This window comes from Balaenoptera musculus, chromosome 3 (assembly GCF_009873245.2).
Source record: "Balaenoptera musculus isolate JJ_BM4_2016_0621 chromosome 3, mBalMus1.pri.v3, whole genome shotgun sequence".
Taxonomy (NCBI): domain Eukaryota; kingdom Metazoa; phylum Chordata; class Mammalia; order Artiodactyla; family Balaenopteridae; genus Balaenoptera; species Balaenoptera musculus.
Window position 1 is genome coordinate 103,982,432 of NC_045787.1, and position 288,358 is coordinate 104,270,789.

The following is a 288,358-nucleotide window of genomic DNA, read 5'->3' on the forward strand; positions in this document are numbered from 1 at the left end:
AGGGGCTGGAGCACCAGAGCCAAGGTTATGGGGGCTCTTTCCATGCCCTGTCCCCCGCAGCAACTCAGGGCTCCAAGAAGGGCTTTTTGAAAAGTGCTCATGGCAGATACTATGGCAAACTTATCCTGAGTCTTGGCTCCCCTCACTTCCCCCCACAATCAACCCTGGAAGTGAGAAAAGAAAATAAAACCCAAGGAACACTTGGGCTACAGAAGATGTGTGAGGAGGAGGGATGGATGCTTGGTGACATACCCAGGGGACAGGAAATGGGGGGGAAGGGGGAGGCGGTCATGTCCTTTTCTCTCTCCTGTATAGTACCTTTGGACGGATCATCACCTGCTTCATCACATCCCAGGAAACAGAAGATGGCAGTGCCAGCCCAGTGCCACCAGGTCAGTGGGGTAACATTAGGGCTGCATTCATCAATGCAGGGGTAGGTGCATATAGCAGATGTGTAGGGAGATCTGCCAGCCATATGGAGTTAACACGTGCCCCCCCCCGCCCCCCATTCCCCCACCCCTCCGGGCCCCCAACTATCCCCCTATGCTTCAAAGGAAAGCTGATTGCAATCCAGGCAGATGGAACTTAGAAAATTTGATGGGGATAGAGATATGAGGATTTTCCCTGAGGGGCAGGGTCACTTGCTGGGGTGTGGCAAGTGGAGAGTGGTTCAGTCCAAACGGCAGCACAGAGTATCGCCCACCCTCTCTGCTGACCCACCAGGGGTTTAGCTCCCCTGTCGTAGGTACACATCACTAACCAAGGGAGTCAAGATCCCCAGGAGAGTATGCGATCACAGGAAAAAAACTAGACATGAATTAAGATGGTAGAATTAAGACCCAACATAATAGTAAAACAAATGTAAATGGATTAAACTCACCAATCCAAAGATAGAGATTTTCAGATTAAATTGTAAAAAGAATATTTTAGCAGTATGCTGTCTACAGGAGACATAAAAGGATACAGAAATGTTTAATATTAATTCAGACAAAAAAGTTTTTTAAAACATCAAAATGGACAAGCAGAATATTAGAATGTTATATTTGGAGAAGAGGAGCAATATATCAAGAAGATATAATCATAAAGATAAATCTATTTATATTGCCTCAAATACATAAAGCAGCTACCAACAGGGCTAAAGGGAAAAATAAATAAATCAACAAATGTAATCAGAAATTGTATATGTCCCTCTCAGAAACTGACAGATCAAGCATGAAAAAAAGCAAAGATAGGAAGATATGAACTACACAATTGATAAGCTGTAGCTTATTTATTCATATATATTTGTAAAAATCAACCATGTATCTTTTTAAAAAATAAATTTATTTATTTATTTTATTTATTTATCTTTGGCTGTGTCAGGTCTTCGTCTCTGCGCACGGGCTTTCTCTAGTTGCAGCGAGTGGGGGCTGCTCTTCCTTGCGGTGCGTGGGCTTCTCATTGCGGTGGCTTCTCTTGTTGCGGAGCACAGGTTCTAGGTGTGCGGGCTTCAGAAGTTGTGGCATGAGGGCTCAGTAGTTGTGGCTCATGGGCTCTAGAGCACAGGCTCAGTAGTTGTGGTGCACGGGCTTAGTTGCTCTGCAGCATGTGGGATCTTCCCATACCAGGGCTCGAACCTGTGTCCCGTGCATTGGCAGGCGGATTCTTAACCACTATGCCGCCAGGGAAGTCCCTCTACCATGTATGAAGCCACAAAAAAATGCCAGCATTTCAAAGAATCAAATCATCAAGACCATAGTTCTTTGACCATAATGTAATAATAACTGAAATACAAAAAAAAGAATAACACTCCCTACCTCCTGCTCATTTGCTGAAAGGTAAATAACTTGCTCCTAAATGACGTTTAAAAAAATTTTTTTACTGGAGTATAGTTGATTTATAATGTTGTGTTAGTTTTAGGTGTACAGCAAACTGCTAAATGACTTTTGAGTTAAAGAAAGAAACAAAAGGGAAATTTAAAGTACTTAGAACTAAAATTTAAACATTAAAATTTTCAACAATTGTGGGAGATAAAGTAGTACTTAGAGGAAAATTTATAGCTTTAAATCATTTATCCAAAAACAAACAGGAAGACTGAAACAAGAGTGATTTTTTTTTTTTTTCTGGCCATGCTGCACCAGAACTAAGAGGTCCCTGACCAGGAGTCGAACCCAGGCCCCCTGCAGTGGAAGCTCAGAGTCCTAACCACTGGACAACCAGGGAATTCCCACAAGAGTGAATTAAAACAAACAAACAAACAAACAAAAAACCCCAAGAAGTAAGGCAATAAGAAAAATAAGGCTAAAAATCAGTAAAATAGAGGACAAAAGAGGATGAGAGAAAGAGAAAATTAAGAAAGTTTTGAACTTACTCTTCAAAAAGGTTAATGAAATAAACCATTAATGCAGATTGGCTAGACAAAAGAATAAAAGACAGGATGAAAATAAGACACCAATGAATAAGGAAATAAGTACAGATTGAATGAAGGTGAAGAACGTCCACTGGCTGCACCAGAGTTTGGCTGGGATGTGACGGGTGGCCCGGCATGGGGTGTCAGAGACGGAGATAGATGGTGAGGGGGCCATCTACATGGGGGAGGGGATGACTGTGGAGACAAGAGACTGGCTACATGCAGAGAGGTTAATTAAATATAAGTAAATAAATAAAGACAATGAAAGCCAGATTTCTCATGGTTGGAAAGGGAGCTATAAATGTGAAAATGGAAAAAACAAGATTGAGCTCTGGTATTGGATTGGAAATGGTGGTGTTGGTGTGAACTCTTAATTTTTAATATATATAGAGAGAGAACAGAAAATATTACATAAGGTTTATCTACGAGTGAAAGGATAATTCAACGATAGTGTATCTTACTACACAGATTATAAAGTAGAAAGTCACACAAATTTCTCAATATTATATCGTTAATTATATTTAATTACTATCACTAATTAATTATGATATTTAAAATGATGATGTAAAAGCTCACCGAGTACTAGAAATTGAAGGGAAACACAATAACTCAACAAAATTATATAAGAAAAGTGTGTAGCAAATATCGATGGTGGGGACACTGAACACTCTTTAAGATGGGAAACCAGCAAATAAGCTTGCTGGCACGATTGCAACAGACCAGTCCTGGAGGGCCTGGCCACTGCACTAAGACAGGAAAGAGCTGGCTTAGAAGGGTATCTACAAACTGCAAGAACTAATACAGAGCTCAGCAAAGGTGCAAGTGCCGGATGACAAGAGTTCCTCTACACCAGCACTAACCAACGAGAAAAATAGAATAGAAAATAAGATATCACTTATTTTACCATAGCAACACAACTATAAACTAGAAATTAAACTAACAAAGGACGCAGAAGAATTTTACTGACAATGTTTAGAACTCTTATTTCAGGATGCAAAGAATGACTGAATAAATGGCGTTATGCTATGATCATCATAGGAGATTGGCTAAAAATTGTGAAGATCTGTAAAGATTGTAATTTTCATGAAATTAATATGTAAATTCACTACAATTCCAATCAAAAGTCCATCAAGCCTTTTAAAATGACTTAACAAAACTATTCTAAAATTTATACACAGGGATAAAAAGCCTGTCCACAAATAACTAAGTCAATTTTGAAGAATAGAGGGAAGTTGGTGGGGGACTGGGGAGGAGTTGCTCATTCCACTAGATAAAGAGGCACATTATGAAGCCATATTAAGAAAAACAGTGAGGTAACTCAGGAACGGACAAATGGGTTAAAGCCATAGACTGAGTATGGAAAACCAGATCGTGTTTATATTGAATGGGGTACACGATCCAGGTGACACCACAAGTGAATGAAGAAAGGGGAGACTGTTTAGTAGATGGTGATGGCAAACTGCCTACCTTAGGGAGATAAAGTTGGATCCTTATATCAGATACAGAGGTGAACTCTAGAGAGACTGAAGGCCTAAAGGTGATACATAAAACCATAAAGGAAGAAAATGTGAGAGACTATCTTTGTGATTTTGGAATGAGAAAGGACTTCTAAAATTTAAATAAGACGACCTATAGTACAAAACACATGACAGAAACTAGATTTGACTGTGTCAAAGTTAAGGATTGCTATTCAACAAAGTATACCGTAGAAAAGTTAAGAGAGAGTTGAACAAATGAGAGAATTTGCGGCACATCAAACTGACGAGGGAGACTAAAAAGGAAAAGGTAGTCAGCCCAACAGGAAACATAGAGAAGTGTAAATGTGGACAGATTTAAGCAATAAGACCTAGGTTTATATTGTCAGATTGGCTAAAAATGAATAAATAAATAATAGCTAGTACAGGAAAGGATGTGGAGAAATGGGAAAACTCAGCCACTACTGGGGGCTGTCTAAAGTGGTATAGTTGTCCTGGAGAACCATACAAAAATAGTGCAATTAAACATGTCAACATCCTATAGCCCAGCATTCCCACCGACCAGAGCAGAGGAACCCTCCAACAGGACTTTAAAGGAGACAGGGAAGAGGATGTCCATCACAGCACTGTTGGATGCGGCAGGGAGTTGGAGGTAACATGAAGGGAATGGAAAAGGAAATGGAATTCCAAGCAGTCATTGGAAGCAATAAACTAGATGCACATGCAGACAAATCTTAAAAACATAGTGCTAAGGTGGGAGGGGGGTGGGGGAGAAGAACGAGATTTACAGCATAATCACTTTTATGTAAATTAAGACATATACTCACAAAACAATATGTTTTGTAAAGATATGTCCATAGTCAGTTTATATGTCAAACGTATTAGAATGAGTAACTAATGAAGGAAGGAGATAAAAGTGGAGATTAGGAATGAAGAGGAAATTATAAAACTAGAAGTCGAGAGGCATCAGAGTACAGTGGTTAAGAGCAGGGACTCCGGAGCCTGGGTCTGAACTCCAGCTCTCCCCGTTACTAGCGCTGTTTCCTTGGGCAAATAACTTAACCTCTTTGGTTAAGTTTCTCCATCTGAAACAAGGGTCTGGTAACTAATCTCCAAAGATGGCCCCAAACAATTCTGCCCCTCCCTGCACGTGCAAGCAGCTCCTCGCATCAAGAGGAGAGGCCTGTGACTGCTTTGACCAGTAGGATCAGAGGAAGTGATCCTCAGGGACTTCCAAGCCCAGGCAGGAAGCAGGAGAGAAGCGTCTTCCCTCTTGGAGCCCTGAGTCGCCGTGGAAAGAGGGGCCCTTTAACTGAGATGCCATGTGGAGAGAAACCACAGGAGAAGCACCTGGGCCGTCTGACCGTCTGAGACATACAAGTGCGACCAGAAAAGGCACTGCCCACAGACTGCCTTGCTGAGCCCTAGCCGTCCCATGGAACAGTGAGGTGCCATACAACGGTTGTTTGAGACCACTAAATTTGGGGGTGTTCTGTTAGGCGACAATGGATGAGGTCATTGTAAGGATTAAAGGAGGTCGTTTTCAAAGTGCTGAATAGCGCATGGCTCATGGGAAGTGCTTGGCTCCACGTACACATTTGTGGAATAAAACAGAACAGGGACCTATAGAGGCTGACGGTGACAGAAACTGTGTCCTGGACTAAAGTATAGGAGTAACTCAATTCTTCGCACCTGGTGCCCACAAATAAGATAAACTAAAACCTACGATAGGTCCATCTGTTCATTTCCTTGATAGGGTAACTGTGGCCCAGGAGGTAAAAGTGTGTCCAAAAAAAAAGTTTTTCAAAACGAAGCAGGCCTCCCTGAGCCCATCTCTTCTGCTGCCTTTGTGTCTGGAATTCAGAGCCTCCAAGAAGGCACTAGATATATGAGCTCAGTGACTCACGAGTCCCTCATTTCTGGGAATACAGACAACTGATGGACTATATTTGTTTTCCTCTGTAGTGCTAGAGCCAGAACGAGCACATTTTTTATCTGTGATGAATTCTCAATTAGCCATAGGCTCCAGTATAAGGAAATGCAAGGATAAATGAAATCCAAGCATAATTCAAAGATCTCAATCAAGTCAGTCATTTCAACCTCCAGAAGGATCTCTTACGATTCTTTTTACTCCCAAACACAGTGTGCTCAATAAATATGTGTTATTTAAAATTAATCCCTCTTCTTTTTGAAAAGGATTTAAAACTGTTTATGGTCCTTCAAATCATTGATCAAAGTTGTTTGTCAAAACCCAGGCAATCGCCCAGACGTTAGCAACAGCGAGTGGAAGGAAGGGGTGGGAAGGGTTCTGATGTTCATGCATGAACTGCTTACTGGGCACCTTACAAACCTTACAGGGAATGTCTGAGGTAGGTATTGTCCCCATTTTACAGAGGCAGAAACTGAGGCTTACATAGGTGGGACACCGCCAACTGGGACACTGCAGAGCCCGATTCAAACTCAGGTAGCCTGACTCACAGCTGGTCCTCTCCCACTCTGTCCCACTGGGAAGCAAAGACCCAGACTCACCCCAGAGCAACTCAACAGCAAGGGGAAGGCAGTATGTCCCAAAGCCAACTCCTAGACACTAAGACTTTTGTAAAGTCAGAAAAGGTGGACTGTGGAACCTAATAGCCCGTGTATTTCTGCAGAGCTGACACATTTTGGAGAGGGTCTGCAGTTCCCTGGGCAGCGCTGTTTAGAGCCGATTTCTCATGACTGTAGCCTCCGTGGCAAGAAGCCTCTGGCTGGCAGCCTGCAAAATCCTGCATGTGCGTGGCTGGGAGGGATGGCGTCCAACCAGGTCCAATCCTGGTCCCAACCTCTCTACCTAAAATAATCCCGAACCCCGTCCCCACCCACTGACCCACTTCCCATCCCACTTGAGCCTTCAGAATCACAACCTGTAATTCTGATCCAGCACGAGGGCTGCCTGCTCTGTGGCTGGTCTGCAGGGAGCTTCTGGGAAGACATTGGATGAAAGCGGAGAGGAAGCATGTGCCGATTCCCTTCCCCAGGTTGCTTCCTCCTCTGGGCCTTTCGGCCTGAGGACACCCCCTGGGAGGGCAGGTTGAGGACAGAGGTTTTGTGCGCACCAGGCCTCTCTGTAAGCTGCGTGAAGCTTTGGGGCGAGGCAGACCCGGGCCGGGCCCAGGCCAGTGCCAAGAGGGGAATGAGAGGCCCCGGGGTAGGGAGCCTCCAGCCGCCTGGGGCCCCAATGCAGGTAGCCAGCCTGCTGGTTCACTTCCATCTTCTCCTTTGGCTTCTCCACGTCCTCAGATGAGTTACTTTCACTGAAAATAAAATGACTGTGGCTACAGCCCAGCCGCACGCAAGTGGCCACCCTGGGTGCTCAGGGCACAGGGAGGGAGACCTGGACACGAAAGACAAATACACGCAACTTCCAAGTCATGCCATTTATTTTTCCTTAATTGGGTTTTACAGCTCGTCTGAGCTTCTGCTCAGTTCTCTGAGGAGCTGGAGAATTCGTGTGAACGCTCTGTGTTCCTGTCCTTCCCCAGAAGAGAAACAGGCAGGCACGTGAGTACACACAGGGGCCAGTGAGAGTGCCCTGCACTTGATCCTGTTGTTACTTTCCTCTCTGGCTTCACTGTGACACACGTTTGTCTCCATCTAATATTCTCAAGAAAAATGGTCCAGACAGGATACGGCGAGGGACGCGGGGAGAGGACTGTGTAAAGGGGTCGGTGGAGGGAAGCAGTGAACCCGTAGGATCATTTACCTGCCCGTCCTCGTTCCTTTTCCTGTTTCATTCTGGATCTTTCAAAGAGAAAGAAGCAGAGAGAGCGAGAGAGAACAAGCCTAGCAGGACCACCGGTAACTCGTGCAGCACCCCGGTTAGCAAATGCACCCACCTTCGGACAGGTGCTGCGTGGCTTGTTGACATACGCAGAGCCTGGACCGAAGCTCCCGCTGCCTCTGTCCTCTTGGCTGGTGTCTTGTGCTTATGCTGCAGTTCCCGGACTCTCCCACCTTGAATGACCTCAGGGTTAAAGGGCCAAGAGGGGATGAAGTGTCCTCCAAGAGCTTTCAGAACCCCAGATGGGCCCTGGTGCTGTGGAGATCAGAGTCTCTCACTGGGCAGGGAGGCACTGATGCCTCCCTTGGCTGCCAGGGTGTCCTGCCCACCACCCCACATGCAACCCACTCCTTGCGCGTGGACTCTGCTTAATTTCCCAGGGTGGGAGTGTGCTCTGGGGGGAGAGAGGCGTGGCCCAGGCACAGCACTACCGTGCCAACCTTCCCAGCCCGGAAGCCCCAGCGAGCTGCCGGGGAGGGACCTGCCTGCTTTTTTTTTTTTTTTTTTAATTTAATTTAATTTAATTTAATTTTATTATTTTATGGCTGTGTTGGGTCTTCGTTTCTGTGCGAGGGCTTTCTCTAGTTGTGGCAAGTGGGGGCCACTCTTCATCGCGGTGCGCGGGCCTCTCACTATCGTGGCCTCTCTTGTTGCGGAGCACAGGCTCCAGACGCGCAGGCTCAGTAATTATGGCTCACGGTCCCAGTTGCTCCGCGGCATGCGGGATCTTCCCAGACCAGGGCTCGAACCCGTGTCCCCTGCATTGGCAGGCAGACTCTCAACCACTGCGCCACCAGGGAAGCCCCCTGCCTGCTTTTGATATTTTGCTTCATTACATCTCATCTCATGAACCAAGACAGCAGGGTTTTTCTGCAGCCAACCTCAGCAGGAAATGATCCTGGGAATCTACTGCTTCCTTAATTCATGGAAAAAACAGGGAGCAGAAAGGGCATGGTTCTCTCATGAATGTTTGCACCACTCCGTTGAGAGGCTGGTTGACCTGACAGCTCGGGGACCAAGGCTGGGTGGGCATCGTTTGTCAACTATATTACTGGGTTGCAATTCACACGCGACCAAGCTGGACTCTTGGCTCTGGAAATTTAATGTGTGACAGCTGCGTGCAGCCAGTGGTGTCCGGCATTTTAGAAAGGTCAATTAAGAAACGGTTGATGGTGGTGCAGCTAATGACAGCCCAGAGGGGTGAGCAGGCCGAGCAAACGGAAGGGCTGAGACGTATATTAGTGGAATTGAAGTGTCGAAGTGAAGCGTGGGGGGGGGAAACCTATTGTCACAGGCCATAAAGCGCATCTGAGTTTTGCAGCGGAGAGCAGTACAGCTGTTTCTCTCCCCCGGGGAAGCGCGGGGAGCGGTCTGTGAACGGAGGGCTCGCCAGACAAAGGCGACACCTGCATCAGCTTGATCAATCTGCAGACAAAAATCGTGACCGTCCTCACTGCCTGTTCCTTTGCACCTCCTGGAGCATGAGGCAGATGCTGGAGTGATAGCTGCAATGTGGGTCATGTTCTAGAAATCCATATTTTAAGCATTCCCCGAAGCTGGGCTCCGCCTTCTCTTCTGGGCTGTGGGCAGGTGGGCGGATGGGAGCCTGAGTGCCAATCTGAGCGAGTGCTCTCCTCAGACAGCATGTCTGCTCCCTGGCTTCAGTGGACACACAAAGGCAAGGAGCAGTCTAGACCCTTTACACTGCGATGGATAAACGAGGGACATGGAGCCCTTGGAAAAAGCCTATTTCAGCCTGTGACAGAATTGGCTCATGGTTGGGGGAAGGCACTGCGTGGGCCTTTTTTTTTTTTTGAAAATCAGACAAAGGGGTCTTAGACTACTCGGACAGGCTTTTTTTGGCCATATCTACCTGTCGAGCCGGAAATTTGGCAGAGCAATGGGAATGCTAATTGATATGCAAAACAGGTCCAGGGTTCCTAGAAATGTCTAATGATCCTCCAGTTCAATGTGAATGAAGAATTAAGACATGCGCTAAATGAAATGGGAATAGGAGCACCAACCTTCTTGCTTTTGCTTTTTTTTTCCTGTTTCAAATCTACTTTGGGAAACTTCACAGGTTTTGTGATTAAAAAAAAATAGTATTGCAATCAGTGGGGGTTTGTCTTTCACACACTGGATATTTATTATTAGAAAATAGCTTCTATCAGCTGTCATTACCAAACAAGTTGAAAGGAGCGTGCTTCTCACCATAAATTGTTTTTCTCCTTAATGAAATTTAAATAAACAGTTCACTGTGGGGAGAGTTGCCACGCTTGTTTTTCCTTTAAAAACTGAATAATTAAATGAAGTTTAGTACAAAACATCCTTCAAATATGACTTGTCCTGCAGCTGTTATGGTGTCCCCTTGAGTAAGGGACATGGAAGAGATGGAAAAGACCACTCAAGCTATCAAATTACCCCAAAGAATCTACAGTAGAAACTGGGAAACAAACCAACGAACCCAAACAAAACCCATCCAAACCAACCATGAGATCAGTTTTAACATTGGCTTTTCAACTTCGATTATCATCTAAGTTTAATATATATATATATCTATATATATATATATTTGAAATAGTAATAAAAAAGGAAGAATTGAGTTGCATCCTTAGCAGGACAACCTTCCTCATATGTTAAAGAGGTGTTCAGAAAATTCCATACAGTATCTGCTAAATAAACATGTTTGGCAGCTTAGCAAATATCATATGATTGCAGCATCCATGATTTGAAGTCAGAGAGCGATTTGCTTTCTTCAGGCAGAGTCTGTTGCTCAGGGTGACGTGATAACATGGCTCTAGATGTTCTTCGACCCACGGGCTCGAGGAAGGGTCTCGGGGTGGCTCAGTGCATGGCCCCAGTGCAGAAACTTCCAAACCCCAAACAACAAAGCAACCAACCAAACACACGAACATCAAACAATCGTCTCCTTTGAGTTCCTCTTGACAGAGTGGAGGCCCAGCAAGGACTTCTGGTTAGAAGGGACGTTGACAGACTTTGGAATGAGGAGAATCACCCTCTGATTGGTCCGACGCCATTCATTGTACAATCGACAGTGGTACCTAAATGACACCTGGGGTCAGGAGAGGAAAAATAAGGGAAGGTTTCAGGTAAGCGGAAGCTGATTATCAATCCAAACAACATACACGCCATTTAAAACAGCTCCAAACAGCAGTACAGCGGGGCAGGAGCCGGGGGGGAAACTGCTGTAGCAGGCAGCTGAGTGCTGGGAGACTGGCCCCAGCCATAGAGCACCCACGTGTGAACAAGGGGCAGGTCTCCCTCGTGCCTCTTCAAACTGGGTAAAATCAGAGTATTAATAGGAAATGAGGTTCCCCCCGAGTTTGGATTTATTTTCAGGATAGTGGTCTGGGCCCCAAAGTATCAGTGGGGAAGAAAGTTGGCTGGGGGCAGTGGGCAGAGTAGGTACGGCGCCAGCCCTTGCCCAGCTGTGGGACTAGGCAATGTGCCTTTCTGGTCGTCAAGTTTCTCTCTGTTAAATGAGAGGGATGCTGGGGCTTCACGCACCCTTCTGTAGGTTGGACACTGCACAACTCGAAGGACCCCATTCACAGTATGATAGGAAGGGCACCCTTCGTACTGTGCTGTGGACAAACTGAACCACTGTACTTGGTGGCCCCTGCGGGTGATCCCCATTGCCTCCAGCTCAGTCCTTCCATGGCGTCCAGTGGGGAAGCTTCGGCATGGGCACCAACTCTGCTGATGAGTTCTTCCTGAGCCAGTGCCTGTGCCCACCTCAGCGTGGCATCAGTGCCCTGTACACCACGGCACTTGTTTCTCTCTCACCCTGCACTAGAAGCATGTTGAGGGCAGGTCTTGTGTTGTATTCCTCTTTGCATGCTGTGTACCTATCATAGTGTCTGGCGCTTAGGAAGCTGCTTAGTTAAGTTTACCGAGTGAATGGATGAGTGACTAAGTATCCCGTACCTTCTAACTGCAACACTGCTTTAGATTTAGGCCTCTCTTACATGATACAGGACAGCACGAGCAGTAAACTCATCATCAATTGTGACATAACTTGCCCCCAAAGTGCTTGCTTCTTGTGTAAATATACTGGAATGAGATGCTTACATCTGTGGTTTGCTTTGGAGAAGGCTGGCACAAAGCACTGATGAACCACCCAGGAAATTCAAATAATCTGTTCTTCTGAAGATGTACAAACTGCCTTTAAAAGTGGAAGCAGGGCTTCCCTGGTGGCGCAGTGGTTGAGAATCTGCCTGCCAATGCAGGGGACACGGGTTCGAGCCCTGGTCTGGGAAGATCCCACATGCCACGGAGCAACTAGGCCCGTGAGCCACAGTTACTGAGCCTGCGCATCTGGAGCCTGTGCTCCGCAACAAGAGAGGCTGCCATAGTGAGAGGTCTGCGCACCGCGATGAAGAGTGGCCCCCACTTGCCGCAACTAGAGAAAGCCCTCGCACAGAAACGAAGACCCAACACAACCATAAATAAAATTTAAAAAAAAAAAAAAAAAAGTGGAAGCAGGTTCTAGTTTGAGAATATCCAGATAACTAGGTAAGCGTTGGGGAGGAAGGTGCCCATGACCTGAGAGTGACAAACTATCCAGGTATGGGCTGTTTAACCACCTGGGTTGTGTGGGTCATGCTGACACTGGTACAGGGTCTCCATTGGTCAAAGAGCGGGCTGACCCTGTGGTTTGAGCTCGGTGTTGCTGGAAGTGGAGGAGAATGCAGGCCCTTGATCAGAAAGCGCTTGTTTGTCTTCATGGCAGGATCGTGAAATCCAAGGCCACTCACTTAGATTTCTGAGGCTGGAAAGCAGATGCCACAGGCTGAATGCCAGAGACATTTGAGTATGAAAATAAAAGCTTTTAAACTCACACAGATGTGCTTTTCTCCAAGAGGCTCTGAACATGCCAAAGTGGAACAGAGGTTTTTTTCTCTTTTTTTTTTTTTTTCTTTAAGCTTGATTCTCTTATATCTGTTCTGTTCTGTCCTGCTGCTGCTTGGTGCTACTCATGAATGTAAGAGGCAGGCTGGAAAGCGTGCTGTTCAGGGCCAAGGGCAGGGAAGGGGTAGGAAACAGACAAGTACTAATGAAGAGCTGAGGCAGTACAAGAAGTCTGGAATCTGGAAATATTACAGGAAAGCTGGATTTGAAATCAAGAGTCCCTTCGCCCGGGATGCGCATGCTTGGCGTCTTCAATAAGCAGCAGAAGCAGCTGCAGCTGTGCGCAGTAGGGAGCAGCCCGAGGGCTGCGGGCGGGCGCACCGGGCTGAAGCCCCATCCTCTACTGATGTCTCCGCGACTTTGGGAGGGTTGTTTGCTGCCTCCAAGTCCCGGTGTCCTCGTTTGTAAAATGTGAATAATGATATCAGAGATAATGCATAAGAAGCACTTAGCACAGTGCCACTGCCACACGTTAGTGTTCTTGGCCTGTTATTTCTGATGGGTTAAATCTGGAAAAGAAGATAACTTTGTGACACTCCTTCTTGGATACAGGAAACTGGGGGCAAAAAGAAAAAGAGAGGCTGGGCTGTTTCCTCGAAAGCCCTGCTCTCAGTGTGCCCGTGGAGGCCGTACCACCTGGGAGCTTGTTAGAATGTCGCACCTGTGGGATCCGCCCAGACTTAAGGAATCAGAGCGTGCATTTTACCAAGATCCCCTGGTGATTCGCATGTACGTTCAAGCCTGTGAAGCACAGGGGAACGTGGGGAGTCCATGACTTAGCAGGTCTCCTGGTTCCTTGGCCGGGAAGTACAAACATCAGCCTGCTCGTTCGGACAAACGAACGAGATCTTATTACGCATTAATCTATCTTGATTGCTGTTCACCACCATGTCTGCAGGCAAATTCAACCAATAAGAAGAAAGCATCATGAAGATGACGCTGCATCGGGGAAAACAAAGGAAGGTAGGTGCAGGGCAGAGGGACCACGGGTTTGCAGTCGCCCTGGGTAGTCCTGGCTTTGGTCTCTAGGAGGACCAAGACACTCCCTCCCCTTGGTGGAACAGAAGAGGAATAAAGCAGGTTTGATTTAGAGCAATAAAGAGGCAGTGAGGAAAAAATAAACAACATGAAGGAAGAAGAAGCTATGGCAATAGTAACGCTGGGAACTTCATTTAGATATTTCTTAAATTTCTGAGGTTTTAAAGAAAGAGGGTGAAGAAAGAGCACAGGGCCACTATTCTAAAAACACTACTCTTCATGGGATGGGTTTCTTGAAGTGTCTTCATGTCTTCATCCAAAGGCTATTTATTAACCTCCTGTCACGGGCAAGGTCTGCACAGAGATTTGCGGTCATGTGCATGGCACACAGAGGGCTGGGGCACATTAGCATCACCTCTCCCTGAGGGAGGTGATGGGCTGCACTGAAGCTTTGCTGTAAAGTCACAGCAGGCTTTGGGAAATCTCCTTTCGAATTTTGATTCTGCCCTCTCGGGAGTTTATGGTGCGACCGAAGCATATTGATGCGGCCAGGGCTTTGGAAGCTGCCTTCCCAGAACTGGGCCAGCTCACTGACCTGTGATGGCACCGTGGAAGAGAAGAGGGCGGGCGCGGGTGTGAATCAGCCACACCAGGTCGTGCTGGACACCCTCGGGGTGTGTCTAGACCCGCCCCGCAGTGAGCCTTGCCGGGACAGTGTTCTGTGGGAGCTTCCCCCTTCGTAAAGAGATTTTAAATGATTAACCCGTGGGACTGGGAGTCAGCCAGAGGAGCCGGATCATCATTCATTTCATCCTGTGATTTAACTGGTTTCTGGGCTGGGCACTGGTTGCATCAGCGACGTGGTGGATGGTGGTACCTCCTGGGGCTCACTGCACGTGGGCATCGCTACACTGGGCTAATGCAGATCCTATGTGGACACTTTCTAAATGCTTCATGTGGACTCAGTTCTTGCCTACTCTTCTCGGGTCTGTCCACGGGCTTCAAATGGTTTGTGACATGCACAGTGATGTTTCTGGGGCACCTTTCCCCTCCCCCCCCAGCTCTCAGGGAGGAGGTGGTCGAGGTCTTGGCCTCCTGGGTCTCAGACACCTGTGTTTCCGCACAGTAGGTTCCAGAAGGCAGAACTCCCCAAGTCTGCGTCAAGCCTGGGCCCCGGTGGAGGTAAGGAGCTCCAAAGGCACCCGTAGGCGAGCAGCACGGGTGCGGGTCCCTCCTGACGGCGCCCGGCGAGGCCCTTCCAGGAGGGCTCCTCCGAGAAGCCGGGCTGGGACTGACACTGTGTTTGTTTATCTAAGACATTTTCACAGCATATTCTCCTTAAGCGTGACAGCTTGTTTACAGTGGGTTTCTGCTGGAGGGCAGTTTCCAAGTGCTGTCGGCTTCTGAATTACGGCTCTTGCTAGGGCCGCTCAGTACTGCATTTATCTGGGAAGGAGTTAGTCTAGATTCGATAACCTGCTGCTGAGCTATGGCCGCGCGTTTTTCACACCAAAGGGGAGAAGCGCCTTTCTTTCCCTCCAGCTGCTCGGCATTTTACAGGGAGCCGGGGGGCAGTGCAGGATGAGCAGGAGCACAGCAGTCAGAGGAAGAAAACCCGTCCTCTGCCAGGTGCTCTGATGGATGTTCCCGAAGTTATCCCACCTCATCCTCACAATAGCACATTGGCCCAGGGGTTAGCAGTCGTTTCCCCAAGTTTTTGCATTAGGAGAAGGATGATCAGAAAGGTTAGGGACCTGTTTGAAGTTACACAGCTATCAGGATGCTAAATCTTGGGTTTAAACACAGAGCCTTAGGATTCTGAAGGGATGTGCTTTTTACCACGCAGCACTGCCTTTTGGAAGCATTTCTGGAACGACGTATGTTATCAGTCTTCTGAAAGAGCCACTCCGGGGACATCTCCCTCCCAAATTTTCCTTTCACCTGGGATGAGAGATGAAATAGGATCACATCCATTTTTTCTCTAGGTAATCTCTTTTTTTCTTTCCCTCTTTTGCCTACCCTCCTCTTTTTTTCTTTCTTGTTAGGTAAGTGTGTGCTTTACAAAGCAGATTTTCAAAAAGGCCTTAAGTTGGTTTGAACACCCAGCATTTAAGTCTTCATCCGTCCTTCATCTTAGGCACTTGTATAAGAAAAATCAGAGACTAGCAAACCTCTAAACATGGTAAAAACTTACACTTAATTATTTTCCAAAGCGCTTTCCCATGGACACTTTCACTTCAATCTCGTAAGACCAGGGGAAGTTGGCAGGATGGGTATTAATCTCATCCCCACTTTACAGATGAGGACATTGAGGCTCAGCGAAGTGAAATGACTTCCCAAGGTGGTTCAGTAGTTAGACAGTAGTAGACAGACAATTTCTTTCTTTCTTTTCTTTTCTTTTTGTTGGCCATGCCACACAGCTTGTGGGATCTTAGTTCCCCGACCAGGGATTGAATGTGGGCCCTCAGCAGTGAAAGCTCTGAGTCCTAACCACTGGACAGCCAGGGTATTCCCTAATTTCTTATTTTTAACCCTCTTCCCATCACCGTGTCCTTGTGGCTTCTGAGTCAGCCTGGTTGCTTGATTCACAATGAATCAGGACACACTTTGGAAGCACAGACATTTAAAGGAGACAGTAATAGTTTTGCTTGGGGGCTTCATTAGGCTGGGAACCGAATGCCTACCTTAACCAGAGGACTCTGATAAAGCTCCAAGCATTGGAACACTACCTGTTTACCAAGGCTCCTGTCATGCCCCTCTCACTGAGACTGAAATGTGTCCCCCATTTATTGTCTGAAATTCCCCCCTGAGAGGAGGCAAAGAGCTGGACAAGAGGGAAACGCGATGAGCAGGGGGTTGCGGTTGGTCAGTGTGGCAGGAATGGCAGCTGATGGCGCAGGACTCGGGAGACAGAGCAAGGCAGCAAGTGTGAGCACTAGAAGCTTCTACCTGCGACACTGTGCTGCGGGTGTGGGAATGGGACAGTCTAGACAGGAAATACATATTGAATAACAATGGAGTGTGCTCGGATTAGAGATGAGCAGGCACAGGAGAGTCATGCCAGGAAGCAGGGGGCCCGGTTTCTGAAAACCTTCTAGAGGATCGTGACATTCTTCCCTGCAGGTCTCAGAGGGAAGCATCGAGAGACGGCAGATGCTGTGCTTTGTGGGCTCTGCCAACTGGTACCCGAGCAATCACGGGGATAAAACAATAAAGAACCAGAGAGGGTTAAAGATTTTCCCCTCATATACAGCAGGAACACTTATTGGGAAATGGTTTTTCTTTAGTGACAGCTTCTCAGCTAGATGAATTAGTGTTTTTATGGGCAGCAGAGTCAATATCCCAACCCAGAATAATCATCAGACGAAGTGAAGCTCCACGTCCAACAAGGACTTTAGGCCGCGTCAGGACATAAAAAGAAAATAACCAGCAGGAGGATTCATGATCTGTGCAGGCAGCGACAGCAACGGTGGCCAAGTGCATCATTCACCATACATCACAATCCCGGCAAGAGTGAGGAGCATAAACGAGAGAAAGAAAACGCCAGGCCTCCTCACAGATGGAGTCCTTGGCTACGAGAGGAGAGGGATGTCTGGGGTGCATGTCTTTGAGGAACTCTCAGAAGCTGGGGCTTTTTCTTTACTTCATCTCCTCTTCCCAGCAGTGCACATACACGTACACACACACACACACACACACACACACACACACATTCACGTGCGGTAGTAGACCGAATCACACACTCTCGCCAGCATTTGAAGGTCTGTCTGCTCCCGGGTGGGGGAGATGAGCTACAGACAAGAGGGAAGGCTGTGCCAGCTGGGGGGCTGCCAGCTCTCGCCGACCTAACTCCCGGGCCCTGGGCCATACTTACTAGTGTCCAAAAGAGGTAAATAGTGAAGAGTGCGACAGTGAGTGCAATTAGTCCGACGGCTTCGAGCCGACTGCTAAAGTGCAGGTGGTCCACGGCGCCCCGTAGGCAGAGCCAGCCCGAGATGGTGGCCAGAGGAGTGATGAACAAGAAGCACACCATGTCTCCAAACAGAGTCCGCTTCTCGTGCTGGGGGCCTGGATTTCTGAGCCACTGTCAAGGGAAGGGAGACAGAGAAAAGCAAGGACAGGGTTAAATGCCAGGGAGGAGTGAAGACACACTACTCTGAGGTTGTCCTTGTCTTCAGCATCTGGAAAAGGCACTTCTGACCTGTTCTGAGATCACACAGAAGCATTAAGGGCTCATTCCCATGCCCTGTCCCATGAACAGTAGTGATTATGATGTGAGTATAATATGACAATAGTGATTATGATGATAGAAATAGTAATAATAATAATAAAAGCATCCTTGCTGTAGATGTCCTGCTGGTTTTGAAAAGAGTTCAATGATTATTATTTTGATATCACAGTGACCCTCTGTGGAAGGCAGAGAGGACCTTATCTTTGGAAGGTCACTGAGGTGCAGGAGGTACTGTCATGTGCCAGAGCCTTCCTGTGTCTTGACCCTGGGAATGTGTGCAGGAAAGGGTTAACTCAGCAGGCCCAGGTTGCTCAAATCCTGCACGTTCCCAAGAAAGACCTGTTTTTTAAGACTGGCTCCTAAGAGAAGAGCTCTGAGTCCTTGTAATAATGTGCCTCATAAGAGCGTTTTTGTATGCCTGAGGCCTCGGGCCACATGGTGCCAGTGTAAGCAGATAGTTTATGCCAACAGTGTGATTTATGCTGAACACCTATTTTTGTTGTAGGGGCTGGAGTCTGAGTGGCTTGAGGTCTTTCGTGCAGGTGCCGCATGTCTTCTGTGACTGACCCCAGTAAACACCCTGGACACTGAGGCTGGGGTGAGCATCCCTGACAGATAACGCTTTGCATACGTTGTTACAAATTGTTGCTAGAAAAATTAAGCACATCTGTGTGATATTACTTGGAGGGGACATCTGGGAGCTTGTGCCTTGTTTCTCTCGGACGTTGCCCCATGCACTTTCTCCCTTTGCTGGTTTTAACTGGTATCCCTCTGTTGTAATTAACTGTAACCATGAGTCTAAGAGCTTTTCTAAGAGCTTTGTGGGTCCTTCTAGTCAATCACTGAGTCTGAGGGTGGTCTTGGGGAATGACACTCATCTGACTCCATGAGTCTTGTAATGCCCCTGCCTTATGTTTTAGGACCCTGAACCTCCTACGTAGGACCATCTCTGACATCTTAATTGTGCTACCATCTTGACTGAACCAACTCCAGAAAGGGTGGGGAAAACGTCAGCTTGTTGAAAGACTAGAGATGAGCATTCCTGCAGGACGGGAAAGAGGGTTGTTGTCCTCCCACTTGGGGGACTGCTAAATGTCTGTTGAGATGTTTTCCATAATCCATTCTAGGAAATGGCATGCTTACCTATTGGTGTCAGAGCATAGTGGTAATGAAGCCAGGTGGCTTTCCTTTGGATTAGCATGGAAATGTGCCCAAGTAATTTGACATTCCCATCTCACTATCCCTTGTAGTAATGACAGAGGCCAAGGAGTCCAGGGAAGGAGTGAGGTCACACACAGATGATAGGGTGAGGTGGGAGAGACACTGGCTGGCTGGCTTCCATCTCATCTCGGGGTCTAGCAGTGCTGTGGGCTGCTGAGCAGGTACCCCGAGGGGCCAGCACAGCGTCTCCTACAAAACCGCTGGTGGGAGGGAAAGGACCATGACAGGGGAGGCAAGAGTGGATGGAACTGACTGGAGAGAGGGGGAAGGCCAAACTCAGGGCAGAGACAAGAGACATACGAGCTGCGAAGAAGGCGAGCAAGTTGAGGCAAGAGCTGTGTAAGGGCCAACAAAGGCCTCAAGGAGTGAGCACAAGAGATGGGAGGTCAAAGGCACAGAAGACAGTTTTCTGGAACGTTCCCTCCCTTGAATGTTTGCCTGAGGCGAATAGTAAATGACCCCGAATGCCTAAATTACCCCTTTCCAGTGACAATCCACTTTAAAAATGGGCTGAGATGCTGAAAGAAGTCACCTCAGCTCAAAAATGGAGCTGAATACATATTAAAACACAGATTATGGGGAGTTGACTGGTCTGTGAATATAAACACAGTGTTATAAAAATTTAATACAGTACCAAAATGATCAAGTGCAAACAGTATTAACCCTGCTACGTGTTGTCGTGCTACCTCATCTGGGCAGCTTCAAAGAAATTCAAAGAGCTCTTAGTTATTAACGTTTTCTTATCTAAATACTGGCACTATCTCTGTGAAGTGGAGAGTAGAAATGAGGCCTTGTTATCCCAACTTTACAGAGGCTCAGCGAGGGAGAATGACTGCTCCAGGTGATACTGAGAAGGGTATCAGAATCTCTCCACTCTTATTCAGATGTCCTGTCAGTAAAATATTTGAAAATTGAAATTGCAGGACATTAAGAAGTCCAGATTCTTTAACAACAGTGCCGACCTAGCAGCAGCCCGACCCCCCGTGCTCTCTCCCTCACCCCCTGACAGCTTAGATTTTCCCTGGAAGCAGATCTGGGAGCCTGGCCTACTTTTCTCTGTGTCCCCACTTGTTGCAACATAGTAGGTTCTCAATAACTACGTGACAGATGTGCACAGACAAGCTTACCTCATTGGCTAAGACTCCCCTCAGTTTCTGTTCCTTGGGAATTCTGAGTACGTTTTATTAAAACTAACTTAGCACTTTATGTGGCCCTTGACATTGCTCAATGAAATGACTCAGGAATGCAAGGAGGTAATTGTGGATGACTACTGAGCTCTGTTTGATGTTAAATAAATTGCAAAGGCAAACTAGAAATTGCTATTGCTTGTTCCCAGTTTCCTATTTTCTAATTGTTCTTTGATCTTCTATATTCCTGAAAAATTTCCAGGCCACTTTTTATGTCCATGACCACCAGTACCTGGATTCTGCACCTTATTAACACTATACATGTTCTTCTTTGGCTCAGTTTACTCTTTGTATGGTTTGCTGCTGGGTCACACTTAGGTATGAGGTTCTTCAAACAGGTACTGCTATGTTAAAATCTGTGACTTCTTCAGGACCCTAAGTATAATTTATCTCCTACACAAATGCAGGCCCCATGAATAAGACCACTGGTAACGTCTGTTGTTGAGGAAAAATTTGCCCTGTGCCATGGTAAGAACCTCTGCCGAAGTATCCAAATAGGCTGATACAGGATGTTTATACAAACAGAGTTTATAACAGAGAAAATGGGATTTTGCCTCAAGTTTCCAGCAATAGGGGATTGTCTAACTACGATATGGAATTTACTTAAAACAGACTACTATAAAGTAATCTGAAATGGTAATGTATATTTTATATTTACTGACATGATATATTGCTGAACAGGAAAAGAATTCTATTAGACAGAATGTAGAGTATGATCCTGTATATGTAGTGATGTATTTACATACACGTGGACATTTACATAGATGTAGTGAATTTACATAGACAAAGACCAGAGGGATACTAGCAAAATAGTTGCTACTCTTGGTGGTGGAATCAGAATGGTCTTTAATTTTTTCCTTTTTGTATGTATATTCTTGTTTTTCTAAAATGAACATGGATTACTTGTGTAAATATATATATATACATCCAGAGGGAGAGAGGGAGGGAGGGAGAGAGACAGGGAGAGAGGAGGGAGTCAGGGGAGGGAGGTGTCTAGTGCACAGCAAACTATAGCAATAAAATAAACTATTACTGAGCCAAGGCTGGGGCAAGCCACTGCTAGCTATTTGGAGTGTCTTATGCAATGTCTCATTGAGTCTTCACAATAACCCTGTGAGGCAGGTGCTAACATTATCCCCATTTTACAGATGCAAACACTGGGGAGCAGAGTTTAGTAACTCACCTAAGGATAGATTGCAAGTGGGTATTAGAGGTGAGATTGAAACCAGCCTCACTTCTGTTCCTTGCTATCCATATTTATGTTTTCTTTCTGCACCAAATGGCATTTGCATGTGTGCGTGCGTGTGTGTGTGTGTGTGTATATGCCTGCACATGCACACACTAGATGTTTTGCAGATTTTCAGCTTGGTGGAATACGTTAAGTCCTGCTGTTTTATCGGTACATCAGATAACTGAATGGTTGGCTGGCCAGGATGTTATCATGGTAACTTTATAAAATATTTTTAGGCTGCTGTTCTGTTCTATGTTAATTCTTTTACTAAACCACAATAAGGTCCAATTTCTGGGCGTTTAATCTCAGCTACATTGTCATGCATTTTAGCTTAATTCTTTTTTTTTTGTTTTTAATGGTGGGTTCCAGAAACTGAAAGTTTTTTTTTTAGTGTTGATCGTGGCAAGTAAGAGGGGGAGACCTAAAGCACAGTTAGCAAGGTAGGTAGAGGCCATTTCTTTTTTTTTTTTAAATTTATTTATTTTTATTTATTTATGGCTGTGTTGGGTCTTCGTTTCTGTGCGAGGGCTTTCTCTAGTTGTGGCGAGCGGGGGCCACTCCTCATCGCGGTGCGCGGGCCTCTCACTATTGTGGCCTCTCTTGCTGCGGAGCACAGGCTCCAGACACGCAGGCTCAGTAATTGTGGCTCACGGGCCTAGTTGCTCCGCAGCATGTGGGATCTTCCCAGACCAGGGCTCGAACCCGTGTTCCCTGCATTGGCAGGCAGATTCTCAACCACTGCACCACCAGGGAAGCCCTTAGCTTAATTCTTAATAGGCAAAAGTTTGATCTCAATTATTGTTCAATTACATTTCTTGCTTTTCTATGTCTTCTGCCTCTCTTACCAGTTATACTTATTATATAGAGAGTATTATACCTATTCTTTAGTAGCATCTTCATCTCCCACACATTCAGTAAAGAGCCTGCTGAGGCAGAATGGCAGGTTTGTTGGTGTGTCCGTCTTCCCACTGACATGAGGTGGGCCCTTACCTTTATGTCACTGGCATCTATAGCACATTCAACGTTCACAAGGTTGAATGAATGACAGTAGCTTAAGTTTCCATGTTTACTCAGACCTTACAATACGCCAAGCACTCTCTTATCTGCTACATGTAGTAACTGATCTACTCTTCAATAATTTTTGAAAGAGGTATCATTATTATCATCACCATTTTATAGATAGGGAAACTGAGGCTCGGAGAAGTTAAAAAACTTGTAGAAGTTTGGCCTTGGCTTTGATCTATGTGGTCTAGCTCCAAGGACTGTGCTCCTATTATATCAACATTATCAATAAAAAAAAGGGGGGGGGGGAGAAGAGCGGGTGGAAGAAGAGGGGAGGAGGAGGAAGATTGCATCTTAACTGGTGTTATCAGTGCAAGAAGGAATATTTACTTATCATGGTTCCCCTGGTGCAAAATACTCATTAATTTATCCTGTTGCTTGTGGACAGCTTTTGCAGCTAAAATATCATTCTTGAAGAGTCTTTAGTTTGACCTTAGTCCTCAGCTTGTACTTGGTGGTTAGCTGTATTTTAAGAGCAGAGGTCTGTGATCGAGAATGCTAATTTGCATGGCATCTTTCACTTGGCAGGTCCACCCATATGGCTGCCAGGGGATCTGTGGGCAGCCCAGGGCACCTTCCTGCCTTTTGTTCTCTGATTCCATCAAAAACATAAAGCAGACAGAGATTGTGCTACTGAAAGCCCTGGCAGCGAGCTGCCCTTTTTTGTGGCGACCTCATACCAATCACCTGACTTGTTTCCGAACCATGAGATTGATCTACTCTTGGAAATAGGTACAAAAACCAACCAACCAACCAACCAACCAATGAAACAAAACAGAAACCTCCACCGTAATCAGCAGTATAGGGCCTGAGACAGCAAAGGGAATTAAAGCAGCATTCCATTGCCAGGGACACAGCATCATTCACTGACTGTAAATGTACATCCAAGGTGAGCCAGGCACTAGTGGTTACTTTCAAGGTGGGTTAACTGTGGGTTCAGTTCTAATTACAGTGTCAATTTGTTAAATCCCTTACGCGTGGGTAGGGGTGAGAGGGTGCAGTGCTACAGGACATTAGATCCTGCCTCCCAGACTCTAAGTTAATCGGCTTAAATCTCCAAGGCAGACAGGACATCGGGCAGGTCAGTTTGTACTGGAACCAGATTACACTCTGGTGGCTAATAGCTCTGATCGATTACAACCTTCCCCATGAATCTCCTTAATGAGAAACCATCATGAGAATGAAAGAAACTGATAGAAGGGATAAAAGTGATAGAACCATAACAAATTTATGGAGTAGAAAAAAAAAGAAAAAAAAATAGGCAAGATCTCAGAATGTTTACTCAGAATGTTTATCTGCCTGAGCGTCTCCTGTTAATCTGACACTTGGCAGAGTTATTTACCAAGCGCTTGCCTTTCTTGGGACAGGGCTTATTCTTGAAGTCCAGCACAGCCTGCACTGAGCTGTCTTGCTTTCCTGGAGAGCCGCAATGTGAAAGGGGCAGTGCGACGATCAGAAGACACGTGACAGGTCCTCTGCAGGATTTAAAACTGAAGGTGAAACCTGAAAATCATGCATTTCAGTTAACTTGAAACAGCAGAGAACAAAACCAAACAAACTCCCGCCAGTGTTTTAAATCCCCCCAACTCCGCAGTCTGTCAGTGAATTTCCAGGACAGCTGAAGCTGCTCAGAAGGAGATTCTGATTCCGGGGGAGCTAAGGAGATGCTCGCTCCAGACATCCATCAACCCCAACTGGAAACAACCCACTTCAAATGAAAACTTCACAGATGATTTGCTCATGACGCTAAATGCCAATCTCCAGCCTCGGCCTCTTTCCAAAGCCCCAGATGTGCATATTCAGCAGCCCACTCAACAGCTCCACTTACGTGACTAACAGACAACTCAAACTTAATCTGTCCACGACCAAACTCTTGATTTAGCACGGACCTCACGACCTTTCTTTTCTGCAGCCCGTATCAGTAAATGACACCACCAAACACCCAGTCACTCTGTCATCCTGTTTCCTTTCTGTGTCTTATCCTGCACATCCAGCCCTTCTGTAAGTCTGGTCGGCACTCTTTCGACATACATCTGGAATCTGTGCACCTCTCTCCATGTCCACTGCTGCCATCCCAGGGCTACCATCACCTCTTACTTGGGAGGCAACAGCCTCCCTGCTTCCACTCTGGTCACCTCCTAGTCCAGTTCCAAAACAGCAGTCACAGTGACCTTGTAAATATATAAATCAGATCATGTAGCTCCTTCGCTTAAAATTCTCCAGTGGTTAGAATATAGTTCAAACTGTTTACCTGGGACTACAAGAAAACCTGACCTCACCTCTGCCTTCCTCTGTGTCTCTCCTACTACCTCTCCCCCTTCATTTTCAACTTTACACGTGGCTGTTCTCACATGGGGAACGGGCTCTGCCCATATTCTTGCACGGTTGGCTCCTTCTCATCATTTGGGTCTCAGCTCCAATGGCACCTTCTTATTGAAAATGCTCTCTGCACCTGTGAGCACTACCTGGCTACATTTCCTTTTTTTTTCTTTTTACCTGGCTATATTTTCTGTAGAGCGCATGACACTCTCTGAAATGATGCTGCTTATCTATTTGCCTGATTGCTTGTTTATTTTTTGCTCCCCACTTCAGTGAGAGCTCCATGATGGCAGAACTTCATTTTTGTTCATTCTTGGATGCCTCGATCCAAGAACAGTGCTGGAACATTGTAGATGCTTCATGAAAATGAATGAATAAACATCTGAGATGCCAGTAACCCTGACCAGAAATGATCTTACAATATTAGTTACACTAATCAAATCAATTGGTGAGGAGAAACTTTGTTGGCAGGTGAACATTAAGTCCTGAAGTTCACTGCTTTTAGCCCTCTAGGTTAGAGATAGCATTCCTTATGTATCACTCCTTTTAGGTTCCCAAGAGAAATATCTACATAGTATTCTTTTAAAATTTTTTAAAAAATTTTGTTTATTTTATTTATTTATTTTTGGCTGTGTTGGGTCTTCATTGCTGCACGTGGGCTTTCTCTAGTTGCAGCGAGCGGGGGCTACTCTTTGATGCGGTGCGTGGGCTTCTCACTGTGGTGTCTTCTCTTGTTGCGGAGCACGGGCTATAGGCGCGTGGGCTTCAGTAGTTGTGGCTCGTGGGCTCTAGAGCACAGGCTCAGTAGTTGTGGTGCACGAGCTTAGTTGCTTCGTGGCATGTGGGATCTTCCCGGACCAGGGCTCGAACCTGTGTCCCCTGCATTGGCAGATGGATTCTTAACCACTGCGCCACCAGGGAAGCCCCTACATAGTGTTTTGTTGCTACAAGGTGAAAAACCTGTAGTTTCTGTTCAAGCTTTTTTTTCCTAAGATGTAAATAACCGTGGAATACCATCTATTTTTCCATAGGTCATGAAATAGCATGAGAAATCCAGTAAATTATTCAAGGTCCTTTGTACTGTTTTCGTCACAATTACTATCTTTTTTTTTTTCTAGAAAAAAACTACCTTGAAATATATGAGAAAAAGACAATACCAAGTGTCCACTTAAAAATTATACAACTTGGGACTTCCCTGGTGGTGCAGTGGTTAAGAATCTGCCTGCCAACGCAGGGAACGTGGGTTCGAGCCCTGGTCCAGGAAGATCCCACATGCCGCGGAGCAACTAAGCCCGTGCGCCACAACTACTGAGCCTGCGCTCTAGAGCCCGCAAGCCACAACTACCGAAGCCCACGCGCCCTAGGGCTCGTGCTCCGCAACAAGAGAGGCCACCGCAATGAGAAGCCTGTGCACCACAACGAAGAGTAGCCCCTGCTCGCCGCAACTAGAGGAAGCCCGCACACAGCAACGAAGACCCAATGCAGCCAAAAATAAATTAATTAATTAATTTAAAAAAATATATACAACTCGAGTTCAACCAAAAATATGTACTGAGTGCCTATTATGTGCCAGATATTTTTACTGAATTTAATCACACCAGGTGGTGGTGTTATTCCCATTTTGAATTAGGGTATTAAGCCTCAGTGAGGTTACGTGACTTGTTCAAGGTTACATGGTGGAGGAGCCAGTATTTGAAATCTGCAGCCTACTGTCCTTTCACATCTTCCCTTCAGCTTACTTTTGTGCTACGTAAAACCTTGATCCTAATTTTTGTTTGCTCTCACAATGGATAAGGTTGGAGAAGTAGCACTGAGCAGAGATAAAACACATGCTTGGAAGCAGGAGACGGGACACTGCTTCCAGGTGCCCCCTCTTGGTTCCCCCTTATGCTGTGTGACCTTTATCAAGTTCCGTCACCTCTCTGGGGGGAGTGACAAATGGGGGGGGTCTCCCTCAAAGGAGTGGGAAGGTGCAGCTTTGAGGGGAGTGGTGAAAGCCCCTCTCAGGTTGTCTTAACTTCCCACTTTTGTTCAAAACGTCAGGTTCAACTGTAGAGTGGATATGTCATCTTTCGGCCCTACTCTCTTCCGAGCTCCAGGCTTGTGGATCCTGCTGCGTACTAGATCTCTCTCCACTTGTGTAATAAACATCTCACACTTCACCAAGTCCACAATGCTACACTGGATTCACCGCCACCACCCTAACTCTCCCACAAACCAGTTCCGCTCCCAGGTGGTTCCACACCAGTACATGGCAACACCAACACCCAAAGGCTCTTGTAAGCAACCTCCGTGAAGTCCGTATCTCCCTTTCCTCATTCTCCGCCTCCTCTACCCAATCCATCAGCAGGTCCTGGCAGTTCTGGAACACATCTTGAACACGTTCACATCTCACTCTCTAGGGCCACTACTCTTTTCCAAGCCACCCTTGTCTTTCACCTGAACCATGTAATAGTCGCCCCACTCTTCTACTCCTGTTATCCTAGAATCCAGGTTCTATATATAAAGCAGCAATATCACACCACTTCTCTTGCTTAGATTTCCCCAGCGGCTCCCCATAGCGCTTAGTCTAATGCCTTGCCGTGGCCCACGAAACCTGCGTGGTGTAGCCCCGCTGTTTGTACCCAGGGCTCCACAGACCCCAAGGGGTCCAAGGAGAGGATTCACGGGATCTGTGATTTTACAATGGGGGGGGGAAAAATCACACCTTTATTTTCACAGCCTCTAATTGAAATTTAGTATTTCATTGAGTAATGCAGAAAATCTTAGTGGTATGAGCAGTACCTGTGACTTTGTCACCTAGAGAAACCACAGACATTTCATATCACATTACAACTGTTTCAGACAAATTGTTCTTCATAGTTAGTTATTAGATCTGCTACAAAACGTGTTAAAGCAGCACTTACATTTTATGTCACAGCTTTGTCTTTTAAATATTTTGATAGCTGTATTATAATGTAATTGGTCTTCTTTGCATTCCTATGTATTTTTGTCTTATGTAATGAAAAACACGATTATGAGAAGAGATCTATCCGTAGGCTTCAACAGTCTGCCAAGGAGTCCACGACAGAAAAGTTGAAGCACCTTCAAATCTAGCTCCTTTGACCCCTCAAACAGTGCTCCTTTGCAGTGTTTTTTCCTGTTTCAGAAATACCGAACTGGCCTGGCTCAGAGCCTTTGCAGTGGCTGTTGCTTCTGCCTGCTACTCTTCCCACATCTGGTTCCTTCTCACGGGTCATGGGTTCACATGTCACCTCTTCAGAGGGGCCTTCACAAACCCCTACCTTCTCTCTCTCCAGTCATCCTTTACCACAAGAGCTTGTTTCTTCCTTTATAACTTGTATCACCATCACAGATAATCTTTTTATTTATTTACTTGCTTATTCTGTCTTTCTTCCTAGCAGGTAAACTCTATTAGTACACAGCGTTCTTCTGGCCTATTCACAGTTATATCCCCATTTCCTAAAATATTTAGTTTGTGCTTGATAAATACTAGCCGAAGAAATACACAAATCCTTCTTAACCTGGGGATCGCTTTGAGTAGAAATCAGATGGGTTTAACTGAAATGTATACACACATATATAAAATCACTTCCCCGACTCTTCTGATCAAATCCAGTAAAGTAATTCCTGTCACAGACACATGCTTAGCAGTTGCTCTGGGCCTTCACAGCTGTGATCTGGCTGAAGTGTACATCATATTCAAGGACACCCTAGAGATCTGTGACGCTCCCTGGAGTCCTCAGGCCGGTAAGCCAGTTAATGGAATATAATGCTCCATAATTATTATATTTGTGTCTGGAACATTATAATTTGGCTTCAGCATTATTTAAACAAATGCTACACACACTCACACCAATGGTTTGAAATTTTCCAACGATAAGATTAGCAGCATAGCAGGATTAGATGGCAAAATAATTTTATATATTCACTTGCAATTTCAGATATAAGTAAAATGCGAATCATTTGGCTCTAATTAGTTTAGATCATCACTGTGTGATCACAGCCAAATGGAGATTGCTTATCCAAAATATGAGAAGCGGGACTTCCCTGGCGGTCCAGTGGTTAAGACTTCGTCTTCCAATGCAGGGGGTGCAGGTTCCATCTCTGGTCGGGGAGCTAAGATCCCACATGCCTCGCGGCCAAAAAACCAAAACATAAAACAGAAGCAGTATTGTAACAAATTCAATAAAGACTTTAAAAATGGTCCACATCAAAAAAATCTTAAAAAAACAAAAACAAAATATGAGAAGGCACTGCAGAATTATGTGGCATATGTGATCCATGTAAAGCCGGAAACATAAGAAGATGAGATAAACAACCAAGAGAGGATGAAGAGAAAGAAAACAGAAATTTGCAGAAGAAATTAATCAATAAAACGCATAGTGCCAACAATAAAAATGATTACTCTGGGAGCCAATGGAATCACACCGTGCAGTCTACTATAAACAGGACACATACAGCAGCTCCCAGTTCCCGGAGCTCTGCTTCCTCTTGGCTCTTATGGGGCCCCTGGCCCTCCAGCTGGTAAAGCTGCTGGCATCTAACACCCTTTCTGCTGGTCTGTGGTTGGAGCCCAGGTTTCTGGAGCTTCGAATAATTACTTCCAGCAGAAAGACAGGATCATGGGGTGAAAGGTGCCAGGACAGGGTACCAAGTACGAACCCCAGTTGGAACACTGTACAGAAGATGAGAATATGATGAATAACATGAATAAGGATAATACATCCCTATTTTAAGAATTGGGGATATTTAAAGGAATAGAGAGGGAGAAATCAAATTCACAACCAGGTCCTCAAAATGGGACCACATTAAAAAATCTGTGTCCCTCAGATGTAGTGAGAATGTGAGTATGAAAGCTATCCAAGCAGAGTGTGGTGGAGGGATTTCAATGAAATATGATGCACGCGTAAAATATAGGACAGACGAGACATTCTCACCAGGGCCATATATTCCCAAAGTCAGCAAGGATGGGAATACTGTGAAAAGAGGAACTTTCTGCTAGATGGACGACTGTGAGAACAGAGGAACTTTTACGTTCACAGTGCTTACAGGCCAATGTTTTGCTGCCAAAAAGTTACCCAAATATTTAGGGCCTGTCTGACCTTGTTGACGTTAGACACATCTTAGCAACGAATGGATCTGGAATCTCTCAAGGCTCCACCGGAGGCAATGGCTTAAGATCATGAGTTGCAGTATTTGGCGGAACCTCTTTATTTTTGTTTGACACTCCTGCCCTCAAATTTCAAGGGGAGCCCACCAGCATTCATGTAATTTGGATCGTGCTACGAACGTCATGCTCACGTTATCTAAGTTGTTCATGATTTGTAAGATTTCAGACATGCCCTTCCTTAGCCTCCTCACATCCAGGTGAAAGAGTCTCCCCCAGCCACCTGTTTTTTGTTTTTATAATTTTAGCAGTTTTTAAAAAAAAATTTAATTTATTTATTTATTTTATTTTTGGCTGTGTTGGGTCTTCGTTTCCGTGCGAGGGCTTTCTCTAGTTGCGGCAAGTGGGGGCCACTCTTCATCGCGGTGCACGGGCCTCTCACTGTCGCGGCCTCTCGTTGCAGAGCACAGGCTCCAGACGCGCAGGCTCAGTAATTGTGGCTCACGGGCCTAGTTGCTCCGTGGCATGTGGGATCTTCCCAGACCAGTGCTTGAACCCGTGTCCCCTGCATTGGCAGGCAGATTCTCAACCACTGCGCCACCAGGGAAGCCCCCAGCCACCTGTTTTTACTGCTCCCCTGGACTCTTCAGATACCCTCCATTAGGTATGGGGCCCGGAATATCAGACCACCAGGTAAAAATACGCTGCGGTGTCACGTGAGGGGAGGGTGATGGTTTCCATTTCGCTGGCATTACTTCTTTTGATTATGTTCAATGTTAGTAGACCATTTTGCTACAAATCTCCCAGAGCTGCCTTCAGGGAAGACATTCTTAAGGGGTAGAGGCAACGGCTCCATGACAGGGGTCATGACGTCAGGGACTGGCATTTACAGACAGGCAAGCAGAAGACTGGCTGGATGAACACAGCTGCTGCCTGTGGGAAAGCTCGACTCCAATCGGGAGACACACATGCATTTTTAGCTTGAGCGATCCTGAGACATGTGCCCTCATGGCAGAACCAAGCCAACCATGGAAGAACCCAAGTTAATAACTAGCCCAGTCCTGTATATGTGCAGAACTGAATCAGCAACCCTCCCATCAAGACTAGCAAGTCATATCCGCTGTTGTGGCGCCCCAGAATTATAATGTGGCCTCCTCACAGAAGAAGGAATTTACAGTGAAGGGTTGATAAGTTTCCCTTACTTTTCATGCTTAAAACATTTTAAGGGTGCAAGAGACACTTTTGGAAAATCTACATGTTCCCTTGCAGCTTATATAACTATCCTTCTAGGTCAGGGGTCTTTGACCCTGGGCATAGGGCTTCAGAAAACCTTTGTGACTTTATTTGAACACTGGTTGTCTGTGCATTTCAGGGGAGAGAGTTCAAGCTTTGATCTGATTCTCAAACATATCTGCAGAGAAGAAGCACTGTTCCAGAGTATCTTCCTAAACTGTCTTAAGACACTCTTTGGTCTAATCCAACTCTCTGAGCTTTGATGAATATAAGAATATGGGCAGTAGGATTTGACTGCCTTCTGAGAATCCATAATCTCTCCTTAGACCCTGGTTTAAGAAAAAAATCAACCTAGGGCACAAACTATAATATTTAAAAAATTAATTGTGCAGTTGTAGGGCAGCAGAATCATGAAAGCAGCCATATTAAATTAAAGGGCTTCAAGAATAAAAGGACTTTTACTGGACAAAGATGGCAAAACTTCAGACCACATAAAAAAATCAATGCACAGATGATTTCCACACAATAAAAGAGTAAAAAAAGCAAACAGGGTTTCATCACATAAATTGTGATAGGGAAAAGACAAAACTTTAAAAGGGAAATAAACCATCCATACCTCTGTGCTAGTTTCCTCCTTTCTAAAATGGAGAAGGTTGTACATACAAATAGAAGAACACGAAAGTCCCTAGAACAGTGGCACAGGGTAAGGACTCAGTAAATGGTAGTATATTAAGGTAAATAGGATGTTGAGAAGGAGTCAAATAAAAATGATAGCAAGGAAGGTTAAGATACGTTTTCTATAAAATCTGACACTGAACCTTGCAAACCTTATGCTATGTGAAGGAAAGTAGTCACAAAGGACCACACACTGCAGGGCTCCATTTATAGGAAATGTCCAGAATAGGCAAATCATAGAGGTATAAAATAGATTCTTGGTTGCACTGGGCTGGGGGGAGGGGGCGGGGGCAGGGACGTGAGGACTGGAAAGTGAAGGCTGAAGTGTGTAAGGTTTCTTTTTAGGGTGATGAAAAAGTTCTAAAATTGACTGTGGTCTCCTCCTCCTGGGGCTCATCTCATCTTGAAGTCGCTGGTATATATTGTCACTTCTAAGTAGGGGAATTCTTTTTTCAATTTTATTTTTGTAATACTTCTCTTTTTCCCACACATTTTAAAAATTGAATTATAGACACTTCCCTGGTGGCGCAGTGGTTAAGAAGTCTCCTGCCAAGGCAGGGGCCGCGGGTTCGAGCCCTGGTCCGGGAGGATCCCACATGCCGTGGAGCAGCTAGGCCTGTGTGCCGCAGATGCTGGGCCTGCGCTCTGGAGCCCGCGGGCCAGGGCTGCTGAGCCCGCGTGCCTGGAGCCCGTGCTCCGCAGCGGGAGAGGCCACCGCGGTGAGAGGCCCGTGCACCGCGGCGAGGAGTGGACCCTGCTCGCCGCAACTAGAGAAAGCCCGCACAGCGGCCAAGACCCAACGCAGCCATAAAAAAAAAAAAAAAAAAAAATTGGATTGTAGATGATTTACAATGTTTCAGGTGTACAGCAAAGTGATTCAGTTATACATATATGTGAGTGTGTGTGTGTATATATATATATATATATATATATATATATACACATATATGTATATCTATATTCTTTTTCAGATTCTTTTCCATTATCACTTATTACAAGATATTGAATACAGTTCCCTGTGCTACACAGGCGGTCCTCGTTGTTTATCTATTTTATCTGTAATAGTATGTATCTGTTAATTCCAAATATAGTAGTGTGTATAAATTAATCTCACACTCCTAATTTATCTCTCCCCCCTGTTTACCCTTTGGTAACCCTAAGTTTGTTTTCTATGTCTGTGAGTCTGCTTCTGTTTTGTAAATAAGTTCATTTGTATCATTTTTTAAGATTTCACATGTAAGTGATATCATATGATATTTGTCTTTGACTTACTTTACTTAGTATGATAATCTCTAGGTCTAGAGTAAGACAACTCCTAAAATTTTTTTAGCACATATAAAAAGTACACAAATCATAAATAAGCTGGTTGATGGATTCTCCCAAAGTTTAAAACCCATGGAATATACAGATCAAGAGATAGAATATTCCTAGAGTTACAGAACCCTCCTCCCCCTCCCATGCCCCCTTCCAAGGGAAATCACTATCCTGATTTTTAATATCCTAGATTAGTTTCACCTACTTTTGAACAAGAACTTTGCCTGTTTTTGAGTCACCAGTGAATACACTTTAGTGTCTGGCTCGTTTTGCTTAACATTATATCTGTGAGATTCATCTATGCTATTGCTGTAGTTGTAGTTCATTTATTCTCACTGTGTATAGCATAATTTATTTGTCCGTTCTACTGTCATTTCTGTGCCAAGCCATCCTGGAGCCTGAGGAAAAATCAGTAATACTGATCCTGCTTTTATTTAAAAATTTGATATTTTGTTCATCGTGGAGTTTTTGCATTACTTTTGATTGAAAAAAGCCATTGCATTAAAATATTATTTATCTTGAGTATTAGATTTTTGGGCACCATTTAAATTTTGCTCCTGAGGTGAGTGCTTCACTTACCTCACTCTGGTTCCAGCCCTGTCTGCTAGAGATGGACACATGAATTTTATAGTTTTTGGCAAGTATAGGTAGTGTTGCTCTGAACACTGCTGTACATGTTTCATGGTGAACATAGGTATGTATTTCTGTAAGTATATACCTAGGAGTGAAATTTCTGTAGACAAATTAAAAAAAATCTTTTTATTAAAAAAAAAATTGACTGTGGTGATGGTTACTGAACTCTGTGAATACACTGAATGTCACTGAATTGTATGCTTCAAATCCGTGAACTATGTGGTAAATGAATTGTGTCTGAATAAACCGTGTTTTAAAAATCTGAGACTGAAAAACAGCCTTGGTAAAAGTGACTTGAAGTGTCTTGTAGATTTCCCTACAGACCCCCCCCCGCCAACTCTTGCATGAACCCTGTTTTGTAGATATTTCTTTCCGCCTTGCCATAGCTTCATCCAACAGGATCATTCTTCAGACATATGCATCTGTCAGGTATATCTTACAAGCAGCTGAAAATGTGTGTATTTTGATGAACGAATGACTTCTGGGTTTCAACATTAAACTCATAGCTTTTAAGCAGAGGAGCCAGTCTTTAGCAAAATATTAGAGCCTTTTTCTTAGTTTCATCTCTCAGGCCTTGTCTCCCATCATTTGCCAGCTTTAATGCAAAGATCTAGCCTTTGGAAGTAAGAAAAGTGTTAGGAGGGGCTGCATAATTTTCTAGGATGGTGAATGTTTTCTCTTCATCTGCTGATTTCTGCTTTTATAGATTCTACACAGGTATGTCCTTAATGCCTATAAACTCTATTTTACAACTTTCCTGCTATTCCTACCTGCCAGCAGCATTTCACGTATACTACACTAGCCATTTTCCCTCAGAGCCCTAAAAGATTTTGAACTTCACTATTCCAACTTTCTGTCTCTAATAGGATCGCTGGAGGTGAAGTGATGATAAAATAATGAGTAGAAAATATTTCATTTTCTTTTAATCTGACCTCAGTCTTCACAGATGTTTTACGCATTTTAATAGGTGGCACACCGAAGAATTAAGCCTGCTTTTCAGTATTCTAAACTAAAAGCTTCAAAAGACTTTTTTTTTTCTCTTTCATGTTAGACACACAAAAACATAACTTTGCTCTCATGTATCCATCACAGCATAAACCTATCCCTCTAGCTCTGTAATAATGGATGGCAAAGAAACAGTTTTATCCCAGACAATCTCACGGGGTCCCTGTCTCTTCACAAATGAAGTCAGGCAGCCATGAGGCACCGCACAGGAATGTAAGTTTAGTGAACAATATGGAGGAGGAAAGCAAAGCGACAAGACCTGACAGGGTCTTTCTTATCTTTCCCCAAATCTGCGGCACCTGTCAAGAAAGGGAAGCGAAGAACCGAGGCAATTACATACATAATTCAAGAGAAAAACCAGGGTTCTCCTTCATGAGCTGCAGAACCAGTGTCACCAATCCGAGTTATGTAGATGACAGTCTTTAAAGAAATTTACCTCGTGTGTGTGTACAACCATATTATGACCGATTAACCTTCACAACCTGTTCCTGAAAGGAGGGAAAAGGCTCAAACATTTTGAGTTCACCAGGCTTTCTAATAACATCTCTCCCTTAGGAGAGATCTCAGAAGAAGTGGGTGACATAATGACTCTCGGAAATGAAGACGCAAGTGCAGAGAAAAAGTAACTAGATAAAAAGGGAAAAAGACAGGGTGTGTAAAGTCCCTTGGAAATGAAGAATGAGTTTTCTGGCTTCTAACAGGGTGGTGTACCTAAGAGCTTTGTTTCCCCAAGACCAGGGTATCAGGAGCACAGAGAAGAACTGCCATTCCACTGTCCCAGCACACAGTCTGGCACAGCTCATTGTGGTTGTGTTGTTTTAATGCACTTCATTTTTTAGAGGTAGTTTTAGATTCACAGCAAAATTGAGTGGAAAGTACAGAGGCCCAGTATACCCAGTGCCTCCCCACATGTACAGCCTCCCCCATTATCAACATCCTCCCCCCAAGACTGGTACATTTGTTACAATCGATGGCCCTAGATTGACACGTCATCATCATCCCAAGTCCACAGTTTACATTAGGGTTCACTCCCGGTGTACATTCTATGGGTTTGGACACATGCATAACGACAGGCAGCCGCCATTGCGGTGGTGTACACTGCCCTAAAAATTCTCTCTGCTCTGCCTCTTCATCCTTCCCTCCCCGCTAACAGCTCTGGATTTCATGGACGAAGCCAACGTCAAGAGGAAATCAGGGCTTTAATCATCACTTTTTGCATTCTCCCCCTTTTAAGGGACATTTAGTCCCTTAGAAAGGCTGGCTGTTGGTGAAGAAGCCCTCGCTTCTGTGTGTGCTTGCACCTGTGTGTGTCAATAAGCAAGTGAAAGAAAGTAGTCTTGAGCCAGGAAGGAAGAAGCCAGGTATGGTGGCAAGTGCGTGGACTCTGGAGCCAGAGGAACCTGCATTCTTCTTCTGCCTTCTCTGCTTACTAGCCCTGTGGCTGAAAGTCTTTAAGATCTCTGAAGGGTGACAACATTTCAGAATCTCAGCTTCCTTATCTACAAAATGGGATAATATCCATTCTAGGGATACCCGAGACATTGAAATAAGATGACTATATAAAGTGTACAGCATATAATATTTCCCCTCTGCCTAGGAAATGGTTAAATAATTTAAGAAGAGAAAACTCTGGGGTGTGAACATCTTAAGGATAAAAATAGATGGAGTCACAGCGAAATTAATGAATGCCACTGGGTTGGAGTGTCATGTCAAGATCTGTGCCTGTGCTAGAAAACGAAGATCTTAGCATAAATGGGCAAAGCAGGGTGTTATTCAGTGAATAAATGACCACTGAGCTTCCACTGCCTAACTGAGGATACTTCTCCACTTGGCTCATTCGAATATAATTGCCCATTAGGCAGCATTTAACCATAATCATGTGCTGCTCACAATATTTCACACCATTATGTGTTTAGAAGTGTGTATTCTTTCTCTGGCGTTAAAAGTGTCAGGTGTTGGCACTTAAAACTGAAAAGGCAAGAGGAGGGCAGGCAGAAGTCCTCAGCGGGGAGTTTCATGCATATTTGGTAACTCTGCACCTGAAATCTGCACCAGGCCTGAGGCAACTTATGTCTCACTTCAGTTCAACCTGGTGCCTTCTACCTGCACAGGGCAGCTCCTGTGAGCTAATTGTGCCTTGTTATTTCGGCAGGACTTAGGAGACAGATGATTACTGGATGTAGTCATTCAGTGACATTGCACTGCTCCTGGATCACACTCGCCTTTACAAAGCTCTCCCGCCAGCTGCCCAGGGACACTTTCCCCTCCACCCGCTGCCCCCCCGAACTCCCATATAGTAACTTCGAATTGTCTGCCTTTCCAAGAAGTGGTCCCCTTGGTGGCCAGCACTACCTGTACTATTTGTTCTTACATTTGGAGGTAGCTCAAAGGGGCTGGAATCCTTCGGGATTCTCTCTCTCATTCTGTTTACTTCTTGTTCTTGGCCCAGATGTGCTTCAGGGAAACCTGGCTGAATTTTCTCCTATCTTTGAGACTACCTGAGGATGAATTAGTGACGACTCTAGACATTTCCTCCCTGCCACCTCAAGAGGCTGTTCTTTGAAAGGTATGTCACTCACAAAATGGTGACATTTATTAATTCTAGGTGGTAGATACAAACCTGTTTATATATTGTTCTTTGCCCTCCTCTGCATGTGTTAAAGCACAGAATAATTAAAATTAAAAAGTTGTGTGAAACAATTCTTGGTGTTTCGCATCTTTGTGCCTTGCTGCAGGAAACCCTCAGATGGGGAGGGGTTGAGGGCAGCTACTAGGACCAAGAAAGGTCCTCTTGAAAACGTGAATTCTAATTTGTATTTCAACCCAAGCTTACTGTAAGTATCAATACAATTTAAAATACTAGAATTGGTCATGTAATTCTTTTTGTGCAAGGAACAGGATTTCCCCCCCCCCCCCAAATTAGTCCTTTCCCAGCGGTGGATGGGCTGAAAACCCAGGCACCAGGCAGTTAGCTCCCTTCCATCTGGCATGGCCATGTGAACACTTCAGTTGGCTTACTTTTTTAATGAAGTGATTTTTAATGAAGCAAGCTGCGAATTTAATAGGTACCTTAAAACAGCTTCTTTGTAACTAAGCTTTAAGTAATGAAGCAACTGCCAAATTAATCACCAGAACCAAGAGAAAAATCCAAGACTGAACAACTGCAGGATCAAGCATTGCTGGACTTCGGTCATCAGGCAGGTCATCTCAACTGCTGGACAAAGGATGGGGAGGCTGGTGTCTTGCTCAGCAACCTGATCAGAGGTCAAGGAAATGCTTGGCCAACACTAAGGGATACTGCAGTGCAACGTACTTCTCACCACTGTTGGTGCTGGTACCCTGTCTCTTAGTGGTTCATTTATCGTGTGATGTTGAACCAGCCATTTCAGCTCATGAATAACGTGGGGACAATAGGAGGGAGATCATTAAGTTCAGTCTGTATTACCCTGGAAGAAAGATGTTGGTAGAAAGAAATCACACAGCATTAGTGAACTCTTTTAAACTGTTTGAAAGACATCACCCAATTCTGGAATCTCAAATGTAAATGGTAGGCACATAATGCAAGAGGGTGAAGAGGGCTGGGTGTGCGTAAGCAAAAGGCAAGGCCTGGGGGAACTGGAAAGCGCATGCATGTCCCACCTGAAGGCAGTCACACTAAAAAAGTGTTAATTCAATAAAGCACACCTGTGTGCGTGAACGAGGTCGCCAGTTGGCTAGTTCTGCTCTGTTTCACTGGTGAGGAAGCTGACGCATTAAGAGGAGAAATGACTTGTTCAGGTTCTCACTGAGGTGGTGGGCAGCCAGCTGGCTGTCTCACGGTTCTAGAACAGCAGCCCCAGCCAGGATGTTAAGCCCTGCTAGGAAAAGTCACCGGCACAGATGTCACTCAGTGGGTCTTTGCTGTGTTGTCCAAAAAACAGACACAAAGTCCCTCCACACGCTCCCCTTTCTGGTACATAATCTTTCCTTTGTCCTTCATGCTACGAGCCCTGACTCTGCTTTGGGAGGCCTTAGCCCGGCCTGGAGCGGCTGGAAGAGCTGCCTCTGGGAGACGGAGCCAGAGAGGAGGGGCCTGATCAGCGCCAGGGGAGCTGAGGACCTGTGCTCAGTGCACGGGAAGGTGGGAAGTGGGAACTCCTGGTGGGTTCAGGTAAATCCCTCCCCCATCCCACTGCGCAAATGCTGCCACGGTGCTTCTCTTCCATTCGTCCCTCCAGAACACAGGAGGAGAGAGCGAGGCCTGAGTGCAGCTCCTGAGACCTTCCTTCCTCCTCGTTGGGATCCTGACCTCACATAACCACCGGAAACCTGTGTCTTCATCTACCAAATGGGTAAGACGATCGTTTCCCCCCAATACTATGGTGAAGCCTTTGCTTGCCCAGAGTTTGGATTCAGAAAAGCTTGACAAATGCCAGCTGGGCCTGAATCTTTCCGAACGGCCTGATCCTCCCCATCCCCCAAAACCCTCCTCTAACTCGGGCCAGCGTCTCCCTGCCAAGCCCTGAAGCACATGTTTTCTCCCCATTGGCTACCAGTGGTACAGGGCTCCTGCCACCTGCCATTCTTGAAAACCTGATGGAGGACTGATGACCGAACGGAAGCCAGAATTTGTGAGAATCATCACATTTGTTGTGTGGCTCAAAGCAGTGGTGCTAGTTTGTGTTATATAAGCCCTTGTCCAACTGTGTCTGTCCTGAACTGTAAGGGCAAAAGGTCATTTTCTTTGATTTACAACCACAGGCCCCAAATAAGATACAGGGTTTGCAACTGGGGGAGGAAGGTTCTCCATTCATCCGTTTATTCAACGAACAGAGGCTTCATGATTGCCTATCACATGCTGTGATTATGGTCCAGCCACCTTTCTCACTGGCCTGCCCTTCGCTCGCGGGTTGGAATGAAGAGGGGAGCCTGCCTGCCTTCCTTCGAGGAAGTAGGTGGTCCTCATGCCTGGGAAGCTTTCTCAATCAGTTTATATCCCCTCTGGTGTCATTCCCTAATTATCCCAATGCTACAAGGGTTTGCTGATGAAAATGAATACTCTGAAACACAAAGCTCATGTTTTTACTTACAAGAATACATTAAAAATCAAAACCAGGGACTTCCCTGGTGGTCCAGTGGTAAAGAATCTGCCTTCCAAGGCAGGGGACGTGGGTTCGATCCCTAGTCGGGGAACTAAGATCCCACATGCCGTGGGGCAACTAAGCCCGCACGCCTCAACTAGAGAGCCTGCGTGCTGCAAACTACAGAGCCCACGCGCTCTGGAGCCCGTGCGCCACAACGAAAGAGAAAACCCACATGTCACAACTAGAGAGAAAACCGTGCGCTACAGCTAGAGAGAAGCCCGTGTGCCGCAAGGAAAGATCCCACACGCCGCAATGAAGATCCCACATGCTGCGACTAAGACCTGACGCAGCCAAAAATAAAATAGAATAAATAAATATTAAAAGGAAATCAAAACCAAACCAAACCCACTACAACGAAGCGAGCAACGTCCTCACCTAAGTCTGAAAGAAACACAGTAGGAGGGTTTCAGTGAAGTCTCAAATCTATTAAATAGTGAAGCGCCAAGGTACAAAGGCATTTCTTCACAGCAGTTCAACTCTGCTCCCTGTTGTATAGCTGGAGATGACAGTGAATCCAGGGCACACTTTAAAACCATTTTCCTCCAGTGACTTAAAAAAAAATTATAAATAAAAAGTTTGAAAAAAAATCCTTAATCCTCAGCTCCCTTTATATCCCATTATTCTGAGTAACTGATATGTGTGAAAACAGTCTGTTTCAATTTAGCTCAACCTCTGACTCACAGGGAAGAGCTTTTAAATTGTTCATACAATTCTTATCAGTCAGCTGGGGTTGGGTAAAGGAAATAGGAATACGGAAACCTAATCACTCCTTCTGTGAAAAATCACCATGTCTCCCTGATTGTAGGAAGATCAGATCCTAGGAAGCCTTTCCTGCAGATTTCCACCATTTCCTGGCTGTTTCACTTTAATCACGACATTGTTGAGCTGACCTATTACTTCATGAGTTTCCCGGGCAAGGGTGGGTGTTACTGATACACGTCTTAGGAAAGCCCACTGGCAGATATTCTCATCACTAGAAGCTGATGTTGCAAGCACGCTACTTGCACATAGCAACCTGGGCTTCCTTGGCAAACTGCTCAATCAGATATGCAATCACGGCAACAGGCTGAAGTCAAGGCACACATTTCTGGGAACAAACTGTGATATTTTTATTGGTTTGCTGTATTTCACCCTTATAAAAGAATGGTATTAGAGTTCAACTTACACAGAGAAATGAGGAAAACTGAAAATGAGCAGGGAGGAGACCATAAAACTACCCAGGCTGGTCATTCCGTGAATCCTTTTATGGTCAGTTGATGTCTATTTACTGCCAATACCAGGTCAATATTTTGGAGCTAATTCATCTGACAAATCGCCACTGGGTACATTTTCCATCATCAACAAAAAATATGTAGCTTTCATGAGAGAAGTGCTGGCTGTGTAGGTATGAAATGTATGTGGGTTATATCTGCTCCTCCTTTTTGCTATGGACGGTTCGAATGCTTTCCTTTCAAGCTTTGCCCAAGTAGGCACAGATCTTAGGAGATTTACCTTAGCTGGACAGTAGAGGAAATTCATCCACAATTGAATAAACCGGATGATCGCAATGTAGCTCTCTTGGGTTGAAACTAACTCTTGTTATACTTGCTTACTTAGCACCAAGAAAATATTTAGGGTATAAAACTGGCAATGAACTTAAAAGACTAAAAGATTTAGTTCCGCCATGTAGGTAGGTCGGTAAGTAGACACACACAAGCAACTTACTGAAGTATAATTTACTTACCATACAATGTACTCATTTTAAGTGTAGAATGTATTTTTTTTGCCCAAGAATTTGAGCCTTATAGAGGCCAAAGAGATCACAGAGAGCCTGTAGCTCACCTTCCACACTGCAGCTCAGAGAAACTGCCACGCCACCCAGATGGTCAGTGGTAAGTGGAGAGGTGATGCCCTATTTGGAGATGCTAATAGTAACCAGCCTATTGATTTGGCCATTTTGAGTAGAAACTCACCCTTTTGCAGGGAAAGGGAGGAAAGACTTTATGTAGCAGCCTGTGTAGAAGATGGCTCTGGGTTCCTGATATGTTAAAAATGAACATCCAACTGCTGGCTGCAGAGAGCGTAGGAAAGGATGGAAGGGGAAGTGTCTTCCCAACAGGAATACTGAGGAAGACGAAGGCTTACGGTGAATGAAGGACTGAGAGTTTACTAAAGAATGGGAGGCTGAGGTGTTACAACAATTCCGACTGATGTAACGTCCGGATGCTGACAAATAAAATTTATAAATGACCTTTTCAACCACTTCCTCTAGCAATGGAGTTGTTATTATCCCATTGATTTTGAAATGAAATGTTACGGAATTTTCTTGCTTTAATGAGAAGGCAGATCCAACTGGTAAATAAAGTAATGATTAAAGCAATTAAAAGAGTGAAAATGAGAAATAAAGTAACAGTACCCCTAATGCTTAACCCAAATAGGCAGGTTTTGCTGATTTACTAAAAAGACTCATGTTCATCTAGAGGTAAACATATTGAGAAGCAATGCTCACTGTGAATAAACCCACCCTTTGGTAAGAGGATAAAAGTCAATTAGTAATGTCATTTGTTTAAAAATCTGCCTGCACCTGGTTCTCATTTGTCCTCCAGCTGAGAAACCAAAGACAATTTCTTTTTATTGCTTGTGGTCAAACAGCAAGTTCATTTCGCCATGGGATGATCAAATGGCCAGCCTCCCCGGCTTGAGAAGGTCTGCCTTTCACTTTCAACTTGTTCAATCATCATTAACTCTGAAAAATGTCACATTCCATTTGTGCAATGAAAATTTCACCACCAGTGACCGTTTGGGTGAAGTTTTTGTAGGCGAGGCCCTAAATCTTGCAGAGCACCTCACACATTCTCAAGGTCATTTGCCTCGTTTCCTTGTTTAATGACAGTTGCCTAAGATGCTGGAGTCCGTCCATAGCCTGACATCAGCAGCTCTGAAGAAACCTCTGTGTTGGGGTACGTGTCCCTCTCTGAGACTGAAAGGGTTCACACGTGTGTGTTATCTGACACGCACGCACATGCACCCCCTCCTTTGTTATCTATTGTATTATGCATACACACACTGGGGTTTTTACCAAGCAAAAGTCTTCTTTACTGGGGAGAGACGGGTAAAAAAAAGACCACTGGATGCAGCCCATTCAAAGCAGGGTTTCCTTACTCTGGGAAGTCGGCTTCCCTGGAAGAAGCTGCAATATCAACTTGGGAAGGTTCCAAAAAGTTTCTGGTAAGGAGAAATAGGCTTCTTTTTAACGTTTGCCATTGGGCTTGGAAATCTTCACCTCCTTTGTTTATTATTTAATTATATTTCCCCTTCTGCAGAGAAGTTCTGAAATGCAAATCCCAATGAATGCGGCATTGGGCCAAATCCCTCACAGCACTCAACAAAAACGAATTTCTGGAAGTCGATGTCAAGCAGCAAGATGCCTAACTTAAGAGGTCACTTGATCCAGAATCTTAAAAAGAAGCATACTGGGGCAAGTCAAATAAATTTTGTGCCATTTGGCAAGCAAGTCATAGTTAAAACAGGCCCCAGTTACAGGTCGTGATTAAAATTTCAAGGTCAAAACCAAAAGAATGTTTAAGCAGAGCTCCCTAGAGTCTTAGTGCCAGGGCGCTAATACACCATTTAAAATAGCCTCCAAGAAGGGCTTCTTGATCTCTAGCTCTAGTTTACTGTCAAAGTTCCACTGGGTCAGCTGCTGAAATAAGGAGGAGGTTATCAGCCTGACTGGGTTATAGGCACAATGTGTTGGTCCCTTTCAACTAGCTGTGCTTCATAATGTATTAGAATATTTATTGTTGCCAATATCCAAGTTTTGATTGACTAGAAGTTGGGGGTAGGAGAGAAGGCAAAAATAATCTAATAATTTTTTCCAATTCCCCCAGTTAATACAAGACCAGACCCTGGGTCTAAAGAAGCATCATATGGCCCCTAAAATAGGAAAAGGAATGTCCTGACATTTTAATGGCTGAGTTGACAGCATCACTTTTAAGAAAAGAGATTCCAATCCTAAGAATCTCTTTAGGAAAAGAGATTCAGGTTATTAGCTGAAAAAAGCTTGCATGTAATTTCCTAGGAGAGACTGAGACTTTTCTTATTCAAACACGTGACTATGTACCTGGTATTATAAGTGTATAATAAATATTAACTCATTTAACCCTCATAGTAATTCCAATAGGTGAAGTCACTTACCTAAGGTCGTAGAACTATTCAGACCCAGAAGTCTAGGTCTATAGCATTATACAATGCAGCTATTTTTTTTCACAAAGACTTCTCAGACTAGGCAACCCAAATGCCCATTTATCTGTTGCTTCAAGGTGAGAGATGGTGTGCAAAGAGAACAGTGTGTTTGACCTGTTTGCTCCACGTCACAGGAATGGGAAATGGAGATCAAGTCTCTAAACCTCCCTTCTCCTCACACTGATTTCTCCCACTCTCTCGACTCCACCTCGTGGAGGTCACCTTTCTACTGTTGGCTCCTGAGTGCTGGCTCTGTCTGTCTGTCTCTCTCTCTCTCACACACACAGAGCTATTACTGTGCTTCAGTGAAGCTGCACAGGGTTTGTGATCTGGGCATAAAAGCAGACATCATTTGCTCATTAGAGTTAAGTTTTCAAGACGTGTCCCAATTACTGACCTCCACTAACGGCCTCGGTTTGCGCTCGACTGCAAACCTGAAGTGGCAGAGTTCACAGTAGTTGGTGTTTGAGGATGACAGCCAGTGCTCCAGGCAGCTCCGATGAATTGTCCCCAGGGTCCCTGTACATTCACATGGAGAGAGCAAGTCCTCTTGGCTGCTGCCCTCGTGGCAGATCCTGCACATTGGCCGGTCATTGAAGGGGCTGCAAGAGAGGAAGGGGCACCTGCTGGTCACGGGCTGGAAACCACCGCCATGCCGTGGTCCTCTGGCTCTGTGTCCTTCGGACCCTCCCCCAAGGCAGCTGCTCAGAACAGACACCTGGTTTACAACCCGAGATCTACACTGGCACTCGGTAGTGGGCATCTACTTCTGTCAATACAAAGAAATAGGGGGTGACCAATACCAGAGCAGGTGGGCCCAGGGCCATAAGTGAGTGAAAAGGAGCAACGTGTTAATTTTACCTTAGACATCGATGTAGTTCAGGCAAACTACCAATCAAAAAATAAAAATCATCCCTAGCTATTAAGAAGTTGTTTTGAAACGACACCAATTGTAGTTTCTAGACAAACTGCATCTTTTGAACCAGGCTGGGACACTTTTGAATACCCAGAGGTTCCTTTCCTTTCTTCTTTCAGTGGGATGGGCGAGTGAGAGGAGGGAAACGGACTGGTGGCCAACCCTGAAGCTGCCACACAGAACTGCAGTCTGAGCCAGAGCACGATGCTGTGGCAGCTTGGTCCTTGGAGCTTTCCTAGGATGCACTTTGGGACGCTGAGGACAGTAAGCTGAAAGCGAGTAAAGGTACGTGCTACCAAGGTGGCCTCAGTCCAGAGCTTGGCCTTTAACTTGGAAACACCACCCCTGCACATTCTGTGAGGACACACAGGGTAGTGGTTTGTGAGGCAGGCTCTGGAGTACAGCTGCCTGGGCTCGAACCCCAGCTCTGCTGCTCACGAGTTGGCTAACTTTGGGTGAGTTACGTCACCTCTCTGGACTTTAGTTTCCTCATCTGTAAAATGGGCACAAAGCATGGTGCCTTCCTCATATGACTGTGAGGATGAGAAAAGATAGTCCAGATTACAAGCTTAGAAGAGGGACCAGCATGTGGTAAGTGCCTAGTTAATGGTAACTATTTTCACTTGTAGAAAAACTCAGGTCGGGGAAAATCAAAAAACATGGCCCTTATCACATAAGTCAGAGGCCAATGGAAGGCTCAAACCAAGATGGCCTCACTTCTCAATGGATACTGGAGGACTATCCCTCTCTGATTAATGTCTTCTTATATTGCTAGAGGTCCTTACTGGGTATTAGATTTTAAAATGTCATCATTGTATGCGCCAACCCAAGGACCATACCCTTTACCCACCCTCTCCCGCCTCTTCCTGTCCCCCAAAGATGACAGTGTTCCAGGCTTATGCCCACCACTCTCTTTGACTCCATCTTTGTGGAAAGGCCTTTCTGGGGATGATCCTGGGAATGAGTGAAGGCTAAAAGGGGATTAAAAGAGGAAAGGATCTCCTTCCCACTTGCCAAAAGACCCCCTCATGCTCAGGGGTGGGAAAAGAAAGTTTAAAGAGTTGACTTTTTTCTCTCATTATTACTGGTCTCCGTCATTCACACTGAGCCAAATGTGTGTAAAACTGTAAAAGCTCTGGTTTACATTTCTACGTGGTAGGAGAACACACACGTACACGCACATTGGCTCACAGGTCTCAGTCGTTTCAGCTCTGCAGACTGTTCTTCCTGATCAAATGAGGTGATTGATGGCTCAAGGGTGATGGGGGCATATGCAGACAGATAACTGTCTGTCTCAGTTCACAGCTGAGCAATGATGCTCACTGCCTCATCGTATACTGAGTTCTACCCAACTGATTGTTACAAGTTTTCCCAGAGGCGGAAAAATATATATTGACCTTTTTTTTTTCCTATTTCTTCCCTTTGCAATAGCCGCACGGATTGAAAGTAGATGGCACATGGATAATGTTTACAACACGTGGCGGTGTGTGAGTCCATGTCTGGTGGCCGCCACGTCCGGGGCTAGGAGCGGGGGGACAGAGAATGTTGTGGTGTCACTAGGAGTCCTGCTGCAGGGGCACGTAGGTGGGCCTGTATCTGCACCGGAGGGGTTGGCTGAATTGCTCAGACCAAGGTAAGCAGTCGAGGTCTGAGTGACTGACCCAAAGTCTCAGGGCCAGAAGTGTCAGCACTGAAACCAACGGGCAAGTCCAGTATTTTACAGTCGTAAGTCACAGTCTCACTTACCCGTTCTGAAACTAATGGAGAAGCCAAGGAGGACCTAGAGGCCAGGCAGCCTGTGGCTCTCAACCTGCCAGTGGGCAGCAAGAGCACCAGAGGAGACCTCCAGGGACAAAGTGCCGGCCTGGATAAGCCGTCTCCGGGCTGCTCAGAGCCTTCTTTCTGGCTCCGGTTTATCACTTGGGGGAGACAACAGTACTTCACGGGGCACAGTGTATATGAAGGATCATGGCTGGGACGCCGGGAGAGTGAAGGAGGAAGCAGCCGAAGAGGCCCCCACGTGGGGATGTGCCAGAGGTGACTCCCCCAGGAAGTAGCTGTGGACAGCCCCCATCATGGCATGCTGATTAGCATGCACATCAGAATGTCACTTCAAAAGTTTTGCCCACATATCCAATCACTTTGGCTCAGTCATCTGAAACCAGGTGCCTCCTTCATTCTATTCTAACAAAGGGCTACCTTTGTTAGCACCTGGAGACAACGAGAATGTAATTACTGTAGTAAGGTCAACGTAACAAATGTTAAGCAAGCTACCCTGTGCCTTGTGGGATACTCCCCTGCCTGGGTCTCTGCAAGTGTGACTTTAAGCGGAAAAGTCCACAACGTGAGTTTTATCTTTTTGCCCCATTGCTATAGAAACGGCAATGACAGAACATGTGTAGTTTTTTGTTTTTTTTTTCTCCCAGTACCGCCTCTCACCTGACACAAAGACCTGAGCACTAATTACATTCCCTTTAGCATTTCCCATCTGACAGCCCTCCGGATTGATTACTGATTCATTGATTTTAACTGTGGTACTACCTCTGGGTGGCAAGGGTCCGCACTACTGTTGACAGCAGCTGCCCGTCCTTGGCTGAAACTTGCATGACATACTGCGGCTGCCCATTCACTAGGCTGCCACAGTCCTCCACGGTCTTCACCACGGGTGCAGCTGAACTGGTGCAGTCTGGCAGCACTTCGGGCAGGTGACTGCAGCGGCTGGTTGTCATGGTAACGGACGGCAATTACTCTGCTAATGGCTTCCACATTCATACAGGATTTCCATCTAAGAGAGATCAGAAAACAGTTTACTTGGTCAGGGTGGTTAATAGAAAATGCACAATTACAGGCCACCATCATCATGTCATTATTTAATAGAAATAACAGCGGTGGCCTAGACGCGGCACATTATCTTGCTACCATTTAAAGCGCGTGCGCACACTCAGCCCACAAGAAACAGTGGACGTGGTTATGAACAGGAAGGTGAGCGTGTCGGTGTCCGTAAACATCGGGGATCAGAGAGGGGAGGGCACGATGGCCCTGCAGCCAGATCTGAAGAGAAGATAAGCACTTCCCCCACTCTGGGCCAGAGAAGCAGTAAGTCTTTGTTAACACTCTCTCAAAGTTACTAGAACCATTATTAAAACCATTTGGGGGGACTTCCCTGGTGGTCCAGTGGTTAAGACTCCACGCTTCCAACGCAGAGGGCCTGGGTTTGATACCTGGTTGGGGAACTAGATCCCACATGCTGCAACTAAGACCCGGCGCAGCCAAAATAAATAAATATTAAAAAAAAAAATGCACCACCTTTCTGACTTTTCCCATATCTGTGTTCCATAACACAATTATCTGCTCAATGTGTCTTGAAAATTACTTTCCTTTAAAAAGTTAACCTATGTTAGCCTTGTCTTAAATTTATTCATGAAATGATAAGTTTGACGAGCTTGTTATATATATTTGTAAAGGACATTACAATAAATACATTAGTACTAAGTTTTTGGTTTTTTGTGTACCACTTAAAATCCAGGGACACTGCCTTATCATAGGGGAACACAGAGGCAAATGCAAGAAACTGATGAATGAGATCTCTACCACCTATTAAGAATAATCCATTCTTAATAAGGGCCTTACCTCGCTGACATATAGTCTACCACATAGAGTGCAAGAAATTCTGTTCCCAATCTGTGTGCTGTGGGCTTCAACTTGACCTCAAGTTTAAAGCATTCATATCCAGTGGAGTAAGGAACCCCACTGCATCCAATAATAGAGCTGCATGTGATGTGTAAGAAATAGAGGACTTCAGAGAAACTTGCAGGAGGAATTCTTTATGTCTAAAGGTGAGAGGACACAGTTTCACGGTCCGTACGGACCATCTCTGCACGGTCTGCTCACCTGGAGCTCCTGAGCCTGGGACAGCCTGGACTCAGTGGACAGTGGCAGGCTTGATGGATAGACTGAGTTCCCGTCAATAACCAGTCTGGGTGGTCAAGGCCCCAAGTCTAAATAAATTTGCTTCCCAACCCTAAGAGCATGTTTGGAATTCCTCAAAGGGTTATTTTCTCCCACGTATTTGTTACATTTTACTCGACTCTTACAGGTTTGGAAAATAGGATCTGCCCAACTTCCAGAACAATGTGCATCAACTGGACGTTCTCAGGAGAAGAATGCAGTGTTTCCAGATGAACTTGAGCTGACACTGTCCCTGCTGACAAGCGCATATCCCACAGGCCTGACCATTGGATGGGAACGGAATCCCCTCCTTCCTGCCGAGGTGTCTGGCTGGCTCCCTTTCCTGTTCTCCTAGGCTGCCTCTAGCCCTCTCAGGTCTGCGGTCTGGCCTCTTCCAGGAGCCCTTTGGAACCTGGCAATGGGGCGAGGGCTGTGGACACCAGCCCAGGTCTTAGGCCTGATGTGGGGCAGAGGCAGGGCTGCCCCTTCCATGTCATTGTCACGGCTCCGGTGGGCTTCTCAACCCCCGGGTACCAAGCATTCAAGAAACACAGTGAGATGATTAGCTAGTATACTTTTCCTTGTTAAATAGGATTTGTTGCTTTTTTTTTTTCCACATTGCAAAAACAAGAATATACGTTACAGAAAGTACAGAACAGCACAAAGAAAATAAAAATCACTCAAAACCCCACCACTTGAATAACCACAGTAAACTTTTTAATTTTTGGCAGGGTTGGCAGGGTGGAGTTGATTTGTAGCTGGGGCCACAGAACAAAAAGGATGTTCAAAGGTCGGCTTCGAAATCTATGTCTAACCCCTCTCCCCTGGCCTGCCCTTATAAATCCCCATTGACATGATTTTAAGTTCTCATAATGCCTCACAGTCACAAAGTGTAACTTCCTGGCACAGCTCTCTTGCTTCACAAGGCAACCACAGATTAAGAGCCAGGGGTGTGTTGGCAGGAAAAGCAGACATAGTGACCTTCTTGCCGCACGGAATCATTATGTCTGGGTGCAGTCTGAGAGTTTATTTTCGGGTTTTGCATTAACTCCAGCTCAGAGGGCCAAGCATTCCCTCCCTCCACTCCACAGAGCTGGAAGGAGGCAGAGAAGGGATGCAGAGTGAGAAAAGGAGGCCAGGCTGGTCAACGGTGAGGCTGCCCTTAGTGAGGGGAATGCCACTCAGACACACAAGGTTCCCAAGTTCATTCACTTACAACTAGACTAGATTAAGTCCTCACCAAAGGAAGTAGTTCTAAATGTCTGACCTAAATCTGCAATAAAATGCCCTTAAAACAGTTGTGGAAGTAGAGTTTCCTTAAAAGTGTAGTTTCACTTCTGGATGATATTCTTCATTTCACTTGTCTTCTCAAAGGTGAAAGGGATATTACCCACCATCTGATCAGTTTATTCCATTCACAGAGATTGCCAGGCACTGAGTTGGGCATAAAGAAATAAAAGGCTCCTCTACCTTGCCTTCTTCTGCAAGCAAGCCCTGGCTCTTTCCCTCGTGCCATCTCCACAGAACCCTGAACCCAACTTAGGATTGAAATGATACTCGAGTCCAGCACTTCACTGAAGAACACGCCAGCACATCCACTGACCAGCACACACCAGAATAACCCTGAGATACTAAGTCCTGCACGCCACGGTGAGTCCGCACACTCCTCAAAGACCATGTCTTGAATTGAAAGTGGGGTGGGAGGGACTACACAGAGGATGGGCACCTCGATCCTGGTGGGAAGCACTGAGTTGGTTCCAGCCCTAGAGAGGGAATCAAGTCAGGTGGAGGAGGAGAGAAGGAAGCACACCTCCCCAACCTCAGTCAAAAGAAGCCCAGGGGGACTTCCCTGGCGATCCAGTGGTTAAGACTCCGTGGTGCTTCCAATGCAGGGGGCACAGGTTGGATCCCTGGTCAGGGAACTAAGATCCCACATGCTGCGTGGTACGACTGGGAAAAAAAAAAAAAAAAAAAAAGAAGAAGCCCAGGGGCTGAGATCAAGGTGTGGGGCAGGAGTGGGCCTTGCAGGCTGCGGGCACCAATTGGCATGCATATGTTGCACCTCAGGCAGTGACAAATGGCCCACTGCATTTCCCTGTCTCTTTCAGAGCCACCTGGGAAAACAGCAGGCTGTTGCCATGGATGCTAGAAAGAGCTGAGCTGTGGGTTTGTAGCCTAGCACTGGTCTTCCACTAATCTTTCCGCGAAATTTCAAGTGCCATTTGACCGCTTTCTTATCAATACCGCTCCTAGGAAGTCCACCCAAGAGTTCTGCTCTCTGGGATTTCTCAGGACAAAAAACACGTTGCTGGGAGGGAGGGGTGTCCATATAAACTTGAAACCTCAAATTACACTGGGAGGAGTTCTTTGTTGGCCAGGCTTGACACCTTATATAATTCCTCAGGCTGAGAATAAAGCATGATTTGGCACTGGCCAAATTCAGCTGCACTCAGTGGGAGGACTGGGAATAGGTGGACGAGAGGGAGACAAATAGAAAAGGAAGGAGTGGCTACAGAATGAAAGCCTGATTAGACAATTGTGAAGATAAAAAGGCCTGTCTGTGAAACTCTGACCCCTTTAAAGGACAGAGTACAGTTTCATAAAAGCAAGGACCCAACCAGGCTGCAGCTAATCGTGGCTGCGTTTCTGCTGTCAGTAAGTGATTTCCATGGGAACATGGCTGGCATCATGAGGATGCGTCCAGAGGATGAGGGGGAAGGGCAGGGGAGAGAGCCCTGCTCACCTGTGCAGCCCTCTTGCCTCACAACCCCCGAACCTCCATAAGGACCACAGAGTTATGGGAAAGGCTCTGTTCTTAGAGGCAGGACACCCAAGCTTGCGCCCTGGCTCACCACACACCAGCGTAAACCATTCCGTCTCTCAGACTTTGCTGAGATTACTTGCATTTGAAATGAGGGTATTGATACTTCCTGAGCCACCACATCTGGTTGTTTGTGAGGCCTCAAATAAGATGAGACATGTGAACGTGCTCTGGAAGTTGGAATGAGCCGTGCACAGGGAGCCATGCACATGCGCATTTTATTACTATATTAACCTTTCCTGCTCTTTTTCTGGCCTGGGTTGCATCTCGTTTCCGTCTTCTATAACTGCTCTCCTCCATGGCTGGTCAGTTTGTACCCACTGCTCCCTCTGGATCACACTTGAGCCCTGACATTGTGCCACTCCATCTCTCCCCGCGGGGAGCACAAAGGGAGTCTTCCTCACACCCTGTGTCTCCTCACTCTCCCGAGACCTGTCACCTTCATATCCCCCAACACAGGTTGCACTTTTCCATGAAAATGTTTAGTATAGATACCCGATGAAAAACTGCTATTATGTTTGATATTCGTGTCTATTTGTTCCAGCAGCTACCATTATCTTAGCTAATCTAAATACACTGGAAAAGAAAACACAAGCCGCACCCAGCTGCCTTTTTAAGCCTGCTTCTATCAGAACTGTATTTTCAGTGCCAAGTCAACTTTAATCTCTCAGATGTAGGATAAGAAGGCTATTTTGGGGAGGTACCTGGTGCGCTGGCATCTCTATTTGGGTATAAAAATTACCCACAGGATTTAAAGGTGAAAACAAGAGCATAAGGGTGTGTGCGCCCTGGCGCTAATCTGGCCGTGTGGGCTGCCTGGGCAGTGGTCTGAGCAGGCCCAAGCTCCGCGGGGCAGTCTAGAGCCAGACTGGACCTCCAAGTTCAACCCTAATGCTAATCCCAGAGATTTTAAAAAGTAGGCTCCTCAGGTGCTCAATATGTCCTGGAAGGGTCCTGTATGACCTCCAAAGCCAGAGTTGGCCAACAAAGCAAATCAAAGGATTCGTTCATTATTTTATCCGTTCAAACAAGCATGTTTTGAGAACTTACTAGGTATTCCTAGGAAGTTTCTGGTGGTGCAGGGTCTAACCATTTCAAGTCCTGCTTTACATTTCCCAAGCACAGGCCACCAAACAGTATGGAGTGTTCCCCGGACCCTCTCCAGGGCTGCAGAGCCATGAGGACATGGCACCTTCCCCCTAGCAATCATGCCCTTGCCAATTCGGGGGATACCGCCCAATGCCCTAAATTTGAGGGAATGAAAGTGCAGAACTATGGAATGGCTAGATGGTTTTCTGCTCCCACAGAGCTGTGCATCATTAATGCTGTTCCAGGATTCAGAAAACTGACCTTAGTTTTACATGAGCAAATCTGCCTCAAAAAGGACCTCAAAAATGTCCTTTAGTCTCCTTTGAGGAGTTGCATACTCAGGGAGCAAGGCCTCCTCTAATGAGGCCAAGGAATGGATGATACAAGTCGGTCAGTGATTGAAAGGGGAAAAAATAGCAATAATGGCCTGTCCAGGAACTTTCCCCTCTGAGTTGGATTTTTAGACTTTGAATTCTAAGAACAGTCTCTGAGAATAGGATCACTCTTTGATAGAATATTTCCCTGGCTTTTCAGGCATGTTATAAACAGACAGTGCACTGCATGGCTGATGAACTGACTTAAGAGTATCCTGAATGTTCAGAAAAAACGAAGGCAGGCAGGAAATCACACACTGACCTTCCTTTCCAATGGAAATGGAGCACATGACTAATTTCAAAACCATTAACATGTAAAAGCAGCATATTTCTTCTGAGAACATGGCACAAAGGCTCTCCAAGGAGATTGCTGGGACATGATTACCAGCAACATTTAAGTTTTCAAAAACGCACCAAGGAGGCTATTCACTAAGAGTGTGTTAGCGGCAAAGTAGCTGCTTCATTAAACTTAAATAGCCGCAGCAGGGCTGTGCCTACAGACCCAAGCTACCAAATTATACATTTCTTTTCTGGATGCTTCACTGACCTCATTATGTAGAGTGGAGAGTTTGTCATTCCAAATAAAGTGACCATCCAAGTCTTTATAAACATGTCCATCAGGTGCTTGATGAGTCTGCAGAGTGAAACACTGGGAGCCCAGTGAATTAAAAAAACAAACAAACAAAAAAACGACTTCTCTTTTTGTCGGTTCATTCTTCCCTGCTACGTGCTCATTGTCACACTCACAGAGCAGAGTAAGCAGGTGAAATGCCTGCTTCCGAGCATGAAGGAATTTTTGATTTGGGGGTTATGGCATTTTATTGAGAAACGTGTAAACACCAACGATGAACCATGGGAAGAAAAAAACCCAGACCAGCATAAGGCAAGTTGGATCCAGAGAGAGTTACAGCTTGTTCCCAATGTTCTTTTTGAAACTTACATCCAGAGTTATTTATCATTTCCCATCCACGTTATTAATTCTGATTCTCAGCCACAAGAAGTATCAGGCTAATTTTTCTTCCATTTAAGATTACTATATTTTATTTTCAGCCAGGTAAAATCCTCTAGTTCTGCTGAAGGCAAATCAAGTAACAATTATCATATTTATACATATTTTTTCCCCTCAAGAAGTACTCATGAAATTAATTCAGATTTTGGAGGCTATCCCATTTTTTTCCGCTTCATTTTAATTATATAGAGGAAAATGGCAATTAAAATCCCACAACAACCCTGTGTGTTCAGAGACAGCGACAGCTGAATCACACTTGTAAATAACAACTGGTCCTGCACAAGGAGCCCTGCTGAGCTAGGGGAGCCCTGGGGAAACAGAGCTGCCCGGTTGAGTTCCAGGGGCTCGGGAACAATCAGGGCACATAAGAAACGCTGAAACGTCAAGTTTAAAAAATAGAGGGGAGTAGGCAAAGCAGAATGAGATATTCACGGGACGTTACTCAGAGATGAGAAAAGTGTATGCTTCAAACGATATTCAGCGTGCCCAGTGCCAAACGGCTACCTGTTCAGCATAAGGAAGGTATGGAGGGTACGGCACACTGACCAGGATATCTGATGATACGGAAGGAAAATATTTTGGCTCCAAATGAGGGCTGAATACGCTCTAAGGACTACAAGTTCTGGATTTGTGGATAGGTTCATACACATCTTCCACCAGCCTCCAAGTGAATGCTCGCCATTAAAGGAAGTTGATTTGGGGTTCATTCCAAGTCGTATCTCACCCTCCTCCACACAAACAACTCCGTACTAGCTACACAGATGTGCTCCATCTTGACAACAGCCTCCCAGAGCCTGGAATAAAGCCAGCTGTGGCTTATTTTAAGCCCCAGGGTTCCTCGGGGCTTTCCCCAGCTGCATTTCACCAAGACCACGGGGAGGTTGCAGTCTTGCTTTCTCACGGGGTAGGGTCCAAGCTCTGCATTCTGCCAGGCTCGGGGGCCCAGGTCTCCTTGCAGTGTTTGCTGGAGCCCCAAGAGACGTTTGGCTGGTGGACCTCCATTTACACACGAGGATATCCGAAGTTACTCAGCTTGCCAAGGAATAGTAAGGCAAGTGCAGAGCAAAGACCAAAACTCTTTGGATTTTGCTTTTTAGCTCTGTCTTTGGCATTGTGGGTGGGCTCCCTATCATATGCTTCGTATTACTGAAAGTCCCCCAAACGCCACTTGTTCTTTCCCATGTGGTCACAGTCTCCGGGTGTTTCTGTGTTGCCTTTGTACGTACTTGGCTTTGGATTCAGGGGAACCTCTGGGAGCCTTTGTGGGGGAGGGGACAGAGACCTAGTTTTGGATCAAGGAGTCCTGACTTTGAACTGCTACTCAGGATTTACTTGGCACTCAGCCTCAGTTTCCTCCCTGACACGCTGGACCTGGGGTAGGTATGTGCCTGGCCTGTGGTGGTCACTCGGTAACTGGCAGTGCTTAAGACTGCAGTGCAGCAGGGTCAGCTCATATCAGCCGAGGACCAGGGTGGGGAAGAGAGGTCCCTTCCAGACCCTACCTCTAATCCCCTTGCCTAGCCCACCCCTCTGTAGTCATCCTTACCACCCTACCATCTTCCCAAGCGAATGTCTTGTGGGGGCAGAACTGCTGACAGCTCTGTTTTGACAGTCTTGTATGAACATAGGTACAAAACACAGAAATGCTCCCTGGAATTACTCTACTCAGCTCTTGGACACTGCTCCCCTTTCCCTCCACTACACACACACTCACACATACACACAAAAACTATAGTTTCTTTTTATTGGTTCCCTAAAATGTGTCCAGTCTTTTAAACCATCAAGATATAAACAAGCACAAGAAAAAACTAATACTTAGACAAGGACCAGGTTATCTGAGATCACTTTATCACTTAATTTCTTGACAGTTGTATACTCTGGATTCTTGTGGACCATGAAATTGGTGGCAAATGGGGCCTCATTCGTATTGATACTTCCTATTTACCTCAATGCAAAGCACTTCCAAACCCCTTCAAAGGGGGCTCTCAGGCCTTCTGTTTTCTAAGTAGAGCACATGCCCCCTCCCGCACTTGCTCCTCTGGCCGTCTGTCCCATCTTGCCCTGCATCTTGACATTGGTGGTTGCATTGGTCCCGCATCTTACACAGCCCACACCCATTGGAGTGTCAGCTTCATCGGGACATTTTTTAGTGTGAGAACCAGCCCACTCTCTCCCCAAGCCTCCAGGGGAGCTGAGTGTTTAGTCTGCTAGAAATGCTCCAGGGCATCCAGCTTACGTGGAGGGCTGTCTTCCCTTAGGCCACTCAACCACTCAGGAGGAAGGTCCTAAATCAAATATCTGGTCTGTTCATTTCTTTGTATATTCGTCCTTGCAAAAATAATGAGTGCGGTTCCTTAACGTGATCCCGCTTGTTTGACAGAAACAAAAACCACCTTACATGGACACTGAATTAACTTATTATCCAAGACCAAACAACCAAATATTAAACCAGAGGTCTACCTTTACTTTACAATTTTCATCTGATGGTAGTTTTCCTTCAGAACAGACAAAAAATTACACTATTAATAGCAATTGTGAGAGCCTATTTTTCTATTTTCATAGCACTATTCATTTTCTATTCTCTAATTACTTAATAAATACAGTGGGTCTTTACTGCCTTCGAGGGTGAAAATAACAGTTATACCCCTACGGAGCTCGTTCATTTGCTTTATGGGCTAAAAAATCTCTAGTGTGTCACAAATTAACACAATGTTCCCGAGGACTGTGTTTTACTCTTGAATCTCCAATTTCACTAATAAATGTGAAAAACACATGTAGCCAGATAAGTCCCTGGAGACCAGCCACTGCAGATGCTGAAGAAAGCAAGTTATTCCAGCGAAGATCAGCATTCACTTTCACATTGGAGACTATTTGTCTCCCAAATTCTCCTCCAATTGCTTGACATGAAGCAATGAAATTGGTTTCCAGTGACTACCCCCAAAATCTTAGAAAACTAGTTTTTTTTAAAAATAAAAGATATCTTCAAAAAAAAAAAAAAACATAAAAATTTTGATCATCAGATAATGTTCTTTTTCTAATCACATCTCCAGTGGATTCCCCACCACCTTCCGAGAGAGCTGTTACTCTTTTAAAAAAATATTTTTATCAAGAAAAATTTCAAACAAATAGGGAGAAAACTACAGTAACCCCACATATTCTTCATCATCCCAATCTAACAATTAAGATTTTGCTACACTTGTTTCACCCTTGCTTCCTTCCTTCCACCCTATTAAGATTTTTATGCAAGTCTCAGAAATTGTCATTTTACCCCTACATACTTCAGCATGAATTTCTAAAAATATGAACATTTCTTATAGAACCACAAAACCATTATCATACCTAACAAACTTAATAATTCCTTGGTATCATCTGTTACCCAAACTGTATTCAAATTTCTCCAACTGTCTTGAAAAATCTTTTATGGTTGCTTTGTTTAAATGATCCAGACAAGGTGTAACACTTGGATACATCTAAGTCCCTCTCACCTGCACACAGCCACCTCCCTTTTTCCCCCTTGCCATTGTCTTGCTAAAGAAACTCGCACAGGGCTCCTCTAAAGCCCCATCCCAATAGCTACGTTCTTAATTTTTCTTGTAGTATCATTTAACTTGTTCTTCTATCCCTTGTATTTTCTGGAACCTTACTGATTGGTTCAAGTTCAACTCTTCTGCAACAATAGCTCATGCTGTGTACTTACGTATTGCATCATAGCGGGCAGGCTCCTAAGATAACAATGAACCACTTTTAGTGGGTTCAGGTGAGGGCAGCCTGATTCCTCCATTGTGGAGTTCCCCATAACGTACCTAATGGTCTAATGATTGCATCCATTGATGACAGGTGCTTGAATCAATGATTTCATTTGGGGGCTACAAAATTATGCTTTTCCAATTCTAACTTTCCTTCCACATTTAGTGGCTAGAGTTCTCATGTGAAAAAGAATTTTCCTTCATCAACACTTGCAATCCGGTCATTCTGAAATACAATTTGCACAGAGAAGGCATAATAACTGCTTAATTCTTTCCTTTGACTGCCAATTTTCAGAGTAAGGAATTGGTGCTTTAGGTACATCCTATAGTAACTGAGTTGTTTTTGTTGCTTTCTATGTTATTCTTAAAGGTCCATCTGTCTTTATTGAAATTAAAAAAAAAATCAAATCACCACCCAGTAACTAATCCTTCTGCTTGAGTATAGAGAACTGGATTTGCAATGAAAAAGGACACAAAATATGTCTGAGCCCAAGTCCCTGCCATTGTGTATCTCTCTTCTCACTGGAAGGCCAGGCACTGTTTCCCTTGCCTACTTTGGTATATGACTCTTGTCTTTAGGGTTGATAGAGTCTTTCTCTAGGCTGAACACTCTCTGAAGACAGAGGTCTTCTGCATTTACTGATCCCTTAGGAAAACAAGAACAATCTTAAAATCTACCCTTTTCAGCTTACTGCGGCACAGTTGACTTGGTGTCACTTGCTCCTGTGGATTTCCACTGTCTTATCATTCACTGAATATATCTGAAGGTGCCACCAGTGTAGAAGCCAGTCAGCGGAACTACACCACTTCAGACTGACTAGCTAAGGTCATCAAGTCTGTATTAGATTTTTGGGCTTCGTCTGTGACCCATCAGGAAACCATTCCTGTCCAATGAAGCCTGCAGGTGCCATCTGGCATGGCCACACCCAGCTCCAGGCTGCAATGGTGGCACATTAACACGATGGGCAAGCTTCCACTAGGGGAAGAAAGAAACTGCATGTGGGTGAAACTTGCACATGTATAAGAAACAGCTCCTTTTTCACCTTCTCACTAATAAGGGTGAAAACATTTAGGCCATTCAGAGGTATTCGCCACAGAGGCATTTATAAGTCTTCCTTAATAACGGCTGACAAGTGTCTCTGAGATGACAGGAATCCAGGGTCTTTCTTCTTTGCTCTCTAAGAGCAGAGATATTTTCTGCCCATTATTGCCTTGTTTTACTGACAGGCATCTGTCAGTTAGACATTAAAACAGAGTGATAACGGGAAGATAATATGCTGGCTTTGTCCACACACTCCAAGAGGGAAGCACTCATGAAAAATGTGTATTTTGGTAAACCTAGATGCTCATGTGCCCATCTGCATTTCTATTAAGTTGGAAACTGAGTATAGAATAGCAAAGCAGTGAGAAGAGGAATAACAGAGGGATGGGATCAGAGGAGATTCCTAAATGGCCCTGTAGACACCAGTGTGGGGATCCACTGCTCTGCGCAGCAGGGGGATGGGTTAGGAAATGCTCGCCAAAGAGGATGAGCAGGATGGCAGCAGTTTTTTTCTGGCTTCACTGGAACTCACGGAGAGCTGCTGAACCAGGGAACTGGCAGAAAACATCTTCCATGGCTCTGTAAATGGAGGATGTTCACACATTCTGAAATAGCTTAAATACTCCCTTTGGAAACAGAGGTAAAAAGGGAAATGCACACTTTAAATAAACTAATAAAAGCAATTCAATTCCTACTGAGAATCTTCTAGTAAATAGTTCTCTGTCAGAAAGTAATATTGCTACTCAGATATTTGAATCTCCAGTCATACGTTCAGGTTCTGACTTCTTGGGTAATGCAAGTAAAAGCATATCCTACACACACACACACACACACACACACACACGCATGCCCCGTATAATGCCATCTTTTTTTTCAATCGAATAAAACTTTAATTTATTCAATTAATGATTATAATAGAATGCCATGTTTATGCTGACAGTTCACCATAAAATCTTACCATTCTGTACTGAGCCATGGAGTCTAGAGACTACTCAAGTATAATCCCTACTGTAAAGTTCTAATATGTGTACAGTGGGAGGAAAATAGGTGCCATCGTGTTCAGTGGCAGTAGTCAACTTGAATAGGACAGAAGCCAGAAATCACTAGCCTCACCGGCAAAAAGTGTTACAATTTTCTTTTTAAATTAAAAAATATTTTTTAAACATCTTTACTGGAGTATAATTGCTTTACAATGGTGTGTTAGTTTCTGCTGTATAACAAAGTGAATCAGCTATATTTATACATATATCCCCATATCGCCTCCCTATCCCACCCCTCCAGGGGGACACAAAGCACTGAGCTGATCTCCCTGTGCTATGCAGCTGCTTCCCACTAGCTTTATTTTACATTTGGTAGTGTATATATGTCAATGTTACTCTCTCATTTCGTCCCAGCTTACACTTCCCCCTCCCTGTGTCCTTAAGTCCATTCCCTACGTCTGTGTCTTTATTCCTGTCCTGCCCTTAGGTTCTTCAGAACCATTTTTTTTTTCTGACTTACTTCACTCTGTATGACAGTCTCTAGGTCCATCCACCTCACCACAAATAACTCAATTTCATTTCTTTTTATGGCTTAGTAATATTCCATTGTATATATCTGCCACACCTTCTTTAGCCATTCATCTGTTGATGGACACTTAGGTTGCTTCCATGTCCTGGCTATTGTAAATAGTGCTGCAATGCACATTGTGGTACATGACTCTTTTTGAATTATGGTTTTCTCAGGGTATATACCCAGTAGTGGGATTGCTGGGTCATATGGTAGTTCTATTTTTAGTTTTTTAAGGAACCTCCATACTATTCCCCATAGTGGCTGTATCAGTTTACATTCCCACCAACAGTGCAAATGGGTTCCCTTTTCTCCACACCCTCTCCAGCATTTATTGTTTCTAGATTTTTTGATGATGGCCATTCTGACTGGTGTGAGGTGATACCTCATTGTAGTTTTCATTTGCATTTCTCTAATGATTAGTGATGTTGAGCATCCCTTCACGTGTTTGTTGGCAATCTGTATATCGCCTTTGGAGAAATGTCTATTTAGGTCTTCTGCCCATTTTTGGATTGGGTTGTTTGTTTTTTTGATATTGAGCTGCATGAGCTGCTTGTAAATTTTGGAGATTAATCCTTTGTCAGTTGCTTTGTTTGCAAATATTTTCTCCCATTCTGAGGGTTGTCTTTGTCTTGTTTATGGTTTCCTTTGCTTTGCAAAAGCTTTTAAATTTCATTAGGTCCCATTTGTTTATTTTTGTTTTTATTCCCATTTCTCTAGGAGGTGGGTCAAAAAGGATCTTGCTGTGATTTATGTCATAGAGTGTTCTGCCTATGTTTTCCTCTAAGAGTTTTATAGTGTCTGGCCTTACATTTAGGTCTTTAATCCATTTTGAGTTTATTTTTTGTGTATGGTGTTAGGGAGTGTTCTAATTTCATTCTTTTACATGTAGCTGTCGAGTTATCCCAGCACCATTTATTGAAGAGTCTGTCTTTTCTCCATTGTATATTCTTGCATCTTTTATCAAAGATAAGGTAACCATATGTGTGTGGGTTTATCTCTGGGCTTTCTATCCTGTTCCATTGATCTATATTTCTGATTTTGTGCCAGTACCATACTGTCTTGATTACTGTAGCTTTGTAATATAGTCTGAAGTCAGGGAGCCTGATTCCTCCAGCTCCATTTTCCTTTCTCAAGATTGGCTTGGCTATTCGGGGTCTTTTGTGTTTCCATACAAATTGTGAAATTTGTGTTCTAGTTCTGTGAAAAATGCCAGTGGTAGTTTGATAGGGATTGCGTTGAATCTGTAGATTGCTTTGGGTAGTATAGTCGTTTTCACAGTGTTGATTCTTCCAATCCAAGAACATGGTATACCTCTCCATCTGTTTGTATCATCTTTAATTTCTTTCATCAGTGTCTTATAGTTTTCTGCATGCAGGTCTTTTGTCTCCTTAGGTAGGTTTATTCCTAGGTATTTTATTCTTTTTGTTGCAATGGTAAATGGGAGTGTTTCTTTAATTTCTCTTTCAGATTTTTCATCATTAGTGTATAGGAATGCAAGAGATTTCTGTGCATTAATTTTGTGTCTGCTACTTTACCAAATTCATTGATTAGCTCTAGTAGTTTTCTGGTAGCGTCTTTAGGATTCTTCTGTATGTATAGTATCATGTCATCTGCAAACAGTGACAGTTTTCCTTCTTTTCTGATTTGGATTCCTTTTATTTCTTTTTCTTCTCTGATTGCTGTGGGTAAAACTTCCAGAAGTATGTTGAATAATAGTGGTGAGAGTGGGCAACCTTGTCTTGTTCCTGATCTTAGTGGAAATGGTTTCAGTTTTTCACCATTGAGAACGATGCTGGCTGTGGGTTTCTCATATATGGCCTTTATTATGTTGAGGTAGGTTCCCTCTATGCCCACTTTCTGAAGGGTTTTTATCATAAATGGATGTTGAATGTTGTCAAAAGCTTTTTCTGCATCTATTGAGATGATCGTATGGTTTTTCTCCTTCAATTTGTTAATATGGTGTATCACATTGACTGATGTGCGTATATTGAAGAATCCTTGCATTCCTGGGATAAACCCCACTTGGTCATGGCACGTAAACCCTTTAATGTGCTGTTGGATTCTGTTTGCTAGTATTTTGTTGAGCATTTTTGCATCTATGTTCATCAGTGATATTGGCCTGTAGTTTTCTTTTTTTGTGACATCTTTGTCTGGTTTTGGTATCAGGGTGATGGTGGCCTTGTAGAATGAGTTTGGGAGTGCTCCTCCCTCTGCTATATTTTGGAAGAGTTTGAGAAGGATAGTTGTTAGCTCTTCTCTAAATGTCTGATAGAATTCGCCTGTGAAGCCATCTGGTCCTGGGCTTTTGTTTGTTGGAAGATTTTTAATCACAGTCTCAATTTCAGTGCTTGTGATTGGTCTGTTTATATTTTTTATTTCTTCCTGGTTCAGTCTCAGAAGGTTGTGCATTTCTAAGAATTTGTCCATTTCTTCCAGGTTGTCCATTTTATTGGCATATAGTTGCTTGTAGTAATCTATCATGATCCTTTGTATTTCTGCAGTGTCATTTGTTACTTCTCCTTTTCCATTTCTAATTCTATTGATTTGAGTCTCCTCCCTTTTTTTCTTGATGAGTTTGGCTAATGGTTTATCAATTTTGTTTATCTTCTCAAAGAACCAGCTTTTAGTTTTATTGATCTTTGCTATTGTGTCCTTCATTTCTTTTTCATTTATTTCTGATCTGATCTTTATGATTTCTTTCCTTCTGCTAACTTTGGGGTTTTTTTGGTTCTTCTTTCTCTAATTGCTTTAGGTGTAAGGTTAGGTTGTTTATTTGAGATGTTTCTTGGTTCTTGAGGTAGGATTGTATTGCTATAAACTTCCCTCTTAGAACTGCTTTTGCTGCATCCCATAGGGTTTGTTTGGGTGGTCGTGTTTTCATTGTCATTTGTTTCTGGGTATTTTTTGATTTCCTGTTTGATTTCTTCAGTGTATCTTGGTTATTTAGGAGTGTATTGTTTAGCCTCCATGTGTTTGTATTTTTTACAGATTTTTTCCTGTAATTGATATCTAGTCTCATAGCATTGTGGTCGGAAAAGATACTTGATACGATTTCAATTTTCTTAAATTTACCAAGGCTTGATTTGTGACCCAAGATATGATGTATCCTGGAGAACGTTCCATGAGCACTTGAGAAGAAAGTGTTTTCTGTTGTTTTTGGATGGCTTGTCCTATAAATATCAGTTAAGTCCATCTTGTTTAATGTATCATTTAAAGCTTGTGTTTCCTTATTTATTTTCATTTTGGATGATCTGTCCATTGGTAAAAGTGGGGTGTTAAAGTCCCCTACTCTTATTGTGTTACTGTCAGTTTCCCCTTTCATGGTTGTTAGCATTTGCCTTTTGTATTGAGGTTCTCCTATGTTGGGTGCATAAATATTTACAATTGTTACATCTTCTTCTTGGATTGATCCCTTGATCATTATGTAGTGTTCTCCTTTGTCTCTTGTAATAGTCTCTGTTTTAAAGTCTATTTTGTCTGATATGAGAATTGCTATACCAGCTTTCTTTTGATATCCATTTACATGGAATATCTTTTTCTATCCCCTCACTTTCAGTCTGTATGTGTCCCAGGTCTGAAGTGGGTCTCTTGTAGACAGCATATATACGGGTCTTGTTTTTGTATCCATTCAGCTAGTCTATGTCTTTTCGTTGGAGCATTGAATCCATTTACATTTAAGATAGTTATCGATATGTATGTTCCTATTGCCATTTTCTTGTTTTGGGTTTGTTATTGTAGGTTTTTTCCTTCCCTGTGTTTTCTACCTAGAGAAGTTCCTTTGGCATCTGTTGTTAAGCTGGTTTGGTGGTGCTGAATTCTCTTAGCTTTTGCTTGTCTGTAAAGGTTTTCATTTCTCTGTCGAATCTGAATGAGATCCTTGCTGGGTAGAGTAATCTTGGTTGTAGGTTTTTCCCTTTCATCACTTTAAATATGTCCTTCCACTCCCTTCTGGGTTGCAGAGTTTCTGCTGAAAGATCAGCTGTTAACCTTATGGGGATTCCCTTGTATGTTATTTGTTGCTTTTCCCTCGCTGCTTTTAATATTTTTCCTTTGTATGTAATTTTTGATAGTTTGATTAATATGTGTCTTGGCGTGTTTCTCCTTGGATTTATCCTGTATGAGACTCTCTGTGCTTCCTGGACTTGATTGACTATTTTCTTTCCCATATCAGGGAAGTTTTCAACTATAATCTCTTCAAATATTTTCTCAGTCCCTTTTTTTCTCTTCTTTTTCTGGGACCCCTATAATTTGAATGTTGGTGCGTTTAATATTGTCCCAGAGGTCTCTGAGACTGTCCTCAATTCTTTTCATTCTTTTTTCTTTATTCTGCTCTGTGGTAGTTATTTCCACTATTTTATCTTCCAGGTCACTTATCCATTCTTCTGCCTCAGTTATTCTGCTATTGATCCCTTCTAGAGAATTTTTAATTTCATTTATTGTGTTGTTCATCATTGTTTGTTTGCTCTTTAATTCTTCTAGGTCCTTGTTACACATTTCTTTCATTTTCTCCATTGTATTTCCAATATTTTGGATCATCTTTACTATCATTACCCTGAATTCTTTTTCAGGTAGGCTGCGTATTTCCTCTTCATTTGTTTGGTCTGGTGGGTTTTTACCTTGCTCCTTCATCTGCTGTGTATTTCTCTGTCTTCTCATTTTGCTGAATTTACTGTGTTTGGGGTCGCCTTCTCGCAGGCTGCAGGTTCGTTGTTCCAGTTGTTTTAGGGTCTGCCCCCCAGTGGCTAAGGTTGGTTCAGTGGGTTGTGTAGGCTTCCTGGTGGAGGGGACTGGTGCCTGTGTTCTGGTGGATGAGACTGGATCTTGTCTTTCTTGTGGGCAGGACCACGTCCGGTGGTGTGTTTTGGGGTGTCTGTGAACTTATTATGATTTTAGGCAGCCTCTCTGCTAATGGGTGGGGCTGTGTTCCTGTCTTGCTAGTTGTTTGGCATAGGATGTCCAGCACTGTAGCTTGCTGGTTGTTGAGTGTAGTTGGGTCTTAGGGTTGAGATGGAGATCTCTGTGAGAGCTTTCGCCATTTGATATTACGTGGGGCTGGGAGGGCTCTGGTGGACCAATGTCCTGAACTCGGCTCTCCCACTTCAGAGGCACAGGCCTGAGACCCAGCCAGAGCACCAAGACCCTGTCAGCCACTCAGCTCAGAAGAAAAGGGTGAAAAAAAAAGAAAGACAGAAAAAAAATAAAGTAAAATAAAATAAAGTTATTAAAAAAATTATTAAAATGTAATAAAAAAAAGGAAAGAAAGAACAACCAAACCAGAAGACAAATCCACCAATGATAACAAGCACTAAAAACTGTACAAAAAAACAAAAACAAAACCAAAAATGGATAGGCAGAACCCTAGGACAAATGGTAAAAGCAGAGCTATACAAACAAAATCACACAAAGAAGCATACACATACACACTTACAAAAAGAGAAAAAGGAGAACATATATATATTAAAAAAAAAAAAAGAAGAGAGCAACCAAATCAATAAACAAATCTACCAATGATAATAAGGTCTAAATACTAAACTAAAATAAACATAAAACCAGAAACAAATTAGATGCAGAAAGCAAACCCCAAGTCTACAGTTGCTCCCAAAGTCCACGGCCTCTATTTTGGGATGATTCGTTGTCTATTCAGGTATTCCACAGATGCAGGGTACATCAAGGTGATTGTGGAGATTTAATCCACTGCTCCTGAGGCTGCGTGGAGAGATTTCCCTTTCTCTTCTTTGTTTGCACAGCTCCTGGGGTTCAGCTTTGGACTTGGCCCTGCCTCTGCGTGTATGTTGCCTGAGGGTGTCAGTTCCCTGCTCAGACAGGATGGGGTTAAAGTAGCAGCTGATTAGAGGGCTCTGGTTCACTCAAGCTGGGGGGAGGGAGGGGTACGGAATGCACAGCGAGCCTGCGGTGGCAGAGGCCAGCGTGACGTTGCAACAGCTTGAGGCGCACTGTGTGTTCTCCTGGGGAAGTTGTCCATGGATCATGGGACCCTGGCAGTGGTGGGCTGCACAAGCTCCCAGGAGGGGAAGTGTGGATAGTGAGCTGTGCTTGCACACAGGCTTCTTGGTGGCTACAGCAGCAGCCTTAGCGTTTCATGCCTGTCTCTGGTGTCCATGCTGATAGCCGCGGCTCGCGCCCATCTCTGGAGCTCGTATAGGTGGTGCTCTGAATCCACTCTCCTTGCGCACCCCGAAACATTGGTCTCTTGCCTCTTAGACAGTTCCAGACTTTTTCCCAGACTCCCTCCTGGCTAGCTGTGGCGCACTAGCCCCCTTCAGGCTGTGTTCACGCAGTCGACCCCAGTCCTCTCCCTGGGATCTGACCTCCGAAGCCTGAACCTCAGCTCCCAGCCCCCATCTGCCCCGGCGGGTGAGCAGACAATCCTCTCAGGCTGGTGAGTGCTGGTCAGCAGTGATCCTCTGTGCAGGAATCTCTCCACTTTGCCCTCTGCACCCCTGTTGCTGCGCTCTCCTCCATGGCTCTGAAGCTTCCCCCCCCCCCCACCGCCCACCCACTGTTTCCAACAATGAAGGGGCTTCCTAGTGTCTGGAAACTTTTCCTCTTTCACAGCTCCCTCCCAGAGGTGCAGGTCCTGTCCCTATTCTTTTGTCTCTGTTTTTTCTGTTATCTTTTGCCCTACCCAGGTACGTGGGGAGTTTCTTGCCTTTTGGGAAGTCTGAGGTCTTCTGCCAGCATTCAGTAGGTGTTCTGTAAGAGTTGTACCACATGTAGATGTATTTTTGATGTATTTGTGGGAAGGAGGGTGATCTCCACGTCTCACTCCTCTGCTGTCTTGAAGGTCCCCCAATTTTTTTTTAAAAACAAAGTTGGGGAAGGTTATTTTCTGCAGTGATTCAGCACGTGAGCCTTGGAACTGGACACCTTTGGTTTGAGTTCCAGATTTTCCATCTATCAGTTTTGTCTTCTCAAATGGTGGGATAAAATGGTGCCCATCTCACATTTGAGGATTCAATGGGATAATGTATATAAAGTGCCTAGCATAGAGCTTGGCACACAGCAAACACTGCTACTTTCAATACTGTGCTAGGGCCACAGCAACTTCAGATGTCTCTAGGGTAAACTATTGTTTGCGATATTTCTGCTCAAGCCAACAGACGTTGATCACGTTTATCACAATACTGATACTAATATGGGAAGAAACACAGTACTTTGAGAGGCACAGTGGAGGATCAGAAAAAAACATGAGCTTAGGAATCAGGCACATGGCTTTGAATACTGGCTTTTGCCACCAGCTCCCAGGGTTCAATCTTGGATAAGCTGCTTCTCTGCATGTCAAGTTGCCCACGTGTGAAAAAGTAGAGGATGGCTGACTTCCTTACAGAGTAATTGGGCAGTTAGCCCACAGGGTATGTAAAATGCTCTGCCCAGTGGGGGACCCGCTCAGTGGTAGCTCCCATTATTATTAGAATGTTATATAAGGCTCTGGAGACTGACAGAGGTGGGCCTCATGAATGCTGCCACTAGATAGTGTGATCCTGGACTGGGGCGGACAGGTCAGAACTTGCCAGGGGAACTTTTGGGTGGGACTGAACACACATATCCAGGCACATCAGGAATCTAAAGAAATTAAGTGCTACTGGAAGGTGAAGTGTGCAGAGTCTGTTATCTTAAAACACAGCATCAATACAATACAGAATAGAAGATTATCTCCCTTTGTCTAGAGGGCATATATGAGGCTCTGGGGAGCCAGGTGGGCCACTATAGCTCTTGGAACTTTCCCTTTATCCTCCCTGGGTTTACTCAAGAGCTAGGTACCATTTGGCCCCAGAATGAGATAACTACTCTGAGGCATTTAGCATTGGGGACGATGTGTCTTTGCTCTTTCCTAACAATAAAGGGAGAATCAAATTGAGTTTGTAATTCCACTTCCATCTGTTGATGCCAACATTCCTAGAACCAGGCACTCTCTTTATCTTGTTTACACAGTACTCAGCACAGGGCCCACTTAGATGTTTACTAGGTACATTAGGGAGAAATGGATGTTCTTTTAATAAAACAGGGATATGTGGACAGAGAAATTTACAACGTTTTGGATATCTGGGTCATAAGGATCTGCACACTTGAAAGAGGCTGGAATAAACTGCGTCATGATTTTTATTAAGTTCTACTTTCAAGGTGACATAAAATATGTGTCCTGTCTGCTAGGGGAGAAAATGCAACCAAAGCTAATCCATGATGACAGTGTGTATGGATGCAAATGAGGCATGCTGATTTCTCCTGCTTCATCTGTTCATAAATTGGACTCACTTCTTAGATTTACAAACGATGATCACTATGGTAAATTCAGTAATAAAATTTTCTGCTCTAAACATGGCATTCTCCTCAGTATCTTTTTAGAGCCCTTAAGTGGTTTTGATGTACATGAAAGTAAAAGCTAGGGGAATTAAAAATTACACAAATAATGAAGATGAGTTCCTAGGTGAATTACCCATTACTGTGGAGGTTTTTGAATATTTTCATTAAAAAGAGTAAAAAGGCCATTTAAAGATACTTGTGTATCTACAAATGATTGTGAAGTCATTGTCTTTATTTCTTTCCAACTCCCATAAGCCTCTTTTATTAGTTTCAAGGAATAAAGCTCCAATCTGCTTCAGTAAGCTGCATTATTTTTTAAAGTACAAAACATACATGGTTTCTTTACATGAGAAATCTTCTTTAATGGCAATGCAGTCACTGGGAAGACTGCATTAAAAGGTATGTTTTATAGATCCTCCCTCCACCTTCTATACCTCTCTACTTTCTTTTTAAAAAGAATATTAACACAAAAATAAACTCAAAATGGATTAAAAACCTAAATGTAAGGCCAGACACTATAAAACTCTTAGAGGAAAACATAGGCAGAACACTCTGTGACATAAATCACAGCAAGATCCTTTTTGACCCACCTGCTAGAGAAATGGAAATAAAAACAAAAATAAACAAATGGGACCTAATGAAACTTAAAACCTTTTGCACAGCAAACGGAACCATAAACAAGATGAAAAGACAACCCTCAGAATGGGAGAAAATATTTGCAAACAAAGCAACTGACAAAGGATTAATCTCCAAAATATACAGGCAGCTCATGCAGCTCAATCCGAAAAAAACAAACAACCCAATCCAAAAATGGGCAGAAGATATAAATAGACATTTCTCCAAAGGCGATATACAGATTGCCAACAAACACGTGAAAGGACGCTCAACATCACTAATCATTAGAGAAATGCAAATCAAAACTACAATGAGGTCTCACCTCACACTGGTCAGAATGGCCATCATCAAAAAATCTAGAAACAATAAATGCTGGAGAGGGTGTGGAGAAAAGGGAACCCTCTTGCACTGTTGGTGGGAATATAAATTGATACAGCCACTATGGAGAACAGTATGGAGGTTCCTTAAAAAACTAAAAATAGAACTACCATATGACCCAGCCATCTGACTACTGGGCATATACCCTGAGAAAACCATAATTCAAAAAGAGTCATGTACCACAATGTGCATTGCAGCACTATTTACAATAGCCAGGGCATGGAAGCAACCTAAGTGTCCATCGACAGATGAATGGATAAAGAAGATGTGCATATATAGAATGGAATATTACTGAGCCATAAAAAGAAACGAAATTGAGTTATTTGTGGTGAGGTGGATGGACCTAGAGACTGTCATACAGAGTGAAGTAAGTCAGAAAGAGAAAAACAAATACCGTATGCTAACACATATATATGGAATCTGAAAAAAAAAAAAAAGGTTCTGAAGAACCTAGGGGCAGGACAGGAATAAAGACGCAGACGTAGAGAATGGACTTGAGGACACGGGGAAGGGGGAAGGGTAAGCTGGGATGAAGTGAGAGAGTGGCATGGACATATATACACTACCAAATGTAAAATAGATAGCTAGTGGGAAGCAGCCGCATAGCACAGGGAGATGAGCTCAGTGCTTTGTGACCACCTAGAGGGGTGGGTTAGGGAGGGTGGGAGGGAGACGCAAGAGGGAGGGGATACGGGGATATATGTATATGTATAGCTGATTCACTTTGTTATACAGCAGAAACTAACACACCATTGTAAAGCAATTATACTCCAATAAAGATGTTTAAAAAAAAAGTATTAAGATCCGCTTCTGGGGCTTCCCTGGTGGCGCAGTGGTTGAGAATCTGCCTGCCAATGCAGGGGACACGGGTTCGAGCCCTGGTCTGGGAAGATCCCACATGCCACGGAGCAACTAAGCCCGTGCGCCACAACTACTGAGCCTGCGCGTCTGGAGCTGTGCTCCGCAACGAGAGGCCGCGACAGTGAGAGGCCCGCGCACCGCGATGAAGAGTGGCCCCAACTCGCCACAACTGGAGAAAGCCCTCGCACAGAAACGAAGACCCAACACAGTCAAAAATAAATAAATTAATTAATTAATTTAAAAAAAAAAAAAAAAAAAAGATCCGCTTCTTTTTCACAAGTATCTGGCATAATATTTGCTGACTCATTCAATGAATAAATGAATTCACTATCTTGATATCAAATTCTGGATCCAGGTTATCAAGTCACACAATCAGGGCTGATATAGACCTCCACTTTAGAAATACAATACACTCTATCTGGCTTAACTTCTAAGTAGTCTAGTATCCCCTCTACTATTTGATAGTTACCTATATTTTAATCTTTTTCTTGAATTTTGAATAATCCTTACGTTCATCCCCAAACTTGAAACCAGGCACTCCTATCTATCTAATAGATAGTCTAATGACTATCTACAGGTCATTTGGAATGGTAACCAGCAGACCATGAATTTGAACTCTTAACTTGGAAATGACTTGCAAGCATCTCTAAAACAAAGAATTTCTAATTCCCTTCCTCACTTGTCCCTATGCATGTAGTCTTCTTAAGTTGGCATGGAGGATACTGTTGAAAAATGAAATGAAAAATGAAAATAAAAATTGAATGAATGTAATGAATAAATGACTGAATGAGTAGACAAAGATACATAATACTTCAGAAGTAAAGCAATTCCCATTTTCCTATCAAGTCAGGACACTTTGAAAGTATAGAAAAGGAGGCTCTTGGGTCGAAGATCTTATCCTGTCTACCCAGGCCCAGGTTCCTGATTTGCTGTTATGAGGCAGAAGCATGGTGCAAGCTGCATGTTTCTGGCATCCTGATTTGGGACTCAAGGGTATATTTTTCCCAGTGGGGATAAAATGGCTGGCTAGAGTTGAAATGGTACCCTTACTTCCACATTCAGAAACACTATTATGTGAGTGGGCTCTTAAGAGCTGGTGTTGGAATCTAACCATCACATCATCAGGTTTCTATATGTCACAACATACCATGTTCGCAAGTTAAGGGAAGCCTGCCCATTCTGTTTCTGAATGATGTGAAGTAGCAAAACCACCAGAAAAAGCTCCTGTCCTAAAGAAAAAAAAAATTGCTATTTCAGTCCCCTGAAGCTGTTGGTTTGGGTAGACAGGCAGGCAAAGGTGGCACAAGAGTGTAAGTGTGATGGTTAATTTTATGTGTCAACTTGACTGGGCCACAGGGTGCCCAGATATTTGGTCAAATAGTATTCTGGGTGTTTCTGTGAGGGTATTTTTGGATGAGTTTACATTTAAATTGATAGATTGAGCAAAGCAGATTGCCTTCCCTAATGTGGGTGGGCCTTGTCCAACCAGTGGAAGATCTAAATAAAACTAAATGTTGATTCTCCCCTAAATAGGAGGGAATTCCTCCTGCCTAACTGCCTTTGAGCTGGGATATTGGTTTTTTTCCTACCTTCAGCTTTGAAATAAAACACTGGCTCTACCTAGGTCTCAAACCTGCCAGCCTTTGGAAGGGAGCTTATGCCATTGACTCTCCTGGGTCTCCAGCTTGCCAACTCACCCTGCAGATCTTGGTATTTGTCAGCCTCCATAATTGCGTGAGCCAATTCCTTATAATAAATCCCTGTCTATCTATCTATCTATCAAATCTATCATCTCCCTCCTATCCTATTGGTTTTGTTTCTCTGGAGAGTACTGACTAACATAGCAGGAAGCACCAAAGAGCTGATAACCTAAAAAATATATATGTATATACATGTATATATGGCTTTAAAATCCATGAAGTAAAATTTAAGCAAATTCCCAATTACCTTCTTGTTGATGCTCAGGCTATTGTAAAAAGTAATGCACGATCCCGGATCACACACTAAGAGAGTGGATGACAGGGTTCTGCCAGGCAGAAAAGTCACAGGTTCTTCTCAGCACGTGAGGAGCCCTCACACACACCGAAAAGTAATTCGGAAGTGTGTATCAATGGCCTTAAAATGGTTGTGCCTTCCCTTTTAGGAATATCTTTTTAAGACATAATGTTTGAACCTCTTCTTAGGGAATCTATTTTAGGGACATAATCAGAAATGCAAACAAGGACTTAGGCACAACCTGCAGTGCTCTTTTATAAAGTGCAGTATTCCTTTTAGTAGCACAAGACAACTGTCCAACAGTTGGGGAAAGGTTAAATAAATGGAGTACCTCCAAAAATGTATTGTTAGTGGGACCATCAACATTAGTTTTATAATCAACATTTAATGGCACTGAAAATACAATACAAGGCTATGTGGGGAAAAAAAAAGTAGACTATACAAGTATTTATACCTATAATTTCAACTACCAAAGACAGAAAGATGGTTTATCAATGTGTGAACAGTGGTTCTCTCCAGGTAGTAAGTGATTCTTATTTTATTTTTAATGTTTATGCTTTTCGTATTTTCTAAAATTAAAAAAAAAATTTTTATTGTATTTAGAAAAAAAGGATGAGCAAATAACATTTTAGACCCCTCAAGAGGGGAAGCATATTAAACCACTTCCTGAGAAAACAAACAATAAACACAAAGACCAAACCAGCCAAACCCAAACTCAAAAAAAGCACATGCCCTCATCATAAATAATCCAAAAAGCAGCCAAAAGGATTTCCTTTATTCTGTAGGTGCAGACATGACATTACAGATCTTCAGAGAAGGAAATTCGACAGCCCCCATCCACAGCAGCCTGCCCCAGGAAATGGCTAGTCTAGTGGGACGATCCCTGGGTCGGGTCCCAGAGGCCCCAGTCTCTTTGCTGCTGACTGGTTGGGGCCACCAGGGTGTTGTTTACTCTCCCTCAGCTTTGGTTCTTTCATCAGGAGTACATGAGAACTAAATCCACCTCTATGAGCTACACTGGGGGTTGTCAGAATAAAATGAAGTGGTAAATTCACAAATACCCCCAAGTGCAAAGTACTGTAGCAGTGTGACCAACGGTCATCAAGGTCCCCACCACCAGGTTCATGACTGAATCCTCCGGTGGCCCCTCCTACTCCCCTGGTGCCAGCCACAGATGTCAACAGTGGAGAGACAAAATGACCCAGACAGGATGCTCTCTCTCTCTTTTTCCCCCATATAAATACAATGTGCCCTAAATTAACATCTGGTTGACTTTTTTCTTTTTAACCAGAAACATGTCAATTTAGATTAAAACCCCATACTTAATGTGAGTCATATCCTTGCTAGAGAAGACAAATGTATAAACAGAAGCTGTAATAACCAGCCAAGCTTTTCTAAAGCATCATTTACCATTCCTGTTTGGAATTGTTATAATTGCCTGGCCATCAACTGTATATTTAAACCACGTGGTCTTATGAGAATTGATGAGCATTTTCACCTCTGTTTCATAAATGAGGAAACCAAAGCAAAGGGATTTTATGATTTTCTCCACATCCTAGTGGAAGAATCTGATAACTCCATCTCTGACCCCAATTTCTGTGCCTTGTTACCACTATTATTATTTAATACGGATCAAATGCATATATGATGCAAGGTACCCTTAGTCATTCTGGCTGGGGTGAGAGGGGGTGAGAAGGAGAAGTAGGGAAAGGGAAATTAAAAAAGTGAAAACTCTTTTCCCCAAATTTAAGGTTAACACAGTAGGTGATTTCTCCAGTTATGACAAATCTTTGATATTCCACAAAAGAATTCCTGAGTGTCCTAATAACACTGAGTAGGATTGAATGCTTAAAGGGAAAGTACATGTTCTTTTGATTAGACTCAAATTTGGAAACAGGAAGAATTCTTGGTATTTAATGGTTGGGCAAGACAGTGTGTAATGGTTGCAAGATTTCATGATTGAATCTTACAATATACATTTGTAGTGGCTATCACATTGATGTGTACCTCAGATTTTTTTCAGTATACGTTTTACTTAGAGGTGAGTAGAACATAATTCTCAGTTGATCATAATTCTCATAATTCTCTGTTGATCTGATTCTATACAACTTTTTTTTTAATGAGTAGGGCACAAAAGTAGAAAATAATTTTAAAAACCTTGAAGCCAAATCACCTTCCTTAGTATTCCCAAAGGCTCACACTGTGGATGAAACTTATCTGTGAATCATCACACGTTTTTATAAGCATCACAATTCATCCACTTCCCATCTTGTGCAATGATTTAATTTTCTCCACAGCACTTTAGAACTGTGGGCTAGAAAGTTCTGTGAGCTGTCCTACTGAATTACAGAAAATTAGAATCCGGTTTGAAGGAAATAATGTCACATGTGCATTACAATGAAGAAAATGTAACATTTCCTCGGTTTCACAGAAGCCAAAATAAGTAATTTTTCTTATTTCTTACAGACAACAAGAAAAACCCACCTTGATCTCCTTTGCTATTAAAATCAGGTATTTTGGGAGTGGGGTTGGAAATCAAAGATTGTTCTCCCATTGAATGAAAGTGAATTCTGTGGATACAGCAGTCACTGAAGTTGCAAATGGCTTTTTTTCTTAGAAAAACCTTATAAAGATTGCCAGAGGTTTCCCCCTTTTTGGATATTGTGTAATAATAGCTCATGTACAAATTCCTGTTAACATCCATCTACAAACATAACCTTATGCTACGGTTGATTTTAACAGGTGACCCTCAACTTAAATACCATTAGTATTATTTATTCATTGACAACTCCATCCTCTTGGCTATACTTTCCCTATATGAAAAGGCTGGATCAACATCTCATCCATATAATCCCACCTTTCATGCCCTTTCCTGAAAGGAAGGCTTCCCTAGTGGTATAAACTTTTTGGCCAGGGTGAGCAAAAGGTCTCAGAAGTGGCTGGGATGGGAGAACACTTACTAATACTTCCCTGGCTGCCACCCATTTCTTCATTCCCTTCTTATCCCCGACCCCTTCCTATATCATCTGTGCTGGGTGTTCAGCCTTCAGTATGATTCCTTTTTGAACATGGTACAGTATTAATAAAATAGAGAATTGTAATTCTCTTAGAAGGACTGGAAGAAATTCCTGTTAGCGCTTTGAGAATAATTGTTGTAATTATAAAACATAGTTGTAATTTTAACAGCCAGAGACTCTTCTGGACTAACAGTACATAAGCCCCAAATCTAAGACTTGAATAGAAAGGAAATCCAAATGCAGCTGATTCTTTTTATTTGAGGTAGTTATGCTTAATAAATTGTCGAGAACACTGAATTAGGGAATACTGGACCTTTGCTCCTAGGGGAAATACAGGGTCAGCTTCCTGTGAGCCTCTGGTCACATTTTCATCAATTGATCAATATATAGCCTTGCTTCATGTATGTTTCTGTTTAAAGATATCTTATTTAATATATATTGTTGATTCATTAACATTGACCTCAGGGCTAACAATACTATAACTCATGCCTGAATGAGATTTATCTAACTTACATTTTCTGCATAAGGCACATCAGAGCCTTCTTGTGCATAGGAACAGGTAGACAGCACTTCAGCACTATGCTTGGGCCATTTTAAAGAGCAAAATTAGCAACAAAAAACACAGAAGTAGAATGTGAAGAAGACACTTGTTCACAGTATGAGAGTTGAAACAAGAAGGCAGAGCAGAGCGCTGCCTTGTTTGACCTCGGCTGGGAATGTGTGCATAGGGTGACTCAAAATTTTCACTGCACTGTGCATGTCTGTATATTGCAGTGAAAACACTACAATTATTGATTTTGGGTTACCAATAAATTTCAGCAAGTAGGTGTAAATTGTCAAATATGGAATCCACGAATAATAAGGATCAAATGTAGAAATTCTGCCTTTTATCCAACAGCAGATCATGCTTTGTTTATCTCCTTTTCTCCTAAGCACTGATAGTCTCAATTAGTGATCTCTCATGCTGAACACTGAGAAATATCTTTATGCTAGATGGCCATTACAATTGTAGTGCAACTGTATATTATTTATTTGCTTGCTTGTTTTTGTTTTATTTTTTCAAGTAGATGAGTGTTAGAAGCTTTGATTTTCAGAAACTAGTGAACGTTACTCTGAGTGGTAGAAAATATAAAACGACAAGTTCACAAAATTTCCTCCAATTCCCTGTTATAGAAAAAGATAAAGTGTTGAGTCTGAGTTCTGATTTGAAAAGATACAGAAGTTAATTTTTATAATTCAGGTAAAACTACCAGTACTGCATTATAACTTATTCTGGTTTGGAAATGGTATGCTCAGAATTTGGTAGAAGAATGATGACTAATTCCTAAATGCTCTAGAGAGGGAGAGATTCTGAACTGAACATGTGAAAATGAGGCTTCTGTCTTCTTAAGCCCTTTTGTCCTGAGTTGCATTTCAGGAACTAACACTCCAGATAAGATTAGAAGTTCAAACCTATTTTTAAAAAGTTGTCATCTTCTCTAAACTGTGGAGAAAATTTTTGACACCATCCACCCAATAAGCAGGTGTAATAAATAGAAAAAAAAAAAAAACAGCAACAGGTGGGAAAATTCACACTTGTTAGAAACAGTTTCAGACTTGTGCTTGGGTTTTCAAAACTTAAGCCAAAGCATGTGTGGTATGTGATAATAGTGTCCCATGGAGTAGAATCTGAATAAGGCAAGACTGACTTGCATCTAGGTCTAGGGCAGCATTAAAGTAAGATTCTGGCAGACTCACTGTTTGCATTTGGGTCAGGACCCCAGGAAAGCACATTCATTCGTTCATTTGTTGGTTCCTTGGAGGAAGTGCCATGGAAGTGTCTGGGGGCCCTTCTGTTGGTGGAGCTGCCGACAGTCACCCTGACCACACCACCACTATTGTTTCATCCCAGACAGGTTCCCAGGCACTCCACTTGTGGAAGACATCCAGGACGGAAATGAAAGTTAAGTGCTATAAGGTATAAGCACGCAATGAGGGTATCTTATAATAACAACAAACAGATCATCCCAGCTAATCTTCTAAACAGCCCTGTGCAGTATCAGTTATTATTGCTGGTTTATAGAATACTGGTGTTGTCTGAGACTCAAGGTTGCAGTCTTCCTGTCTTGTGCCTCTTACCTAAAATGAACTTCATAGCTATCTTAGAGTCCGAAAGTAAGCCTTCTTGAGCATCTTGAGCTATTTAAACGCACTGTAGCTTTAAAAAAAACGGCATCGCATCACAGTTTCTCCCATTCTCCATGTTGTTTAAGAAGCAATGAAAATCTTGAAAGCCATTTCAAGACATTGAAAATACAGTGACAATATGGCCATTGTCGTATTTACTGATGAAACCTTAACTTTTAAGGGGATCTACTAGTTATCCTAGGCCAGGAGTCCGCAAATCTTTTCTTTACAGGGCCAAAGTGTAAATATCTTAGGCTTTGCAGGCCATTTGATCTCTGTCACAACTCTTCAACTCTGCCACTGTAACATCAAAACAGCCATAGACAATAGTAAACGAATAAGCATGGCTATAAAAAACTTTAAATAAAATGTTATTTATGGACACTGAATTTCATATAATTTTCCCAAGTCATAAAGCATTAGTCTTTGTTTTTGTTTTGTTAAAAACCATTTAAGAATGTAAAGACCATTCTCTTGGTTCAAAAAAGCAAACGTAGTCCCTGCCTGAATGGAGTTTACCATCTAAAGTGATGACTGTGGACACAGATATAAAAACAAAACACAGAGAAATAAGTATAACCAGACATGGAAAGAAAACAGGAGAGGATAAGTCATTTACATTAGATGGAGTTTAATGTCTCTGTATGTTTTACTCAAGATGGTACTTTGCAAAGTATATCTTACGCTTTGTAAAGCCACCGGTAAATTTACGTGGAGAAGGAAAATCATCAGAGCTCTCTGCGAGACAAGTCCAAGTGGTCACTGGCTTCCACTTTAACTCTGTGACTGTCTCAGGACAGTTTTTTTACATGTTTTAGAACTTCCTCAGAAACAGTAAAATATTCCTGAGCTCAAAGGCTGGATGGCATTGTAGCCCTACTAATGGCACTTGCACTATCGGCAAGGCTTTCTTTTCCTATGATTTACATCAATAAAAGATGCTTAATCACCTCAGTGTCATAAAAAAAAACACTGATAAAATGATAGAAGGTAATAAAAGGTACAAAAACAATACTGAGTGTTCACTCCATGACAAGCACTGCTCTAAGCATTTAACATGAATTATCTTATTTAATCCTCAATCAATTATCTGAGGGACTATGCAAAAAAAGTTGTTAGTAGTAGGAAATGATGGCATTAAAAATATTACAGGCTCAAGGTCACACAGCGAAGAGGTGGAATAGGATTTGAACCCAGGTGTCAAATTCCTGGACCTCTGCTCTTAACCACTCACAATCCCACCTCCCAATACCAGGAGATCTTGCATTAACAGCTGTCACTCCCTTGGTATTCCTTTCCCAAGATACGGTGTCGTGTGTGCTGGCCCCCATGCGTGCGCGCGCAAACACACAAACATCATACCCGGACACTCTTCCCTGCACCATTACCCTCCCCAATTCTACCTGTGCATGTGTCCAAATATCTGCTTTCACACTGTGAGCAGGTATGTTGATACGGGAAGTCACCCTGAATAATAAAGGAATGTGGGGCTAGAACTCAGGGGACCTTGGTTCTAGCTCAGGTATGAACTGTGTGACCCCCTATGTAGATCACTTCACCTCTGGGAGACAGTTTCTTCATCTACTGAATAACACCTGTCCTTTTAACATTTCTGTGAAAATGATCAAATGACACAAAGCATGTGGAAGCATTTTACAATCTACAAGGAAGGGGTGGGTGATTGTTGGTTGTTATTTTTATCACACACAGCCTTTATTCTTTCCTCTCCCACTCCTTCTCTACTCCTTGTGACTGTCTTAGTATTTCTCAGAACACCAGTCCCTTTTCCTGCCTGCCCCTTCCTCCCCTCCTTTTTATCCACTGAGGAGTTATATAATGGTCAGTAAAGCAAAGACGATCTCTCCCCTCTGCCAGGTCAGAGAAGACAAGACAGACGTTCAGTGGTGTGCTGGAGCCAGTTTCTTTCCAACCAGTTCTCACCAGTTTCTTTCCAACTCCATGTACAGTGAAGCCATGCTGATGGCTTGAAATGGGCAACAGTGGAAGTATTTACACTATGGAAACTGGCAAACGCTACATACCCCTCCTTCCTCCCCCTTTTCCCGGAGAGCTGGATGTTGAACTTTTACCAGCACACCACTGGACAGAGAAGCAAAATAATAAAATGGCCCAGGTGCTAGGATGGAGAAAGCACAAGAGTGGTCTGGGAGCATACAAGGAGGCACTTGTCATTGCTGCTGGGGTGGGCAGAGGCATTCGGAGAAGGTGTCCTGGAGGAAATGAGGTTTAAGCTGAGGCCTAAATAATGAGAGGAGCCAGGCAGGCAAAGGGGAGGGAGAAGTAACAACTTGTGCAAAGGCCCGGCACGTTAGAGCAGCTGACGGAAGTCCCTTAAGGCTACAGTGCAAAGCAGGAGGGAGGCGAGAAGAACGAAGCTGGAGAGGTAAGAGGTTCAACTTGACCCCGAGGGCAACGGGCAGCTACCAGTGGGCTTTGGGCAGGCAGGGTCAAGGTTAGGAGTGTGGGGTTCAATCAGAGCCATGGCATTTGAATTCTGGCTCCCCCAGTGGGGGGACCTTAGGCAAGCTTCTAACCCCACCTGAGCCTCATCTGGGAGTGAGAGTAATTATAGTACTCAGACCTCCTGGCGTTGCTTGCGAAGCTGCAGGTCACGTGCTCAGCACAGGCCTGGCCCCTCAGAGCGGCTTGGTAGGCGTCCCAGCACACAGCAGCTAACTGAGGAGTAGATGCACACGTTCTCTGCGAGAAGCGCTGTCTCCGCAGCCTCTTTCCACCTTAAAATACTGCTCTTCTGCTAGTCTAGGGCAGTGTTTTTCATACTCTGGATGGTGACCCACTAGTGGGTTGTGAACTCATTTTAGTGAGCCTTGAGCAGCACGAAAAGAAAAAAAAAAAAGGAAAAAGAAATAGAATTAAATGGAATTAGAAAGAAAAAAAAGCAAGCACCAGAGACCATTGTACGTTGCAAGGTAAGTTTTGTGTTTGTGTGTACTGGGTTGCTGTGTAAAATTTATTTCTGAGGGCTACAGTTAAAAGGTGAGAAAGCCCTGGCTTCCACAGGAAACATCCTGTGAGCTTTGGGGGTTGGGGAGGCAGGATGAGAAAAGCAGGGCCACCCTGGTTTTCTCCTGCTTCCCGAGCTGGAAATGTCTCAGGAATTTACTCCCCTGAGTTTCCAAGGCTTTTCAGCTTCCAATAAGAATTGATGCTCCTTGGGCCAGGTAGGATCCTAGCTCTAGTCTCTCTGTTGTCTAGTGGCCCATGAAAGTGACCAAAAGCCAAAGACCAGGTAAGGAAAGTGTTTCTTCTAAGTCGGGGTGGGTGTGTGAATGGGGGGAAGGGGTACTAAGGACCTCCAACTGCCCTGTGGTCACTAAGCCCAGCCCTGACTAAGTCAAACTCACTAAAACCATCCAAGGCAGATCACTGCCCAAAGGCTTGGTGCATGAAGGAACTGAGAGGTGAAACAGACATTTAGTTTGGAAAGATAATTCTGTATGTGAATAGGTTTTAGGGTAATTTATTTTCACCATTTGTCAAAACATATCCAATTTGCCCTTTGGAGCTGCAAGAACCGCTTGGCATTTCTTTTTCCTCTGCAATTAAAAAAATGGAAAGTAATGGCAGGTGCCTGGTAAGCATTTCAGAGAGAATACAAGCGCCGCTTGTTTTAAACTACACGATGATTTAGTTTCCTTGAGTTTCCACAGGGCTCATTCCCCAGGCATATGCAATTGGCACTAGATTAGCTGCCGGCCTTTATTGACAGAGGAATTAATCTTCACCAATGATGTTTTTTAAAGCCCATTCTTTACAGTAAGTTGCCACAGAACATCGGGGCTTCTTCACTTTCCCTTTTCCTCCTTTCCCTTCTGACAAAAGTGGCTAAAAATAACTTCCTAAACCCTTGATTCCATTGAGGAAGGTGAGGGAGCAAAAGTACAGAAGAACATCTTTGCCTTCGTGCAGGCCATCGCATGTCCAGTTCAGGCAGTCACTGAAATCACAGCCATCAGGAGACCACTTCTCACCCGGGATTAGGAGGGTGTATGCGCGTATGTGGGTGTGGGGTGCAGGCAATGTGATAACAGATACCCTAAACATGATAGCTGTGTATTTGGTCAGAGAAGAAATTTCCATCAGTGATCAGCAGGTACCCACTTCTTGGCTTAACTGCGTTTTCCTACTTGCTTTTCACTCACCAAGATCATCTTTTGGTGGAGGGAGAAAGCAATATATAGTTCCTACAACAGTAAAACAGTGCCAGGCCAGGAACTGCCCACTTGAGTTCCCCAAACACCACTGAGAGCCCCTCCCACCCCAACCCTGGGCGGCCATTGCAAGGCTTTGCGGGCTCTCTTCAATGGGGCTGCCCAGTTTCTCACCTGTCTGTTAATAATTGAGCATCCACTGTGTGCACCAGGCCTGGGCTTGTGCAGAAACACACAAAGACATAGAGAAAACGTTGTCCCTGATAATCTCCATGCTCCTTGGAGAAACAATGCATTGAATGAAAGAATGTGTGAGAGTTGAAAGTAGCCTAAAATTGTGGTACTGGAGTGTCTCTGTTATGTGGCATTCTGCATAATGACCTTTGGGCCAGTTTCAACGGGGGTTATTTCTTAAGTGCTCATGGATTTCATCATGTCTATGTTATCTGTGACACAGGCCAGCAGCCTGGAACTTGGTGACACTTATGAAAAGACTCTAGTGTGTAGAGGGGACACTGAGACGACAGAGAACTAATAAAGGTGGATGGGCCCTCCCTAAGTCGGTCCCGACATGGTCTTAAATATCTGTGCCTGGTGGGGCAGGCTGAGGAAGTTGCCATGGTGAGGGCAGACTTCTTGGTTTGAAAGCATCTGTTGTACGTGTTCTGTGGGGGTGTGTCTTTGCTGGTGTGCAGCTGTGGAGGTACGCAGCCACACCTGGCCACGTGGGCATGTAGAGGGCAGAGAGGAGTTCTCCCACCATGAAGGGAAATCTTCCTTGGCAATCAACGAGCCTTATAATACCAGCATAAAGGAATTCTTTCTTTTGAAGTGAACTTTAGCTTTATTAAAGGAAATCCCAGTGGAGGAAATACCTTAAAAGACAAGGCTTAAGAGGCAAACACAGGTTTAAATACACACAAATCTAAATTCCAACTCTTTCATGTACATATGTTAAAACAAGGTATTAGCCAACTAGTGAATGACACAGAATTTCAAATTCATCCTCCCTAAAGAATTATTTAATTTTCCTGTTGAACTGATTTCCCATTAAAGATCATAACACACGGGACATTTAAACCAAGAAAAATATGGTGACACCACAATGATTGGAGTATCTCCTAATACTATTTATAGTGGTTCCGATGGAACAGGAAATAGAGAATATCTTCTAGGGCAGAGTGACAGATCACACTCCACTCAGCGAGAGACCTAGAAAGGTGGAGCTATACCCTGCAAAACTTAAACTCCCTTTTCTTTGCTGTTCTGGACCAGGGAGCTAGAATTCAGCTGTAAAAGGGAAACACTCCACCTGTGTCCATTCTAATGCTTCATCCAAGACTCAGTTCTTGACAAGGTGGGTTGCCCCCGAGGAGACCCTGGAGGGACAGGCATACTGCAAGTGGACTGGTTTCCCCTTGCTTTCCTTCTGGTTCTCAAAGGAATCACAGAATTCCCAGCATAATTCAAGGACAGATGTTAGAGAGAGTTGACATCACAGAGGCAAAGGTCCTTAAATAGAATAGTTAGATTGGGGTTAAGTGATCTGAGAACGATGGGAATGAACATGGCAGAAATTCCTGGGCTCTCAGGGAGAAACAGCAATGACCAAGAAATAAGAGGTGGCGGAAGTAAAGAAGACAGCTTTCATGATCCTATAGACTTACCTAAGAAAATGGTCCTAACTGGCTAAACAAGCTCTGTACACACATATAATGGAACACTGTGCCATGTGAATACTCTCCGACCACCACCCTTACCTTTCCAGCTCCCTCCTTCCAGTATCCCAACCCCAACAATCTTTTGACTCCCCCAGGACCTCCAATCCATTGAGTCTACCATCTTTTCACCCTCCCTCTCCCCTTGGATGTCCTTTCTTCCCTCCTGATCCAGTTTAAACAAATGGTCCATCATTATAACTAATCTCTTGCATGCACTCACAAGTCTTTGGCCTCTCTTGCTTGTCTATTCTCTTGGAAAAATCATGATCCAATTCTTTGCCAACTCTATGCCTGCATCCTTGCTGTTGAACACGGCAAGAGGAAAACGTACAATTGCATCGAATGGAAATTCATGACCACAAGACTCATCAAGCCCTAAATGCTGCCCAGCAATCATTCCTCGCTCCATTCCTTTATACCTTGTCAATTCCCTTGACAATGATTTTACTATGACCTTTCTCTCCTCAAACTTCCAATGCCTTCTTCCCTATCCTCATTCCCAGTTCATGACCTTGCTTCCCACTTCATGGAGAAAAGTGAAGTTATCCAAAGAGAATTTCCACAGACACTCACCACCCCATCTCCTCCCCTACTGATACCTGTACACGTAGACTTGGCTTCTCTGTCACCATAAATGAGCCACCTGTGTTCCTCTTTCTTCATTTGTGCACTAGATCCCATCCCCCTGCAGCCCTATCTACTCTACAGGATTCACTCTCCCAACCCTCCCCTCTTTAACAGCATCAGTTTCTCTCTTACTGAACCATTCCCAACAGCATACACATATGTGGTTACTTCTCCCACATCAAAAAATTCCTTTTACCCCACTTCTTCTGTAGCTATCACCTTACTTCTCTGATCCCCTTGCAGCTAATCTCCTCAAAAGAGGTTTATTCATTTCTTTACTCCCACTGTCTCTATTTTTCAGCTTTATTAAGGTATAACTGAAGTACCCTAAAGTGCAAAACTTTAAAGTGTATAGTTTAATCAATGTATGTACTGTGAGACCATTACCAGAATCAAGATAATGAACCTATGCATCATCCTCAAGAGTTTCCTTTTCTACCTTTCCTTCTCTCTTACACCCACTCCAATCAGACTTTGGCCACCACCACTCCAAAGAAACGGCTCATCAAGTTACCTCCTTATTGCTAAATCCAATAGTCAATCTTCAGTCCTCATCTTATTTGACTTCTCTGTAGCATGTGACCTAATTGTTTTCTCCTTCCATCTTGATACATTCTCTTCACTTGGCTTCCAGGGCATCGAACTTGATTGGTTTTCTTCCTACCTCATCGACACTCTTTATTAGCTCCTCTCCTCCTCACTAGCATCTTATGCTAGTGAGCACCAGGGTTCAGTCCATGGTTCTCTTTTCCTCTCTCTCTACACTCAATCCCTTCATAAGTCTCAACCAGTAACACAGTTAACCCCAAATTTATATTTCCAGCCCAGACTGCTCTCCTCTAGTCTATTCTTGTATATCCAGCTGCCTATTTGACATCTCCATGTGGCTGAGTAGCGACTTCTCAAATTTAACATGCCAAAGCTGAACTCCTTAATCCTCCACCACCAACAAAAACCATTCTATGTGTAGTCATCTCCATCTCATTCAATGGCATCTCCATCCTTCCAGATGCTCAGGCTGCCAAAAGACTTGTAGTTATTCTTTTCTTTTCTTTTCTTTTCTTTTTTTTTTTACTATAGCCACCAAATCCATCAGAAAATCTAGTTGGCTCTACTTTCAAAACATATCCAGAATTTAACCACCTTCACTGCCTCCACTGCCTAAACCCTGGTCTGAGACACTGTCATTTCTTGCTTGGATCATGACAATGGCCTCTTAATCTTCTCTCCTCTACAGTTTATTCTCTGCATGGCAGCCATATTAATTCTTGTAAAAATGATGCCAGGTCACATCATCCCTCTGCTCAAAGCCCTCCAATTCTCTCAGAATAAAAGCCAAAGTCCTTACAATGGCCTAAAGGGTCCTGTATGTTCTAGTCCTCCCCCCATTATCTCTCTGACCCCATCTTTGGCTCACTCACTCCACTCCAGCCACAGTGGCCTCCCTCCTGTGCTATAGACATGCTTTTGCATTGGCTGTTCCTTCTGCTTTAAACACTTTCTCCCTGGCCCAGCCACTTTGTAAAACAGTCTGGCAGTTACCATGTGATCCAGCAATTCCACCCCTAGGTGTATATCCAGCAGAACTGAAAATACATGTTCCCACCAAAACTTGTACATGAATATTCAATGCAGCATTGTTCATCATAGTCAAAAAGTGGAAATAATCCAAATGTCCATCAAGTGATGAATGGGTAAATAAAATGTGGTATATCCACACAATCAAATATTATTCAGCCATAAAAAAATATTCATCCACGCTATGACCTGGATGAACTTTGGAGACATTTGCTCAGTGAAAGAAGCCAGACGCAAGAGGTCACACATTGTATGATTCCATTTACATGAAATGTCCAGAATAGGCAAAGCCATAGAGATAGAAAGTTGTTTAGTGGATGCCAGGGACTGTGGGGAGGGGGCAATGGTGACTGCTAATGGGTACAGGGTTTTTTGGGGGGTGATTATAATGTTACAGAATTGGATGACGGTTGCACAACTTTGTGAATATACTAAAAGCCATTGAACTATATATTTTAAGAGATTGAATTTTATCATACGTGAGGTATATCTCAATTTTATAAGAGCTTTCTCCCCAGATATCTGCCTGGATTACTCCTCTACCTCCATCAAGGCTTTGCTCAAATGTCATTTTCTCAGTGAAAACTTCAATCACCTTACCACCCTCCTAGCTCTCCTGATCCCTCTTACCTTGTTATATCTTTTAATCCATGTTGTATGCTTCAGCTTCCAACATAATATACACATCACTTACTCTGTTACTGTCATTTCCCCACACTTAAATGTAAACTCCATAAATTCATAATTCAGGGGTTTTTGTGTGCTTGTTGACTTGTGTAGTACAAGTGTCTAGAATAGTGCCTCACTCATTAATAAATATTGATTGAGTAAATGAATAAATACCAAGCAGACTTTAAAACTGATATTGCAGAGGACTATGGAATCATATGGAATAATATCCAATTATTCTTAAATGAAAAAAGTTGATTATCAAGCAATATATTGTGTGTGTATATATATACATATACACACGTACACTCTATATAGTATAGATAGAGATTCATGATCCCCAAATTGGTAAGGAATAGAAAATGTGTCACATGTGGAAAGTACGTTGGGAAAGTATGTGAGACACATTAAAGTACATAAAAATCACAGGGTGTTGAGATTATAGTATTAATTTATTTCTTAAAAAATATATTCATATTTTCTAAACTCAGAGGTTTTGGAATTGGGCAGATTTGGGACCTATGCACCATTTCTTACTGGCTATGTAATTCTGAGCAAGTTATTCAACCCTCAGTGACTCAGTTTCCTCATCTGTAACTGGGGACAGTAACAGTACTAACCTCATTGGAATCTCTTGAAGATTAAATGAAATAATACACATAAAGCACTCAGCACAGTGCTTGGCATAAAACAGGCATTTGGTAAAATGTTAGCTATTATTATTTATTATTATTATCTTTAATAGAGTTCAAAATGTACTACTTGCAGAATTTTTTTGTGGTATATTTTGAGTCATACTTTGACTTTCTTTGAGTGAACAATGAATTTGAGTCTAGAGTCTCACCTTTGTTGTTATATCTCTGTATATTCTCTCGAATCATTTTGAGCCCATACGCTTGTTTGCTGACTGGGTTCATGAGACACATCTTTTTCCTGCTCATTTTGGGTAATGTTTGATTCATCTGGATAAGAGTAGCAGATTAGATGTACACTAACAGCATTGTCTGTAAGGCACTGACCTTAAATATTTCCATTTGATTTCTTTGGACATTTTTGTCCATTGTTCAGTGTTTGCTCTATAGGTTTTTGAGTTTTGGCCAAACTGTAATCTAGGCTCTTTACTCTCTAAGAAGACTACAGAAATTACAACACAAAGAACTTTGACAGCAAGCTCTCGCCCTTTTCTCTGGCTCAACTCTTTTCACGGAGTGGTGTTGGAGGAATCAGCAAGGCAGAGGGAAGCTTACGATTTTTTATCTCCTTTTTAAAATTTATTATAGAAGTAATGAATTCTCATGGTAATACAAATTCACTCACTAAAGTAGGATATAAATGGAGGCATAACACCTCCAGATCATATACTACCCCTAGTCCCAGTAACCATTTGCTAGAATTCCTGGTTTTAGTTCTTCTTGCAGTACTTATGCCTCCTCTCTTGATTTATCAAATTTTAGCAGCATCAATTAACTTTCTGTTTTAAAAAAATTAGAAATTTAGCTCACTACCTTTTCTTCCCTTCTTCCTCCTTTCCCCAAATTTTGCTATATTATTTACTTCTAAGTTCTTTGTTAGCTTTAGAACTTTAGATAACATGCCTAAACATTTATTTCTTAATCCATCAGTTTAAACCATATCTCTTAATTGTGTAAGGTGAGGAACCTGGCACCATTTAATCTCCCTCCATTGCTCCTCTCTTCCATCACCTAAATTCTCTCAGCCATAGCATATATTTTGAATTTTAGGGTTTATAATTTAAATTGTCTGTAATCTCAGTTGCCTTCCACAAAGTCTCTAGAAATAACCTGCAAAAAATGAGAACCAAGAAAGAGCATTTCAATATTATGATTCTATAGATATCACTCACTTCAGACCCTGACAGAAAGAGATACTGGGTTGCTTAACTCATGTTGCTTGAAAGAGAATCCTCCAAGCCTCAAGGTCAAAACTTTTAAAAATTGTATTCTATTCCACCAGTTGCTGAAAATCAAAACACGTTTTCATTGTTTCATAGTTAGACAATGTATGTTATTTCTTGTGAAGCTTTTTGTTTTTCCTGACAGTTTCAATTGCCTTTGTTATTGTTTTGTTTCTATCTTGTTGACAGTAGCAGCTTATTTTTTTGGCTTAATACTAATTTCATACAGCTGGTTAATCAAATCAATACAGAAAATCCACATTCTTCTTGAATATTTCCTGTTGCTTTCTTACTTCATGCTGTAATTCAGACATACTGTTATATAAACATATGTCTAAACATATGTTTCTGGAGCTCTTATTAATCAGATGTTTGACTTCTAGGATTGAGTGTCCATGCCCATTAAATTTTCTCTTGAATATTCTATCTTCTTGTCTTTTTGGTCTAAGGTCTAGGAGATTTACTTGACTTTATTTTAAATCCAGTAAATGAATTAATTTCATCCACTATATTTTGAATATCCACTGTTGTTTATTCCTTACTCCCACTTATATAGTTACCTTTTCTTATTTTATGGATAAAAAGTATTCTTTTTATTTAAAAAGTTTTTTTTTGGGGGGCCACATTGGGTCTTTGTTGCTGTGCGCGGGCTTTCTCTAGTTGCAGCGAGCAGGGGCTACTCTTCGCTACGGTGCGTGGGCTTCTCATTGCAGTGGCTTCTCTTGTTGCGGAGCACGGGCCCTAGAGTGTGTGGGCTTCAGTAGTTGCAGCGTGTGGGATCAGTAGTTTTGGCGCACGGGCTTAGTTGCTCCGCGGCATGTGGGATCTTCCCGGACCAGGGCTCGAACCTGTGTTCCCTGCATTGGCAGGCAGATTCTTAACCACTGTGCCACCAGGGAAGTCCCTAAAAAGTTTTATAAACAGAGAAAATAAACATGTATTTACAAGTCAGATTTTTTAAAAAAGTCTACACTTTGTCATTTGTGCTTCAGATGAGTTTTTCTTATTAGAAGAAATAAGACCATAGAGGTAAACTGAAGTCTCCTTTTGTTTCCCAACTCCTACTCTCATTTTCCTTCTTCTCCCTTTCTCTTTCCTACCATCCTTCCCTTCTCTCCCAGAGGCAACTACTATTAAAATTTTGTGTGTTTTCTTCTAGACTATGTTTTAATATTTTTTACTGCATATACAGGTGTCTATGAACAATATGTAGTATTGTTTCCTGTGCATTAAATTTGTTCCATAGTGTACAAATTCCAAAATCATTTTGTTCACCCAACACTTTCTGAAATCTACTGATGTTGATACATATGGATCTAGTTGATTCATTTTTAATGCTGTAAGTTGTCCTCCATATTCATTCATTCATTCAACAAATATTTATGCGCACCAACAGTGTTCCTGGTACTGTTCTTCTGGTGGCTAGGGACATAGCAGCCAAGGAAACAAAATATGAACATAGCATAATTTATTTTATCTTTGCTCCATTAACAGATATTAGGTTTTGCCATGACAAAGAATGCTTTGGTGAATGTCCTTGTACAGGGCTTCTGTTGCAAGTGCTTCTCTAGGGAATATTTCTAGGGGTAAAACTGCTGCTTAATAGACCACATTTTCAACTTTACCAGGTATTGCCAACTTGCTTTCCAAAAAGTTATATCAGACTGCATACCTAGCAAGCTGGGAAAATGCTCTGTTCCATTCATACTGCCCAACATTTGAACAGTCATACTTTATCTTTTGTCATTCTGATGGATGAGGAATGGTGGTACCTCTTTGTTTTAGTGAGCATTTCTCCTAATTGTTAGTAAGGCTCAGCATCTCTTCTTATATTTATTTGTCCTCTAACTCTCCCCCTTTGTGCATTGCCTGATGGTATCCTTTGCTACTCATTTTTGTAGTCAGTTGTTTGTCTTTTTAATGCTGTTTTGTAACGATTCTCCATCTATATAGTCTGGAAGCCAACATATTTTCTGTTTTATGTGTTGAAATTATATTTTTCCACTCCAGGGTTTGTGTCTTAAGTTTATTTATAGTGGCTCTTGCATAAAAGAGTTTTACTCCTTAATGTAATGTTTCCTTTATGAACTGTCCTTTCTGTGTACTGACTGAGAAATAATATCTCCCCAGCAGTCATAAAGATATTCTTTTGTATTTCCTTCTAAAACATTTAAAGGTTTATTTTACACAGGCCCTTAATCCATCTAAAATTATACATCTGTATGAGGAGGCATCTACCTTCCTTTTATCATAATGAGAGCTAAATAATTTATCAAATAATCCTTCCTTTTCCCACTTTTTTTTTTTTTTTTAGTATTTGTTTTTATTTATTTATGGCTGTGTTGGGTCTTCGTTTCTGCGCGAGGGCTTTCTCTAGTTGTGGCAAGCGGGGGCCACTCTTCATCGCGGTGCGTGGGCCTCTCACTGTCGAGGCCTCTCTTGTTGCGGAGCACAGGCTCCAGACGCGCAGGCTCAGTAGTTGTGGCTCACGGGCCTAGCTGCTCCGCGGCACGTGGGATCTTCCCAGACCAGGGCTCGAACCCGTGTCCCCTGCATTGGCAGGCAGATTCTCAACCACTGCGCCACCAGGGAAGCCCTCCCACTTATTTTTAATGCTTTAATTTACCCTCTGCCAAATTCCCACATAGATTTGGGGGATTGTTTCTGGGGTTTCTATGCTATTACAATGAATAGATCTGAGATTTTAGTCAGATTCTCTCTCAAAACAGTTCTCTTCTGGTCCCTAAATTTCCCGTCTTTCTCCCAGTCTCAGGGCTCCTCTTGTCTTCACTTAAACTGACCATATTTTTAAATCCACCTCTTTGTTCACAGATGAAAAAACAAAGATGCAGAGTTCTTACACTTCCTGTTCAGGTTCACACTGCAAGACAGAAAGCTTGGAGTAGCTCTTAGCCTGCATTCCATGCCTCTTTCCACTTATGCTCCTTCCCCTACAAGTTTCCATTTTCTGTCAAATGTTTACTTCCACTGCTAGTGAATGAAACTACTCATCTCACTGAATCTTTCTCAAGACTGGGTTTTCATTGTTTTAAAACATCTCTTCAAATTGGCATATTAAGGATTGTATTTCGTTATTAGTTTCTTGATATAGATAAATATTTAAATACACAAATATCAAGTAAATAAATACTCCTTAAAAACTTTATCATGGAGACTTCCCTGGTGGTCCAGTGGTTAAGACTCCACACTCTCAATGTAGGGGGCCTGGGTTCGATCCCTGGTCAGGGAACTAGATCCCACATGCCGCAACTAAGACCCGGTGTGGTCAAATAAATAAATATGTAAAAACAAAAACAAACAAAAAACTTTATCATGTTTTTCTTGGCCCATAGTATTCTGTCTTTCTGATTTATCTATTCATGCCTTTTCCCTAGTGTTTTGTTGTTGTTGTTGTTGTTTTGGGTTTTTTTATTAGTGGCGTTTAGAAATTCTATGCATATGTTAAAGACAGTAACTCTTTGCCATATATGTTTAACTTAAAAAAAAATCCTGTCATTTAGCTTCTAATCTTGTTTATAGTCTATTTGACTCAGAGGTTTTAGAATTTAAACCTATCAATCATTTTCTCTGTGGTCTCCTCTACTAATCCTCTACTTAGAAGGGTCTTCTCGGGACTTCCCTGGTGGCACAGTGGTTAAGAATCCGCCTGCCAATGCAGGGGACACAGGTTTGAGCCTTGGTCCGGGAAGATCCCACATGCCGCAGAGCAGCTAAGCCCGTGTGCCACAACTACTGAGCCGGTGCTCTAGAGCCCGTGAGTCACTACTACTGAGCCCGCGTACCACAACTACTGAAGCCCACGCACCTAGAGCCCATGCTCCACAACAAGAGAAGTCACCACAATGAGAAGCCCACGCACTGCAATGAAGAGTAGCCCCCGCTTGCTGCAACTAGAGAAAGCCCACGCGCAGCAACGAAGACCCAATGCAGCCAAAAATAAATAAATAAAAACAAATAAATAAATTAATTAAAAAAAAGGGTCTTCTCATTCCAAGTGCACAAATATTCAACCTAGATTTGCTATGACTTTTACGATTTCATAAACTCTTCAATCCATTCATAATTTACTTTGGTGTATGGTGTGATGTCAAAGCTAACTTCATTTTCTCCAAATTGTTTATCACTTGGTTCAATCCTATTTATTGATAACTTCTTCATTTATGTATCACCTTTATCGATAGTAACTTCTTACACATACTAGAATCTCTTCCTAGGTTCTGCTTCACTAATCTGTCCATTCTTGTAAAACATCACATTTTAAAGTTATTATAGATTTACAATTCATTTTAATGACTGGTAGAGGAAGATGTCCAACATTATTGTCTGCCAGATTTTACTGATCATTTCTGTTTATTACTCCCTATTTTTCTTTTGAGTCACCATTTAAAGATGAGATTTAGTCTTCCCATCTAGAAACACAGCATTTATGCTAATTTTCTTTTTTTCTCTCAGTAAAGTATTTAAATTTCCCAGATATTATTTATTACTATTTAGTATTTTGTATTCTAGTAAATGGTATCTTTCCCATTATATTTTGTAGCTACTTATTGTCCATACACAGAAAAGCTATTGATTTGGGTTTATTTTGTATACAGATTTTAATTTTTTAATAAATATTTATTTATTATATTACTTTTTGTTGGTTCTATTATGTTTCGAGGTAAATAGGAATATAACATACAAATAATGATTATCTTTTTTCTCCTTTCCACTGACTTTTATTTCTTGGAGGGGTTGTAGCTTCCAGAAGAATATGGAATGATCATGGTGAAAAGCAAGTCTCACTCCGGATTTTAATGCAGTGTCTCCAGTTTGCCATTCAGTATGCTCTAAGTTGTTTCTCTGGCTGAGAAACTCTTGATCATATTAAGATGGATGTTCGTTTAATAAATGCTCTAGTGTACTTATCTTGAATTTTAAGCCTATTTTTTTACACAGCTCCTTTTTTTTATTTCTAAAAGTGCACTGTTTTTGTATTCTGTATTTTTTTGTTTTCATTATCTAATTCTTCGTATTCCAGTCTTTGTCCCTATTCTGATCTAATCTGTTTATCACTGCTTTTAAAAGAATTAATCTTTGAATCCAAAAAGGGTCTCATGACTGGGTAGTATATACAAGGAGAAGAAAGATCAGGGGTACTGAATAATCTTCTAGTTAATAATCAAATGTGACTCATTTAAAAAAATATCCTACTTGTTCACTTGAATAGAAATTTATTGATTACTGAAATCCAGGAGAAAAGTTGATAACTACCAATTTGTCTGATTTTTATGTGCAAGAAACAGTTAACTTGAAAACAAATAATCAATAAAACCCCACAAAAAACAAAAACCCACAGTGGTGAGGGGTTATGTCAAAGAGATATAGGATCCAAGTGTTAAGAACTCCAGTGGCCAAAGGTGGAACAATCTGAGAAACAAAATTAAGTAGTACTGCATTATAACCAAAAGTATAAGAGTCCATACTGATATAAATAATTGATTGAATAAATAATGGAAGAGGGGGCAAGAGAAGAGACAAATCTCCTGTGCAGAAGAAATCCAAATAATTTATGTAGACACTCTGACCTGCAGGACACAGAGGATACCTCCCCATTCCTTAAGTGTGGGCTGTGCATAGCGACTTCCTTCCAGAGAGTACAGTACGGAAAGGGGAAAAAAAAGGAGTAACTTTACACTGGAGAAACCTGACAAATACTACTTCAGACAGGTAATCAAGATCAGCATCAACAATAAGTCATGGTAGTATGTACCCTTCATATGTGATGACACTAGCACTTTATTTTGGTCTTCTCCAAAACTCATAACCCCAGTCCATTTATGAGAAAAAAACCAGACAAATCTCACTTGAGAAACATTCTACAAAATACCTAACCAGTGCTTTTTAAAACTGTCAAAGTTGTCAAAAACAAGGAAAAGTCTGAGAAACTGTCACAACCAAGAAGAGCCTAAGGAGATGTGACAACTAAATGTAAGGTGGGATCCTGGATGGAATCCTGGAACAGAAAAAATGGATATTAGGTAGAAACTAAGGAATCTGAATGAAGTATGGACTTTAGTTAATAATAATGTATCAATATTGGTTAATAGTTGTAACAGATATACCCAACTAATGTAAGATTTTTTTTTTACTGTCTTAGCTACTTTCAAATACACAATACAGTATTATTAACCATAGTCACCATGCTGTACTTTACATCCCATGACTTATTTTATAACTGTACCTTTTGACCCCTTTTACCCATTTCATCCACTGCACCTTTCTCCCCTCTGGCAATGACTAATCTGTTCGCTGTATCTATGGGCTTGGGTTTTTTTTGTTTATTTATTTTGTTTTTTTAGATTCCACAAATAAGTGAAATCATACAGTATTTGTCTTTCTCCATCTGCCTTATTTCACGTAGCATAATGCCCTCAGGGTCTATCTATGTTGTCATAAATGGAAAGGGGCCATTCTTTTTTTATGGCTGAATAGTATTCCAATACAGAGATATCATATCTTCTTTATCCATTCATCCATCAATGGACACTTACAGTGTTTCCATATCTTGGCTATTATAAAATATTGCTAGAGTGAACATGAGGTTGCATATATCTTTTCAAATTAGTGCTTTCATTTTCTTGAAATAAATACCCAGAAGTAGAATTGCTGGATCATATGGTAGTCCTATTTTGAATTTTTTGAGGAATCTCCACACTGTTTTCCATAGTGGCTGCACCAATTTTCATTTCTACCAACAGTGCACAAGGGTTCCTTTTTCTCCATCCTTACCAACACTTGTTATTTCTTATCTTTTTGATAACAGCCGTTCTAACAGGTATGAGGTGATATCTCATTGTGGTTTTGATTTGCATTTCTCTGATGATTAGAGATGTTGAGCATATTTTCATGTGCCTGTTGGCCACCTGTATGTCTTTCTTGGAAAAATGTCTATTCAGATCCTCTGCCCATTTTTTAACCAGATTGTTATTTTGCTATTGAGTTGTATGAGGTATTTATATATTTTGGGTATTAGCCCCTTATAAGATATATGATTTGCAAATATTTTTTCCCATTCCACAGTTTGCCTTTTCATTTTGCTGACAGTTTCTTTTGCTGTGCAGAAGCTTTTTGGTTTGATTAAGTCTTACTTGTTTATTTTTGCTTTTATTACCTTCACTTTTGGTGTCAAATCCAAAAATCATCGCCAAGACTGATGTCAAGGAGATTACTGCTTATGTTTTCTTCTAGGAGTTCTATGGTTTCACGTCTTACACCCAAGTCTTTAAGCCACTTCGAGTTAATTTTTGAGTATGGTGTAAGAGAGTGGTCCAGTTTCATTCTTTTGCATGTGGCTGCCCAGTTTTCTCATTACCACTTATTGAAAAGACTGGCCTTTCCCCATTATATATTCTTGGCTCCTTTGTCATAAATTAATTGACCATATATGCATGGGTTTATTCTTGGACTCTCTATTCTGTTCCATTGATCTATGTGTTTTTATGCCAATATCATACTGTTTTGATTATGATAGCTTTATAATGTAGTTTGAAACCAGGGAGCATGATGCCTCCTGTTTTGTCCTTCTTTCTCAAGATTTATTTGGCTATTCAGGGGTCTTTTGCAGTTCCATAGAAATTTTAAGGTTGTTCTATTTTTGTGAAAAATGGCAAATTGGAATCTTGATAGGGATTGCACTCAATCTGTAGATTGCTTTGGGTAGTATGGACATTTTAACAATATTAATTCTTCCAATCCAGGAGCATAGAGTATCTCTCCATTTATTTGTGTCTTCAATTACTTTCATCAATGTCTTATAGTTTTCACTGTACAGGTATTTCACCTCTTTGGTTAAATTTCTTTCCAGGTATTTTACTCTTTTTGATGCAGTCATACATGGGATTATGTTCTTAATTTATCTATATAAGTTTATTCTTAGTGTTCAGAAACACAACAGATTTTTGTATATTGATTTTGTATCCTGCAACTAAATTCATTTATCAGTTCTAACATTTTTTGGTGGAGTCTTTAGGGGTTTTTTATATATAAAATTATGTCATCCTCAAATGGTCTCAGTTTTACTTTTTCCTTTCCAATTTGGATGCCTCTTATTTATGTTGCCTAATTGCCATGGCTAAGCCTTCCAATACTACGTTAAATAAAAGTAGCAAGAGTGAGCATCCTTGTTTTGTTCCTGATCTTAAAGGAAATGCTTTCAGCTTTTACCATTGAGTATGATGTTAGCTGTGGGCTTGTCATATATGACTTTTATTATGTTGAGGTACGTTCCCTCTATACTCACTTTATTGAGAGTTTTTTCATAAATCGATGTTGAATTTTGCCAGATGCTTTCTCTGCACATACTGAGATAATCATATGATTTTTATACCTCATTTTGTTAGTGTGGTATATCACACTGGTTGATTTGCAGATGTTGACCCCATCCTTGCATCCCTGGAATAAATCCCACTTGATCATGGTGTATAGTCATTTTAATATATTGTTGAATTCAGTTTGTTGGTTTTTGTTGAGGATTTTTGCATCTATGGTCATCAGGGATATTGGCCTACAATTTTTGTGTGTGTGTGTGTGCTGTATTTCTCTGGTTTTGTTATCAGGGTAATGCTGGCCTTGTAAAATGAGTTTGGAAGTATTCTCCCCTCTGCAATTTTTTGGAAGAATTGTGAAGGATTGGTATTAATTCTCTGAATGTTTGGTAGAATTCACTGATGAAGCTCTCTGGTCCTGGACTTTTGCTTCTGGGGAGGTTTTTGATTACTGGTCAATCTCCTTACTAGTAATCAATCTATTTCAGATTCTCTATTTCTTCATGATGCAGTCTTGGAAAGTTGTATGTTTCTAAGGATGCATCCATTTCTTTCAGGTTGTCCAATTCGGTAAGATGTTAATAATAGGGGAAACCAGGTGTGAAGTGTATGGGAACTCTGTACTATCTTTGCAATTTTTCTGTAAATATAAAACTGTTCTAAAAAAAAGTTTATTAAAAAAAAATCACTCCTTCAGTAATAATATCCAATAATTCCTAGGTGTTCTTAAAGGTGCAATTATTATACCACCATGAAAAACAACCCAGTAACTAGCAGACAGCTAGCTCTGCTTGGTATTCCAACCAGCATCACTTCCTGGGCTAATTACCAATGTACTTTTTCTCCTAGGTTATCGCTTAGTTATAGTTCCACAGAGGGTACTCAGTTATACTCTAAGAGCTCCTTTGAGAAAACAGCAAGAACAAATGGACATAAATTGCACCAGGAGGGTTTTGAGTTAAGAGTTTTGGAATGCTATGAATTCAAATTATGTGATATTCCTTGCTAATTAATCTTTTTTTAAAAAATAAATTTATTTATTTATTTATTTTTGGCTGTGTCAGGTCTTTGTTGCTGTGTGCGGGCTTTCTCTAGTTGCGGCGAGCAGGGGCTACTCTTCGTTGCGGTGTGCGGGCTTCTCATTGTGGTGGCTTCTCTTGTTGTGGAGCAAGGGCTCTAGGAGCGTGGGCTTCAGTAGTTGTGGTATTCAGGCTCAGTAGTTGTAGCTCGCGGGCTCTAGAGCACAGGCTCAGTAGTTGTGGTGCATGGGCTTAGTTGCTCCGTAGCATGTGGGATCTTCCCGGACTAGGGATCGAACCCGTGACCCCTGCATTGGCAGGCGGATTCTTAACCACTGTGCCACCAGGGAAGTCCCGCTAGTTAATCTTTTAAAGGGTGAGTTGACAATACATCGGTGTGGTCCTGAATTTCTACACTTTCCAGAAGGTTTTTATATCTTAAGTACAAAATTTACGTAAACTAAAAGTTGGCATAAGTGGTACTGAACACATAGAAATTGTTCATCAAATTATCTATGGTCTCTGCCATTCTCTCCATCAACACATGATATAATAATTTTGTTCCACAGATTTGAGTTCAGTCTGCATAAATCATGAATAAAGATTAGTTTAACAGTCATAATGCCCCCTGGGACAATGCTTCAAGTGAAGAAAACTCAAAATGAAAATAATACGACAGTCGTACCAATATTGGCAAGTTGAAATGATATTCAACACCCTTACAGAGGCAGAACATAAAGCTTATTTCTGCTTGTTTTATGCAAACTCTACAGCTTTTCCTTTTAATGTTTTATTAATATTTGCCCTTGTGAAAATGTTTTGAAAACAAATCTAAGACCATCCTGATCTGCCTCTAGCTATTAAGCAACACTATGAGACACTGACCTCCTGCTGCCTCTTTGATGACTTAAATCCTTTAGAAAAACAAGACTTTACCAGGCCCCCAAGCCATTTACAGCAATGATATTTTGCCACCATTTGTGATTAAAGAGAGAAGTGTCTGGCAGTGTGGCAAATACCACAGTTTTAATGTTCAGAATTATATCACCTTGTGTCCGTTGGCTTATTCCACCTGACTCCTTAACCTTTACAAAACTCGAATTTTTTGTATACTCAAATATGTTGTAGTGATTTAGAAAAATGATCAGATAATAAATACTCTGGTTAGAGGTTACATACTCACCAGAATAAATGAGAAGTGGCCAGGAATAAGGGAAAATGGCTCATGGAATAGATAAGTGAATTTTCTGTTATTTACATGATTCTCATGGAGCTGATGGTGTGGTTAGTACTGACAATACGATAATGTGTTAGAGGCAATTCCAGCTATGACTTCATTCATTCAGTGGCATCTCTTGTTTATAAACACTTACTCCAAATGAATGAATTCTGGGTGTGCTGGATGAAGAAAAGAGAGAAAAGAGCAAGCAGAATGGAGCAAACCAAAGTCCACCACATAAATTCCGTCTCCACTTCACTAATGATATGTTGTTGGAAAGGTTTCAACACATTCTCTTTGACAGAAATAAGAAACATTGATCTGCATGCAGGGTTTGCATAGAGGTTATCAAAATAAAATTTTAGAGAATCATTAAAGGGCTGAGTACAGCATGTTAAATCCTTAATCAGAGATGCCAAAACCCAGAGTCAGACAGCTGTCTTTCAGAAGCGACCACCATAAGGCTGATGAAAGAGGGTTCATGGAAAGGTCAGGAAAAAAATGCCAACAGTTATGCTTACTGTTATAAAAAATATTTATGGTAAGCAATGTAATTTGTTCTTTTTTTTGTCCTATGTTGTCCCCTATTAATTTGTATAAACTACAGTATTGAAGTTATTTCATTAGCTAGTATTGGGGAATGAACAAAGCTTAATTAAAATTCAAATTATAATTCTATCATGATGTATTCTGCTCTGGTATTCTCTGGATCTAATAAGAAATTATGCCTCATCAAACATATATAATTTGGCTTGAAACGGTAATAGTAGGAAACCAAAATTATAGTCATAATAAAGTTGTCTATGCTGGATATTTTCATTTCAGAGTGCAATATGCGCTGGGTAACCTGAGTCCCCAGGCAATCATTTAGTCATCCAGGCTCACTCTGGGTGGAGCTTGTTTACATCCTATAATCACACCATTAACACTCACTGCTAAATATAAACACAAGGAATGGATATTAATGTTTGTTTCACAACTCCAGCGATACTACCACACAATTATATTGACAGGCTCGATAGTGAATACACTGAAACTACCATGGTTACTCTTTGAGAGTGTAAACGAACAGGCATCTGCAATACTGGACAGCAATATACAGTATATTTCTTGGTCCACAGAGGTAGGGAGGTGGCATCATGTGAAGAAACAAGGATGGGTCTATGCCATGAGCACGGTGGTTTTGCAATGTGAGAACTCAGGGAAGGAAGGAAATTTTGGACAAACTACCAGCCTTTGAGGAACTCATGTTCACAGGAGGCACACAATATACATCTGCTGATTGAGTCTGGAATTCACATAGCTGGCTGTGTCCCTGGGGGCTAGTCATTTCACTTCCATGAACCTTAATTTCTTCATCTGGAAAATGAGGGCATTAGATGTTCCATGGGAATTCCTTTCCAGTGTAAGGTTATATAACAGTGATCATATATATGTGAGTGTTTATGCATATATATGATAACTACATGCTTTCAACAATAGCAACAATGATTAAACTAAATATGAACTTGTGATTCTGTAATTTGTTACTGAGTCTATTTTATTATTTTTTAATAACAAAAGATTTTTTCAGTCCATGTGACTGTGGGCAAGTTAATGTTCTCCAAGTTTTCGTTTCCTTTTATATAAATTAAGCTGATAATAGCACCTATCGATGTTTATAGCATGTTGTGAGCATTACCCAGATAATGTATATAAAGTTTAGCCCAGTGTGGGGCACACAGTAGGTACTTGATACATTTTTTTCTATTCTTTTCTAGCCCTCTTTATTTGGTTTATAAAACAAGTGAGCAAAGAATGAATAGACTTATGATTGTCCACTTAGAAGGGAAACTATTTTTATGAATTGTTACAAAAAGACTTTTTAATGAATTACAGTTATTTAGAGAAGAAGCATCTGAGTTTTGGAAATACATTTTTTCAACAGAAAGAAGGGATCCGAAAACAATGCGATCCTCCTTTAAAAGATAAACTAGAGTAATTATACATTGGTTTTACTATTCTGTAGATAAACCTAGACAGTATTAACTGTAATACCCATATAAACCGAAATAGAAGATGTCACCGATCTTAGGTAACATGTCAAAGTTATCAAGGAAAAAAAAAATCCTTAGACTGTTATTGCTAACAATTGAAAAAAAAGGGAGGTGGGGGGAATGCTACATATGAAAAGAAAATTAAACCAAGCACCCACATTTTCTGCCTGAGTAAATGGCATAAAAGATGTTTGCTACAGAGATTGACTTATTAGTTAGAACTAATATAAGATAAATTTGATCTAAGACACTAAACATTTTTAGAACTAGAAGCTCATAAAAATTTAGTTTTAAAATTAGTAAATCTTTCAAGAAAAAATCTGGTGAGTTTCTGAGGAGCTGAAGAAAAGCTAGCAGAGAATCCTGATTCTTCCTCAATTGTTATATATACTCTTCTGTCAGGAAAACCAAAGAAAAATAGACTAGGATGTCAAAATGTCAAGGGTATTGATTATAAACTATTGAAGCTCATCAAAATAATTCACCAACATTTTCTGTCATTCTCTCTTTTCTGTGTAACAGAGAACTGACCTGAGGGGCAGCATCAGGGGCCTAAAAGCCTCTCTAAAGAGCATTCCTACTTTGGGGCCTCCTTTCAATATTTAGTACAAAATTTGACTGTCTCACACCTTCACCAATTCTGGTTGAGGAGACTCAGTGAGTGAGCTAGATGCTAGCTTGGACCAAGTGGTCAGAGATGCAGGCCTATCCTTCAGTTGGTGCTTCGTAGGGAGGGTATTTGACAGAAAGATCTTGACCTAAGGTTAGCATGACTTCACCCCAATACTGCCAGACCATAACCTCTGCCTTCCACCCCTCTTCCTCTGTGCTATGCCTCATCAGTCCTTGGCATGAGGTGGAAATAACACCATAGGGCAAAGGGCACAACACACACAAAGGCGGGGATAACAAGATTTGCCTCAATGTGATGTTCAAAACAGTAGTTGATGCCATAATGCTGGTTCAACCTGAGTTTCCCTGGTTGCTCTATTTGCCAGATATGTATAAACACATTACAGTTCTTAATTAACTTACTTCTTGGTATGATTCATTTACCTCCTGACAGATTTCAGTTTTCCCAGATTCAGGAGCTAGGGAAGATGCAATACTGGCTACTCTATAAAGGCCCTATGTACAGATGTGAAGAGAAACATTTACCAAATGGTCTTTAAATTGAAAGCCTGAGACAGGGGAGTTTTCCTTCCTTATGGTCCATGTCTTTGAAAAATTAAACTTAAAAAAATGATTTTCTGGAATTTTAAGATGTGAGTCCAGTGAGTTTTTTTTTTTTTCCTATTGTCCTATTATGGTTGTTTGAGGCTGGGGTCCACATAGCAGCTGCATCTTAATCCCTCAGCCCACAGGTCTTGTAATTCTCCTGAGCATGTGGGATGTTCATTAAGGTTAAATTCTGGAGGGAAGCAGGTTGTTTCAGTGTGAGATTAGTTGAAACAGCTGAGGCAGAGGGCAACATGGTAAGCTAGTTTTGAGTCCAGGCTTCTGAGCAGGTGAGCTTGACTGGAACTGGTGAGAGAAGGGTCACACACCACCCCCCCTTAGACTAGGCAGCCCCAGGAGGAGTGGAAGGTGGGGAGGGAAAGACCTCGAGGAGGCTGGGGCTTGTGGGAAGCTAATGGAATGGGAGTCTCCCTGATGTCCAAGGGGAGAGAGGGAACATGATCCTGGTCAAAGCAAGGAAGAGAGAGAATTCACGTTCTAGAACACACCTTGGGTGTCCTGTGATGAGTTTTTTCTTCAGTGATATTGGAACACATCTTTTTTAAAGCTTCCATTTGTTGAGCAATAAATATGGACTGGGAATACTGCCAAAGACTTTATATACATGAGCTCACTGTCCTCAGAACAATCATATGAGATGTGTATAATTATGACACCCCCAGATTGCAGATGAGGAAGCCAAGACTCTGTATGTTAAAGAATGTGCCCGTGGAAAGAAGCCAAGATTCTCACACTGGTCTGACTACCTCTTCAAGGCAGAGCTCTTTATCTTTAAACTTTCATGAACAGAGGCCCTGAATTCCACAGAAAGTTGATTTTCAAAAGGGTAAACAACAAAAATTGCCAAGATGTTGAATGGTCAAGGATTCATTCATTGTTATTGCCTACTAATTAGAAAGGAGCATAAATAAATGCTGTCTCAGAAACAGTTTTTAGCTACCAGTGCTGGGAAAAAATATTCTGTGTTTAAAATTTTAGTTTAATTAATAGTATATTAATTATATACACTGTTATTTATATATATATAAATTACATATGTAATTAATTAGCAGTATTTCAATATTAATGCTGGTTGAAGCCTAAAAAGGGATTGGAACTGTATGGAGAATGTTTACATGAGTAAAAGGTGAAGCTTCTAAAGCAGCAGACAAACTAATGAGCCAATGAGAGATGAAAACCATTGAAAGAGAGAGGGAATTTTCTCTCTACTAATTCATAAGCCAAGGTTATGGGCTTTAACTGTCACTCTCACGCATTGCCAGTGGGAGTATAAAATGGTGAAGCTACTTGGGAAAAGAGTTTGGCAGTTTCTTATAAAGTTAAACATACATTTAACACATGGCCCAGCATTGGGTATCTACCCAAGAGAAATGAAAATATATGTCCATAAAAAGACTTACATATTTTTATTCATAATAGCCTCAAATAGAAAACTACAGGTGAATGGATAAATAATTTTGGGTATATTCATATAATGAATACTACTTAGCAGTAAAATGAAATGAACTAATAGCATGCAGCAGTATACACGTATCTCATAGTTACCATGCTGAAAGAAGCTGGACACTAGAACATATACAGTATAAGTCTAGAGGCAAAATTAATCAACGGTCACAGAGATCACACTCAGTGGTTTCCCGAGGCAAGGCAGGTATTGGGGTGGGGAACTGACTGCAAAGGGGCACAGAATTCTGCAGAGGTGAAAGTGCTCTGAGTTTTGAAGGGACGGTGGTTACATGAGTGTGTATACGTTTTGCCAAAGGCATTCAGATGATATGCTTAAAATGTGTAAACTATACCTCCAAAAGTTGACTTAAAAAAAAAAAAAGACTACTGGCTTAGAAGAGAGTATGCATTAAAAACCAAAAATTCCTCCATCTCAGTTTCTCTCCTCCACAATGTTTTCTGTAACCAATGCTTGTTTCAGGAAGTTATATCCTGTTATTTTTCCTTAGTTGCAAGGTAGATTTTGTTTGTAAAAGCCAAGGAGAAAAAAAATTATTAGACTTTAAAATATAGCGATTAAGAATTTTTAAACAATCTTACCCAGATAATCAGATTTCCTCTATATATAAGGTTTTACCACTCAGAACATTCTTAAAATGCTCTTTTCTAAAATGAATATTTACCTCCATATGCCTTAAATAACATTTACTGAATACAATTTAATCCTCTCTGAATGCCTCCAGGTCATCATTATGAATATCAAAAGTTGTGCTATTCTGTAATACAGTGATGATTTCAGTTTGTTATGGCACATAGGACTGTTTGCTTCTATGCTAAATGGCCTCAGGGTACTGAGCTTTTAAAATTTTTGCACTTGTATCTTATTCTTTCCTATTTTTCTCTTGTTGGGCTGTCAGCAATCTTTTCTTTTTGCTATTGCCTATTTGTCTCTCTGTAGGAGTTGCTTTCCTCTCTTCTAACTTCTAAGATAATCAAATTATCAGGAACATAGGTATAGAGCAGTTGTTCCCACATATTGATTTTCAAACCAGCAATTGATTGGTTTCAAACATATCACCTGGAAACCTGTCAAAACTACAGATGTCCAGGCCCCATACTTGGTGATTCGAATATCTAATTCAGGATGCATCACACATTATTTTTTTATTATGGAAATACGTTTGTGTATGTCTGAACACAAAAGTAGAAAAAATAGTGTAATGAACTACTACATCATTCAGTTCAACAATTATTAGCATTCTGTCAATCTTTTTCGTGTATCTGCTCCCCCCCGCCCCCCGTTTCTTACACTAGAACTAGGATTGGCAAACTATGGTCCCACAGGCCAAATCCAGCTTGCTGCCTGTTTTTTAAAAATTGAGATATAATTTACTCACAGTAAAATACACCCTTTTATTCAGTGGTTTAACAGTTTACCAAGTTGTGCAATCATCACCACTATCTAATTCCACAACATCATCATCAGCCCCAAAGAAACCCCATACTCCATCACTCACTCTCCACTTCCCTCAGGCCCTGACAACCACTAATCAACTTTCTACCTCTATGGCGTTATCCGTTTTGGACATTTCATACAAAGGGAATCATACAATATGCGGCTTTTTCACTTAATGTTTACAAGGCTCATCCATGTTGTAGCATGTATCAATACTTCATTCCTTTTTATGGGTGAATAATATCTCATTGTATAAATACACTACATTTTGGGGGTAAGGGAGTGGTAGAGATAAGTTGGAAGTTTGGGATTGACATATACACACTACTGTATATAAAATAGATAACTAATAAGGACCTACTGTATAGCACAGGGAACTCTACTCAATACTCTGTAATGACCCATTATATGGGAAAGGAATCTAAAAAAGAGTGGACATATGTATATGTATAACTGATTCACTTTGCTGTACACCTGAAACTAACACAAAATTGTAAATCAACTATATGCCAATAAAAATTTTTAAAAAAGCTCCCTCTAATTGTATATTCCCATTAAATACAAAATGAGTCCCAAAAGGTTTACTGTAAAGCATAACAAATACGAAGAGTGCAGAAATGTTCATTTTTATGTTTTTTAAAAGTATCAATGTTTATAATTTGTTATTTTAAATAAAATCAATAGGAAAGAGGAAAAAATTAATATACCACATTTTATTTATTCATTCATCAGTTGATGGACATGTGGGTTGCTTCCAGTTTTTAGCTATTATAAACAAGCCTGCTGTGAAACATTCATGTAAGTGTTTTGTCTTCAGTTCTATTGGGTATACACCTAGAAGTGGAATTGCTGGGTCAGATGATAACTCTATGTATAACTTTCTGAAGAACTGTTAGACTGTTCCCAAAGTGGCTGCACCATTTTATTCCCACCAACAATGTATGAGGCTGCCAATTTCTCCAAATTCTTCCCAGTATTTGTTGTCTTCTTGATTCTGACCATTCCTAGTGTGAAGTGGCATCTCATTGTGGTTTTGACTTGCATTTCCCTGGTGATGAATGATGCTGAGCATCTTTTTGTGTGCTTATCAGCCATTTGCATATCTTCTTTGGAGAAATATCTATTCAGATTTTTTGCCCATTTTTAAATCGGGTTATTTGTTTTTTGTTTACTGTTGATTTCTAAGTTTTAAAAAATATATTCTAGGTACTGGACTCTTTTCAGTTATGTCATTTCAAATATTTTCTATTCTGTGGGCTATCTTTTCACTATCTTGATAGTGTCCTTTGAAGCATAAAAGTCTTAAATCTTAATTATCTAATTTTTCTTAGTTTGCCTGTGCTTTAGGTGTCATATCTAAGAAACCGTTGCCTAATCCAAGCTCACAAAGATTTACACCTAAGTTTCTTCTAAGAGTTTTATACTTTAACTCTTACATTTAGGTTTCACGCATCTGAATTTTTAAAAAGCTTCTCATATGATCAGTTTTGGAAAGTAAGAGTAAGTAGATTCTGGCAGCCTCCAAGAATTTTTTTTTAAGTATGAACTTTGGTGCACAGTTTTCTTAATAAGTTGAATGATGAGAGGTCTTTTTAATCTACTTTTTGGTTTTTTGCTATATTGCAGAATGCTGAGATGTTCAGAGAGCTGATTCAGGCAAAGTGTGTACCACTATTTAGGTGTATGGTTACCTCTTAGTACCAAAAAACTAAAACGGTCCAAACATATTTAGGAGGAGCTCCTTAGAGTTCCAAGTTTAAAAACACAGACTATCGTCTTAAGTCACTTTCAATGTACGGTGCCCCTTGTTCTGATCCATGTAGTGGGAAATGTTGGGGAGAAAAGAAAGCAAAAATCAGCAGCTGGGACGTAGCTTCTAACCAAAAGAGGACAGCATGACGGCCACACTTTTCATCTGCAGAAGGACAGACGTCCAGATACATCCACAAACCTTCAATTGTTAGTTGACAGTTTGTTCCAGACCCTGAGGCCAGTGGTTCTCAAACTTGAGTGAACATCAGAATCACCAGGAGAGCTTGTAAAAACCCAGATTCCTGGGCCCCATCCCCGGAAATGCTGTACAATAGGCTGGGTAGGGCCCATAAATTTGCCTTTCTAATAGGCTAGGCGATTATGCTGATGATTCTGGCCCTAAGACCAGAGGATAAATGGGCTGCCCATCCCACCCTGTTGCTTACTGAATCTTGAGCAAGCAAGCTTTAAGCCAGGAGACTCATCTGGTGCTCCACCTTGGTCAGGAACATGCTAATAGTATACTAAGGAAGTCACAAGGCCATGAGTATAGCTTCCAAGTTTGTTTTAAATTCTTAGTCACTGACAGTCTCATTTCAGGTTCCAAGAATATGATCATTTTTCCAAACGCTATTTGGTCACTTGGGAATGTATCCTGATTTCAATAAAATTAGCAGGGATTATCTAAATTATTTTGTTTTTCTGATATTTTTTGGTATTTGACTTGCTTGATGCATGTGGATGTTAGCTGTGGTTAGGAATGCTATTCAGGAACATCCACTGTGTTTGTGATAATGGATTTGACCTACAGCCAAATGGTACTCTTGAAATGTGGTTGTGACTTTGACAGATTGAGCCAAAGTTAAATTCTGATGAACTGCAAAGGAATTTTATCAGGCCCAGGATGTTTGCTAGCTGAGTTGGGCAAAAGAGTGAGATTCCCAAACATCCTGAGCAATCCACATTTATTCTGTCACCTATACTTCCTATTTTCTCAAGGGTCAGCTAAAAACTTCATTTTCCTACTTTCTGCCATTTCCAGGACCACAGGCTTAAACCTGAGAACCAAATATTAAGCTGTGTTCCCGTCTCTTACAAATCAGCAAGGGCAGAGTTCAGCAAGCAGAAGGGAGTTTACAGTTTTGCTGATATCACAGAGGCAGAATGAGACCTCAGCTTATTTGGCTATTCAGTAGAGAAGGTAAGTAGAAAGTGTTTCTGTTGGTAAATTGAGGAGATCTAGGAACAGAGAGAAATCTGACAGGCTGGACACAAGAAGACATTTTGCATTTAGGTTCTTATAGCAATGCCTGAAGTCAGCTAATCATTTTTTGAGAGAAATGGGACATTGGCTTTGAGAAGAAGAAACAAAAGTTCTATGCTAACGCTGTCTGCAACAACCCTGAAGCAGGCCCAGCTCTGCTCTAAGCTTCATCTGCAGACTCTCAAGCCCTCTGTCTCCCAGACCACCCACAGGAGGGACTCAGCATCCACCCCACAGCAGCCTTCCAAAAGGAGGAAGAAAGCTTTTTATTTTAAACAGACTGCAACCCAACCCAAAGGAAAGCCAGTTATCCATACAACCACGAGAGGGAAACATACACGTGTAGCATTTTAATCCCAGTGAGAGATATTAGTCACCAGGCTTCTAAGAAGTTTGATTGTGTTATTCCTCTCCCTCTTTTCTAAATTACAATGGCAAATAAGTGCATTTGCACAGAAATCACCCTAACTGTCTAGCTATTACATTAAATGATCACACGATTCCTATTTTACGGGTACAAAAAAGTTGATCTCATTGAACTGGAAACTTAGAAACTTGAGGCAAATTAGAGCAATTACTAATAAATTATACATGTGGTAACTAACAATTTGTCTATCATCACCTAGAAATATGAGGAAAAACTGCCAGACTCCCTGGCCCTGCAATTCTGAACAGGTCTTTTCATTTTCTCCTTTCCAAGACCAAAAGCTTTTGTTATCCACGCCAGTTCCACCATTACTGTTGCTGCTTTAACATTTATAATACAAAGTTAAGAATACAAGGGATGGGATTTGCACTCAGTTTGGAACAGAGGGTGTGGCCGCTTAAAATTAAAAGATTAAAAAAAATATGCAACAAAAAACACCCCACCCTAAAAAAACAAGTGAGCTTCATTTCAGCTTTCCCTAAAAGAGTTAGTTCATGGAGGAAATAATGGCAAGAGATAGTAGCAAAATATCTTCTTGTTTGTAATCACTCTTCCTAATCACTACTGTGTCTCATTTCTGGGTGAGGCGGTTTGATGAAATTAAAGGAAGTTCTGTGTTATAAGTCATCTGTAGTTCTGGGGGAGGAGGTGAGATTAGGTCAATTAACAAGATAGGATCTTTCTCTTTTTCCTGCTTGTCTCACCTAGCCCTCGGGTGTGCCATTCAACATGAAAGGCGTTGATGTCATTCATTAATTGAGGGCCAGATTCCTCCATCAGCATATTCCTCCCACCTGGTACCGCCTTACTACCAACCACTCACATCCCCATCAGGTTTCATCTTCTGTGACGGCTGTCAAAATGTGAGAGGAGGGAGAGAGAGAGGCTTTTACTACTGAATGCTGGAATTCATTCTCACTGGTCTCCTGTTCAAATGAGGGAAAAAAAAAGTATCCAGATTCTAGGGAAAGGAGGTCCAATGACTGGGACCTAGTTGTTGAGACAGGATGTAAGAAACAACACTGAAAATAAAACTTGCAAATTCAAGAGGATTTAGATATGAATCTCAAATACCCTCTGGCAATGGAGAAAATTTGTTTCCTGCATAATTTATACACTGCATTCCCCCCACTCCCCATACCCAGCAAAAATTATATACCTATTTCTCTACATCACATGATCATCATGTCAATTTTAAAATAGTTTCTCTCTTTTTGCTTTGAATACAAATGATACCTTTGTTCATAATCGCATATTTTCACACTTTACTTTTACTTATAATTTCAGTATGTTTTCTCAGGCTCTTCATTTAGCTATTTTTGCCATATACCTGGTTACAGGACCTAAGTCCATGTCATCGTGTCTCCCTGGAGAATAAAACGGCAAATATCTTCTCTGAGAATCACTAATGTTAGAGAGAATAAAGGGTAATCAACATTCATTGTTTTCTACCAGTGCAATAAGCAGAGTTTAAAACAAAACCAACTTCCCAGTGAATTCCAAACGTCCTTCTAAATAACCAGGGGTGTTATTTCACAACCTGACCTGCATACTTCCTTCAGGCTGCCGTGGGAGTTGTGACCACTCTGTGTCCACATGTTTGCGGGTGGGGTCATGGTAACTGAGTAAACATTCTGTGGCAGCCTGTAGTTTGTGGAGGCCTGAGTGAGTGCACCCCAGTGAATTCCATCCCTGTGGGGCTCCTGCCAGGTGGGGTGAGCCAGAGGAAGTAAGGCTTCCCCCTGCAGGGGATGCACCTGCAAACCTGGCGGCCTGGAGGTCACACGGCTCCTGATTCATGCGGTGTCTGAGCATCTCACCTAGTTAGATGCTAAAGCAGGCAGTCCCAGAGTGAAGAAAGTAGCAGAGAGAGTTTGGGGGAACAATCCTCAACTCTCACATCCCTTTTGCCTAAAATGCATTGTAATGACTCCACTCGGTTCAGTAGTGCTAGAAAAGAAATGTTTGGGTGTGGATTATTGCTTCTCTTGTAGTTATAAAGTAGGAAGTGATCTCTATTAGTGAGAACATATATACATTTTTGTAGTTAATCACGATACAAAAGCTGCTGAAGTTGATGGCAGAAAAGAACATTAGTTAAAAACATTATAAATTGGGGGCTGAAGGATGTCTTAGAGGAATATATACTTCATATCCATAATACTAAGCAAAAGCTACTTTTCAAGGTGGGGGCCTAGGATGAAGAAAAGATGGATAGGGAACCCTCCTTCTACCAGGACGATCTGATTGCTGTGGATGATGGTCCAGGCCCCTGGCTCCCACTTTATCTGTCAAAGCTACACCTAACTGAGCAGAAAAAAAATCCTGGAGACCACCACCCAAGGAGGGAGAAGCCTCGTCAATATGTTCTATTTCTTTTTTTTTTTTTTTAATTTATTTATTTTTGGCTGTATTGGGTCTTCGTCATTGGGTCTTTGTTGCTGTGTGCAGGCTTTCTCTAGTTGCAGCGAGCTGGGTCTACTCTTCCCTTGTGGTGTGCGGGCTTCTCATTGCGGTGGCTTCTCTTGTTGCGGAGCAGGGGCTCTAGGCGTGTGGGCTTCAGTAGTTGTGGCATGCGGGGTGTAGAGCGCAGGCTCAGTAGTTGTGGTGCACGGGCTTAGTTGCTCTGCAGCATGTGGGATCTTCCCGGAACAGGGCTCGAACCCGTGTCCCCTGCATTGGCAGGCGGATTCTTAACCACTGTGCCACCAGGGAAGTCCAATACGTTCTACTTCTGAATTCTGTTCTTTTGGCCAAAAGAGGAACCGTTTTCCTCCGTATTTGGGCATTTTTATTCTCTGGATAATCAGAGGTGGAGGGAAAAATAAGTAACCTTTTTATAATACTCTAGTTCTTGTATTTTGTTCAAAACTTTCTGTTACCAAGGAAATGATTAAGATCCTTAATTAGGGGTTTTCAAATCAAAAGCATTACAAGGATCAGGGGTGGCACCTTTCTAGCAGTGTTCATATGATGAACTCATTTTAAAATAGATTTCAGGGAGTCCTGACCAAGATTTCAGATCAACACATTAAATTTATGGAAACTGGCTATTTAGACAATCAGAAAATGGGTATCTTTTTGTAAGCTGCCCTCTATTAAGTTTTTACATATTCAATCACATTCTGAGTATTGCTTTATTCCAATAAATTAATTTTTATCTATGACTTAAAAGTCTTAATGAAAAGCTATTTAAGTTTCCTGTGACAGTTGAAGTCATCTGGCTATCATATCCTTAAATCTATTTTAAAATAGAATATGGTATTCTAACACTAAAACTTTATTATTGCATTTTCTTGTTTCCCCATGTGTAAGTTCAAATTATATCTTCACTTGCATAATATTCGGGTAAACTTATACCAGAATTATACCAGAACCTAAGCTGGGGTCATGTTTCCTCATCAATCACATTCTGCCAATACAGTAAGCCAGACATCCCAGGAAGCTCTTTATCACCAGCCTAGAGGGATGCAGAATGTGGGAATGAGGAAGCCTTTCTCCCAGGTATAGCAAAAGCAGTCTGTTCGCAAACTGATGTGAAGGGGAGGTAGGTTTTTATTTTTTTATATTTTTTAAGATTTTTATTTTTGATGTGGACCATTTTTAAAGTCTTTATCGAATTTGATACAATATTGTTTCTGTTTTTTCTGTTTTGGTTTTTTGGCCACGAGGCATGTAGGATCTTAGCTCCCTGACCAGGGATTGAACCCACACACCCTGCTCTGGAAGGCGAAGTCTTAACCACTGGACCGCCAGGGAAGTCCCCAAGGTCTGTAGGTTTTTAAATGGTGGATCAGAGTTTGTGTGGGTGAAGCTAAAACCCAGAACAACTCTACTGGCTAAAACTCAGGATGATTTGAAACGCGAATTTTTGCGCGTATGCACATGAAAGGCATCAGGGAAATTTAAAGCCCCACGAATAGATTAATCCTCTCTTACAAGAAAACGTACCTCCTTTTCTCCCCGTGCCTTGTCATATCCCCAATAGGCCTGTCCCAGTACCTCTTTTGGTCCCTTTGGAGGTGCCTGCCGTTCTCACATCCCTCTCTCTTTTGTGACTCCCCAGAGTAACACTCAAAAAAAGCTCCTTCAGTCAGGTTCTCACTGTTTTTTTTCTCCTTGGATAACTTTCTCCTCCTTTTTTCTACTTTGTCACCCAGGGAATGACAAAGGAAGATATTTCCCTTTCTACATCCTTGGGGCTGAACCACATGTTTTTAATTCTTTTTTCCTGCTCATGATGCATTCCTGATATGTCCTCTACAGGACATGGCTGGGTGTCCACACTACAGTGCAGGGTACCTTGAGGGTAAAATTATCCACAGCTCACTGGGGTTTGGGGACAAAATCTTATGTGACTCAATCAGTATTGTTTTCTATTTTGTCAGTCCTGACCCTTGGAGTCTCTCTCCTTTCTTGCTAGTTTGCCCTGCTTTCAAATCCAGGTCCAAGTCCAGCTCTCTCTTAGCCAGCCTGCTGCTTGGTATCTAGTTTCTCTCCCTCTGCTTTGGGTCGGAGCTTCCTTGCAGAGCCGTCTGACCCTCTGCAGGGGCACTCAGGCCCTTGGTGATTTCTGGGACGCTTATCTTCTTTCCCTCTCCGCCCAGGCCTCCTCACATCCTCCCTCTGCTCTCCACCAGCGGCACACCTGGGGGGCTGATTAGCGCAGTCTCCCCACCCGGCTGAGCTCACTCGGCTCCCTCCTATCTCCACTATCCAAGGTCTGAGCTCTGGAGCTGAATTTCCCCAGCCCCCTTCAGAAGCCCACTCTTTGGCACGTACCATTTGCACAGGTGGCCCCTGGCTCCTCGTTCGCTCCAGGGATCCTCGCCCCTAGCCCCGGGCAGCATGGAGAGCACAGCCATCCGGGCACTCCGCCCGCTCACCCAGCAGGCAGCCCATGCGTCCTGCCTGGGGTGTCCTCTCAGGAGTGTTCTCCTGACTTGCCTTACACATACTGACTGACCCAGATTTGCTTCTGGTCTCATCCTCCAAGGCAACTCCCAGAAGCTTTTAGGAGAAAGGAAGGTCTGTGTGTTAAAGTGATGATGCCTGCTCTGAATGCCTTGCTATCTGGCCGCGTTCAGAGGCAGGGGCTTGGTTTATCAGTCTCGGCCAGGCTGCTCCCCGCCCAACATAACCAGTACACGGGCACCTCAAGATAGGGCTCTGCTCTCGGGCAACACGTTTTGGGTCTGAGAAAAATGGGCAGATACAGGGGTGCTGTAGGGGTCACATGAGGTCACACTGCTAAGGCCACTGTCTTACAGTACAGTGTTCTTTCTAAGAAGCTGCCAAGCCATGGCTTTGCTTTCAGGTGTGGAGTCTATAATTGATCAGTGTCCCCTCTTTGCATTGGCTGCTGCAAAGCTCAGTGCCAAACCTGAGGGTTGCCTGGGGCATACGATGACTTTGAATGAATTTTTATCATAACCTTACTCACCAGTCCATTTTATGTCTTTATCTTTGTTTTTCATGTTCCCTCCCATCCACCTCTCATTTATATTCCCCTGCTAACCACCTTAAACCCTTCCTGAATCAAGGTGGGACATGTATAAACAAACATACAAAATGAGGTAATTTTATGGCGACCTGAAATAATCTCTTTTACACAGTTGGTTGGAAGATAACTTTCTGGACAGCCATAACTACTAAATATTTTAATGTACAGATTCATGAAATAGAAATACCTATTCCAGAAGTTTATCCTACAGACATACACAAGTGCGCAATATTTGTCTGACTGTAGCATTGTTTGTAATAGAAAAAAAAGAAATAAAGTAAATGTTCAGGAATGGCTGAATACATCATGCATGCTACACGTATACAATGGCACACTGTGCAGCTGTTCAAAAGTGAGAGATGGGTTTACGTGTTCAACATCAAGGATGCCTTTAATGTATTAAGTGAAAAAGAGAAAAGCTTGTGGTGACGGGGAAGAGGAGGCTATATCTGTTAATTTAAACTTTCTCCCAGCCTCACCACAAATAGCATGAACACTAAGGGGGGCTTGTTGCTGATTGCCTGGTATAAACAAAACCGTCATACTCAGCACAGAGGCTTTCTCATATTCAAGGCAGTATTAAATAACAGGAATGAGGAAGTAACGTTTGCAGAAGCTCAGGGAGCTACATTCTCTGAATTAGCACACGTTATACAGTGAGGAGAGGGGAGGGTAAAGAGGAAAGATGAGGGAGGGGGCTGGCCTTTGAAAGAGACAAGCTTTGGCAGCTGAGGGTTTTCTATTGGGAGTTTTGGTATGAAATGCTATGAATTTCCTTTTCACTCTGCCTGCCAAACCCTCAGTAAAACCTACCTGTTTCCCAATACGTTTGTAGTTGGATTTGCTTTGCAGGGAACGTGATAAAGTGTTGCATCCAACCTAAAGGTCAGAGAGGGTCAAGGGCAGAGACGGCAGAGAGTGACCATCTGGGTCATCAACAGATAACCAGGTCCCATGTGCAATCAGTTCTGTGCATACTGGGAAGGGCAGGTTGATGACTAAGAGAAGACTTGAAGCAAAGGGGGAAAATGCAATAAGTCAAATCAGCCTTCTGCAAAAGCAGTGGTCTGACTTAATAAATACTGAGATTAGTTTTCATACCCAGGATGACAGATAGCAATTCAGAAAAAAACTGTGAAAGGATCACAGGTGAGAAGATGATTTCAGAACTTAACTTATGCCAGAGTAGCCACAATTATTTACATTACAGATGCACAAAATGCTAGCTCTGACTACGTTAGCTGTTATAGAAATATCTTCTTCATCTGAAAATAAAAAAAGAGTGATATCTTCATTAAAAATTCCCTTCACTGCCCACTTCACCTCTGTGCACCTCAGCCCCTTGACCTCACACAAAACAGCCCTGTCTGACTGTTGTTTATGTGCAGCTCTGTCTCTTCCAGAATCACCTCTCCTGGAACCACTGCTTCCACATCCTGTTTGACCAACCCAGTGAGAAGGTTCTAGAGATGAAGCAGGCCCTGTGGATGGGCTTCAGGGGCTCCCAAACCCCTGGAATGTCATGCAAACTATTGTGTGTGGACAACTTTCCAGGGAAGGGGTCATACTCTGATCCAAATATCCATGGGCTGATCCCCTAAATGTCAAGGGCTTCTGATTTAGAAGCCTGATATGGAACTCCTCTAAAAAAAATCTCTTATTTCCAAGGCCTAACACAAAGCTTGGCATTCAGTTGGTACTTAATAAAAAAAAATAAAAGCTCACAGCGACTGAGTATACAGAGTATGCCAAACACGGAGGTGTTTAATATTATGTCCCTTATTTTATAGATGAGGAAAATGAAGTCCTACGTGCTGATCCATGTTTGCAAGACTCAACCCTCAATGTCAAGTGCACTTGATAAATGTTGAATGAATGTTGAATGAGAATAAAGGTGGCATTTACGAAAGCTTCCATCATCAAAGGTAAGGAAGCTGACCTCTAATCAGCATGGGGTGAGGGGAGTTGAGTCAAAAACTCAGGTTACCTGTCTTCCATTTAGTAGGCATTTCCTTATACATCTCTAACTTTGTTCGAAATAGTCTTTATTCCTTATTAGATAGGAATGTGGACTCTTGTATACTAAATTGAACTCATTTCACCCGTCTCTGAATTCAGGACTCTGGCATGTGTATGATAGCTTTGTTCACCAGTAGATCAAATTTCATACTGGCAGGGACTCTGTCAAAAAATCTCTCCTCTTCTGGGCTCCTTCTCTTGGTGGGGGTTCCAAACCCAAACACCTACAGGGACTAGTAGGTAATGGAAGTGATTCAAGTGGGCTGGCTGAGAACGGGGGCAGCCCAGCAGGGAGTCACATCCAGTGTGAAGGGCACGGCTGCCCCTTGGACTCACCACATCACTGTCACTTGAGAATGTGGGCCCAGGATGTTCCGATCTTCCGAATTTTAAGAGAAATCAGAAACGTAGATTTAATGTGGAATTTCCTGAGTTTTAGATGTTGACAACTCATTCAAACATTTTTAAAAAGTAAGAGTATAGGCCAAATAAAACACATCATCTATGGCTGGGTGGGCCTGTGAGCCACCAGTATGCAAACTCCGTTTTCGTTTGGGGAACATCCGGAATCATGTTCTGGTCCAGTCAGGCAGATGAAGTGTATGGAGGGGAGGTGAAAGGAATATTTTCAGTTTTGCTGCTTGCTAGATACTTTACTGAAAGGTTTGTAAGGGAATTGGTTAAAAGAGAGGCTAAAAATTTTAGACTATCTGTGGATTTGAAAGAAGCCATCCATGGCCCCAAATGGAACATCAAGTTGTGTGTGACTTCCTCCCTTAAGCTACCAGTCAAGCTCTCTGCTGCAAAGCCTTGTCCCAGTGTGGACTGCCACATGACTTCAGCACTCTTCAAGCTGCTTGTTAGCATGCAGCACTCTGCTGAATCTGCAGAAAAATCCACAACCCGCCGCATGTCTTCTTGCATTGCGTGTGCTTCTGCGGGGCAACAAATCAGCCTCCAGCAGTGAACAAATGACTCTTCCCAAGACTTCTCTGGCTAGTTGGTGTCCACTGAGGAAGACCAGCTTCTCAGAAGAATGGACCTTCTCCTAATAGGGGGCCCCTACTTCACCTTGTCCTCTGTCAAACAAGGCTGTACACAATGCCAAATAAATCTGGATCCATTCGGGGATCAATTACTCCAGCACTTGAGCACCTGGGGCCCTCAGCCCACTTTCTGGACAGTACAGCTTCTAGGGTTTGATGGAAGAAGCCATGCAAAAGCATAATGGAGAAGATGAGATTTTTGAGACCTTTAAGCATTAGTTCCTGCTCCATCTGATTGTTGGAATTGTATGTGGAGGAAATTTCCTCGAGCCTTCTTCTCTTTAAATACGTTAGTGAAATGGAAGCAGAATATTAATGTATTTTGCAAGGCTTTGGTAATACTGAACACAGCGTTCTCCTCAAACTGAAGGTGTTGTATACGTGTTTAGTTTGGAGCGAGATCTCTGTTTGTGCACGCACAGAACTTCCTTCTCATCACACCAGCAAATTGAGAATTTTCCAACCTTTCTTCTTTGAACAGCAACAAAAGAAAATATCACATCGGATACCTGAGCCAACAGTAACAGAGTAGTGAAGTGTGGACAGTATCAAATATTATGTTTGGAGTGAAGCTTAGTTCTTCACAGGCTGCCAGGCATGCTCGTTTTAATTTTACAAGGAGAACACATGACTTGACTACTATGGTATTTAGAATCCCTATACTGGAGTATTCCCAAGGTTTTTTGTGAAATATCCAAGGCTGTTTCCGAAGAGTACTTTCCACTTTTGTTAACACTTTCCTTTCCCTTTAAGTCAACTTGAAAAATTGTGCCTAAGTTTCAAGTTAACTCAGATTTTTCCATACCCATATTTTTCCATAAGGACAAACCAATGATCATGAAACCTGGTACCACTGTCCAAACATCTGCACTTTTCAGGTTTAAAAGTTGTGGACCAAGATCAAATTCATATTTTAGTGCAAATCTCAAAGAAAGAATCTGTTCAGTCTCTCCTTTTCTACCCCACTTTTTCAACTCCTAAATATGTAAGAACATATATGTTAAATAGAGGCCAAGTTAGAATGGTTCTCCCAGGGAACAAACAAGGCAGCAAAGGATCATGGGCTCTTCTCTCCTGCAAACAACTGTGGTTCTTTAAACAAAGAATTTAATTATTCCTTAAATTGCTTTCCCATCTCCTCATTCACAGGTTTTTGCTTCTTGTGCTGACAGTTAAGGTAACATATGAAGGGGAGGTAAATAAAGATGTGCATTTTCTCTGTATAAGGAGTCAAGGTGTCCATATGTACTTGAGTTAAAGGTTGGATACAATTTGGAATTAGTTTTTTGTTTGGGTTTTGTTTTCAGTCAAGTAAATAATGACAATTTGAACAGGATATATGTATATACCCTTATATTTTTATTGATATATAATTCACATGCTGTACAATTTACCAATTTAAAGTGAGTTTTAGTATATTCATAGAGTAGTGCAACCATCACCATAATCAATTTTAGAGCATTTTTATCACCCCCAAAAGAAATTCCACACCCATCAGCAGTTGGTCTCCACTCCTCTCTGCCCCCAGGCCCTGAAAACCACTAACCTACTTTCTGTCTCTATGGATTCGCCTATTGTGAACATTTTATATAAACTGCATCTTACAATATGTGGCCTTTGTGTCTGGTTTTTTTTTTTTTTTTTCACTTGGCATAATGTTTTCAAGAGATCCATACACATGTCATACACATACACAAGAGTATTCTCTGAATGCTCCAAAAGCACCTCGGTGGCACTGTTCTGCTGTTAACTTTCTCACCCTTTTCAGAGACTTCACCTCACATCTCGATTCATTTAGGAAATCGAGCAGGTCCTGTGGTCTCTCATCACAAATGTTCACTTGTCAGTAGCCATCTCCTGGTCCAGTTCTTCTAACACCTCACACTCAGTGTGTACAACACGACCTCAGCATTTTCCCTCTCCAAACACAATATTCCTCTGTGTTTACTTATCTTTGTTAATGGAAAACCTTCTGCCACACTAACTTGAAAACCTAGTCATTTTTCCCTCATTCAAGTCTAACGCATCTATCCCTGTGCTAGATGCCGGTTCTCCCCATTCTACTTCCACAGCTTCTCCTGCCTGACTGCCTCTGAGCCCTCAGTGACCCTCACTGGCCCAACCTCTGTCATAGTCTCCCTGCTCGGCTCTCTGCCTGCAGTCACCTGCTCCAGTCTTTCGTGCACCATGGCTGATCCCTAGGCTGAATGAACTGCAATGAATGGCTTCCTTCCTTCCTTCCTTCCTTCCTTCCTTCCTTCCTTCCTTCCCTCCCTCCCTCCCTCCGTTTCTTCCTTCCTTTCTTTCTTTCTTTCTTTCTTTCTTTCTTTCTTTCTTTCTTTCTTTCTTTCTTTCTTTCTTAATTTAATTGAAGGATAGTTGATTTACAATGTTGTGTTAGTTTCTGGTGTACAGCAAAGTGATTCAATTATATATGCATATTCACATTCTTTTTCATATTCTTTTCCATTATAGTTTATCACAGGATATTGAATATAGATCCCTGTGCTATATAGTAGGACCTTGTTGTTTATCCATTCCACATATAATAGTTTGCATCTGCTAATCCCAAACCCCCAATCCATTCCTTCCCCTCACCACCCTTGGCAACCACAAGTCTGTTCTCTGTGTCTGTGAGTCTGTTTCTGTTTTGTAGATAAGTTCATTTGTGCCATAGTTTAGATTTCATATATAAGTGATATCATGTGATATTTGTCTTTCTCTTTCTGACTTACTTCACTTAGTATGATAATCTCTATGTCCATCCATGTTGCTGCAAATGGCATTATTTCATTCTATTTTATGGCTGAGTAGTATTCCATTGTATATATGTACCACATCTTCTTTATCCATCCGTCGATGGACATTTAGGTGTTTCCATGTCTTGGCTATTGTGAATAGTGCTGCTATGAACATAGGGGCGCATGTATCTTTTTTAATTATAGTTTTGTCTGGATATATGCCCAGGAGTGGGATTGCTGGATCATATAGTAACTCTATTTTTAGTTTTTTGCGGAACCTCCTTACCGTTCTCCATAGCGGCTGCACCAATTTACATTCCCACCAACAGTATAGGGGGTGCTTCCCTTTTCTCCACACCCTTTCCAGCATTTATTGTTTGTGGACTTTTAAAACCATGGCCTGAAGGCTTTGTCTTGAGGGGAGAGATGGGGAAGGAAGAGCAGGGGACCTGGTGGTTTTACTCGGACCTATGCCGGGTCTGGGGTGACGGTGAGGCAGGCTGTCCTCTCAGTGCTGGAGAGGAAGCCGGGTGCTTGGCAGCTCTTCCCTAGGCAGCCTGGGTCCCACCTGAAGAGGTTCTGACTTACGTATTTTCAAAGTCTCCAGATAACTCTCATGTGCAGTTCTGGGATCTTACAGACTGTCACAATAGCATGGTGTTAGCAGGACAAGCAAGGGCTCTCGGGTCAGAAGACCTGGGTTACGACCTTGGTCTACCAAACGTTAACTGTGATACCTGGGGCATGTTAATCTCTATGCTCGATTTTGTCACCTGTAACATGGGCTAAATACACCTTCTCCATGGAACTGTTCTGAGTATGAATGAAATCAGATGAAGTACAAAGTAGAGTGCCTGGCCCATAGAAGGTGCTCAGAAAGTCGGGGGGTGGAGTAGGGTTATAGGCCTTGGTTCTGAATTGTCCTTGTCACACTGCTAATATGGCTCCATGCCAACCAAGAACCATTGTTTGTCTCCTACAAAGATCCACATCAGGGTGACTCCTTTGTTGACAGGCAAAATGACAGCTGGCTGAGGGTACCGTGGCCCTTAAGCTAATCCTGACACAGGTGCAGAGGTGAGCCCCAGCATGTTGTGCCTGTTTAGTGTCTCACAGTGCAGGGAGGAGCGGTCATGCCCGCAGGGAGGCGTATGAAGGGACACTGGGTTATAAGTCAGGAGAACTCACTGTGCTCTGTGATGGGAGGAAACTTGCACTGTACACACATGGCTCAGGTCGTTCTTGACACCCTATTCCACAGCCAACTAAACACGTCATTTTTCTCTCCTCCCACGGGCTCTTTGTATGGATTAAACTGAGATACAGGGTAGCGATGGGATCTAAAATACTTCACGCACTTGAAGATAATTAACACATTAAAGTAAAAATTATAGGACAAATAGAGCATCTTAAAATTCTTCATACTTAGAAAAACATATTTTTAAATAGCAGTCTGCATAACTTCCAGTCTTCAGGAAACTACAGATAAGCTAAACAGCAAGTTCCTGAATGGCGAGTACTGATCCTTGGCAGCATTTAAAGTGAATAGGAGTAAAGATCTAAGAGTTCAGCCCCAATCCACCAAAAAGGAATTTTTATAGACAAGTTTTACAAGTGGACCTATCTTCATTCCTTCTGGGAGTCAGACGATGGGGTGACATACATCTAACTAAACAAATTTTTCCAATAGAAAAAAAAAGGCTGTAAAAATTTTATTTCAAGAGTTACTAAATTGTATAACTTTGTAAATGTGAACTTAGCGATTTAGTTTACATGTTAAACAATGTTTCTATTAGACTACATCTTTATTTTATTTTTTTAAAAATATTTATTTATTTATTTATTTATTATTTATGGCTGTGTTGGGTCTTCGTTTCTGTGCGAGGGCTTTCTCTAGTTGCGGCAAGTGGGGGCCACTCTTCATCGCGGTGCGCGGGCCTCTCATTATCGCGGCGTCTCTTGTTGCGGAGCGCAGACTCCAGACGCGCAGGCTCAGTAATTGTGGCTCAAGGGCCTAGCTGCTCTGCGGCACGTGGGATCTTCCCAGACCAGGCCTTGAACCCGTGTCCCCTGAATTGGCAGGCACATTCTCAACCACTGCGCCACCAGGGAAGCCCTAGATTACGTCTTTAAATATTCAGTATTCTCTGCCAGTTAAATACTCTTGCTATATAAAACCTTAAACTGTAAATAAATAAATAAATAAAAATAAAATAAAATACTTCGCCAGGTCTCACTAACAAGTCTTAGCCTGGCAAAGCCTTATTGTGGGGTCGGCTGTGCACGCCTTCAATCTCTCGTTCCTGCAGGAGGACCACTGGCTTAAGAAACAGCGCGGGAGGAACCGCAGAGCTGGATGGCACATGTACCGCCCCGCCGCTCCCACACGCCCCAAAGGGCAGGTGCCTCTGGCTTTCCAGGAGAGCTGCTTATTTTTTTTAGCGATGAAGGGACAGACGATCCCTTTTGAAAAGCTGGCCTCGGGGTGGGAGGGAAGGGGCGGGCAAGCGACCTGGCAGGGCCGTGGCACCCCCATTGCTGTCTGACGACAGGAACTAGCCCTCTGCGCGTGACCAGGCTTTCCTGTGAGTCTGTGAGGCCACAGGCTGGTCACTTCCTCGGCTCGGGATTGAGTATCATAAGCAGCCATGGGGCAGCTCAGAACTCTGACTGAGGGCAGGGATCTGAATATGGCAGGGCTTGAATTCTCTCATCTGGATGTTGGCAAGGGCTATGGGAAGTAGCAGCAGGCTCAGAATGCAGACCTCGTGGGGAGCTAACTTTGGACTGGAAGGGCAGTTTACTCGGGGCCCCAAATCCTCCCTCGCTGCCAAGTGACTTATGATGTTGGGGTCCGTCCGCTGAGGCTCCTGTGGCCGAGGAGCCAGATCCCTCAGCTTCCTTTCCAACTGTGCCCCCTCCGCCTCCCAGACCCTTCACGGGCGGCCAGTCAGAAGGAGCACAGGATGCGAGGGATGCGACCTTAGAAGAGGTGGGTCAGATTAAATAAAATGAATACTTGAAAAATTCTAAATAAGTACAATGCGATAGATACCTAAGAACCAACATTAGTAAATCTGTCAGGAGTAATATGTAAAGCAAATAAATTTGAGTTGAATCATGTGATGCCTTATTTTTTTTTTTTTCATCTCAAAAGGACTGCTGATCTCTGCCGACATGCCAATGTATAGGACAGGCACTTCCATGAGCAGTTAGGGTCTCTTTGACAAGGAAACTTGGGTTTCTACTAGTAGAAAGAAGATGGTGGAATAAATACAAGCATTTGTCTCCCTGGACGCTAATAAAATGATACTAAAAGGGGGAAGAGGGACATAACAGTGGAGCAACCGGGAAAAGAATATAAGGGAAAGGAGAAGGATTTCAACAGATTTCTGGAGGTCAAGGAGAGGACGGAAAAGAGAACAGGGCAGATGACGGTTAATTTTATGTGTCAACTTGGGTAGGCTGTGGCACCCAGTTGTTTGGGGAAAAAACTAGTCTAGATGTTGCTGTGAAGGTATTTTGTAGATGTGATTAATGTTTATGATCATGTGACTTTCTGTAAAGATCACCCTCCATCATGCAGTGGACTGTGTGGGAGACAGGGTCCGGCCAATGAGTTGAAGGCTTTAAGAGCAAAAACTGAGGTTTCCCAGAGAAGAAGGAACTCTGCCTCAACACTGTAACATAGAAATCCTGCCCAAGTTTCCAGGCTGCTGGCCAGCCCTATGGATTTGGGACTCAGGACCGCAATATTAGCTCATGTGAATTTCTAGCCTGTTTGCCTGACCTATGGATTTTAGACTTCCCAGTCCCCACAATCACGTGAGCCAATTCCTTAACATAAATGAACCTCTCTCTCTCTCTCTCTGTCTATGTATATCTATATCCACCTGGTTCTTTTTCTCTGGAGAACCCTGACTGATACGGAGTGAGAATGTAAGAGCCTAGAACATGTAGGAGAAAACTTCGGTTAAGTGGGAGGGTGGGAGTGAGCCACCTGGCAATGTACCAGTAAAACCCCAGGCTCACTGGGCAGCTGCAACAGAGACTGGGATTTTGAAGGGGGTTGAAAAGCAGAGAGGTTCATTGAAGTCTACCTAATGTACAGGGGGCCCGCAGGCGCCCCTCACTCTTCTCCCCATCCCCAGCCTTAGGTCCATGCGCTGTGGTAGAAACCCAAAATTGACCTGTGGGCAAACTATTAGAGGACTCTTTTATCTATAAAGAAATTTTAAGACTGCCTGGAAATTGTACTATATGTAAGATATTAACATTAGGGGAAGCTGAGTCAGGAATATATAGAAACTCTGTATTATTTTTGTAACTTCTCTCTAAGTCTAAAATTAGTTCAAAATAAAGCCTTAAAAAAATGTCTGGAAAGATGTAGGAGGGATAGAGTGTGTGCCAACACTCTAAAGAAAAGCCCTCCCTTCAGGCATTTGGAGCACCACCCCCAAACTCCTGACCAAAACCTAGCCCTTTCTCTGTGTTGGGGCTTGGGGAGGGACATGGCTTTACAATACAAGCATTTCTGTGCTATTCTATTTTTTAACTTATACATGTATCATTTTGATAAAAACTTAAAAGGAGAAAAAGAAGCTTCTTTCAGACTTGAATGAGCTGTTTTTTACGTAGGTGACACTCACTGACATCACTAACACATTTCACTGCAGAAGAAAAAAGCCTATAATAATAGGACCAAAGGGAAACAATTTCAAATGCAGACTTAGAGGCTCAAACAGCAGGACAATTAGGAAATTTCTGAACTGTCCTCTTTGTCAGAAAGCAAAGGAAGTTTTAAAAAAACACTTTAGTAGCCCTCCCTCTCCCCCGGACGCCATGGATTTTGTCAGTGTACGACTGCTAGTCCACCATAGACCTAAGTGTAAAAATGGACCAAACGCTTCATACGCTGGTCCACTGACACCATCTCTTGGCTGAGGAAAGAGATTTGTGGAGTATTCAGTTCTACTGTGACCTAGCAAACCATAAATTGTAATACACATAGAGGAGAGAAATGTTTTACTGACAGCACCAGTATGAATATATTAATTATAACACTTAAAGCACATCAATGATAATTATGAACAGCTTCCTATGATGTTATGCTCTCATCCTCAGTGTCTTCTGCAATGATACCAACATGCCTTATTAAGAATGAAATTTAGCAGCATCAGGCTTCTTCTCTGAGTTTTTTCTCTCTACATCAATTAGCACTGTATTCTTTTCCTTGGCAAATGTATTCGTTGGCCTGATAAAATGTCTAGTTTTGTGAACTCGCCATATGCCTATCAAAGGTCCCCAAAGATGTTTTCGTTGACTTCACTGCCTTTCGGAATTGCTGTGCAGGGCCTGCCAACTGGGTCTTCTTCAGGCCACGTGCAATACACAAAGTTGGGTAATTCACTGGGGCTGCAAATGCGGGCGGCTCTGGGGAAACAATTTCCCGGACAATAAAAGGGAAAGCCATCCCGTGGGTTTAGTTAATGCCGAGTGAACAGTCACAAAACTGCTGGGTGCCCCAGGGAATGTGGCACAATCAAAACCTGTGATTGCCTCCCCACACTGCCCCAGCTTCTATTCTGCTCTCGAATTCTGATAGCTCAGCCCCGAAAAGTTCACCGGCAGTCAAATCTGTAGCTGGAAACAAAACAAGCTGCTTCCTCTCGATACCATAGGTATCATATTTATTGGTCCTTAATATTCTGTCCAAACTGGCATTGCTAAGGGGAATGTCACATCAGCCCCAAACACAAGACCTACCAACTGATGCTGCAGAACCATCCATAGCACCTCCGAGCATGTGAACTCAGGGAAGGAAGGGGAGCTGGTAGCTTTGAGGCTGACAGGCAAGCATTGAATGGACAGCTCCCTGAAGCAAAATCAGACAGAAAATCATCATTTTCCATTTGCTTTTCCATCTCCTTTCTGTTGTATTCAAGTAGAAGCTGTGAGTAAAATACAAAAACCCCACTGAGTCTAGTGCCCTTGGCTGAAAGTTTTCCTTAGTTGGGATCATTCCGTTAATTCCTACTTAAACGCTGCAAGTAACTGGTTCCTGGACGTTACTGGTTGGATTTCCAGGTCAGGGTGCTTGATATGATTACTACAGAACTTTAAAGGTTACAAAAAGGCATCAGAGGTCCACAAGTCACTGATTTTTTTTCCTTCCCGTTTTTGATGCCCAGCTGATTCTAAAGCAAACCACCGTGACCCACAACAGGCTGTAGGAGGATGAGGCCTCCAACCCAAACAGCCTTTGAACTCATCTTCCTGTTGAGTCCAGTAGTGCTGATGGCAGCAAGAGCCAGAGAGCACACAGATACAGCTCTCCTGAATTCGGGCTGAGGTTCCAAGGCCAGTGGTAGAGGCCAAATCCATAATCCCCTTATACCAACCATATGAAATCTAGATGATAAGAAGCCTTATGAGCAAAGTATCACCAGTGGTCAGAATCTGAAAGCATTTAGGTGAGGTGCTAAATCAGTTATTAGGCAATTGATAATGTGAATAAACCTTGGAAAATCACCCTTAAAAGATGTGCCATCTTCAGGTACCCAGTATTCGATGTTATCAGATATCATCACACCACGACACTGGTGACTGCCCAAAAGGCCTGGGAAATGACTTAGTGGCCCATTAGATTTTCTGAGCTTATCTGCAAAGCTGCTCTAATCTCCCCTGAATATCAGGTCAGTGTCTTGCCAAGCAGCCAAACACTCACTTTAATCATTTTCAGGCAGGAAAAAAAAAAAAAAAAAAGTTCTCTATATAAATAAAAAGCTTAACCCACTGAGATATGGTCTACATCCCTCTCCCACTTCTCTTCCTTCCTCTCGACTCACCCACAGCTGAAGCAGAACAACTTCGTGGACACCTTTAAGCGACTTTCAGTCCACCTGAGATATATAATCCTACTGAAGTGACCTAAGATGGTGTAGATGTAACCTTAATTCTAGAACTTTCTTAGTGAATAGTATAGGAATGCAAAATAGAACAGCCACTTTGGAAAATGATTTGGCAGTTTCTTATAAGAATTAAACACACACCTGTCATTCAACCCAGCAATCCCACACCTAGGTATTAATATTTACGTAGGAGAAATGAAAACATATGTTCACATAAAAAAATGGTATGTGAATGTTTACAGTGACTTTATTCATAATGACTCAAATCTGGAACAACCCAAACGTCCCTCAACTGGTGAAGAGATAACCTGTAGTATATCCATACAATAGAATACTACTCAGGGACAGAAACGAACTAACCACTGATCCACACAACGACACGGACGGATCTCAAATATGTTATGCTGCATGAAAGAAACCAGACTCAAAAGGCTACATACCATCTGATTCCAAGTATGTAACATCCTGGAAAAAGCCAAACTATAGGGTCAGAAAACAGGTCAGTAGTGGCCAGGGGCTGGGAATGAAAGGAAGAGTTGACTATAAAAGGGCATGAGAAATAAACTCTCAACTACCAAAAGTAGTCACCAAAAAAAAAAAAAAAAAAACAAAAGGCATGAGAGAATTTTGGGGGGTGACGGCTCTGTTCCATATCTTGATTATGGTAGTACTTACACGACTGTACGTATTTGTTAAAAATGCATAGTTCTGTACACTAAAAAAAAGTGAATTTTACTGTGTGTAAATTATACCTCAATAAACCCAACTTGAATACAAAATCTCAGCAGAAAATGCTCAATGATTAAGAAAGGCAGCCTTCAAAACAGCTGATGAAATTCCCACCTACATTAAGATCTCGAGGCCTTCTCCCAAGCTGGATCTGGTGGTGCTCAGAAGCCAGGCACTCAGTCACTCTTGGACACATAGTTTAAATAAAGCACTAATATGTAAATCAATAAAGTCGCGTGCCACCATGCCACTGCGTCTGGGGTTACTCATTTAGGATGTTTTCAAGCCTGTACTTCATGAGAGAGCTTCTGACATTCTGACATGAAGGTGCTGTTGACTTTACAGGGTGCTGCATATGTCCCTACCTTGCTTTGCCTAGAGTTCTCACTGCTTGGATGTCACTGCTTTTACAATCATTGGAGTCAAGAAGTTATTTCAGACTGAGAATTCAAGCCTTCCCTGTGTTTGTGTTTTCGATGATAAAGCAAATTAATCTTTATTATTCTGACCAGACATAACACAGAGAAAAGAGACTTCCCTAATTCAGTGATATTCTTATAGATTACTTGTACAGATTTGGCCCCAAAATATTTATGTCCTTGACATTCAAAGGATTTTGTTTAATTTTCTTCTGGATGCCATGACCATAATATACTGTCTCCATTTTGAATGGCTATGATCTGAAACTAGGCTTTATTTCCTCTCTATCCTTCTCCCAGTAAAAACATTTATTAGAAATCCGCTATATGGAAATAAATGCTAAAGGCAGACAATGAGAAATTCAAAGATGCAGGCTTTTGGGCGGCCTACATCAGCTCTTCAAAACCTCCCATGGAAGGCAGAGTGTGATGTGTTATAAGCAGAGGCTGAAATATAGTGCTAAAGCAGCAAGGTGGAGGGGAAACAATCTGGGAAGGTGGAGTTTAAGCTGGGCCCTTGAAGGATGAAGAAGATTGGGACTGCAGACAGTCCAGGCTGAGGAACTACTTTGCATAAAGGGTCTTGTGAGTGCACGTTTGTTTAAGCCGGTTATCATCAGCTGGCATCCTGGAGCCTGAAAACCACGACTATTTAAAATTCTTTTGGAATTTCCATGTCTCAAGGCCTTGGGGCTCTCCATTTCTCCATGAATCCCAAAGTACCCTATTCTCTCACACACTACAGCTTCATGTACTTAAGTTACCGTCCTTGTTCAAATGGCATTTATTTCAGCGGGGACCCTCGTTTAAGTGGATTGCTTGTGGCCGAGTGCCAAGTTATGAAGAGGCGAGAGAAAAATAAAAATAAAACGAATAGGAAAGGGAGAAGAGGGCACACTGGTGGCAGGCTTTAAGACGGGGTGGAGCACTTGCTCCTCTCCAGTGGGGGTATCGATCCAGGATCTTTAATCTCCTTAGGGAGTGGTGTTAGCAAAAAACACTAATAATGAATGCAGGAGAAACTTCATTGTGGAATTGTCATTACTAATAAGAAAATGAAAATCATCTAAATGTTCATCAACAGGGAACTGCTTAGGACTTCCCTGGTGGCACAGTGGTTAAGAATCCACCTGCCAATGCAGGGGACATGGGTTTGAGCCCTGGTCCGGGAAGATCCTACAAGCAACTAAGCCCGTGCACCACAACTACTGATCCCGCGCCACAACTACTGAAGCCTGCGTGCCTAGAGCCTGTGCTCCGCAACAAGAGAAGCCACCGCAATGAGAAGCCCACGCACCGCAACGAAGAGTAGCCCCTGCTTGCTGCAACTAGAGGAAGCCTGCGTGCAGCAACGAAGACCCAACGCAGCCAAAAATAAAATAAATAAATAAAATAAATTAAAAAAAATACTCAGGCCCTTCACAATTAAGTAAACTTAAAAAAAAACCAGGGAACTGCTTGAATCGAAAATTGATTATTTACATAATGGGATACTATAGTCAGTAAGAAAAAAAATAGTATGAAGGGATAGGAAGATCTCTAGGATAAATTACTCATGTTATTTAAAAATCAGGGTGGAGAAGAGTATGTATAATGGACTCCCTTTTATATTTGCATACGCACACAAACTTCTAGGAGGATACATAAAAATTGTTCACGTTGGTTACATCTGGAGAGTGAAGAGTGAGGGTAGGAGAAAGAGAAAAATTTACTTTTCAATTTATACCCTTCATAACTGAGTTTATTTTTAACTACTTGTGCAGAAGAAGATAATCATGATCACATAAAGTATTAAAGAATACTTACAATAGTTCCTGGGCTGACTTGCAATTTAATATGAAGACCACTGGCTACTGTTGTTAGAGGGCCAATACAGAGACTAGAAGTTCATTTCAATAACTATTAAATGGTTTAAAAGTGGTTACTGGATATGTCATTGTCTCAATCCTTGAGCAGCCAACAGCAGAGTGCAGCATCAAGTTAAGACAAAGAGAAACACAACAGACATGATGTGAATGTGTGGGAAAGCCAGGCAGAAAAGACTTCCTGGTGGAGGCACGGATTAGGGTTTGGATTGGTGAAGCAGAAGAAGCAGGGAAAGGGCAACAATGAGAAAACAAGGAAACAATATGGTGAGCCCTTCACTTGACATACAGACATTTGCCCTTCTTATTTCTGTTTTGGATCTGATCAGCACTGGAAGCAAGAAAGAATTCTAAGATATGAGAATCCCAACCCCTCTCAATCACAGTGGCAATACCTTTCCATCAAAGACTTTAAAGACTGAAGCTACTTGGACCAAGACCCATGAACTAGACTTAGTAATGAGACAACACTACTAAGGAATTCCCTCCCACCGCCCACCCCGCAACACACATGCATGCTTAAGCATGTACACAGGCACTTTAAAACAAATTCTCATCTCCTTTTCTTTGTCAGAGGTAAAAAAGCTTTGCCACATATATGAATAATATTTGACTAGCCAACCTCCCTTTTAAAGGATTGTTCTTTTTTTTTTTTTTTTTAAAGTTATACAATTTTTATTTATTTATTTATGTATTTATTTATGGCTGTGTTGGGTCTTCGTTTCTGTGCGAGGGCTTTCTCCAGTTGCGGCAAGCGGGGGCCACTCTTCATCGCGGTGCACGGGCCTCTCACTATCACGGCCTCTCTTGTTGCGGAGCACAGGCTCCGGACGCGCAAGCTCAGTAATTGTGGCTCACGGGCCCAGCTGCTCCGCGGCATGTGGGATCTTCCCAGACCAGGGCTCAAACCCGTGTCCCCTGCATTGGCAGGCAGATTCTCAACCACTGCACCACCAGGGAAGCCCCTAAAGGATTGTTCTTTATCAGTGTATTCGCTTAGTGCTCTATCCCAAGAACTTTCTCCAGAAACACTGTCCTCTTTTTGCAAGTGTGGGGACAGGAGTAGGAAGAGGAAGATCTCTGCCCTGATCAACAGTCTTACTATTTCTCACCATCACTGGTACCCCAAAATGGAAAGGCCAGGGGACTCAGGGCAGTCTTTCCTGTGGATTCAGATTCTCTTTCTAATGGAAACAGTAGAATAACCTATTCAGTTTATTCTTCTAAATGCCAGTTTAGCGAAGGTGACTGCATACCTTATTTTTTGGTAAGATTATCATTTTTTCAGACTTCCTCCCTCTCTCTCTCTCGAAATTATGTGAGATGAGCAATAATTCTCTGTGTTCATTTAGGACATCTGACCAAGCCAGGCTTAACTGCTACTATTGTCAGGGAATTCACCATTTGCGCTATGGTATCAATATAGCAAAGAAACACTGCCAGTTACCTTAGAAAATGATCATAATAAATAATCGGCTGATTGTTTATCATAGAAAGAAAATACTGAAGCACTTTTATTACAGAAATCCATTGGAGGCTCTTGGCAATCTAAGAACAAATGAGGAAATATTAAGAGAAAAAACAAAATAATATTAGCCTATTCCTAAAAACTCTCCTGGCTGGCATTATAAAACAATCTCTTGAATGGCAGGAAATAATATATCTCACCACATGGGAAATCTTAGGTCTTGGCGGGTTATTTTCTTTTATTTTGTGTAGGTCCCAAAAGAAGTTAGAAAATGTCATGTGCAAGGGAAGGAGGGAGCATGGAAGTGCAAAAACAGCAGCTTCCAAGTGGCCCATGTGGCAGCCAGTGAGACTGGTAACCAGGAATCAGCCAGGCCGGGCGGAGGATCAGAAAGCAAAAAATGCTGACTTATGGTGGAGCAGAATTCTGCTCTTGTAGTAAGAATAAAGTACAAAATTCCTGCTCCCTTTTCAAGCCGCTCCTTGGCCTTCCTCAACTTGGAGAATGTACTCCAGCTTGTGTCAGGGATGAAACTGGAGCAGCCACACTAGAAGGGCACTTGGCCTCACACCAACATGCTTCTTTCTTGACTTGCTCTCTGCGAGCCCAGTGCAAACATTCAGCATTCCACGGCCGAGGCCACACACACGAAAGCCATCAGGTGGAGATGGCCACAAACGTACTTTCTCACAGTGGGGAGAACAGGTGGGAAGATGAGGTGAGGGAAGGTCAAGAACAGGGTGGAGAGAAGGGAACCTCATGAATGCTTCAAACTCTATGCCAGGAGGACAACAAACAGATATTTCCCTGGCTATCAACCTGAGAAAAGCCATTTTTTTTAAACAAGGTCTCATATGTTCCCCTGTACCACTCCCTCCGTGCCAATCCCCAGATGCCAAAACAAATTGAAAAGCTATATCACAGGGAACTCTACTCAGTACTCTGTAATGGCCTATATGAGAAAAGAATCTTAAAAAAGAGTGAATATATGTATAACTGATTCACTTTGTTGTACACCTGAAACTAACACAACATTGTAAATCAACTATACTCCAATAAAAATTAAAAAACAAACAAACAAAAAACAAATTGAAAAGCTATAAAGCTCTGTGGTTAAAAGAACAAGCTCCAAAATATTTGTGCATGTTACCTAAAGAGGCCTCAAAGTGATGGACTGAAGTAAAAAAAAAATCTAAGAACTGGGAGAAATAGTACCACATGCCACAAGACATCAGGAGGAATGCATACATGCCAAGAAACCAGAGAGGCTCCCAGAAGGTTCTTTCTCAGCAACCCCTCTCAAGGAGAACTAGCATATTGAACTTGCCACATAATTGCTTTTCAGGTCTGTTTCCCAAATAATCCCTCAGTGAATACCTACGTCAGCAAAACAACAGGAATTTTTATATTGATCCTATAATACTGGCAGGTCTGTGAGCTATAGGCCTCAGTCGGGGCAAACGCATAAAATATTGCCAATGGGGATATGAAGTTTTTATCTAATGTAGATGATGCAGAAAATGGGTCCATTTTCTTCCTTTTTCCAGATGGCAGAATTTTTTTCCTTATACAATGCCCATTTTAATGGCAATTATGCCCAGACCAGCTTTCAGTGAGCCCATTAGAAACAGCCAGCCCAGCACAACCTCTTGGACTGCCTGCACCCTGGGGACAGGGAGGCTATTTACAGGGCAAAGTCCTGGATGACTTGACCTACATCCTGGGCCTCCCAGCTCCAAACTTTAATCCTTGTTCTTGAAGCCTACTCTGTCACTGACTTGCAGATTTGGCCCTCACTATTCTATGCCCAGGCATAAATTTTCCCCATTACAGCTTCTGCCTAGCCAGTCCCCTTGCAGTAATGCCTCCCAGCTGATTCAGCCCCTGGTCCTCTGGCACCTGGCTGCTTCGGGGGGCAGCACTCCCCCTCAAAGAGATGTGTTTTTAAGGCATGCTATTTGTTTCCAGATAGTGAAGTTCTCTATAAATCAAATATGCAATCTAATTTATTTGTTTCAACAGACATACCAAAAACATATGATTGTAAGACGGTTAGTGCTGAAGGTACAACAAATAAGGCACTGCTCTCACCCTCAAAGAACTTACCCATTACTAATGCCCCACACTGTGTAGAAATCAGCCCTCTCCATGGAAGCCATCTTATGGAACAAAAGCAAAATAATAACAATGCCTTAGAGTCATTCTAAACTTTATAGATTTCAAGAGGCTTGTACATATATTTCAATATTAATGATCTTAAGTCAAATTCTCACTAGTGAATTGAAAGAGATCCTTAACATCATTTAACCAACTTCGGGCTATCTCTATTCCCGCCCCCCTTAGCACACCTCCCTCATTAACTTCCTTCTCCCCAAAACTTAGGAGGCGTCATGCTTCCATTCCATTCCTCATCCCACATATTCAATTCATTTTCAAGTCCTGTGTGTTCTGCCACCTTGAAATTATACACTTCTCTCCAGCCTCACTGCTGTCACCTTACTCAAGCCATCTGAATTACTACGGTAATCTCCTAATTGGTTGCCTTGCTTCCCCTTTTGTCCATGTACAATCTATTTGCCACGCAACAGCCAGTGATCAGGGTGCCCATAACATGCAAGGAAATGGTGGTGAATTTGGTCCCAGCAACTTTTATTAGCCTGGAATGCTGGGCAGTGATCTAACATGCAGGAGGATGAGCAATAATTTGGATTTGGCAGTGCCAGTGACCTCAAAGCATCACTCCTCTTTGACAAAGGCAAGAATGAATTACTGTATATAAGGTTCCAGGAAGACAGCTGTAATCGTGCGGATGCATGCCACTCAGAGACACTACAGAATGCACGCTACACATAGTGACATATTCCAGAGGGTATGGAATGAGAAACAGAGGTAGACCAAGGGAGAACTGAGTACACTTAGCGAAGAGTGACAGGGCGCAAAAGGATTTCAAGAATGAAGCTGGGAACAATACCCAGCCACCAGAAAGATGTTAACTCTGTCACGAGTGATGAAACCAGTTGAGAATTCCAGCCACACAGTAAGGCCTTGAAGGGTAAAGAGCTCACATTATCTGAGCCCTGAGAGCATTTGTCTGGTGATTATCAGAAGACTGAAGAATAGAGACGAGGGTTATATTTAAAATGTTTATTAGTTTTCAAGTTCCTTCCCTACCGTTTGTTTGAAGTCTGGCCTATATACAACTGGCATAGTTTTGTGACTGTGAAAGATGTACTGCCTGTCACTATTCTTGGTGTCTCTTTTATTGAAAATAAACTGATGTTGTATTTGGATGGGCAGAGGATCTTATAAAAGATCTAAAGGGAAGAGACGGACACAGAGACGATGGAAAGCAATTTTACCAGCCTCAAACTGGAGTAAACTGTTACCATGCTTAGTCAGGTCTGGTTTGCTTGTCTGTTTTTGGTACTGATTTTAAAATGGTTAGTTATTTTAGCAGTCCAGTGTTGCATTAGCACTAAGACCACCATATCAGAGTGAAAACTATCACCAGGCCATTTCCCAGAGCCTGGCCAGCCATGCCCTCAGGTGAAACAACATCACTGCAGAGGTTTAGAAGGTGGTCAGGCTCGTTAGCATCCCTTAGGCATTTTTAACACACAGAATCCAACCCCTTCTTATATCACATTTTGAGGAGGTTAAGCCCCTTGCTACAAGCCCAGTTCTTTTCACAAATCAGAGGTTACTGGGGGTTTAAGACGGAATTCATTTTTACTGAACCAATGCTTTGCTCTTACTACAGTGGAGTATGCTGGCAGGAAACTCTGCCTGGAGGGTGCGATCAATAACTAGAGCAGAGGGAAGAGGGCAGAGCATAGACCACATGTCCTACTGGACCGAGCAGCTTGAGGATGAAGATTCTGTCTTATTTGTCTCTTTAGCCTCAAGCCTCAAAGATGCCCAGCACTCACTCAATGCTTGTTGAATTGAACTGACAGTTGTAAAAAAAAGAAAAAAAGAAGCCCAAGGGTGGAAGCTTGGTGAGCGGGGTGGAAGGAAACTGGAAAAATAAGGGTTTGGGGGTATTAGAGGAGTAAATAACTCTGGTAGGAAACGAATGGAGAGAAAAAAAATTACAAAAATTTACCAAAAATGAATGGAGAACCAAATGTCAAAAGAGGATCCCACAAAGCATTCCATTCATACAAAGGTAGGCATGAGTGCACACAAACACACGTGTGTACACATGTGCACACAAGCATGGTCAATACCAGTGGGGAATAGAACTCGCTAGAAGGACTGAAGGGCAGGAGGGGTTTGGGAGGCACCCTCTTTGCTTTTAGCCCCTGCTCCCAGGATGGGGAGGTGGGGGCTGCGGCTGAGGGAGGCTGGGTGCAGCCATGGGGCGAACTCCAACCGGACGCCCCACTTAGGTTGGGAGCTCCAGACACTGGACTCCACGGTTCTTTCCTTTGTTCCACAGGAACACAGGGGATGATCCCTCTTCACTAATTCCAAAGGAGATCCCTTCTAGTTCAGTTTCCCAATGTAAACCAAAATCTACCTGACAATTCACCTTGTTTCTGTCATCCATATATAGCAATGAACGAACTGCTCCCTATAAATAGGTTTGCAACACTGGCTTGTGCCTTTTGCAAACATGAAAGTGGAATTGGCCTGACAGCGATCAATAATGCTTGCCTACTTCCCTGTGCAGCTCTGTTTATTTTTAGTCCCTACACAGAGCACAATGTTTGTAGGAAAAACTCTATATATCACCTTCAAGAATATTACTAACTAATGACCCAGGCAGAAAAAAAATTACACCTACTTTATTCCTATCATTCCCTTTTTTATAGGAATAAATTCAGACTCGGCAGGAATTTGTTCTACTACCTTATCACATAGATTCAGGCCTTTGGGGAAGGAGATCATGAAGCTTATAAAATTCCATACTTTCTTTATTACTCTCTGTTTTCTTCCATTTGCTAATTTATCTAAGAGTTCGTTTCTCCATTGCACAGGCAAAGAGGTGCATCCTAGTGCACATAAACCCAAAAAGAGAGCTTTCGGTTGCTTAGAAATAGGAAGGCGTATGACCCGCTGCCTCATCTCTTTACTTGTACATCATCATTTAGAGCACAAAGCTGCAAAACCCCAATGAGAAGCATCACCGGGTTCAGCAGTATAAAAGGTGCATTAGAAAAGGGATTGGAAGCTGGAGCAAGTAATTGGGACTTGATTCTCTGCAAGGGTTGTCTTGCCCGTCTCTGCGTTTCCTATGGAGTTCAGCATAATGCCCTCACACAGCTGGTGTCATTTAATGCCAAACAAGTTTCTCCTGGACATAAATTGTATTTGGATTATTTCTTGCATATTGGAGTCACCAGTGAACTTGTGAATTCCTTGGGAGCCCAACTAGAGTTCCATCCTCATGTTTGCATCCTCAGCAACCAGACCAAAGCCTAGAATGACATATGCTCAGGAAGTCTCGATTGAAAGGTCAGATTATGTCACTGTGTGACCATGGGTAAGTCGCATAACTCCTTAGGTCATTCATGTCCTTAGCCAGGGGGTTGAATGGAGTTTATGACAGTAACCATCAGTGGGCATGTGATTGCCCTGAAATTCTGGGCAAAATTTTATTCGGCAGAGTATGTGTATAATTTTTCTGAGAAGAGGGTACATATCTTTTATTGTTTCAAAGACTCTGTGACTGTTCTCTGCCCCCAAAAGTTTAAAAATCTTTAGCCTAGAGCAGTAGTTTCCAAAATTATTGAATCATGAATTCCAACACTAAAAAGCTTTTGAACGTGCACACCATGCTCATGTACTAGATATGTGCCCATGTACTATATTAGGTCCATTATAAAACAAACATCAAAATGACAAATGGGGGCTTCCCTGGTGGCGCAGTGGTTAAGAATCTGCTTGCTGATGCAGGGGACACGGGTTCGAGCCCTGGTCTGGGAAGATCCCACATGCCGCGGAGCAACTAAGCCCGTGAGCCACAACTACTGAGCCTGCGCGTCTGGAGCCTGTGCTCCGCAACAAGAGAGGCCGCGACAGTGAGAGGCCCGCGCACCGCGGTGAAGAGTGGCCCCCGCTCGCCGCAACTAGAGAAAGCCCTCGCACAGAAACGAAGACCCAACACAGCCAAAAATAAATAAATAAATAAATAAATAAATAAATAAATAAATAAAATTTAAAAAAAAAGACAAATGTACAAGGTAAATATGAAATAAGCAATACTTTAAATATTTTTCTTTAACTACATCTAAGAGTAAAAAACCCTTTTCATCTTACTGAACAATCGTCATTTTATTGAGAGGAATGTGACTGAATATACTTCGTGTTGAAAATCTAGATTTAATTATTTGTGATGTGTTAATTTGAAGGCCTAGTTTTAAGTTCAATTTATTTTACATAGGTGGGTTTTAATGGCTGTCATAATTTTAAGCAATAAAACCACATACAACATAAACATTTCCAAACTCTGTTTTCACAATATTCTCTCTATAATAAGAGTTTCTTTAAAATTCAGTTATTTTCTTAGTCTTAGAATGATACCTTTATTTTGAGAGGACAAATTAATTATGTTTTTAATTTTTTAATTTTAATTTTTTTAAAATTTATTTATTTATTTATTTATGGCTGTGTTGTGTCTTCGTTGCTGCGCACGGGCTTTCTCTAGTTGTGGCGAGCGGGGGCTACTCTTTGTTGTGGTGCACCGGCTTCTCATTGCAGTGGCTTCTCTTGTTGTGGAGCACGGGCTGTAGGCGCGTGGGCTTCGGTAGTTGTGGCGCACGGGCTTAGTTGTTCTGCGGCATGTGGGATCTTCCCAGACCAGGGATCGAACCCGTGTCCCCTGCATTGGCAGGTGGATTCTTAACCACTGTGCCACCAGGGAAGCCCTAATTATGCTTTTTTTAAAAAAAATGACCTCTTAGTAGCATACTACTGAAGTTGCTTATTATCACAGAAGTGGTTAACAAAATATGAAACCATTTCCTTTTCATACAAAGAAAAATGAATATAACTTATTGGTAAGTTTGACATCTCAAGTATTTTTCAACAAGGTAACCAGCAAACCTCTGTGAGGTTTCATGGTCCCTTCTTAACCTTATACAAAATATCTTATGGCTTCTGCTATATGGTGTATTAAAGGTTTGTTTTTATAAAATTAACTACGAAGTAGCATTCTGCAGCATTTTGTGTTCCTCTGGCTTCAACAAGTTGGCTGCGCTAGCTTGTTTATGAATGATACAGTGAATGAATTTCTCTCTTGTAACCTTACCCTACAATCCTTCTCTAAGGAACAGCTGCTGTTTAAGAGGAAATGCTACTTAGGTTTTTTCACAAAACATTTTCATTAAGATTATGAATAAATCTCATCTAGTGGTGGCTCACCAAAAAGAAGCACTTAGTATATTTCATTGGTAAAAGAGAAATGAACCAATACAATAGATTAGATCTAACATCTTACCAATGTAGAACAAGTCTTTTGCTCCCCATAACTTGTTCTAATACGGTATTTGCTTCTTCAAGATTTCAGCAATATCTTCAATAATACTTTCAGCAGCATTTTGACAAAGAAACTCATTTTAGATAGATTGTTTTTAACATATCTTATCTGGTCTTACATTAGGAGGAAGAACAAGTGTTTCTTAAAGATATGTAGCTTTTGGGCTTCCCTGGTGGCGCAGTGGTTGAGAATCTGCCTGCCAATGCAGGGGACACGGGTTCGAGCCCCGGTCTGGGAAGATCCCACATGCCACGGAGCAACTGGGCCCGTGAGCCACAATTACTGAGCCTGCGCGTCTGGAGCCTGTGCTCCGCAACAAGAGAGGCCGCGATGGTGAGAGGCCCGCGCACCGCGATGAAGAGTGGTCCCCACTTGCCACAACTAGAGAAGCCCTCGCACAGAAACGAAGACCCAACACAGTCATAAATAAATAAATAAAAGAACGTGAATTTCTTAAAAAAAAAGAAAGTATAATGATCGTTACTAGAGATTGGGGGAGGGGATAAATGGGGAATTGTTATTTAATAAAAAAAAAAAAAAAGATATGTAGCTTTTTTACTTTTGGGTACAAGTAAAAAACGTCAAAAGAGGTTCAAACCACCATTTAGTTTGACGAAATTTCATAAAGATTAGTAGGTGAATTTAAACATTGGTTAAAAAAAAAGTTGCAGAGGTTATCCTCCATGTTTTGCTAATCATGGTACCTTCATATTATCATTAGGAAATTTCTCAAGGCAAAGTATACACCTCCTTCTAAAGTATTCATTCTTAATGATAGTAGATGTAAGTCTGTATTTCAGTTATTTGTCTTGATAATTTTGAGATCTGAGGGCTGATTTCTGATCAGAACTGATTGTACCGTTGTTTTTAACTCACAACGCAGCTAACAAAGAGCCTGTCCTAGAATGAAGTGTCAGCTCTTCCATCCTCATATTGCTCCCTTGTGATTGCTTTCACAATTAGTGATATCTTTAATCCATACTTTGTTTTTGCCAGAATCTTTTTAAGCTACTTGCCCTGTTTTTTTTGTTGTTTTTTTTTGTGGGGGGGGGTGGTTATTGTTATTGTTGAAAGCTAGTTTAATTGAAACTAATAATATTCTGCAGATTAACTTAATTGGACACATACAAATACAGTGCAACATGCTGTAGACAAGTGAGGGGATCATTGTCAACCCTTGTATGTTGAGGGAAACTTACTCCTCCCTCAGAATATAGGACCTCCTGACTTGAAGAACAGGGGAGGGTACAAATACAAATTCATATATAGTAGTAAAATTTAATTTTTCTTATTTTTGGAGTATAAAAAATGAAGAGACATTCTAGTACTTTTTTCCCATGCCCCATTGGTTTATCTTGGAAATTTCACTTTCTAAACCCTGATCTAGATAATCTCCAGTGCCATTTCCAACTCAAAAATTAAAAATTAATGGACGTCCTGCTAGAAAGGTACTCTCATTGACTGCTCAAACAACTCTTAGATAATCCCCAAACTTATGTTTCCTGGTAGCTCTGGAAAAACCCTCCATCTACAAGTCTACTGAGTGAGGAATGAAGGCAGGTTACCTGGGTGAGTCTTCTCCTGCTGTCACCTAGAAGAGAGCCTGGTTGAATTCATCCAGAAGGACCAGGTAAGGTCGGCCAGTGTCTGTCTCCCCATTAGCCTACATTCACATACTCCTCAAATGGACTGGCAGTTTTTAGCCTCCACAAACAGTAAAGCATGTGATTGTGATGTGTCTCCAAGCAAAATTATTCAGCACACACAATTTCACTTGGAGGCCTTGACAGCTGCAAGTGGGAAGTATGTGATGGGGTCAGGTGTTCTCATGGTTGTTCTGGACAGCTCCATTTTGTGTGGGAAGAAGAAACAAATTGTATTCTATTATGTGGAAGGGCTAAGTTTTCTAACTTTAGAATCTGTTAGCACCTGGATTATTTTCTTTGAATGTGGTTTTGTACATTTGCCATGCTGAGGGGCAGGAGCTCCAGAAGTCTAGTGTGTTCTCTGTGGCCAGTGGTAACAGTCATCTACCAGGCAGTGGGCCAGACAACCCAGTTCAGCGACCAAAGCCTATTTCAAGAGTCTGAAAGGACAGACATAAACATCTAGGAGAAATTATTTGTACAGCGGCAAGACCTGGTTACCCTTAAGTAAAATCTCTTAAGGGACTAGCTTACAAGAACATAGGTAGGTTTTAAAATAAAGAAAGACAGGGACTTCCCTGGTGGTCCAGTGGTTAAGAGTTCACGCTTCCAGTGCAGGGAACACGGGTTCGATCCCTGGTCGGGGAACTAAGATCCCGCATGCTGTGTGGTGTGGCCAGAAAAAAGAAAGAAAGAAAGACAGGACCAAAAGACAGTCTTTGGAATTTTGTCCAGTCAAATTTCCTCCATGAAAATTAGCTTCTCTTCTGTTCTTTGAGAACTCCCAAGAAGGAGATTACAAAGCCTCTAATTCCTTTCCTCTCACAACCAGAGTCTTTCATGAAAGCTAAGGATAAGTCAGTCTTAGGAAATTAACCTTGATTGGCTATGTCTGTATTTGAGGACTGGACAGTGTAGAGACTATAGGTAACATTAAGGCTTTCTTTCTTCAGAAAGAAAGTTTTGTTAACAAAAAGAAAGACAACAAGAAAAATAATTCTATCTAAGTTGTTTCCTGTATTTTAGAGATTCCACCAACATTATCTACTGGTAGCTCTGGAAAAACCCTCATCAGAAAGCCTAAGATAATAAAGGGTTGTATGTATCTCAGTTAAAATTATGTAATACGCTTTTCAGTAGGCTTTTTAGAAAGTGACAAGATGGCTCTTATAAATGAAGCTTTCATCTGTGCTACTTCCTTGCACACAGGTTTATAAGCACTGGTATTGTATTTCCTATATGAAGGGACAGAGGTTATTAACTGTGTGAATCTTGACTAGGTTCCTGTTACATGTTTGCATACTGGATTCCCTCTCTATTTTCCTGTGAACCTAGACCCTCCATACCCACCCCCATCCCCCCATTTATGCCCTTCTTGCATTAAAGTATGAAACCTACTGGTTAATCTTGCTTGGAATTTGTGATCAGACAAATTGTATTTGAGCTCTTCCATATAACACAGGTAAAAGAAACAGCCAAGATAGGAACTCAAACAGCCAACCAGTAGCCTGGTGAGCATTGCCCTTACAATTAAAAGTTGCCAACCAGAATATTTTACATCTTTCTCCCTGCAGAAAGGAAAAATAAACGGTCTTGAAAGATGAATATAATCATAGAATATTAACACTGGAACAAGTCCATAAAAACAATCCATTTTTTTTGTTCCTTTTCTAGAAGAGAGACATCAGGCTTAGAAAGGATCCTGGGGACTTACTGCATATCCACCTCTTGTTAGAGGCAGAGCCAGACCCAGGCTCAGGGTTCTGACTAGGGTCAAAGAAGAATGGGGGACCTGGCCTTCTGGTCACTTATGTTGACATCAAAGAGAAATCTCATAGCAGTAACTAAAATTAGATAACCATTTTCATAGGGTGGTAAGGAGTTCTACAAGGCACATAAAGATTTAAATATTTATTAGTTATTCATACATTTTTGAAACTAGAAAGGGATTTTTTCAAAGATTTTCAAAGCACAAATCTATTTCAGGCACTCCTAAATATTTTCTAGGATGTTCCCACCAACATCTGTCAACTGACAGAGGCCTAGAAAATGAGCTAACTTTATAGCTCACAACCAGCTTACTTCATCGTGGGCAAGAACCCGGCACACACAATGGTGCAGCCAGACCCAACTGCCACATCACTTGTGTTTGCTTCAATCAGAAGCCAACAGACCTCTTCCTGCCAAATGGAAACCACTCCCAGAATTTTCATTCCAGACGGACGTCTGTGAGAGCTGTGCTTCTAACCCTTTTCGAACATACCATACCTGGATCAGGAATAAAAATGTAGGCTCTGTGTTTAAGCTGGAGAAGGAATAAAGACTAAAAAACACTGTCAAAATACTTTCTTCTCATTGAGGCTCCAAACCACTCAGCTCACCTCTTGAAAGTTATAACCTGCATGAAATAATCCTAGTTCAAAGTGGAGTGTTTTAATCTGCATTAATGACCTTTGAAAAGGTGAGCCTAGGAAGGCCTCTGAGATTCAAGCAGTGAAACTATCTATGCAGAGTACATGGAATCCATGAGCCAGGGTGCTCCTGTGAAGGACTCTGTGCTGGAAGTGAATGAATCCTCGGTGCTCTAAAGACAGACTCAAATTCAGTCATCTCGGCATGCCCCCATCTGCTCATCCAAATAACCGCCGGCTCTCTGTGCTTGCGTTCAATTGCTTAATCTAGCATCAGGGGATGGTTTCTCTCAGAATCCAAGGCTCTATCTTGGTCTGGCTCCCCCAAACAAGGTATGGGGCAGATGCAGGAAAGCACTGCTTTTTTTTCCTAGTCTTTTGTTAAAATTAGAATATGCAAATGTATGCAAAGTTAGGTATCTTCTGTGGTGAAAATTCCCACATATAAATATTAAATCTTCCTCATATTACCCCAATAATAAAAGTAAAAAGCAACTGGATTCCCTAAAAGTGTACTTTTCTCCCATATCCATATATAATACTACTTAACATTCAAATATTAGGATAAATGAGATTTCAAGAGAATTCACTTTTAACTGGCTGCTTACTCCTTGTTAGGAATTTTAACCACCGGGTAAATCTATACCTATAACTGTATATAGCTGATTATCACTTCCCATTTATACTTCTAGAATGTGAAGGGTACCATTTTAATTGGTATTCAGAGGTCTGCTAATGTGCAGACCCAAGCAGTTCAATTATTTTGCCCAACTGGGAAAGTGAGTTATCTAGAAACAAATGGGAATGACAGATTAAAAGGCTATCCTTGTTAATACTTTCAAATTGGGCTAAAGTTAGTTATACCCTGTTGAGTTCTTCCACTTCTTAGGATGAACAATGCAGTAAGCATGTCGAGACATATTGCTTGGGCCTCTAATCTTAGCTGTGACATTTCCTGTCTCATGTCCTACCATCAATAGTGACCTACTTGCTATACTATGTGACTTTCCAACTGGGTCTTTTAATGCTCACACATGGGAAACACAATTATTTTTATATTTAGCACAAGGTATAGCTGTGAAACATTTCAAACGATTTCTAGTTCAAGATATCCACACTAATCTTATTTGGTGGTAATCTTTTTTTGCTTTGTCATTTAGAAACATAATAATAGTTATAACACATTAAAAACAAAGCTTTCACCTTTTTAAAAAAAAATGTGAAAATGCCACACTATGTCAGTATCTAATAAATTGAAAACTAATGAGCAAAAAGTAAAAGAATCATGTCCTAGTTACTTGTTTGAAGAACTGGACACAAATGATTCTTGTTGAAAGTGACAAGAAACAACACTGCTGGTATTATTTAGGTTTGAAATTCTTGGAAAAGTGAAAATAACTTATTAATGATGATAAAAGAGTAGACAAAAACTAACATTCAGAAATGCAACAGAAGTGTACAAAAAGAGCCACAGGATTTGTTAGGTAAAACTAAAGCTCACCAAAAAACAATGCACGATGAGATTACAAATACTGAGCAAGAAAGCCTTATAATACAACAAAATATGTCTGAAAGTAACTCAGGAAAGTTGATTTGCTAGGCAAAGTAAAACTGTCATCCATAGTTTTATAATTAAGAAGAAAGCCATCATTGCAAATTTATTTATGTGTGTATGTAACATAGCAAATGACTGTTTAAAATTTTAAGTCTTTTCTTGTTAGCTTTGATCCACAAACTCTAAAGAAATGAACAAAGGATCCAACACTCTAATGAGGAATACTTGTTCCATGTCACTAGTGAGTAAGCAAATTCCCAACACTTAACCAAATCTCCAAAACAGATGTCAGAAGTCTGCAATACACCTATTTAAGTGAATTTCCAACTCTGTGGCTATACCAGCTCAAAAGCAGCTGCTTTTGTGAATCATAAAGGGCCTTTCAAAGCACAGTGTTCACACATGGAAAAGCACATGTTCTACTTTGCCTCTGCCAAAGAAGCCTCACTGCCACCCCCCAAATCCTTGGGAAATATTCCAGCAATGTGTGTGCACCCATTATGGATTCTTTCTCATTGCTACTGCTTTTGCTATACATTCTCTATAACCTCATGCTGTTTCCCACCCACACAGCTTAGAAAGAAAAAAGAAAGAAAGAAAGAAAGAAGGCTTTGTTGAGCCATAGAAAGGCCAATCTACTGTATATGAAAACTACCCTATAAAAGGCAGGCTCTCAAGAGCTTACATAGACCATGCACCTGTCTAACTTTAGTAGTAATGATACGCTGACCCAGCCCTTTAATTACTGATCTCATTGTCACCTGGATCCTGATGGCCTCTTACCCAATCACACACCCAAATCTACCCAGGTTATAAAGTGAGGAAGAAAGGGGTCCCTGCCAGGAGGCACATGAAGGAACAGCATCAAAACATCCTCTTCCCTTTTTTTTTTCTGACTTGTCTCTGATACAAAACAAAAACAAAAGGAAAGAACTAGATTAAAAATTACTCTCAAATGCAGATGTATTCTACTCACCATACAATTTAGATCTGCTTTTGGAAATCTGATATGGGGAGTGTAGCTGAGAAGTGTACTTCATAGTAAGCGAGTCTAACAGGTTTGTGTGGTAGTGGAACACCGGAAGGCAGAAAACAGCATCAAGTGAGTTTAGACTGATCCTGGGCACAGACGCTGTAGTTTGCGAGGTCACCTGGGGAAAGATCTGGGGAAGATGAGCAGGTAGGAGGGAAACGTGAAGTTCTTGTCAAAGTTGAAATGATGATTTATTTAATTGAGTGGTAAAGTCACACTGCAAGCCTCAGAAAATAACGGCTCACGACATATTTAGCAAATGACACGGCAACCCACACAACTACAGGGAAAGAAAAAACACAAACGCACGTACTTTAATCGAGAAGGTCCTGAGCTGAAAGCCAAAGAAAAGGGACTTCGGAAGAAGGCTCTCTGTTTCGTTTCTGTCAATCCCGTCCAAATTAATACGTAAGGTAAAGCTATTTTTCAATTTGCACCTTCATAATTACTTCAGAATAATTAACAACACAGTTCTAAGAATAAATCATTTTAGTAGATACCTGAGTGCAAATGAAAAATTGTGTCTAAGAGAAAACAATTTTATTTAAGTGAATTTGCCACTCCAAATTATCATGCAATTATTATTCTCCCAATTTACAATTTAGCTTTATATGTATACCTTCATTATTTTAAGCGTTTATGCCCTGAAATTAAAGGAGTTGGCATCCTTAAAACTATAATCAATATAAAAACTAGAGTTAAGAGTATTACTCAAATTTCCCTCTTGGATTAAGCTCTTGAATTCTTATATAATACATTGTAGGGCTTCCCCGGTGGCGCAGTGGTTGAGAATCCGCCTGCCAATGCAGGGGACACGGGTTCGATCCCTGGTCCGGGAAGATCCCACATGCCGCGGAGCAACTAAACTCGTGTGCCACAACTACTGAGGCTGTGCTTTAGAGCCCGTGAGCCACAACTACTGAGCCTGCGTGCCACAACTACTGAAGCCCGTGCGCCTAGAGCCCGTGCTCCACAATGAGAGAATCCACTGCAATGAGAAGCCCGCGCACCGCAATGAAGAGTAGCCCCCGCTCGCCGCCACTACAGAAAGCCCGCATGCAGCAACGAAGACCCAACACAGCCAAAAATAAATTTAAAAAAAACAAAAACAAAAAAAACCATTGTAGTAAGTCTATCTTGTTTTCCAAAAAACTTTGATATCTATATTTTATTTTCCCTCAAAGAAAGAAAGAAAGCAGGCTTTTTTAGTTCTCAAATTTCACAGGAAAAAAAATCTACAGCGTGCATACTCAGCTCATTGACAATTATTATCCTACCTTATTCCTAGTGTAGGAGATAAAAGACTGACAATGGATTCTTAGAGATTAATACTTCTAAATATTAACTCCATTAACTTATTCATTTGATTGTTCATTCATTTTACATATACAGCCAGGGTCTCTGCCCTCATGGAACTTACATTTTAGCGGGCGAAATAGACAAAGACAAGTATACAAGTTGGTAAATTACATAAGATTGTTCAAGTACCATACTGGAAACAAAAATGGGACAGAAACAGGTAATTGGGTGGGCGCCCTAAACAGATTAGATGGAAGAGTCCTGGGAGGTGCCTGTGACGAGGAACCCAGAATGGAAAAGAGGCAGTTGTTCAAACCAAGGACGTGTGATCCAAGCAGAGGGAACAGCAAATGCAAAGGATCAGAGGTGGGAGTAAGACTGGCTTATTAGACAAACAGCAAGGAAGCTAGCGTGCTTGGAAAACTGAGTGAGGGCAAGAGGATAAGTGGTGAGGTCACAGAGATGGGCAGGGCCTGATCACTTAAGGCCCTACAGGCCACAGAGTCTTGAGACTGTCTTCCAAGGCAAAGGAAAGCCAAGGAGCGGAAGGCACATGAGCAGATGAAATTGAGTCTCAATCTGAGCTTGCCCACTATGTGGCCTAAGCGAATTGCTAGCATCTCTTAGATGCTAAATTCCTAATTTATAAAAGGGCACTCAGTAAATAATGACCAGTTGCAATCATCAGTAATAATCATTATTGTTACTGCTCTGATATGTAAATAAAGTTAATAAAAAATTTTTACATTCAAATAGGCCTATACTGTAAAATAATATATCAGAAATATAGAATTATTGAGAAATAAGCAAATGAATCTCTTTTATTCAGTAAAGATCATATTCTTATTGAGGACAAATAGACATAAATTAGTACATTCAAATTCATTAGGGCTTATTGTGGTTCTAATCAGAATAATTATTGATCTTGGCTCAGTTCTGTCCTTAATTAGTCTGCATTTTCTCTCCTTGTCAACCTAGCCTTGTCATTTTGTATCCAGAAATGTGTAGCAGTTCAGTGGTACCTACCAACTACACAGCAGTCATAAGGGCGAATTTCACAGTTATTTTTCAAATCACAATGTGTAGTAGACAATTATAATTGCCTGACAGCATCTATTGCCCCCTCACTTCCACACACATATTTCTTCCTTACTAACAGAATCCTGATTTTGTTCAAATTCTTCTCTTCCCTCCCTCAGGCAATGATGGAGATCCTCTTGCTAGTGACTGATTTAGAGATGGGGCATGTGATCCTGTTCTAATCAACAGAAGAAAAGGCAGGTCTTCTTAGATTCTTGTGGGTAATGTTTTCATACTCTTCAAAAGGAGAACCTCTGGAAGGGGGATCCATTTTCTGTGCTATAGATATTGTCATGCTTGCAATGACATGTCTGTACTACTGCAGCCGCCTTGCATAAAAGAAGAACCAGTCTTAAGTGAAATGGTCCCTGAGGACAGCAGTGGCAGAGATGAAAGGAATCTGTATCATTGTCATTGTGCCACTGAATCAACCAATCCTGCTGCCTGCCCTGCTTCTCTCATGAGATAATATACTTCCTTACCATGTAGGTCAATTTGGGATAGTCACCCAGAAAAGCCCAAGGGGAAAACACCCTAGAAATCACAACAGGAAGATGGTACTTTGGCATGTGAAGTTGGTACCAAATGGCCTGTCTCTGGCTTTCCCAATCTTTCAAAAACTTTGACTTTCATCTCCCACTTGCCTAGGACATCTGTTTTTCCCCCAAGACCCAAATAAAGCACAGCTCTTATTGGTCTTTTTTCCCATAAGGCTGCCAATTGTGAACCTGTATCTAATTACAAGAATATCAACAGAGAACACGTGGGACTAGCACAGATCCCAGTCACAAGCAGAAGCACTCCAGAGAGGAGGTGCAGTATTGTGATTTGTAGGCAGGAGGTATTCCTTTTCAGGAAGGAGGAACTACCATGATCATATTAGGACACTGCCTGTTTTTGTTTTAGTTATGTAGAGTTATTTTAAAATTAGGAAAATATTAGGAACCAGTAAAATAAAAAATCCATCTTAGAAAAAAGGCATAGATGATAACTGACTGTGTAGGGAAGGGATGCAGTGGGCTTATTGCTTGGGGAGCTGCTGGTGGGGGATGGGAATGAAGTAAAATGAAAGATTATATAAATGTCTAATGAGTCACAATAAGCAAAAAAGCAGTATGGCTTGAAACCAAAGTAACCATTCCAGTCTAATAAGCATTTTTTCCTACAAGAAAATTATAGAATTATAAATTTAGCCCATAAGGGAGAGCAGAAACTGTAATGCACACAGATTTCATAATTTTGTATAGTATTTGAGAAACATGACTTAGAAAATAGGGTGCACATTATAACTGGTGAAAATTTGCTAAGATATCATAATTAAAACAGAATGGTAAATGGTGCCTTAGCTCTTGAAAGCGTCACTATCAAGATTCCACTTAATGTCTTCACTACTAATCTGCAGTGAAAATGGAAATTCGTTCAATGTGAGGATGGTGTCTAGCTGTGAGAGGCTGTCGGGGCAGGAAAGTGGGAGAAAGATATCTGGAAGAGTTAGAAACAATACACTTTAAGTAGATCAGGAAAAACAACCTGAAACACCAAAAATAAAAATTAAATAAATGAAGGAGAGGAAACTGAAACTCACTGGCAATAATTCTGAAGGGAAAGAAAAAAATGACAACTGTTGACATTAGCTATAAGGCAATCACCCAGCCTCAAAAGAGAAACAGGCCAGGGTTTGTTAAAACAACAAATTAAGAACTTATCAACAAAAGATGCATCAATTCATGTGTCCTGCTTTTAAAGAAATCAGGGTAGCCCTACCCCTCTTTTCCTTTCCCTATTCTGTGTATGCCTGGTTTGGCTTTTGTAGAAAGCTTCATCTCCTTGGTTGTAATGAATGTCTATTGCTAACAGAGACGCGTGATCTTGTTTCTTGTTTTTTTCTTTTTTTTTCATTTACTTATTTAATTTATTTATTTTTGGCTGCGTTGGGTCTTCGTTGCTGCAGGCGGGCTTTCTCTAGTTGCGGCGAGCAGGGGCTACTCTTCATTGAGGTGCGCGGGCTTCTCATTGCGGTGGCTTCTCTTGTTGCGGAGCACAGGCTCTAGGCACGCAGGCTTCAGTAGTTGTTGCACGCAGGCTCAGTAGTCGTGGCTCGAGGGCTCTAGAGCACAGGCTCAATAGTTGTGGTGCACAGGCTTAGTTGCTTCCCGGCATGTGGGATCTTCCTGGACCAGGGCTTGAACCTGTGTCCCCTGTATTGGCAGGCGGATTCTTAACCACTGCGCCTCCAGGGAAGTCCCGATCTTGTTTCTCAATGATATAAAAGTGAGCAGGAGGTGGTAAGAGTGATTAGGCAGGTGGGGGGTGGTCACTGACAAGCATGGGTAAAGTTGGTGAAAACTGAGGTTTTGTGAGGCTAATCACTTTTGCACTGTGTAAGGCTGTCAGCGCATGTAATATCCCAGCGAGCAGAAGCTGCATTATTGTGATCTTTTTCTTAGCACCAGAAAGACACACTGGAATGCTCTAGGAAAGTTTTTTGAAAATGGTCAAAAATGCAGTTACTCCTGCAGGAAAAAGATTAATGGTAACACTGATTATAAGAGCTTTTATAACGTAGAGTTCTTACCTGAACAGAAGGGAAAGAGAATGTCAAAGAAAGGAAAACATTATTGGAGGGTGGGGGAAATGAAGGAGAGAAGTTGAAATTAGGGAAACTTAGGAGGTTAAGGATGAGAACTTTCCGACTATGAGAACCTCTGTTTGGGTAACACGTTCACAAAGGGTAAGAGGAAGAAGATTTGCTATTAGGGATGCTGAAAAGCAGATCTGAGAAAATGCCAGAGTCAGGCACCACAGGGAGAACCTCCACTGACTGCAGGGAAGGGTGACCTGTGTGTTGCACAGATGTTTGCCTCCACCCCTCACCCAAGCCTCCCTCAAGTCCTCCCAGGCCCCAGCTCCTAGGGGAAAGCAGAGCCCCGGGATATGCAGGGGCATGTGCTCCTGACTTACAAGATCCAAAAGAAACCAGTATTTGAGTCTATGACCTAATCTAGGGTGGCTCATCTTCTCTGCTGCCTTGAACACTGAAATAACTTTTAGATGTAATCAGTCAATTTTCTAGTGATATTTTCTTGGCAGGTATGAGAAGAAAGCACCTATGTTAAGTAAGGCTTAATCTCCCAGATGAGACAGAAGATAGGGGTCCTTGATCTCTTGCAGTCATTTAAAGCTCGTTAGGATCTAACATAAAAGGGCTATACTAATGCCCCTGACCTCAGGCAGTTATGCTTAACTCAGCTGATCCATAAACTCTACCTGGACACTAGGCTGTACACCACCTCAGTAACCCAGCTCTGAGGTGAGAGCTGGTACTTATCGAAGCCCTCAGACTACATCATAAACCTGACTATGTAGGGACACTTCCTGAATAAAAGGTGGTCTATCAATGAAAAATATTATACAAGTTAGTCTATGAAATAAAAATCTGCTGGAATTATTTAATTTTTTTTAAAAGCTTTACTTAAACAAATGCCAAGTTTCTCCATTCAGTAGCCTCTAGGCCCAGCACCATCTAGTTCCTCCAAGGCCCCCAAACCTCCCATGGCCAAAGCTGGGTCATCACCTACACTGGATGGCAAAAGGGACCAAGCCATCTGAGACTTCAAAAGATGTGAGAGTGAAGCTGTCCCAGGTCTCAAAGTGGGGTCCATGAATCAGCTGCTTTGTCAAGATATGACAACAGGTATGGGAACATCAAAGGAACCAGGGGAGATGGCCTAGACTGGGTGTGGGGGGGGAGTTGGAGACATTCTTGAAGACACAACAGGGAGGCGGTGAGAGAAGAAGGCAAGTCAGGAATGGAGCAGAGACTCTGAACATGGAAGGGGCAGGCATGGATGATAGTTTTATGAAGTGTTAAGACTAGGGCTAAAGCAGAAAGTCTGGGACTATGATTCAGTTATTACTACCATGCAGACTTCTGGTGAATATCCTGTGCATGTCCTTTTAAGGCCTTGCAGGTGTTCACCTGTAATTCTTTGCAGCCCCTAGTGCACCTAGCAACTATTTCTTGAATACCGTCTCTTGAGAAGCTACAAGATGACAGGTGTGGTCCCTGACCTCAAGGGGCTCCCAGTCTGGAGGGGGGGATTACAGGACGTAAGGACTCTGCTGGCTGTATACAACCAGGCCAAAGAAGGGCATGGAAAAGGTTCCCAAAGGTGCTAATACTTGAACTGCATTTTGAGTTAGCTAAGCTGAGAAGAGGTGCTACCTATGATAGGTATTCAATTACTACTTGATAATTCATTTCCGTTCATTTTGATTTGTAATGATTACCTGGAAGATTGTTCAAGGACTAGGAGATAGTTCTTATCACCATTGTTTTTATCATTGTCAATCAAAAAGATAAACCTATCCATTTTAGTGTCTAGGGGTATAATCTGAAAAATACTATACCCTACCTTTGGCTGAGGTGAGGAGTGCACTTGTAATTTTTCTAATTACAGGACATCTTCTTGTTATACTTATTTCATAGCAAAAAGTTTTAAAAGATTTTGAAAAGATCCCATTTTGTTCACTTGAAATGTGTGTGTATATTTTAGCATAAAATATACTTGGCAGCTGCTAACATAATTGGGTGGCTACGTCTTGCAAAAACTTGATTTCTTTTTAATCAAATTTTTAGAATCATACTGGGTTTCTTGCCAGTGCTGCAATAGTGAGCAATAAATACATCATTAGATCAATGGTGGTCTGATGATGGATTACTCAAAAGATAGTTCCAGCCAAGAAGAATAAGCCCAGAAGTCTCACTGTGCAAAGATTAATAAAATATTGTTTAAAACATAGATACTGAGTTAATTTAGCAGGGAAGAAGACACTGCAAAATACAACAGAACAGCCAGGGGTTTATAATGTAGCGATACTGATCATGGATTTTCCAAAGTATTCTAGAGCAGCCACACTATTATATATGCCTCTGATTAGACTCAGAGATGAGAAGGAAAAAGTTATTAAAAAAAAGAAAGAAAGGAAGAAAGAAAGAAAGAAACTAACCAGGGGAAGGCCTGCTGCTATAATAAATTATTTAAAGCAAGCAGGGCTAGTAGGTTGTGAAGACAATATAAAACAGAATCAATGCCTCCAAGAATACCCAAACCATCAGCACCTCTATAAATTTCTTACCACCCTATCTGGCATTTTACTGGAGGTATTTCTTTCCCACCACTCTCTCCATCCCATCCCAGCCATGACCCTTCACTTTTTGCCAGTTCTTTTCTCAGAGCTTAATATTTGTCTTTCTTCTGTGACCCAGGATGCTGTCTTCAGTTATATTTCTCAGCTTGTATCAGAAGAGTGTCTGTAAGGACACAGATGAGTGAATCTGTCACTTCATTCATCTGGATCTTAAATTTCCCGTAGAAACTATGTGCTGGGAATATCTAATAAGATACATGTAACAACATGACTTTAATATTATCCTTCTTCTTCTTCTTTTTTCTTAATATTGTTATAGTTAAATCCACAAAGTTAAAGCTAGAGTAGAACTTCTATAGCTCAATGAGTGTTCTATGAGTAGAAGGTATTATTGGATCCAAAAAACCAAAGTGAATGTAGGAGCTTAAGGGGGCATTATAGAGGAGAAAGAGTCAAAATGGCTAAAATTAAAGTATTAGGAGCTGTTAAAAGGGCAGATTGATTTGAAAAGTAAATTTTTTATAAGTAGATTTCACAATGGGAATAAGGGTATGGAAAGAAGGGCCAAAAACTTGAATTTGTCAAATTCTTTTTGCCAAAGAATTTTGCCAAAAGTATGCCATGGCCAAAAAAAGGAAAAAAAAAAAAAGAGTGAGAATTGTTGCTTAGAAGCTTGTAATGATCTGTGGCCCACTTTCCAGAAAAGTAGCATTCTACTGTAGTTTTTTAACTGGGCACAAATCAGTACCATTGTATAATCAGGGGCTGTGATTATACCTTAGGCTTTGGAAATTTTCTAGATCCATCCAATCATGCAGAAGCTGGGCAAATAAAATATAAGCAAGTTCCTTTTGTCAGTGTAAAAACATTATTAGCAGCATAACATGACTCAATAGGCAAAGAGTACAGGTCTAAAATATTAGTCCCCCAAATTCTACATATAGGCTTTGTTGCCTTTGGGTTCTTTGACCTTTTGCAAATTACTTGCCATTCCAAGTCAAGCCTGGATGGTTAAGGTCAGGATCATTGAACCAATTATTATATATGGTGGTTAGCTTTAGAAGAAAACTGTTCCAAGGTCACAGTCAATATAAAAAAAATTCTAAGAGGTGAAAAAAAAACTGTAGATGATATGAATGACTAAGCATGAGTCTATCATCTCATCACGAAGCTAAATAAAAACAATTCAAAACACATGGGCAACGTCTCAGTTAGTGGTGTCATCTTTGAGTGTGAAAGACAGAATCTAAATAGGGTTGGCTCTCGGTGTCCACGGATGAGGAACCTGCAGATATGGAATGCTGACTGCACTCCGCAATTTTATATAAGGGGCTTGAGTATCCCCGGATTTTAGTATCTGCAGGGGTGGGGGGTCCTGGAACCAATCCCCCGAGGATACTGAGGTTATGACTGTATTATGATCCTTTTGTGGCTGCTGTTTGCTCATTTGTAACAAAGTGGGAAAAAATCCTCACACTCAAAGGATTGTTAAGATAAGCAACGTAGGTTGCTATAAACATGCCTGCCAAGTGTTCCTCAGAACATAAATTGCTCCATAAAAGTCCCACTAATGATCCAGTGTCCTGGAAGAATCTAAGTTCAGTGTCCCAGCCTATACAGGTCCTTTTGTCATCAAGGAAGTAAATATTCTGGGCACTTCTGACCTCAGAGAAGTTATTTGTTTTTTAGGTACCTGGAGGGTAGAAAGAGGGAAGGGCAACAACTTCTGACAGATCCTTTCTTTTTTAAACTTTATCTAGGAGTCTTACACTGAGAACTATGCCAGTCTGAAATGGGAGAACAGAATCCGAAGGTCAGTATCAAACTACGTATAAAAAAGCTAATTGGCAATAATTAATACACCAGAATCACACTGATTTGAAAGGAGAGGCGGCAATCAATTCTCAACCCCTCTCCCTGTGATGCTAAGAAAATCTATGTACCCAATTAATTGGACACCTCAAAATACTTCTAAGATGACTTTCTGAAAATGAGACTCCCTGGGCCTCTGGGTAGGTGGCCTGAGACACTCTCGCGACCAACAGGCAGACCAGCTGCAGCTTCCCAAGGAACTCCTTGACCTCAGATAAGTCTGTACTAGCCCTGCTGAGGTCCTAGCCCCCAAGCTTGAAAGAGTATTAGTGAGTCAAAGGTGGCTCTCAAGGACTGGGATTCTTCTACCTTTCAGGGAGAAATGCCCAACAATGTGAGTTAGGACTGACAAAGTTACCCCAGAGCACCCCAGGAACTCGCTGGACCTGGAGTAGGGAATGGATCAGGCTGGGGTGAGGTCTCAAACTACCTTGCTTCCCGAGACAGACTTCCTTAGAATTGGGGCTAACCTGGTTAGGGGATTGCTAAGGAGTCCAAAAGCACTTCTGAACACAGAACAAAAGGTACCATTGTTGAGGACAGAGAGTTAAAACATTAGCTATAAATTTCACATGGCTGGTAAATGCCACCTGGAAATTTTGGAACAATTATTTGTTGAATCAGCTCACAGACTGTAATTGTTCTTTTATATCATAAATGCCATTCCAGCGTTTCTCAAGATATGGTGAGAGGATCCCTGACATCAGAATCACTTGTGGGTGCATGTTAAAGATGCAGATTCCTAAGTCCTACCGCAGATTTCTGAATCTAATCTTGAAGACTAGAGTCCAGCCCATGAACTGAATTTTTAAGGAGCAACCCAGTTGACTCAGGTGATCCATATCAAGGCAGGAGAATTATTGTGTCTACATAGTCCATTAGAAATGTAAAGACATAGATTAGGGATTAGAATGTCTTCCCCCAATGTTTAAGTACCATAAAAATGAAAACAACACTTGTGATGAGTTCTTAAGAACCATTCCAGTATTTTCTACCCACATATAATAAACACCGTTATTAAAATATAATTATGAGCATAAAATTATTGGGTAAAATATCAACTGTGCTTCTCAAAAATATTGCCTTTATTTTGTCACCAAAAGTAATTATGCTGTTAAAGGAATTTATAGTTTTTTAAGTATCAGTTTGCTGCAGGAAATTAATAAGCTGTTATACTCCTCCCATACCCTTTTAGTCATCAGAAGTTTTGTGATAAAGGCTTTTTTTCTTATTATTTTTTAAACTATAAATTGTGAACCATTGCAACTAGTGATTAGGCTGAATATGAATTTATATCCAAGTTATAAATTCCTAAAAATACATTTCATTAGAATTACCAAGGCGGTCTAGAGCTAGTAGATTAAATAGCTTCTGTAATAAAGCTCTATTTACTTCTGTTAAGATTTTTTTTTTTTTTGGTGCAAAACAATTCAGTTTTAATGCATTCTCTTAAGAAGCAAAAGGAAACAGTTTCTGATATACATGTTACTGCAAAGCGGTAAACCAGTGCTGAATGGTTATGTGACAAGCACGGTTATGTGACAAGCACCACATTTCTTTTCCGGAGGGATTTTTTTTTTTTCCCTTATATACTCCTTCTTCCCAAACCATGCCTATTAATTACTTCACAAAATACAGTTTGCCATTTCTGAAGAATCAAACACTCATTTTCTCCCTCACCAAAAATCACACGTTCAGACTGAATTCTGAATGAAAATGGACTTGAGAGGCAGGCTTTGTTTATAGCATGTTGTTTCTACTAAGGGTTGCCCCCTACCCACGTTCCACCCTAATGCTCCCACTGAAGTGTACATGTTATGTTTTAACAGATGGGCCGGCTGGTGGCTGCTGGGCTATAAAACAGGAACTGGGAATCTGCTTGGAGTGGTATTGAACTGAATGCTTGTAAAGTTCATGGACATACACCGACCCAGACAGACTAGGAAGATCCAAACATGCTTATACACACACTCACCATACACCCCACAGATCAGAGGGTCCATCTCTCTACCCAGAGGAAGTTCAAGGCTGTTTCCCCCTCCATATCTCTATTTCATTCGCTTATCAATTTTATACACACACATATAAGTACACACATATGTAGGCACATCTACATATGCATGCATAGCTATATATCTCAATGTTTTTATACATCCTCAAAGATCAAAATATTCCCCAATTCTGTTGCCAAGTCTCTACCTAGTACTTTCAATAAGCTCTCATTCACATCAAGTAAGAATTACAAGAAAATATTGCATTCAATTCTATTTAGTCCACACATAATATAAACTACATGTATGTAACTGCCCTCAAAAAAACAGCTGCTTTTACCCCTTACCAATGAGAGAGAGAGAGAAAAATCTATCCCAGACTGAGTCACAAACATAAAGTGTCAGGTTTAACCTTGAATCCTCTGCTGTCAGTTCCTGTCACAACTTCATCACTTAAACACACAGGTGCTCAAACAAACACCAACCGACCAGCCTGGTGGTCGTTTTCACGGCCTCTTCTTGGATTCCCCGAGGCCTCCCTGCACTGGGACAGTCACCAGTTACCCCTGGTCCTAACGAAGTCCTTTGGACACACCTTGCAGGTGGATGTGGAGGTCTGAGCACCTCATGAGGGATGCGGATTCAAGTGCTAATAAAAAGTAATTACAAAGCTTAATATCCGCGCTGTCAATTCCTTTCAATAATTGCAAAGCTATGAAGCCCCTGCTACAGAACCCGACTGGTCCTAAAGTTCTCTGGCCCCTAAAGATGCACCCGGAGCCCGATGATCGCTGGCTCGGGCTACGCATCAGACACACACAGGACTATCTCGTCTCACCGACCCCGGCGCGTGTTAATTTTTCAGGAACCCGTCTTCAACCATCTAGGAACTGCTGTCCGCACGCCACTGGACTCGAAGGCCGCCCCTAGCGCGCGTGTCGCCGCTGCAGAGGGCCAGGAGACGCGTCCCCGGACCCCACCTAATGATGGCAATTACAACATGCCAAGTTCTTGCGAACGCAGAGCCGCGTCCCGGGCTGAGTTGGGACGCTTTGAAACAAGAAGTTCGGGAGTGGGGGTGCTGGCAAGGAGTGAATCCCGTCAGCCCTGACCTCCTCACAGCCGACACGCTCGGACAGACAGATCGACGCGCCCCAGGACGCGTCCAGTCCCCTATTTGCCGAACAGCGCGAGAGGAGCCGCTCCCCTTGCGCGCGGCGACTCACCCTAGTCGACGAGTCCAGATGGCAAACCGACGCCCCTGCTGCGGGTCCTGAATCCCAAGTTGCCCGGAACCGGCGACAGCTCTCGCCCTAGCCCACCGGGGCACATTGGCTCCGGCAGGCACCTCTGAGGGAGCACAAACCTGGCGGCCGCCCCGGCTCAACAGCTGCCTGGAGCGCGCTGACAATTCACGGACCTGCTCAGCGAATGAGATGGACAGCAGGGCTGAAGCAACCGGGATCCGAAGGGAGGCGGGGCCGGGCGGCAGGAGGGGCGGGGTCATATCTGGGCACGCCCCCGAGGAGGCGGGGCGCCCTTCAAAGCGTGACTGGCGGAGCCCGCAGCCAATCAGGGTGGCGCCCGGGCCTGGGGCGGCCGCGGGCTGTGCCGAGCGCCCGGCTCCGCCCCGCCGCCGCCGTCCAATCGCCGGCAGCCGAGGGCTGGCTGAGAGACGCGCCCACGGCTGGGAAGTTGGCTGAGGTGAGGAGCCGGGGCTGTGGGCTGGCGCCGTGGGGGCGCCTGCGGCGGGACCCCGACGCCTCAGAAGGGAAGTGGCGGCCCCGGAGGGCCCCTGTGGGCCTGGGGCCGCCCGGAGCCGCCGCGTGTCGGCGCGCTGTGGTGCAAGAAGCCCAAGCACTGCGCGAGCCGAGACTGGGTCGACACCGCCCACCCCTGGCGCCCGCAGGAGGTGCGTAACTTGGCTCTAAACGAGGCCCAGCAGTCGGAGGAAACTGAGACCCAGGGAGGGTGGGTCCCGGGCCGGATCACCCAGCCGTCGGTGGAGGCCAGGGCCCGGAACTGGGAGCTGCGGGCTCCCTGAAAAGGCTCTGATTGAGGTCTGGTGGTTATCTCCGAAACAAAACTCCAACTCCGCCCGCCCCCCGCCCCGGAAGGTTCGCGACACATGCCTCCTCACCCCTGCCCTTCACACCACCGGCAGCGGGGACTTACCAGACGCCTCGCCTCCCTTCCCGACTCAAGGTGCCCGGGCACTTGCGCAGAGCCCGGGGGCGAAAGGGAGGCCCGGGCGCTGGACGGTCGGGCTGCCCGGCGGGATGGCATCCCCAGCGGTGGCTCCCCCTGCCGTTGTCCCTGGGGCCTGCCGGACGGACCAGGACCGTCTTCGCGGACTGGAACACCGCAGAGCCAGCCCCGGCCGTCGCACTCTGCGCGCCCTCGCACCCTCCACTTCGGCAGCCCCTGGGCCTAGCTTAGAGACCCCCGTAGTGGCGGGCCTGGGGGCAGCCTGAGCTCGCTGGGTCAGTCGTGGCTGAGTGGCCCCGAAGGAAGGCTTTAGGGGCTCTGCCCTTCCTGGCCGTTCCGGTCGCTGCTGCTCGTTTTGTGGCGGATCAGCTCTTCAGCAGGGGTTTAAACCCTTACCTTGGCTGCGGCACACATACATAGGGAGCTGGGGGTATCAAGAGTCAAAAAGCGGAGCGGGGTGTTGCTTTCCCGACCGAGGCCTAGAATGTTAGCAAGCCCTGGACTGTAGACTGGGCGTGGGAGCGGTCTCTGTGTGCCTAGAACTGCACCTGCCACAGGTAGACACCCAACCCATGTTAGTAAAATGAAGGTGTTCATGGCAGGCGAGGGGTCAAGCTCCCTGGTGCCCTGACACCACTGACCATTGTCTGCCTCAGATCTCAGAAGTCCTAAAGGTTTTAGTCTCTCAGTATGGGTAACTATTCAGACTATCATATACGAGAGAGTATGGACCTCCACAGGTGTTATTTCAGTGGCTGCCTGGCCCCCATAAGGACCTGCGTCATAGGTAGCCCACCTCTCATGAGCAGGTTCTGATGAGGGTCATTGGCAGAAGGAAGGCAAAAGTCCCATTGCTGAAAAGTAGTGAAATGGCCCCTCTAGCAGGGAAACCTGGATCTCTGAGGTGAGCTCTGGCTTGGAGTCAGTTTCAAATTGTGTCACCTCAGCTCCCTGTCTCAATGGGGAAAAGCAGGCAGTCAGGGGGGCAAGAAAATCAGGGTCTGGACAGTCCTTATTAGGCCCTGAAAGATTGATCAGTGATGCAGAAATTGTGCATATTTAAACCTTTCCTCATCTAATGAACCAAAGGACTGGTACAGGCAAGGAAGACCATTCCATCCAATTCCAACAGTTGCTTAGCATGCTGTGGAGTGGCCTGGGAGAACGGCCTTTGCCCACAAGGAATGAGATGTAGACCATGTGAATGGAGTATATACTAAGTCTCTCTACACTGAAGACGGGATGGGGAATAGAGGAAAAATGTATTTCCTTGAATTTTTTTTCTCACTCCTGGATATGACTGGAGAAAAAGTTTGCCAACAGTGTTTATCATATTAACACCCTGTGAAGGTTTTTCACAGATGCTAATGATTATTTTAAAAATCACCTTGGTAACAGGAGCCAAACATTGGCTGTTGACTGTACTTGATGTAGTATTTGTGTTAAATGATGAAAAAAGGAAATAGGGGACTTCCCTGGTGGCGCAGTGGTTAAGAATCCACCTGCCAACGCAGGAGACATGGGTTCAAACCCTGGTCCAGGAAGATCCCACATGCCACGGAGCAACTAAGCCTGTGCGCCACAACTACTGAGCCTGCACTCTAGAGCCCGCGAGCCACAACTGCTGAGCCCGTGTGCCTAGAGCCCGTGCTCCGCAACAAGAGAAGCCACCGCAGTGAGAAGCCTGCCACTGCAACGAAGAGTACCCCCACTCGCCGCAACTAGAGAAAGCCTGCATGCAGCAATGAAGACCCAACGCAGCCAAAAATAAATTAATTAATTTAAAAAAAAAAGGAAATAGGAAATTTCTTTTCAGGAAATAAGTTATAACTAAGCAAGTGACTTCCATGTCCCAATTTCCAAGGTTTTCTGTTTGTTTCATACAGACATTACTGTCATGGGTTCCTGGACAAGCAACTGGTCTCATTTTCCCTTATAGAATGGATGGCGTTGGAAGACTGTAGATTACAATTCATATTTCCACACCATGTGCTGTTGTAATTGTATTTGACAGGAGCTTATCACTCAGGCACAGACTTACTCCTTTTGTTGCCAGTCCCCCTAATGATCTCTTGAGTTTGGGCCATCCCCATATTCTACAAGGGAAAATTAGACCTGTTACTTGTCCAAGGACTCATTATGGTCCTATTTGTATTAGACAAACAAAAAAACATGAAAATCTGGACCTGGAAATCACTTGTTTAGTTTCACCAAAAGAAATATTCTTTCCCTCAAAGAAATGAGGAAGTTTATGGTATGGCTTGGGAATGAGAAGATTGAGGTGGGACCATGGAAGCAAGGCTGGTCCCTTTGAGGATGGTGAGCAAATTTGCCTTCAGGCACTGTCATCCACCTCTCACACTGAAAGAATATTTTGGGACCTTCTAAATTTCAATAGGGTGTGACTGATAGGAGCTGTGGGTTCTAATCTGAGTGGCTGTTGTGGTGAGTGCTCCTGGCAGTCACTTAACCTCTGTTTACCCTTGCTTCCTTGATCGTAAAACAGCAGTGGCAGAATCCACTGTGTTTATCTGCTTAAGGCGGACACCATAATGATGGTGACACAGCACTGTAAATGTACCAACTGCTGAAATGGAGAACAAAATGATGTTGAAATGGGAAAGTGGTGGGGCCTGAAGAATTCCTTTTTACGCTTACAATTTCTATTCATTTTAATCTCAATGGATTACTGTCCTTTCATTCTATGAATGGAAATGAGGGAAAACAGCCCTCACAATCCTTATTCTTTGATTACCAAATGTTTCAGAAGCTTTACTTAAGTGAAAAGTATTTTCCCCCTTTCCCATGTCTACCACCTCTCCTAACATATATTCAGCTTGGAAAATTATTCAGAATTTGAACAGGTTGAGCAAAGAAATGCAGTCAGAAGTAGCAGATTCTAATACCAGCTATGCTGTGTGTTCATTATGAGACCTTGGGCAAGCCGTTAACAGTGCCCATACCTTAGTTTACCACCTGTGCAACTACAGTGATACTTACTAATTTCACAGAGGTAGGAGAGATAACTAATGGTAAGGCACTTTGAAATATTAATTGTAATATAGACTACAAAATATCATGTAGGTGTTTTTGGCAAACTAAAGTGTGGTGTTAGTTTGTACACCACAACTAGGAGATATTTTTGTAACAGAGAGAGTACTCTGGCACAATATCTGTGGCCAGGGTGATACCACCCACAAAACAATGACAGCTTATTGCATTTGAATGAAAATGCCACTGTTCCATATGAGAGTTATATTGCTACAGACCCAACTAAGTAAAAAATATGATAACAGAAATGGGTGGGGAAGGGAAGCTTCTATTCCACAAAAACATGGGATTTCCTCACACATGCCCCAGAAGAAAAACTACATTAAACTTCTTAAAAATGGATGCCACTATGTGAGTACAAGTCTGATGAAAGACTAGAATGGTCATGAGAAAATGGCCTGATATAAAAATTAGACAGACTGGTCAGAAGTACACCAGAAGATAGAAAAATAGTCTTAATTTTAAAATTTCATAGCAAAATGAGTAACACAGGAATTAGACATTGGGGAAGGGAGGATCATGTGCTCAGGGAGGAAAAATGGACTCCTAACCTAAGTAAAAAATAGGAACAGTAAGGCTACTAAGAAACAGGACAAAGAATAATGGGCTCTGGAAATACCATAGACCAAGGGTTGGATTTTCTTTCCACTGCTTCCTAACTTTGAGACCTTGGACAAGTACCTTAGTTTCTCAGAGCCAGATGGAGTGGGGGTGGAAGGTGATAAGATTTTTCTTACTGGCTTGTTATGTGTCTCAAACAAGAGTCTCAAACTCTCAGCACAGGGCCAGGCTGATAGTGGGCCCTCTACCAGTAATAATAGCCTCTAATATTAATTGAGCAATTACTTTATGCTCTGCACTGTTCTGAGCCTTTTCATCTAATGACTCACTTGATCCTCACAAATACCTTATGATGTCGCTGCCATCTCTTCCTCACTTTCTATCTATGTGGAAGTACTATTCCAGGAATAGTATCCTGCTATGCAGTAAAAGTCAAAATTCTCTTTTTATAGGTACTGGAGATATTCCAAACATCTTATTTTTCTATAGGCAACCTCTTCCTTGAACATACTAAGAAAGAAAATAGCATTTAAAACTACCATCGTCTTACTTTGATGTGGAGTGGGCTAATACAGCCTTTCCTGGTACCTAGAAAATCAGGCTACAGTGAGCGCTCAGTAGCACATACATGACAGCAAAGCAAATGAGGGATTCAGAGTTTGGCAGAAAGAAGGCCGTAGAAAACAAGTGCTTCAAAACTCCAAACCAGTTTCCAGATCTCAGATGGTAAGCTCCTAGAAGATGTGGGCTTCTAGACAGTGTACTTCTCATCTGGGTTTGGGTTTAGTGGAAGTTAGTTCCCTTGAGGCAATAATATTGGAATGATAACTGGCTAGCCAAAGAAGGAAAAAAATGGATGATCCCTTAGAAATGAATTCTATCATTAGTTATTATGAATACCCCAAATTATGACAAATTCATGTGTAAGTATGCCAGGGAAAAGTAGCCATGCACTATAATACACACAATCATTTATTACCCAAGAGAATTTAGGTGCTAATGTGCATGGTATTGCATCTGTGAAATTCTGAAACTCACAAAGGATTCCAAGATATAAAGCCAAATAAAACATAATACAGAGGGAAATGATTTTGATTATGTAACATTTATATATAGCATTTCATTTTACATTTCAAATTGCTTTTCAGTCATTGGTTTATTCTTCACAGCACACCTGGGGAGTACCTCCGTGCTGTTATCCTCTGTTCACAGCTGAGGCAGCTGAGACTGAAAGAGGCAAAGTGTTTTGTCCAAGAGCACAACAGGGGCAGGGTGACAAATCATGCATTCGTTCAATCATGAGTCTATTCAGCACCTACTCTTGGCAAGGCACCATGGTCTGTGGTGTACAGAGGTGGGTACTGTATACGAGGCCCCTGCATTGCAGGAAATTGCAGTCTGCTGGGACAATAAGTGGTTGGTGGATTATGTCTTCCGGAGTGATCTAGACAGCAAGGACCAGGGTTTAGAGGAGGAGAGGGTGAGTTCCCTAAGATTCCTAGAGACAGTGGGATTTGAGATCCTTGAGAGATGGGTAGAATTTTGGCAAATAGAGGCTGAGGGTGGTGGGAATGACACAGAGACACAAAGATGGGAAAATTCAAGATGTATTAGAGAATGTTTGACTGAAGCAGGGCAGTTGAGGAAAAAGGGCTGGAGAGTGGAAAGGAGCAGATTTTCCAGGGCACTGAATTCCCAGCTAAATATATAGATTTTAGCCTGTGGGCAATGGGCCCTGGACTCATTTCTGACTTCTCCCATTCACTCATTATTCTAACTTGTACTGAGTGCTATTATTATATGCTTAGTTTTCAGGTATTTTCCCATATATCAGCTTTTCTAAACTTCACGGCATTCCAACAAGATACATGTTATTTTTCCCTCCTTAAGTGGATGAAAAAACGATCATGTAGGTAATAGCTGACAGATGAGGAATTCCAAAGGAGCACTCTTCACTTCCTCGTGAATGTGTACTTATGGGAGAATGAGTGCAAATTCCGGACAGTGTACTCAGGATGCCCATCTAATAATATGCCCCTCACTCTAGCCATTGTCTTTCCAGAAACAAAAAGTAAACAGGCTAGAAATAAATCTAATTTCTTAACATGTAAGTTATTCCATATATAAAGTCAGCTCCAAGTTAAAAAGAAAGACAAAGGGTATTTCCCCCTATTCTCTCTGCCCTACAATTAACAACAAATGTCTGCATTTTTATAACTTTAGTCTTGTGAGTATCTTTAATACATTCTGACCTCAGCTTAGTGTTTCCACTAAACCAGAATCTCTTTCTGGAGTTGGTCAATTCTATCCCTCATCCCTTACCCTTAGCATGTAACCTAACCTGTTTATCTTAGTGCCCTGTAAGGTCTCTGTCTCAGCTTGAATTTTGGCCATCAAGAAATAGCTTTTTCTCTCCAGATACAGGCTACTAATTAGCATTTTTACTGTTTAATCATCAGGACTAAAATACAAGTGAGAGAAACATTACTGTTAACCCAAAAATATTCAGAAAGGAAAAAGATTGCTTACTTAAATCTTTCTGTAAAGGAATAAAGAGATGCTCTAAGGAGGTGGGTGGATGTTTAGGTGACATAAAAATTAAAAGTAAAAAAATTTAACGTCTGTTAAGTAGGGTGCTTTTTATCTCAATCTGGTTTTGTGGAAGAGTTTTCTTTGAAAATGCCTATCCATGATCAGTCAGGGAAGTCTTCCTCTAGGGTAAATACCTACCACAAATGACAGGCCAGGTTTGACTTTCTGCATGAAGACAAGTGGGAACCACCAAAATGGGGCATTTAAAAATTCTAGATGCAATACACAACATTCTCCTATCTCTCGACCCTCTAGTGCCTTGTTTGGCTTTGCCCAGATTGTGTTTTATGACCCAAGCCATAGATTCATGAGTAAATGGTTGAGTATTTCTCCATGTTTGTTTGTTTGTGTTTATGTGTGTGTGTGTGTATGTGTGTGTGTTTTAAGAAGTTGAAAGAAAGTACAGTTAATAGGTAAGGATGATTAAATTTCATCTTAGATCTTAAGGTCTTAAGGATCTCCTGTGAAAGATATGGGAACAAGCACTAGACCAGAAAATTGTACCTGATTTCTCCTGTCTTAAAATGCATGACTTTTCCCTCTGATTTCAAGTAAAGCAATGGGCTGACACGTGGTGACCTGTGTTTCACTGAGGAAAGTGATGAAACTAATTTATAACATTTTGACTTCTAGATCCACAAAGCTGGCATGCTTACCTTGAGATATGGAGAAAACAGGACTTTGAAAGACTCACAGGAAATCAGATAACTTATTGTAACCTTTTGTATCTCTTTACAGAAGAAAAATCCACCATGGGTACTTCTGGGGATTCTCCATATTGATGGAAGAAAGTGTTCAGAGTACCAAGTGAATCCCATTGAAGGCATGTATTAGCATTAATTTCTCCTAACCATTGAAATGAAGCCTACATGGCTCTTTTTCCCCTTAAGATGTTCAGCAAAAATGCTGAGACTCTCAAAGATTATTGAGGTAGAAACATGCTGGAATTAACCTTATTTAAAAAATAATAACTATGCAAAATAGATAATTTCCCCAATCAATAGGCTTCCTGTATGGAGGCTCTTTACACAGGAGCTTTTGAATTCTCACGGAGGGCTAATGGGATATCGCAGGTAGGAAAATGTTGTGTGAGAAGTTAAATGACATTTCAACTTGGTGTCTGCCAAAGGCCAGTCTAGGAGTCCCCAAGAAACCAGTATGTCAGCTGACCAAACCCTAGGAGTTTCTGTGGGGAGGTTGTTGGTCTTGTCCTGACTCAAGGACCCAAGGTCTTGAGTTATAGCAACCCTGTAAGCCTATCAAGGAACTCTTGATAGCCTCCACAATAAGCATTACAGTATTATCCACAGATATAATTACTCAATAAATTTAATTGTTAGCAGGTCCTGAGCTTAATCAAAGGAGACAACTTCCCTTGGGAATAAAACCAAAACCCTCAGAGGCCCAAGGAGGAAAGAGCATGGTCAATGTCAAGTGGCCCCAGAAAGTTCATGCTTGCTTGGGATTCCTGGCTCAAATCAGCTGGGGTGGGCGTGAGGGCACTAATTCGCATTCAGAGTCACAGAAACTATTCAATTGTAAATGAACTGGAATATGTAATTGGACCTGGCCCTTGAAATTTTTGTGGCCCTTTCAAAGCAAAATGGAAAAAAAGAAAAACCATGTCTGTTTTCTGACCTTTTCCAAGAAGCTGAAAATATAGTGCAAATGAGTCCTTAGTTGTGGGTCATTATCCTTATGAGATTTGTCTCTGATTCCAAGGCTGGAGACTGTTCCTCTGCCTCCCATTTTTACCTACCTCCAACTTGAGATAGGTCTCAAAGTCTCATTTTGACCATATATTCTTCCAGCCACGTGAGGGAGACAGGAGAGGCTAAATATAACCACATTAAAAACCATCAGCAATGTTGGAAACAGCTTCAAGCTTAACATCAACAGTGAGTATGCAGCAGCAGCTTAAAGACTTGTGTGAACATGCCCAAATGTTTTCTAAGAATATTTTTCAGAAGAGTGTATTTATAGATATAATCTTTAATTGCATTATGAATGATAAATGAGAAGGTTAACAAACTATATTTCAGGACTGTTTTATATATTTGCTGCTATCATTAGCTCTTTCTTTGTGACTGCAGATTATTTCTGCTTACTAGTCTTAGTGGAAAGAGAGAATTGCTGTACTTTAGTGCTGGGAAAGGATGTTTCAGTTGACAGTGAAGGTTGCAGGAAGTCTTGTTTAAGAGTTTATTTTGGTATTTGTCTCATTTTAAAGGCTGTGACTAGGACTTCATATCTGTCTAATAAGCATGCATGTAACATTTTTATGTTTGCTGAGTGCCTTACAGTCCCCCATTAGTCTCCACAGTACCCCTTGAGGGTGGGTCAGTATTACCGCCTACAGTTTACATTTGAGGAAATTTAAGATACTAAGGGATTATGTGATTTGTACAAGGTCACCCAGCATGCAAGCCTAGCTAATAAAAGATGACTTCAAAGCTCTTTCCAAATAAAAGCGCCTTATAAATGTTAGGTAGTATTAATGGGCATGATCCCACGATGAGTAAAATACACTCCAGGAGTAAAGTGCTCATACATGCTCTATAAAATTAATTCTTTTTAACCTCAGAGCAACTTTTGAAATAGGAATTCTTGAACCTGGCTGTGTATCAGAAACATCATTATAGCTTTAAGAACATGTGAGCACCTGGGCCCCTACCCAAAGTACAGAATCATAATCTGGGAAGTGGGACCCAGATAATGTGTATCTTGAAAAAGTTCCAGGGAGGGGATTCTGATGCTCAGCCAAGGTTGGGAGCCACTACTGTAGATTAGAATAATAACCTCAGTCAAGCAACAATAAGACATCGTGGAGTCAATTTAGGAGAAAAGGTCTGGTGTCTCCCAGGTTCTGCCCACCAGTTCACAACTATTATTAGCAAAAGAACTACCTCCATGAAATAATCAGCTGTGGAATACATGTGTGGAATTCCAGGAAATAATGCAGAGATGAAAGTTTATTTAAGGACTAACATTGTTTGAATGTTATAATTAACTGGGTAAACTTACCGGGTCTACTCTTGGATTATTATTGGGTCCACCCTAACGTTTTTATTCTGAGTACCTTGTATGATAATCAGCATACTAAGAACCTGTAGTATCTGCCTTTTCATCCATTTTTCAAACACTTATTTAATACTTGCTATGTGGAGACTGCAGAGTAAAATAATGATTTTGGTCCACAAGGAGTTTATAATCAAGTGATAGAACAAGACATAGGCCAAAAAAACCAAAACCCTATAATACTAAGCTGCACATATTAAGTGATAATCAAAGTGTATATGAGGCATTATTCATAATCACTAAAAAGTTGAAACAACCCAAATGTCCATCAGTTGATAAATGGATAAATAAAATGTGGTATATCTATACGACAAACTATTATTCAACAATAAAATGGAATGAAGTACTGATACATGCTACAACATGGATGAATTTTTAAAAAATTATGCTAAATGAAAGAAGCCAGTCAGAAAGAACCACATATTGTATGATTCCATTTATATAAAATGTCCTGAATAGGCAAATCTATAGAGATAGAAAATAGAAAATAGATTAGTGGTTGCCTAGGGCTGAGGAGTTGGGCCGGGGGAGGAGATGGGGAGGAACCGTTAGTAGGTACAGGGTTTCTTTTGGGGGTGATTAAAATGTTTTAAAATTGTGGTGATAGTTGCACAATTCTGTGACTATTCTAAAAGACGATTAAATCATATACTTTAAATGGGTGAGTTGTATGGTATGTGAATCATATCTCAGTAAATATATATATATATATATATATATATATATACACACTTTATATGTGTGTGCTATATGAACTTGGTGAAAAGAGTGATTAATTAGTATGCACTGGAAGGAAGTGGTGGAAAATTTCCTGGAGGAAATGGCATTTGAGCTAAGTCAAAACGGGTGATTTTTGTAAAGAAGGAAGGCATGCTCAAATATGTAGTCAAAGTGATGATGCTTTCATGCAAGGGCAAGTTATCTGGAAAAGATGAAGTTTAGGATACGTGAAGGGTACAGGAGATGGGGCTAGGTGCAGAGCTTTTACTGCCATACTAAATTCTGCAGTTTGGTTTTCATTTTTGTAGAGCCATGATAGGTTTGTGAGTGGTTTGATTAGGGCTGTGATTTGGAAGGATAATTGGAGGTGGTGATGAGGTCGATGGCGGATGGGGTGGGAGGGCAGTGAGCAGGGGAGACCATTTAGGAGACTAGGCTAGTGTAGCGTAGAGGCAAGAGATGATGGAGCCTTCAGCTATGACAGCAGCGGTGAGCACTGAAACAAGGACAGATTTGAGAAAACATTTAAGAAGTAGAATCATAAAATTTTGTGAACTGAGGAGTAGGTGAGAAAGCACAGGATATATACAGCAGGGTATTTTAGACCACAGAAAGGCTGGGTCCTTTTTTGTTAAGTTATTTAGAATCATAATGTAAAAACTATTGTTGAAATAACACCAAGCAGCCAAATTATAGCTTTTTAACACCTTGTCAACAAGTGTTTGATTACAGAGATTCTTACATTTCTTTTTTTTTTTTACATCTTTATTGGAGCATAATTCCTTTACAATGTGTGTTAGTTTCTGCCGTATAACAAAGTGAATCAGCTATACGTATACATATATCCCCATATCCCCTCCCTCTCGTGCCTCACTCCCACCTTCCCTATCCGACCCCTCTAGGTGGTCACAAAGCACGGAGCTGATCTCCCTGTGCTATGCAGCTGCTTCCCACTAGCTATCTGTTTTACATTTGGTAGTGTATATATGTCAATGCCACTCTCTCAGTTTGTCCCAGCTTACCCTTCCCCCTCCCCGTGTCCTCAAGTCCATTCTCCATGTCTGTGTCTTTATTCCTGTCCTGCCCCTAGGTTCATCAGAACCATTTTTTTTTAGATTCCATATATATGTCTTAGCATATGGTATTTGTTTTTCTCTTTCTGACTTACTTCACTCTGTATGACAGACTCTGTAGGTCCATCCACCTCACTACAAGTAACTCAGTTTCATTTCTTTTTATGGCTGAGTAATATTCCATTGTTATGTGCCACATCTTCTTTATCCATTTATTTGTTGATGGACACTTAGGTTGCTTCCATGTCCTGGCTATTGTAAATAGAGCTGCAATGAACATTGTGGTACATGTCTCTTTTTGAATTATGGTTTTCTCAGGGTATATGCCCAGCAGTGGGATTGCTGGGTCATATGGTAGTTCTATTTTTAGTTTTTTAAGGAACCTCCATGCTGTTCTCCATACTGGTTGTATCAATTTGCATTCCCACCAACAGTGCAAGAGGGGTCCCTTTTCTCCACACCCTCTCCCGCATTTATTGTTTGTAGATTTTTTGATGAAGGAATGTATATTGTGAATAAAGAGTGGAATGAATAGAAATGCTATCACCCCAATTTGTGAGCTCTTTGGAATCAGACCTCCACTTACTGGAGACGAAGCAGTTATTTATGGCCTGTTGAATGACTAAATATTTACCTCTTGCTCAGATAGCTTCCCTAGAAACACTTCCTTTGGTGTGAACAACTTGGATTTACTGCCAGGGCAACACCTTCCTTCCAACACCCACGCTGCCTCTTGGCTCGGTCCTCACGGGCAGGTGTTAGTAAGCAGCATTTTGTTTTGCTTCTAGTAAGAGCACAGCCTCTGAAAAGCATAGGCTGAATGTACCACACATTGTAACTTTCCCTTACAAGTGTTCTTATAGGGGAGATCTGAAACTGTGGGAGTCTTAAGGATCAGGAAGATGAAGACTGCATTTTCTCATAATCGTGCAGGGCCACACCTATGTTTTCCATCTCAAGGAGGGGCAGCCAGTTCCTGGGCAAGGTCAAAATAGACCAAGTCTCTCTCATTGCATGGCGTTACACTCACTGGGGATCTGTTATGGCCTTCCCTGGGGACTGTGGAAGGTGTTGCCATGACACTGCCTGCTGCTAGCCGAGTTTGGGAACAGCATTTCCGATAAGTGCCTTACATGAGTTTACCCAAGCCCGGAACACCGTTTAGAACACCAGTCGCTAACCTGTGGCTCATATCTGTGCCTGTCGGTGAACAATGACTACAGCTAGCTGTGTTCAGTCACAGTTGTTAGCAGAGCTAATTACAGCAGTCTCGGGTGGGAGGAATCCTAGAAGATACCTCTAAGGGACTTCTACCACACATTCAAACTTTGGCTTTGTAGGTCAGCGATGGAAACAGGCCCCTTGGGGAACCTTTAAACAACAGTTCTCTGCAACTCTGAACAGGGATCCATCTTCACTCCACAGTTGGTGAGGGATCACGTTGAAAAGAGAACCACCAAAGGGAAAAGGAGGAAAGGGACGCTTAAAGCCAGTAGGGTAAATGTTCTGGATTAAATGAGAGCAGAACTGTGTATTCTTCCTTGGGATGCCTTTTACTCCCTGCATGACCTGATGGAGGCCACTTCCCCTTTCTGGGCCTCACTGTTCTCATCTCAAAAATAAGGATAACAATTGTGGCCCTATTTATATCCCAGGATTTCTGAAAGGAAAAAGTAAAAAATATATATTTAAAAAATAAAGGTTGGGGGAACATAGAAAATGCGATATAACTCTAGGTAGTGTAACTATTATTTCCTATTGCTTGTTCCACATTTTACTTATAAATGATGAAAAGGAACAAGGAAAAAAAGTCTGGGCTGTTGTAGAATCTCAGACTACATTTTCTGATGCCTCTGAGGGATTCTGCGGTTTGCTTGTCTTAAGTCTTCAGATTTGCCTCCCTCTCCCCCAGTGCACCGATTCTGGTGTAAACTCATCTCCAGTTTGAGGGGTGGAGAAGACCTCAGGAATCTAAAGAGGCAAGGCCCTGCAGTCATCTGGTCTTGAATCTTAATGTCACCTGCTGAAGCCCAAGTCCCAAAGGCTTCCTCTCTCCCCTCACTGAGACACCCGATTTGGGAGGACGTCAGCTATGAATGAGTCACACAGTCAAACTGGGGCTTCAGGGGATACCTCCAGGATAGAACCAAAAAGAATTTGTAATGTGCTCTGAATGTGTCTCAGTCTGGGTCTCTAACTACAGTCTTGTTCTTGCTGAAAATCACAGCACACTTCTAACCAAGCAAGGCAGGTCTACTTATCTGATGGTGCTGTCAGTGATAGACTAGGATCATATTATGGATTTGGCAGGGAGGAAAAAGATTTATTTCTAAGATTTGAAGATTTATCTTTTCCACATATGCAAACCCAGTCAGAGCATTAAAAAATATCAGTGAAAAGTGATCATGTTTTGTGAGCAGGAGGAACCATTCTTGACTTCAGAATCATACAGAAGATTTTTAAGGATCCCAAATTCATGGTTTAAAAAAAAATGATTTGACGATAGGATACCAGCAGGATTATCAGACTCTTAACTGCCCCCTTATGGTGAGGTGCTATCTCCATTTAAATGAACGCCTTACATTGAATGCTTACATTTCTCCCTTTCTTTTTTTCTCCTCCCCATCATTTAGCTTTTTTCAATGTTCAGCATAACTAAAAAGTCTAAGTAGGGAATTGCACATAATTGTAGGCTCTGCACCATTAGCAAAGTGATGCTTCTTTCTAAGTATTTGTAATCATCTATTCCACTCTTGCTTCCTCCTCCTGGAAAATTTACTTGGAGTGATTGTAGTGTCCTTTATTTCTCTTGAAGGCATCCTTTTGACCTTTGTGTACAGGCTATAAAAAATACCAAGAAATGAAATATTGTATTTTCCATGTAGTCACAATATACACAAATAGAAAACACCACTTTAAATGAATAGAGCAAAAGGGGGGGCTAATCTCTAAATTGCGTTTTATCTTTCGAAGTTGTTTGGTAAGGTAAAGAGATTTAAAAAAATACTTTTGTAACTCAAAGGTCATGATCACCCTGGATGTACGGCCTGCACCTGCCAGCTAGGAGGTTGTTTTGTGCTATTAGGTGAGAACTCAATGGCATCCTTTGCCCTCTCATCCTTTATCATTGGCTTAGAGAAATGTGACATTGCTAAAAAACTCTAACTTGAAAATGCTTCACAGAGCAGGATCCTTGCCACATTCAGGAATCTTGCTAGTTCGCAAGATGAGAGCTGTCATGCAGAACAAAAGGCTGATACTAGAAGTCAGCAATCACAATGGGAATAAATACCACAAACTGTGGTTTCCTAATGTCTTAATCTCCCCCAACCTTAAAAGAGTGATGCTGGCCTTACTTTTTTTTTTTTTTTTTAAATTTTATAGCTACTTTTATTTTTATTTATTTATTTATTTTTGACTGTGCTGGGTCTTCGGTTTGTGCGAGGGCTTTCTCTAGCTGCGGCAAGTGGGGGCCACTCTTCATCGCGGTGCGGGGACCGCTCTTCATCGCGGTGCGCGGGCCTCTCACCATCGCGGCCCCTCCCGCTGCGGGGCACAGGCTCCAGACGCGCAGGCTCAGCAGTTGTGGCTCACGGGCCCAGCCGCTCCGCGACATGTGGGATCCTCCCAGACCAGGGCTCGAACCCGTGTCCCCTGCGTTAGCAGGCAGACTCTCAACCACTGCGCCACCAGGGAAGCCCTGGCCTTACTTTGAAGATAACTTTACAAAGAAAATGTAGGGACAGGTGGAGTTAATTCCTGAATCTTAGCTCCTCTGGCAGTTCTTCCCCAATTTCTAATGCTTCTTTATTACCCAGATTATAAATAGAATCCCATTTTTCTTGTCTTGACATTAAGTCCCTGACAAACAACATACAATAACACCTTCCTTACCTGGTCAAGGAATAAGTTGTCCCGAGTAAGGGAGTTTGCCAACTGATAGTTAACCTAGTCCCATGATGCAATCGTATGTTTTAACCCAGTTTTGAGGAAAGTGTTTTTTTATGATTTGTTTCTCTCTCTCTTCTGCTTTGGTGGGCAGAGCATGGACTGACCTTGTTGGAAGGACGTGGGATCATTGCTGGGGTTTTGTACAATGCAATGCTGCAGTAAGGCCATCAGTGTTTCTTAGGGGAGTTGGGTCACACTGGTACATTGTGAGTAGCACGATGAGACCTTAGGCTGAACTTGCCTTTAACTTGTATCCTTTCTACTTCTTCATGTTTCTGAATCATTAAGAAAAGTTCTACTTAATATGCTGTGTACCCTGTTTCTGAGGGTAGAAAACTTTCCATCAAGAATTGTTCAAATATAACATTTTGGCATGAGGAAGGGATGCCTATGGCTGGATTCTTCTTATTATGTGTAATCTATTGGTTGGCACTGCTCCTATGAGTTGTTCTCCATCTTTTGTATGATTTTAATATTTCCCCCTTTTTCCGAAGCTCTATGCTCCTCTAGGCTTTAGAATTCAGAAGTACTGTGGCTTTGGTGGTCATTCTTTTTGAACCTGAAAGGGGAGGTAAAATGTGAAACATCAGTGCCTAAATTAAAGACTGGCCAGATGAGGCCATTCTCTGTTGGTTCTACCTCAGTGGTTTGGCATGGGTTTCTGTGTTAGTGGAGAGATATAAGATCTGTGCCAGATGCAGGACTTTGGCTCACAGTATCAAAGTATTCTGGTCTCTGTGGTGAGCAAGAGTCTTGGGTCTGGTGCATGTCTGCAGACTAGAATGGATTGCCATGGTTTACTCTCCAGTGTCAGGGTTGCTCTGGAAGCCCCTGAACTCTGCTGCCCAGTTGCTTAGCTCTTCTAAGATAGGTTGAAGGTTATGGTACTTGCCCATCACTGCTTACCATTTTGGGGATTTGAGCTAATCAATTAATCAGGTCTTCAGCTCTTCTCTGATGCTTTTTCTTAGAGGGTCAATTGAGGTATGTTTGAAAACTTCCTGGAAGATATGTACCCTGCCATCTCTTCTGAACCTCTCACTCATCATCCACATGCAATTTTCTTTGTCTACGTCTTCTTCCCTCTCCCCACCAAAATTGTTCTCAATAAGGTCAAGTTACCTGTTGTATTAATTTCCTTTTGCTGCTGAAACAAATTACCACACACTTGGTGGCTTAAAACCACACAAGTTTATTCTGCAACAGTTCTGTTGGCCAGAAATCTGAGAGCAGTTTCACTGGGCTAAAGTCAAGATGTTGGCAGGGCTTGCCCCTTCTGAAGTCTCTGGGGAAGAATCTGTTTCTTTGCCTTTTCTAGCTTCTGTAGCCACTTGCATTCCTTGGCTCAGGGCCCCTTTCATGCATCACTCCAACCTCTTGTTTCCATTGGCACATTTCCTGCTTCCTCTCTGTAGTCAAATCCCTCTCTTTCTCCCTTTTATAAGGACACTTGTGGTTCATTTAGAACTCATCTGGATAATCCACAATAATTTCCATCTCAAGATTCTTAACTTAATTGCATCTGCAAAGTCCCTTTTCCATATTACATTAACAGGTTCCAGGGATTAGGTACTGGATATTTGGGGGGGGGGCATTGTTCAACCTACCACAGCATTGATTTCCTAATTTTCAAATCCAGTATCTTCTTTTCAGTCCCCATTCTAGCTGGATTGACATTTGATACTGTCAATTACTCTGGAAAAAACTCCTCCTCTGACCTCAAGATATAGGTTATTTTATTTTGTTATTCTTGTTGCGATATTTTTATTGTCTGTCTCTCCCTCTAGAATGCAAGCCCCTGAGTAGAGTCCTAGGTTATCTTGTTTCTAAGCTCTATCCCCAGAGCTTAGACTAGTCCCTACTACTATCAAATAATGAAAGACATTGGATAATACAAGTTGGATGAACTTTCCCACTCCTAGGTCTATCACCTTTCATTATTATTTTCCTTCAGTGGCCCTTCTTCTTCCCATGCAGTCAAGATTGGTATTCCCTTCAGGACTTGGTCCTAGTCTGCTTTTCTCCTCATCTGCCAGGTAAATGCTGCTCCTACCATATTCTGGGGTCTCTCAAATCTGTACCTCAAGCCCAGACCTCTGATTTGAACTTCCAGCTTTGATCTTTACCTGGATGTCTCACAAGCACAGCCCACCTTTCCCATCTAGATCCAAATACAACCAAAAACTAACCTCACCTTCCTCTTATACTCTCAGGGAATGGGAAGTGCCAAGATTTACTCAATAGTCATAGCAAGAAGACTGGAAGCCATCCCAGACTTCATGCTTTCTCTCTACTCACTCTTCCCCTACCCCCTCCAGTCAGTCATGAAGTTTTGTCAACCTGACTCCTAAATATCTCTTTCTGTCTAACTCCCATTGCCCTGATTCAAATCCTTATCACTCCCATGAGTAGGAGTGATGAACTTACCAAACTCTTGACTTCTCTTGAATATGGTAGAATGACATGCTCTTAAACTTTTGGGATGTGTACCAGAGCTGCTGATCATTGCCAGCCATGCTCTCAGGCTCTGCTGAGTGGGCAGTGACTATGATTTGCATACCACATGAGCTTGGTTGCCATAGCTGATTGGGCCAGGGATGGGTGCCTGATCCAAGGGTGGCTCTTTCTATGGGCTTGATCAGCCAACATATGACTTGGGTGGCTGGTTGTAAAATATAAGTTGAGTAAAATTCCTCTTTTGGAGTTTCAGAATAGAGAAGTTGAGAGACTAGGATCACTGTATTGCTGAACAGAAGGGTCAGCAGGAATGGCGGGCATGAGCAAGCTGCAGTTATTAGAAAGCAGATACTGTGAGTAAGGAGGGGAGCTGGTGAGCAAGATGAGAACAGGAAAAGAAATAAGCTGAGGCACTGTGAGTAGGGTGCTGCCTCCATTTCTGTGGTTCTTTTTTAAAAAAATTTACCATTTATATTTAATAGAATTTTAAAAATTCATATTAATCCAATGCTTTATTTTTCAAGTTTTATTGAGATATAGTTGACATATAGGACTGAATGTTAAAGGTGTACAGCATAATGATTTGACTTACATACATCATGAAATGATTACCACAGTAAGTTTTGTTGAACATCTATCTTCTCATATAGATACAAAATAAAAGAAAAAGGAAAAAAATATTTTTTCCTTGTGATGAGAACTCTTAGGATTTACTGCCTTAACAACTTTCATACATAACATATAGCAGTGTTCATTATATTTATTGCATCGTACATTGCATCCCTCTGTGGCTCTCTATAAGAGTATTTCCTGAGGCCTGGCCCTACTGTGATTCCTATTGTCAGGTTTCTATGAGTCTCTGCATTATTATAAGCAAACAAACAAAATAACCCTCATCTGAGTGAACCCCTGCTTCCTTCAAGAAATTGGCCAAAGAGTTATGTGTTCCGGTAAGCCTTTACGATGTTATGATGAGACATCTGGAAGAAAGCAGCACTGTAATCAAGAGCAGCAATATGCAGTCCCAAACTCAATGTTAATTCCACTTCTTTTCAAAGCATTAGCTTAGGAAAAAAAGAGGTTATATCACTATTTCCTTTGGGAGTGGGAGAATATTATGAGCTTCTTGTGTCAAAATCAGTCTTTATTTAAAAACAAATCAATCCCTAAACATAGTTTTAGAAAGGAAAAGTAATTGCTGCTACAAATATCATAGGAAAATGACTATAATAAGTGACATAACATTGTCTGATGCTTATCAACAGTGGGATAATCAAACCACCTTTTTAGATGACATGTTTCTAGATAGCTGCCTTTCCATTTGCCAGCTGTTGGGACCAGAGGGATTACTGAAAGTCTCCAGGTTTCTTAGTCACATGACCACATTCCTCTCTCAAATAAGAATAATTAAATTCATTGAAGATCTTTAGGTAAAAAACATTAGGCACATATAATCAATTCTCTGAATATGGAATACAATTAGGAAGCATTTTTATTTATGTCTCCCACTATCCCTATAAAATGTATTCACTGGGGAGTTTCTCACTCTGTCTAGGATAAAATAAAAACTAGGTAGTGTTAGGACTGTTTCAAGCATTCTTAGGCAACAGAAAGTCCTTGGTCACTCTAAATGCTGTTTAGTGCATCTATTCCCGTGTTATATAATGTGGAACTTGGTTGAAAATTAAGTCTTACCCTTATCCCAGTGAGAAGCCACTTGCAGGTGGGCAGCTGTGGAAGGGGAAGGTCTTTCTCTTCTTGCTCCTGGCAGGAGCAAGATCCTTCTGGGGCTGGGGTGGGGCAAGGTGGGAGAAGCAGGGAGGGGCAGGAGTGTGGTCCCTTGAGTGATGAAGTTGTAAGATGGCCTTCAGCTTTCTGGGCCTGAGAAACATTTAAAGCAGACCATATTTCACAGAGACTTTTGCAGGTTCTTGGGAGATTGCACTCATAGCTGGTGTTGTCTCACTTGCCATTTCCTTGATTCAGGCAAATGCGCTCTCCACTTGAGCAGCCGCCTACTTCCTCAACCCCGAGGAGCCAGTCTTCTTGCTCTGCTTCGCCTCTTCCGAGGCCTGCCCGCACCCAAGGCTCTCCCCAGTCAGCCCTCTCTCCCGTTTGGCACACATCAATCCATGAAGATACACACACACACTCCCTTTCTTCCCTTCTTCCTTGGACAAACTCAGGGCAGCAGCCTCCCTCCTTCGCTCTGCACCAGAAGTGCTTGCAAGCTCTTCTTTCACACGATTTTCCAGAAGGGAGCTAAACCACCATATTCTTCCTACCCAGAGACATACATTAGGCTTTCTGATGAGTTCCACTCATGTCCCTTTTTCTTGACATTACATGACCTCAAGCTTTTACTTTGGTGGGAGGTGAGAGCACATTTTTCTCTTAAAAAATCCTCCAAATATCCAACAGTCCTTATGTGATCTAGTATTTCCTTTGGAATGTAGCGCCTTGTGTGTCTTGGTGCCTCAGCCAACACGTTAGTTTTAACACCCTGTTAAGTTTGTGGTGGATTTTTGTTTGCTTGTTTGAAATTCTAATGTCAGAAATGTGTTGTTTGGATGAAGTCTGTGTACATCCTACACACCTATGACCACACGGCTATACTCAAGCAAGAATTGCTCCAAAAAACAAACCTACAGCGTCTCTGGCCAGCCCTGATTTCTGAAGGGAACCAATGGATCCTCTCCTCCTTAGCTCAGCAGACCCTGAAACACTCTGATCAACAACCCTAGGACACGGCCCACGTAGCTTTCAAGCTGTCTGGAGGAGGAAGAAAGGAACACACGGTGCCAAGATACATGAGAGGGCGATCTTGTCTATGGCCTTCTCACCCATGGTCGTATTGAAGATGTGAATGTCCTGCAAGGCTACTCGGGGGACTTCTGGGCTTAGCATGCTTGAGGACTAGAAAGACTGAGAAAGGCTGGAATAGAGAGGCCAGAAACCTCTGAGGAATCAGGAGACAGAAGGGCTGACTCTGGATGAGGGCAGAAAATAAGGGAAGATACTGCTGCAGGGAAAAAACCACCTTACCTGAGGTCCTTCACAATGTGAACCCCAATCTTTCTTATCAGTCTCATGTTCTTCACTCCCCTCGCCTTCACTCCAGCCACACAAAGCCACCTGATACTTTCTAAATATGCCATTCCCTTCCACACCCCTTTATTTTTCACCTAATTTAAGTCTAATTTTCTATGATGCCTTCCTGCCACTTTACTCATCTGGCTGCTGTACCATTTTTCACATGTCTCAGCTCCAGCTCTCACAGCACTATGTTGTAGTGCTTTATTAACTTGCCTCGCTCTGCTGCCCAAGACAGTGAGTGCCTCTAAGACAAAGACTGTGCCTTATTCAGTTTTATACTCCCACCACCTTCATTGTGCTTCAGTGTTGTAGGGACTTCTATTAGTTTTCTACTGCTGTGTAAAAAATTACCATAAACTTAGCAGCTTGAAATAACACACATTTATTACCTCACAGTGTCTGCAGATCAGACGTCTAGGCGTGGTGTGGCTGGATTCTCCGACCAAATTCCCACTGTGCTGAACCCAAGATGTAAGCCAGGGCTGTGATTCTCACCTGGGTTTCATGGTCCTCTTCTAGGATCACTAATTGTTGACAGGATTCATCTCCTTGAAGCTGTAGGACTGATGTCTCCATCTTCCTGCTGGCTGTTGGCCAAGAACTACTCTTAGCTCCTAGAGGTTGCCCACAGTTTCTTGGCTTGTTGACAGTTCACAACATGTAAGGAAGCATATTTGCTTCCTTCCAGGCTAGCTGGAGCACACCTCTTTGATTTCATCTTCTGCAACCAGCGAGAGAGAACACTCTGCTTTTAAGGGGCTCACCTGATTAAACCAGGCCCACCCTGGATAATATTCCTTTTGCCCTGTACTGTAATGTAACATAATCACAGCAGGGATATTTCATCATATCCATAAGTTCCACCCATATTCAAAGGGGAGGGAGTACAAGGGTAATGGTTCATTGGGGTCACCCTAGAATTTTGCCTACCACAGGGCTCAATGAATATTTACAAAATCAAATAAGATGTGTTCCAAAAATTTATAAATTAGAAACAGTGGCATTCAATTGTAAGATTTCTTTCTCCTACTGTTACTTTGGAAGGCTTTTAAAGTTGTTTCTTAATTTGTGTTGGATCCACAATGGTTAAGAATGCTTCATGTGAGATAACATGAGGCCCCCCACAGGGAACCCAGGTAGTACAAGAAATTTGGGGTGGGTGCCAAGACCTGGTCTGATATCTGACTGTCTGTGTGAACTTAGCTAACTTCCTGAAACTCTCTGAATGTCAGAGTCCTCTTCAGGTATAAAATGAGGGGGGCAGGGCTAAACAATGTCTAAGCTTGGCCAGCTTTAAAATTCTCTAATTTCTAAGACTAACTCATACTGATAAAATTAAAATCTAGCTAAGTGGATCACAATATGCAAATTCATTGAAATAGTTCTCAAAAGAATTTCATTACAGATGAAATTGCAATGATGAGATTTTAAGAGGAAAAGGCAGGTTTTTTGTTTTTCTTTTATAAGTGGTTTTTTTGTTTGTTTGTTTTTAATTTTTATTTATTTATTTATTTATTTATTTATGGCTGTGTTGGGTCTTCGTTTCTGTGCGAGGGCTTTCTCTAGTTGCGGCAAGTGGGGGCCACCCTTCATTGCGGTGCGTGGGCCTCTCACTATTGCGGCCTCTCTTGTTGCGGAGCACAGGCTCCAGACACGCAGTCTTGGTAATTGTGGCTCACGGGCCTAGTTGCTCTGCGGCATGTGGGATCTTCCCAGACCGGGGCTCGAACCCGTGTCCCCTGCATTGGTAGGCAGATTCTCAACCACTGCGCCACCAGGGACGCCTCCGGCAGTTTTGTTTTTAAATGAATTCATTCCTCTATTGGCTGAACCTGACTAAATACAAATAAGAGTACACAACTACATTTTTAATACTTTACATAAAATGGTGAAGAATATTTTTTCTTTAGATGACATATCTGTTCACTTATGGTCAGATGTGAATTTTCCCCAAGATATTAAAACTTGATAAAACCACTGTCTTAAAAATAGCTGAATTAACTCAGTTGATGATAACTGAAAAACTATCAAAGGCAGTACTCAAATATTACAAATCAGTTTACTGACTACCTGTAAAGCACGTTGAGATTCTTATATACATTTTGGGGTTTAAGTCTTTTGTTTTTCTCAAACGAAGCGTCTTTGGCTAGGATAATTATTCTCTTCTATCCAAAAAAAATGAGCTCTAATTTTAAACAGGTATTATTAAATTCCTCTGAGATAGACTTCATGCAGATGTATTTGTTAAAACATCCTTTTATTGACTGTGCACAGTTATTAACAATTCACATTTCACTTTATCTACCAAGTGGAAGAACATTTATTCTTTCATTAAAAAGTTAAGCCCTTAGGGCAGCAACAGGGACACAGAGCATTCTTCCTGTAAACGGCTCTGTCCAGTGAATGTGAAATGCTTCCATATTAATACAAAAGAGAAAAATAAATAAAACAAGTAGATTTCTCCCACCTTTCATCATCCCCTCCCTCCCAGTACACTCCTCTTATTTTATAAAATGCCAACAGGTAAACAGTTCCCACATTGGTACTTCCATTAATCACAAGAGGAATATTACCATTTATTTGGCACCACTGAGTTCAGAACATCCTTAGAGCTGTGTGAAAGTGACAAAAGGAGCATGAGGCCACAGTCATTTCCTCAGGAAAATGAGTTCCGGACAGAGAGGGTGGAAAATCATGAAGGCGTTCATGAGCCTCCCGCACCTTGCTGCTCAAGTTTCTGGAGCTGTTTTTCAAGTTTTGAGACGTCTACTCGACGCATCATCAGAAACTGGCCGTTCAAATGAAAGACGGGGATGTCAAATTTATACCTGTCATACCAAGCTGAGTTTTCTGGAAGTGTGATGTCCACCTCCTGTAAAATAAACTGAAACAGAGACAGACTAAAGCTCTAGATTTCAGAGAACATGGAACAACGCAACGGCTGTAGTGACAAACTGATCCCCAGACTGGTTCTAATGCTGAGAGGTTTTTACTGTTGTTGTTTGTTTGAGGTCCACAGTCAGCTAATGACCCTGAATTCTGTAACCTGATTGATTTCTTTACATTCCCTAATTTTGCTACTTTTCTGTTACATCTGTTAGGTTCAGCATCTACCTACTACTCAGTTCCCAATGAAATAAACAATGTCCCAACTGGGAAGCTGCCTGAGAATCAAGAAAGACATGTTTTGGCTGTAAGATTGGGAAAGGTATCATGGTTTGCTACAGGAAAACACTTTCATGGAAATGACAACATAAGATAAAAGGAATAGGGACAAAAACTTAACAGAAGGCCCAAATGCTGTACCTGCTAGTTAACTTTGATCATTTTAAGAGTCAGAGTAGGAAAACCAGTACTGCTCAGAGAAAAACACTTAGGTGTGATGACTTTTATGGAAATCAGCACTAAAATCTCTCTCTGAAGAACACAAAGAAAATTTAAATGAAAAATCATTCAATCTCTTTTCTTAAAGGAAGGATCCAGGCAGATACTTTATACTACATGCAGTATCTATTCCATATACATAAAGCCACACTGTATTATATTACCCTGTTTTTATAAGGCTCCAGTACTTCCTTGGCTTCATCACAAAGGGGGCACGGATCCTACAGGACGAAAAAAGCCATTAAACCCAAAGAATGGCATTCAGCCTGACAAAAACCACAAGAAGCAGATTATACTTATTTTAAAGGACAGTTTTCTCCCAGGTTAATTATACTGTTTTATTTTCCAAAGCATAACACTGCCACAGAATCTTATAAATAGCTAGTGTTTCATGGTAAATGGGCTTTCAGCATTTTTTAGCTGTGTTTTGATTTTTCTTGACAAATAAATCTATCTAGTAAATGTTGATGCTTATATTTGTTACATATATGTGTGTATATATGTATATATGTGTATATATATGTACACACAATACATTTAGATGCTTACATTTTTTTGTTACTGGCTTCATCTAATTGATATCTGGGAAGATTATTTTCCATATCATCTATAGTCCTAGGGCTTTGTCCTTCCTAGGTCAGGAGCACCTTCCAAGCCTGGCTGACATCACCAGAATGTCTTAAAGTCTGTTTTGATTGGGGGGGGGGCACTGAGATTTGCCAGCCTGTTTTTCCATTTTTTGTTTTTGTTTTTTTTGGCCGTGCCGCGCGGCTTGCAGGATCTTAGTTTGCCGACCAGATAGTGAACCCGGGCCCATGGCAGTGAAAGCGCAAAGTCATAACCACTGGACTGCCAGGGGATTCCCCAGCCTGTTTTTCCTAATAGCCCACTGCGATGGAGTTAGATAGTGATCGTCCCATCTTTAAAAGGGAAAAATCTCTTGACTTTGGGTGATGACTGTACCAACTCTTCAATGTTTTGTCAGTTTTCTCATTACAAGTGTCAGCAATAGGTTTCCCAGACTAACTCTCCACCTCTGGAGCAAGCGAGTTTTAGTGCCCATTGTTGTTTGCACCCTAACCATCTAGAGGAGAAGTCTACCGAGAATGCTATGGATCATTGGCAGATTTTAAAGGCTTCTCAGGCCTTGACTCAATGAACAGGGACTACTATAGGTTCTCTTGTATGAGCTAAAAATAGATTCAACATTACTGATGCTTACATAAAACCTGCTTTTTAACATGACAGGAAAAGATGAGCTGCTACGGAGGCCCTTCCTCCAGCTTAACTCACCTTATTTTGAAATAAGAACCTGGATCATCAAAAGACAGTTTTCCTTCAGAAAGTTCTTTTTGGCCGTATTTTCCTGCTTCAGGGCTCATTATGTTATTTTAGCATTATCAATAAACAGATTATGGATAGTCTGTGACTTTTTAAAAAAATTTTAATTTATTTATTTATCTTTGGCTGCGTTAGGTCTTTGTTGCTGTGCACAGGCTTTCTCTGGTTGCAGCAAGCGGGGGCTACTCTTTGTTGCAGTGCATGGGCTTCTCATTGCAGTGGCTTCTTTTGTTGTGGAGCAAGGGCTCTAGGCACGTGGGCTTCAGTAGTTGTGGCGCGTGGGCTCAGCAGTTGTGGTGCACGGGCTTAGTTGCTCTATGGCATGTGGGGTCTTCCCGGACCAGGGCTCCAACCCATGTCCCTTGCATTGGCAGGTGGATTCTTAACCACTGAGCCACCAGGGAAGCCCAGTCTGTGATTTTTAAGATAACCACACTGAAATTCTCTGAGAAAGTTTCAAAAAAGTCAAGAGAGGATCTTAAAAGCAAAAGCAAAACAAGAACCAGTGAAATTGCAGAAGTACCAAATTTGGTACTATTTGCTTTTATAATAAAAAAACTTTAGTAGAGCTAGGATCAGGTTTTTTATTTTGTTTTTTTTAAAACACAGGGAACGGGAATTCCCTGGTGGTCCAGTGGTTAAGACTCCACGCTTCCACTGCTGTGAGCCCGGGTTCCATCCCTGGTCGGGGAACTAAGATCCCCCAAGCTGCGCGGTGCAGCCAGAAACAAAACAAAACAAACAACCCAGGGACTATGGAAGTCTGGGCAAATTATCACGTGTGTATGTATTTTTATGAGGAAAGGTCATCAAATTTTAAAGAAATCTATGAGCTGAAAAATGACAAGACCCAGTGGTCTGGAACATTTGTACATCCTTGTCTAGGATTTTCAGTGGTGCCAGTACAGCACTTATTTACCCTATCCCTGAATTGTAGTGGACATTTGGTGGGTTGGCTGTCTACCACCCACTGTCCTTTCCTGTAGCAAGAATGCTGTGATTTTGCCTCACAGAACTGCTCTCAGCATGTGGCTGACTCCTCCCTGAACGGGGGTGGAATGCCTAATTTAGGCTGAGGCATCCAGCACATCACAGCCCTTCGACTACAAATGGCTCAGGGATCGGCCAATCACAGCCAAAGGATAGTGTGAGGGTTTTGCTGGAGATTCTGTAGATACCTGAAATGTGAGATCTGAGGCTTGGGATCGCTGCAGTTATCCATATGAAGAGCCAGAGCGTGAACTGATTTAACCTAGAGAATGGAGTGCTGAAGAGACTGGTAATGTGCTTAAGTTTCAGAATCAAGTTACTCCTGAAACCAGACTAACCCATAAAATCCCTTTTTTGTTTAAGCCACTCTGGGTAGTACTTTCTGTTATTTATAACTGAAAGAGACCTGATACTGTACTTTTTCTTTCAGAGGACTGTGAACTCCGGGAGGTGAGAGTAATGTCTTATTATATGTCTAATGACACAAATGAAGGGTTTGGTACAAATTTTAAGCTGAATGGAAGATTAGTGTGTTTTGCTTTGGCGCATGTTTCTGGCTAACTTGGCTGTTGTTCAAACTGAAAAATAGTGCAGAATAGTTAGGCTGAGTGAGCACCATTAGCCTTAAGGGATTATTTTATTTTTGTGGTTAATTTTCACACACATTTCTCATATGTAGACACAAATGATGAAATATTTTTGTTCCATAATAATGCAATATATACTTATGAATATGAAAAGTAAAGATTAACTATTTTCAATAAGAAATTTTTAAAAGACTTAAACTTTGTTATTAGATAACTCTCAGATATATTCAAATTGCTAAAATGCCTGGAATGTGAAAAAAATCTATCAAACAAGAGACCTTTTTTGTTTGAATTGCAGTATTATTCACTAAAGGTAATTCTATTACCCTGCACTTTATTTCTTTTTTGATTACAAATCACACAAAGTAATGTTAACTAGCAAAAGGAAATCCATGATGTTTGTCTTATAAATTTTAGAGGAAAAAGCTCTTAAAAATTTAAACTTGCTTTATAGCTTAAAACCAGTGTTAGGGATAAGAAAATAAGTACAGTCAGTCCCATTATTTGTGGATTCTATATTTGCGAATTCATCTATTAGCTAAAACTTATTTGTAACCCTAAAATCAATACCCAAGTTTTTGTAGTCATTCCCAGACATGCAGGTGCATAGAGCAGCGAAAAATGTGAGTTGCTCAAAGTGCACATTTCTGGCTGAGGTGGGACAGGATGATGCTCTGCCTTCTTGTTCCAGCTCTCATACTGTAAACAAGTGTCCTTTTCTACTTAGTGCCACTCTTTTTGCATTTTTGTGCTTTTTCTTGGTTATTTTGCCATTTAAAATGGCCCAAGCATAGTGCTGAAGTGCTGTCCAGTGTTCTAAGCATAGGAAGGCTGTGACGTGCCTTACAGAGAAAATACTGTGTTAGATAAGCTTTGTTCAGGCATAAGTTACAGTGCTGTTGGCCCTGAGCTCAGTGTTAATAAATCAACAATATATGTTAAATAAGGTGCCTTTAAACAGAAACACACATAAAACAAGGTTATGTATTGATCAGTTCAAAAATGTTGTGACCAGAAGCTCATAGGAACCTAACCCTATATTTGCCCTAGGAGCAGTGGTTCAGTACTTGCTAATTCAGTGTTCGTGGTGACTTTATAGAACGTGACTATCACAAATAATAAGAGTTGACTATATTTCTAAGTGATACACTTGTAAACATCTGATAGTTCTTTTCTTTCAATGTATGGATCAGATGACGATTAAATATATTAATTTACCTCCTGATAACAGTGACACAATGAAGTATCTGGGTAGGATAAAGAGTTACCACTGTTGTAACTGGAACTGAGTTCCAGTTAAATTTAAATTAAAAATTGAGGAGCATGTCTGAAGAAAATTTATACCATTGCTTTCCTTTCAACATTTTTCCCCTTTCTTAAATGTACAACTTTCTTCACCCAACATTTTAATCCTTTATGTTTTTAAAGTAGTGATTTTACTTTTCACTCTGTACCTTTGTGAATAAGGTTAGCACAGGCAGAGCAGTCTTAGAGGCAGATAGATTTCTCAAGAGCCGTTGAAAGGAGTGTTTGGCAAGTTGCATGCTATTTCCTTGAAACCAGAGCATCTTAATTCTGCCAAAAGAAAAATAGACCAGTAAACTTATGTGCCCTAGACTTTGCTCTTTATAATAGAAACAGTAAGCTGCAAATCTATGATGGAATTTGAAGACTTCAGATGTGCTTCTTGGAGTCCAGGAGTGTCAGAGAGGCCAAATGTTTGGCAAGTCTTCATGATGCCTCAATATTCACTGTATTCCAAATTTAGAATTTAGAATGGGAAAAAATCCAAATGTATGGATTAGTTGCGTGTCTAATCACTTGGTTTCTGTAAGCAAATTCCATGGGTTTGTTAATTAGAATAAAAAATTAAATTTCACCTGCATATTTTGCTAGCATCCTGATGATCCCCTAAAATGTGAGAAGTTTCCTGAAATGGTTTTTATTCGCAGAGATAGCTTATCTTATAGGTAAGCATTCAACAATGCCCAGCCACCTTCACGGTAAAGGAGATAGTAAGCAAGAAGCACAAGTCTCCAGCTGAAGGTTAAGGCTATTACTTATGAGATTTATGCCCCTCTGCTGCAAGAGGTGGGGAAACACAGAGCTGTCCTTAGAGGAACTTATAGGGGAGATTAGGCTGAGTTAACCTGTCAAAAACAAAAATCTGCTTAGCTCTTCTAAGAAGTATTTTAAAAGGAGATGGTCATCATTTTTGAAAACATCTACAAATGTACTAGTGTTTCTACTGGAGATATTCCAATAAGAACAGCTTGGTAATAGCAGCATGTCAAACACTAGGCTTTGAAGCTCTCTCATCCTGCTACTTTGCTCGACATAAGACACCCTACTTATTCCTAGTTATTCTACTGAGCCCCCAGCTTTGTCCTTTAAACTACAGATATGATGATTTCACTTTTAAAACACATATGCACTGTTGACTTTATCACTTATCAATATTCCCTGCATGAATTCATTCCTGGTATCTGCATTTCTTAACTTTTCTTTACTCTACCTCTCCAACTTCATCTATCAGTTTCCCCTCCCTTATCTTGGCAACTTGCAGCACAAAGATTCTCTTTCTGTTCCTTGAATAACCAAAGATCGTTTCTTCATCAGGATTTCTGTACTTGCTGTTCCTCTGCATGAAAAACTTAAGTAGCTTCTCATCTGGCCTGGGCTTATGTCACCTCCTTAGAGATGCCTTAGTGACTACCTTACCAATGTGGGCCAGTCCACCACTCTTCTTCCTTATATCTTGCTGCGGTTTTCTTTTATCCTTCACTATGTAAAATTATTTCTTTACCTATATGTCCCCTCTACTACAACATGAGTTCCATAGGAGCAGCTACTTGTTCACCCCAATATTCCTGAGCATCTACAATTAACCTGGTACATAGTAGGTGTTCAAATAGTTGTTCGAATGTTAATAGTACTGGAGTGAGCCTTTCCCCCCCTCTTTAGTCTCACCTCTAACCCTGATCAGACACTCAGTGTGCACAGCAGTCACTATGTGGGCGGATCTCATATCCTAACTAAAGGTCAGTGCTCCTCACGGTGTCCACAAGATGCAGGCCAGCGCGCTGCAGCTGGTCCCAGCCCCTGCACCACCACCTTGAATCTCCTCCTGCTCTGCTCCAGAAAGCATGCCTGTAATAATTATGTACTAATCTCTACTGGTGACCAGGTTTCTCAGCATAAGATTAGCTTTAAACTCATTTCAAACAGAATATGACTTTAGAGAAAAGCACTAAATCCATATCAAACCAGAGTAAAGAAGACGGGACAAAAGGATTGGATTCTGATCTGTGAAAACAATAATCTTTCCTTCTCTCTTAAATCCTTAGTCTTCCACTTCTCCCTGGATCTCCCTGCTAACTAAATGGTCCTGATAATGCATAAAAAAGGAATGTGATAAGGATTTTACAAGGACCCAACATTATTCTAAGGAGGAAAATGGATCTAAACAATTTTGCAATGTGCTGTGCTACTTTCAACTAAGTGAGAAGCCCTGGTATATATATTTTCCATAAGTTCAGCAGAACCAACACTCCAATAGGTGAATGTGGTTGGAGACAATAGCTTCCAAACATGGCTTTGTCTACAGAGGATATAAAGGAAGGAGAAGTATCAATGGAATGCTAGCCATGTTTACGACAGGTAGAAATTTCTGCATCCTTGGTTTTGGCAAGGCCTTATGCCAACAGTGGCACACCCTCCTAGGGTATGAAGTTAAAGAAACTGTATTAAATGAAGGAGAAAGAAAATTTTAAAAATCTGTTTTGTGAGAGTAAAGGCAGAAAGATAGCTCTTGGAAATGAGAAGGAGCAGGCTATCTAAGGCAGTGACCTAAGGTTACAACCAGGACAGTGAACAGCAGCTGTGTGCTTTTGGTGGAGGGATTTAAGATTTATTGATGTCAGGCTGGTAAGGAATGGAAAACTTACTGCTTTCACCTAACTGAGTTGAGACTGAGGTGTTAAGGCTTTTGTTAAAAAAAAAAATTCACATTCACAATGGAAATCTGCTTCAGTATTTCCAACATGACAAAACACAGCATGTGGTCTTGGTTGCACCCAAGACAAATAAAACCTGTCAGAGTAAACAGAGTTGCTCTTCATTCCAGATTTGCTAGAATACTTGTTCAACCAACCCAAAAAGCTAAGTAAAGTCTTCAGAGATGCCACAACCATCTTGTTTAAAACTAGTTCTCTTTTCCATGTTAGTCTCTATTTCTCCTTTTTTTAAATATGTATTCAATCACTTAAACATGGCACATTTGTTTACTGAGAAATGCATTAGCATTATGCAGTTTTACTACCTGCATATTTTCCAAATGCCCTAGCGCACTAGGGCACGTGTGTTTTACCACATTGTTAAATTAACTTATTTCTTTGTAGGTACTGTATTATAAAATTATATTAGAGTCTGATACAAAAACAAATTCCCATACCTCTCCTAGGCAGAAATAAGATATTATGGCTAAAGTTCTGAACACTGGAGTTCACTTAGTTCTAGAAATAAAAAGTAAAATGAAAAATGATACACTCCAACCGGAACACCCCAAACCCTAACACCACTGCTGTCAACGTCACAGTCACCCCATCATGCTTTCTTGAAGTAAAATCTTAATATTGGCTACTCTGACAATGTGACATTTTCATTAGTTCTGTTGTTTTTGAACAGTATCTCAGCACTATAAGAAATACTCTGAAAGGCGGTCTATGCCTGTTGGCTCATGACTGTGGGAGGACAACACCTTTTTGATTATGTCACTGAATTTAGTCATGAAGTGTGTGTCCTTACTACACACAAAGACACAATTTTATCCTTTGTATTTTGTTACATGCCTCTGTGATATGAGCAAAAAGAGCTGTATGCATAATATCAAAGAAGCACAACTGGGTCACCTTTGTCACAGACAAAAAAAAAAGCATAAGACTGGATTTAGAATGTGCCTAAAACAAATTCCACAGCCTAACAATAAAGATGGTGACTCCTGCTGTTTCAAGTCCACTGCCGCTCAGAGGCACGGATCACCCTGAAAGAGAAAGGGAATGCTGGCTTTTCAACAAAACTGAGGCTGACTTCAGTGGTCTTTATGGCAGAATTAAATACAACATGGAGGAGGACTGACTGGACCAATTCATCCCTCCTTGAAGCAAGATAAGGAAGATAACTTTATAGCATTTTCCCTGCGAAGCACTGAAGGACATACCATTAAAACAACTGATTGCTGCACAGAAAGAAGCCAGGGTCATTTGAGCCTTTATTAAGGATTATTCATTTCTTGCATGAGGAGCTGCCCAGGCTATGGCTGCACATCACTTATGTGGGGTTCCTGGATTCTTCAAACGCTGTGTGTGTCTGATTAGAAGGGAAACAACATTGTTCTCGCTTGAGTAGAGAAACTGACCTTCACTGACCAGAATTTTTATTCATATGAAGAGTCCTTGGGCACACCGAATCTCCAAGCTCACGTGATCCCTCATCAGCAAGCTTCAGTGTTCTTAGCTCATGTGCAAAATCAAAAAGTTTGTATCAACTCAGGTACCGCCTTCATTATTAACAGATAATGCTGGAGCTTCTTCACAAGAATACAATATAAATTTAATGCTGAGCTGACATTAACCAAACACTATTACCGTCACTCTCGCTGAACCTGTGTTCCAGAAAGAGAGGCTCAGGGCTTCCGTCCCGTCATTTATGCTATGTGAGATGTTAAGTGCTCCATTTCACATTCATTACCATCTAAGTACAACATTCCTATTTTTACACAATGACTAGAAACACATGCGCGCGCACACACACACACAAACACATCCCTCTCTTGGGAACGAAATCCATTATTTTAGATTACTGAAAGTTTATGTAATGAGGTGAGGTTGCTCTTAGGGGACTCACCTGGGTCACTGGGCTCTACCTAATCCAGGGAAACAGGGACAAATGATGCCTCTCCAGTGGTCTTATATGCTTTTGGTCAGTCAGCTGTGTCCAAACCTCCCTCTCTCCCAAACAAGTGAGAGCCTACCCTAGGATCTTGGGCCCAAGTGTGGAGCCAAGAGTGACAAGGAGACGCAGCATATAGAGACACAATCAAAGCTGCAAATTGAGCAGCTACTTTGACGTGTCAATTCCAAGGGGCTAAGCAGGGTTAGAATGAGGCTATAGAACAGAAACAGAGGGTAGGGGGTGGAAGGCAACCTGGAGCGGGGCCCACACTCCCTGTGTGCGTGAGATCTCAGGTGCTTTTTCAGCACCTCAGCCACAGCAGTCAGGGTACCTGGCCAGGGGAACTGCCAAGGAGGTAGCACCAACTCAGACATGATATTACAACAAGGATCCCCAGCTCACCACCCATCTGTGGGCCCACTTGTACATGGCCTCATGCTCAGCTTCATTCTTTCTTTCTTTTTTTTTTAATAACATAACATTATATTAGTTTCAGGTGTAAAATATAATGATTTGATATTTGCATACATTGTGAAATGATCACCACAGCCTCGCCTGGCTATGCATTTGGACTGCTGATTTGATCCCACATAACACATGAAACCCTGAGCAGACATACCCTGCATGTCCACTCCATTCCCTGCAGCTTCTACTTCCAGGCTTCAGTGCCAACAGGTTTACCACATGGGGGCAGAGAAGCCTGTAGAGAATCAGTCCCAGAAAGGAATGACTGGTCATATGAGTTCCTACAGACAAAACCCCTTTTTATTTTTTTTAAAATTATTACCATGACTGTGGGGTTTCCAAGTATCTGGATGTCTCTACTACACTGTTTGAATGCAATAGGTGCTCTGTTAATTTGCATTCAACACACTGATTTGTGCAAAAGTTTTCTAACTATTTGAAGTGTGGGCCTGGCCTAACCAGTAAGATTATAATTTCACTGAAGGTATATGGCATTTACATATCCATCACTTGGTACATACACTCTGCCCCCCTATCCCCCCCTCACCGCTTCAAATTCTTAGCAAAATAAGCCATTATTGTTTTTTCTTCATCCTGTCTGGTGTTTAGTCCATTTCTTTCCCTCCAAATAAAACTCTCACATGGAGAAATCAACTCCACATTCTGTATACAAGCAACAAGAATTACAGAGATGTACTCCAGCGGATTCAGGAGGAGGGAGTTAAATTCTTCACTGAAACAATATAAATACAAGAGAGATCACAACAGGGACATCCAATGGGCAACTTTAAATGTCATAAGAGAAAGGAAGGGAAGAGTACTATGGGCTGAGATTGGAAGTGGTTTCACGAGAGAAGGATCCTAAATCATGCAGGATTTCGATATGTAGAAAAAGGGGAAGCATTCCGAAGCCAGGGTTAGACACAAAGGCATGAAGTAGGAATGCTGTGGCCTTTTGGATGGGAGCCAATGAAGGGTTTTAAATGAGAGTGATGTGATAAAATCGGTGTTTTAGGAGATTGATCTGGCAGCAGCAAGCAGGATGGCTGCAAAGGAAAGAATGGCGACGGGAAAGAGTTCAATTATGAAAATCCAGGTGTGGGATGAGATCATTCATTCAACAATTACCTACTGTTTTCCATGTCTTAGATACTCATAGGTACTGGGCTCAGTGGTGAAGAGAAAAGTCAGGTCCCTGGCCTCATGGGGTCCATATTATAGGGAAGTTAAAGAGACTCTTTTATGTCTCTCAACATCAGACAGTGGTAAGCAGAGGGAAGGGAGTGAAACAGGGTGATGTGATGGTGACTAAGACAGGTCCTTTAAATAAAATGCTCTGAGCAGGTGTCATTTTTGCTGAGACTAAAGGCTGAGAAGGTACAAAGATCTGAAGGAAGAGCATTTTGGGGAGAGGGAACAGTAAGTGCAAAGACTCTGGGGTAAGGACAACCTTGACTTAGTGGAAGAAACAGAAAGGACCATGTGGCTAAAGCACAGTAAGCAAGGGGAAGAGTGGAGGAGACAGGTCACTGGGGGTTGGATCACCTAAGGCCTCACAGGCTATGTTAAAGAACTGAGGTTCTATTTTCACACAGTTAGATTTAGAGGAGGGAAGTGATGGGTCTCATGTACATTTTATATTTATTTATTTATTTAAAAGATTTATTTTTGATGTGGACCATTTTTAAAGTCTTTATTGAATTTGTTACAATATTGTTTCTGTTTTATGTTTTGGTGTTTTGGCCACGAGGCATGTGGGATCTTAGCTCCCTGACCAGGGATCGAACCTTCACCCCCCCTGCATTGGAAGGTGAAGTCTTAACCACTGGACCGCCAGGGAAGTCCCTCATGTGCATCTTAAAAAGATGACTTTAATGCTGTGTGAGAATGGATGGCAAGAGTGGAAGCAGGGACCCAGTTAGGGGCTAGTGCCGTAGTCCAGGTGAGAAAGGAGGGTGGTGTGGACAGGGCCAAAAGGACCTGCCAATGAACTGGATATGAGGAATTAAAAATGACAGTAAGGACTATTCTAGTTTTGGTTTTGAGCTGCTGGGTGGGTGGCAGTGCCATTTACTAAAATGGCAGCTGAGGCAGGAACAGATTGAGGGATGTGTGGGTCTGGGAGCTCAGTGAGGGACAAGCTGAGACTCAAGTAGAAAGTCGCGTGTACAGGTTTGGTAGTCAGGAGAGAAACCAGGGCTGAAGATAAAAATTTGAGACTCCCTCAGTTTAAGGGCTGTAATTACACCTGAGATCATGAGATCATCTAAATAGCAGAGAAAAAGAAGAGGACCCAGGACAAATCTCTGAGGCAATCCAACATTCAGAAGTTGGGTAGAGAGGAGCCAGCAAAGGAGGCAGAAAGAAAGGTTGGTGAGGTAGGAGGAAAATCAGAAAAGTGGGCCATCATGGAAGCCAACAGGAGAAAGTGTCTCCAGAAAGAGGGGAGTGGCCCACTGTCAAAAAGAGCGATGAGGGCTTGGACTAGAATAGGGGTAGTCAAAGAAGCTACCACAAATCAGATGAGATGCGTCTCATGTTGCTCCAAAAGAATGAAACCTTCCAACCAATGCCTACCCCTAAAATGAACTACCTTGTCTGACTCTTACCTAATTTCACATCTTAAGTAAAAGGGGATACTTCTGGTGAGGATGGAGGCAGTGGGGTAGGGGAGAAGAGTAAAAGCAAAATTTGGTTGGGTGTCTTAAAAAGAGATAATAAATGTAAAAATCATTGTATAAGTTAAAAAGCAGAATAGAGAAATAAGGCTTAACTATTTATTACTAAATAATACAAAAAATAAGGTATTGTTATTAATAATGTTAATGATGATGTTTCTACTGACTGAAATGTGCTTTTACTGGCCCCAAAAGGAAGATTTAAAACTCTAGGTATAATAGTCTCAGAAATAGGGAATTGCAAAACTGAAAAATATTTCAAACAGATATAGCTGAAAACTTCAGACTGTGAACATTACTTAAATAGGAATTCCTAAGACATGATATCACTGATTAAAGACCCAGCATAGGGGCTTCCCTGGTGGCGCAGTGGTTGAGAATCTGCCTGCTAATGCAGGGGACACGGGTTCGAGCCCTGGTCTGGGAAGATCCCACATGCCACGGAGCGGCTGGGCCCGTGAGCCACAACTACTGAGCCTGCGCGTCTGGAGCCTGTGCCCCGCAACGGGAGGGGCCACGATAGTGAAAGGCCCGCGCACCGCGATGAAGAGCGGTCCCCGCACCGCGATGAAGAGTGGCCCCCACTTGCCGCAACTAGAGAAAGCCCTCGCACGAACCGAAGACCCAGCACAGCCAAAAATAAAAAATAAATAAATAAAAATAAAAGTAGCTATAAAATTAAAAAAAAAAAAAAAAAAAAAAGACCCAGCATATTTATCTTCTACTAAGACTGAATACCTAGACCAGCAAATACCTCGGCACCAGGTACTGGCTTACTTTACTCAGGTCTCACGTAGTTACAGAACAGGGCACTGAAATTCAGTTTGCAAGGGGTAGAGGTTTCCCCTTGATAGGTTCTGAACAAAAGTCACTTCCCTTCCAGTTGCTCCTTCCGAATACTTGCCTTTATATTTTCAAGGAAGAGAAAATTCAGTACCACTATTATTTTACCAATGATATCCTCAACCCAAGCCTGGTACATCAAAACAGAAGCTGCCTAGGCAGTGGTAAATTTGGATTTATTAATAATCTTTAAAGACAAAACTTGTTCCAAAGTATCTTTGAATAAATTGTGTAGAGAGGTCAAAGTAAATTTAAATGAACATAGTTCCCACGAACTCATCAGTCAGGGGAATTAAGCACAAATGGTATGATTCTTCATCTAGAGCTTTAAAGTTACTCTTTCTTACAGAGTTTCAGTTGGAATTCAGCATGTTTGAATTCCTGGGTGCATTTCTGTGTGAAGATTTCATAAATATAAACCCCAAAGACAGGCAACTCCATTAATTAGTTCTCTGATGCTAGGCAATTCCTCATCTCTTTAAGCCTGTTTCATCAACTGTAAAATGGAAATACAACCCCGTGTCCTGTTCTCTCGTTTTACAGAGACTAGGAGAAACTCTGCCCATAGGCTTTGCTTATTAAATATCCTCCAGATCAGAGAAGGGGAAACCACATACAGAAGAAATGCCATGGCAATAGCTCAAGACGTCAAAGGTCTCCAAAGAAAGGCATGGAAGTAGTTACCTGTAGGAGTCTAAAATGCTAGGCCATTTAAAGAGGACCAAAATTCATACATAGATCTGGGCAGAAGCGTAAACGGGCTTGCTCTTTGCAAACTCACTTCTCTAGCTCCTCAGTCATAACTGGGAAGCCTTGGCATCAGAAAAGACCCAGCAGGAAAATGGGGGAGGCGACATTAGGGTGGCCGGACACTGATCTTGCAACTGTTTGAGCATCTGAGATGGAAAAGTGCCTCCGAAAAGGAAGAATAATGTGTTTCTTTCTTATTGATGGACACATTTAAAGAATGATTTTTAATGGCAGACCCTCATCATCTTGGCATTCTCCTCCATGTCCAGAAGTGCTGCTGTGTTTGCCTAGGCGTATAGCAAGCTGACAAATGTGCGATGAAAGGGAGGAGGAATCTTCAGAGTAGGCAAGAGTTTGTTTTAGAATCTTTGGACCTTAGCAGTCACATTTTCCAGATCGTTGCTTCAGAGGAGTCTACTTGGTAATGGGGTTGGTTTCCAGAAAAACATTCAGCTAAGAAAAATAAAATGAAGATGCTGATCAAGAACAGTAATATACTGTTACTATATACTCCCTCTAGCACCCAGGGGTCCAGAGGGGATTCTGGACTAATTCTTATTAACGCAGTGGGGCTTGCACACACTGTACCCCTCCCCTTATCCTCAATCCTGAAGATACTGACTCAGCATCTGGCCTAGAGCCAGAGGCATATTCTGAATTCAGAGTGTGCAACAATGTTCAGTATTATTAAGACATAATGGCTGCTCTTCAATAAGTGGTGCTGGGAAAACTGGACAGCTACATGTAAAAGAATGAAATTAGAATACTCCCTAACACCATACACGAAAATAAACTCAAAATGGATTAAAGACCTAAATGTAAGGCCAGACACTATAAAACTCTTAGAGGAAAACATAGGCAGAACATTCTATGACATAAATCACAGCAAGATCCGTTTTGACCCACCTCCTAGAGAAATGGAAATAAAAACAAAAATAAACAAATGGGACCTAATGAAACTTAAAAGCTTTTGCACAGCAAAGGAAACCATAAACAAGACGAAAAGACAACCCTCAGAATGGGAGAAAATATTTGCAAACGAAGCAACTGACAATGGATTAATCTCCGAAATATACAAGCAGCTCATGCAGCTCAATATCAAAAAAACAAACAACCCAATCCAAAAATGGGCAGAAGACCTAAATAGACATTTCTCCAAAGAAGATACACAGATTGCCAACAAACACATGAAAGGGGGCTTCCCTGGTGGCGCAGTGGTTGAGAATCTGCCTGCCAATGCAGGGGACGCGGGTTCGAGCCCTGGTCTGGGAAGATCCCACATGCCGCGGAGCAACTGGGCCCGTGAGCCACAATTACTGAGCCTGCACGTCTGGAGCCTGTGCTCCGCAACAAGAGAGGCCGCGATGGTGAGAGGCCCGCGCACCGCGATGAAGAGTGGCCCCCGCTTGCCGCAACTAGAGAAAGCCCTCGCACAGAAACGAAGACCCAACACAGCCATACATACATACATACATACATAAATAAAAAGAATGTAAGCAGACAAGAATAGCATTAAAAAATAATAAAAAAAAAACAAAAAAACACATGAAAGGATGCTCAACATTACTAATCACTAGAGAAATACAAATCAAAACTACAATGAGGTATCACCTCACACCCGTCAGAATGGCCATCATCAAAAAATCTACAAACAATAAATGCTGGAGAGGGTGTGGAGAAAAGGGAACCCTCTTGCACTGTTGGTGTTAATGTAAATTGATACAGCCACTATGGAGAACAGTATGGAGGTTCCTTAAAAAACTAAAAATAGAACTACCATATGACCCAGCAATCCCACTACTGGGCATATACCTTGAGAAAACCATAATTCAAAAAGAGTCATGTACCACAATGTTCATTGCAGCACTATATACAATAGCCAGGACATGGAAGCAACCTAAGTGTCCATTGACAGATGAATGGATAAAGAAGATGTGGCACATAACAATGGAATATTACTCAGCCATAAAAAGAAACGAAACTGAGTTATTTGTAGTGAGGTGGATGGACCTACAGAGTCTGTCATACACAGTGAAGTCAGAAAGAGAAAAACAAATACCATATGCTAACACATATATATATATGGAATCTAAAAAAAAATGTTCTGAAGAACCTAGGGGCAGGACAGGAATAAAGATGCAGACGTAGAGAATGAACTTGAGGACACGGGGAGGGGGAAGCGTAAGCTGGGACGAAGTGAGAGTGGCATGGACATATATACACTACCAAATGTAAAATAGATAGCTAGTGGGAAGCAGCCACATAGCACAGGGAGATCAGCTCGGTGCTTTGTGACCACCTAGAGGGGTGGGATAGGGAGGGTGGGAGGGAGGCGCAAGAGGGAGGGGATATGGGGATATATGTACACATATAGCTGATTCACTTTGTTATACAGCAGCAACTAACACAACAATGTAAAGCAATTATACTCCAATAAAGATGTTAAAAAAAAAAAAAAAAGGACATAATGGCTGCAAAGCTGTTCCTGAAAGCCAAGAAAGCCTGAATAATGTGGTTGGGTTATATCATACATGAGGGCTTAACAGAGTTTAAAAACCAATTTGAAAATTCCCTCATTCCATAAAGATAGCATTTAAGATGAGGGCAAAATCATGCTAGTTCAAGGGAGGGGAACAAAGTACATAAGGAATTATGCAGACTCCTCTCCACATTATCCTTCTTAACCAAAATGACCCATTCCCTTTGAAGGTATATCTGATACCTAATACTGACCCAGAAAGAAGTCAATTTCATTAAAACATCTTAGTCTTATTGTACCCAGCTAGTAATGCCAGTTTCCTTGCTATTTAAAAAGCACACAACTTTATTTCCAAAAGTAATTGTTTGCAATTCAAACTCCATCCACCCAGGCAATGCCTTCCATTTGTCACTAATACTCCACCATTTCCAATTCATCTTGCCAAAGAGGCGCGTTATCCACATGACCACACAAGACCTGAAAGATGTTTCATTCATTTTTAGCCATTTTGTAGCAGACGACTTTGGAACATTTGAGATGTTAAATCCAGCATTTCTTGGGACTTGTAACACTAATACCTGAATGTTAGGAACTATCCACTCTTGAGGTCATGCCCCAGCCACCCTCAGTTATGTGAGATTCTGCAATTCTCTGAGTCCTATTCTGTTACTTAAAACTTGTCACTGGGGCTTCCCTGGTGGCGCAGTGGTTGAGAATCTGCCTGCTAATGCAGGGGACACGTGTTCGAGCCCTGGTCTGGGAAGATCCCACATGCCACGGAGCAACTGGGCCCGTGAGCCAGAACTACTGAGCCTGCGCGTCTGGAGCCTGTGCTCCGCAGCAGGAGAGGCCGCGATAGTGAGAGGCCCGCGCACCGCGATGAAGAGTGGCCCCCACTTGCCACAACTAGAGAAAGCCCTCGCACAGAAACGAAGACCCAACATAGCAATCAATCAATCAATCAATCAATCTTAAAATAAATAAATAAATAAATAAATAAAATTGCAAAATTATAAACCTTTAAAAAAAAAAAAAAAAAAAAAAAACTTGTCACTGATAGAAAATCTTAATATTTTGGAACTGGATTCCAAGACACTTTGGAGATTTCCCTTGCTTTATGGATAAAGGAACTGTTTTACCAAAGCCTTTTATACTGCAATTTTTTTCTCTATATTTTCTCTTTGAACAGTGCCTATTTTTATGTATAATGAGACCAACACAGAATTCTCAGAACTGCAAGGGACCTCCAAGTTCAACCCCCTTTTTTCCAAAAAAAGTCTCAAAAAGTTTTATACATTAATCCTCAGAGTATACTGAATAACAGATAGCACATTTTGTTTAAGATTTAATTTAAAGATGGAGAGAATGAGGAAAAGTCTCAGCTTCGGATGGCAGAATTCTTTTACTATAAGAACGAGGTTCTGATCTCTAAATCTAAGATGATACAGATTAACTTTATTTTTGAACTTGGAGAAACAGAGCTGCATTTAGATCTATCTCTCTCTTTTTTTTTTTTTCCAGTCTATATCCTAAGCTGCTTCGGCTGACTGAATTTCTATTAAATAACAGTATCCTTTCTCTTGGCTGACTGGAAGAACTACAGGTTTTAAGAAGAAAAGAGTTTAAAAAATTAAATAATTCAGTCTTATGTCCTTCCCCCTGACTAAAGTAGAAGCCACTTCCCCATTATTTCATGATTAATATGAAAAAGTACAGAAACAATGAGAGGAAGTTCATCTGTTTCCAGTAGTAACATTCTGGTTTCTGTTGGAATTCCATTGGCAACAGAAGGAAGCAGCATATACCACATGCCTGCCCTATTACAATACAAAAAGCTGTCAACTTTGAACTCTTTTGAAATGTTAGTAAAGTAGAAAAGATGATTGTGGCTTTCCTTCAACATTATTTGGGTAACCTAGCCTTAAAATACTGAACAAACATAAGTCCTTTATCCTTAAGGCAGGACCAAACCAAGATATTAGTGACCTAGGTAAGCTAATAATTTGGCATACCTTCAAATGGATACTTTTCAAATATTCACTCAACAGGTGTTTGGGTGAGGAGTTGGGCATGGCAGGCCTTGAGAGAGAGTGGAAAGGGGGCTGGCGGGGCCTTTCAGTTTGCATACTCTATTCAGTATAACAAAGACCACACAACTGATCAGGCTAGATCTCCTTGGAAGGCAGTTTGTTGACCATCTGTAGATTTTCAAATATGCCCTTCCCTACTCCAAGCTGTTTATCGAGGCATTAGTAACTGCAGCATTTATAACTGCACTGGTAGCTCCTTGAAAGGTTACTGCTTTATATTCTTTTTCTCTACCTTGTTGCATTCCCAATGATGCTTTCACAGTCCTTATAGATCCAGCTTCCCTTCTATACCATGTACTGAGTGTTTGTTATGTGCCAGGCACCGTGCCAGATACTAGAAATATAAAAGTGATTAAGATACTTTCCCTGCCCTTAAGGACACACCTTGGGTAGGGGAAAGATTTACAAACAAATAATACAATACCACAGTGATGAAGCCTATAGCAGTAAAATGGTTATTACTAGATATTACAGGTAAAATGCTCTGAAATCCTTTCTTAAAATAGAAGGTATTTTGAATTTGCCTCTATCTCTGGAAATCTTATCTTGGGTAAGGATTGGAATAAAAAGAGAGTAATGTTTTCATGCCTCCAGTTCTCTGCGGCTGTAACTGAGATGGGAAGGTAGGGATGTGGAATAATATCTACGTGAAACTTAGCCCAAACCTTTCACTTTGCATATTCTTCCTCAAATAATTTTGTCTCTCAAACTTGCTATGTGATACTAGGGGAAGGATGAAGGAAGCTCACCTAGTCCCTGCTACCTGTGTAGCTACACATCCCTGGATCCCGATAGTTTCTCCCCTTCAAAATAATTGCAAACAAGATTAAAACTGCATGCAGGAACGATTCCAGCTGGCTTTTGGCTTCCTCTGATGTACACTCCTTGAATAAAGCAGTGGCAAAATTAGATTTAAAATAAGGAACATAAAAAAAAAAACGTACTACTTGTACCAGATCTCCTCAAGGTCCTGCTACGTGTGAAACCCTGAGCCCTGGCATTAGAGTAACTAAATGCATCAGCCAGCTGGAGTATGCACATGTTATGAAATACAAAAACCTTAATAATAAAAAAAAACTTATTTTGAAGGCATACTTCCACATTGCCTCTGGGTACTTAAGAGTCCGCGAGAACCAGGCATCTGGAATAAAATTGAAATACAGTCCAATAAATTCCGAAGTTGGAAAATCCTCCTCTCTATTTCCTTACCTGCCATCAATCCATCTAAAGAAAACCACATAGCCATATTTTCTTCCGATAAAGGAGACATAAAAATATTGATCCTTCCTTGGCAGGTAGCTACTACTGACCACAATAAGCATGAAGAAAGAAACTCTGCGGAGTCTGCCTTTCTAAAACACCAGCCCCGCCAACCTTAATTTTCACAACAGGCCCTTTCTGGTTCCAGGCAATTCCTCAGCAGAACAGGACCCAGGTTATTAGGCTACGACATTTCACACAGAACCATGATTAGTTCTGCCTTACCCCCAATATTACTATAACCACTCAGTATTTCCAGGGCACACCTCTTTTTCCAAGTGTTTTAAATCTCAATGCATACAGCTGTAAATATTGGTAGAGAGCCTCATAAGCATTTTCACACAGTATTCCTGAGATAATTAGTAAATGAGAAGACTGTGGCCTCTAACAGCCACTTCATCTTTAGCAGTCGCACACTGAGACATGGCTCTCATGGCTGCCTAACCAAGGTAATGTGTGGTTAAGGAGATGTGCTTATGCTGGGAAGTGTGCTAGAAAGTGTGGGGGGCATAACAGATCTTAGACACTATCCCTGTCCTGGAGGAGCTGAGAATCTTGGGGTTTAGCTGGGCCATACTGTGGATTTTTCTTTTAAGTGCTCTAAAATATAAAGTACGACGTAAAATACTTTCTGTTAAGAAACAAGAATAAAGATCTGCCAGGCAAAAAACTCCTTGTTCTTCAACAGAACAGCCTTAGAAACAGACACTTCCCTATTCATGTTAGCAGCAATTTAGTAGGGACTTTGTGACTCTGGACTTACTTAAAAAAATTGTATGAGCGATATTTGTCAGGGGTGACTGACAAGGCTAAGTATTTGAGAACTGTACAGTCTCTGATTTATTCTCTAATGGTTCAGCACCCAGAGGGCTGCTTTTGCCCAACAAAGGCAGACAGGCGGTCCAGAGAGCCCCAGGACTCACAGTGCTCCTGCCAGCACCCACGATTAAACCTTTCAGCCCTCAATTAAAGGTCAACATGGTTGCTCAAAAATATTTATTTAAAAAGGCAGTCATCTCAGCCAGTCGAGATTATATTACCACTTCATAGAACTCGAATAAATCCGAAGCAGGGCATCTGTGAATCACGGAAGAAGCATGAAGCTGTGATGTTTTCTGCTTCCTCTTAAAAAGCTACCTTTCCCACCCGTGATTCTGTTCACTTCCCAGAGCGCCATCGCGCGCGCGCGCACACACACACACACACACACTCACGCTTATAATTTGACCCCGGAGGTTCACGGATTTATGGCTCCCGGTTTAATTAAATTTCCTGTAGTGACAATCGAAACCGGCAGTGTGGGGCTCCCGTGCCCCCCTCTCCAGCCCGCGTGCCGGCTCCAGGAGGGGTCCCGCGAGCGCCCACCTGCCGGCGCCCGACCACCGGCACCCACCTGAGCTTCGGCAGCTCGGGTCGCCGCTTCCGCCGTGCGCCGGCACTTCCGCCCCGGCCGCCAGGCGCCCGCCCCGCACTTCCGCCCCGGCCCGCAGCCGCTCGGGCTGGCGTCAGTGGATCCCAGGTCCGAGCCGATCGTCCCTCTGAAGGCTGGCCGCGCTTGGGCTGTTACGCATGAAAAGAGAGATACAAGAACCGAGGCCACACTGTTTAAAAAAAAAAGTCCACGGAAAAGTGACCTGGCATGTTTGGGAACCATTAATAACGAGCATCAGGTGTGAGAAAATAATAAGTAATACTCAAAGCTAACACGTATTGATTGCTCACCATCAGCTTTACGTTCATAACTTGATTAATCCTGAGAATAAGCCTATTAAGTATTATTAGTACCATTTTACAGAAGAAGAAATGGAGGCTTAGTAGCTTGCCCTAGTTCTCAGAACTAGAAAATGGCAGAGTTGAGATTCCACCCCATGCAGTCTGATGTCGGTATCCGTGAGCTTACCACTGTGCACTCAGTATGTATTCAATGCTTTAAGAGAAGATACAAAACAAACCAAGGTCAAGAATGAATCCCGTAAACAAACCACATTGGTTATGTGATAACTTTTAGAGGGCACATCTAGAAAGTAGAGTTTTCAAATTCTAACTTTATCACTTCAACATGTGCTGATAACAAAAGAGGGGATTTTGTGACTGTCAACAGACTACCTATGATTATTTTTGAGTTGATACACTTTGATAAAACCTAATTTATCTGAAGAAAAGAAAAAAAAGATCAATCGACAAAGTATGCTCCACCTAACAGTTGCTGTTATGTTATCTTTAAAGAAGTTATCTTGGGTCTAGTTATAAACACCTTGGTGGTACACGCATACCTTTGTGGAGTGATAGAAAAGCTTCCTAGAAATGCAACTCCAAATCAACTTCCAAATCTCATTTCTTGTTGGAGAACGGAAATACTGTAAATTGGATTTATGACACCTGATTTCATCCACTGAACGAGAAGAATGACTCCACCCAGGGCCACCAGTGAAGACTTTTAGCATTGGTTACTGGTAAATTTCTCCAAAGAGCCAAAAATTCACAAATTTTCAGAATTTGAATTCAATTAGTAAGAATTTCTTGGGTTGTTCAGACCTCCTCATGATTGTTTTAGTTGAGGGTGGAAGTCCCGTGAAATGGCTGGGCATCCCTGAGAACTCACTGTAATCGATGCCCAATCACTTTGGGAGAGCTTGGCTGAGTGCTGCGAGCGCAGAGGGCCAGTTTACCTCTAGGTGTAAGACTCACAGTGCTGGGCATATGAGCTAAGCTTGGGAAAATGTCTGAAGTCTGACCAGGAAAAATTATTGTCTCCAAAATAAAAAAAAAAATCTGCCAAAGCAAAATTAATAAACATTTATTAATGGTTACAAACTGTAATACTGCATCAGCTATATTAATTGCTGGATTCATTGTTCAAAACAATTTCATTATATTTGAAAACAGTTTTTAGATGAGATGCTCTTCCTGAGGGAGAGTTCTTAAATATACATGATGAGTGTTGAGAAATCACAGCATATTTTAGATACTTTAGCCAAATTATTTCAAAAGCAAAATTATAAAATCTTACATAGCAAAATTATGAAGTGTGAGATGTATATAGATTTTAACATGGTTCACGTGATGTGAAAAGTAAGAGTCTTAAGAGAATATGAAAGTCTTGGGACTTCCCTGGTGGTCCAGTGGTTAAGACTCCCCACTCCCAACGCAGGGGGCCTGGGTTCGATCCCTGGTCAGGGAACTAGATTGCACATGCCGCAACTAAAGATCCCGCACACTACAATGAAGATCCCGAGTGCTGAAACTAAGATCCAGTGCAGCCAAATAAATAAATTTTTTTTTTTTAAAAAAAGAGAATATGAAGGTCTTAGTGTAGCCATGGGTCTTGTGCAATTTTGTTCACTCAAAACGGGCTTGTCATAGGCATTTGATCTCCATCTTGTTCTCTAGGTCTGGACTCTAATTCCAAGCTATGCTCTAGGAATCTGGATAGGACCGGTGCAAGGATCTCTGTGTCCTGGAACATCCGTTCAGAACTGACATGGGTTGAGTTGTCTCTTAGATCTCAAGGCCCTGCCAGCTTTGCTGTCAGTTCTGAGAGAGAAGCCTGCTCTAGAGGAAGCCTGCTGGTAGAGCCTGGTCCGCAACTCCTGAGTTAACTCCAAGGGTACTTTAGAAAACACATTACCTGTTCTTCCAGCGATGACCTGGAGCCAGGCTGCCTTCAAGACCTCCTAAGGGCTGGACGTGTGGTGAGGAGTGAGGCATCTTCACTTCCGCCTGCCAGGCTTTGCCTCTGAGAGAGCAGGAGCAAAGAAATGGCTTTTGATGTTAACACTTTCTCTTGAGAACACCTTAGAAAAATAATGTATGTCCTGACAGTTAATGACTGTCATGCCAACTCTATTTTACAGTAACCTGGCTCTGTGCTGCCACTGAAGAAACATGCAGTATGAACTTTGACTAGGAGGGACAGCCCCAATAATTGCCCCAACTGGGTGATGTGATCATGATGGTGGAGGTATTTAGAAACCTGGTAGGTTTCCTTCCCTGGTTTTTTTCTGGTCTTTATAGTGAGCTTATCTGTTTATCTCATGAACGTCTCATCCCCAGTACTGCAAACTCTGCGGGAAGTCATCTGTAGGGACCAGATATTGTGTTATGTTTAAGGTCATGAGAAAAACAGTGGCAACCTCCCAAAGAAAAGACTGGCTTCTGAGTCTGGATGTGTTGGGTCAGTGGGGTCGCTGTTGACTCCCCCAGGCCAACCATTACAGGAAACAGAATAATAAGTCTGTCTTACTAGGGAAGAATGGATCTCCGTAGCCTGATTTCTATATTCCCCTTGACATTTAAAAAACTCTGCTCTTCTGCCAGACATTCAGAGGAGAGTGAAGAAAATTTTAAAAGGAGAAAAATGTTTATTTGTTTTAAGCCTTTCTCAGTAATCCACTTATGCCATTTACATTAGTTAGAGAAACTTTCCATGTAAACACCATTAATTATGTAGCATAAGAGCCAAATAAAAATGCTAAAAAATAAAAGTAATTGTAGAATAAATTAGTGTAGCTTGAGTGCACATATATTATACAGAGACTGCAGACTTAATACATTTTATTGAGGGAGGTGGATTTGTAATTTTCTATTGTTTGAACTACTAGGATGGAACTAACAGAAATGACATTTTACAGATGGATACCAAAGCTGTTAAAGTTTAAACCCATACTGGCAATGAAATTATGGTTTTCACAGGGGCCTTGACTCATGCTCCCTCTCTATATCTGTCTTGAAAAGACTATGGGAGGAGATACAGATTGAGTGTTCCATGGATTTCCCCAGAAGGTTTGCTGGAGCAGGACCTGACTGTCTACCCCCAAATCAGTAGACTCCAGCATCTTCTCAAGTGCAGTAACAGAAGATGGCCTGTGTCTGTGCGAAAGGCAATGAGTTGCGTGTACCCTGCCAGGCAGAGAAGGGCAGAGACTGAAGCTGCTGAGGAAATCTGGTGTGGGGACCTTGTAGTAACAATGACAGGAAAAATGTACTTTACCTTTTGTAGTATTTTAGAAGTTTTCATGTATATTATTTATTTTGATCCTTCACAGGAATGCTGTAACATAGGTAGGGCATGTATTTTTACCAAGCCCTTTTTCCAGACAAGGAAATTGATGCTTTAGGGAGGGAGATCACAGTGAAAGCATGTCCTAATTCCTATCTGTATTTTTTCCACTACCACACTCATATTTCTTTTTAAATGTAAATGAAAATCTCGTGGTTTAGTGTATAGCAATATTTTGTGCTATGTGGCATCTTTTAAGAACATTTGAGTGCATTTACATCATTTCCTCAGGGAAAACTTTGTTTTACTTAGAGAAGCAGGAAATGGAGTTGAAATGGGAAAAGTTTTTCATTTTTATGGATTAAACCCGTCTGTTATGTTCACTAAGCCTGCCTGGATCATGGAGGAGGATAGATTTCTCACAGCATAAAGAGAGGAGAGAAGAGGAAAAAGTGCTTCCTTCATTCCCTGATTCAGATCCACACCTATCCAGGGAGTCCTGTTCAGACAAAACAGGGCAGCCAGCCCATCAGTCAGAAAGAAACACGTCCCCACACTCTGTGGAAGAACAGTCTTCCACAGGGTTGAAGTTAACACTCACTGCTCAGAAGAGTTCTGAGGGATAATTTTTTCCACTGCTTTCAGCATCTTTCAGAAATCTGTTTAAATATTTTGCTATATTATCTACTATGTCTGCACAACACAAAGTAGAGGGAAATTATCTTTCATTCATTTATTCGGAGTAATGCTTACTGAGTATGTACATTCCAGTGCTAGGCGCTAGAACTCTGGGGTTGAACCTGGTAGACATGCCCCTTGGTGTAATGGAACTCACAGTCAAATCTATAATCAAATGATCACATCAGTAAATATTTACTGATCTTTACTGTAGAAGTCCCTTTATCCAATGAGAGGGAGACTGGTAGCTGATTAGGTGATTGGAAAATGCAGGTAGAATGGGAAATCATTAAAATGTGTGTAGGGGTATATGTGTGTGTATGTATGTATGTTTATGTATATATAACAATTTTATTTTTTACTTAAAACACATAAATGAAAATTTATTTGCCAAATTTGGTAGGACCAAGGTGCTTTCTTTGAGGATCAGTCTGGTAACTGAAGGTTTACATTATCTTTCTTGCATAAAGCCCACTCAAAATGTATATCATCTATAATTTTCAGTTTTAGACACTTTATAGTAGAGGGAGAACGTAAAGACACTTGTGAAGTAATTTGAACTCATTTAGATTTTTATTATTTTTCCCCAGTCTTTTATACTTGTCTTGCCTACAGTTTAAGAGCAATTTTTTCTCCAGCTTTTTCAAGTTTTTTCATAGCATTGAACTTAAGTTTTCATAGAAACAGTGACTCTCTTTTTATGCTCATATTCGATCAGTTTATGTGATATTTAATTAAACTATATAATTACAGTAATCAAGTTCAACTGCCATAAACAGGTTTGGGAACAAAAACAACCCTCTCTTAGTAAGGCTACAGCTCAGCTGGTGGGGTGGAAGTGATGAAGGTATTAGGTGGCAGAAGTCACAAGCGTTTATCATACTCTGGCAATCAGTCAATACATTTTCCAGATGGAGTTGAAAACATCAGTTAATTTCCCAGAGGAGCTCAATTAAAAGAGTTTCTATTATGATTAAAAACTAATAAACAGTAGTAAGGAAAAGCAGTGGGTGCCATAAGGGTCTGTAATTGGGGGGATGTGACTAAGTCCTGGGGTGTCAGGAAAGGCCTGGCAGAGAACGTGACAGTTGAGTGAGATCAGAGGATGATTAGGCAGCTGCTCAGAGAGCGGCTGGGGCAAGGGGTGCGGAGAGAAAAGAGTTCCAGGCAGCAGGAGCAGCAGAGTCAATGGTGTGAGGGCGGAGGGAGTATGTGTTGAAAAGGAGGAAGTGAAAGAAGCCAGTGTTGTCAGAGCCAAGAGCAGACGCTGGGGAGCAGTCCAGGATGAGGCACAGGGGGGCGGAGGCCAGTTCACACCAGCTTTCTAGGCTCTGAAAAGCAGGAGGATCTTCCTCTCTATTGACCACGGGAAGCTGTCAATGGTTATGAAGCAAGAGTCGGCTTATTTGATCAAGAGCAACAGCTGATTTGTGGAGTTTTGACCTCCAAATCTGATTTGGGTACTTCAGATTATTTGTTTTTACAATCTCAATACACTAGAGGTAGTGGAGAAAAAAATATTTTCTTAACCTCTGGCACCAGGATATCTCTTAGGGATGGAACTATCCTTGAATAGGAAAATACATGCATCAGCTGCTGGTGGGCAAATTTGAGGATCTGAGCGTAGATGTCAAGATCATAAGAGATGCTAAATATCTCTGCTGAGAAAGTGGGAGGGAGGGAGAAAGAAGGAAGAGGCAGGTATTGTATTAGTTTCCTAGGGCTGCCGTAACAAAGTGGGGGCTTAAAGTATCAGACATTTATTCTCTCACAGTTTGGGAGGCTAGAATTCTGAAATCAAGGTGTCAGCAGGGCCATGTTTCTTCTAAGAAGCTGTGGGTAGAATCTTTCCTTGCCTCTTCCTAGCTTCTGGTGGTGGCTGGCCATCCTGGTTGTGTCTTGGCTTGCAGCCGTATCACTCCACTCCCTGGCTCTGTGGTCACATGGCATTCTCACCATGCTTCTCTGTGCCTCTTCTCCTCTTCTTATAAGGACATCAGTTATATTGAATTAGGGGCCACCCTAATGACTTCATCTTAACTTGACTACATCTGCAAAGACCGTATTTCTAGATAAAGTCACATCCACAGATACTAGGGCTTAGGACTTGAATGTGTCCTTGGGGGGACATAATTCATCCCGTGACAGGGATGAGGAGGCGAGAAGGATTAGCAAAATGGTGGGAGGTTAAATGGCTAGGGTGGATACAGCCAGTAAGAAATTGATGGTACTAGGATGGCAGAAAGGACTAATTCAGGGTTTTCAAGTGCTTTTCTTAACAGTGTAAGATGTAGCAGCCTGCATAACATCTCCCCCATTGTATCCATGTGTTGGCTCCCACCTTTCCGTTGAAATTTCTGGTACCTATGTTTGCTGATGCTTTGGAGGTAAAAGGGAGAGAGCACGTGACAAGTGGAGTCATGGAGAAGGATTTGGGTCCCATGTTAGGGTGATGGACACCAAGGGTGTAAACACAGGAAACCTCACAGAGAACAATTCAATAGAGACTGGAAAGCTGAACAAAAGTACTTCTGTGACTGTAAATCCCCCCACACCTAGATACTCAGAGAACTATTGGATTTCCACAGTCTCCAGCATGGGGGTTTGGGTCAACCTTATCTCCATCTTATTGGGCTAGGATCAGGGTTTCAAATACAATTATTAAAACCTTCCACTTCACTTTGTACTGTCAGCCTTTTTAAGATATGTGCATGACTTTAGCTAAATTAAGAGTGTTTGTGAGTTGCTTAAAAAAAAAGAAGATGGGACTTCCCTAGTGGTCTAGTGGTTAAGAATCTGCCTTCCAATGCAAGGGAAGCAGGTTTGATCCCTGGTCGGGGAGCTAAGATCCCACCTGCTGCAGGGCAACTAAGCTTGCGCACTGCAGCTACTGAGCCCACGTGCTCTAGACCCCACACGCCACAACTAGAGAGAAGCCTGCATGCTGCAACAAAGAGCCCGCCCACTGCAATGAAAGATCCCGCATGCCACAACGATGATCCTGTGTGCCGCAGCTAGGACCCAACAGGGCCAAATAAATAAATAAATAAATAAATATTTTAAAAAAAAGATTAAAAATCCTGTCTTCTAAATCTCTTGCCCTAGCATTTTCTGAATATAAAAACTCCATGTGGGGACTTCCCTGGTGGTCCAGTGGTTAAGACTCCGTGCTCCCAATGCAGGGGGCCCAGGTTCGATCCCTGGTCGGGGAACTAGATCCCGCATGCCGCAGCTAAGATCCTGCATGCCGCAACTAAGACCCAGTGCAGCCAAATAATTAAATAAATATTGAAAAACCAAAAAAAAAACCCAAAACAAAAAACGAAATGCAGTCTCAGCCCCAGTCCTGGATGGACTGAATCAGAATCTGCATTAAAAAACAAAAACCAAAAACTCCATGTGGAATCTCACTTTGATGGCAGGAGAATGTTCTCTGAAGGTTAGTTCTCATTTCTTGTCAGTCTCTCCTTCCTTCTCAGAACACCTTTCTATTGCAGTTCTCCGTTGGTGGCTGAGGCATGGAAGCTCTTACCCACCTTTCACTCAAGTTGGCGTCAGACTCTCAAAATGAGGGAAAGGATTTCCTGTAGTGAGTCCAGATGTTTGTGCTCGCATTATTGCTATTAGCCATCAAGTCTGAGCATTGTACAAAATTAAATCCATCCTTGAGGCCTGGAAGGGAAGACGATCTTGAAAACAGTTTAACATCCTCAGAGTGAAATAGCAGAAATGGGGGAAGAACCATTATCTCCGTTAACTATGATCTCACACGACAGCATTGATGTTTATTTCTGTGCCTCATTTATGCTGGGATTTAACGTAAATGTGGTTTTAAAACACATAGAAGCCCCCTTAAACCTAAGTAATTAGCAAATGGTTAGAATAATTAATAAAGCAGCTTTTTCTGTAAGCAGCTTGAAGAAAATGGGAAAATTTGCAGTTGGCAAAGGCATTATTTGTGGCTAATCCATTATGCCTCTGTGCAGGTTTTCACCCCATATTGTAGGTATTTCATGAGTGCTGAGGCTGCTCAGGCAAAATGAAGCAAGAAGCAGAGCAATTATCCAGAGCCTATGAACGCAGTATGAGCTTACGGTTAGATATTTAGGCAAGAAGTCTCTAGGGTCTTCTCCTACTTTGTGAATCCTGCGTGAGTTGTCGGCTGGAGTAGCTGGATAATGCTCTTCTTTACCCCTGAAGGAGTTGGCTCACCCACCCTTTCCTCACCTTATGCCAGAGAAATCGTGTCCTCTGGCTGCCGAGGGAAGATGGACCCTCTTGGTAAACCTGATAGTCATCCCCTTGTGCTTTCAAGAACCAGCCTGTCTCCCCCTTGAACCAAACTATCTCTGCATGACTCCTGTCTGCTGAGGGGAGGTGTCCTCTACAGAGAAGACACCCATGTCAGGGCCAGGAGTTCTGAGAAGGCCCAGAGCATGCTGGAGGAATGGCCTCTGAGGGTGGACCCAGGGCCTATGCCGTGTGTTGGGCTCTCTCATTCTGGACAGGGTTCTTTTCTATAATTCCTGTGTGAGGTTCTATTTCCACAGTTCCTGCTCTTCCCTTATTAGTCCTCATAGCAACCCTTTCATGACAATTATTCAGCAGATATAAGAGGTGTTAGTCTTCTCTGACATCCACATTTTGACCATACCTTAAGCCCCAGACCATCTTCTCATAACTCTATACAAACTCTCAGTGGCTAACTCATGTTAAAAAGACTAAAGCAGAGAAAGAAAAAAAAAAAAAAAATCTCAGCTTGAACTAGCTCATTGGTGCTAGTTACCCTGAAGGCATAAAGCATTCTCAAGTTCTAAACATTTCATTTTTTTAAAATAACAGCAAGTCAAGTGGGCCAGGTTTCAGAAATCTCTTGAAATAGTAATACATTTTAAAAGATTCTTTCTAAAATCAAGAGTGTTAGCTACTTTCTGGGAAAAAGCAGGAAGACTGAAAAATAACAGTACTTGGACAGGTGTGAATGTTAGAAAGAAAGTGGGGATCAGTTATTCCCCATTAGTCAAAGAGACAAGTCAGGAGTAATTGGCATAAGCTTGGTGAAAAAAAAGACATTTAATATAAGAAGAAAACTCATTATAAGTACAAGGAAATTTTGGCATTACCCTCTTATACTGCTGGTGACAATTCAATTATAGTATAGTCATATTTCTTATTTTGTAATTGTTAATCGGTTAAGGCATAGATCATCTTTATGAAACTTCTCTTTGCGCGCGCACGCGTGTGTGTATGTGTGTGTGTGTGTGTGTGTGTGTGTGTGTAAATGAAGAAACAGAGACACAGGAGGGACCTAAGTTACTAGCTCCATTCATCTGGGGAAAGCTCACAACCCAGAACTACTCTTTGCTTCCACTACTGTTAATGAGGTAGATGGTTGCTTGTGAAGGCATCTACTCAGTTTTTTGCCCCCCAGGGTGTAATTCTGGGGTTATTTGTGCCTTCTTGGTTTAGCACTGGTCTCCTTTATGATCATCGCTGTCTATCATTGTAAGAGCAGATGATGAGGCAGAATCTAAGCAAATGGAATGGTCAGTTCATGTTTCATTGCGTTATCTCTGCCCATCACCCATTTTTAAAGCTTTTCTGGTTGTATATTCTCTCATAGCTTGCTTGGATTTCTTTCCTCTTGGTCTGGAAAGAGAGAGAGGGGAAGAGCGAGAGCGAGAGAGAGAGAGAGAGAGAGAGAGAGAGAGAGAGAGGCATTTGAAGGTTGCTGCCACCTCATGTCAGCTGCGCTTCTGCAGGTGATTTGCATGCCACTGTCTGTGTGCTGTAACTCAGTATCTCAATGGTAGCCTGACCTTCAACAGCTGCTGAACCTCTTTGTCTCTAAGCAGGGGCAGAGGAGGCCATTATTGCAAGGAAATAACATGTGGCTTTCCAAGCTGCATGAAATACATCTGTGGTGACTAGGTGAATTACATATTCATGAAAACTTTGAAATGGAAGATCCTCCACTTGCCAAACACTCACCTTGACTGAGCACAAGGCCCGGCAAACAGTGCAAAGCTCTGGCTTGCTCATTTCTTTACGTGTGCATCACGAGCGCAGGTTTCTAAGACATGCCATGAAAAGAAAGCTGGGAAGAGTTCTACATTTCCATGACTTTCCAATGGAATTCCATGATGATTACATTTTTATTTCATATCAACAAGTACTTATTAAGTTCCCACCATTCTAACATTATCGTAACAAACCTGCAATACTGTATTATTAGGAAAGGAATTTACTGGTCACATGATGAGTTTCTGCAAATACTATGAAGATCACCCTTCTCCCATTAAACAGAGTATCTAACTAGCCTGTGTAAAACTATTCACACCAAGATGATGAGTTTTGATGTTTCTGTGTCTTATTAATTTCTGATTAATTAGTAGAGAATCATAGAAACTCTCCCTGTCTTACAGATGGGAAAAATGAAGCCAGTAACATTGATGACCAAAAAGATTATGACATTTAAAATGCTGTCCTTTGTTCTGTTCATAGCTCATCAGGGTGTTGTTCCAATGCTGGTTAGGTTCATGTACACGCTGTTCCTCCTACCTTCGGCCATCCCTTTCTCGGCCCTAAGATCTCTCCATTTTTACGTTCTCTGCTGGGCTGACTGTGCTGGATGGATGAGTCCACTCGCAGCTGTTCACACCGCCTTCCAGTGCTCCGGTACTGCAGGGGCTGGAAAGAGACTCCCTTGCAACTAGGGGTCCAGGTGTGATTTAGGGCTCTGCTAATCGGATGCATTCACACAAGACAAATTCAGAACTGAGTTAAATGGTGACAGCAATGGTGGTATATTAGCCTCCCCACCACCCCAGCAAGGGTCTAGTAGGAGCCAACAGTTGTGATCCCTGGAGAGCTGCTAGTGAGGCCTATTCTTAGAGCCAACATTGCATTGGCAGCCTCTTGATTCTCAAGCTCCCTGAGTTTGGCAGAGAGGACACTCCCCTTGGGGGGTGGGGAGAGCTCTGCAGTGTTGTTCTAGAATTCTCCTCTCCAGGCTCAGCATAGAGACTGCTCCTCCTGACCGTTCAGTGATTCTGTTAGCATCTCGGTCTCTGTAGTAAATCTCTTTCTACTTACTAGCTAGAGTGGTCCCTCTGATCTGCAATGGAGTCCTGACTCATCCACTGCTCAAAGATCACCTGGGAGCCCAGTGCACCCTGAGTCAGCCCTTGTTCTGTCACATCAGATTACACTTAAGTTGCTCTCTCTCTCTGTCCTTCCCACCACCCCCTCGACCTCAGGCTGTAAGGTTATTCATCTTTTAGTCCTGCTCTATCTGTGATAAAGCCTGGCCCATAATATTCACTTAAGAGATGTTTGTTTAAATAAATGGATGGATGACTAAATGCACAGGACCAAATGTCCTGTGACACTGAGTTCATGGCAGAATGAAAAACTTGTTAAAAATGCAATTTTATTTCGTACATATGCCATGAGTGTATTTTATTTAATAAAATGCAGCAAGGCACACACTTTTAGCTTGATATTAATCATTACCTTTTACTTAAACAGTCAAATGGGATTTGCCGCTCAGCAGTTAAATATCTTGCTGTCCCCGGAAGACAAGCAATGCGCATTGATGAATGTGAGCCTTGCCTCTTGGCTCCTGCCTCCTGCCCATTACATTTCTTCCTGGGTACATTCCAAACAGGTGGTACTAGATGCTTCATTAACTGCATGGAGCTATCGAAATTGTGGGTGAGATGATCTCTCACCAGAAACTAAGCCCTGCCTTTTTTAAACACCACACTGGACTTAAGGCATTGATTCTCTCTGTGTTGCCATCAGCAACAGACACTGGCTTATGGTGCCAAGAGCCTGAATTCATGTTACATCTTACCTTCCCTCTGATCCTCCCTTCTTGTTATTATTCAGTCTGCTCTCCATCATTTATCTGTTTCATTTCCCCATTAATGTGTATTAAGTGCCTACAGGTTACATTGTAATAATAATAATATAATTTTTTAAACCATTTTAAACGGCTTTCTCAATTTGTAACTCATTTAATTCTTGTTAAAACTTTCTGAGATCGGGTGGGTAGGCATTGTTATTCTCATTTTATTGGTGAGTGCAGAGAGATGCAGAAAGGGTAAGTGTCCTGTTAAAAGTTATTCAGCAGAACTGGGCCTACATGGTACCAGCTGACCTTACTTATAGGTTCAGTGTTTGCCTTGATCCCATACTTTTTATGGCAAGAAATAAGATAAAGATAGAGACATAAAATAGATGATATCAAATCTTTTAAGGCTTTGCACTGCAAACCAATATATCACATAGGAGAAGACATAAAAGGAATATCTAGATGAGAGTTTGAAAATACCTCAGCTAAATTACATAAGATGTTACTACTGTCAATGAATGTACGTGGTGCATCTACATGAAGCGCCCGTATGGAGAGGATACAGGAAGCTTAGCTGGCGATGATGAATTTCTTTGGTATTAATGATGCCACTGCAGCAGCAGCGGCAGAGAAGGTCACACACTCACGGCGTCCTGACCTGGTCTGATGACACGTGGGATATTGAACAACATTCCCAAGTCGGAGAGCAGCCAGGGGAATCGGAAGGGCAAAACATCCCAGAAACCAAGTCAAATGGGGATTGCTCGAATAGTCTGGGGAGGAGAGAGGAGGAATGGGGGATGGAGGAGATGGTGTGAAGTGTTTTCTATGTGACGCCAGAATGTAAAATACTCACACCAGTGGGAAAATGACAGGGAGGTAGAACATTTTCTGACAATTACAGGAATCCAAAAATGAGATGAGCTATGCTGAAAGATAATAAACTCCTCGTCACTGGAAATGTTCAAGAAGATGACCACCTGTCAAGGCTACAGGAAGGAAGCCTCCCTCGTGAGGAGCTTAGATAGTCATCTAGTTGTCAGACCAACACAGGCTGGGAGCTGGTTGAGAAGCAGGCCATGCCTGGGAGTCTGATTCAGCAGCTCTGCGTGGAATCCAGAGAATCTCTGCTGGGAAACCACTGGACCAGATCAGTGGACTCCACGGTGGAGGAAAGAATGAAGAGGACAACTCCTTCATATTTACATTTTTATCTAAAAGTTAAAAAAAGGAAGTAAGCTTACTGATGTTTGAGGTCTGGTGAATCAGATGGTCCCATCTCACAACTGAGATGCCACATAGGATACTATAGGCAGAGCAGGAGTACTCCAGCACTGAAAGTTGCAGCAGTATCTTCATTGTTCATTCACATTAACATGTATCCATATATTGTAGTTTATTGGGACCTGTTAAAGAAATTTATGGATGATATTATTTTAAATAACAGAATTGCAAATAGTAGAGTCTTTACAATATTTTGAATGAAATGGGTAATAACCATGACAATCTTTTGTGTTACAGAGAGGTTTGTAGCTTATCTTGGGTCAAAATAATTAAAGCATAGTCAAACATAAAGTTGTGCTTTTTTTTTTTATGAAAAGACGTGTGTCCAATTATGCTGATCTTCTGTGATGACAACTAGCTGTTGGTAGTAGAACTCTTGGCAGAAATTTTTGTAAAGCAAAACACACTTCATACGTTCCATTTATATAGGGTTTAGTATGGGCCTGGCGTTGTTCTGTTTTAATGAGTTAAGTCACTGATTCTTCACACAGTCTTAGAAGGTAGAGACTGCCAACTCCTTTTTATAGATGAGGAAAATGAGGCACAGAAAGGTGAAGTGACTTCCCCAAGATCACTCAGTTAATGAAAGAGTGGAGTTTAAATGAAGGCCTTTAATCAGTCAACTAAACTAATTTACTCCTTCTCTAAAATGAGAAATCAGATGTTTTTTGACAGTAACTTGTGCTTTGGAGAAAGCATTTTGAAAATAATGGCTGAAAATGTTTCCATTATTAATGTTATTTTTGTTGCCAAAGCTGTATAAGTGTTTAAACTTTAAAAACCATAACATCACAAACTCAGAAAATTTAGAAATAGAATTTCAAAACTGATTTAAAAATGAAGAGTTTCAGTATATTTTGAGCTCATTTATTAGATATATAAAACCACAGTAAGTTTCAGTTTGTTGACAAGAACAAATGATAGAGCAGGAAAAATATAAATTTACTAGCAAATTTCTATAAAAACTTTCACATAATTGGTGAATGAGATTAGAAATAAGTTTCATAATTTAGTAAGCCCAGCCAGCATTTTTTCCCCCATTTTGTTGGATATATTTTTGAGAAGTAGCTTTCTCACCAGTGGCAGCCATCAAAGCAGTGCCAAACTATCAAATCCCAGCATCACAAAGTATTAAACTAAGATTTAAAAAAATAATGAATCATATTCATTTGCATTATTCTCAACAGAGAAATGTTATCAATAGAGGTGTCTTTTTAGTGAGAGAAAAAAATTCTTTGTTCCTATTAATAAAATATAATAAAATAAAAATTATTTTAAAACATTTTATCTCCACGTTACATGTTACCTTTTTAAATTTTCTCATTTTGTGGCTTTAAAGATTGTAATATATTGATACAATAGTGTGTGTGTGTGTGTATATATATATATATAAAACGTATAAGTGAATATATAAAAATAACAGGGTGCATGCTCAGATAGTTTACTGAGATGGGCCCATGGTCAGCAAAGGTCGGAGCGGGGTTGGAGACCACTGGATGTGATGTCCTTCAAGGTCCATTCCCTAGTTTGGAATCTTCAATTCGCAGGTAAATGCTCTGTTCTTATTTGGTGGGTGATAAAACCTAAGTGCCAGAAAGACACTTCCCTCCAGGGCAGGCAGCACCTCATTATCCAGCTCACTGCCCAAAATCCTGTCATAAAAAAAAAAACAAAAAACAAGGCTAAAGACCCACATTTCTGAGTCAACTTGATTTAAGACTTGGAGCTCTATGTGTATTGTACAACATCTAATGCACTGTTGATACCCAATAAATAACAAATCATGATGTTAATAATTAAAATTTGATGTTACTGCTCCTGTGAAATGATTTTCTGAAGAATTATTCCCTATTCACTCATGAAGAAAAATGACAGGTAGAGACAGAGCAATAGCTTTTAAGAAAATTTAGTTCCAGCTACTCTGCCCGTGGTTTTACTCCCCCATCTTTGGTAAATCTGATGAATAACTGAGCAAGACAGACCCAGAACCAGCCTAAGCTGCTCCATACCCCCCCAACCTTTTGTCTTTCAGTGTTTAGGTGGGAATGTCTAGGATGTTGAATTGTATGATTTTAAAGTGCTGACAAACATTAATTAACTAGGGGTACTTCTTTGTTTGAAGAGAGTTATGTCTAATTGTGAATATGTCTCCAATTATCTCCTCTCCTTTTTTGACTGTATTATTATCTGAAATCTGCAGTATCTAATTTGCTTGTACATTTATTTTAGTATGCTTTTTGAAATAGGTGGCAACCGTGAAAAAATGGACATATAGTCACCTTAATGAGACAAATCATAATTGTACAAGATTTATGTTTATGCTTATGTATGTACATACATGTATTTACACACACACATACACACACACATCCTTACTTCTATTTGTAACCTGTCCCCTTTCAAGGTGTGAATTTTGACAGTTGTCATACCCACATTGAACTGGACTTCATTCCTTCTGAGCTAAGATTTTGTTGAGATTTGTTTAACAGCAGAAATCAGAAAAGTGCTCCAGAAAAGTAAATTAATCCTCCTGCAGAAGCGAGTGTAATTAATCATGAGAGAAAACCGGCCATGCATGTCAACAGAGTCCAGAGAATTAGCTGAGCCTTATTGATTCATTACCTACCATGGATCCCTCCTCCCACCCCATGCAGGAAGAGAGGTGACATGCAGACGGCAGGCATACCTGACACTGGCAGCATGGACCTGGAGACCAGATGGATTACAAACTGCAAGAGATGCTGGGCTCGTGTTTTGGCATAAGCAGCGCACACTGTTAATTAGGAGCATAGCTTTGAACAACGTCTTAAATAATTAGCCAGAGCAGGTATATGCTTGTGCAGGGGGGGATTACAGATTTTTCTGTTGCTTAGAGAAATTTTCTCTAGTAACAAAGGAACAAAATGTAAATTAATCTACAACTGCAGAACTTACATTTATTATGAATTTCAAAGTAAGCTTCTAAGAAAACCATCTACCAAAACCTTCTAGACGTAACAGTAGTGTATAAATACTGATGTTGATGTCACGCCTAGCCTAGTGTCTGCACTGCTAATCAGATTTTAGAGGCAGTGTTATATGGTGGACATAACAGACTTTCGTGTCAAACAGACCCAAATTTTTTTTTTTTTTTTTTTTTTATTTATTTATTTATTTTTTTTTTTTTTATGTTTGGCTGTGTTGGGTCTTCGTTTCTGTGCGAGGGCTTTCTCCAGTTGCAGCGAGCAGGGGCCACTCTTCATCGCGGTGCGCGGGCCTCTCACTGTCGCGGCCTCTCCCGTTGCGGAGCACAGGCTCCAGACGCGCAGGCTCAGTAGTTGTGGCTCACGGCCTAGCCGCTCCGCGGCATGTGGGATCTTCCTGGACCAGGGCACGAACCCGTGTCCCCTGCATTGGCAGGCGGATTCTTAACCACTGCGCCACCAGGGAAGCCCCAGACCCAAATTTAAGGCCTGCCTTTACCATTTACTAGCTCTGTTAGACACAGCAGATTTTAAAATCCTCATAAGTAAGATAGGAATCATAGTACTTGTTACGGGCTGAATTGTGTCCCCCCCAAATTCGTATGTTGAAGTCCTAACCCCCAGTGCCCCAGAATGTGACTGGATTTGGAGATAGGGTTTTTATTTTTTTTAATTTTTTTTTAAATTCTTTTTAAAAAAGTTTTTATTGGAGTATAGTTGATTTACAATGTTGTGTTAGTTTCAGGAGTACAGCAAAGTGAATCAGTTATACATATATATATGTCCACTCTTTTTTTTAGATTCTTTTCCCATATTGGCCATTACAGAATATTGAGTAGAGTTCCCTGTGCTATACAGCAGGTTCTTATTAGTTATCTATTTTATATATAGTAGTGTGTATATGTCAATCCCAGTGTTCCAATTTATCCCTCCCCCTCTTTATCCCCTGGTAACCATAAGTTTGTTTTCTTTTTTTTTTTTAACTGGGGTATAGTTGTTTTACAATGTTGTGTTAGTTTCTACTGTACAACGAAGTGGAGTTCCATGTGCTATACAGTATGCTCTTATTAGTTATCTATTTTATACACATTAGTGTATATATGTCAATCCCAATCTCCCAGTTCATCCCACCCCCCACCCCCCGCTTTTCCCCCTTGGTGTCCATACATTTGTTCTCTACATCTGTGTCTCTATTTCTGTCTTGCAAACTGGTTCATCTGTACCATTTTTGTAGATTCCACATATATGCGCTAATATACGATATTTGTTTTTCTCTTTCTTACTGACTTCACTCTGTATGACAGTCTCTAGGTCCATCCACATCTCTACAAATGACCCAATTTCGTTCCTTTCTATGGCTGAGTAATATTCCATTGTATATATGTACCACATCTTTTTTATCCATTTGTCTGTCGATGGACATTTAGATTGCTTCCATGTCCTGGCTATTGTAAATAGTGCTGCAGTGAACATTGGGGTGCATGTCTCTTTTTGAGTTATGGTTTTCTCTGGGTATATGCCCAGTGGTGGGCTTGCTGGGTCATATGGTAATTCTATTTTTAGTTTTTTAAGGAACCTCCATACTGTTCTCCATAGTGGCTGTATCAATTTACATTCCCACCAACAGTGCAAGGGGGTTCCCTTTTCTCCACAGAAGATAGGTTTTTTTTTTTTTTAATTAATTAATTTTATTTTATTTATTTTTGGCTGTGTTGGGTCTTCGTTGCTGCCCGCACGCTTTCTCTAGTTGTGGCGAGCGGGGGCTACTCTTCGTTGCAGTGTGTGGGCTTCTCATTGTGGTGGCTTCTCTTGTTGCAGAGCATGGGCTCTAGGCGTGCGAGCTTCAGTAGTTTCAGCATGCTGGCTCAGTAGTTGTGGCTCGTGGGCTCTAGAGCGCAGGCTCAGTAGTTGTGGTGCACTGGCTTAGTTGCTCAGTGGCATGTGGGATCTTCTCGGACCAGGGCTTGAACCGTGTCCCCTGCATTGGCAGGTGGATTCTTCACTACTGCGCCACCAGGGAAGCCCAGAGGTAGGGTTTTTAAAGAGGTAGAATGAAGCTGTTAGGGTAGGCCCTAATCCAATCTGACTGGTGTCCTTATAAGAAAAGGAAATTGGACACACACAAGAGTCTCCAGGGATGCAGATGTACAGAGGGAAGACCATGTGAAGAGGCAGCAGGAGGGTTGCCATCTGCAAGCCAAGGAGAGAGGCCTGGAGGACATCCTTCCATTATGACCCCAAGAGGAAACCAACCTGCTGTCACCTTCCTCTTGGACTTCCAGCCTCCACACCACTGAGATAATGTATTTCTGTTGTTGAAGCCACCCAGTCTGTGATATTTTGTTATGGCAGCACTAGGAAACTAATACAGGACTTGTTATAGGGTAATTGTGCAGATAAATGGGGTAATTTTTGTATAGGGTCTGCATATGTCCTTAATAAATGACCATTGCTATTATCATGTAAATATTCAGTAAATATCATCTCCCTTCTCTTCCTTACTGAAGAAGTTGTCCTTTCCCAGGATTCCTCACCATGCCCCTGTGGTATCTGTTTGAAATTGGACTTGGGGCAGTATGGTTCTTTCCCTTGTATCCAAGAGGATGCTGCCAACACGACCTCTTTATGGAGCAGTAAGCCACCTCTCCCCAAACACCCCTCTTATCTCTGTTCTGGATTCTTCCCTCTGGCTTTTTTCAGGTTTAGCTCCAGGAGCCAGTGCCTCCTCTGGGATAGGCTTTCTGAGTAGGTAAATCCACCTTCTTCTGCCAGTTCAAAATCTACAAAGGAAGGGTTGTCTGCCAATGGTGGAGATCATGGTAAAGAGAGAGTGAGAATATCTCATTGGATACTGGTGGTGTCATATATTTCTGCACTTCTTTCGTTGACATGAAGAGGTGGATACCTAATGGCTCCACAATTTGTGCAAAGTCAAAGAAGATGTCATCTTAGAAACAAACATGAATATCTGTGAGGTTCCCACTCTGATGCTTGGCTTTGGAGCCAGGTAAATTAACACAACCCCATGGTCACAATACTTATGCCCCAATTCCAGACAGAAACAGTTGGTAACTCACAGCCCTGCTGCTGCTGCTGGCCTCATGTCCAGACTCTTGTCTGGAAGGCAGTGTGTGCCACTGCCTGCTCTCCTCCTGGGCTGACAGGGGAGAAACTGCCATGATGACAGCATGGCAAATGAAACCTGGTCCGAGCTATGCACAGGTGTTACTTTTAAGATGTTTAGGAGGTAAGGTATTCTTCAGGCATGGAATTCAGAAGAGTTCTCTTTCTTCTATGGGCCAAGAAGTTTGTTGGCTGCAACCGTTTGTGTATTCATTAAATTGACAAACATTTACTGCAAGCCTACCAACTGCAAACCACTGAAATACTCTCTGAGGAGAATAATAATAATAATAGTAACAATAATAAATAGTTTATTATGTCATAGGCTCTGGGCTAGGCCCTTTACATATTATTATTGATTTTATTGATAACATTTGTTCAATGTCTGCTGTGTAGTAGGAACTGTGCTAAACAGTCTGCATGCATTTTATTCTTATAATACCTCATGAGGGGAGGTACTCTTGGTCTCATTTCACAGGTGGGAAAGCTGAGATTCGGGTGATGCTGAAGGTCACATAGCTGGTACATGCTGAAGCCAGGGGTAAAACTTAGGTTGTTCTGATCCCAAAGTGTATTCTTGCTTTATTTGGTTGTCCAAAAGATAGTTGAGAAAGAAACATTCTTTGATAATCGAGGCCCCTTGTGCGTTATGCTTGGAAGTCACTCTCAAGAGGAACATTCTATAAACAATGCTAGCTTTATTTCACCAAATCACGTGTCTGGTGTGGTTTTCAGACTATTGCTCAAATCTCCACCCCGCACCCTGCAACCAGCTTTTCATGGACATTTGAGAGCTATTACTTTGGGTTAAGGCTGTGCCCAGTGGTGTGTGTGGGGGGGATGTTTATGCCATTATGTCATTTGCACCTTCAGGTGAGAGTGTTTGCCATGTCGTATTCTCTTGGGGGTGCTGGAGAGGTCAGTGCATGTTGATAGGGAGAAATAGGGCCACAGGATGTGTGAATGTCTGAGGTGCAGGCCCCTCCAGGACAGAGCATACAGTGAGGCTCAAGTCTTCTGAGGGACTAGCTGGTTGGTGTCACTGTGAGCTGGGATTTCCTGAAGCTCAAGGCTGCTCTCTTTCCAAATCCATCTAATCTCTAGATGGATGATGGCTTAGATAGAAATGTTAGGAAGTAAGCAGAGTCAAGCTGTTTGTGAATAAAAGAAAACTCCAAATCTCTGAAATTAATCTAACCATGGTCATGTCTACCTACATGAGACCCATTTGAATGGAGATATGATCCTCTCTGTTTAATCCAACTACAACCTATTACTACTAAAACTAATGTTTATATCATGCTGACCATCTACAAAGCACTTTTATAGGCATCAGCTCATTTGATTATTCCAGCAAACTCTGGGATGGATCATTTTCTTCCTTTTCCCTCTAAGGGAACAGAGGCTCACATCATTGAGTGATTTGCCCAGGGTCACAGGGCCAGACTGCGGGGCATGTGAAGGGAAGCACACCTCATTTTTGGGCAAAGCCAGAAGTTCTTGGCCACATCAAGCTGCCTCCTTGACTGAACGCTCATTCCCCTTATGGAAACCTGAAAATGCTGGGCTCCCAAATCACAGACAAGTTTCAATAAACAAAAAGGCTGGCGAAAGTCTTTCTACTCCTCCTGGGTATACACAGTCAGTCTGAAGGCCTAAATCATGGAAGCACTCCCTCTAACTCTGCTCTCACTGGAGATGACTCTCAAGGCTTTGCAGCTGGTTGAGTCAGCTCTGCTGCTGAGTGGGTGGAGCAGATATAGTCAGTGCTCTGGCCTGATTCCTCAGATCTCTCCTTACTGTTCGTGTGCGCCAGTGGGTTTGGTATGATTTGCTTTCAGCGGTCAGGACTGTGGCTTTTTTTTCCCAGGTGACGGCCCTGACTGACAGATGTGGCAGTACCTCTGGTTGGATGACTGTGAGATGGAGCTAACGTTCCAGAGCTCCCCTGTAGGATCTGGTGAAGTCACTCCGGGAGTGTCTACCTAAGATCACACCTTTGCTTGATTTCCTGCCCTTTCCAGTCCTGCTTCCCTCAACCCCTATCAGTGGCCTCTGGGAGGTCTTCCTGGATAAATCACTTGCACTTGAATCCTTGTCTCTAATTCTGCTTCTAGAGACCCTGACCTAAAATAGAGTATCAGAAGTATATTCTAGAATCTTTCAGGTGCCCTAGTTTGGTGTTTATTTTCACATCTTCGATTAAGCAGTTTTGATGTTTATTAGTTGTCCGACCTTAAATTATTTAAAATCTCCGAGCCTCTTTTGGCATCTCTAACACGGGGATAATCACACCTGCCTCTCAGGGCCGTGGTAGGGATTTAATGAGATAAGGTAGGTGAAGCACTTAATATTTATAGGTGGTGTTCAGATATTATTACCTATTCTTCTAATATTTTGTGTGGAAATTTCTCTAGTGACATTGGATCAAAGTCACAGAATAATTCTACAATGGTGCAGCCTTGTATCTCTGTGAATGTCATAGACTTAGAGACAAAAGCTGTTTATAGCATGTAATCCAAGTGTCTCAGGATTTAGCAGCTGCTAATTGCAAATGCAGTCACATCATATTAAACCCCAAATGTCAATAGCAGCAAGCAAACCCCTATTTGACTCAAAGAAGCCCAGTCATTTATAGAGCCCCTCTGAGGGGTGCTCACATATGTCCACAATTATTCCACGCTGCTGTTTGCCGAGCCTGGATTTACAGATTTATGTCCCATCGTTTGCACAGAGTTGCTGATCCCAGCCTACTGCTCTTCTCCTGTCAGCGCTGTCAGGTGCTGCTAGGGAAGATGGAGAGCCCCACACCTAACGTCATTTTCACAGTGGAGCAAACCCACTGCCCCCTAAGGCCTAAGATCCTCATTATTGTTTTTGTGAGGATGGAAGGATCTTTCTTTTTTATTTTTTGTGCTCAGCTGGGAGAGGTATGGCCAGGTTGCTTGAGCCCTCTGTGATTGCTGATAAAGTTCATTCATCTGCAGATGGTAGTGCCAGGACTTGACAGCAGCCAGGCCCCATAATATGCACAGACTGTGGTAAAGCTGGAAACCCACTGCCCCTAGCATGAAGAATCAGGAATCTCTCCACTGTGCCTCAAGGTCGGGACCGCGATGGCCACCACATCTGATAGCCACCAAATGAACAGAATGCTCCTTTTTCTTTGTGTGTGTGTGTTGGCAGGGTTGGGGATGGAGTGAGGTACAGGGGTGGGAAAGCAGGAACAGTGAAAAGTACCCATAATGAGTTCACCAGAGCCAGAAGAGTTTCAGAATTTATTTATGTATTCATTTTTGGCTGTGTTGGGTCTTTGGTGCTGTGTGCAGGCTTTCTCTAGTTGCGGCGAGCGGGAGCTACTCTTCGATGAGGTGCGCGGCCTTCTCATTGCGGTGGCTTCTCTTGTTGCGGAGCTCGGGCTTGAGGCACACGGGCTTCAGTAGTTGTGAAGCATGGGCTCAGTAGTTGTGGCTTGCGGGCTCTAGAGCGCAGGCTCACTAGTTGTGGCGCACAGGCTTAGTTGCTCCATAGCATGTGGGATCTTCCCGGACCAGGGATCGAATCTGTGACCCCCGCATTCGCAGGCGTATTCTTAACCACTGTGCCACGAGGGAAGTCCCAAAAGAGTTTCAGAATTTTTTTATATTTTCAATTAACACACAGAACCCTTTTCTCCTCAGGATAAACACATGCTGTCAATCTCCTTGAGTGGCAATGAGTTCTTGAACCTGCCACCACCTAAAACCATAATCACCTGTCCCTCCAAATTCAAGCCCTGTTGCTTGTCTTAGAGCACAGATAAAGCAATTACTATTTAAAACCACAAGTGGCTGCAGCAGCTTCAGCCTGTAAGTAAGTAGCATAATTTCTCTCTGGAGTAAGTAGCCTTTTATTTAAGCAAAGATGAGGCCCGCGGGGCATGATTTGGAAGGAGGAATTGAAACAGAGAGATAGCTAAACCTATCAGCATAAAAAATAAACAAGGATTTTCTGGGGAGAAGAGCCGAGAAAGGAGAAGAAGGGAACAGGAGCCGCAAGGGATTAAACCGCAGTGTGGAGGCCATGGGTCTCTGAGAACAGCATGCGTTAGACATTACCAGTGGCCAAAGGATGTTCAAAGGTGAGGGTGTTTTGTGTTTCATTTTAAGCTGCTTGCTCTGTGCTGAAAAGTAATTGCCTGAGGTGAGACCTTGTGCCAGTGGTGTTTCTGGGAAAATCAAGGGAAAGAGTCTGTTACTGATCTAAGAACTAGAACGCAGAGCAAATGGAGCAGCCCTGGGACTGGCTGGGGAGAGAGAGGGAGACTTTTACTATGGAAAGGAGAAATCAGAGGGAGAGCCTCTGGGGAGTCATGGCGTCATGGATTTCCATTAACCATAGGGAGGGAGGGTGTCAGCCCATTTAATGTAATTCTCAGAGGACAAGGTGACCTCAACTAATATCTGGATGACAGCCTAACTAACCCCCCTTGTCATCTGACTGTCACCCACCCCAGCCCATCGAACATGGCTGTATATGTCTGATTCCCAGTTTGTTTCTGGGTTTTTGCCCTGTAAGGAAGCTCCTCAGATCCCAAATAAGTCACTGGATGCAAACGGCTAAGTGGGAGGAAAAGCGTGTGTAACTGATACGGTGACTGAGCAAGACTCATGGGGTGTGATCATACAGCAACTTTATTTTGTCTCCCACAACCATTGGAAAAATTTTTTTGGTTACCAAATACAATCTTTATTCAAAAAGTCCAGCTCATAAAATAACAAACACTCCAAGCTTGATTTGAAGTCAAATCTTCTCCCTTCCCCAGTTAAGCCTGCAGAGGTGGGGAGCTGGGGTCCTTGCCACGTCTTCCTTTGCTAGAATCTGTTTCTGCTCTTCCAGGGCTTGAATACAGTAGGGGAAGAGCGAGAGTTGTTAATTGGGGCACAGAAAAGTTCTCATGTGACTGAAACTGTCTCGCGGGTTGGGTTTGTGGTCTGTGGGCTGGGCAGCCGTTTAAGTTAAGCTTTGGTTCTTTGGAGAACCCCATCACCGCGGGCCTTTCATCTGAAGCTCCCTTGACCCAGGGGGAGGCATCTCCATTAGGGCCGATTGCTTCCTCTTTCTGCAGCCCCCAGACATATTGCAATGTCCTTAGCTTCTCGCCACTAGGGCCTCGTTGCCCCTCTGGGAAGTCTCACTGGACAGGACAGAAGCTGACCCCATGTTCATTCTTTGTTACATGACCCACTTCTGCCCATGGGAAATAGCGTCCATTTGCACCCTTGACAGACTCTGAGAGCGTAGGCTGCCCCATGCACTTATTCTTTGACTCATTTGTCAGCTCATTTTAAGTTTTAAGTGAGAGTCAGACACCAGCTCACGCGTTCTTCAATTGCTCTCCTCAAGTATATGTCCCCCACCCTTCCCAACTTTCCAGATGCAAAGGTTGCATAACACAGTTCTCTTCAAGGAAGACCTCTTTCCCCACGTCCTCTGAGTCCAGGTGTTTTTATGCCCTCTATATAAATGAAAAGTCTAAGATTTCTCACCCATACTTGTCACCAACTCTGACATTTCTGCGTGGAAATATAAAACAGTTTGGATTGTAGGATGTTGACTTTATGCTGTGGCTGAAATGTTCCCTCAGAAACCCCATTGCTCCTCTTTGTAATCTGACTTGCATGAGGGCCACCCACCCATCAGACATGGTGGTTTATGTCTGAGTTCCAACAGGATGATGGTTCAAGTCTTTTTTTCCTCAGGGAACTCTTCAATCCCAATGACAATAAGTGGATACAAATGGTTAAGGGGAGGGAGGCTGTTTCCTCAGTCATTCCCCAGAAACATTTGGGGCTCAGTGCCTGCCTCACTGAGCCTCCCTGTGACAATTAAAAAATGTCCAATTGTTCTCCTTTTTCACTCTTGGTGGAAGGACAGAAAGTGCTGAAGTGAAGGTATATCAGGATGCTTTTCTCTGATTGGTTTTGAAAATTTTTTCCTAAGTCTCATATAATGAACCTCACATGTTAGGATCTAGCAGAGTTTGGAGAAATACTGTAAGTCTGTGTAACCATAGAGCAAGGTAGAAAGTGATTTTCACCACTCTCTTGTTCTTCTCATCCTCTTACCTGGAAAATACCCCTTGATTCTCATTCAGACTGATCTTTTCTTATACAATGTAGTGGCCTTCATTTTGAAGTTTTGAATTGAATATGATGCTTGGCTTAAAAGTTATGTTCTGAAGGATGTGAAAGTTACATCAAATTACAGATATATTTTGTGCAATGTGGTTGCTGGTATTGGTTGCCTGAAGCCAAAGAACCGTGAAAGGTACACTAAGAAATAGGGCCTATGTTTTTGCCAATGTGTTATTTGAGATATAGCTCTCCTTCTAAGTTGGCCAACTAGGTTGAGATTAATGAGGAAGGTGGTGTGTGTGTGTGGGTGGGAGGGTGTGTGGGTGGGAGGGTGGGTGGGTGGTTGTATGTGTGTGTGCGTGCACACACATTTCATTCACCCAATCAATTCCAGTGAGATAATACAGAAGTGGCCATAAGGGAGAAGAAGTAGCAATGGGCACAGATAATCTCCTGTTCCATTCAGTGGCGTTAATTAGTAATGAGCATAATATTCATTTTTTTTAAAAAAAAGGTTAGGCAGTGTAGTTTAGTAAAACAAAGAAACACCAAATGGAAACCTTGCTGCCATTTACTTAGAATCTGAAACCTTGGTTGCTAGTTCTACCTCCAGCTGGTACTGGCCATAGGACCCTAGACAAATTACTTCTTTGAGCCTCAGGTTTCTGCATGTATAAAATGGTGAAAAACCTATCTACTGTGTGGAACTGTTACTTAAAGGAGACACTGTTCAGGAAGTTCTCTGTGAACTGTACAATGGGACCTGGTGTGATGGGTCATGGCCAGGAGATGGTTGAGTTGACTGGAGATGAGAAGATCTGACACTGGCAGCTCAGGGCCTTGGATCAGGTTTTCAATTTCAATTTGAGCGTGAACCCACTGCCTGTATTGACACAGCACAAAGCCAGGGGCAGATTTGACAGTGATTTGTTTAATTTGATTGATGAGGGCTGCAAAACTGGGTCTTTCAGTCTGCAAAGTATCTAGGCTATAATGATCTGATATTGACGGTCTACATTCATCAAACTAAGTGGATAATTAGCATTTGACTTTGTGATATATAGACAGTAATTGTGGCTCTTTCTCAATTAAACATCTCATTCAAAGTCGTGACTTTGGTTGTCACGTCTGTGCAGATGATTTCCACATTTGTTTGTACCTCCAGCTCTGGCTTCTTTCTTAAAAAACTATTTCATTTTTCCGTCAGTCACCAGGCATCTTCTGTAGCCTCTCTTCAACATATGGTCCTTCCCAAATCTTCTCTCCATCTGTAGTCCTCATTTCAGCCAGTCTCAAACCCTCAATGTTAACTCGGACCCTTCCCTACTCCACCCCTTCCACATGCCATCAGATGCCAGACTCTCTCAATTCTACCTATGAAATATCTTGAAATCGTTTTACTTCTGTCTAATTCTGCAGCCTTGCTCTCCTATGATTTCATCAAGGCCCAGCCTATGATTACAGAAACCCTGTAATTGGCCTCCCTTTTCCGGGATGTTCTCATTCCAATCCATCCTATACATTAACCCTCTCATCTTTTCTTCTGCTCCAGAATCCCCTGGAGGAGTCTCACTGCCTAAGCAATGGAGCCCGTAGCCTTCCACCTGGCCTTCTCAGCATGGCAAGGCCTGGCTCTAACTGGTCTTTCCAACTTCATCGTCTCCTGCTCCCCTTCCTGCCCAGTCCTGAGTGTTCTATCCCTGGTTCCCTGTGCTGACTCATGGCCTCCCAGATGCTGTTCTGTGTTCACACAGGTCCCTTCTCTGGAAGATTCCTCCCCTCATTCTAGCTCTCTAAACCTCACTCCAAATGCTACCTAACTTTCAAAGGTCATCACATACCTCTTCCTCACTGCCTTCCTTTAGATTCCTGTTTAGAAAGAATCTTTCCATAATCTGTACTCCAGGCATGTTAACAAGATTTGCCCTATTTTCTCCTCTCCAGACTGTAAGTTCCTCCAGGGCAGGATTTGTGCCAGTCATCTTTGTATTTACCAGGGGCCCCCAGATCTTGCCTCTAATTCTTGCTTAAATAACTGTTGAATAGATGAATGTCTGTAAAGAAAGCAAGTTTTCCAATATATTTGTTTCTTACTTTCTTGTGTGGGAAGCAACTTCTTATTTGAATATTGTAAACTCATGTGCTAGAATGTTTTGAGAATATGTAATATGCTCCTATGGCTCTTTTCTTTCTGAAAATGTAGGTCCTTTATCAGTGGTATGTGGCACTAATTATAGGGGAGAGGAAAGGAAATTCTGGAAAGTAGTTCACTGAAGAGGAAAATGAACATGAAAATTCTAACTATAAATGGAATAAATATGTTTGCTGAGAAGGATGTCTTGAAAGGCAGTATTCTTCTAGGGCAATGCTGTTTTTAAGGGGAATACTATTGGGTTGGCAAAAAGTTCACTCGGGTTTTTCTGTAAAAACCTGAATGAACTTTTTGGACAATCCAATAATAATTTTAAAAAGCAGCATCTTGGAATTTTTTAGGAGAACTTGTAAGAACTGTAGAATAATCAGATCATTGAGAAATTGGGCCAGACTTTTCCTAGAGTTCTATAGCCCATTGGATCTGACAAGAGAGGAAAAATTGGCTGTTGGGCTGGGGAAAAGGACTAATGGAGACAAATTACAGGAATGGTAATGGTTTCACCCCGAGGATAGATGGATGGTGTTTTAAAAGACCATCATGTCATACAGATGGTGAACTGCTGTTGTCACTCCCATCACACTGGGGAGCACAGCGGAAGAGAATATGGGCAAACCCAAGCATTGCATTTTGATGCAAATGGTAGGATGAAAGATGGGATAAGTCTTGAGGATGGAGGTAGCATTTCATTTTGACACATTTCATAGTAATACAATAAAGTGTGCCTTTAATGCTTTATTTTTAGGTTCACCAAAAGAGCCCAAAGTCATGAAAATGTCCTGCACCAATATCTCTCTAGGAGATCTGAGTTAGAGCTTTCTGATGATGCAGTGTTATCAGTGACTGAAGGAGAGCCTGATAAAGATCAATGCTCAGTATATTACTTTACACACAGTAGGCGTTAAGTTAAATGCTGTTGGGTAAAAAAACCAAGATTAACTCTTAAATATTCACAAAGGTTCAGATGTAATTCTGCCTAAAGTCAAGAGGATGAGCTCCATGTAGACAAAACATCTATGATTTTTAAGTAACTTCGCTATTTTCAATACATGTATAAATGTAAAAGTAAAGTTTTGTGATTAAGTTCACAACTCAAAAAAAAAAACTTTGGGCTTCCCTGGTGGCACAGTGGTTAAGAATCCGCCTGCCAATGCAGGGGACACAGGTTCGAGCCCTGGTCCGGGAAGATCCCACATGCCACGGAGCAACTAAGCCCGTGCGCCACAACTACTGAGCCTGCGCTCTAGAGCCCGCATGCCACAACTACTGAAGCCCACGCGCCTAGAGCCCGTGCTCCGCAACAAGAGAAGCCACCGCAATGAGAAGCCCGCATACCGCAACGAAGACCCAACGCAGCCAAAAATAAATAAATAAATAAATAAATAAATTTTTTTTAAAAAAACAAACTTTGTGGAACTTGTGGTACAGAAAAATGTAGAGACTGTAATTATGTAGCCTATTGGGGTTCATTCTCTTTGGGGAATTGATTCCACTGTAATGGATTTTTAAAATTTTACAGAGACACTTTGTAAACTAAGATTGGGTTTGTTGGTCCTAATAGGGCCAAATTTAATTTCAGGGTCTCCGCCTCTCTCTTGTGTTCTCCCCACTTATTAAATGCGTGGGCTCAGGTTAAAAAGATAATCAAAGGACCAAGGGGAAGATAATATAAGGTCAACATCTTCTCCCCATTCCCACTTTCAGTTGCTTTCCAGTCTACTGAAGTTGTTCTTGTCAAGGCCACTCCAGGTGGCTAGATCCACTGGCCAATTTTTCCTCCATATCTTACTTGACTTCTCAGCAGTATTTGACACAACTGACATTACCTCTTTCATGAACTATTTTCCTCATTTTTCTTTCAGAACACTTTTCCTCCTACCTCAGGGGCTGATCTCCCTCAGTCTCCTTTATTGGATCATTCTCTTCTCCACAGCCTTGAAACATTAGTGGTTCCCACAGCTCAGGCCTTAAATCCCTTGTCTAGCTATAGTCACTCTCATTTCCATGACTCAAAACCATCTGTTGACTGATGACTCCGAAATATATGTATCCCCAACCCCATCTTCTTCCTGAACTCTCTTGACTTATATAAGCAACTGACTACCCCACATCTCCACTTGGATCCCAATAGACATATTCACCATTTTCTCTGTGTTCTAACGTAGATAAGTTCAGCTATTTTTACTTGCCTTAAAACTTTCAAGCTTCTAATTAAGCATATAAATGTTCAGAAGTACATATAATTATCATAAATACTGCAGTTTACTACATTCAAAAGAGGTGACTTGTTTAACCTTATACGTTGTAGAAATTATAAGCCTAATTTTAAAATGATTAAGTAAATATCAGAAACTAATACCATTCTTAAAAATTGCTACCTGTCTTTCACTGTCAGTATCCACATTATAAATAGTGGTGTGATTTTCAGGTGATTGCTGCATGCTTTCTTTTTCATCCATTAGCGTGATTATGTTCCAACCCAAATCCAGCTGAAACCCAATGGAGTTTGCTTATGTAATTGACAATTTATGATTGTACAGCTTTTTACAATTTTTCTCTTATAATGTATCCCTTGAGATACACTGAGAACACTGAGTGAAATAAGGCAGGTATCATTTTTTTTTCCTGCCAAAAATTGAGGCTGAAAGAGACTTGGTGATTTGTCCTAATCACACAATATAAATGTTGTTGTTGCCTTTTGAACCCTGGGTCATCTGACTCCCAGCTCCATTCTTCTCCCAATACCTTAAGGTATTTCCCCTTCAAAGTAACATCGACGAAGTTTTTCAGGCAAAACACACAGTAAAGTCATGACAAGAAGAATCAATTTTTTAATTTATAATTTTCAGTGATTATCCATACTATTAAGAAAATTGCACTATCCCCTTGCCATTTTTCCAGAGTGAGCAACCTGCATTAGATATTCCTCTCTGTTGATGTTTCCTAGTTTTAAAAATTATCTTTAATTATCCAAAAGATAAACAAATAAAATGGAGAAATAGAGAAAGAAGCAAATAACATTAACTTTCAAATGAACATTCCAAGCGAAAAGAATTTATTTTCCACACACATTTGGGCTTATATTCTGATAAGCAGGAGATCAGTGTTCAGCTTCATGCTGTTTTTCTGAAGCCCCTTTATTTATTTTTCATCAATCTGTCTCCCTTGTGTGCCTGGTGCTCAGTAATCTGCTCATCTCCAGTGTGATCCATACTATAATCCATTGCTTCTCCTTCCATGCATTTTAATGAAGGCATTTTTACCTCCTTTATATAACTGCTGTCCTGATTTCATACTACAACCATTAGTATGGTTATGTCCTGATTTCATACTACAACCATTAGTAACCATTTCATACAATAACCATTCATTGTCACATCATTGAAAGCAAATCTTTAAAGAAATAACTCAAAAAAATGGGATGGATACAGATTTCTGATTCCTTTTTTTTTTTTTTTTAAGAGAGCTTTGTGAACTCAGCAGCATTTTCATCATTTCGTCTTCAGTAGATGCTCAGGGTTGGAAATAGATATCCCCTGAACACCAATCCAAGTGAGAAAAACATTGGCAGTCAGAATCTGTGTGCCAGAGCTGCTGGGTCCCTCTGTCCTCTTCATGCCCCATCACTTGGCTGGATGCTCTGAACTCCTGCCCCCTGCCCTGGGCTGCCCTTTCGGGAGGGCTTCTGTAGCTGTGGAACCATAGAAGACCTGTGTAAGAAGTACTTGCTTGTCATTGCTGTTTGGCTTCCGTCTTCCTGCTAGCTTGTCTTGCTCCTCTGTTTCCTGCCCATTGTTCTGGACTTGGACCTTCTGCTCTGCTCTGCTCACTGGCGTTTATGCATTCCAGGCCTGTATTTGTCTGCCTGGCTTCTGACCCTTGCTCCCTGTGTGAGGTCTGATTCATGGCCTTGCCCTGACCCTGGTGTCCTGGCTAATGTCCTCTCCTGGCTGTTCTCAGGGGACCAGGGTGCTCCTTGTTCTGAACTTCACCTTCCATGTCTCGCCTCAGCTTGCCTCTCCCTCCCTTCTCAATCTTGCCTTGGATTTCTGGGTCATTCATTCATTCAACAACCAACTACTAAATGCCCAATGTGTGCTGTTGATACAAAGATAAATAAGACAGGCTCTGCTCGTACAGAATTCACCAACTAGAGGATAAATCGGCCCCAAAAGAGGCAGATCCTGATTTTGTGAAGCTTATGTAAATTTGGGGGCCCTTGTTATGAAAAAGAATGCAAAGTTATGAATACACACTTAGGAAGAGGCCTTGGAAAGGGTCTATGTGAGCAAGATCCCTGAAACTTTATTACATAGTAAATTCACCTGTGTGGATAGATAATTTTTAAAAGGAGTTAAGTTCTGGGGTAGAGCTATGCAGGGGACCAAGGAAGGGCGAGTAACCTACACCTGGATGTCAGGGATGGCTTCCTGGGGAGGTTACTGCCAATGAGTTTTATAGCTGAGTACTATTTAAGTAGATGAAGAAGAGAGGGAAGGAGAAAGAGGCAGACAAGGCCTTGCAGCAGAGGGTCCAGCATATAAACGTAGACTGTAATGAGTCCTGGGTGCTCCCAGCAGCTCTATTTTGCTGGAGGATCAAGTGAAGTTGGAGAAGGCAGTTGGTACTAAAACTCTGAGAATCTGTGCCACAGTAAGGCTCTTGGATTTTTCCTGTTGCTTAGGTTTTCATCTCAAACAAACCACTCTGGCAGGAGAATATGCAAGTGTGCATATCAGTTAGGAGATGTGGCAGTTGTTCAAGCAACAGGTGACAGAGATATGAACTAAAGCTATAATAGCAGGAATAGAAAGAAGAGATGGGTCAAGATATATGTGGAAGATTAGATGTAGGGCCAGTGAAGAGTAAAGAGGAAGCTCGGGTGAATGTGAGGATGGCAGGACCATCATACGAAAAGGGGGTAGAGAGGACAATGGTTTAAAGGGATTTGATACGTTTAGTCTTAGGACAACTCATTGGAGGCATTCTTTTAGAAAAATCATATCTGAGTCTGAGGCTGGAGGAGTCATGTGGGTAGTAGGTGCAGATTAAAGAAGTATCAGCATATAGGTAGTAATTGAAAGCAAGGGAATGAATGAGCTAACTCAGGTAAGTGTGGAGAGAAAGAAATGGAGGGTGGGACCCCAGGAAGGGCACTTGGGAAGGTGTCGGAACAAGCCATAGGGAGGTCTGAGGAGGTTGGGAGAGTCCAGTGTCGTAACAACCAAAAGAGTAAAACATGTCAACACGCCAAATGCTGCCGTCTTGCAATAAGAAGACTGAAAAATGGGCATTGGATTTGTTGACAGGAAGTAATTGGAGATGAGGATGAGAGTAGTGATGAGAACAAGCCAGGTTTCAATAGGCTGAGCCCTGGATGAGAGGTGAGGAAGTAGTGATGAGTGTGGAACCCTGGGTGGAGATTTTTGCATGAGAAAATCATCCAATTAGCTCCATTCATTAGCATTAGCTCCAGTCACTAGAATCTAAGGGACTTTTTTTTTTTTTTTTGAGATGGGAGATACTTGAATATATATTTAAGATGGGAGAGATGCTTGAGCATTTTTATAGCCAGAGAGTTTAAATATTCAGAAGCTGGGATAGAATGTGGGATGGAATAAAGCCTTGTTATCTGTGACCCTGTTTGCTTGTTTTCCTTGGGAACTCCCACTCCTGATCCTATTGCTCCTTCTAAGAGATGAAAATTGTCCCTTTCCAAGGTGGCTAATACAGATCTGGCTGGTTGGTCTTCAGATCTTTCAAGTTTTCTGTCAACTCTGACGTTCAGTGATTGATTTATTGATGGTCCAAAGAAACATCGGTGTATTTGTCAGCCTACAGTGGTCTTGAGTCAGGCCACCTTGGAATGAGAACAGCAGAAAGCATAAAATGGGGTGAAAAGGAATTATCCTGACCCTCCAACATCCCTCTCCTTTGTAATCATTGTCCCCTCACTGACTTGCCTGGTAGGGAACAATTTGCTTCAAAGGGAATAGCATTATCTAGGGGTAGAAAAAAAATCAAGAAATGGTCAGTTTGCTCTTGCTTCTGGAACCTCTGATTTAGGCCATTGTTAAAACCACTGGTATCCATTCTAGAGGCAAAGGAGATCAAAAGCTACATCCCAGAGGCCATCTCAAAGCCGTGAAACTGAGATCCCATTTGCTGGCAGCTGAGAGCAGCGCAAAGTTGGGCACTGACAATAAATGTGAAAATGCTTTATAAACCAGAACATGCTCTACAAATGCCAGCTATCACAATCCTTTCTGAAAGCTGTTTGCAGAAATATTTGCCTGAAGACCCCACAGTACTCAAAATAAAGCACCAGTAACTCAAAGGCAATTGTATTCCTTTTTAAAGCATATGTTTTACTGCAGCATGAGAAACTAAACCTCATTTTCTGCTTAATGCCCACTTGACAGACTTGGTGGAATCAAAGAGCTGGTCTCCCACCATCTCTCACATATTGCCTGAGTATGTGCTGAAGTGGGCCTGCTAGCGATAACCAAACACAAAATGAAAAGCACTTTGCCACGGCGCCCCCCCTGACCCCCTGCCTTGACTGCTGTTTAAATGATAAATATCCAGTAAAAACCACAGTACTAGAGCCCAATTAGTATTAGTGTTAAAAAGACTTTCACCCATTTCAGGGAGAAAATGTGTATATACTACATAGTTATGATCAAGGGAATGATGAGCTATGGGCAAATAAAAAATAAAAAAACATTAGGACTCATGGTAGGTGACACATTTATCATTAGTACTCAGAGATACCCTGAAGTTAAAATAGGAACATTGTCTTGTGTGATCTGATTTTTAGAGACAAGGGAATCCAAACACAGTTACTCTTTCCCAAACTCAATCATCCATATCTTACTTATTGAAACCTAATATGTATGATGATGATTCTATTTCTCTAATTCAAGGCTTTGCTCCTTGCTAAAACAAGTTCTTGGGGGAAGCAGCATTTAAAAGTTCTCATCATTATCCCCTAAATGTAAATGAGTTTCTGTTTTTTCTCTTAAGTAGGAGGGTGTTGCTTCCTAAGTGGGGGTGAGAGGGGGAGAGGAAAGGCAAGGAGCAGCCCATGCTTCTCTTCACAGTTTGCTTCGGATCAGGGCAGCCTGAGGAATTATGGCAGAGCTAGTGGTAATTTACCCATATTCATGCATCCAGCCATCCATTGGATATCCATCCAATATCCATCCATCTCTGTGGCATTAGAATCCCAGTTTTCATTTTGAGTAGACGCATATTGAGCAAAAGAACACGTTTCTAAATTTCTCCCCATCTCACTCCTTACAGCTAGGGGTGGCCAATAAGATATAGGCAGAAGTTACGTAGCAGAACTTCCAAGAACATTTCTTAGAAAAGTGATAGGACCCTAAGAACATTTTTTTTTGCCTTCCCACCTCCTTTATTTTTCTTTCTCCTAGGAATGCAGATAGGATGGCCTAAAAGGGCTAGTGCTCTGGCAGCCATCTTGTAAGTATGAGGATAAGGGATAGCACCGTCAGAACAGAGAGTTGAAGGGAGCCTGGGTTCCTGTTGACAAAAGGGAGTTCCCACACCAGCCCTGGACTGCTCACCTTTGGATTTCCATTACATGAGAAAGAAATAAATATTAGTTAAACCACTCTTTTTTTCAGGTCTCTGCTACTCACAGTTGATCTCAATTCCTATCTGATGCAGATGAACATAGATTTTGTAGTAAACACACACACACACATACACACACACAAATAAAGTAAAATTTAAAAACCATACACACACACACACTCACACACACACACACAAATAAAGTAAAGTTTAAAAACCCTGGGCAGAGTTCTGTGTTTATCTTTGGATTCCACAACCAAAGGTGGATAAAGACAATTTGGTAACCTTTCAGAGAAGACCCTCCTCCACACACACACACACACACACACACACACACAGACACGCACAAATTCATTACCTTGTCTAAATACATTTATCAAGCATGTGATTACCTGTAGTATTCTACTGAGTTTCATGATAGAGCTATTTCTTGTTTTCAAGTAGTTCACAATCTCTGATAGATCACACAGATGCAGGCATGATAAACTATTTGAAAAACAATACCTGCAAAGACAAGTTAAAAAAACTAGGTAGATTTGAAGAGAATATAAAAAGTGATATAAAATGTCTATTCAAAAGGATTACTGTACAAAGAATTTTGACCTGGCAGTTCACATATCATGTAAGAACAAAGCAAGTGGGAATGATACCGATCTAGAAAGGATTTTAAGTGAAATGGGAATTCAGGGGTGGATTTACTGAGAAGCCAGTGAAGCTCACCCTTCGTGGCCCCTCATTTGCATGCAGTTCAGATCACTGTTTCTTTCCACTTCGACTTCCCTTGTGTTACACTTCCCCTTGTGTTGGATGGTGGAGGAACAAATAAGGCATCTCTGGGATCCAAATAAGAGGAAGTTGAGATAAGAATGCCTTTAGTTTGCATTTAGTGGGACATAGTTATGAAGGTCACAATCACTTCTGTGTGTAGTAAGTTATTCCTAGCCATCGGGAGTAGGAATGGCTTCCAGAAATACTCCTGCTGCCCACAGTGGCCTCATGACATGAAGGTGCAGAGCCAGAGGTCACACAGTGATATGAACTTGTACTACTACAGCTTCCAATGCTGGAAGTATGTGAACAGTAGAGCAGAACCATGTTTGAAATGCACAGAGCCAGAAGCTACTCTGGAAAATTCTTTTAATCATCTGATGTATAAAAATTTTTTATTTTTTTAAATTGTGGTTAATTAGACAAAACAAAATTTACCATGTTAACCATTTTTAAGTGTCCAGTTCAGTGGCATTAAGTACATTCACATTGTGCTGCTATTACCACCACCCATCCACAAAACTCTTTTCATCACACGAAACTAAAACTTTGTACCCATTAAACAATAACTCCACATCCCCCCTTCCACCATTCCCAGGAAACCACCATTCTTTCTGTCTCTGAACTTGACTACTCTAGGTACCTCATATAAGTAGAATCATGTAATACTTGTCCTCTTGTGAATCATATAATACTTGTCCTCTTGTGACTGGCTTATTTCACTTAACATAATGTCTTCAAGATTGATCATGTTGCAGCAGGTGTCAGAATGTCCTTCCATTTAAGGCTGAATAGTAGTCCATTTTATGTATATACCACATTCTCTTTGTCCATTCATCTTTTGATAGACACTTGAGGTCCCTCCACCTTTTGGCTATTGTGAATAATGCTGCTATGACCATGGGTGTACAAATATCTCTTAGAGACCCTGCTTTCACTTTTTTTGGGTATAAGTGATGTGTAAAATTTTAAGTGGAGGATGAGGTTCTCATTGATGCCTAGTTAAATTGGACATTCTTGCCTATGGAAGTTTTTTTATAATGCATTATATGCAATTATAAACACACCACACATACAGTCTTTTTCTTTTTTGATGGGGATTGCACAACTTAGAACCTATCAGAATTTCTGTACTTGTTGGCACAAACCTACAGTACGACTACAAAACGGCCACAATGTCTATTTGTGAACTCGTGTTTCCTGCATCCCAGCTGTCAAAAAAATATTTTCACCAACCATACTAAAAAGACTGATTTATCTTTCTATTTTCCCTATAAAAAGTGTTATAAGATCATCCTTATGAAGAGGCAATCAAATATTATTCAACCAATTAATGTAGAAAACAATTATAATAGAGGTGTGTCAGGTAATTAAGGAGTAAAACATATTTTGTTATTTTCCTGGACTTTGTGGTGTTTTCGGGTTTTGTGAGCTTTAAAAAATTTGTGATTTGTTATGCTCATCTCAGTCTAGATAAATATTCACGTTCTTACCTAATTTTGTATGTGTGATGTTGTACTCTTTTTCTCAAAAAGGGTGCCCCAGTTGTATATGTTTTGGGCTCCACAAAACCTGGATCTGCTGCTGTGGAGGTCCCACAGACCCCGGTGCCGGGCTCAGGAGGTCTCAGTTTCTTTACCTCCCTCCCACTAGATGTCCTGGCTTTCTTGTGACCTGGTGCCTTGTGTAGGGAATGTCTGAGCAGGGCATTTGGGGCCAGGCTGAACAGAGCATTTGGCACCCATGGGTGCTTGGTCATGAGGTGCTGGGTGCCCACAAAGTGTGCTTCTCTTTAGCCAACCACCAGGAGGACCAACAGAGGAGGGCAGGTAAGGGAGATTCATGTCTAACTGAAGGCTGGGCAGTTGTGGTAATGACTTGGCTCCCACTAGCTTCTGTGAACTCATAGTTATCTTTAAATTCTTGGGCAACTTCCTCAGGAGAGGTTCACAGACTCCTTCAACACCCCCTTCCTACTCGGCCCCTACCCAATATCCCTGATTTCTTTTTAGTCTGGAGGAAATCCCCCCTCTTTCTTTGAGTTTTTATCAGAGGTACTCCCTCATTATGAACATCTTTTCCCTTGTTCCTTAAAAATGGACTTTTGGTCCCCTCGAAAATAGACCCTGGAATCACTAGCAACCCCAAATCGAATTCTCCTATCCTGGGGTGGCAGGTGGGGCTATTATTCTTCAAGTCCTCCCAGGAGGATAAGAGAAAATGTATGTATTCTATCCCTTTAAAGCAGCAAAGCAAGGGAAGAAATACCACACGGTTAAGTTGCCTTATTAAAAGAACCTCACTATTCATATCCTGGCACATATGTGATAAAGATTAATAGAATTTCAGAGTTGTAAGTGAGCCTACAGATCCTCTTGTCAACCCCTATGATTTTACAGATGAAGCATGTACAATCCCTAGAGGGTAAATGATGCAGCCAAGGACGAGGCTCTGTGAGCCGCAGAGCCAGCCCCACTCCAGACCGCTTCGTCTCCAGTCCTGTGTTTTCTCTCTGTCACATTCACATTAGATATGGTGAGGAAGTTTTAGACAGAGTTGTTGAATGCCATGTTAATACTATTTTATGAAAATGGATTTAAAATTTTTTGCTGGAGGTTGAAAAGAAAAAAGTTCTCATTTATTTGAGTTGGCTTGCCTGTGACCTGCCTGAAGGCTTCAGAAAAGGCTAGATGAATTTTCAAGATCATTGTAGCTTTAATAGTGTATGATATTCACTCATCCATCCTCTTTAGCAGGAATTTCTTGAGGCATCTTCTATAAACAGAGCACAATATTGTGCACACAGAATAAAATAGTTATGGGATAAAAAATGGAATGTAAAACATGGTCCAAGCCCTCTGTGTGCTTAATATCCAGTTGAGGAGCAAACGCTGTGCCCACCGTCCTCCGATATACAAACGCATTTAGTATTAGTACATGGCACTTATCAAAATTATGATACAGAGAATTGAGCACCACGGCATCTGTGTGGGCATAAATGTTTGCTGGACCAAATTCCTCTCCTTAAATTAAGATGAGTGTCAAGATTGTCTTACAGTTATTTAAGAATCATAAGCCATTATTTTGAGTGTTTTTCAAGGTAGGACATGCTTCCTTTCACAACCATGTTGAGGCTTGGGTGCATAAGTATGCAGGTGTCCTATGTGGTAGTGCATCTCCTTGATAGGGTAGGCCCTACAAACAGGGAGGCTAACACAGGAGATGGTTAGGAGGAGGCCAGTGCTCCAGCTTGGGTCAGAGGAAAGAATCAGGGTAAATGTCTTGAAATTAGGTACATTCTTTTTTTTTTTATAAATTTATTTATTTATTTATTTATTTTTGGGTGTGTTGGGTCTTTGTTTCTGTGCGAGGGCTTTCTCTAGTTGCGACAAGCAGGGGCCACTCTTCATCGCGGTGCGCGGGCCTCTCACTGTCGCGGCCTCTCTTGTTGCGGAGCACAGGCTCCAGACGCGCAGGCTCAGTAGTTGTGGCTCACGGGCCTAGTTGCTCCGCAGCATGTGGGATCTTCCCAGACCAGGGCTCGAACCCGTGTCCCCTGCATTGGCAGGCAGATTCTCAACCACTGCGCCACCAGGGAAGCCCTAGGTACATTCTTTTGTCGAGGATTTTATCCACTATTTGGGGAGGGGAGTGGTATGCAAAATTATGGTATTTTTGTCTGCAATCCTCAAAGCAACAAAGCAAACGATATTTTTTTTGAAACATACATTGATTTCCCCCCTCCTTACCCTTGCCCCCTTTCAAGCCTCTAGGCAGTTCTGGACTCCCTACTAGAAGATTCTTCTAGGCTGGGGATATATGTGGGGAGAGATAGAGGAAGTTGATGTGAGAAGAGTTTGGTGAATTCCAGAAGGAGGGTCTCTGCATCTTCTTCCTGAGCAGAGTCCCAAGGAGACGGTAAAAAAGGAGGAATCTGAGGCAAAAAGGACCCTGTAACTGTAAGAGTCCTGAGGAGTTTGAAAGGCCACAGAGAGGTAGTGTCTGCACAGAGTCCAGGTCTACAGGGTATGGACAGCTCTGTAGGTTTCTGTAGGTTTCCATGGCCTAACCCAGCAGAGTATCACAGAATAGTAACAATGTCTACATTTGTGGCATGGAAGTAAGAGACAGGGTTGGGGATGTCCCAGCTATGCATGCATGGGCTGCAACCAAGGACCAGATGCCTCCATTGCCAAAACTTGGCTTGACATTGACCTCTTGGAATTTAGACACAACCCCAGGGTGAGGGTCAGGGTCTCCAACTAACAAGAGAACTTTCTGCTGTCTAGGAGGGGCAGGGGGAATCAGGCCTTCTAAATAGAAATTAAGTTTTACTATAGAAGAAAAGTTTATTTCTGGCACCCCTGAATTTATTCACTGAGATTCATACCCACTATACCAATTTGTTTTTCTCTGTAAAATATGTCTTAAACAATTACTCTTGTCTTTGTTTGAACTGTTGAAGTTTCACAGGCAGGATTCAGATAAAAATTCGCACAATATTCCTAAAACTGCTTGACTCCTTGTGGTTTCTAACCAATTTTCTGGTAACTGTGCAGAGCTTAGAAACATCAGTCTAAAAATTTGACATGACATTTGGCAGAAATAAAGCCTTTAGCAAAACCCACCAGAGGCATCCTTCAAATGACTGGACTCTCTGCTGGGAGCATTTCTGGGAAGGTTGTTATGGGCCTATATATGTTGAGACTCTCCTGGAATTTAAAAAATGTGAAACTAGAACTTATCAATGCAGTGTTAGCTAAATTCTTATGCACTGAAAACAGTACCACCTCAGCAGAAGGCAGAAAATGAAGGAATAGAATATGCCCTAAGCCAAAGCACACCAGCTGCCTATTTGTTGGGGGCAGGGAGGGTGAATGGGGAGTGAGTGAGTGATCAGAGGCCAAGTCCTATAAAACCACCTAAAATTTTATGGCCAAGAGGCTTCTGGATGGCTGGCTTTAGATGAGAAGCGAGGACGGGGAGGCCACTTCTCGAGTGTAGATCAAATGTTTTAGATGCCAACAGCACTTAAGTGATAGAGAGGTGGAAAGAAAGACAAGATCGGGGATTCTACCCAGATTAAGTTTTGCACAGTGACTAGGGATCTTTTTTTTAATTGACAAGAAATTCACATAACATAAAATTAACCATTTTAAAGTATACAATTCAGTGGCATTTAGTACATTCACAATGTCATGGGACCACTACCTATATCAAATTCCAAAATATTTTCATCACCCCAAAAGAAAACCCACTGCCCATTAAATATGCTCAGTCCCCATTCCCCTCTCAAGCTAATGCCTGACAACCACCAATCTGATTTCTGGATCTGTGGATGTATTTTTCAGGATATTCATATAAATGGAATCATATAATATGTGACCTTTTGTGTCTGGCTTGTTTTATTTAGTACATTTAACTCTTGAACAGCATGGGTTTGAACTGGCCCGGTCCACTTATGCACATATTTTTTTCCATAAGTATGTACTACAGTACTATACAACCTGAAGTTGGTTGAATCCCCATATGTGGAAACGTGGATACAGAGGACTGACTTTAAAGTTATACATGGAGTTTTGACTCCATGAGGGTCAACTGTGTAATGTTTTTGAGGTTCATCCATGTTGTAGCATTAGAGTAGTTACCATTTGATATGCTACTTCTGATGGACCACAGAAAAAGTAAAATTTAATTGTGTGTCTATCACCACTTTGGAAAAAGAGACTTAAGGTCCAGTTCATTTCCCCAAATAGACCTCTTCCTCTTCTGGATTCTTTATCCTCATGTGAAATGGACATTGGTTGTTTTTGCTCACCCAGTCTCTGAGCCCCAAGGAGCAGCTCTTGATTGTGTGTAGGGCACAGTCTTTCCCCCACATAGCCTTTGGAGTTCACGTAATGCTGATCCAACCTCCTCACTTTGGAGGGGCCACTGACCTCAGGCTGTCTAATAAGGACTTTCATCCTATTGGCCACAGTTCAAGATGGACAAGTATTCCAGTTTTGGGGATCCCACGTGGAACTACAGAAATGTGTTTCCTTTCTGTTGGACTTGAAGCTGAGTCAGCCTACCAAGTGTCTCCATGTAAAGAGCCAAGCCAACACAAAAGAAAGCAGAGGGAAAAGAAGGTGTGAGAGAGCTGAATCCTGGGAACATTGTTGAGCCACTTTGTCCAGTCATGTTTAATTAGTTACAAGACTTTTTGTCTTTTCTTATAGCAGTTTGAGTTGGACCTGTCACTCCAAGGCACGGGCATGACCACACTCACGTAGGGCTGGGGCAGTGTGCATCAAGACATTCTGTCCCCATCCCCATGTGTTCTTTGAAGTGAGGACTCCAATACTCTATCTTCTTGGCTTGTGTGGATAGTGCTTTACTCTGTCACAGCAGCACTGGAAAAGTAAAATACTATTTAGTGTTTTGCTATTTACCCACCTACCTATTTATATCTCTCTCTTTACTCATAAGTATTTTTACTATAAGCTCATATGAAAGAAGAAATCTGAACTTTTCCTCTTTGGTTTCATGACATTAGATCCTTGACAGGCATACTCTTTTTCATTCAATACATTGAAGGATAAAATTTCATTCAATAGCATAGAAAACAATGTGCGTCATTTTATCAATAAAAAATCTTGAGGAATGACATTTTATATCATCAAATCTTTCTGATTCAAGCTGTCATAAGCACTGTAAACAGAAAAAAAAATAGCTTTCAAAAATTAGAGTGGCTTTTTTCCTCAGTCTTTTTAGATTCTCATGTTTCACAGTAATAAAGATGGGAACTTTGCATATTCCCTAAAAACATTCTCCTCTCCAACACAACTCAAGATTTTAAGATAAGCTCCCAACTAAAATTTGGTAAAAAATAACCAGGAGAGACGTTTCTTTCCATTTTTCTCTTTTGCTTTAATTGAAAAAAAAGAAGATAAATTATAGAGGAATAGTCCCAAGGGCATATTCTTTTCGTCAAGGATCTCTCTTTTCATTGCAGAGATTCACTTCACCTTTGGGCCTTTTGTAAAGAGCACCAGAAATGAAACAGCTTCTTCAAAAATTATCTTGGCATGCAGAGGTTAATGAATTGATTTCTTTAAAGATTCAGATTTTTACATTAAAAAAACTCTAAATAATCTGGTTGAATATTGTAATAGGTTGAATTGTGTCCCCCAGAAAGATATGTTAAGTCCTAACCCCTAATATCTCAGAACGTGAGGGTATTTGGAAATAAGGTCGTTGCAGATGTAATTAGTTAAGATAAAGTCATGACTGGTGTCCTTATAAGAAGATGGTCTTGGGACTTCCCTAGTGGCACAGTGATTAAGAATCCGCCTGCCAATGCAGGGGACACAGGTTCGATCCCTGGTCCAGGAAGATCCCACATGCCACAGAGCAACTAAGCCCGTGCGCCACAACTACCGAGCCTGCGCTCTAGAGCCTGTGAGCCACAACTACTGAGCCCACGGGCCACAACTACTGAAACCCGCGTGCCTAGAGCCCGTGCTCCGCCACTGCAATGTGAAGCCCGCGCACCGCAACGAAGACCCAACGCAGCCAAAAAATAAATTAAAAAAAGATGGTCTTGTGAAAGCAGTGGCAAGTAGTGAGAACACCATGTGACAATGAAGACAGAGATTGGAGTTATGTGGCTGCAAGCCAAGGAACACCAAAGATTGGTAGCAAACCACCAGAAGCTAGGGAGAGGCGAGGAGGGATTCCCCTACAGGTTTCAGGGGGAACAGGGCCCTGCCTGACACCTTAATTTCAGACTTCTGACCTCCAGAACTGTGTACAATAAATTTCGGTGGTTCTAAGCCACCTAGTTTGTGGTACGATGTTGACAGTGCTAGAAAACTAACACATAATTATTTTTATATAATAATACTACTATTTTACAATGATAGAAAAGAAAGAGTACCATAAATAAGACCCCTACCTCTATCAATTTCAAAAAACTTTGAGTTCTTTGCCACATCTACCGTGAGAATGAAGACCATCCTAAGCAACTGGACTGTTGATATCCCAGAAAATGTCAACATCACTCTGAAGGGATGCACAGTTATTGTGAAGGGTCCCAGAGGAACCCTGGGGAGGAACTTTAATTACATCAATGTAGACCCAGTCTCCTTGGAAAGAAAAAGAGAGGCTCTGGGTTGATAAATGGTGTCTTAGTCAGTTCAGGCTGCTCTAACAGAATCCCATAAATTGAGTGGCTTATAAACAACAGAAATTTATTTCCCACAGTTCTGGAGGCTGGAAAGTCCAAGATCAAGGTCCTGGCAGATTCAGTTTCTGGTGAGGACCTACTTCCTGGTTCATAGATATAAAGTCACTAATCCCATTCATGAGGACTCCACCTCTCAAAGGCCCCACCTCCAAATACTACCACACTGGGAATTAGGTTTCAACATATGAATTTGAGAGGAACACAAACATTCAGTCTATAGCAGTGTGGAAATAGAAAGGAACTGGCTACATTTCAAACCATCTGTAGTTCATATACAGAACATGATCAAGAGCAAGATACTGGGCTTCCATCACAAGATGAGGTATGTATATTCTCACTTACCCATCAATGTTGTTATTCAGTAAAATGGGTCTCTTACTGAAATAGAATTTGTTGGGTGAAAAATACATTCGTAGGATTCGGATGAGGCCAAGGCATTGCTTGTTCAGTATTTCAAGCCCAGAAAGATGAGTTAAATCTTGAAGGAAATGATGACTTCATATCAAATTTAGCTGCTTTGATTCACTCACAACGGTTAAAAGCAAGGATATCAGAAACATTTTGGATGGTACATGTTTCTGAAAAAGGAACAGTTCAGCAGGCTGATAAGATCTAAGAGTTGTCCAGCTATGGAAACCACAGGATGCTGGATGATTCCTAAGACCTATTTGTGAAATTTTAAACATGCAATAAGAGCCCTCTATTGATCTGGGGCTTTTTTCAGAGAGAGAGAGAGAGAGAGAGAGCGCTAGCTAGGTCATTTGGCAGTATTACGATCTACGATCCACGATCCACGATCCTTAAAAAAAAAATCTAGCAATTTCATGTTATAATGTAGAAAACTATAATTATGATAGAGCTCAAAATTCCCCCAAGGGCATGATGGGAAACAAGTGGTGTCCTGTACAACTGCTGTTTCCTTACACTGGACCCAGCTCCTTAAACCCAGAGGTTCTCAAACTCTTGTGTGAGAACCCTCTTAGTGATCTCTGCATTTCCTCCCTCCCTTCCCTTTCCTCCTACTTCCTCTTGCTCCATTAAAAAAAAACACCAAAAACCAAAAACTCTATAAAACTACCAAACTAGATTTATGAAAACACTGCTACCCTTTAGATGGGACACCAATGATAAAACTGATTTATTTTTAATGTGATATTTCTGTGTTTTTTTGGCAAACTATAAAATAACTCAAACACACAAGAATTCAGACTGTCAGCCACTTGGAAGACATTCCCAACCTCCAGCCATCCCTGGGGGGCATCTTGAGAATTGCTGTGATAATTACCTGGTGCAGTGGTTTTTAACTCTGGTTGCACATGAAAATCTCCTGGGAAGCTTTAAAAGCCTTCTCACTCTAGATCAATTAAGTGAGACACTCTAGGAATGGGGCCTAGGCATAACGAATTTGTAAAAGACCCTCAGGTAATTCTAACATGCAGCCAGGGTTGAGTAAAAGTGGGTTAATGTCATGTTTCTTTACTGTTGGAGTCGGAACTCTGATAAAGAGAGGCAGAGGTGAGCACCCATCTCTGCCACTTACTGCCCTCTGCTTTTTATCTGGTTGGAGTTATATAAAGCCTAAGTGGAACTAAGACTAAGCCTGGTAATTGTCATGGCAATAACCTAGATTTTCCTATCAAATCCAATCTTATTTTGGATGGGAGACACAGAAGTGACTCTAGTGAAGTTAAAATATTTCTGTCCCTATTTAGAATATTCAGCATTGAATTCAACAGTTTTCCCATACAATTTCAAACACTAAAACTTTTTAAAAGTTTGATTCTCACCTGAATCAAAAAAATTTATCATTAATTGTAAAGGGTGCTTGATCACAGAGAGTTATCTAGGCAATCAGCATCATATATAGCCTTTAATGCCTCCTGTCTGCTGACTGTGAGTTCTGCATATTGATCACAAATTTGCCAATTTCTCTGCTTATGCTTCATCATTCCCTTCTTTTTATTTTTTTTTTCATTTTTTATTTTTATTTATTTTTTATTTTTTTCACACACACACCATCACTCCCTTCTTTGATTGAATATAAAATAAGCAGGATTTGAAAAATCATAGAGCTGGGAGGGACGTGTGGAAACCATTTTATCTCGTCTTCTGAGTTTACAATTGGATGCCTAATCCACTAAGAGAGTCAGGCTACTGATTTCGGACGCGGCAGCTTGCAGCAAGCAATAGTAGGAAGCAAGATCTTAGTTCCCGGACTGGAAGTCCTAAACACTGGACCACAGGGGCCAGCAGCTAAGGCCTAGGTCCCTAGTTCTTACCTTCCTTGTCAAGAAAGAATTCAGGCAAGGAGGCAGAAGGTAAAGAGAAAAGTAAAAAGTTTATTGGAAAAACAAAGCACACGCGGAAAGACGCACGGGCGAACCGAGAGAGAGCTGTGCCTTTGGGAAGTTTAAGTCCTTTATAAGGGGGCAGTCTTCTGGGTCTTTTTCTTCTTTTTGGCCAATCATATTGTTTTGACCCTAGGGCTAATTTGCTTCTGGACCCTCCCCTGGGTGCGCACACACCCCTAAGTTAAGATGGATCCCACCGCAAAGGCCTCTGGGAGGAGATAGCAGGACTTACTATGGTCTGGCATCTCCTCACATTTTGACCCTGTGAAGCTTTTTGCGCATGCGTAGTGTCTCCCTTGCCCTAAGGATGGGAAGTGTGTGACCTCTTGATCCTTTAATAGGGTTTAGTCCCACCCTGTCCCTGCCATAAAATGCCCAATGTCCGGTTATTTACCCTATTCCTGTTGCTGGTTTTTATATCGAGGTGCAGGTCTTGAAATATACACAGGAGTCCGGTCATAAATATGTAGTCCTGGAGTCCATTTATCTCTTGCTTCAGGAAATGTAAACAGGGGCTGGTAATGAATGTCCAGCCTGGAGCTCATCTTCTTCTCTCCCCAGGAGGTGTGAACAGGAGGTCAGTTGTAAATGTCTAGCCTGGAGCCCATCTATCTCTTGCCTCACTACCAAGGTCTTTTGTTAAATTAATGAATGCTGTAGCATGGAGGATGGCCACATCCTTCTAACTGGCTCCCTCGTTCCTGCCCACCCCCGCCTTTTCTCCACACTGTGGTCAGAGTGATCATTCTAAATACAAATCCAATCAAGTCACTCCCTTCTTGCTTAACATTCTTCAATGACTCTGCATTTGCCTCAGGTGCAAATTCAAACTCCTTAGCCTCACTTACAATCATCTGTAAAGTGATCTGACCCTGTTTCCCTCTGCAGAGTCATCTCCTAGAGCTCACTCTAAATTGCAGTCAGACCAGGGTTCTCAGTGATCTAAATGCGCTTCTCCAAATGTGCCCTATATGCCACCACACATTTGCACATGCTGTTCTTTCCCTCCACGATGCTCTCTCTCCCTCTAGGTAAGGAGACCCTTTCTCTATTCTCCCAAATATATGGTTCATATCAGGTTGTAGCAAGCAGGGGAGACATCAGAAATTGCAGCACAAGGTGTAGAAAATGGGAGAGGACTTACTGAGATGAGGGTAGAAGATTAGATAGACAGTATTTACATCCTGAAATAAAAGACCTTATTAACTGTTTTTGTATAAAAAGCTTCAAAGTTACATATAAGACTAAGGTCAAACGGGTTGAGAATGGAACTCTCTGGGGTGGCAGTGGTAGTGATGATATTTCAATGGCCATAATGGGAGAGAGAATGCTTTCTTTTATCTATCTATCTATCTATCTATCTATCTATCTATCTATCTATCTATCTATCTATCTATCTATCATCTATCTCTCTATCAATCTCTCTCTAATCTATCCATCTCTAGCTTTAGTTGGAGCTCAGGTGCAAAGGTTTAAATTAACCACACTTCTCAGTTTATGCCATATCATTACCATTGGTTCACACAAAGCTGCTGTTTAATTTAGTTTGGGGTTTTTTTTTAACTTTTTAAAAACTTTTATGCAGATTCCTTACTCCTATTTCCCTCTTCCCACATAGGAAACTATTCCGATGTCTTTAATGTGGATCCTTTTATTTGTATGCATTCACTGGGGTCCATATATTTAAAATTCACTTTTAGTGGTACTGTGTTCTATAGCTCATTCTATATCTTTTTTCACTGTTTTTAATATTATACATGTTGCCATGTGTTTTTCAAGTCTGTGGCATTCTAACTGCTACAGTCACTGTATTTGACCTATTTGTCTTCCCTTCTTCCCTCATTCCAGGTAATGAGCACCCAGATAGCCTCCAACAAACAGTATTGAAATGTATATTCTCTTGTAAGTCCCCTTACAGATGTGTGTGAGACTGTCTTTGTGGTAGGTACTCAGGAACAGGTTCTAGAAATGTGCACACGTTAGCGGACAAATGGCACTTGAGCTTTGCCAGGTTGTGCCGTGGAGTGTGCACCCATCTACATGCCCACCAGCAGGGCGTGATATCCCTCCCTCCCCAACACTTGATGTTACCCAGCTCTCCAGTATCTGCCCACATTACTGGAGCAAAGTGATGCCTCATTTTGTTTTTTGTCTTTTAAATAAACTTTATTTTTTAGAGCAGTTTTAAGTTCACAGCAAAGTTGTATGGAAAATAGGCTGTATACCTTGCCCCCACCCAGCCTCCTCCACTATCAACATCCTGCACGAGAGTGGTGCATAGGTGTTTTGTTTTGTTTTTTTAATTAATTAATTAATTAATTTTTGGCTGCGTTGGGTCTTTGTTGCTGTGAGCGGGCTTTCTGTAGTTGCGGCGAGCGGGGGCTACTCTTCGTTGTGGTGCGCGGGCTTCTCATTGCGGTGGCTTCTCTTGTTGCGGAGCACGGGCTCTAGGTGTGCAGGCTTCAGTAGTTGTGGCTCGTGGGCTCTAGAGCACTGGCTCAGTAGTTGTGGCGCACAGGCTTAGCTGCTCCGCAGCATGTGGGATCTTCCCGGACCAGGGCTCGAACCTGTGTCCCCTGCACTGGCAGGCGGATTCTTAACCACTGTGCCACCAGGGAAGCCCCCTGCATATGTTTTAATTGATGAGCCTACATTGACACATAATCGCCCCAAGTCCAAAGTTTACACTAGGATTCACTCTTGGTGTTGCACAATCCATAGATTTTGACAAAAGTATAAGGACATGTGTCCACCATTATAGTATCATACAGAATAAGTTTACTGCCCTAAAAATCCTCTGTGCTCCCCTGATTCATCCCTCTCCTCCCTAACCTCTGGTAATCACTGATGTTCCCTGTCTCTGTAGTTTTGCCTTCTCCAGAATGTTATATAGTTGGAATCACATAGGATATAGCCTTTTCTGATTGGCTTCTTTAACTTAGTAATATCATTTAAGATTTCTCCATATCATTCCATAACTTAATTACTCACTTCATTTTAGTGCTGAGTAATATTTCGTTGTCTGGATGTACCACATTTTACTTATCCATTAACCTACTGAAGGATGTCTTAATTACCTCCAAGTTATGACAATTGTGTCTAATTGTTTTGTGTATCCCTTAACTGCTTATTGTGGATATAAATAATTTTACTACTTGTGTCTTTTAACCTTCCTACTAGTTTTGTGTGTGGTTGATTTACTACCTTCACTGTATACTTGCCTTTACCAATGAGCTTTTTCCTTTTGTAATTTTCATGTTTTTAGTTGTGGCCTTTTTTTTTTACTTAGAGAAATCCCTTTAACATTTCTTGTAGAGCTGGTTTGGTGGTGCTGAACTCTTTCAGCTTTTACTTGATGGCAATTATGAATAAAGCTACTACAAATATCTGTGTGCAGGTTTTTGTGTAAATTTCCAACTCATTTGTGTAAATAATAAAAAAGTGCCATTGTTGGATTGTAGGTAAGAGTATGTTTAGTTTTGTAAGAAACCACAATACTGTCTTCCAAAATAGCTGTAGCATTCTGTATTCCCACCAGCAGTAAGAGTTCCTGCTGCTCCACCTCCTCACCAGCATTTGGTGTTGTCAGTGTTCTGGATTTCTACCATCCTAATAGGTGTGTAGTGTCTTAATTTGGATTTCCCTAATGACATATGATGTTGGGCATCTTTTCACATATTGCCATCTGTGTATCTTCATTGGTGAGGTGTCTCTTTAGATCATTTGTCCAATTTTTAATCGGGTTTTTAGTTTTTTTATTGTTGAGTTTTAGGAGTTTTTTGTGTATTTTGGATAACAGTCCTTTATTAGATATATCTTTTGCACATAAATACATTCTCCCAGTCTGTGGCTTGTCTTCTCATTCTCTTGACTTCTGCAAAGCAGAAGTTTTTAATTTTAATGAAATCCAGCTTATCAATTATTTCTTTCATGGATCATGTCTTTGGTGTTATATCTAAAAAGTCATCGTGAAACCCAAGGACATTTAGATTTTCTTCTATGTTATGTTCTAAGAGTTTTATGGTTTTGCATTTTATATTTTGGTCTATGAACCATTTTGAGTTAATTTTTGTAAAGGGTATAAGTTCTGTGTCTAGGTTCATTTATTTGTATATGGATGTCTAGTTGTTCTAGAAGCATTTGTTGAATATTATACAATAATTGTATAATGTGATAAATATTGCTACGTCTGAAATCATATTATGATATACAAATGTGTCAAAGCAATACACTATATACCTTACTAATGTTACATGTCAAATTTATTCAATTAAAAAAAGACTACCTTTTCTTCTTTGTCAAAGATCAGTTGACTACATTTATGTATGTCTATTTCTGGAGTCTATTTGGTTTCATTGATCTATATGTCTGTTCCTTTGCCAGTACTGCACTGTCTTGATTATTGTAGATTTATAGTAAATTTTGATGTTAGGTGGTATTCTTTTTTTTTTTTTTTAATCAGTCATCAATTTTATACACATCAGTGTATACATGTCAATCCCAATCACCCAATTCAGCACAACACCATCCCCACCCCACCACGGTTTTCCCCCCTTGGTGTCCATATGTTTGTTCTCTACATCTGTGTCTCAACTTCTGCCCTGCAAACCGGTTCATCTGTACCATTTTTCTAGGTTCCACATACATGGCGTTAATGTACGATATTTGTTTTTCTCTTTCTGACTTACTTCACTCTGTATGACAGTCTCTAGATCCATCCACATCTCAACAAATGACTCAATTTCGTTCCTTTTTATGGCTGAGTAATATTCCATTGTATATATGTACCACAACTTCTTTATCCATTCGTCTGTCGATGGGCATTTAGGTTGCTTCCATGACCTGGCTATTGTAAATAGTGCTGCAATGAACATTGGGGTGCATGTGTCTTTTTGAATTATGGTTTTCTCTGGGTATATGCCCAGTAGTGGGATTGCTGGGTCATATGGTAATTCTATTTTTAGTTTTTTAAGGAACCTCCATATTGTTCTCCATAGTGGCTATATCAATTTACATTCCTGTTAGGTGGTATTCTGACTTGGTTCTTGTTCAATATAGTGTTGATTATTCTGGATCTTTTATCTCTTCATTTAAATGTTGGATTAGTTTGTCAACATCCACAAAATAACTTGCTGTGATTTCTACTGAAATTTCATTGAATTGATGGATTAAGTTGTGAAGAATTGACATCAGTTTGGTTTAATTTGCATTTCTCTGATACCAATTAGTTAGGCTACCTCTTTATATGCTCCTTAGCATTTTGGTTTCCTTTCCTGTAAATTACTTGGTCATATCTTTTGTCTATTTTTTTTTTTTTGAAGTTACTATCGTTTTCTAGTTGCTTTGCAAGATTTCTGTGTATGCTCTGGATATTGGTCCCTGGTTAGTTTTACACTTTGTAAATATCTTCTCCTGATCTTCTGTCCATTAACTCTATCCATCATTTTGTTCATTGACTAGAGATTCTTAATTTTGCTTTAATCAAATTCATAAATTTTTGTCATTATGGTTTGTGTCTTTGGGATTTTGTTAAAAAAGTCTTCTTCACTGCTAGGTTATGAAGATATTCTCCTATATTTCCTCCTGTTAACTTCATAGTTTTGTCTTTCACCTTTGCTTCTTTAATGTACTTGTGATCACTTTTGGTCCAAGAATTACTTTATTTTTCTACATGTAGTGAATCAATTTTCCAAATTTTGACTCCAAATAATTAATTATTTCCCAGTTAATTTGTGGTGCTACCTAAATTGGAAATCAAGTCAGACTCTGGATCTTACTCTGAATAGTACTGGGTCTGATTCTGAGCATTCTGTCTTGTTGCTTTAGCCTATTTGTTATTTCAGTGCAAACCACACTTTTCTTTTTTAATAATGGCTTCATTGTACAGCTGATAGCCTGGTATGGCAGATTTCCGTCAAGTCTTCTTTTTCATTGTTTAGCTATTTGTGGATGTTTGTTCATCTCTACAATTTTTTTTTTGAACATCTTTATTGGAGTATAATTGCTTTACAATGGTTTGTTAGTTTCTGCTGTATAACAAAGTGAATCAGCCATACATATACGTATATCCTCATTTCTCCTCCCTCTTGCATCTCCCTCCCACCCTCCCTATCCCACCCCTCTAGGTGGACACAAAGCACCGAGCTGATCTCTCTGTGCTATGCGGCTGCTTCCCACTAGCTATCTATTTTACATTTGGTAGTGTATATACGTCCATGCCACTCTCTCACTTCGTCCCAGATTACCTTTCCCCCTCCCTGTGTCCTCAAGTCCATTCTCTACATCTGTGTCTTTATTCCTGTCCTGTCCCTAGGTTCATCAGAACCATTTTTTTTATAGATTCCATATAAACATGTTAGCATACGGTATTTGTTTTTCTCTTTCTGACTTACTTCAATCTGTATGACAGACTCTAGGTCCATCCACCTCACTACAAATAACTCAGTTTCGTTTCTTTTTATGGCTGAGTAATATTCCATTGTATATATGTGCCATATCTTCTTTATCCATGAACATGTTTCCATGTCCTGGCTATTGTAAATACAGCTGCAATGAACACTGTGGTGCATGACTCTTTTTGAATTATAGTTTTCTCAGGGTATATGCCCAGTAGTGGGCTTGCTGGGTCATACGGTAGTTCTATTTTTAGTTTTTTAAGGAACCTCCATGCTTTTCTCCATAGTGGCTGTGTCAATTTACATTACCACCAACAATGCAAGAGGGTTCCCTTTTCTACACACCCTCTCCCGCATTTATTGTTTGTAGATTTTTTTCATGATGGCCATTCTGATGGGTGTGAGGTGATACCTCATTGTGGTTTTGATTTGTATTTCTCTAATGATTAGTGATGTTGAGCATCTTTTCGTGTGTTTGTTGGCAATCTGTATGTCTTCCTTGGAGAAATGTTTATTTAGGTCTTCCGCCCATTTTTTGATTGGGTTGTTTGTTTTTTTATTATTGAGCTGCATGAGCTGCTTGTATATTTTGGAGATTAATCCTTAGTCAGTTGCTTCGTTTGCAAATATTTTCTCCCATTCTGGGGGTTGTCTTTTCGTCTTGTTTATGGTTTCCGTTGTGCACAAAACTTTTAAGTTTCATTAGGTCCCATTTGTTTATTTTTGTTTTTATTTCCATTTCTCTAGGAGGTGGGTCAAAAAGGATCTTGCTGCGATTTATGTCATAGAGTGTTCTGCCTATGTTTTCCTCTAAGAGTTTTATAGTGTCTGGCCTTACATTTAGGTCTTTAATCCATTTTGAGTTTATTTTTGTATATGGTGTTAGGAAGTGCTCTAATTTCATTCTTTTACATGTAGCTGTCCAGCTTTCCCAGCACCATTTATTGAAGAGGCTGTCTTTTCTCCATTGTATATTCTTGTGTCCTTTATCAAAGATAAGGTGACCATAGTGCATGGGCTTATCTCTGGGCTTTCTAATCTGTTCCATTGATCTATATTTCTGTTTTTGTGCCAGTACCATACTGTCTTGATTACTGTAGCTTTGTAGTATAGTCTGAAGTCTGGGAGCCTGATTCCTCCAGCTCTGTTTTTCCTTCTCAAGATTGCTTTGGCTGTTCGGGGTCTTTTGTGTTTCTATACAAATTGTAAAATTCTTTGTTCCAGTTCTGTGAAAAATGCCATTGGTAGTTTGATAGGGATTGCATTGAATCTGTAGATTGCTTTGGGTAGTATAGTCATTTTCACAATGTTGACTCTTCCAATCCAAGAACATGGTATATCTATCCATCTGTTTGTATCATCTTTAATTTCTTTCATCAGTGTCTTATACTTTTCTGCATACAGGTCTTTTGTCTCCTTAGGTAGGTTTATTCCTAGGTATTTTTTTCTTTTTTTTGCAGTGGTAAATGGGAGTATTTCCTTAATTTCTCTTTCAGATTTTTGGTCGTTAGTGTATAGGAATGCAAGAGATTTCTGTGCATTAATTTTGTATCCTGCTACTTTACCAAATTCATTGATTAGCTCTAATAGTTTCCTGGTAGCATCTTTAGGATTCTCTATGTATAGTATCATGTCATCTGCAAACAGTGACAGCTTTACTTCTTCTTTTCCAATCTGTATTCCTTTTATTTCGTTTTCTTCTCTGATTGCTGTGGCTACAACTTCCAAAACTATGTTGAATAATAGTGGCGAGAGTGGACATCCTTGTCTTCTTCCTGATCTTAGAGGAAATGCTTTCAGGTTTTCACGACTGAGAATGATGTTTGCTGTGGGTTTGTCATATATGACCTTTATTATGTTGAGGTAGTTTCCCTCTATGTCTACTTTCTGTAGAGTTTTTATCATAAATGGAGTTTTTGCATTTTGTCAAAAGCTTTTTCTGCATCTATTGAGATGATCATATGGTTTTTATCCTTCAGTTTGTTAATATGGTGTATCAGATTGATTGATTTGCATATATTGAAGAATCCTTGCATTCCTGGGATAAACCCCACTTGATCATGGTGTATGATCCTTTTAATGTGCTGTTGGATTCTGTTTGCTAGTATTTTGTTGAGGATTTTTGCATCTATGTTCATCAGTGTTATTGGCCTGTAGTTTTCTTTCTTTGTGACATCTTTGTCTGGTTTTGGTATCAGGGTGATGGTGGCCTCATAGAATGAGTTGGGGAGTGTTCCTCCCTCTGCAATATTTTGGAAGAGTTTGAGAAGGATAGGTGTTAGCTCTTCTCTAAATGTTTGATAGAATTCGCCTGTGAAGCCATCTGGTCCTGGGCTTTTGTTTGTTGGAAAATTTTTAATCAAGTTTCAATTTTAGTGCTTGTGATTGGTCTGTTCATATTTTCTATTTCTTCCTGGTTCAGTCTCGGCAGGTTGTGCATTTCTAAGAATTTGTCCATTTCTTCCAGGTTGTCCATTTTATTGGTATAGAGTTGCTTGTAGTAATCTCTCATGATCGTTTGTATTTCTGCAGTGTCAGTGGTTACTTCACCTTTTTCATTTCTAATTCTATTGATTTGAGTCTTCTCCCTTTTTCTCTTGATGAGTCTGGCTAATGGTTTATCAATTTTGTTTATCTTCTCAAAGAACCAGCTTTTAGTTTTATTGATCTTTTCTATCGTTTCCTTCATTTCTTTTTCATTTATTTCTGCTCTGATCTTTATGATTTCTTTCCTTCTGTTATCTTTGGGGTTTTTTTTTTGTTCTTCTTTCTCTAATTGCTTTAGGTGCAAGGTTAGGTTGTTTATTCGAGATGTTTCCTGTTTCTTGAGGTAGGCTTGTATTGCTATAAACTTCCCTCTTAGAACTGCTTGTGCTGCATCCCATAGGTTTTGGGTCGTCGTGTCTCCATTGTCATTTGTTTTTAGGTATTTTTTGATTTCCCCTTTGATTTCTTCAGTGATCACTTCGTTATTAAGTAGTGTATTGTGTAGCCTCCATGTGTTTGTATTTTTTACAGATCTTTTCCTGTAATTGATATCTAGCCTCATAGCATTGTGGTCGGAAAAGATACTTGATACGATTTCAATTTTCTTAAATTTTCCAAGGCTTGATTTGTGACCCAAGATATGATATATCCTGGAGAATGTTCCATGAGCAGTTGAGAAAAATGTGTATTCTGTTGTTTTTGGGTGGAATGTCCTATAAATATCAATTAAGTCCATCTTGTTTAATGTATCATTTAAAGCTTGTGTTTCCTTATTTATTTTCATTTTGGATGATCTGTCCATTGGTGAAAGTGGGGTGTTAAAGTCCCCTACTATGATTGTGTTACTGTCGATTTCCCCTTTTATGGCTGTTAGTATTTGCCTTATGTATTGAGGTGCTTCTATGTTGGGTGCATAAATATTTACAATTGTTATATCTTCTTCTTGAATCAATCCCTTGATCATTATATAGTGTCCTTCTTTGTCTCTTGTAATAGTCTTTATTTTAAAGTCTATTTTGTCTGATATGAGAATTGCTACTCCAGCTTTCTTTTGATTTCCATTTGCATGGAATATCTTTTTCCATCCCCTCACTTTCAGTCTGTATGTGTCCCTAGGTCTGAAGTGGGTCTCTTGTAGACAGCATATATATGGGTCTTGTTTTTGTATCCATTCAGCCAGTCTGTGTCTTTTGGTGGGAGCATTTCATGCATTTACATTTAAGGTAATTATCGATATGTATGTTCCTATTCCCATTTTCCTAAATGTTTTGGGTTTGTTATTGTAGGTGTTTTCCTTCTCTTGTGTTTCTTGCCTAGAGAAGTTCCTTTAGCATTTGTTGTAAAGCTGGTTTGGTGGTGCTGAACTCTCTCAGCTTTTGCTTGTCTGTAAAGGTTTTAATTTCTCCATCACATCTGAATGAGATCCTTGCTGGGTAGAGTAATCTTGGTTGTAGGTTTTTCTCCTTCATCACTTTAAGTATATCCTGCCACTCCCTTCTGGCTTGCAGAGTTTCTGCTGAAAGATCAGCTGTTAACATTATGGGGATTCCCTTGTGTGTTGTTGTTTTTCCCTTGCTGCTTTTAATATGTTTACTTTATATTTAATTTTTGATAGTTTGATTAATATGTGTCTTGGCGTGTTTCTCCTTGTATTTTTCCTGTATGGGACTCTCTGCACTTTCTGGACTTGATTGACTATTTCCTTTCTCATGTTAGGGAAGTTTTCAACTCTAATCTCTTCAAATATTTTCTCAATCCTTTCTTTTTCTCTTCTTCTTCTGGGACACCTATAATTCGAATGTTGGTGCGTTTAATGTTGTCCCAGAGGTCTCTGAGACTGTCCTCAGTTCTTTTCATTCTTTTTTCTTTATCCTGCTCTGCAGTAGTTATTTCCACTATTTCATCTTCCAGGTCACTTACCCGGTCTTCTGCCTCAGTTATTCTGCTATTGATCCCGTCTAGAGTATTTTTAATTTCATTTACTGTGTTTTTCATCGTTGCTTGGTTCCTCTTTAGTTCTTCTACGTCCTTGTTAAATGTTTCTTGCATTTTGTCTATTCTATTTCCAAGATTTTGGATCATGTTTCCTATCATTATTCTGAGTTCTTTTTCAGGTAGACTGCTTATTTCCTCTTCATTTGTTAGGTCTGGTGTGTTTTTACCTTGCTCCTTCATCTGCTGTGTGTTTTTCTGTCTTCTCATTTTGCTTATCTTACTGTGTTTGGGGTCTCCTTTTCACAGGCTGCAGGTTCGTAGTTCCTGTTGTTTTTGGTATCTGTCCCTAGTGGCTAAGGTTGGTTCAGTGGGTTGTGTAGGCTTCCTGGTGGAGGGGACTAGTGCCTGTGTTCTGGTGGATGAGGCTGGATCTTGTCTTTCTGTTGGGCACGTCCATGTCTGGTGGTGTATTTTGGGGTGTCTGTGGCCTTATTATGATTTTAGGCAGCCTCTCTGCTAATGGATGGGGCTGTGTTCCTGTCTTGCTAGTTGTTTGGCATAGGGTGTCCAGCACTGTGGCTTGCTGGTCGTTGAGTGAAACTGGGTCTTGGTGTTGAGATGGAGATTTCTGAGAGATTTTCGCCGTTTGGTATTACGTGGAGCTGGGAGGTCTCTTGTGTACCAGTGTTCTGAAGTTGGCTCTCCCACCTCAGAGGCACAGCCCTGATGCCTGGCTGGAGCACCAAGAGCCTTTCATCCACACGGCTCAGAATAAAAGGGAGAAAAAATAGAAAGAAAAAAAGAAAGAGGATAAAATAAAGTAAGATAAAATAAAATAAAGCTATTATAATAAAAAATAATTAAGTACTCTGATGATTTTGCAAATATGTTCCTATAAAAGGGTTTCATCTTCAAGAAATTCATGGAAAAGACTCTGACAAGTACAGGTTTCTGGTAACTGACTGTACTGCTGAACTGAATGAATAAGCATTTTCAGAACTCTGATGAAAAACTGATGAACTCATAAAAGTGCTAACAAAAGATCAAGATGAAAAAAAACAATTAATTACATGGGACTGAGTGAACTGATGAGGATGAGTATAATTTTTGTGACTTTCTGTCTGAATTAAAAAAAAAAAAAATCCCACAAGGACTCAGAGGCAAAGAATATACAAATCAATTTTCACTGCAAAGTAAAGGAGCTGTTACAGTGGAGGATTACTGGACTGAATGTCAATATTATGACATAGTATGAGTGTGTTTCATGTTTGGTAATTGCAATCATTGTTGCTTTTGTTGTGGTCATCCATGTACAATGCTTGGTGTCAGTCTATTTATCTCTTGTAAAAATAAAATACAGTGTGTGTGTGTGTGAAAAAAAAACAAAAAAAAACAAAACAAAGGAAGTCTGAGAAACTACCACAGTCAAGAGGAGCCTAGGAGACGTGATAACTAAATGTAACATGGCATCCTGGATAGATCCTAGAAGAGAAAAAGGACATTGGGTAATAACTAAGGCAATCTGAATAAACTATGGACTTCAGTTAATAAAAAAAAAACAACAAGAAACAACAATGTGATACTACTACACACCTATTGCAATGGGCGAAATCTAGACCACCAACAACATCAAGGGCTGGTGAGAATGTGGAACAACAGGAACTCTTATTCAATGCCGGTGAGAATGCAAAATGGTACAGCCACTTTGGAAGACAGTTAGGCAGTTTCTTACAAAACTAAACATACTCTTACCATACTATTCAGCAATCATGCTCCTTGGTAACTACCCAAAGGAGTTAAAAACTTACGTCTACACAGAAACCTTCACAAGGATGTTTGTAGCTTCTTTATCTATACATGCCAAAACTTGGAAGCAATCGAAGTATCTTTCTGTAGATGAATGGAAAAATAAACTGTGGTACATCCAGACAATGGAATACTGTTCAGAACTAAAAATAAAAGAGCTATGAAGCCATGAAAAGACATGGAAAAATCTTAAATGCATATTACTAAGTGAAAGAAGTCAATCTGAAAAGGCTACATACTGTATGATTCCAACTATATGACCTTCTGGAAAAGGCAAAACTATGGAAACAGTGAAAAGATCAGTAGTTTCCAGGGGTTTGGGGATGGGGCAGTGATGAATAGGCAAAGCAAAGAGGATTTTTAGGGCAGTGAAAATGCTCTGTATTGTACCATAATGATAGATATACGTGCATCTGTCCAAACCCATAGAATGTACAGCACCAAAAGTAAACTAATGTAAACTATGGAAAAAAAAAAAAAGAAAAATTAAGAAAAAAATTTTAAAAAATTTTTTAAAATAAAAATAAGAAAAATTTAAGAAAAAATTTATTAAGAAAAAAATTTTTTTAATTTTTTAAAATAAAAAATAAGAAAAAAATTATTAAGAAAAAAATGTTTTAAGTAAAACAAACAAACAAAAAACGGACGGACCGAAGCCTAGGACAAAGGATGAAAGCAAAGCTATACAGACAAAATCTCACCCAGAAGCATACACATATGCACTCACAAAAAGAGGAAAAGGGGAAAAAATAGTATATCCTGCTGCCAAAGTCCACCTCCTCAATATGGGATGATTCATTGTCTATTCAGGTATTCAACAGATGCAGGTACATCAAGTTGTTTGTGGAGCTTTAATCCGCTGCTTCTGAGGCTGCTGGGAGAAATTTCCCTTTCTCTTCTTTGTTCGCACAGCTCCCGGGGTTCAGCTTTGGATTTGGACCCGCCTCTGTGTGTAGGTCACCTGAGGGCGTCTGTTCTTCACTCAGGACGGGGTTAAAGAAGCAGCTGCTTCGGGGGCTCTGGCTCACTCAGGCCCCGGGGAGGGAGGGGTACGGATGCGGAGTGATCCTGCAGCGGCAGCGGCCGGCGTGACGTTGCAGCAGCCTGAGGCACGCCGCGCGTTCTCCCGGGGAAGTTGTCCCTGGATCACGGGACCCTGGCAGTGGCAGGCTGCACAGGCTCCCAGGAGGGGCGGTGTGGAGAGTGACCTGTGCTTGCACACAGGCTTCTTGGTGGTGGCAGCAACAGCCTTAGCGTCTCATGCCCGTCTCTGGGGTCCGCGCTGATAGCCGCGGCTCGTGCCCATCTCTGCAGCTCGGTTAGGCGGCGCTCTGAATCCCCTCTCCTCACGCACCAGGAAACAAAGAGGCAAGAAAAAGTCTCTCGCCTGTTCAGCAGCTCCAGACCTTTTCCGGGACTCCCTCCTGGCTAGCTGTGGTGCACTAACCCCTTCAGGCTGTGTTCACGCAGCCAACCCCAGTCCTCTCCCTGTGATCCGACTGCAGCCCGAGCCTCAGCTCCCAGCCCCCACCCACCCCGGCGGGTGAGCAGACAAGCCTCTCGGGCTGGTGAGTGCTGCTCGGCACCAATCCTCTCTGGGGGAATCTCTCCGCTTTGCCCTCCACACCCCTGTTGCTGCGCTCTCCTCCGTGGCTCCGAAGCTTACCCCCTCTGCCACCCGCAGTCTCCACCCACGAAGGGGCTTCCTAGTGTGTGGAAACCTTTCCTCCTTCACAGCTCCCTCCCACTGGTGCAGGTCCCATCCCTGTTCTTTTGTCCCTGTTATTTCTTTTTTCTTTTGCCCTACCCAGGTACGTGGGGAGTTTCTTGCCTTTTGGGAGATCTGACGTCTTCTGCCAGCATTCAGTGGGTGTTCTATAGGAGCAGTTCCACGTGTAGATGTATTTCTGATGTATCTGTGGGGAGGAAGGTGATCTCTGCATCTTACTCTTTCGCCATCTTGCCCAGACCTCCCGTCCTGTTTTCATTGTCATTTGTTTTTAAGTATTTTTTGATTTCTTTGATTTCTTAAGTGATCTCTTCGTTATTTAATAGCATATTGTTTAGCCTCCATGTGTTTGTAGTTTTTACAGTTTTTTCCCTGTAATTGATATCTAGTCTCATAGTGTTGTGGACAGAAAAGATACTTGATACGATTTCAAACTTCTTAAATTTACCGAGGCTTGATTTGTGACCCAAGGTATGATCTATCCTGGAGAATGTTCCATGAGCACTTGAGAAGAAAGTGTATTCTGTTGTTTTTGGATGGCGTGCCCTATAAATATCAGTTTAATCTGGATTAATGTGTCATTTAAAGCTTGTGTTTCCTCATTTATTTTCATTTTGGATGATCTTTCCATTGCTGAAAGTGGGGTGTTAAAGTCCCCTACTATTATTGTGTTACTGTCAATTTCCCCTTTTATGGCTGTTAGCATTTGCCTGTATTGAGGTGCTCCTATGTTGGGTGCATAAATATTTACAATTGTTATATCTTCTTCTTGGATTGATCCCTTGATCATTATGTAGTGTCCTTCTTTGTCTCTTGTGGTAGTCTTTATTTTAAAGTCTATTTTGTCTGATATGAGAATTGCTACCCCAGCTTTCTTTTAATTTCCATTTGCATGGAATATATTTTTCCATCCCCTCACTTTCAGTCTGTATGTGTCCCTAGGTCTGAAGTGGGTCTCTTGTAGACAGCATATATACGGGTCTTGTTTGTGTATCCATTCAGCCAGTCTGTGTCTTTTGGTTGGAGCATTGAATCCATTTACATTTAAGGTAGTTATCGATATGTATGTTCCTTTTACCATTTTCTTAATTGTTTTGGGTTTGTTATTGTAGGTGTTTTCCTTCTCTTGTGTTTCCTGTCTAGAGAGTTCTTTAGCATTTGTTGTAAAGCTGGTTTGGTGGTGCTGAATTCTCTTAGCTTTTGCTTGTCTGTAAAGGTTTTACTTTCTCTGTCAAATCTGAATGAGATCCTTGCTGGGTAGAGTAATCTTGGTTATAAGTTCTTCCCTTTCATCACTTTAAATATGTCCTGCCACTCCCTTCTGGGTAGCAGAGTTTCTGCTGAAAGATCAGCTGTTAACATTATGGGGATTCCCTTGTATGTTATTTGTTGTTTTTCCCTTGCTGCTTTTAATATTTTTTCTTTGTATTTAATTTTTGATAGTTTAATTAATATGTGTCTTGGCGTGTTTCTCCTTGTATTTATCCTGTATGGGACTCTCTGCACTTTCTGGACTTGATTGACTATTTCCTTTCCCATGTTAGGGCAGTTTTCAACTCTAATCTCTTCAAATATTTTCTCAGTCTCTTTCTTTTTCTCTTCTTCTTCTGGGACCCTTATAATTCAAATGTTGGTGCGTTTAATGTTGTCCCAGATGTCTCTGAGACTGTCCTCAATTCTTTTCATTCTTTTTCCTTTTTTCTGCTCTGTGGCAGTTATTTCCACTATTTTATATTCCAGGTCACTTATCCATTCTTCTGCCCTAGTTATTCTGCTATTGATTCCTTCTAGAAAATTTTTAGTTTCATTTATTGTGTTCATCATTGTTTGTTTGCTCTGTAGTTCTTCTAGGTTGTTGTTAAAAGTTTCTTGTATTCCCTCCATTCTATTTCCAAGATTTTGGGTCATCTTTACTATCATTGCTCTGAATTCTTTTTCAGGTAGACTGCCTATTTCCTCTTCATTTGTTTGGCCTGGTGGGTTTTTACCCTGCTTCTTCATCTGTTGCATATTTCTCTGTCTTCTCATACTGTTTAACTTAATGAGGTCTCCTTTTCGCAGGCTGCATGTTTGTAGTTCCTGTTGTTTCTGGTGTCTGCCCCCAGTGAGTGAGGTTTTGTAGGCTTCCTTGTGGAGGGGACTGGTGCCTGTGTTCTGGTGGGTGGGGCTGGATTTTGTCCTTCTGGTGGGCAGGGCCACGTCTGGTGGTGTGTTTTGGGTTGTCTTTGAACTTAGTATGACTTTAGGCAGACTCTCTGCTAATGGGTGGGGTTGTGTTCCTGTCTTACTAGTTGTTTGGCATGGTCTTCCAGCACTGGAGCTTGCTGGCTGTTGGGTGGAGTTGGGTTTTAGTGTTGAGATGGAGATCTCAAGAGCTTTCGCTGATTGATATTATATGGGGCCAGGAGGTCTCTTGTGGTCCAATGTCCTGGACTTGGCTCTCCCATCTCGGAAGCTCGGGCCTGACACCTGCCCGGAGCATTAAGACCCTGCCAGCCACAGGGCTTGGAAGAAAAAAAGGAAAAAAAAAACCCAACAAACCGATAGAACCCCAAACCAAATGGTAAAAGCAAAACTAAACATGCAAACTGACACAAAGTAACATACACACACTAATAAAAAGAAAACAAACAAACAAACAAACCAAAAACACGAACAGTCAGAACCCTAGGACAAATGGTATAAGCAAACCTAAACAGACAAAATCACACAAAGACACATATACGTACGCACCCACAAAAAGAGAAAAAGGGGAAAAAATATAAAAAATATATAAAAAAGTAAAGAAGAGAGCAACAAGACCAATAAACAAAGCCACCAATGATAACAAACACTCAAAACTAAACTAACATAAATATAAAAACCAGAAACAAATCAGATGCAGAAAGCAAACCCCAAGTCCACAATTGCTCCCAAAGTCTACTGCCTCAATTTTGGGAACATTCGTTGTCTATTCAGGTATTCCAAAGATGCAGGGTTCATCAAATTGATTGTGGGGATTTAATCCGCTGCTCCTGAGGCTGCACGGAGAAATTTCGCTCTCTCTTCTTTGTTCGCACAGCTCCTGGGTTTCAGCTTTGGTTTTGACCCTGCCTCTGCGTGTAGGGCACCCTCAGACATCTGTTCCTCACCCTGACAAGAGGGGGGTAAAGCCACGGCTGATTAGGGCTCTCTTGCTCACTCATGCCAGGGAGAGGGAGGAGTACAGTAGTCATAATTGGAATGTGGGGCGAGCCTGTGGCGGAAGAGGTCAGCATGACATTGCAACAGCCTGAGGCATGCTGTGTGTTCTCCTGGGGAAGTTGTCCCTGGATCACGGGACCCTGGCAGTGGCGGGCTGCACAGGCTCCCAGGAGGGGAGGTGTGGATAGTGACCTGTGCTTGCACACAGCCTTCTTGGTGGCAGTGGCGGCAGCGTTAGCATTTCATGCCCGTCTCTGAGGTCTGAGCTGATAGCTGTGGCTCGCACCCATCTCTGGAGCTCGTTTAGGCGGTGCTCTGTATCCCCTCTCCTCGCACATCCTGAAATAATGGTCTCTTGCCTCTTAGGCAGTTCCAGACTTTTTCCCTGACTCCCTCCTGACTAGCTGTGGTGCACTAGCCCCCTTCAGGCTGTGTTCACGCAGCCAACCCCAGTCCTCTCCCTGGGATCTGACCTCTGAAGCCCAAACCTCAGCTCCCAGCCCCCACCTGCCCCAGCGGGGGAGCAGACAAGCCTCTCAGGCTGGTGAGTGCTGGTTGGCACCGATCCTCTGTGTAGGAACCTCTCCACTTTGACCTCTGCACCCCTGTTGCTGTGCTCTCCTCTGTTGCTCCAAAGCTTCCCCCCTGCCCAACCCCCGTCCCTGCCGGTGAAGGGGCTCCCTAGTGTGTGGAAACTTTTCCTCCTTCACAGCTCCCTCCCAGAGGTGCAGGTCCCGTCCCTATTCTTTTGTCTCTGTTTTTTCTTTTTTCTTTTGCCCTACCTAGGTACATGGGGAGTTTCTTGCCTTTTGGGAAGTCTGAGGTCTTCTGCCAGCGTTCAGTAGTTGTTCTGTAGGAGTTGTTCCACATGTAGATGTATTTTTGATATATTTGTGGGGAGGAAGGTGATCTCCACGTCTTACTCCTCTGCAGTCTTGAAGGTCTCCCCTTATAGAATTTTTAGACTCAATTTATAAATTCTTCAAAAAATGCAACTGGCATTTTGATTGGTATTGCATTGAATATGTAGATCAAGTTGAGGATATTTATCATCTTTATAATATTGTCACCTCATTAAAGAATTTGAATTGTCTCTCCATTCATTCAGCTCATTTGTATATTCTTCATTGAATCTTTAATTTTTCTCCATGGCAGTCTTTTCTAAATTAATTCCTAGATACTATATAGTTTTGAATTGTGAATGTCACTTTATCTTTTATATTTTATAATGTGCCTTTTATGATTTTGTAAGTTTAAAATATTTAAGTTGATATTGTATCTAGCAACCATGCTGAGCTATCTGAATAGTTATGTTATTTGGGGGCTTGAAAAAACAGAATGTATTGTTTAGTAGTTGTGGAGGTCAGACATCTAAAATCAGTAACACTGTACCAACATCAAGGTGTGGGCAGGGCCACACCCCCTCTGGAAACTCTAGGGGAAAATCTGTTCATTGCCTCTTCCACCTTCTGATGGCTGCCAGCATTCCTTGGCTTGTGGCCACATCACTCCAATCTCTGCCATCATGGTTACATTGCTTTCTCTCTTGTATATATCAAATCTCCCTCCATCTCCCTCTTATAAGGATACATGTGATTGCATTTAGGGCCCACACATATAATCCGACATAATCTCTTCATCTCAAAATCCTTAATTTATTCATATATGCAAATTTTTTTCAGATAAGGTAACAGGTACAGGTTCTAAGGAATAGCATCTTGTATCTTTAGGGGCCATTATTCAGCCTACTATGCTTTCTCAAGTTGGTAAAATATATATAATTCAGCTCCCAATATTGCATGTTACTTAATGAAGAGACAGTAAGGCTTTCCCACTAATGTCAGGTACTAGAGAGGAATCATACAACTCCTATATAACATTATTTTGAAGCTCTTACCTATTTTAATTAGACAAGAGAAAATAATTGGAGGATATAATAGTTGGACATGAAGAGTTAGAACTCTATTTTCAGATGACATGATTATATATGTGGAAAATTCAAAAGAATTAATTAAAAATGACCTCAAATAAAATAATTTAGTAATGTAGCAGCTTATAAAATTAGCATTCAAAATCAATAACATTCATAATAGAAACAAAAACCAATTACAAAATGTAATGGAGGAGAAGATCCTCTTATGATTTAAAAAAAAAAAGTGCCAAGGTAAAACTTAATTAGAGGTATCGAGAACCTACATGAGGAAAATAAACCTGAAAGTTATAAAAGTTGATTTCAACAAATGGAAAAATATGCCTCGTTCTTGGATAGAAAAACTCAACATCATTAAAAAATGTTTTCTCTATTTTTATGTATAAATTTATGAAATGCCCAGTAATGTTATCATCAGATTTTTTCCCCCTGTAGCAACACGATATGATTATAAAACTTGTCTGAAAGAACGAACAAGGAAGAATGGTTAAAACATCCTGAAAGAGAACAGCAATTGGGTGAGAGAATGGGAGGGTTTGCAGTTACATTACAGCAAACCACAAACCCTTTATAATTAAGACAGTTTGGTGTTGACACATGAATAGACAGACAGACAAGCGGGACAAGAGAGTAATGAGAAATAGAATAATATGCATATGGAAATTTAGTATATAATAAAGGGAGCATTTCAAATCAGTAAGGACAAGATACATTTTTAAAAATAAATATTTTTAATAATAGAAGATTGTGGTTTACTTACAGAAAGATTAGCACACTTAAGAAAATTCAGCATAGTATTTGTCAATGGAACTCAGGTGACCAAACTATTAAAACATTGTTTCTTGCTTTATAGTTCTGGACTGAAATCACAGATAATGGTTTCATTGTGTTCACTTTAAACTAGAGATATAAACTGTTTAATAAGTGAAATTGAGATGCTGTGTAGCCAATGTTGTGCTGATAAATGTTTAATACGTACACATATACACGTGTTTGTGTGTATATATCAATATATATATCTATACACATATATATGTATGTATATATGTATACTATTAATTTTACTGATATAAAGGATATTTAGTAATTTATTAATAGTAATAAAATATACAATATTCTCTATTGTCAACACCATATAATTCATTGATTCTCACAGAACGCTTTCTTTGATTTTTGCCAAATTCTTATCCATAACCAACCTATGGTTGTAATTGATGAGTATAGCTCTCATGTGAATGTAGGTTGATATTTTCATTTACATTAATGAGTAAGCTGAAAGTGAAATGACAATGTTGAATCTGGACTTATTTGTGAAGGACATGAGTGACTTCTTTGCTGAATTGGATAATAGGTTTCAACTATTGGAAGATTATTTCTCAATTTTTTGTGCTATTCACAGTGTAACAGCTACAGACAAATGCACTTTTAAGATGAATCTACATTGTTGACATTTTCTCCATCATTGTCTTAAGTCTAGGCCAGAGGTCAGCAAACTTTTTCTAAGGGTCACATGGGAAATACTTTAGACTTTTGGGGCCATTTAGTATCTGTTGCAGCTATTCACCTCTGCCATTATAGCACAGAAACATCCACAGATAATAGGTCAAAAAATGGGTGTGGTTGTGGTCCAGTAAGTTTTATTTACAAAAACAAGTGGCAGGTTGGATTTGGCCTACTGGCCATAGTGATGTCTATAGTATACAGTCAACAAAACAATAACTTAAGCCCCGATTTTGGCACTGCCAACTTTCATGATGTGAATACTACCACCATAGTCAATTTCATGCTAGCAATATGATTTTTTTTTTAAATTAATAGACTTTTACTTTTTTTTTTTAAAGTATTTATTTATTTATTTATGGCTGTGTTGGGTCTTCGTTTCTGTGCGAGGGCTTTCTCTAGTTGCGGCAAGCGGGGGCCACTCTTCATCTTGGTGCGTGGGCCTCTCACTATCGCGGCCTCTCTTGTTGTGGAGCACAGGCTCCAGACGCGCAGGCTCAGTAATTGTGGCTCACGGGCTCAGCTGCTCCGCGGCACGTGGGATCTTCCCAGACCAGGGCTCGAGCCCGTGTCCCCTGCATTGGCAGGCAGACTCTCAACCACTGCACCACCAGGGAAGCCCACAATATGATTTTTAATACTGAGTTGAGGAGAGATGTACAGCAGCATGCCATTCTAGAGTCTTACCACCATATAGACACAACAGACAAAAATAACCCCAAGAACCTTGAAAATAGTAAAATGTATTAAAATAATCAGGAAGTGATGAGTTTTGAATATTTATTACCTTTGCTTTGAACATGATTTATTTCATTGTATGTATATATAATTTATTTTGTAATAATGGCTGTGTTTAGCAATCAGCTCACAAAATTCCTAAAAATTTAACAATCAGCTCTTGTGAGCTGGCATGAGCCAGCTACAGCACACCACTGTGTGTAGCCATGTGGGAATAGAGAAAATTGGATTCATTATTTACAGTATATACCAGAATAAATTCCAAATGGATCAGAAACACAAACATAAAAATGAGATGAAACCATGCAAGTACAAGGCAAGACATGGATGAATTCCTCTATAACATGGGAGTGGGGTAAACTTTCCAGACTATGGCTTGAAAGCCAGAGGTATTAAGGGAAATGAGATAGACTAGCTTCAGAAAATGAGCTGAGGATTATTCTTTCTTTTTGCATTTTCTGGAACGACTTATGTAACATAGGAATTGTGTTTTTAACAGTTTGATAGAGTCTATTTTAAAAGCATCCAGGCCTAGAGCAATTTGGGATGGAGTTTTAACTACCAATTAAATTTCTTTGATCCTTGTAGATCTATTTTAAATTCCCTTTTTATTCTTGTACCAGTTTGACGTCTTATGTTTTCTAGGAATTTATCCATTTTATCTGTTTGTTTTTTAAATCTTCAGTTATTTCCCCATCTTCATTTTGATCTGTGTTTTATTTACTTTTGTTGTCTCTTTTTTCTCTTGATCAGTCTTATCAGAGGTTTATCTTGGTAATCTTTTCAAAGTAGAACTTTAGTTTTATTAATCTCCTCTACTAAAAAAAAAAAATCATTATATTGTTTCTTTTCCTTTATTATATCCTTTTTCTTCTTTGGGTTTGCTTTGATGTTCTTTCTTATAACTTCCTGAGTTGGATGTTTAGCATATTTTTCTTTTTTAATTTTTATTTATTTAAATAAATAAATATTGGCTGTGCCAGGTCTTAGTTGAGGTATGCAGGGTTGCGGACTTACTAGTTGCGGCATGCATGTGAGATCTAGTTCCCCGCAGGGATCGAACCCAGCCCCCTGCTTTGGGAGCGCAGAGTCCCACCCACTGGACCAATGGGGAAATCCCTCTTTTCAACTTTTATTGTTTCCTGATAAACATATTTAAAGGTGTAAATGCTCCTTCAAACACTGCTTTAGGTATGTCCTACACATTTTGTGTCTTCACGTTCATTCAATTCTAGATAGTCTCTCATTTTGATTATAATTTAATTTTTAACCTATGAATTATTTAGTAATATGGTATTTTCAAAATATAGGACATTTAAAAAAACCTTTCCTGTTACTAATTTCTAATATTAATTCATCTGCATGATATTGTTCCTGGCAAGTTTATTGAGACTTCCTGTAGGCCTAATCTGTTAGTTTAAACATGTGTATGCTTCTAAAAATGTGTATTTGCTATTTGTTGCATGAACTACTATAGCATATGTATCAAAGCATATATATTATACATAGCATACCACTGAACATTCATATCAAAGATCTGAACAATATAATTAATAGGATAAGCCCACTAATTATACTGTTTAGATAAGGGTCTGCTTAATTTTTGTTTGCTTAATATATTTTTGATAGTTTGGTTTTAAAAGCTCTAACTATTTATATGTTTCTCTCCATATGCTGTCAGTTATTGTGACCTATTATTAGGTGCATACATGTTTGTGATGGTTATCTCTTCTCACTCTATTTTTTGTTTACCTTTTACCTTAACTTTTTTTTTTAATCCACTATAATGATTGCTATTCCAGCCTTCTTTCATGGTTTTGGAGTTTTATTTTTTTCCTGTCTTGAACACTTTCATTTTCAACCTTTTTTTGTCTATTGCTTTTCAGAATTTTTCTCATACACAACATATGTTTGGATTTTGTTTTTATTTCTTAATACCATCAGAAAGTATTTTTCTTTTTATTTGTGAGTTAAATCCACTTACATTTATTGTAATTTCTTTTATATTAGAAATTATTTCTCCCACCATATCTTGTATTTCAATTTATTGCATTTTCTGCTGGCTCAAAAAATTATTCTATTTTTGTTCAAGTGTAGCTGCTTAAGACCCTTACTCATGTTTACTTATCCTATTACTTTCTTAAATTTATCAATGTATATCCAAGGAAATAATTTTAAAAACTTCCAGAAATAATGAAGAGATCATCAACTAGAATAAGAATCAAAGTGAACAGTGGGCACAAGATGACAAATGGGAAAAATACTTTTTAAATATTAAAAGAAAATACATTTGAACCTAGAATTTTATATCCAGCCCAATTCTTTCAAATGTAATGACTTTAAAAAATATACATATACACATATTTGTATATATATATGTGTATGTGTGTATACATACATACATACACACATATATATTCATTTCACTTCCAATGCTGAAGCTTTAAAACTACAGAACAGGTAGCTGGGAAGGGAAGATGGAAGTCAGGTGGGGGTGAGCAGGACAAGTTGGAACCCTTATAGAAGCACAAGCTGGAACCTGTGGACAGACTGAAACTCATGTTAGTTCTTGTCACCTCTAACCTTGATTATATGTGTTTCTTGCAGAAATCGGGGGCTTTTATCACCATGGCCAAACACACACCTGGTCCAGGAATCAGAGAACCTTAAGGGGATCTATGGAAGGTGGAGCATTTGGAGGCTCCACTGCTTCTTCACACCAGTGAGGTGAGGTGGCAGGTAAGTGACAACACCCTTAGAACCTTTCACAAGGGTCTTGCTTATGGCCCACCCTAACTGGAAACATACAAGAAAGGGGATTTGGGGAAAGGGAGTTCAGCCTAGCTAAGCTGACACAGCACAAAGCCACGGCTCACAGGTGTTGGCCCTTTTCCTTCCACCATCTACATCTCCCAGCTTCTTTGTATTTTTTGCCTCTTTATCCTTTCCTGATGACCTCTAGGAGAGTTTCTCAATCTGATCTTCCAACTCAGTGATTTTATTCACCTTTGTCCATCTTGCTATATATCTTATCTATTGCCTTTTTCACTCTAGCTATTACATATTTCATACCTACTCCCCAATTTAGTCCTTTCTTATGTTTTCTTGTTCTTGCTTCACATTGCTGGTATCAGCCTTAGCCTCATAATATATTCATCATCATTATTTTAATTTCTTGGTCCATTTCCTCTTACAATTCTATATAATTTAGATGGTTTATACTGTTGAGTTTGTTGTCTTTCTTATATAGTAGTTGTATTCCTTCTATGGCTTTCTGGTTATTTCTTTGGAAGAACTTCTCTTCCCCTTTGAGTATCAGTTACTACACAAGGTTCTGTGCTGGGAAATGGCACAACCCAGCCTTCAGTTGTTGTACCTGTAGGTGAAACAAAGCCAGGGAAGAGAGCCTCATAGAACTGATGGTGATCATTCTAATTTTCCATCATCTACAAATAACTTCTCTAGTATGTCTCTCCCATTTAAACTCTCTAGAAGTAGTCTCCATAGGTTCACTCTCCCTGCCTTGGGGGTTTGGAGAATGCCCAAAGGTAACTGGTCAGTACACACCACCCTTTCCATCCCTCCTTTCTCCTGCAGGGCTTTTGCACATCTCTTACTGTACCCTCCTGACCCCTGCAGCCATGACTGTTGCTGCCAGTTTCTTCGGTGATTGGCGGTCTGTCACCGTCCCCGGTGGCGAGAAGCGAGAACAGAACAGACACTCTCCTTTCACCCCTCTTCTCACAGCCACCTTAGCTGCCTTCTCTGGCCGGCTGAAGGCTGCCCTCCTTCCCCTCATACCCCCACCCCTCCGCAGCCCTCACATAACATTTCTGAGTCTTCAGACGCCCCAGGGACTTCTCATAGGGTTGTATTTTATTCATTTTCAGTCATTAGCTCCTCAAATCCGAGTTTCCCTCCAGCTTCTATAGTTTCTCTAGGGTTGATTTTCGAGAAGCAGCCAGTGGCCAGTGTAGTTTGTCATTTTGACAGGATGAGAGAATGGTTTCTAGAATGAACAGGTGTACCATAAAAAGGGGAGAATTAGAGACAGCAGATGTATGAGTTTTAAGGACAGAAAGGCTACAAGTGCACACCAAGAGATGCTTTTTTCTATGTTTAATTAAAAAAATTTGTCTATCTATCTATCTATAACTGTGTAAATGTATTTATGTATGTTTGCATATATATGTGACTTTAAAAGTGAAATAATGCTGTCAGGCTTATAATGAAAACAGCAGTCTTCACCCCTTCCTGCTCCAAACTTCTGCTCCCTCAAGGCAACATATTTCGACATTTAAAAAAATCTGTTTCTTCTGGTGTTTACTTCCACATTCTAAGTAACATGCTTATATTACTGTTTCTTGATTTTTAAATGTTAGCTATTATCTTTGGTTTCCTAATGTAGAAGATGGGGACTTGTACCTGATGTATTTTCCCTTCCACCGAGTTCTCTTCCCCTTCTTACTCCAACTCCTAATATAGTTACGTCACTGCTTTCATTATTAATATTGAGTGTTTACACTATCATGCCCATGCAAACACTATTTATAGTTAAGACCTTTAGCATACTAAGATTATATTTCCTTCCTTAAATAACTTTTTATTTTCTTAGGGTTAATACTTGTCTCTCCCCATTCCCACCACCATAGTTCAGTGCTCTCTATAACCTGTCCTAATTATCTGATGGAGTTGTTGGATAGTTTCAGATGAAAACATCAGGTGATCTACCTGATTCTTCCCCTCCCCTTTCCCATCCCTTTTGTACAAGCTCCATCTTCCTGCTCACACTAGAGTGCTAGTTAAACCTTCCCTTTATCATCATCTTGAAACTTCCTTTGCCCGCCTCCCTGTATGAGATCTCCTATTTCCTAATTTTGTATCTCCCTCTTTCTTGATTCATTCCCTTGTTTGGTGATGAAACTAATATTTTCTGGTTGCTTCCTATAAAAGAGTCCATAAGAGGTAAAAGTTCAAGTCTGCGTGCAGTGGTCATTTATTATTCAGGCTGCCCCACATTTTTGAACACCCCTTTCCCATCTTTTTAATAGTTTCCCACATTATAAATTCTGCATTCTTAAAGAAAGACATTTTTCAGGTCATTTTCTAGTTGTTGGATTGCAGACATGTGGCTTTGATTATACTTGTCAGCTGCATCTTTGCCAGAGTCAGAATCTGGATCCAGAACTGGATTACTTGGGAAAGAGGCAGGGCCTAAAGCTTCCACTTGACAGGTGCAGATCTGGGTGCAGCAGCACAGCAGGGCTCTGAAGTGATGGCAGAGGCAGAGGTAGGACCTGGAACCAGTGCCAGCAGCCTCCTGGCTTGGTGGTTTCTGTGAGAGGCAGTGACTCCCTCACCGGGCAGCTCTGTGCCACGGTGCTCAGGTGTCACTCGTGGAAACACAGTCCATTTCCTCCACCTCAGTCTGTGAACTCTGTCTCATAGCTAGCCCTTTTGGCTTAAACTGATATCTCAGTCTGTTAGGACTGCTATAACAGAATACCACAGACTGGGTGGCTTAAAACCAACAGAAATTTATTTCTCACAGTTCTGGAGGCAGCATGCTCGGGTTCTGGTGAGGGCCCCCTTCCAGGTTGCAGACTGCCAACTTCTTGCTGTGTCCTCACATAGCAGAAGGGGCAAGGGAGCTTTCTTGGGTCTCTTTTATAAAAGGTATTAATCTCATTCATGAGGGCCATTCACCACCCTCCTGATACCATCACACTGGGCAATAGGATTTCAACATACAAATTTGGGGGAGACACTAATATTCAGACCATAGCAACTGGCTAGAATAACTTCTGCTATATTAAACTAACCTGGCTAATATGCCTTGCATGCCTAAAGGTGTCTTTATTCTACTGTAAGATATAAGGGTTTGATTGAGACTAGAATTCTAATTTGGAAATCATTTCCCTCAAAAACTAGAAAGCATTTCTCCATTACCTCTGGCTTCTATTGTTGTTGCTTAGAAGTCTGAAGTTGCTCTTTTTCCTGAATCTACATGTGATTCACTTCTCTCCAAAGCTTTTTTGTTTATCTTAAAGTAGTATTTACATTTAAAGTTTTTCTTTTTATGTTATCAAATCTACAAATGGTCATATTTTAAAGTCAAATAGTTCTAGGTGTTGTTTTATGAAAAACAACTATTTCCTGACTTGGTGCCCCCATTTCCTTATGATAGGAAGCAGCCACTTTTACTATTAGTATGTATGAATATATAGTTAGATGCATTTTTAGCCCATGTAAATAGATCCCAGGAAGTTTTTCAAAATTCTCACATTTGGCTGTTATTCACTTTTTCAAGAAAACATTACAGATAAAAGAAGATGACTGCCTTGTGTCTAAACAGACTTTAGGATATAGATGTTAGAGATCACATAATAACAATTGTTGGTGAGATTTTCCTGTCTTTTTACTCATTTGGTGGTAGAATCTGAATCTGGGCTGGGGCCTGAAATAGAAGGGTCTTCTATTTCTAGGGGGTGGCTCCATGAATGAGAGGTCTTTGAGGTTCCTGAAACCAACATCCAGGATGGGACTCCTGACCTTGGAAAAGGCGGGGTAGTGAAATCTTAACAGCTGCAGTTGAAAGCCCAGGAAGGTTGTTGTGGAGCTTCTTGGCTGAGCCTAGCACTGTGGGATTGGGGTCCCCCTCCAGGGAACCTAGAAGAACCACTAGAGGCTGGGCAGGCAGTGCACTGCAGAGGCCAGCCTCAGCTGATCACCTTCTATTCTATTTAAGCACCTTCAGAAACAGCAGCATCGGGCAGAGGAAGCCACTCCAGGCTGTCCAGGCTTCAGCTGCAGCTTCATCTGCCTTCCCTGTGCCTGCTCACTCTAAGCCAACCAGCTTTGGTAGCGGTGGTGAAATTCTCCAGCCATAATGGAGTGCGTTTGGCTCCAAAGTAGCAAAGTAGTAGGATAGAAACAAACAGGATTCCCTCCTTAGACTTTTTAGCATCTTGGAATCCTGGAATTTCTACATGTATGGAAGGGATGAGGGGATCCAAGAGATAAACTAATTTCCTGCTAATATGGACATTGGGGGCTCCAATGTCCATCAGGGACCCTCCTGAGGCAAGATTGGCTGTTATTCAACAAACAGCCTGCGAAGTAAGATGTACTGGTTACACAAATTATATTTTACTGACACTATCTTTTGGTTTCTCTTGACACTAACAACTCTGGTTACCTGCTGTATGGACTGAATATTTGTGTCTCCCCCCACCCCCCAAATTCATATGTTAAAATACTACTCCCAATGTGATAGTATTAGGAGGTGGGGCTTTGGGGAAGTGATTAGGTCATGAGGGTGGAGCCCTCATGAATGGGATTAGTGACCTTATAAAAGAGGCCCCAGAGAGCTCTTGTCCCTTCCTCCATGTGAGGACACGGTGAAAAGACTACTGTCTGTGAACCAGGAAAGCAGGTTCTCGCCAGATGCCAAATCTGTAGGCACCTTGATCTTGGACTTCCCAGGTTCCAGAAATGTGAGAAATAAATATTTCTTGTTTAAGCCACCCAGTTCATGATATTTTTGTTATAGCAAAACAAGACCCCTGTGATTTAATTTTTTTTTAAATTTTTAGTGGTTGAAGATGAGAGGTTGGGGAGCACAAAGTGGGAGGAACTAGATAGACCTGCCTTTATTTTTCTTTGTCCAAAATTCCATCCCAAGTTGCCCCTGTTGAACCAAGAGAGTTTCTACACCTCACAAAGCCAAATTTGAATCCACTTTGCATTTTTCTTCTATGCAGAATAGGACATTTAATCAAAGATAGGGAAGAAAAGCTTAACAGCTTTAAAGGGGGACATAAGGAACTCTGACCTTAGTTTCCCTGAACAATAGCCCAAAAAAAAATGCTAAAAAAAAAAAAAAATCCCCAAGCCATAAAACAAAACACCCAAAACAAACAGAAGCACTTGGTGAATTGTTCAATTCCTGTACCAGGGTGAATAATACAGTTTCCACAAGCACTGATGAGCCTGACAGGAAACTCAGAGCAGTGTTGGCAGCTGAAGATTTTCTGAAAATGAAAAGAGGCCAAATAGCTCAAACCAGGCTACACATGTGTGACCCTTGCTAAATGGCTTGTTTGCTCCATCACAGCTGTTTTCAAGGTCCTGGAAGTCGGTTCCTTTGCTTAATCCAAGCTGAATTGGACCCACGGAGTCTTTCAGTCACACACAGTCCTGCCATAGTCATATTTGCACAGACGTTGTGTCAGCTGTCCTGATTCCTTGGATGATGTGGGGCTGTAGCTATGACTGTGAATAATGAAAGACACATTCGTCCTTTGTAGTTAGAGAGAAAGGGCACCAAAGAACAGATCCATATATTAAATAGAAGGTGTAGGTTGGAAATGAACAAATGGATTCCAATAAGGTAAGGGAGATTACTTAAATTTGATAGCAAGTGGTTATAGCTTGAAGAAATTCGAATATGAGAGGTTCTAGTCAAGCATTTTTTACTAGAAAAAGCAAATCTCTAAAGTAAGCAAAAGTTATCAGAATGTATCAGCTCAAGAGAGAACAAGATATGGCACTTGGAAAGGAAAGGTAATAATGGCAATAATAATGTTCAGCTTCTGTTATTTTTTGAGGCTTGTTCAATAAAATGTAATGTAACATTAGCAGTTTCTTGGAAAAAAAAACCAGTCAACTGCTCTTCTCTTTTATCTATGGCTCCATACTCCACATAAATTATTCATTGCTGTGGTTAGTTCCTCATAGTTGGTGCATCCCCAAAGAATTCTGTGATGTTAAGTAACAATGAAAGTAAAATTTGTAATATTTTATTTAAGAATAAATGTTAACTAAAGCTTTATTTATAAATGATCATCCATTTGTTTTTAACCTAAATGCTTCCTCAATTTCAACTACTGGTTTCACTCCATTCAAATCTAGGATTCTTACTATGTATGCTGTAGTCTGGTATATTATGCCATCTTTTTCAATTCAAAATATCCTAGTCACAGAAAGAATGATTTTTCCACATTGCTTGCTAACCTGTTACCTTTCCACAGCCTTGGAGGGATGGCTGTATAATGTGTTACACTGAGAACAAAATCAAGTTGGGGCAGTGTCTTCTAGGTGTTTCTGTTTAATCAAGCTGGGTATCAGAACCCTAACATCAGCTTGGGTTTATTTGGTCCAGTTATCTGTATGATAATTTTGAGGATCTTTTTAACTGAGGACTTTATGAAGATAATAAAATGATTTTTTGAGAATAATTGAAACCAAAGCCCTGGAATTAAAACTAATTATCAACTTTGGCATTAATATAGACAACAAACTGTAAGCTATCGCAAGTGGAATTTGATCTCATTTTCCAGTTCTCCCTCCTCTGTATGAATGGCTCAGGGAGCTTTTTCTGTTAACATATCTCTTCTGCTGAGCTCCCCTTTTCCTCATAACAGTCCATGCTTTTCAATGTCCCTGGCTGTCTGTGCTGGGATGGGCCCATATTGCAGTTTCTCTGGCTCTATGTATGTCAAGACTAAAGTTTGCTTCAAGTCTAGGCTCTATCAATTGTTATTGTAGACCTGCTTGAGTGTGGGATGCTCTAGAAAATACCGATGTCCTACTGTACTTGAGTATCTGGGAGCACCTATGGATTCTGTGCCAGTCCCTCCATTCTTTCCTTCTCAGCGAGCACTGTCCTGCTTCCACCCTCCCTCCTCCAGCTGTGGTGTAGTCCTCTCGCTGTTGTCTTGGATGATGTGCAGGATTCTAGTCACCTTCTTTTGGCTGAAAAATTGTCTCCTTCATGGAGGTGAGGTGAAATAAATTCCTCCACTCAGTGGTACCAAGATATTTCCTGCTCAGTGCCGTTAAACATCCCCCAAACTACAGTGGTTCAAGAGATGTACAATTCCTGTCTACAGAACTTGCAAGGAAACCACTTAGACATGAGGATGTGTGTTGTGGAATTAGGGAGAATGGCTCACACCTCCATCACCAACAAAACTCTCTCCCTCCCTCCCTCTTTCCCTTCCTTCCTTTCTTCCCTTCTTATTCCTTTCAATTACTTTGGAAAGAAGTTTGACTTACCACATACTGGACATGGAGATGGTGGCTTATTAACCCATATTCCCACACATTTTCAATCTTGACTCTGCATCAGAATAATATCTAACAGCTTAAAAAAAAAAAGAAAAAGATTAGAAGTTTCAGCCCCACTTCTAAACTACTGAAACAGAACCTTGGGGATGAGACTCAGAAGTCTGTATTTTGAAAAATCTCCACTCTTTAAAAAATATGCAGCCAGATTTGAGAATCCACAGCCTGAATGTTGCCTGCTGTAACAATGATGTATCAAATACTACATCGGATTGCACCGATTGTGTTAGAGTTAGTTTAGTTTACCTCTCTCTTTGATGGCCTGGCTTGAGGGACAGAATAGTGATGAGGTTAAGAGTATAAATGGTTACATAAGACTGCCAAAGTTCAAATCCTGATTCTACCACTGGGTGTTTTATTGAGCAAATTATTTAATCTCTTCATGTTTCAGTTTATTCATCTGTAAAGTGGCATTAAAAATAGTACTTGTCTCATAGCACTGTTGGATGATTAAATAAGATGAGAAAAGTAAAGCACTAAGAACAGCACCTGACACACAGTAAAGGCTGTCAAAATATCAGCCATTGCCATTTTATGGTCATGCTTGAATCATAAGGGTCTCCTGGAGTTTGAAAAGACTTTAAAAGATGATCTAATCCTCAGGCAGTTGGATATTATTATGATTCCCATTTTACAGATTAGAAAGCTCAGGTTCTTTTTTTTTTTTAAACGTCTTTATTGGAGTATAATTGCTTTACAATGGTGTGTTAGTTTCTGCTTTATAACAAAGTGAATCAGTTATACATATACATATGTCCCCATATCTCTTCCCTCTTGCGTCTCCCTCCCTCCCACGCTCCCTATCCCACCCCTCTAGGTGGTCACAAAGCACCAGCTGATCTCCCTGTGCTATGCGGCTGGAAAGCTCAGGTTCTTAAGTGATGTGCTTATGCAAGATGATTCAGGAAGAAAATAACAATTATAATAACAAAAACAATAACAAGTAGTATCTATTGTGTGTTTACAACATGCCAAACACTGTATTAAGTGTTTGATGTACTTAACCCAGTACATTAACCCATATCATTAACCCAGTACTTTTCAACCTTTAACATGCACACACAGTCACCTGGGGATCTTGTTAAAATGTAGATTCTAAAAAAAAAAAAAAATGTAGATTCTGATTCCTTAGGTCCAGGATGGGGTACAAGATTTCTACATTTCTAACAACTTTCCAGGTGATGGTGGCTCTGCTGGTCCAAGACTCACCCTTTGAATAACATGAGTTTAACCTGCACAACAGCCCTATCTGATGGGTTCTAGTTTTTGTCCTTATTTTACGTACAATAAACTTAGGTTGTGAGGATAAATAACTTCCTTGAGGTCGCAGGGCTTGGAGCCATAGTAATGGGCTGATTGTCCCGTTGCAGAGCCTGCCTCCTTCACCATCCCGCCTGACTTCATTCATGCGTATGTGACAGGGGATCTATGCCACTTGGCAGATGTAGAGCAAAATGAGCATATGTTTCCCAAAGTTTTAAAGTCATGTGTCTACTTAAAGCAGAGACACTGATGGTGTGTTTTATATATTTTTAATTGTTCATTACACCCCTGGCCCTTTCAGCTAGAGTGACCCATTTATATCTGTGGCTTCTCTTGCACAAAAAAGAAAGTCCTAAATTCCAGCTGATGGTAAACCTAATGCTCAGGTCCCTCCTGAGCTGTAACACTCACTTCCACCCTTTTAAATCCTGACCGTATTTGATTTGAACCCTTTTCACTGAGATTAGAATTCCTGGCTCCATATACTTAGATTGGATCCTTCGCCCTCCTGTACTGTTTTGGACTTAGCCTGTGCAGCAGACTCAGAGATGCACTGCTTAGGCCCCCTTTGAAGAAAGAACTTGTTGCCTAGCATCAGGAGTGCTTCCAGCTGTTGACCTCTTCAGGTCTGCTTCAGCTCAGAAGCCCAGGCCAGCTCTTCTCTGGTCTCCCAGGCCTGGCCATTTCTACTAATGCTGACCCCTTTATGGGCACCCTTTGCTCAGAGCTCCTCTCCAGGCTGGCAGAGACTTTGTGAGGTTGGCATCATTGTCTGACAGCTCCCACACCCAATCCTACTTTCTTTATTTCTTTTCACAAATATTACTACCCAGCATAGTAAACCTTTTGCACTTCTAACTCCATCTCAGTGTCTGTTCCCCAGAGGTTCCAACCAACACCTCCCACCGCTCAGCTAAATGAGAGCTCTTGCTCAACCTAACCCAAGTTATCAACCCCAACCGGTGCCTGGGTAGACCTGGCCTGGTACTTGGTAGACATCTATGCCCAGGCAGGTGCTTGATTATATATAATCACTCAATAGACAGGTGCATATTGAGTAACCATTGGGTACTCATACCTTCATAAGCATAATCACCTCTTCTAAATGTCTCAGATGAAGGAGAAATGTGGCAAATTTAGATACCATGCCTCTATTTAGCCTTTGGTTCCTATGGTAATTGTTTGCTAGAGGTTAAAATTTAGTGATTACATACTACATCTTAGGATCATCGGGTGCTGCCTACGTAATTATAGGGTTGTGATATAGTGAGGAAAAACAGATGTCACCAAAATAAGATAAGAAGTGACTAGCTATGTCTATGGTGGAAAAAATACAGGGACCATGAGTCCGCAACATTGAACTGCAGTTCAAAAAGTAAATCACATATTGGATACACAAAAATAAACAGAGAAAAAGATTGAGGGGCTTTTTGGTTTGGTTTTTGTTTGTTTTTTGGGTTTGGGTGGGTTTTTTTGTCGTTGTTTTGTTTTTTGGCTATTTATTAATACTACACAGAATCCTGGGTCTTGGTTCTAATTTCAGATGGGGAGTTGTCAACATGATTTAATTGGATGGGCTCTCAGAGCCCCCTCCCTTATCCCCCCATATCCATGTATTCCTATATTGAAGAGTTTGGAGTTTTGAATAAAGGGGCAGGTAGAGGAGGGAATGGTAATTTTTGAGCATGAGCTGTTCCCCAGAAGTGCAGGCCTATGTCACTACTGTTTAGATTTGTGTGGCTGTCAGTGGACAGGTGATGAAAAGAAGTTCTGGATGTCCAGAGGACGGAATGAGATCTTTCCATCTCTGGAGAAGGAGAAATGACTGCGAGATGGAAACCGTGTTGGAAACGAAGTAAAAGACAAGTCCAATTTTGATTAAAGCACATTTTGGCTACCATAGCTTAAGAGAGTCTTAGGAAACCTATAGACTAGAAGCAATTCATAAAATAGAGAGAAAGAAATCATAAAGCAGAGAGCTGGGCGATAATATATGTGGGATGGACAGAAAGGTTTGAAAAATGCATTGTTAGGTCGAAGAAGGGAAGTGAACTACCGAAGAAATTATGAGGTATTTTCTAGAAAATGGGCTTTTCTTGGTGCAGAAAGGGTAATAGGTTACATCTAAAGCTGAATTTCTCATCAACAAAGACTGACATTATAAATTAACCTGGGAGGTTGTGAAATTCACGTCCACTGAAGATAGCTCCAATATGGCCCTGCATGAAGTTGAGAAAACAAGAAATAACCAATTTTAAAGTCTGTTTGTCCCCCACAATTCCCTGATTTATGGAAAAAATGAACATTTTTACTTTTTTTACTTTACCTACAGTCTGATATGCATGCAGCAAAGGTCTGAGTGTATAGTTTTCTGAATAACTAGCCTAGAAACCCACCAGAGCACACACAGTGAGGTGACTCTGTCACACATGGAGCAGATAAAATGACATCAATAAATCATAAAATATGCCCAAGAGGGCATTATAAATCATTTAGAGTTGCTATTAATATTTTAGACATGTTCATTTCTGGCAGTGTGTTAAAGTTTAGTGTTTGCATTCCACTTTAATTCAGCACTTGATAATTGAAATATGATGCTGTTAAAAGTGATTTAAAAATTTTTTTTTTTTTTTTTGCTAATCACTTAAAGATTAAACAGAATAAGGGAACTGGTTGTTAGCTTCATTCTCTCTAAAAGTCCCTTCTGGCACTTTGGGCACTGGTCCCCAAACCCAAAAGAATATTCTTTGTCAGTACTCACCCAAGAAAAATGGTGGTTTTCAACACATTGGTCAGTAGAGCTTTTTCACTTTCTTTCTGTGACCTGCAGGCTGTTCCACTCTTGACTTCCTTGGTGGCTTTATGCTTTCTCTAGTTGGTCAGGGCATCCTACCTATGCCACTGTGGGTATCCACTTCTTCCATATTATTAAAAGCATCCCAAGTTATTAATAAAAGCCATTCTCTACTGAGAATCTATTTTGTGCCCAGCAGTGTGCTAAGTATTTTTTATTTATACAATATCATAGGTCTTCACAAAAACTCTGTGAGGAGAATACTATTACTCTTACTGCTTATAAGGCAACTTAGGTTCAGAAGATTGAGAAATTAGGCAAAGATCTCAGAACTGGTCATTGGAAGCTATCTTTATTCTAAAGCCTATGGGTGTTTCCAAGTCAGAACTTGATCCCCTTAGAGACTTGCCGGCTAATACTTATGGCTTCAATGTGTGGATTTCTGTTAAGAGATGCTAATATGTTTGTAATAACTCATACTTCAAGAATTATGACTTACTAGCCACCTCTTTCTAGAATACTCACTTTCTTTTAAACACAAAGAGGCAGTTCAGGTAGCTGCCTTCAGGGGATCAGTGGTGTCTTGGAATAGGGCTGCATGGGTGGACTGGCTCCACTTTTCCCAGAGCTGGTAAGGCGAAGAGATGTATATCTGCTAGGACTCTTGATTTTTAAGCGACACAAACATGACTTGAGGTAGACAAAGAAGACGGTGCTTCCTGGCTTACTGGATTGTATACCTGTAAGGTGTAAGGGTATCTCTGGCTTCAGGTGTGGCTGATTCAGGTGTTAAATAGCTTCGTCAGGACATTGTGCCTCTCCATCTCTTAGTTCTGCTTCCTTTGTGTTGGTACCATTCTGGGCAGCCTTTCCCATCACAGTGATTCCCACAAGCTTTCAGCTTAGAGCCTCTTGGTTTATCAACTTCAGAAAAATCCTAGAATTTAGTCTGTGTGACTGATTTAAGTCATGTGTCTGTCTCTAAACCAACCACTGTGCTCAGGGAGGCGAAATACACTGTTTGGCTAACCCCCAGTCACATGTCCATACTTGGATTAGGGGATGGGATGAGGTCAGTCTCATCTGAATCACATGCGAGTAGGAGGGGTGTGCCTCATCAAAGGGAAATGGAGGTTTACTATCATAAGCAGTGGGAGGAATGGATTCTGAGCAAGGAAAAATTAGAAATGGACATTTAAAATTGCTATTTAAATTGAGTGGGTTTGAAGGTGAAATGAGAAAATACAAAAGCATTTGATAAACTAAAAAGCACTGTGCAATTAAAAAAAAAGTTCTCCTTTTATTAATTGATGTACTGCTTCACTCAGAGCTGAGAAATGAAAGGCTTTAAAACCTTGTACTTTGATTTGATTAGTAGATCATTCAGTAGAAACCAATGCAAATAAAACCAGCATAACCTTACTAGGGAAGCACAGCTGTGGAATATTCCTTTTTTAAAAAATTAATTAATTGATTAATTTATGGCCGCGTTGGGTCTTCGTTGCTGCGCACGGGCTTTCTCTAGTTGCAGCGAGCAGGTGCTACTCTTCGTTGGGTGCGCGGGCTTCTCATTGCGGTGGCTTCTCCTGTTGCGGAGCACCGGCTCTAGGCGGATGGGCTC

At 41.7% G+C, this 288,358-nt stretch overlaps 2 protein-coding genes and 1 pseudogene across 6 annotated transcripts; 1 reads left to right on the forward strand and 2 right to left on the reverse strand.

The window, feature by feature from the left end:
- Positions 1-9,801: 9,801 nt before the first annotated feature.
- MARCHF3 (membrane associated ring-CH-type finger 3) lies at positions 9,802-158,594 on the reverse strand. Of its 3 annotated transcripts, none has more exons than XM_036847615.1 (5): positions 158,349-158,594; positions 47,620-47,863; positions 44,560-44,764; positions 17,469-17,678; positions 9,802-10,757 (listed from the first exon to the last, which is right to left on the reverse strand). In XM_036847615.1, exons 2-5 carry the CDS (start codon positions 47,805-47,807, stop codon positions 10,599-10,601), a joined length of 762 nt encoding a protein of 253 aa, XP_036703510.1. In that variant the 5' UTR covers positions 47,808-47,863; positions 158,349-158,594; the 3' UTR covers positions 9,802-10,598. The 3 variants fall into 3 exon arrangements, with proteins under 3 accessions (XP_036703510.1, XP_036703508.1, XP_036703509.1); XM_036847613.1 differs by lacking the exon at positions 9,802-10,757 and adding an exon at positions 15,355-15,535 and having other exon boundaries at positions 158,349-158,576; XM_036847614.1 differs by lacking the exons at positions 9,802-10,757; positions 158,349-158,594 and adding exons at positions 15,355-15,535; positions 53,858-53,944.
- Positions 158,595-182,130: 23,536 nt separating this feature from the next.
- Positions 182,131-204,165, reverse strand: C3H5orf63 (chromosome 3 C5orf63 homolog). Of its 3 annotated transcripts, none has more exons than XM_036849313.1 (4): positions 204,122-204,165; positions 187,666-187,786; positions 183,458-183,514; positions 182,131-182,781 (listed from the first exon to the last, which is right to left on the reverse strand). In XM_036849313.1, exons 2-4 carry the CDS (start codon positions 187,777-187,779, stop codon positions 182,614-182,616), a joined length of 339 nt encoding a protein of 112 aa, XP_036705208.1. In that variant the 5' UTR covers positions 187,780-187,786; positions 204,122-204,165; the 3' UTR covers positions 182,131-182,613. The 3 variants fall into 3 exon arrangements, with proteins under 3 accessions (XP_036705208.1, XP_036705205.1, XP_036705206.1); XM_036849310.1 differs by having other exon boundaries at positions 182,133-182,793; XM_036849311.1 differs by lacking the exon at positions 204,122-204,165 and adding an exon at positions 203,943-204,114 and having other exon boundaries at positions 182,133-182,793.
- A 44,092-nt stretch (positions 204,166-248,257) lies between these two features.
- On the forward strand, positions 248,258-249,114 carry LOC118892525 (annotated as a pseudogene).
- The last annotated feature ends 39,244 nt before the right edge of the window (positions 249,115-288,358 follow it).

Excerpts from the sequence above, each read along its gene's own strand:
- C3H5orf63 (XM_036849310.1), bottom strand. The coding sequence starts at position 187,779 with ATGCTCTGGTTTCAAGGAAATAGCATGCAACTTGCCAAACACTCCTTT. Across the intron at positions 183,515-187,665 it reads TGCTAACCTTATTCACAAAG|GATCCGTGCCCCCTTTGTGA; the intron begins GTACAGAGTGAA and ends TTCGTCCTGTAG. Across the intron at positions 182,794-183,457 it reads TGGAGCCTTATAAAAACAGG|TTTATTTTACAGGAGGTGGA; the intron begins GTAATATAATAC and ends TCTCTGTTTCAG.
- MARCHF3 (XM_036847613.1), bottom strand. The coding sequence starts at position 47,807 with ATGACAACCAGCCGCTGCAGTCACCTGCCCGAAGTGCTGCCAGACTGC. Across the intron at positions 17,679-44,559 it reads AACCGAGGCCGTTAGTGGAG|TGGCTCAGAAATCCAGGCCC; the intron begins GTCAGTAATTGG and ends TTCCCTTGACAG. Across the intron at positions 15,536-17,468 it reads TTTACCTCTTTTGGACACTA|GTGAAAGGAAAATTTGGGAG; the intron begins GTAAGTATGGCC and ends CTCTCATCCCAG.